The sequence below is a fragment of the Globicephala melas genome, chromosome 7, assembly GCF_963455315.2.
Source record: "Globicephala melas chromosome 7, mGloMel1.2, whole genome shotgun sequence".
Classification (NCBI taxonomy): Eukaryota; Metazoa; Chordata; class Mammalia; order Artiodactyla; family Delphinidae; genus Globicephala; species Globicephala melas.
This window is the reverse complement of record NC_083320.1, coordinates 62,132,364-62,420,721: the sequence shown is the minus strand read 5'-3', so window position 1 is coordinate 62,420,721 and position 288,358 is coordinate 62,132,364. Positions and strand designations below refer to the sequence as shown.

The following is a 288,358-nucleotide window of genomic DNA, read 5'->3' as shown; positions in this document are numbered from 1 at the left end:
GCTCTATCTATGTTTGAAGAGTTATTGTATCATCCTAAAAATGGACTAATGTGAGCTTTGAGACCTATTTTGAGTTACCTTTGCTCTAGTCTAGAAAAGGAAACTGGGAAGTTTCATGTCTTAAAATTGATCAAAAAAAAAAAAAATGCCCCTATTCTTTCCTGTCCTTTTCAATTCTTTGAATCTCACTCCTCATGTTTTACTCTTTCGTTTTTCTCAATCTGCATTACATAGGCCTAGACCTTTTAGAAGTCTCCTACAAATTAAGAGCAAGAGCACCTGGTTAAGGCCATAGTGGGCAGCACAGCGGGCTTAGCAGACATCAAGCCAACAGGACTGGGATGAGGGGAAGGCTACGGAGGTCAGTTTTGTCTGGCAGGACATGAGTCACGGCAACCGATTGCTACTGGTACTACCTGAAGTTGGAAGAGCAAAATTTAAAGCAGCAGATCAGGCATGGGTTAGACAGGACTTCAATCAGAGGTCTGGTGGTACCCCAATGATTGCAAGAGAGCCAAGTTGTGTGGTCCAGGTCCAAGGCTGTAATGATGCCTTCCCACATCAGAGTCCATAGGCCTACCTGGCTCTGAAATATTTACATCAATGCAACTTTACTCTTTTCAGAGTGCTTATGAAGGTATAATAGTTAGTTCCCTTTATGAGTCCATTATAGAATCAAAAAAACCTGCTTGGCAGACAAAAATGATTTATGGTATTAGAAGTCAGGTCACTTATGTGGCAGGTAATCACTGAAAGGGAGCATAGTCGGGGGTTCTGAGGTGCTGGTTACATTTCTTGATCTAGGTGCATCTAGATTTTTTTTTTTTTTCCGGTACGCGGACCTCTCACTGTTGCGGTCTCTCCCGTTGCGGAGCACAGGCTCTGGACGCGCAGGGCTCACGGGCCCAGCCGCTCAGCGGCATGTGGGACCCTCCCAGACCGGGGCACGAACCCGTGTCCCCCGCATCGGCAGGCGGACTCTCAACCACTGTGCCACCAGGGAAGCCCGCATCTAGATTTTTTTAAATTCTAGTTGTATACTTATGATTTGCACGTTTCTGTATTTATGTTATCCCTAAAGATAAGGAAAAAGCCCTTGGCAGGGGCTTCCTAAAGCCATTCTGGTGAGTGTGTAGCCAGCAATGCAAGCGCTAAGCCTCAGCCCTCTTTCTTTCTTTCCGTGTGTGTGTGCAGGCTCACACATGCTCATTGTACATACACACACCCAAACACAAACTAGATCTGTTCAGAGACAGAAGAGGCAGCCAGCACACACCTGAGGAGTACATTTGCCTTCTCTTCCCAACCCTGTCCCAGATGCATCTCCAGGGCTTGGCTGATGTCACTCTATAGACCAGGATTTGACATTCTATACTCAGTGTTGAAAAGGGGCTCCTCCTTCTCTCGGTAGAAATCCAGACCCCCCAGGTGGAAGAAATAGGATAATTTTAAGCATCAGTTAACCAATGATACCATATAAATATATCACTCATGCATGTTTAGCAAAAAAGGAAAAAAATACATCAAATGTTAACAATTATTATTGCTGAGCTATGGGATAAATTGACTTTTTTTCTTTATCCTTTTCTCTAATTTTTATGTTTCCTATGGTGATTGTGTACTATTTTATAATCAAGGGGAAAAATGTGCTGTAAATAAAAATTTATGTTTGTGTAATAGATTATCACTTTCAAATTTATAAGCATAAGTTTTCTCAATGGATTCTCTGTATATTTAGAATACAAATCCTTTATCAGACATGTGTTTTGCAAATATTTTCTCTCAGTCTGTGGTTTGTCTTTTCATTCTCTTAACAGTCTCTTTTACAGAGCAGAAATTTTAAATTTTAACAAAGTCCAACTTATCACTTTTTTTTTCATGGATTGTACTTTTGATTGTATCTAAAAACTCACCACCATCTGTTGATTGTTACAATAATTCTCTGACATTATTATCTCCATTTTTCAGGTGAAGAAACTGAGACTTGCTAATTTGACTAAGCTCAAACGGGAAGAAGTTAATAGATTTGGGACTGACAGATTCCAATACTCTTTCCACTCTACAAAGTTGTGCTGCTATCTAACCCTATTCTTCTTGCCTTTTTTCTCTCTGCCTTTCTTTCTTTTTTCTTTGAAGTTTTTTTTAAAGTTTCCCCACCACCCTTTGGCCGATGCACGGCTTGTGCGGGATCTTAGTTCCTCCACCAGAGATCAAACCCGTGTCCGCTGCAGTGGAAGCGCAGAGTCCTAACCATTGGACCTCCAGGGAATTCCCTTAAGTTTGTTTTTAAACCTAGGGTGAGCATGGTTTGCCAGGAGAAATGGCAACTTTCAAAGAAAAAGAGATTCATGAAGCTAGTCTATAGTATATCATCATGGCATTGTTAGAGCATGCTCTAATATAGCAATGTCAAGTGTTATGGGAGCAAGGAACCCGTGGGAGCATATTACTAAAGGTAAGAGTCCATTTCCCTAGAAACACACATGCACACATTTTCCATACAGTTTAAGGGGTTCTGGTTGCCACAGCGTCTCTAGACAGAGATATATGTAGAATTAGTTACTTTAGCACCTGATCATCTGGGTGAAATATAAAATACTAGAAAGAAATAATATCCATGAAAGCACTAGCATAGTTCTTGTGCATCAGAGGCACTCAATACATTCTCATTTAATTTGAAGTCTGGTTAATTTGGTTCATAGTACCAAGTAGACAAGTAGGGAATCCACACCTACTGTTTAATACAGTCTATTATAAGAATTTACCACAGGGTGTCACTATGATTCTAAAGAATAGCTTAAACAGAATCCACTCCCCCCCCCAGCTACTCACACCCACACCTCCCCTTAATCATATGCTATCACTTATATGTGGAATCTAAAAAAAAATGATACAAATGAACTTATTTACAAAACAGAAACAGACTCAGACTCTAAAAACAAACATATGATTACCAAAGGGGAAGGAGGGGAGGGATAAATTAGGAGCTTGGGATTAACAGATACACACAACTATATATAAAATAGATAAAAAACAAGGTCCTACTGTATAGCACAGGGAACTATATTCAGTATCTTATAATAACCTATAATGGAAAAGAATCTGAAAAAGAATGTGTATATATGTGTGCGCATATGTATATGCATATGTATAACTGAATCACTTTGCTGTACACCTGAAACTAACAAACATTGTAAATCAACTATACTACAATTCAAAAAAAAAATTTTTTTAAAGACTAGGTAATGCCTACATAGTGAGGAGGGAGAGGGCACTACTTTTGTATCCTGAGCTCTTTTTTTTTAAATAAATATATTAATATAATTCATTGTGTTTGAATGTTCTAAATATACTGCATCAACACATTTCAGAGCATATTGCAGTTGTCCCAGGTGTAAAAAAAAAAAACTGAAAACACTGCTTGTGTTCAGAGACTTTACTCCAACACAGAGGAGCCATGGGGAGTCTCAGTCACTCATTTATTCATTCATCACAGACTTATTGAACACCTGCTATGTTATAGGCACCATGCAAATCACAGTATGCCAAGAGGTTTGGGCCTGTCTGGTCACTCTCATCATAGCTCTGGATAATTAGGCCTTGCTTAGGGTAGCAGTAGAGTAGGGATTTGGTTTAGGATCCCTGTGGAGAACTTGGTCACCCCAAATAGCCTCTCACAGTTACTCAACCTGAAAACTGTCATCATAATCCTACATCCTGTAGTGCTGCTATCCGTCTATCACTGCTAAGGTGGGCAGCAGTCATCTGTAAAATATCCATCTGGCTGGTGCCTTCCTCCTTCTCGGCACTGAGGCAGAAGAGGCAAAGCCAATAACATTCACATGAATGGTTTTATTTTATAATAGCATTTTTGAGATACTTACATACCATGAAATTCACCCATTTAAAGTGTACAAGTCAGTGTTTTTCTTGCATGTTCAGAGAGTTGTGCAATCATTACCACTATCTAATTCCAGAACATTATTGTTAGCCCTGAAAGAAACCCCACACCCACTAGTAGTCACTCCCCATTCTCACCCTTTCCCCGGGCCCTGGCAACCACTAATCTACTTTCTGTCTCTATGGGTTCCCTTATTCTGGAAATTTCATATAAATGGAGCCATAACACGTGAACTCTTTCAAAATGGCAAAGGAAAGCAATTCTTTATCTCTACTCCAACTACCATGACTTGATTGGGTGGATTTCTGCTTTCAGAAAAGTGCTTTCAGAGTAGTGACCAATATACAAATTTATACATCCTTATACTATACGTCATGGGTTCCCTTGGGGGGAATTTCTAACTTAGCTGAACTGTACAGCCAAATTGAAGTGAAGTTGATTTTACTCAGGACAAAAGCGGCTGAAATTAATCATCTTCTGAAATCCTTATTTCTTAAGTATGGTCTGTGAGAATGTAGAATCTGTTTGGGTGCAATACTTGTATCTATTATCTTATATTCTGAGGTAGGGGACAAGAAAACTTAACTGCAAAATTGCTAGTCTCTCCTAATTAATCCTTAAGTAAACATCCAAGTCCTCCATCCAGGCCCATAGGGTAGAATGAGCTGACAATAACCTGCCTGGAGATGGAGAATAACATCAACAGAGAGAAGATCATGCCCCAGGCATTGTACTAACTGTTTCCCTCCCACCAATCCTGCAAGATAAGTACTATTAAAATGAGAAAATAAGACTCAGTGAGCTTCAATAATATACCCAAGGGCAGTTGCATCCCTCGTATGTGGAAGTGTCGAGTAATGGATAAAATCACAGAATCAGAACCACACTTTCTGGGTTCAAATCCTGAATTCTATAACACACCACCTGTATGACCTTGGGCAAGTTCCTTTACCTCTCTGTGCTTCAGGTCGCCTCTGTAAGGACAGGATGCTAATACCCACCTTCTAGGGAGGCTGTAAGGTTCAACTAAGTTAATACCTAAAGCACTTAGTACAGTGCCTGGCATATGAAAAGCCCTATGTAAGTATTAACTATTACTATTATTAGAATCGAGATTTGCCTGGACTTAAAGTCCTTGACCTTGATGAAAACCATGCCTCTCCACGCCTACCCCATATTCTTGCAAGTTAAAAAGGTGGCTGAGGAGGCCTGTGGCCTGAGCTGACCTGGCAGTGCTGCAGGATGTGGGCTCTCAGTCAGTCCCGACCTGGTACAGTGAGCACATTGGAGATGCCACCCTGCTCACACTGCAACTTGAATTTTAAGTTTTCTTAGTAAAATGTATTATCTCTTTATCTGTATAATTGCCTGCTTGTCTCCAAGGAATCATTCTGGAGAATTAACAGGGGTAAATAAATAAATCCCTGCTGTTTGTAACATTAGTACTGCTGTTTAGGGTTGATCATTTAAGTAGAAGCTCATTAACAATACAATACCTACAATTTGGAACACCTGCCACTGTGCAGGTGGCACAGAAACCTCTGTTTCATTTTTCTCCAAATACCTAGGTATTCTATAAATATCTAGGGTATCTCTCTTTATTGAAGGAATTCTCAACCTTGGTTATACATTGGAATCACATGAGGAGCTTAAAAACCATTGATGCCTGGGCTGTGCCCCCAGAGATTCTGACTCCATTAGTCCAGGGTGCAGCCTGGGCATCAGGAATCTCAAAGGCTCCCGACTTATGGATAGCCAAGTTTGAGAGCCAATGCTCAGTTGGTAGTCACATGACCTCTGGTCCTGCCTCAGTTTCAGCTGTTGGGGAGAATGGCTACCCATATTTTCAGGTTTCCTTAGAGGTCCCTCCATGACCAAGTGAATTTTCATTTTCTACATGCCCCATGATCCAAGTATTATGTCAGATCATCCCAACCCAAGCCTTCAGGGCAGGTCTCCTAAGTGGGCACGAAATAGTGAGTGTTAATTTTCTTATAAACTCAACGGAGATGAACCTGATAGTTACCCAAGCCTAGAGATGATCTGAAGGAAGAGGTTGAAGATAAACTTAGAAAAGAGTTTTAGTTCTGGTAATGAGTGTGGATTGCTTAAAATTTATATTCATATGTTCAATTCTGTTGCTCTTCTTGTTTATATTATATACTAGAATCTATACTTCAGTATAGATTCCTAGATAAATATGTAGTGTATTTCCTTTTTTTTTTTTTTTGGCTGTATAGGAAGATGAAGATCACAATGAAACCACAGAGCAAAAGAGCAAAAACAGGACATCTCATAAGAAGACTGGGCCAATGAGAATGAATTGAGCGTTGAATCATTTCCATTCCACATTTATAAAGCATCTACTAGGAAGCTGGCACTGTGCTAGGTACTCAGAATTCAAAAACATCCCTTGTGAGGCTGACCATCTAGTGAGGGAACAGATAATTTCACTATATTGTGGACAGTGCTCCAATAGAAGAGAAAAACACAGAAGGAGCCTTGAACTCAAAGGGGAGAATGGGGGTGGGGGCAGAGAAGCCTTCTGGTGAAGGTAATGCCTTACTAAATTTTAAAAGACAAGTGTTGGCCAAGTGAAGTGCAGTACTGGGGTTTAGGGGGTAGGGTCTCAATTATATTCCAGCTTCCCTCCAGGTTCTGAACCAATTGAGAAATTGACCTATGGGTCAACAGGGATAAAAATCTCAGCTTACTACTGTTATTTTTGCATTACTCTAAGAATGACCATGACTTTGCCAGAAGAGTAGGAAACAGTGATAGAAGGAATCCTGTGATTTTTCAGCTCCTTCTCACAATGTGGTTTCTAGTCACATTTCCTAGAATCTATGGTTATGTAAACATGGCAATTACTTAAGTATGTTCAAAATTTTCCTTATCATTCACTGAGCAAAGCAACTTTATCACAGCCCTTAAAATACCCACGAGAACATATTTTTATTTCTCACAAATTATAACTGAAGAAAAAGAAATCTTCTTTGTTTTTATTTGAACTCATCCCAGAGTCAGCCCTAAACTATATAGTCTATTTTGCACACACTAACTTTTGGACACTCATTTTTTAAAAATATTTATTTATTTAGTTGCTTCGGGTCTTAGTTGCAGCATGTGGGCTCCTTAGTTGCGGCTCACCCGCTCCTTAGTTGTGGCATGTGAACTCTTAGTTGTTGCATGCATGTGGTATCTAGTTCCTGGATCAGGGATCAAACCTGGGCCCCCTGCATTGGGAGTGTGGAGTCTTACCCACTGGACCACTAGGGAAGTCCCTGGACACGCATTACTTATTATCAATCCTGGTCCTAAAAGCCAAATGGGAAAAATCAAGCCCAGCTTCTTGTACAGCCCAGAGGCCACACAATCATGTGACAAAATTTTAATAACTACTATAAGGCCACCTCAACTGGAGTAGGTAAGATTAGGTGGGATGTTTAGCAATTATTTTTTGCCGCTCTTTTGCATCCTTCCTATACCTTTTTTTTTTTCTGCTCTATTTCCATCTTCCCTAAGTTAAATGTTTTTGTCTTCCTTTGATTCTAAAATTATAGTAAAGATATATAAAATATAGTACCTCGATATTTGGAAACACTTCCTTTAATTTTTTTTAATTATAGCACTTAATTTTTGTAAAGATTCACTTTGATTCACTTAATTTACAAAATTTCTGCTAATTTAATTTCTTTTTTTTTTGCCTGCCTTGGGTCTTCATTGCTGTGTGCGGGCTTTTCTCTAGCTGCAGCGAGCGGGGACTATTCTTCCTTGCAGTGCATGGACTTCTCATTGCGGTGGCTTCTCTTTGTTGTGCAGCACCGGCTCTAGGCGTGCAGGTTTCAGTAGTTGTGGCACAAGGGCTCAGTAGTTGTGGTTCACGGGCTTTAGAGTGCAGGCTCAGTAGTTGTGGCGCACAGGCTTAGTTGCTCTGTGGCACGTGGGATTTTCCCAGACCAGGGCTCGAACCCATGTCCCCTGCATTGGAAGGTGGATTCTTAACGACTGCGCCACCAGGGAAGTCCCTGCTAATTTAATTTCCAATTTTCATATTAACATTGCTCTATGACATGATGAAATAACAACTGCTGTGATCACTACATTTAAAGCTTCCTATTGTGAATTCAATAGTCTGAAATACATTCCCATATGTGGATTCACTTACAAATATAGTTTGGAAAAGACAACCAACAAGGACCTACTGTATAGAGCAAGGAACTATACTCAATATCTTGTAATAACCTATAATGGAAAAGAATCTCAGAAAGTATATATATATATATATATATATATATATATATATATATATATATATATATATATATAACTGAATCACTTTGTGGTACACCTACAACTAACACAACACTGTCAATCAACTATACTTCAATAAAAAAAATTTTTTTAAGTATATATATACATAGTTTTGAAATGCAATGAAAATGTTTCACTTGAAAACATGAGATACTGATAAGGTCTTTTCTTACCTAAGATAAATGTGTACATTTGCAGCTCAAAAAAAAAATTAGAGTCACTTGGTCACCTGAAAATTAAACATGGCCTGAGGTGAATTTGCCTTTTTAAAAAATGCCTTTAAAATAGACATTATAATTAATCTAATTAAAGAAAGCTATGGTAACTTTTGTCAAAACTTGTAGATACTTTTTCAATGAATTTTTCACTTTTATCCAAGCTAATAAAAAACACATAGCTCACTGGTTACTTGAGTCCAGTCCTTGAGAGAGGAAGTTTTTATGAACTAGTCCCAGTTTATTCTGGGAACCTGGTTAAGTTATTTCTGGCTTTTGATTAGGAATGGACAATGTTGAAGGGTCCAAAAGTCACTGATATTGTCAATAATAGGTGTTTGGTGTGGGTTGGTGAGGAACACAGAGCTCCAGTCCCTCCCCTGATTCCATCTTCACTCAGCTTAGATTGTGGCCTCATACACAGCTCATCATCCACCCGACTCTCAGTCCATTAGAAGGCAGACATTAAAAATCAGTGACTCAGTGAGAAAGGAATGAGTGAGGAGCTGAAAACATAAATAGAAGCCTATTATGCCTGCTCCTCTTTCAAATATGCCTTTGGAGTGAGTGAGAGAGAGTGAGTAAGTGAATGAGAATGAGTTAAAAAAAAACATGTGCATTTGAGCAACAGAATAAATCTCTACAGTATTGGATTATAACCCAAAGAATAAATTAAATGTCAATGTGTCCATACTGACATAAAAAATGATTGAATAAATAAATAAATAGAAGAGAAGGGAAAACCTTTCTTACAGAATTCCAAATAATATATTTAGATACTTCCTCCTCCAGGATATGGAGCTCAATTCTCCTTCCCGTAAGTGGGGGCTGGACTTAGTAACTCACTTCCAAAGAATAGAGCATGTAAAGAGAAAAATAGTAACTTTGCTGTGGAGAAACCTGTCTAGTTAAGACACCGCCTTAACTAGAGATCAATGTTGACATTATTAGTAACAAGTCAGGTTGATATCTATATACCTCCTGATTTGATACCTACACACAGAAGAATATATGTACTATGATCCCTTCCATTTATTTACACACTTGCCTCAGTTTAAGGATATGTATGTGTGGAAGTGTATTCAGGAATACATAGAAGAGTTTTGGGAGGAAGTAGACCAAACTGTTAACAATGGTTACTTCAGGGGAGAAAAGAGCTATTGGAGGAAAGGGAGCAGATGAAGGAGTACTTTTACTCTTCATTCTATTTATTTCTGTATTGTTTTAAAATTTTGCAACAATTGTTTTTGTAATTTTTACTAATTAAAAAAAATAGAAATGTTCTAAAACAGAGAGTGTGAGCTCTGGGGAGGAATTTGCAATTTTTTACTCCATAGCTCTTGTCTCCCCTCAAATATGAAGAAGTTCTCTCTTAAAGCATGTTTTGAAGACCTTTCCTGATTAGTCATTCTTTACTTTCACTTATTTTCAAAATACTTGACTCACACCAACATAATTTAATGCTACTCTTAAATTTGAATTTTCATTTCTCAAGTCCAAACTTTAATGTCTTTTCCACCAGGAATGTTAAGGCTTAGTTAGGTGGCAAGTGCCTATGTCTAAACTATTCCATAGGCCTCTTTTGGCAAATCCAGGATGAAGCATTGATATACATCAGACGTTGGAGTATCTAAGATCTAAATGACGTCAAATGAAAGAAAACTGAAATATAAATGAAACATTGTTATATATGATTATATAACATCAAATTCTCTCAATGTTGAGACGGTAAAGTGTGAATTTATATTTCCCTCTGTTGTCATGTAGATAGAATCTTTGGCTATCTTTTTTCACAAAGCTGAATAAATGTTAATTAATTGAAGAATAATACTGCACTGAATGCAAGATAGTGGTATGTGGTAAGTGCTACTGGAAAAGATAGTCGCTCCCAGGGCCCTAGGAAGGAGTCTTAAGTCCTAATCTTTGCCCATCCCCAGCTAATGCAAGTGGCAAGTGTGTGAATAAGGGAAGGCAGGTCTTACAGACCAGGGGAGTTCCCTGGTGGACAGTGGCGGTGCTTTCACTGCCATGGCCCACGTTCAATCCCTGGTCAGGGAACTGAGATGTTCCTGTTCCACATAGCAAGGCGTGTGGTGTGGCCAAAACATGTATTACAGACCAAAGAATCACTAGAGTTAGAACATGAAACCTGTGAGAATGACTATAAGAAGGGGAAAGAACGTTCTACTTCTTCATTGAATTCCCAAGATATCATCATTTTCATATGTGAAAATAAGTATTAATCTATATGAACCTCAGATGTCAGCGGTATCACCTTGCCTGTAACAATCAGACTGGCTAAAATATCACTCCAGATTCTGTGCAATATCCAACTATGTACCCAAGATGTCTGTGATATCCCAGAGGGTTTATCTTCTCATAGTTACATACAGCTCCAAGCTTTGACTTCCTCTGAATTAACTGGTTCAGATTATGCACTGCTGCATCTGCACAAACCCCTGTCCCTCTTCTGAACCACGAAATTTAGCACCACTTTCTGATTTCTACATGGGGGGAAGACATTCCCACAAAGTCTTTGCGTTTTAATAGATTTTTCTTAAAGTTCTGGGAGATGAATGGGGTTTACATCACAATTCTACAGATAACTTAAAATCCAGAGTCAAAGGTCCATGCCATTCAAATGACCTTCTGCCATTATATTAAAATTGCCATTTCTCCTGCAGCCTACCTCCAGGCTTCACGCCTTCCCTCCCTCATTGTTCCTCCTCCCCTCACAATATGAGTATTCTAAAAGTATATAAGCTGACAGCCTCTGGAAAATATTTTTCATATTGCTTACTTTTTTATTAGTACAGATAATATTATAGCTTACAAAATGGATTTTCTAAGCTTTACTAGTTATGTTACAATCAGTAGATAATAGAAATTCTAAGAAATAGACAATAACTTTTTTCTTCTATCTACAACCTCTTTAATCTTTAAAATTTAACCCAATGGTTAATGTACTGTAAATAGTTCAACATCATCAGATTGTTTTTGTGTTTTGGATTTGCATGAAAGAACAATAACAATTAAATCCATTCCATTCATGATGTTTATGTTTAATGCTGTGAGAAGTTGCAATTTTATCAGCCCATTGAGCATTGAACCTCAATTTGAGTGTACAAACTATACTGTAAAACAAAATAATAACTTTCTAAATGTGTTACTATGTACTATTAATGGCATGCTATTAAAATAACTTTGGGCACCACAGTAGATCTATTATGGAGGTTAGAGTTTACATTGTAAAATGTTTTATAAAAATGACTAATAATGAAATATAATTACATTTTCTTTGTCCTTTTTTATACAGAAGGTACACAGGAGGCATGGCATAGATCAACTTAGATCAAGGCCATACAATGTGTATAGTATAATGGATATTATGACAATATACCCATATAAATGGATATACATATAAATGACTGACTGGCTTTTGACAGGGTGATTGCCACAGAAATATCTAGCATTTTGTCAATAATGGTCAACATATAAAAGCTTGCACAGGGCTTCCCTGGTGGCGCAGTGGTTGAGAGTCCGCCTGCCGATGCAGGGGACACGGGTTCGTGCCCCGGTCTGGGAAGATCCCACATGCCGCGGAGAGGCTGGGCCCATGAGCCGTGGCCGCTGGGCCTGCGCTTCCGGAGCCTGTGCTCCGCAACGGAAGAGGCCACGGTGGTGAGAGGCCCGCGTACCACAAAAAAAAAGAAAAAAGCTTGCACATTTTTCAGTGGAGGTTTGGGGTAATATAAATATGAATTCAGGAGTATAACTTGATAGTCTGATAGGTTTAGACTGGAGAGGAGAGTATATCCAGGCAGAGAACAGCATAACGAAATGCACAGACACATACTGAATCAAGAATCAAGAATTCAATAATTCAGAATTCCTGGACATTGGCAAATAATGCAATGTAATATTAGAGTTCTAGGGTAATCTGGCTTTATAGTGATAATGGTAAGGATAATATAAAGAGATAACTATAAAGGCTGAAGCCTTGTAAATGTTAGGGAAGAGACACTGAAGTATGGTAAATGGAACTAGAGTGATTCACTTAGGAGTCATTGGTTTGTTTCTAATTTGACCAGATTGGACATCAGTGGAGCTGTTGTTCTTGAGAAGAAAAGAGACCTGATTCCTCCCATGACTAGCATCAAAACACAGGGACTGCAGCTATTACAAAGACAACTAGGTAGGTATCTTAGTAGGAAGGCATGAGGTGATGAGCACATAGCCTTCTTCACTTCCCTACTCTACCCTTTGCTCTCCCCATCAAAAGTGGGATTCGCGTACTCTGCGTAATCCGCTGCCAAACTCCTACACTAAACATCAACTCAATCCAATCGAGCAAGAACACATCTATTTTAGATGTGGTACATTAAGAAAATGAATGTGTTTTTAAGCATGGCATACTGTTCCTAACTGCATATATTAATTGCTGATAAGTTTAGTAACAAATTGAGAATTTTTGTGTTTCATTCAGTTACATGAGCAGTGTTTCCTTTTCAGTGATACAAGAAAATATCATTTCTTTCTTTTTTTTAAATTTATTTAGTTAGTTATTTTGGGCTGCGCTGGGTCTTTGTTGCTGCACGCGGGCTTCCTTTTTTCTAGTTGCGGCGAGCGGGGGCTACTCTTCCTTGCAGTGCGCAGGCCTCTCATTGCAGTGGCTTCTCTTGTTGCGGAGCACAGGCCCTAGGCGCACAGGCTTCATTAGTTGTAGCATGTGGGCTCAGTAGTTGTGGCTCACGGACTCTAGAGCACAGGCTCAGTAGTTGTGGCGCACTGGCTTAGTTGCTCTTTGGCATGAGGGATCTTCCTGGACCAGGGCTCGAACCCGTATCCCCTGCATTGGCAGGCAGATTCTTAATCACTGCACCACCAGGGAAGCCCGAAAACATCATTGCTTAATGCACTCTCTATGACGTTTAGGAACACATCCTATAGAACATCTTGTACATAAATCATAAAGTTTCACTTTATTTTGCATAAGCTTGAAATCCAAAATGGATTCCATAACTTCTTTATAGTAAGAAAATCTTTGCTCAACAAAAGAACAAAGGATTCCATAAAGTCAACATTTCAGTATACAGATTAAATATCTTAAAATAAAATGTTTTAGGGCTTCCCTGGTGGCGCAGTGGTTGAGAGTCCGCTTGCCGATGCAGGGGATGCAGGTTCGTGCCCCGGTCCGGGAAGATCCCACATGCCGCAGAGCGGCTGGGCCCGTGAGCCATGGCCGCTGAGCCTGCATGTCCGGAGCCTGTACTCCGCAATGGGAGAGGCCACAACAGTGAGAGGCCCGCGTACCGCAAAAAAAAAAAAAAAAAAAAAAAAGTTTTATAGTAACATTAAAACCCTCTTATAGCTCTTCTATGTTTTAAAATGGATTGTAATAAACACTGCTCAGGAACTTGTGACATGTATCTAATGACTATCTTCACACAGAAGTTAAGGAATAGATCAAAGTTAAGGAACAGATCAAACACTTGGAATAGAACAAATATAATTACTTCTCTCCTTAAAGGCTTTTTGCTTAATATCAATTTTCTAGTAGTTGTACTTATAAAGTTGTTTCTAAGTGCAATAATTTTGCTTTAAGATAGGAATGTATTTCAATAACATTGATTGCCACCTAACTGAACAAAGAGTAAAATATTTGCACTGAAGCATATTTTTATGTTTTGTAAAATCTAGAGTTTAGAGTTTTTTAAATCTTAAGGTTATAAAATATATTTTGGCTTACTGAATGTCTTCCTAGTACGTTGTATCTTTACAGAGGAAAAGACAATATCTTGGGGCATCCAAAATATTGTAGACACTCAATGAAGGGTAAAAGCTGACACCTTAGAGGAAAAATTCTTGTTATTACCCATGAACTCTCAACATTAATAAAGGTGATCATTTTAAAAGGAGATGGGTGGAATAGGGAGAAGAAATGACTCAGTGACATAAGGATAACAACTAGTTTTTTATTCTTGTTTTGACTCTACTGTGCTTCTTTGCTATCTAGACTGTGCACTCTTTCACTGGACTCTAATGTTGTTATACCTTTCCCCCCTCAAGGCCTTAACTTTGCTTTTAGGATAAAATAAATAGGTGCTCTTGAAAGGAATGTGCAGGCAAGAGTAGTTCAACAAATGGTGCTAGATACTACCCAAGGCAATCTACAGATTCAAGGCAATCTCTATAAAAATATCAGTGGCATTTTACACAGAACTAGAACAAACAATTTTAAAATTTGTATGGAAACATGAAAGACCCTGTATAACCAAAACAATCTTGAGAAAGAGCAACAGAGCTGGAGGAATGGTGCTCCCTGGCTTCAGATTATACTACAAAGCTACAGTTATCAAAACAGTATGGTACTGTCACAAAAACAGACATGTAGATCAATGGAACAGAATAGAGAGCCCAGAACTAAACCCACACTATGGTCAATTAATCTGTGACAAAGGAAGCAAGAATATACAATAGAGATAGGGCAGTCTCTTCAATAAGTAGCACTGGGAAAACTGGACAGCTGCATGTAAAAGAATAAAGTTGGGGGGCAGAGTAAAGATGGTGGACTAAGAGGATGCAGAATTCGCATCTCTGCACAACTAGGGCACCAAACAGGCACCAGTGGGGGACCATGGACACCTAAGGGGAAGGGAGGAACCCCCAGAGACCGGGTAGGATATGGGGCATGGGGGGGAGTGAGGGGGGAGGAGAAGTGGAGGCGGGACAGGACTGGTGCCCCTGAGGGGTGGCTGGGGGAAGGGAAGGGATCCCACCCCTGAAGGGGGAAATTGGGGGACCATCAGGAGGGCAGAGGATCAAAAGGGAGTGTGGTCAGGTTTCCCCTGCCCACTTGGGCCCCCGGGAGCCTGCTGAGATCCCAGGCCTGATCCTCTGCCCACCGAGGCCCCTTCCAGCCACACGGGTCCTGAGGGAGTAGGAGGGAGGGAAGGGGGAACAAAAGTAAAGGTCACACCTACAGGACCGGCACCCCTGAGGCGTGGCTGGGGGAGGGGAGGAGTTCCTACACCCAGCGGGACCCACCCACTGTTAGGGGTCCAGCGGCAAACAGGGAGTCCCTGGGTGGGGGCAGAGGAATGGAAAGGAATGCAGCCAGTGATTTCCCTGTCCACTTAGGCACCGGGGAGCCTGTTGGGCTCCTGGGCCTAATCCTCTGCCCTTGGAGCCACCCTCCTACCATGCAGAGCCCAAGCCCCGCCTCTACACCCCCATCCAAGGCCCAACCTCTACACTTAAAGACCCCATCTGAGACCCCCTCCAACTGCACTGGGCCTAAACCCCCCACACACACACCCTCACCCAGGGCCTTACCTCCAAACTCCAGAACTCCACACTCTGGAGGCCCCCCTTGGACATGCTGCCTCTCCCCTTCCATGCAGATCCTAAGCAGAGGCTCCACCCCACCCTAAACCCCACCCCTGACTAAGTTCCACCCCTGCCTAAACTCTGCCCCCCATAGCCAAGTGTTTTTGGTTTTTTCTTCTTTTAGGGTGGGGATCTGTTCTACCTTGTTGTTGTTGATTCATTTATATTTTTATTTTTTCTAATAAATCTTTTATTTTTCTAATTTTATTTTATTCTTTATACTTTGTTATTGTTCTGCTCCTTTTGGCCTGTTCCCCCCCGCCTTTTTTTTCTTTTCTTTTTTCTGTTGTGGTTTTGTTTTACCTTGTTGCAGTTGTTTCAATTATATTTTTATTTTTCCTAATATAATTTTTATCTTTCTAATATTCTTTTTCTTTGTTATTGTACAGCTCCTTTTTTTTCTTTTTTTGCTGTGCCACGCAGCTTGCGGGATCTTGGTTCCCAGGCCAGAGGCTGGGCCCAAGCTCCTGTGGTGGGAGCACTGAGTGCAAACCACTGGACTAACAGAGAACCTCAGACCCCAGGGAATATTGAAGTGAGGCCTCCCAGAGGTCCTTATCTCAGCACCAAGACTCAGCTCTACCCAACTGCCTGTAAGTTCCAGTGCTGGACGCCTCAAGCCAAACAACCAGTAAGACAGGAATACAGCCCCCACCCATCAAAAAAAAAATGAAATGACAAAAAAATACGTTACAGATGAAGAAGCAAGGTAAAAACCTACAAGACCAAATAAATGAAGATGAAATAGGCAACCTACCTGAAAAAGAATTCAGAGTAAGGATGGTAAAGATGATCCAAAATCTCAGAAACAGAGCTTAACTGAAGATGGCGGAAGAGTAAGACGAGAAGATCACCTTCCTCCCCACAAATACATCAGAAATACATTTACATGTGGAACAACTTCTACAGAACACCAACTGAATGCTGGCAGAAGACCTCAGACTTCCCAAAAGATACATATATATTTTTCCCTTTTCTCTTTTTGTGAGTGTGTATGTGTATGCTTCTTTCTGTGACTTTGTCTGTATAGCTTTGCTTTTACCATTTGTCCTAGGGTTCTGTCTGTATGGTTTTTTTCTTTCTTTTTATTACTTTTTAATTTTTAATTATTTATTTTTTTATTTTAATAACTTTATTTTATTTCATTTCATTTTTTTCTTTCTTTCATTCTTTTTTTCTCCCTTTTCTTCTGAGCTGTGTAGCTGACAGGGTCTTGGTGCTCCAGCCAGGTGTCAGGGCTGTGCCTCTGAGGTGGGAGAGCCAAGTTCAGGACATTGGTCCACCAGACACCTCCCAGCTCCACGTAATATCAAGCAGCGAAAGCTCTCCCAGAGATCTCCATCTCAATGCTAAGACCCAGCTCCACTCAACGACCAGCAAGCTACAGTGCTGGAGACCCTATGCCAAACAACTAGCAAGACAGGAACACAACCCCAGCCATCAGCAGAGAGGCTGACTAAAATCACAATAAGGTCACAGGCACCCCAAAACACACCACCGGACACAGTCCTGCCCACTAGAAATACAGGATCCAGCCTCATCCACCAGAACACAGGCACCTGTCCCGTCCACCAGGAAGCCTACACCACCCACTGAACCAACCTTAGCCACTGGGGGCAGACACCAAAAACAGCGGCAACTACGAACCTGCAGCCTGCGAAAAGGAGACCCCAAACACAATAAGTTAAGCAAAGTGAGAAGACAGAGAAACACACAGCACATGAAGGAGGAAGGTAAAAACACATCAGACCAAACAAATGAAGAGGAAATAGGCAGTCTACCTGAAAAAGAATTCAGAGTAATGATAGTAAAGATGATCCAAAATCTTGGAAATAGTATGGAGAAAATACAAGAAACGTTTAACAAGGATTTAGAAAAACTAAAGGGCAAACAAACAGTGATGAACAACACAATACCTGAAATTAAAAATACTCTAGAAGGAATCAATAGCAGAATAACTGAGGCAGAAGAACGGATAAGTGAGCTGGAAGATAAAATGGTGGAAATAACTGCTGGGGAGCAGAATAAAGAAAAAAAGAATGAAAAGAATTGAGGACAGTCTCAGAGACATCAGGGACAACACTAAACACACCAGCATTCAAAGTATAGGGGTCCCAGAAGACGAACAGAAAAAGAAAGGGTCTGAGGGCTTCCCTGGTGGCGCAGTGGTTGAGAATCTGCCTGCCAATGCAGGGGACACGGGTTCGAGCCCTGGTCTGGGAAGATCCCACATGCCGCGGAGCAACTAGGCCCGTGAGCCACAACTACTGAGCCTGCACGTCTGGAGCCTATGCTCCCCAACAAGAGAGGCCGCGATAGTGAGAGGCCTGCGCACCGCGATGAAGAGTGGCCCCTGCTCGCCGCAACTAGAGAAAGCCCTCACACAGAAATGAAGACCCAACACGGCCAAAAATAAATAAAATTTTTAAAAAAAGCAAGGGTCTGAGAAAATATTTGAAGAGATTATAGTTGAAAACTTCCCTAACATGAGAAAGGAAATAGTCAATCAAATACAGGAAGAGCAGAGAGCCCCATACAGGATAAACCCAAAGAGAAACATGCTGAGACACATATTAATCAAACTATCAAAAATTCAATACAGGGCTTCCCTGGTGGCATTTTTTGGCCAACCCAATAATATTGTATATCAACTATACTTCAACAAAAAAAAAGTGGTGCTAGAACAACTGAATATTCATATAGAAAATAAAGGAATCTCATGACGGACAAAAATGAACCTCTACCTTTCCTCATATCATACATTAAAATTAACCTGAAACAGATCATATACATAAATGAAAATCTAAAACTGTTAAGACTTCTAGAAGAAAACTGTTGTGATCCCGGGTTGAGAAAGATTTCTCAGTACACAGAAAATATTAAATAGAAAAGAAAAAATGATCAATTAAACTTCATTAACATTAAGAACTAAACACTTCTGCTCTTTGGAAGAAAAAAGTTAAGAAATGGAAAGGCAAGCCAGAGACTGAGAGAAGATATTCTCAATACACATATCTAACAAAGGACTTTGCTCTTACAAAATTCAATAATACAAAACCAAACAACCTGTTAAAAAATGTGAAATGACATAAACAGACAATTTACAACACGGATTTACAAATGTTCAATCAGCACACGAAAAGATGATTAATACCATTAGTCATCAGGGAAATACATGTTAAAACCACAATGAGGTACCACTATATACCCAATGGAATGGCAAAATTGAACAGATTGACAAATAATGGAGATACATTGTTGGTGGGAATGTAAAATGGTACAACTGTTATGGAAAACAGATGGCAGTTAAAAATACACCTACAGGGCTTCCCTGGTGGTGCAGTGGTTGAGAATCCACCTGCCGATGCAGGGGACGCAGGTTCGTGCCCCGGTCCGGGAGGATCCCACGTGTTGCGGAGCGGCTGGGCCATGGGCCATGGCCGCTGAGCCTGCGTATCCGGAGCCTGTGCTCCGTGACGGGAGAGGCCACAGCAGTGAGAGGCCCGTGTACCGCAAAAAAAAAAAAAAAAAAATACACCTACCATACGACCCAGTAATTCCACTCCTAGGAATTTACTCAAAAGAAATTAAAATCTATATCCACAAAAAGACTTATGCATGATTGCTATTGGCAACTTTATTAATGATAACTGGAAATGACCCAAATGTCCAACATGTGAAACAAACTGCAGTATAACCATAGAATGCGAAATAAGACAGCAGTAAAAAGGAGCAAATTATTGATTCATGTATCAATATGGACGAACCTCAAAACATTCTGCAAAATGAAAGAAGCCAGATACAGAAGAGTATATATAATTTTTAAAATAAATTTATTTTATTTATTTATTTTTGGCTGCATTGGGTCTTCGTTGCTGTATGTGGGCTTTCTCTAGTTGCAGTGAGCGAGGGCTACTCTTCATTGCGGTGTGCAGGCTTCTCATTGCGGTGGTTTCTCCTGTTGCAGAGCACAGGCTCTAGGCACGCAGGCTTCAATAGTTGTGGCTTGCGGGCTCTAGAGCGCAGGCTCAGTAGTTGTGGTGCACGGGCTTATTTGCTCCGCGGCATGTGGGATCTTCCGGGACCAGGGCTCGACCTGTGCCCCCTGCACTGGCAGGCGGATTCTTAACCACTGCGCCACCAGGGAAGCCCTATAGTAACTTATTACACCATTTATATAAAATCCTAGAACACACAAAATCAATTTACAATATGGTACTTTTTATGTTATATATATACATATATTGTACCACAACAAAAATAATGAAAAATAATCTGCAGTGACAGAAAGCAAACAAATGGTTTCTGGAACCTGAAGTTGACTGCAAAGGGGCATGAAAAAACTTTTTGGGGTGACGGAAATGTTCTGTAGCTTCATTATGGAAGTGGTTACATGGATGCATATACTTGTCAAAATTCATCTAAAATGGGTATATCTAATTATATGTAAATCATACCTCAATAAAATTGATTTAAAAAGTAAAAACACATACACACACACAAAACTTTACTTACAAATGCAGGAGAAAAAAAAGTCTGGGAAACAAAGTATATGAAGGCCCAGTTAAAAGCACTGAAAAATAGTCATTTCAGTCTTTGTTTCAAAGGTCCTACTGTGATGTCAGGGCATTAATTTAATGTTGCTGTAATAAATTATCACCATCTCAGATGTTTAAAACAATACAAACTTATTGTCTCACAGTGTTTTCTGTGGGTCAGGAGTCTGGGCTGAGTTCTTTGCTTACCTTGAATCAAGGTGTCTGCAGGGATGTGATCTCATCTGAGGTTTGGGGTCCCCTTCCAGGCTCATTCAGGTTCCTTAGCAGAATTGGTTCCTTGTGGTTGGATGACTGGAGTTATCGTTTTCTTGCTGGCTCTCAACTCCTAAAGGCTGCCCTCAGTTCCTAGACATGTGGCTCTCTCATAACTTGGACACTATTTCATCAAAGTCAGCAAGAAAATCTCTTTTAAGGGTTCACCTGATAAGTTCAGGCCCACCAAGGATAGTCTCCTTTTTGACTAATTCAAAGGGCATTAATCGCATCTGCAAAACTCTTTCATCTTTGCCATACAACATAATCTAACCACAAGACTCATATCCTATACATAGATTCTTCCACAATCAAGGGGAGGGGATTACATAAGATATGTACACCATGGGTGGGAATCTTAGAGGCCACCTGGAATTCTGCCTATAGCCCTGAACAATTCATGCCTCTCCCAAAGGAAAAAAAAAAAAACAAAACTGTGTACTCCGTCCCCAGATTCCCCTCTCATCACATTACAGCATCAGCTCAAAATCCAAGATCTCATCATCTAAATCATTTACATCTGAGCAAATGAGGCTCCTGGCTATAATTCACTAAGTGCAGTTCCTCAAAGCACAATTCCCCTTAGTGACCTGTGAAACTAAAGAGATCAATGCTCCCAACACTCCCATCATACAATGGTGGGACTGGCATAGGAGAACAGTTAGAGACATTCCAGTTCAACAGGGGGGAAATGGAAGGTACAAATGAGCCACTGCCATATAACAATTCTGACATCCATCTGCGCAAATGTTGGATGTTTACTGCTTAAGGTTTAAGATCTGGGAATAATCTTCCGTGGTGCTCAGATCCTCTGAGTCATCCTTGCTTTTTCATGAAATGTAGCACATGTTTACAGGTGAGTAATTTTTTTTTTTTTTTGGCCACACATTGCAGCTTGCAGGATCTTTAGTTCCCCAACCAGGGATCAAACTCAGGCCCTGGCAGTGAAAACACCAAGTCCTAACCACTGGACCACAAGGGAATTCCCAACAGGTGAGTAATTTTATCAGCCTGCTTCCCACCAGCTGAATTTTGCTGGGTCTAATAGCCTCTGCTATTTGTTAGAGTAGCACACCACTCCTGATACCAATCTCTGTCTTAGTTTTCTATTGCAGCATATAACAAATGACTGCAGCTTAAAACTACAGACATTTATTATCTCCCTGTTTCTGTAGATCAGAAGTCCAAGCATGACTTACCTGGGTTTTCTGCTTAGGGTCACAACCAGGCTGCAATCCAGATACTTCCTGGGGCTAAGGCCTCATCAGAAGTTTTACTGGGGAAAGATCTGCTTCCAAGCTCATTCAGGTTGTCGGCAGATTTCAGCTCCTTGCACCTATAGGACGTGAGACCGCTGGCCCTAAAGGTGGTATCATAGCAGGTGGCTTCTTCAAGGCAAGCAGGAGAGTCTCTCTTGCTCCAGTCAGCTGAGATCTAGCCTTATTTAACATAGTATAAACATGGGAAGGATATTCCGTCACTTTTACATCCCATCATCTTTGCTATATTTTATTAGCTGGATGAAAGTCACAGGTTCTGCTCACATCCAAGGGGATAGGATCATACAAGGGCATGACTCAATGGGGGCCACTTTAGTCTGTGTCCACCACACGTTCCTTTGTCTCCATTACCTTCGTCAACCTGAGAAAAATTCCTCATGCCTTTCATATGAATATACCCAGTATTTGGAACAAAGCCTGACACACCAGGGTGCCAGATAATTTAAAGTGATCAAACTTTTGATCCCAGGACCCCTTTATACCCTTAAAAATATCATTGAGGATCTGAAAGAGCTTTTGTTTATATGGGTTATAGCTACTGATATTTATTGAGATGTTTAAAAATTCACTTAGTTCATTTAAAAGTAAAAATAACCTCATTATATATTAACATATATTACATTTTTAAATTATATTTTCAAAAAATTGTAAGAAGAGTAACATTGTTCTACATTTTTGCAAATCTTTTTTAACATCCAGCTTGATATTAAGACAGCTGTTTTCTCATATCTCTTTCACATTCAATTTCACATCATGTGGCTTCTAAAAAACTCCTCTGTACACTCAAAGGGAGACTGAGAATTAAAAAGACAAATAGTGTTATTAAAAATACATTTGGATCTTGTGGGCGCCCTGCAAGGATCTTGAGGACCTCCTGGAGTCCCCGGACCACACTCGGAACCATTGATTTAGAGAACTGTCATGAACTGAGGGAAGGATGGCACTTTGATACATTCGAAAAGTACTTACCGAATGCCTACTCTGTGCTCGCGTGGGTTCAAAGGGAACTCTGTCCTCAAGGTACTCACAGCAGAGCGAGAGAAGAAAGGTTAAGGACCGCTTTAGTTCACTTTTGAGCTGAGGCTGAAGTGACAAAGGACGGGCCAGGTAGAGATCTGGAGAACGGAGAGTTCCAGACAGAGAAAGGGGGCGCCCTCCAAAGGCGCTGAGCCCTGCCTGGTTGGAGAGCAAGCAGAAGGCGCGAGGACGGCATGAGGTGGGCTGGGCCGGAGGAGGCAGAGCCAGACGAGAAATTTCGAGTTTTAAGTCTACATTTCTCTCTTTCTTTTTTTCAGACCGCACCACGCGGCTTGCGGGATCTTAGTTGGCCCACCAGGGATGGAACCAAGGTCACCAGTAGTGGAAGCGCGGAGTCCTAACCAGTGAACCGCCTGGGGAGTCCCTAAGGCTAAATTTCCCGACAGTGTATGGAGAGGAACGGAAGGGGGTGGGCGGGGAGGAACGGCTTAAGGAGGCGAGTCTGGAGGTGCAGAAGGTCACTCAGAAGTCAAGCACCCGCTCCTGCGCCGAGGCCAGTTCTGCTTCTCTGAGGCACGGAAACCTGCCTGGAGCCTCAAATCCGCTTAACTACACCACAGGGCCGGGAAAGCGCGCACACTATCTCGAGGAAGTTTGGGTCTCGGCGCCCGCCGTAGACGTCGTGCCAGAGGCGGTCCGTTGTCTTGGAGCCGGCAAGACGCCGTTAGGCCTCCCCCGCCGCGGTCACCATGTCGGTGCTGGATGCGCTTTGGGAGGACCGGGATGTCCGCTTCGACGTGTCCTCACAGTGAGTCGCCAAGATTCCCCAGTGGCCGGGAGCCTGTAGAGGGCGCCGCGGCGCGATTTCCCGACCCGGAGGTGGAGCCTAAGGCCCTCGCGAGGGTGGGAGGAGGTTGGCGTCTGCTGTCCTCACCTCAGGAGACCCCAGACTGTCCGGGGCCCAGCGGCCCTCCCCAGGCGCCACTGCCGGAGCGCGTCTAGATTGTACGCAGTTTCGGTCCCTTACGATCCCCGGTCGCGGCTTGACCCGGGGGACCTGTCGGAAGCTGAGCCCAAACACTGCAGGGACCGCCTTGGGCTTGGGCGTCCAGTACACCCCAGTGAGCTTATGGTGCCAGTTTCGTATGGTGGAAGGAACGTGGAGCAGGGACTCTGGAAACGAAGGTTCGGAAACTAGGTCTAGAATAAGGACACACATTGTGGGCCCTTAGAAAAATGACTTCACCGTTCTAAAGCTTGAGTCTCCGAGGGAAGTGAGAGTAAGCATTCTCCAAAATCCCTAACCATGCAGACTTTATTTCCGTGGTAAGCTTCGTTTCTAGTTATTCATCTAAATCACCAACAGGAAGAAGGAACCCTCTTTTGGAGCCTCTCAAACAGAAGCCCTGTTTTTGGAAATTTTCATGTTTTAACGAGAATAGTTAGAAACCTCCTGCCGGCAGTCCAGGAAAAAAGTGCCCATTGGGATAGTAAGCGTTGGAAAACAGTAAAGCTAAGGTTCTTGGGTTGATGGTTTGGAGTTTCTTAGCCAATTCGCATGATTCTTTGTTATGAATAGAACTTTCTTAGGTGGAAAAAATGAAATATTAAGTTTCCAGGCTTAGCTGTGGCTAGGTATATAATACTGACATGGTCTTGGATCCTTTAAGGCGTTGTGAGGGAAGGGAATTTATAAAGTTATAAGCAACGGTTACATATTGCACACATTCTTTGACTTTTCCTGCTATTCTTGGAGGGTTCTTAAGCAAAGATTCATTTCATGAACATTTTCGGTTTATTAAGCATTTATCAGATGCTTACTACGTACTGGTGACTGTGCTGATAGCTAAAGATACAAAAATAATAGGAAATGACACCCTTCCCCCACCCCACCCCCATTCTACTGCAGGAGATAGATGTAGACAACTAACTATAAAAAATGTGGTAAATACCGTCATGGAAAAAATGAACAAAAAGCTGGAGGACCATAGAAACAGAAAAGTTCATTCTTCCTAGGGAAGGCCTCAAAGAAAAAGTAATATTTGAATTGAGCCCTGATGAATGGTCAGGGCCTTGCTAGGGTATACAGGAGGAGAGTATTCCAGAAAAAAGAAAAGGAAGAAAAGAAAAGAAAAAAATTAGATGCAGAGTCTTAGAGGTATAAATCTCATTGGCTAGAAGCAAGGTCTGGCAGGTAGAGAAAGGAGGTGCAAATAGAAAGGTAGATTAGCTAGATTGTGAAATATTCAGTTGAGGATTTTGGACTTCATCATCTAGGTAGTGGGGTAATATGGCTTTTCAACAGTGAAGTGTATGATCATGTCTGTATTTCCAGTAGATAATTGAGTTGGCTTTATTGAGAATGTGTTAGAAGGCTGTACCACATATTCTTCTAGGTTTTTCTTTTCTTTTCTTTTGGCACTCTAGATTGCATTCTATCAGTCAGCAACCTATTCTTCATTCTTTATTTCCTTTTGTCTCCTTTATCTGATTGTGTACCAAGTCCAAATGTTGCTTTGCTTTAATCTGTTCCTTCCATAACTGCATGACTCCTTTGCTTTACTCAGAAACCTCTGGGACTTCTCCACTGTCCACAGGATAAAACCCATATCTATCTGACTGACATTCTAGGTTATCCATAATCTGGTTCCTTCTTACCTATCCTACTATATTTTTCACTACCTCTCAACATGTACCTTCTTCCCCAGCCAGGCCAGTCTTCCTACATTCTCTTATCATTTCTTATTTCTGGTCCTTAATCATAGATTCTCCTCTCTCTCTTTTATTTCTCCAAATTCTACCTCTCCTTTAGTTCTGACTTCTCTCCATGTCCCTGGTCACTCCAGGCCCCACTTGATCTCCAGGTTCTTTAAGTTCTTGAAAACCTTATTTTCAAATGCCTGAGCATTTGGTACTGTATTATTTATACTTTTGTCTGTTTTATATGCATATGCCTTTTCTCTCCCTCACTAGTTGGTAAGCGGGTATAGTTGTAGCTAAAAATTAAAGCCTTTATATTTATTTTAGACAAATGAAAACAAGACCTGGAGAAGTCCTTATTGATTGTTTAGATTCAATTGAAGACACCAAAGGAAATAATGGGGATAAAGGTGAGTATATTTCTAATGTATTTTGTATTTCTGGTTTAAATTACAAACGTTAAGTTATATTAGCTGGAGAATAAGATATGAAACAGCATTATATGTCAATTATGGTTCCTGATGCCCCACCCCATACCATTGTAATAAGTCCTTCTGTAAATAAAACCCAGTTATCCTAATTTAAGTGAGCCATCTCTTTTCTCTTTGACCCTGACTGATAGATGCAGGTCTAGTCCTCTGTGATCTTGTGGGAACTTTACACTCTAGCCATGCTGGGTGACTTACTATTTGTCAAACATACCATGTAATGTTCCACAGTTTCTCTTGAGACTGCCTTCCTTTGTTTTTAGGACCTCCTATCCCATCTCACTCCAGCATTCACACAGGCTTAGTTTCTCTGATTTTAGATATTCTAGGGGTTTTTTCAGGGAGGAAGGAGTATGACATGGCTATAGATTACTCATCAAAAGAATTCCATTGTTATAATTTGCTTAAGAAATGTGTTAAAGTTAAGAGAGTTAACTTAGTTCAAGATATTAGTTCAAGATATTTCAAAACTATCCTCATATGCTAATTGTATTACAAACTTCTAAGACACATAGTTTACCATGCACAGATTTGCTTGACTTTTTTTTTTTCTTGGAGCATCTATAGGGACTACTATTTCATAGGACATACTTTGAGAAATGAAGTTTATCTAACTTGGTACATATTTCAGTGTAAGAACATCAGTTTGAGGCTAAGAATGAAAAGCATAAGCCTTAAACAGACTTCAGCCTAGCTGTAACTTCATATGAGGAAAAAGTTTGCTCACAGCAAAAAAAACTGGGTGTATGAGTATATGGCTCATTTAAATGAGAACTGCTAAGAGACTGCTCAAAGGCAGGGATTCATATATATATGAGAGTTCTTTGAGAAGTGTGATTTCACTGAATGGCTTAATAATTATACTGTCCTGTACTCATACTCAATTGGACGCATATAACCTACTGGGACACCCAGAACAGCTTCTACTGAGAAAAAAAAAAAAACAGTACAAAGTTTTCTCCTCTGTCAGTTGAGTCAAACCAAGGTGTTGGCAGTGAATACCTGTATTTTTTCAGTAACTATCAGATGTTGTTTCTCTGAGATTCTGAATCACACATTGTATACCTTACCTAGAATGGATATGTGCAATAAGTATTTTCAATTAATAACTGTATGAAAAACATCTGTGGGTGTTGCTGTTGGTACTGGGCCAGAAGTTTCATGTCCATCTCATTCTATACTGCAAAAATGGGTCCTTATTTAAGGTAATTTATTTTTCTGTTTGTTTGCTTTTAGGTAGACTCTTAGTAACAAATTTAAGAATTATCTGGCGCTCTTTGGCATTACTCAGAGTCAATCTTTGTAAGTATCTTTGTTAGCATGAAAGAAAAAAAATAATTTGTCAAGTAAACTTGCACAGTGGCTTTTGACACCAAAAGAAGCTATACTATGAAATATGTGAAAAACTTTAATTGATAAAAACTTAAGAAATCGTAGACTAACCACAGACTGCCTCATAATGCAAAAGGAATGTTTTTTTGAGTCTGTCCATTTTGTCTCTTGGACATATACAGGATTAGTGCTTTTACACTGAATGATTTTTGGTTTCGTTTTTTACTTTACTTTGAAACTTGCTATAACCTGTTTCAAGTAATACCAAAGAAGGGAGATTAAATTCTAATAAAAGTACAATCTTTCATTGTGTTAAATTTTGTTTCATTTGTTTTTTTAAAGGTATCATAGATTTTCCAGCTAGACTTTTTCTCTTGATGTTGTGGTGCTAAGATTTTTAGTAAATAATACTGTATAGGTTTTAGAGAAGCAAACCTCCTTTTTCCCCATGTTGAGAATACTTTTGTTCAAAAGAGGCAGAATTATCTTTCTAGTCCTTTTAATTATTTAACTTAAATTTGTAGATATTTCATAAAAAATATTAATTGTATTTTTATATATATTTAATTTTTTAAACTTAAAAGTTCTGTATATATAGTTTTTTCCCTCAATTTATTGTATCATGTTCTTTAAATTCTTTGCTTTTAAATTTTAGCTATTGGTTACAACTGCATATTGAATATTACAACAAGGACTGCTAATTCTGTAAGTCTGAAAAATCTTATTGAAATATATATACTGAAGAAACAGTAGATATTTGAGGTTGATGTTTGTTTTTACTATAAATGAGAAATTGCTCTTAAAATCTGAAGCTTTAAATAAATTTGTCTTTACAGAAATTACGAGGCCAAACTGAAGCTCTTTATATACTAACAAAATGTAACAGTACTCGTTTTGAGTTTATATTTACAAATTTGGTTCCTGGAAGTCCTAGACTTTTTACTTCTGTGATTGCAGTACACAGGTATGGTAATACTTTATAGATTATTAAATATTTTTAAGGTAATTCTATGACATAAAGGTTTAGAGGGTAAAATTTCGACATGTGGTGCTGTCTTCCTCCAAGCTCTATTGCAAACATCCTGAAGATACATAGAACATGTAGCATTACCATTTAATAAACACTTTGAAGGTATTTATAAAACACATAAAACTGCTGAAGAGTCTATTAAATTAGCTACCAAGGTAGTTAAAAATGAAATAGAGAATTCGTTCAGTGTAGATAACCAAGTTGAATAACTCAATTAAGGAATTAAGGTTATTTTTCTAACAGTAGAAGGCATGATTGGGTAATTTCTCTAAAGAGAAATTTTTTGTTGTTTTGTGGTTGTTTGATTTTTTGTTTTCTTAATTATTCTCTTTTTACTACCCCAGCTCTTTTTTTTTTTTAACCAGCCCTAAGTACTATGATTTTTTTTAAAGTTTGGCTAAGATGACAGGCCAAAAAAAAGAAAACCACACATACAAAAACTTATACACACAGATATATATAGTATGTGTATATACCATTGTTTTAATATGAATTTCTTTTATTACTAGTGATGTTGAAAGTTTTCATATTTGTTAGCTATGTATAGTTTTCTGTTGTAAATTTCTTAATTTTACTCCTATCTGTCATGTATGTTGCAAATTTATTTCTTTCCTAGTTGTTATTTTTTAATTATGTTGATGATTTTTTAATCTATATAATTGTTTGCTTTTCTTGGACATAAAACTCACATAAGATAAAATTTACCATTTTTAAGTTTACAGTTTGGTAGTGTTATATATTCACCACTACTCAATTCCAGAATATTTCCATCACTCCAAAAAAGAAACCCCCATAGTAGTCACTTCCCATTCCCTCATCCCCATGGTCCCCTGGCAACCACTGATTTACTTTCTGTCTCTGGATTTGCCTATTCCGAGCATTTCATATAAATGAAATCATACAATATAGTGGCATTTTATGTCTGAGTTCTTTCACTTATGTAATGTTTTCAAGCATGCTACATGTTGTAGCATATATCAGTACGTCATTCCTTTTTATAGCTGAATAAGATTCCATTGTATAGATACATATTTTGTTTATCCACTCATCAGCTGATAGACATTTGGGTTGTTTCCACTTCTTAGCTGTTAGGAATAATGCTGCTGTGAGCATTTGTGTACAAGTTTTTGTGAGAAAACATATTTTTTTAAGCTCTCTTAGGCATATACCTAATTCTTATCTTTTTATTTCAGTTTACTTAGAGAAGTAATATGAAATGGAGTATGAAGGGAACAGGGAAGCTACTTTTCTTTAATAGTATAAAAATGTTATTTGTTCCCTCCAAAACAATTTATAACATGAATAGTTTCCATTTTTTCCACTGGTTAAATATTGATGATTACCACCTTAAAGGAAATTAAGATTTATAATCAAATGCTCGAATCCTGCTCTTTCATAATTTACATACTAGAAGATTAATTAATGTAAAAATCGGAAATTTAACAATACATATTATAATTTATATAAATGATTTTGAAAGTTATTCAGGCAAAGAAAACCCTTTAGTTTTATTAAAAGGGTAAATTAGCCTGTATTTTTGCAGAGTTAAAATTAGAATTAACCAAAATTTAATCAGAATTTTCTTCTGTGTTTATTATTTATCAATAGGGAGACATGGAAAGAAAACAAAGTTATAGCGATTTTATTACATACATACACACACACAAATACATACAGCTGTCCTAGGGTACCTTTTGGAGTTGGTACAGATTAATTCTAATTTTCTGTGTAAAGGTAGATATGACCATAATGTTTTCAGGTTTCAGTGAGAAAAGTAATTGCAGTCTTATAGCAAAAGAATAATGGTACCTTTAACTAAAACAGAGAAATGAAGGGAAGCTTTTTGATAGAAAAATTAATTTCCATGTCTGTTTTTGCAAGCATTGTTCTTCAGCTTAAAGAAAAAAATCTTCTTCTTCTCATTTGTGCCATACTATATATATATTGACTTAAAAATTGGACATCTAGGGATTTTCCTGGTGGTGCAGTGGTTAAGAATCTGCCTGCCAGTGCAGGGGACACAGGTTTGATCCCTGGTCTGGGAAGATCCCACATGCCACGGAGCAACTAAGCCCATGTGCTACAACTACTGAGCCTGCTCTCTAGGGCCCGTGAGCCACAACTACTGAGCCACATGCCATAACTACTGAAGCCCACGTGCCTAGAGCCTGTGCTCTGCAACAAGAGAAGCCACTGCAATGAGAAGCACGTGCACCGCAACGAAGAGTAGCCCCCGCTCACCTCAACTAGATAAAGTCCGCGTGCAGCAACAAAGACCCAACACAGCCAAAAATAGATTAAATAAAATAAATTTTAAAAAAATTAGACATCTTAAATATAGGTACTGAGATAAAATGTGTAAATACTACACTGAAATGACAAATACAGTACAAAAGACTATAATCACCAAAACTTATTGAGAAGAAAAAATTTTTAATGTACCTTAGTAACTATTTGAGTATATAACTGTGTATTTTTGTAGATAAGTAAACATAATCTAAGAAAATCACATTTTCAGTTTGGATTAGTCTTTTGTTCTTTTTTACAGAGCATATGAAACTTCTAAAATGTATCGTGATTTTAAATTGAGAAGTGCGCTAATTCAAAATAAGCAACTAAGATTACTACCACGAGAACATGTATATGATAAAATCAATGGAGTATGGAATTTATCCAGTGATCAGGTACCATGCAAAGAACTAATGAACCTTTTGGGGCAGTGCTTTCTTTGGTAATCATTTTTCCATTTATGATTAGGTTTATATATTTATTTAACTGTTAAAATAAGCATTATAGCTCTTAATTAACATAGCTCTTGATATATATAATATTCTGATTTTCATATTTTTATGGTTTTAATGCTCTTTTTATCAACATTTGTTATGTGTAGACTTAGAGCTGGAATGGGCCTTAAAGGTCATCTAGTCCAGTCTCTATCCACTTACAGATGAAAAACTCAGGCCCTAAAGAACTAAGTGACCTCCACATCTATTCTGTCCCACAGCCACGCTCTTCCCCCATACCACACTACCCTCCACATCATGATAACTTAGGCTGATTGAGGAGAGTTATAGGATGGACAGTCATGGAAGCCTTTTAATCCAGTCTTTATGGAATTAAACATATAACTCATTTGGTGACTCCTACATCCATGATTGTAACTTTTCATTTCCTCTTGAAATTATGACCAGAGGAAACATATAAGCAACTAATAGTTGGAATAAGAAACAAATCAATTTCTAGAGAATAATTTGTCTCTTACTGAGAATAGTTTCCAGCCTTTGTGGGTGTTACAACCTAGATTCGACTGATAACCAGTGTAGCAAATCTGTAGCATTTGATTGAAGAGCTCTTGCTAAACATGGAATCATAAGCTTAAATTGTAAATAAACTTTGCACACTTGAAAAGTTCTAGTTTTAAACTATGATAAATATTCTATAGGATATAGACAGCTCCCCATCTGAATAACTACTCATAATACTCAATTCTGGTATTTTATGCTGCTGTGAGAATCAGAATTATTCTCGTGTTTAGAAAATAAAGAGTAAGTATTCAGACATGATTGTTGATGCCTCTCTCATCACTCTCTTTTACAGGGAAATTTAGGAACTTTTTTTATTACCAATGTGAGAATCGTGTGGCATGCAAATATGAATGACAGTTTTAATGTCAGTATACCATATCTGCAAATTGTAAGTGCATGCATTTTGATGACCTTATTTTAATGTAGAATAAATAATTTCTGTTCAACAGTTAATAGGACTTTTGGGATTAGATGAGTTTTTCTCTCTCCCTAGTGGCAACAGTTTAGCTGAGAGCATACTTTTTAAATGTTGATAATCAGAAAAGACCCAATTGTACTTCCATTCAAGGGAAACGGCACCATTATCAACTTGCTATTAAGAGAGAAATATACTGGAGTCTAAAAAGTTTAATAGTTATCATACAGATTAAGGTGATTTTTCTTAGATTTTATTCAAAGGGCTTCTAGCTACTAAAGTTTTCCATAACCTTTCCAGGAGGCAAGTATATAGTGGTTCTTTGGCATGGCTTCAGCTCACTGACCCACACACTTTATGGCTGTCTTGCTACTTTCTGCTCAAACCCTTTTAAAGCCAGAGCGAATTCATTAATTCTGTGAATGAACAGTTTTTATTGTATTCGGATACAGCATGTACTGTAAGCTGGATTCATATTGCAAGTTCAGTGCAAGGAATCAAGATGGTTTTTAGTCATGATGGTTTTAGCTTAAATTAAAGCTGTTAAAATTTAGAATAAGAACTAATTACACCTGAGACCAGTTTGTTGGGGGGTAGATGAAGATGGTTCTTTTTACTCTGCTGCTGCTTTCATGGTAAGTATGTGATTCAGTGAAACAAGTAGTAAACTCCAATAATCTGAAGAATTTCATCTTATATATTAAAAAAAACCCTACTTATTTGACCCTAGTGCAAATTAGATGGAACATAAAAATAGTTAATGAGGATCCTGTGAGGCTATCCTATGATAATCACCCTTATTACAGAATATAAGTAGTCTTAAGACTAAATAGTTTCATTAATAAATATTTATTGAGTATTAGATACAATGTATGTGATATCCGGAAAATGTCATTTTTTAAAGAGACCTCTTAACCTATGGGAAAGATGATTCTTTGCAAAATATTCCCAAGTCTATCTTTTGCTAAATTGTTTGATTCCTGAGTTACTTTAAAATATTTGATCATTCATTTGCCAAATACTGAGCACCTACTCTATGCTCAGTGATGAAACTCATGAACCAGTACGCAGTTTCTGCCTTTAAGGAGCTTTCAGTCTGGTGGAGAAAAGCAACACATTAAGCAGAAAATCATAGGATCTGATAGGAAAAAAATTATTTCTGGCCATCTAAAGAAATAACGAGAATTTATAAGCATAGCTGGAAATATGTGACAGAGTCTACATAGGTATTTGATAAGTTGATGTTTGTATTGTTCGTTGCTGTTTTATATTGCATTTACATATCAACGTCTATTATGCTGAATAATTACTGAGTAGTAAACAACTTTGTGATTTCTGTTCTCCAAGTAGGATACTTTTCGTTATTTAAGAATACCGTTGCCAAATACGGATTCTGGAATGAATTCAGCCTGGCCCAAACAACTTGCAATCTGATATCATCACAACCTGTCATTGGGGCAGTCATGTTCTAACTTCAGCTCTGGGCCTCAGCCATTGTCCTGACTCCCTTCCTATAGATGTATATTTATATATGTATCTTCTTGCCAGTTTCTATCTTACCAGCCTGTGTCATCCACAGTTACCTGGTTAGATTACCTATTCATAAGCAGGATGCCAGTGTTCTATGGTTCTTAACCAGGACTGTGTGTACTCCTGGCAGGGTGTGAAGTAGTCTAGATGGAAGCCCAGGTTTTCATAACAATTACCATTTAGGCTGTCTGTCTGTCTGTGTCTCTCTTTTTCTCAACTTCCAATGCCCATCTGTCTGGAAGTATGATACACAGTCACCTACCACAGATTATTATCCTTCTTGGACTTTTGGTCTGCTGGTTATAATGTTAGATCCTCCATGGTTCTCTCTAACCCTGCCAGCAAGTACGTTCTGTTTCACTTTCTACAGGTCCTGCATGTCATTATGCTTCTGCCCCTCTACCCTTCTCCCAGGCCACTGGTATCACTGCTCATCCACTAGCCACGCTTCACCCTCATATCACACTTACCAGTTGAGTTAATTATATTTGACCTATCCTAGCCTTCTTTGATGCCCAGTGATGAATGCCCATACTTTTTTTTTCAATAAATGCAGTGGAGGTTCTTTCAGAATTTAGTCATTTATTGTGTAAGAAACAGAAGGCACATGCAACATTTTTTTAACATCTTTATTGGAGTATAATTGCTTTACATTGTTGTGTTAGTTTCTGCTGTATAACAAAGTGAATCAGCTATACGTACACATATATCCCTATATCCCCTCCCTCTTGCGTCTCCCTCCCACCCTCCCTATCCCACCCCTCTAGGTGATCACAAAGCACCTAGCTGATCTCCCTGAGCTGATCTCCCTGTGCTATGCGGCTGCTTCCCACTAGCTATCTATTTTACATTTGGTAGTGTATATATGTCCATGCCACTCTCTCACTTCGTCCCAGCTTACCCCCTTCCCCCTTCCCGTGTCCTCAAGTCCATTCTCTACGTCTGCGTCTTTATTCCTGTCCTGCCCTTAGGTTCTTCAGAACCTTTTTTTTTTTTAGATTCCATTTATATGTGTTAGCATATGGTATTTGTTTTTCTCTTTCTGACTTACTTCACTCTGTATGACAGATTCTAGGTCCATCCACCTCACTACAAATAACTCAATTTCGTTTCTTTTTACAGCTGAGTAATATTGCATTGTATATAGGCACATGGGACTTTTAAAAACTAACCCAGCCTTAGGAGCCACAAAAGACACTGGCTCTCCATAACTAAAGGATTGCTGGCCTTTGGTTTAAAATATTCAGAAAAGTTGTGGACTCCCTGAAGCAGGGAACATTTAAGTCAGAATTTTGTACATATTTCAGAGATGTCATCTTTGTGTTGCCTTACAAATTTGCCACCTATTTCCAGTATGAAAATTTTCATTTAATTGATCTCTATAGGAGTGTAAGGAAAAAGGAAAGAGGAAGAGTTCTGTTCTTCGGACTATGAAAAGTAGTTACTGTGTAAAAGTTGAAAAACGTGCTAAAATGTCACTACTATCAGATAATAAAAACATGCTTTTTGTTTGTTTGTTTTATATCTAGCGGTCAATAAAGATTAGAGATTCAAAATTTGGTTTAGCTCTTGTCATAGAAAGCTCTCAGCAGGTAAGATACTTTATATTTTTATTAATCTTTAATAGATTTAAAAAACTATGTGCCAGTCTATATTTTTAGTTTTATTTTTATAGTAACCAGTTTATATCCAAGAAGAGTATTAGCTGTAACATGAGATTATATGAAGAGTTTGAGTTTGAAGTCATATAGTAATTGTCCCCATGGGAAGAATCCTGCTTATATTTCTCTTTTGGGCAGACATATTAATTATGATTACAGTCATGACATTATTTCAATCTTTACACAACCCTATGATACAGTTACTATTTTTTCCCCATTTTATATTCAAGGAAACTGAGACTTGGAGAAGTTAGGAACCTTGCCCATGGTCTAATAACAGTAAGTGATAGGGCTAGGTTTTGATTCCAGGTCTGACTGATTCACAAGACTGTCTTTGAGCAACACAGGTCTATTCAGATAAACACACCCTATTTGAGATTTTCTACCATCAAACTCAGATTATACTGTATCTAATTATAGACTGCTATGCCCCGTTATGCCTGGTTTTTGCATTTATTTGTTTTAATAAATTTTTTTTAAAAAGAGATTTTTCTCTTCTAAATTCTAAATTTAAATATGAATGTCTACTCACTCCTTTCCCCAGCATCATACAGCTAGTTGTATGATGTAAACCATACATCATATGTAGTGTTGTAAAACCAGGATTTTAACACAAAAGTGTATGCTCTCAACCATCACCATATGGGTACTTAATTTTTTAACACTTCTTCTCCAACAAACTGTCATGGGCAAGTTTCTTTCCTAATTCTTCAAGGAGATAGCCTCAGGTATGCCATTCCCTTTTTTATTTTAACATATAGTCTATTCCTTTTCAAGGTCTAGCTCAGGAAAAACTCAGTTCCCTTGGCCTTCACAATCTATGGCGTATTTTTTTTAATCTTGAAATATTAGCTTTGATACTTACAGATGAAATTATGTGATATCTGGATATATTTCAAAATAATCCTGAGTGGGTGAGGGGAGGAGATTTAGGGGATGGGGAGGTTACATATGGAACAGAGCCGGCCATATGTTGTTACTTGTTGAAGCTGGATGATGGCTACATGGACATTTATTGTACTCTTCTATTTTTGTATATGCTGGAAGTTTTCATAATAAAAAATTTAATTTTAAAAAATCAGCCTACAGGGCTTCCCTGGTGGCGCAGTGGTTGAGAGTCCACCTGCCGATGCAGGGGACATGGGTTCGTGCCCCGATCTGGGAGGATCCCACATGCCACGGAGAGGCTGGGCCCGTGAGCCATGGCTGCTGAGCCTGCGCGTCCGGAGCCTATGCTCCGCAACGGGAGAGGCCACAACAGTGAGAGGCCCGCATACCGCAAAAAAAAAAAAAAAAAAAATCAGCCTACATATTGCGCTCTGAAGTAAGGACAGTTAGAGCTATAGTTTATCATATACTGTAAATACTGTTCCTCAGGCTTTTCATTTTTTTCATTATTTTCTCTTACAGAGCGGAGGATATGTTCTTGGCTTTAAAATAGATCCTGTGGAAAAACTACAAGAATCAGTTAAGGAAATTAATTCACTTCACAAAGTCTATTCTACCAGTCCTATATTTGGAGTGGATTATGAGATGGAAGAAAAGGTAATTTGTTCAGTGTGTGATATACAGAGTTTGCTCAATTGCCTTTACACAGTCTATAAAATTCAGATATACACACATTGTGTACAATTTAATTTTAAACTATGTTTAAAATGATGAATATACAGGCTCTGCTCAGTGAGTATGGCCAATGCTAATTTGTGCCTACCACCTCTTTTCTCCCTGGCTGCTTCACCATTCATTCCTGCCCGTCTAGGTAGCAGCCTATCCAAGATGTCCCCATATGCAAGGCTCTTCTGATGTAGAGACTTGAATCTCCCACTCTTTATTTTTATTTTATTTCAGCTTTATTTTTATTTTACTTCAGCCAGCCATTAGCATTTGGTTAAACCTTATAGGCCTCACAGACACCATTCTCTTTCCCCAATGACCCACAATATAGCAACTCCAGGAGGCTGCTCCATTAATATGGCCTATGTCTGTTCCTATTCATCAGATCCTCTTCCATGTCAGTTGTGAAAAATTTTGAATATCATGCCCACATGTCTGCTCTTTGCCTTCCTCACGACTTATGGTTTCTGCACCAGTCCCACTCTCCAGGTACATCAGCTGTCTTTTGGGTTTACTCTTCAGCCTCTGCAGCTGGGCCCCTTGTCGTCTGGTGTTTCACTGTTGTCCTCACCAGCCACTTCATTAGAGACTCCTCGCCGTCTGCTCTGACAGTGGTACCCTTGCCAGAGGCGCTCTGTCACACCTTCCCTTGCTGTCTGTTCTTGTCCTGGGGCCCTCACCGTACGCTCTATTGCTGGTGTCCCTGCCACCCACTCTTTCATCAGTGTCCCTGCCAATACTCAGCATGTTGAGCCATATCGTATATTATCTGTCTCTCTTCCTGCTCTTGGACTACAGCAGGTGACCAGGAAGATCAAGAAGTAGGACTGGACAGCTAAGTACAAATTCATACCCTCTGACTTCAGCCTCGTTGTGCTCCATATACTTAATTTGTTTGTCTCTCTGTCAAATTCCATATATATCCCTTTCCCCTTCCAGTTGAAACTTGTCTCTGGATTGTTGACGCCATATTGTACATACACTCTATTTCATCTCCTTAACCATCATTTTCTGCTTTCTTCCCAACCTGCACTTCTTTCAGCATTCTCCCTTTCACTCTACCTTCTCTGTATATTCCTCAGTAATATCACCTCCTCCTCCAGTTTCTTCAAGTTGTACTTCTGTAGATGACTCCCAAATCTTTCTGATCTTGGCATACTCTGTAAGCTTACCAGGGTTCCAAATATTTCTTGAATATTTTCACATAGATGAGCATTCCAAATAACATGAATTGAATTTCTCATTTAAAAGTTTATCTTAGGGTCTTCCCTGGTGGCGCAGTGGTTGAGAGTCCGCCTGCCGATGCAGAGGACATGGGCTCATGCTCCGGTCTGGGAAGATCCCACATGCCGCGGAGCGGCTGGGCCTCTGAGCCATGGCCGCTGAGCCTGTGCGTCCAGAGCCTGTGCTCCGCAACAGGAGAGGCCACAACAGTGAGAGGCCCGTGTACCGCAAAAAAAAAAAAAAAAGTTTATCTTAGTAATTTAATTAATAATTTTCCAAGTCAGTAAGTTACACTAGGACATGGTTGAGTATCTCAAACTTGGCATACCTAAAATCTTGTCATTTTTCTCAAAAGCAGTATCTTGCTGATTTATCTATTTATTTATTCACTACTTATTTATTTTTAACATTGTCAAAGTCAGATGTGCTCAAAACTCCGGGGTTTTCCTTTTTTATTTTTCCCATTATCTTACTTTACACATTCAGTCAGTTGTACCAGTCTCTCCCCTTTTCCTATACCTTTCTTTCCATTCAAACTGCAGTTTCCTTTGCTACTTTTGCTTGTAGAATAATGTTGTAGAACAAGCATGGTCCTTGGAACCTGACAAACCTGACTTCAATCCCAATTTCACCATTTATTTGTGATCCTAGGCAAATTTGAGCTTCAGTTTTCACATTATAAAATGAAGGTAATCTCTCTTACAAAGTTATTGATCATGTCTGTAAAGTGGCTGGCACATTGGAGACAATATGTTAGTTCTCCTACCCAAAGGTAGAGACAGCTCTACCTTTCATTTCTCTTCTTTTCCCCTTCTTTGGCCCTCAGTACATAATAATAACCAGCCATAGTAGCCTGTTTTGTCACCACATATAAGTCCTTACTCCAAAGCCACTACTTCAGGGAGGTCTTTGGACTATCCATCTAAAACACCAACCCCCGTCACTTTTTTATCCCTTGTTCTGCTTGTTTGCTCACTTGCTTGCTTTATTTTTGGTAACACTAATCAGTCTCCTTCACTATAAATAATCTCCATGAAGTCAGGGATTTTTGTCTATTTTCTTTAATCATTATATCTCCAGCAATCAAAACTAGCACATAGTAGGCTCTTAGTGAATATTCATAGTTGTTGAATGGCTATGTTGAATGCCTACTCTTTGTTGTTCACTGCTCTAAGAACTTTATATGCCTCATCTCGTTTAATCCTCCTGAAAACACTATAAAGTGTATCATCATCATTATTATTAGCCCTATCTCACAGTTAAGGAGACTGAGGCTTAGATAGGTTAATTTACTTGTACGCAGTCACACAGCTCTGAACATGGTTGAAACACCAGCCGTCCTCGGACTAGGGCATCAGGTCACCTCTTGTCAGCAGTACACTTCTACCATCAGCTTTACCCCACCAATTACCTATAAGTAGTCCACATTCTCTGAGCTGGTATTAAAAAATTTCAGTAAACTTCAGTCTACCTTTCCCACCTTATCTGCACAGCCACAGTGTCTGGTTCTGTAGGCTGTGCACTGCCCAGAGAACATTGTTCACGTAGACTCCAGTGTGAATGATACTCCTTGGCATTATTCAGTACAATATTCTGTGTAGCTCCTTCTGTCTTGTGGGACTCTCATATTTTGACCATATTGGATTATTCATCTTCTTCGGCTATATCCTGTGGTTTCTCACCTTTGCTGATACTGATCCCCTCTGTCAGGAATACCCTTTCCCCTAATCCCACCTGTGAAAATCATCCTCATCCTAAAAGCCCTAGATCACGTGCCAGCTTTTTCTTCATGAAAGTTTCTGGCATGCACAAGCCAGAAGTTGTGCTGTCTCCAAACTCTTCTATTATAATAGATATTGCATTTGTTACAGCTATTTTTTGTAGGTTGAACTATATGATATTATTAATATTTGACCACTTTTTACTAAAATGGCAATTTCATATAGTTCAACCTGACATTTAGTTATTTATAATTGTGTTTTGTCCTTCACTCCATTCCCACTAGATTATACACCTTTTGTGGTAAGGGCAGAGACTTTAAACCTTTGGTAGTACCAGCATGGTACCTCATACACTAAAGATATTCAAATATTTGAAAAATGAATTAATAGATACCAGCACTATATTTATTCTGCTTCACCTTTAGAGTATTCCACACAAATCTTAGTTCTTCTTTTTCACAAATTTCTTTTTTCACAAATTCTATTTAATGACTATTTTGAGGAAAATTTAAAACTTGCTATTATACAAAAGTTAGTTTTTTTAAACTGAAACTAACAGATAGTTTTTAACTATCGGAAAATCAGATAAAATCCAATGAGAGTGTTTTTCTTGATGGATATTTCTAAGTATCATATTAAGTTTGTGTAAATTTGTCATTTTAAATCTTTTGATGATATTGACTTCAGATTTAAAAGCTTGGGTTTAACTGACTCATTTTATTATTCATGTTAGTTTTAATAGAATATAAATTATGCAGTGATTTTTGTAAGACTTGAGTGGTTGGTAACTGTGATATCCTTTTACAGGTATTTACAATTCTCACAGCACATTTTACTAAAATTATTTATTTGATTAATATTGTCTCTGATACATTTTAACATCTGATTTAACTGATTTTCTTTTTCTTTTTTCTTTTTTTAACATCTACTGATTTTCAGCCACAGTCCCTTGAAGCTCTGACAGTTGAACAAATTCAAGATGATGTAGAAATAGACTCTGATGATCACACAGATGCTTTTGTGGTGAGCATCACAAAGAAGAGCTACTAAATTTCTTGTGATTTTTTTTTAATCTGAGTCATGTTTAATTAAATAATGCTTTAAGTGTGTAAAATAGCATAGAACTTGAGACTTTTTAGAATGTCTTAAACATGAGTTGGAGAGTAGTTTGTTTTTCAGGTTAGGGATTTTTTTGTGTGTGTGAAAATACTTTTAAATTACCAAACTGGGAAATAGTTTGAGAACATACTTATTCAGAGGATTTCAGATGTGTGAAAAGTTTTTTCACACTTTAAGATAACAGAATATATTAAATATAGTTAATTTAATTAATTTAAAGTCTATACTTTCCATAAGTAACCTTTATGAGATGGACCTCCCTCCTTTCAGTTTATAGGTATATTATCTTAAAATGGATTTCTATTTGAACAGTAAACTTTCTTGTTTCCAAATTTGTGCTATTTAATTAATAGCCAAAATAATAATAATACTTTCTATGTACTGTGGTCTATGAATCTGACTAGACTATCTCTCTGGGAATGAAAGTTTTTAAGCAAAGTGTGAAATAAGTATAAGATAGTTAATAATAAACTACTACTGCCTCAGTGTATGCATTTGCTGACACATTGAAGCACTGATTGCTTTGTTTTGTTTTGCCAGCATCTTCTTCTAAACCAAAAGTAGGGGTGAAATTTTATAGCTGCTTAGTCATTCTTTGTATCTCCTTTCAAGTTAACAATGCTAATTATACACCAATTACAAAGCACATTTTTAGCGCTTAAAGCGTAACTCTTGAAGACATAAATGATTGACAGAGGAAGTGAATTTTGCTACCAGCATTGTAAAGATAGGTGAGAAAACCATTAGACACACAGTAACAGAATATAAAATACAGTTAGTTACAGAATTGTTCTGTAAATTAATTACCTGTTCCTTGGCCTGTTAGCCTATTATATATCAAGTATGTGAAATATAATTTTCCTTGTCTTATAGGCTTATTTTGCTGATGGCAATAAGGTAAGGATATTTTACCTATAGTATATGAAAAAAATTTTCTATATTCCAGTATTTAGTATTCACAAACTTATGTGAAACCTATTTTTTGTTTTTTTTTCCTCTTCCTTGCCCACATTCTCTATTCCCATCTCATCCTCTTATCTCCCAAAAAGCAACAAGATCGTGAACCTGTGTTTTCAGAAGAACTGGGGCTTGCAATAGAGAAACTGAAGGATGGATTCACCCTACAGGGACTTTGGGAAGTAATGAGTTGATCTTGAGTTGAGCTGGGTTTCTATTTAAAGATATCTCAAGATTAAAGATACTAGTCGCCTGCTATAAGGCATGGCATAGTTTTTACATTTACAGAAAAAGCTTTTCAGAGAGTTTTTTTAATGATTAAGGAAAAACTCATTTGTCGAAGATTTTATTGCCAGTCTTCTAAAAATTATATTTGAAATTGTAATCAAAATGTATCTGGTTTGTTGTAAATATGTTTATTTTGTAACTAATACTTGTAAATTATTAGTCTGTGGATATTAAAAGACTGTATCATGTTGAGTTTAATAAAGAATTTATGCAGCACCATTAAATGTTTTGAAAGTGTTATCTAAAAGCATAAGACTCTTCTTATGGAGTAATCAAAATGCTGCTTTTTTAATTATAAAAATCTGGTTTAAATATATTTATCACATAGCTCCAAAGGTAAGCCAACTCTCATATAAATTAGAAACCTTAAGCTTGTCATTTTTAGGTAACCATTTATGTAAAAACTAAAAATTTTAGCTAACTTTGAGGATATCAACCCCTATGTAAAGTTTTGGGCACTATTTTGGAAATAATTTCAATATCGTTTTGGCAAGAATACATTTATTTTGTAAGGAAATAGTTTTAAATAGTTTGTAAATAAATAGTTTATTTGTTGACTTGCTCTTTGTTTGCATTCATTGAAACTTCTTTGAAGTTTTCAAAAATATGATATTATTTTCTGATTTCTTGGTCAGGTTAGATTTGGTGACCTCTCTTGCATAAGTGTTTTTTGCCACTGCTTCAGTATAAAGAAACTTTGTAAAGAACTTTTGTCAAAACATTAACCCTCTTTTTCTAGAGTGAAAAAAGTGAGTGTGTAAAATCATTTAAAATAAGATGCAACTGTATGTACAACCATAGACACATAGTACAACCAAGGGCTAACCTGAGTTTAATAAAGATCAATGAACAAAAGCTATAAATTGGTTTCTTCATTTAAATAGGAAAGGATTTTTACATTTTTAAGGGATGGAGTTATAATAACCTATATTAGGGGGAAAATATTGCTTGAAAAATATGTACAGGTCAAAAAAATGCAGCTAGGAATATTGTTTCAATAGTTTTTCAAGCAAAACAGACTGTAAAATTGCCAATTAGTAAGGAATAATCTCAAAACGTCAAAACACTGTGTTTGCATCTGACTCATTAATCTTTTCAGATGTTAGGTGTTACGTGTAAAGAGAAATGAGTCATTTATTGTTTAAACAAGGGAGCAGCTGTTGGTTTTTTCTAGTGTGTTAAAACCTTTAGTGGCCTCTATAAATGGAAAGAGTCAATGAGCTCTTCTCTCAGCTGTTGTTTTAGCAGCTGACAGTACCATTGACTTCACCGTGATGTAAAATAAGGGAAAAAACTTTTACTGATGGATGGAGACCCTTGAAGTTTAAAAATACATAATTCCCTGATCTGGGGGCATTCATTGATTCACTCAACAAACATTTATGGAGCACCCATGAGGCCCTGTGGCTATAGCATTGAGCAAAACAAACCTCCCCCAAATCCCTGTCTTTATGGAGCTTATGTTCTTTTGAGCATGTTTAAGAATACCAACCTTTGAAATTACAGGATTTTTACAGCCCCACTGAGCTTTTAAAAACGTGAGAATATAATTTTGTAATAAAATATTTCATGAAGAAGTATATGATGCTATTTGTATGTAAACAGAGGATCAATTTTTTTTCAAGTCATGCTTTCTGCATCCCATAATTAATATGGTGTGTTCTATTATAATCAACAACTTAAATTATGATTCTAGTCATATACTTTTTTTGTGTGTGTATAAAGCCTGTTTTTCAAATTATACCAGGAATGTAGCACTTCATCCTGATTTTGCTATTTCTATTGATTACATTGTTCTCATGGGGTTACAGTACATCTGTTCTATTTTTTTTTTTTTTTTTTTTTTTGCGGTACGCGGGCCTCTCACTGTTGTGGCCTCTCCCGTTGCGGAGCACAGGCTCCGGACGCTCAGGCTCAGCGGCCATGGCTCACGGGCCCAGCCGCTTCGTGGCATGTGGGATCTTCCCAGACCGGGGCACAAACCCATGTCCTCTGCATCGGCAGGCACACGCTCAACCACTGCGCCACCAGGGAAGCCCCATCTGTTCTATTTTTTAAATTTTTATTTAATGAAAGATCAACACAAAACCACAGAATATCTTTAGTGATCATACTGTATGTGTGTAGATTTTTTCTTTCCCTAGGGCCGACTTTTAACCTTTTTTTTTTTTCTTGTCTTAATGTTTGCCACATCACATCCTTTGTAGAGCAAGGCAGGGTGTGAACAAATTAAATAATTTCATAATTTAATTCAATACTAATTATAGTTTTTCCACTTAAAAATACCGATAATTTGGAATGTCTTAGAAAATAGCAGTTTCTCTGCATTTATTTTCAATCATGATGGGGGGATATTATTATTTTAAAGGTTTTTTTTCCAAAAAAAATCTATAATTATAGTACCTAAGTAGAAGTCTTTGTTTCCTACTTCTAAAAGAAGTTTATATATCCCACTGTTTTGAGTAGAAAATAAAAATTTGTAGCAGTTATGGAATATTGGAAAGGAGATCTTGCTTATGAGTATCCAAATGAACTCAGCTCATATTCTTGAACTTTGCATCATTAATTCAGATAGCCAAGTAGCTTGCCACTAGACCATTTTTAGCGGACTGACTCATTTTTATGATTCAGTTTTCTGTTAGTTTAATAAACATTTTCTTGCGGTAGCCTTTATTAGCATATCTTGTAATGCTTTATGTATTTTAAAGCTTTCCACTTCATTTAAATCTCTTGTTTCTTAGCTGTTTCCTTAGTGATTAAAAGTTCCAGTTGTTCCTTTCAATCTGTAACAGCTGCAAGAACTCTTCTTTCCAAACTAGCTCTCCTAAATTCCCTTGTTAGAGTTGGTATCTATATTTAGCTGGTGGGATTAAATTGCAAAGGCTTCAGGCTGGGCAAAGCACACTGATCTGCCTTTTTACTGCTAGACCTGTGTGCTGTGAGGAGCTAAGGCCTTAGTGTCCCCTTCCTTACCCAGGTTACTCACAAAATGGATTCCCAGCGGGAACTTGCAGAGGAACTGCGGCTTTACCAATCCACCCTTCTTCAGGATGGTCTAAAAGATCTCCTGGATGAGAAAAAATTCATCGATTGCACACTAAAAGCAGGTGACAAAAGTCTTCCTTGCCACAGATTGATTTTGTCAGCTTGTAGTCCTTACTTCCGTGAGTATTTTTTATCTGAAATTGATGAGGCAAAAAAAAAGGAGGTAGTACTAGATAATGTGGATCCCGCTGTACTGGATTTAATCATTAAGTACCTGTACTCTGCCAGTATTGATCTCAACGACGGAAATGTGCAAGATATTTTTGCATTGGCCAGCCGCTTTCAGATCCCCTCCGTGTTCACTGTCTGCGTTTCTTATCTTCAGAAAAGACTTGCTCCTGGTAACTGTCTAGCTATCCTAAGATTAGGACTTCTTCTTGACTGCCCGAGACTCGCCATCTCTGCCCGTGAATTTGTGTCTGATCGCTTTCTACAGATTTGTAAGGAAGAGGACTTCATGCAACTGTCTCCACAGGAGCTGATCTCAGTCATTTCCAATGACAGCCTAAATGTAGAAAAGGAAGAAGCTGTATTTGAGGCAGTGATGAAATGGGTGCGAACAGACAAAGAAAACAGGGTTAAAAACCTTAGCGAAGTGTTTGATTGTATCCGTTTTCGCCTTATGACAGAAAAATATTTTAAAGATCACGTTGAGAAAGATGATATAATTAAAAGCAACCCAGAACTCCAGAAAAAAATCAAAGTTCTCAAAGACGCCTTTGCAGGCAAACTCCCAGAACCTAGCAAAAACACAGAGAAGGCTGGGGCTAGTGAGGTGAATGGTGACGTTGGTGATGAAGATTTACTTCCTGGTTACCTGAATGATATTCCCAGGCATGGAATGTTTGTCAAAGACCTCATCCTCTTGGTTAATGACACAGCTGCAGTAGCTTATGATCCCACGGAAAATGAATGCTACCTTACTGCACTGGCTGAGCAGATCCCCAGAAATCATTCCAGCATTGTTACCCAGCAAAATCAAGTGTACGTGGTAGGAGGCCTCTATGTGGATGAAGAAAATAAAGATCAACCTCTACAGTCGTACTTCTTCCAGGTAAGAAAGGATATTTTCATATATGTAGAGACATAAAGGAAAGGCTGTTAGTCACCATCTAGTTAGCTGACTTGTGAATTATTCAGGCTGGTTGTATTTTATTCTACTTGATGTGCTATTCCAGTCCCTTGAATTTTCATTACTTAGAGGGAGGGCTGACAAATATTTGAATCAGTTAACTGCTTGTTAATATTTAATAAACGTTTTGGTAAAGAATGAGGTTCTATTAATATTTAATAAACGTTTTGGAAAAGAATGAGTTTCTAATTAATGTATAAGTGATGGCTCACGATTTTCTTTATGCATTTTACCCAAAATGTCATGTTTATAGTTGATTGTGACTGTAACCCTTTAAAGTCCAGTATTTTAGTAAAAACGAAATTTAATCTTGTGTCCTCTTTCTGAAAAACAGGTTACTGTATTTCCCAAAATCAAAGTACTTTACACATTACAAAATGTTATAATTGATCAGATTTTCTACCTTCTTCCAAGTTTCCTTGAACTGATTTGAAGTTCCTGGAGGTAGCATTTCATCTCTTATTTATGGTTACTGCCTAAAATATACTTTTGTTGAAAATGAAAAGAACTTGTATACATATTTTACATGCTTTGGATTACCTTCTAGGAAACACTGTCTACACAAGTGTCACTCATTTGGATTAATTGTATTTAGAAATATTTAAGATAAATGATCAAATTTATTTGGATCAGAGTTGTACTTAGACATATTGGCAACTTAATCTGTATTATGAAACCATAGAAGTTTCCAAGAAAACACATCCTCCTAAACTAACACTCTTTGTAGTTTGTTTGAAAGGAGTTCGTTTCATATTATCAACACATTATATTTACCAGTTTATGAAGGAATCAGTGGCTTAACCTTCATCTTTAATAATGTCAGTACCAGTACTTTGTAGCTTACAGATAGTTCAAAAGAGTTTGTTTAGGTCATGGCTACTTATGGCCTGGGGTTTATGGGCACTTGAGTTGGAAAGGCCAAAGATAAGCATGTGTAGAATGTCATACCACAGTCACTGAATGCTTTCAAAGTGTGTAACATACGGTGCATTTATAAAGCACACTCTTTTTTTTTTTTTTTTTTTTTTGCCGTACGTGGGCCTCTCACTGTTGCGGCCTCTCCCGTTGCGGAGCACAGGCTCCAGACGCGCAGGCTCAGCGACCACGGCTCACGGGCCCAGCCGCTCTGCGGCTTGTGGGATCTTGCCTGACCGGGGCATGAACCCGTGTCCCCTGAATCGGCAGGCGGACTTTCAACCACTGCACTACCAGGGAAGCCCTAAAGCACACTCTTTAACCAGCTTTTTCTAATCTTGAAAAATGTAATAATACATGTTAATCACGGTTCTTAATTTTCCAAGTTCCATTAAAGAATGTTAACTATGAAATATGATTACAGCTTCTATTTTATTTTTATAAGTATTTGAATGTGGGCCAGAAAATTTCCTAAGCCCTAATTTTAAATTCAGATAAATTTCAGGAAGGGTAAATTCAATTGAAAAGGCAATAATTTTATCTAGGAAGTAAAAATGACATCAAAATACAGACAGACAGACAGATACCTGGAAATCATAGACCCAAAGAATACTTAATAGCCTTATCTTTATTCTCTTCCATCCTGTTACTGCCCTTGCTTTTATTGACACAGCCTCTCATTTCTGAAACCTGCTTGATGTTGTTCCTTTTGGCTACAAAAGGTTATACAAAGTTGAAAGGGTCGACTCCCTGTCATTTCCCATGCCTTGCTCCTTCTAAAAGGCACAAATAGTGGGACAAGATGCCAGGATAAAAACACCTGACTGTAAAAGAGGGTTATGACTCACAAGAAAATATATGTATGAGAATCTCAGGCTTTGTATTTTCTGCTTGGTCACCTCTGTTTAAAATGTATTAAGTTAGGATTCATATGACCTTTGATTGTATACTAGAATTAGATTATGAGAATTTTTTTCCCTAGGTAAGAGCTGGTCTTTTCCATAGACTTAATAGTTTCATCAAATCTTTGAACACCACATCTTAAAGTAATCTAGGTCCAAACTCTAATTTTAAGGGTGAGAAAACTGAAGCCAGAGAGGTTAAATAGCTTGACAGCTCATCTGTAAAAAAGCCTGGCAGGCAGTCTACTGTCTCATCTGCTGTAGGAAGTGCCCTATCCGGGGTAGTATGGGAATGTAGACAGTATTGTGTAGTGTGGGCTGTAAACCCTCTGGTTTGGGATCATGATGGCTGCTGTTCCCATTTAAAAAGACAAACTATGAATTTGTATAGCTTGCATCAAGTATCACTTAAAAGCTCTGTGAGTTTGTGCAAATTATTTAAACTTTCTGTACCTCAGTTTCCTCATATGTAAAATGGAGAAAATAAAAGTCCCTATCCTGGAGGACTAGATGAGATTACCTGTGTCAAGCATTTAGTATGAAGCCTATCACAGAGTAAAAACTCCATAAATGCTCATTATTACTGGTACTATACTACATACCACTTTCTTGATAAATAATTTTTTTCAAGAAATGAAAACAGGGCTTCCCTGGTGGCGCAGTGGTTGAGAGTCCGCCTGCCGATGCAGGAGGCACGGGTTCGTGCCCCGGTCCGGGAAGATCCCACATGCCGCGGAGTGGCTGGACCCGTGAGCCATGGCCGCTGAGCCTGCGCGTCCGGAGCCTGTGCTCCGCAACGGGAGAGGCCGCAGCAGTGAGAGGCCCGCGTACCGCAGAAGAAAAAAAAAAAAAGAAAACATTAGTGATCACAGTCTGGATGTTGAAATTTGTGACTGCAAACTAACAGTGTATGTGTGGGGATCAAACCGGTCATCTCTGCTAGTTTTAAATAGTACTTTGCTTTAACCAAGGTTACTAGACCAGATAGAGATAGGCTTCCATAAGGACCCCTCCCTATACCACAGACTTTAATATCTGCATCTATCCTTGGTATCCAATTATTCTGGGTTTTATTCCTTTTTCTTCGACTGCATAGAAGTAGCACTAGAGAGGACAACAAACCTGTGAATGCGCACCCTCAGAAAGCAGTTTTCTTGTGCTTTGGTGTCCTAAAATGCAAAGTGGAAAATCTTAAAATTACCAATAGTAAGTGCTAAAGCTGATGCCAGCCATATCAGAATCACCTATCCCAGAGCGTGGGCTCTTGGAGCGCTGTCTTAGGCTTGTAGAACCAGCAGTAGCAAAAACAAGCAAAGTTACTTCCTAACATAAACGAGAGAGAGAGAGAGAGAGAAGGGTATTTTAAATGACTCCCTGAAAAAGGCTAGGAAGTTATAGGCTATAACACCTGCCTATATCCGAAGTAATAAAGTGAAGCATGGAGAACCTAAAAATGTTGAAGGAAAGAAAAAAGATAATGCCTAGTGCCCCAGCTGTCTGTGAAGTGAGCGACAGGTCCAGCTGTCCCGGGCGCCAGCTTGGGAGCATGTTAAATATAGCATGCGGGGTTCAGTCACATACTGTGACCCTCTTTTTCCCCAGTGTCCTAAAAGTATTATGAGTCCTTGTTCAAACCTGAACAAGGCAACATGGGAAGAAAATTTGACAAGAAATCTCACAGTTCTTAACTAATCTCTGGTGACTATTTTATTTTCTCTTTCTTCAAGTTCTGCAGGTTTGAGTACTTTTAGCTATTTTGGTAGGTCAAGTAGCTTTTCTCATTTTTCTCGGTAATTCAAAGGTAAAATATGATCCTTTTGGGGTTGTAGTTTTACTTTTGAGAACTTTGACTATCTCAATGAATTCTAAACAACAAAGTATAGCATATTTTTTGGTACACCTGTAACAAGCTCCACAATTCCTTATATATTGTTTCTTTCAGCTTGATAATGTAGCATCTGAGTGGGTTGGACTTCCACCTCTGCCTTCAGCCAGGTGTCTCTTCGGTCTGGGAGAAGTAGATGACAAAATCTATGTAGTTGCAGGCAAAGACCTTCAAACAGAGGCTTCGCTGGATTCAGTATTGTGCTATGATCCTGTGTAAGTTGGCATGACATTCTCGTTTCCTAAGCATTCAGGTATATGAGTGCCTATATCAAAGTCATAATTTTAGAACCTGAAGTTCACTAAAAGCATATAAATTCTATCTTCTGATTTTAGGGCGGCCAAATGGAATGAAGTTAAAAAACTTCCTATCAAAGTCTATGGCCATAGTGTGATTTCACATAAGGGGATGATATATTGTCTCGGAGGAAAGACCGATGACAAGTAAGTACCCTGACTTCTCCTTATGGTTTATATCCAAGTGATTTTTTTATTACAAGGGTTCGTTCCTGTTTTCACTTGAATCTACATGCTGAAATAGGACTTGGTTCTCACCCATAACATTTTGAAAGTAAAATTTCAAAATAAAATTTTGAAAAGTTATTGGAGGATATTTAAAATGATTGATGAAGGAAAACTGTATACAGTTTTAAAGTTGCTAAAGTCAATTTCTGTATGCCCAGCATATTGCTAAGAACAAACATAATATCTCCATCATAAGCATTCTTACAGTGGAAAAGCAGCATTTAGGAACATAATCAAGCCTTTCATTTGGCTAATTTATAATTATATTTTACTACATTAAAACCAGTGGGCTTTTTATTCATTTAGCCATAAGTAGATAAAAATTAAGTGTATCTCTTTAATATAATATTTTAAATATAACTATTAAAACAATAGTGCTTAAAAATCATGGATTTGTACTTTACATTCATCAGAGAGAATTTAGGTAGTTGAGTTTGAAACTGGTGACTGGGGACTGAAAAGGGGGCAGTTCTTTCCTCAGCAATGTTTCACTTATTTACTCCTGGACAGGTGATATTCAAAATATTTAACAACTGGTCACAAACAGGCACTGATCAAACAGAATAGATATACCTGATATACCCAGTAGCACCCAGTCTCTTATGAGAAAAAGAGGATGAAGTTTCATATAACTTGCTTTCTAGGTACTTCTCAAGGGATAGGTAATTAGGGAAGAGATCTTATACCCCCAAGGGAGAAGTGAGTTTAGAGTGCTCCAGAAGTCAGTCAGTTAAGCCAGTAGCCTGTCTGGTAAAATGAAGATTTTTAGCTTCAATAGTGAGAACAAATTTCCTGCCCCTGAAAACTCTGTCTAATTTGGCTTGTATCATTTACCCAGTTTGTTCAAGAGATGCCCAATCCTGGAAAGGGAGTCAGAATTAAGAATTTAAGGGCAAAGCAGGAAAGGAGAGTAAAATATGGAAATGTGCTAGAATTAAAGAACTGTATGTTGTGCAGTTAATAGTTAATGACTATTACTCAATTAAAATGACATATATTACAGAAAATATGATTTTTAAAAGCAAAGGGTTTTTATACAGTCTGTCCATATTCAAAGATAATATATTCTGAAATTTTGATGTCCTCCTTGATGCCAGATATTCCCATCAAATAAACATTTAAAGGAAGGCCATATTATAAACACACTCAGAGCAAAATCTTGTTTGGAACATTTTTCCTGAGTAATAGAATGGAAAATCTGTATTAAGCAGTGTTATGACTGGAAACATAGTGACTCCGCCAAATGATTTAAATTGTTTCCTTCAAGTAGTATTAGTAACTAGGAAATTGATGTGTCAGTAAGAAGCATGCAGGTCTTGTCAGTAAGAATACATTAATCTTGGAAAATATGATTAACCAAAACAACATTGCGGGCTTCCCTGGTGGCGCAGTGGTTAAGAGTCCACCTGCCAATGCAGGAGACACGGGTTCGAGCCCTGGTCCGGGAAGATCCCACATGCTGCAGAGCAACTAGGCCCGTGCGCCACAACTACTGGGCCCACGTGCCACAGCTACTGAAGCCCACGTGCCTGGAGCCCGTGCTCCGAAACAAGAGAAGCCACCACGTGAGAAGCCCGTATACAGCAACGAAGAGTAACTCCTGCTCGCTGCAACTAAAGAAAGCCCGCGCAGCAACGAAAACCCAACGCAGCCATAAATAAATAAATAAAGTTCCCTTTAAAAACAAAACAAAACAAAACAAAACCCCAGAACATTGCTTGACAAATGCCAAAGTCAAGAACTTTGAAAAGAGTCATTACCTAAAATAAGCACTGAATTATACTAGTTATCGCCACTGCATTTGAAGAACATGATTTTGGATCGTGTTCTTATGGAGAAGTTTTAAGATAATACTCATAGTCATATATTAGAGGAAATGCTTCTACTCCAGATATCTGGTCTTTTATAAAACTAAAAAAAATTGTCCTCACAAAAAGTTGAGATTTTGTTTGGTTGCTTTTTGGCTTTACCAAATATATCCAGTTAATCAATTCTTATTTGGAATTCGAACTCCCATCAGTAAATTATGGAATCATAACAACATACTAAGAAGGATAATTCAGGTAAGTCCAGGTTTTTCTGGTACCATTTAGCATATAAAATTGTTTTCATTACTCATCAGCTCAGATGACTAGTTGTCTAATCTTTACTCCCAGATTTCTTAAAATGCATTGGTATATTAGTGGTAGACTAAAATAAAATGAGCCATCATATTGCAGTTACATTTAAAATAGGTACATTCACACCTAGTTATTTCTTAAGTTAACTGATTCATTCTCAGGATATTCAGATAATGAAATGAATAAACGTTTTTGTTACTGAGGCACAATAAAGGGTTTATGAATTTTTGTTAACTCTATTGTGTATTGAATTTAGTAGCAGATAGGATTAAAATTACTCTGCCTGGGTCTCTAGGCAATTGCCAAAAGTAAAGGACCCTACCTTCCAGTAGTATAATTAAGATTTAAAATAGCTTTAGTCCTCATATTTGGAATTGTCCTTTGCTTGGTGATATATGTTCAGATTAAGAATTTTCCTGATCCTCACTATACTACATATTTCAAACGAGAAGCAAAGGTGATTAGTGAAGTTGCTTCTTTCAAAAAAGAAAGCTTCTAAAAGGACCATTTTGTTTTATTTTATGTTTACAGAAAGTGTACAAACAGGATGTTTACCTACAACCCCAAAAGAGGAGACTGGAAAGATCTGGCTCCAATGAAAACCCCTCGTTCCATGTTTGGAGTGGCAGTCCATAAAGGCAAAATTGTGATTGCTGGAGGCGTCACTGAAGATGGTCTTTCAGCTTCAGTTGAAGCTTTTGACCTCACCACCAATAAGTAAGCTGCCATCTCTTACTACAGAATATGAATCACTATATGTTTTAATTTCTAACTTTGGATAAAAATTAAGCTTTCCAATTAGGACATGGGGAGAAGAGGCAAGGGAGGCAAGGATTGAAGAGGAAGTGTCTTCATCTGTGTTTCTTTTGGTGTTATGGGTGTGAAATGCCTAACATTTTGATGCATTATGTGTGTTTGTAATTTGGAATACATGACCCTCAAGTAAATGTTGGAGTGATCAATCTATCCTTACTTGTTATTAACTTTGTGAATTTAGTCATGCAAAGGTAATACTTCTGAATAATTATATACACATAAATGGATATATATCTCTCTGTAAGTTTATTCGATTTGAAATATGTAGTTTCTTTAAGGACAAAAAGACCTCCACTTAGTTTGTGATATTTGTAATGCTTCAGATGTTTGATTCTTTTGTGTTCTTTATAATTTTCTTTTCACTTTTAAGCTTGTATTGGCTTAAAGTTAATGTAAAAGATATTTGACAGATATTCTTTACATAGAATTAGTCCTTTTCAAGTTTTTGAGCTCACACATCTAGATGAGTGTATAGTTTTTGTTTTGTTTTGTTTTTTGTTTTTTGTTTTTTCCCAGACGCGCAGGCTCAGCGGCCATGGCTCACAGGACCAGCCGCTCCGTGGCATGTGGGATCTTCCCCGACCCGGGCACGAACCCGTGTCCCCTGCATTGGCAGGCGGACTCTCAACCACTGCGCCACCAGGGAAGCCCGAGTATATAGTTTTTATGCTCCTTATTTAGCAATGAGGAAAAAATTACAGCATTATTATTACTTTTTTAAGGAACCATGTACGCCTGATTACAAAACAGACTTTAGTTAATCTGAAAATTACAAGGAAGTTTTATGGAATTAGATTTTTATGATCGTTAAAAATCATGTTTTTTTGAAGACTATATAATATGGGTAAAAATTCAAGTTATAAGAAGTTAAAGAAGCAGCACGCAAAACTGCAAATACTCTATGTTCTTAGTTTTGTTCATATGCATAGATGGATGTTTAAATTTATACGCATTTTTTAAAATGACAAAATTATAGCAAAATATTGCTTATGATTATGTCTGAAGGACATGATCATGGGTGATATTTGTTTTCTTCTGTACCTTTCTGTTTCTCCAGATTTTGTATAATGTACATATATTTTTATAATTAGAGAAACAGATATGTTTAGAGAAAAACTATGAGGTCCACCTTCTTTTTTTTTTTTGTGGTACGCGGGCCTCTCCCTGCCGTGGCCTCTCCCGTTGCGGAGCACAGGCTCCAGACACACAGGCTCAGCAGCCATGGCTCACGGGCCCAGCCGCTCCGCGGCATGTGGGATCCTCCCGGACCGGGGCATGAACCCGTGTCCCCTGCATCAGCAGGTGGACTCTCAACCACTGCGCCACCAGGGAAGCCCTGAGGTCCACCTTTATGCCAGAGTAATGGAAGAGAGCTACCAATATGACTAACTCATTCTAGACTCTTGATGCTTCCAATTAATTTGATTTTATCTTTAGTGATGCTATTTCATATAGCTATTAACATTAAAAGTTTCCTTAAATCCTTTACTTAAAAGGATGAAGTATAAACTATTAAAAAGAAAATTTCCAACCCTGGTTTGTAAACTATTCTTATCACATGCTTTATTTAAAAAGGGTTTGGAGGGCTTCCCTGGTGGCACAGTGGTTGAGAGTCCGCCTGCCGATGCAGGGAACACGGGTTCGTGCCCCGGTCTGGGAAGATCCCACAAGCCGCGGAGCGGCTGGGCCCGTGAGCCATGGCCGCTGAGCCTGCGCGTCCGGAGCCTGTGCTCCGCAACGGGAGAGGCCACAACAGTGAGAGGACCGCGTACCGGAAAAAAAAAAAAAAAGGGTTTGGAGATTTCTTGAGACACTATGGAGATCAGAGTTTTTAAAAATTTGTATTAGCATTCAAATGAAATCCAACACAGTAGGGCCTACGAGCCCTAGAACTTCCCCCCAAAATTCCACTATTTTTTTTTTTTTTGGCCACGCTGCACAGCATGTGGGATCTTAGTTTTCCAACCAGGGATTGAACCCGTGCCCCCTGCAGGGGGAGCACAGAGTCTTAACCACTGGACCGCCAGGGAAGTCCCTCAAAGCTCCACTATTTATGGCATACAGTTTGATAACCACTGCTGAAGGTGCTAACTAATGAAGGTGAAGTATTCTTGGATTGACATATTGAGGGCTTTAAAATCTAATTTGGTTACATCTTTCAAATAAAGGAATGTTTAGATATTTTCCAGTAGCAAATTTAATCTTCTAATTTTGGATGTTTATGCTACTTGAAGTTTTTAATTATAATTTCCTATAATTGTTCAGTAAATACATTTGGCATTTTTAAAAGTTTTACATTAACTGTATCTTCAATAATTCCTAGGTGGGAAGTAATGACAGAATTTCCCCAAGAAAGAAGTTCCATCGGTTTGGTCAGCCTGGCTGGATCCCTGTATGCCATTGGTGGTTTTGCCATGATTCAGCTGGAGTCTAAAGAATTTGCACCCACTGAAGTCAATGACATATGGAAGTAAGTTTTCTTCACTCCAATTTTCTGAACCAAATATTAAATCAAATAAGATAAAACAATTTTGAATAGGAAGCCAGACTTTCCCAAAATGTGCAGGCTCAGCGGCCATGGCTCACAGACCCAGCTGCTCCGCGGCACGTGGGATCTTCCCGAACCAGGGCACGAACCCATGTCCCCTGCATCGGCAGGCGGACTCTCAACCACTGCGCCACCAGGGAAGCCCTGTATCCTACTTCTTGAGAGTAAACTAAACACTCTTTGAACCTGCTGAACCTTTACACATTGCCACTTACTTAATCAAGTACTGCTTCTAGTTAGCTGTGAGCTTGGGAAAGAACTTATCGGGGCCTATTTCTTAATCAGAAATTAAGAGTTGGACAACTGATCCTTTAAGCTCCCTTCCAGCTTTAAAAGCGTAATGAACGCTCTAGGCATCCAGTAGAGCAAAGGCTTCCAAACCACTTACCTTTCTCCCAGAGAGTACTTTATTTCCTAAGAAGACAGAGTCTGGAATAAACACTTAAACTCTTGAGTTTTCCATGATTCATTAACTCTATTTTGAATCTAATTTAAATATTTTTCCAATTTTCTGAGGATTCAGTTATAAAAGCTTTTTAGAAAAGTGAAAAGTAGCAATCCACTTGACCTCCAAGATAGGTGCTGGGTAGGTCTCCCAAGTATAACACTTGAAGTTGTTACTCAATTGAACTATTTGACAGTTAAGCTTAAAATGAATGTATTTAAAAAGGTGTGTGTGTGTGTGTGTGTAGTTTACCATAGTTTCTAATGCAATGAATGTCACGTAGAGGACCAGTGTATCCAGAAGTCTTGGGAGCAGAAGTGCAACTTGTGTCACGGAAGAAAGTCACATAGTAACATAGCTGGGGCAGGGCATACAGTGTGCAGACGTCTGGTCACTATCAGGTCACCACATGTGCTGTCTTCAGCCCAGGCACCATGCTTGCTGATCTAAGTTTACAGGAGGTAGATCTCAGTTGCCTGAGGTGAGCATGAGTTCATGCTGTATACTCATCCAGAAACTGCCAGACTTATGCTTTACCTGTCAGTTTAAAGGCCAGCCCCACTCCCAAGTCTGGATGCCCTTACCTGGCCTGTCACCAGATTGTCCAGAACCTTGGTACTCGAAGTATGGTCTGTGGACCAGCTGTGTTGGCATCTCCTGCGAGCTTCTTAGAAATGCGGAATCCCATGCCCCAACCCAGACCTACTCAATCCGAATCTTAATTTTAACAAGATTAGTGGGTGATTTGCTTACACATTTAAGTTTATAAGTACAGCTTTGGAAGAGTGATCAGTGAAGGCATAACACTGAGCCTGAGAGTGAAAAGTAGGTAACATTTGTTCTATACCTGAACCAGTACATGCCTTATTCCCAGCTGGTAAACTGGAAGGCTGAAAGGCTGGCAGCTTAACCAAACAATTATTTTGTGCATCAGACATCATTTCCTTATGTTGTAACAGTAACTAACTGTGTAGGGGGCAAGAAAAAGTGGCTATAAAAGGAAGTTAACTGGGACTTGCCTAGTGGCGCAGTGGATAAGAATCCGCCTGCCAGTGCAGGGGACACGGGTTCGATCCCTGGTCCGGGAAGATCCCACATGCCATGGGGCAACTAAGCCCGTGCGCCACAACTACTGAGCCTGTGCTCTAGAGCCCGCGAGCCACAACTACTGAAGCCCATGCACCTAGAGCCTGTGCTCCGCAACAAGAGAAGCCACCGCAATGAGAAGCCCATGCACCGCAGCGAAGAGTAGCCCCTGCTCGCCAAAACTAGAGAAAGCCTGCGCACAGCAACAAAGACCTGATGCAGCCAAAAATAAACAAATAAAATAAATAAATTTATTTAAAAAATAAAGGAAGTTAACTATTACCTTTCTTCCTCCAAAAAAGAGGGAAGAAGATAAAGAAACTGGAAATTTCCAGGGAAAGAGGTTAGACCTAGCAAGAGGATGAGATGGGAAAAGACTGGAAAGCAGCAGAAAAAAAAATGAAATAATGGAGGGCTGGGAAGGTTAGGGTTTTTGGAAAATGGGGATAGGTACCAAGAGTGAACAGGCAGTGATTCTTAACCCTGGCTGCTTTTATTTATTTATTTTTTGGCCACACTGCACGGCACGTGGAATCTTACTTCCCTGACCAGGGATTGAATCCACGTCCCCTGCATTGGGAGCATGGTGTCTTAACCACTGGACCACCAGGGAAGTCCCCTGCTGCTTTTAAAATATACCAGTGCCTGGGCCTTCATGCAGACCAATTAAATCAGTTTCTGCAGGCAGGGCCTGGGCATCACTAGTTCTTAAAACCTTCCAGGTGATTCTAATATGCAGCAAGCCTTGAGAAACACTGATGTTAAGGAATGGTGCTATCAGCTGAACACCACATGAGCCACTCTGGATCCTAATGGTGCTCAAAAGCCAAGTTGCGGGCTTCCCTGATAGTGCAGTGGTTGAGAGTCCACCTGCCAATGCAGGGGACACGGGTTCGTGCCCCGGTCCGGGGGCATCTCACATGTCGCGGAGCTGCTGGGCCTGTGAGCCATGGCCGCTGAGCCTGCGCGTCCGGAGCCTGTGCTCCGCCGCAATGGGAGAGGCCACGGCAGTGAGAGGCCCGCGTACCGCAAAAAAAAAAAAAAAAAAGCCAAGTTGCTTCAACAGAATACTGTAGACAGAAAAGGAAAGTACAGCATCTCCTGGTAATTTTAGCAGTAGGGATTCTGATTATGGTTTATTTTTGTGATTAAGGCAGTGCTTCTCAAAACTGCTTGCTCATTGGAATCACCTCGGGAACTTCAAAAAGCACTGACGCTGCCTCTGTTCCCCTCTATAGATTGTGACTTAATTGACCTGGGATTTAGTTTGGGCTTTGGAACTTCCAAAAGATCCCCAGATGATTCTAATGTGCAAACAAACTTCGGAACCACTGGATTTGGGAAAGGCAAGAGGAGGGGGCATTCATCATTATCTGCTTGGCTGTAAAATTTTAAATTTAGGTACTGGTATTTTCCATTTAGGTAATAAAATCTGGGGCAATAATTCTCAAACCTTGCTGCATATTAGAATCACTTTGGGAACTTTAAAAAAGCCAATCTCTAGGGGTGGGATCCAGGCATCAACATTTTAAACGTCTCCAGGTAGTTCCAATTTGCGAGTCAAGTTTGAGAACGAATGATCTGCAGTGGTTCCCAAGGCAGCATCAGCACCACCTGAGTACTTGGTAGATGTGCAAATCTTTAGTCCTCACCCCGCAGATCTACTGAACCTCTGGGGGTAGGGGCCAGCAAACTGTGTTCTAACAAGCCCTCCAGGTGACTTTGATATGCGATAAGTTGAAAGCCACTGACCTACAGAGAAGTAGCTACCCACTTGCCCTCAACTTCCTACTAGTGAATTCACACATGCAGAGATGAAAATAACAGTGTACTACATTCTAAATCTATAGACCCTCTTACTGTGATGTAAAAAATAATTTCCATTTCTCATATTTTTTCTTGAAATCATTCCATTATGTACGACTGACCAAGCTGAAAGTAAAAAATATAACTGCCAGGAAGCAAATGCTTTTAGGCCTCATTTAACCTCAACCTCCTATTGCTTAAATGTGGTCACTTTTTCATTAGATCATTTAAAACTGTTCTTTATCTTTTAATTTGTTGCTCCAAATTTTATATAGATAATCAAGGTTCTTTTCCTGATTAGTGGTAAAATATTTTTTGTCTACTTTTCCCTACATAAAAATCACTCAGTGCACAGTACAGCTGTACAGCTGTTAAATTTGGACCATTGATGTAAGTCAGATAGGCATCAGCTAATTTTAAAATTATTTTAAATCTCACTCACTCCTTGTAGAATGATTTGGGAGTATTTCCTATGTGCCAAGTATTGATAGCTTCTGGAGGAGGGAAGATAGCAATGTGAATAAGATATATGTACTTTTGAGCTTGTTGAGGACATAAATATAGGGGAAAAAATTAAAATAGAAGGATAATTGTTATAATGGATACCATACAAAGGACACTGTGAGAAATGAAGAGAAAACAACAAACTGCTTGAGGAAGGTGAGAAAGGCTTCAGAAAGAAAGCAGTGTTTAGGAGTTTCTCATGCAGAGATGGCATTCCAGGCATCAGGCAGAGGAAAAGCACACAGGTCTCAAAGGAACCCAAGTTGTCTGTATCTTTATAACCCTGAATATTCAGAGGGGACAACCAGTTCTTACCTAATGTCAAGTGCAAGAGTAGTACTCACACAGGACAATAAAGGGGAAAGAGAATGGCTTCTTGCAGAGTGACCACTAGTGTCATGTACCATGCTAAGCACTAATGTATGGGAACAGCTGAAATCATAATCAAAGTGACTAACAGTCCCTGCTCTTCCCAGTTCTTACTCTTTGGTGACCTTGACTCATGGGGACCAGCCATCTTTAGCAGTCCAAAGGTGAAAGATTAATTGCCTGTCTGTTACCCGTCATCTCTGGACGGTCTCTGATTCCCGCAGAAGGCTTAACTGCCTAAGCATCCAGATCAAATACCATGCCAGTAATATGGGCATATGCTCAGAGAATGCGTACTTTTGGAGGAATTCAAGTGTTTGTTAGTCTACAAGTCAGGTGCATCCTCCTCTGGGTAAGAGCCAGTAGGGTTTTCTCGGAGAACAACATTTGTATATTCAACACAGGGAAATCTATAGAACTATCTACTTAAAAACAACTTACTGATTGCTTTCTTTTTCTCCATCAGGTATGAAGATGATAAAAAAGAATGGGCTGGAATGTTGAAAGAAATACGTTATGCTTCAGGAGCTAGTTGTCTAGCAACACGGTTAAATCTCTTCAAACTGTCTAAGCTATAAACAAGAAGGTGAAAAACCATAATAGATAGGGAGGTGGTCTGTTTGGATAATAGGGCTTTAATTTATTGTTTTTAAAAAGGCTATACAGAGATTCATGTAGAAATTATCCACTATGTTATTGTCCAAGAGATTAGCAATGGGAATCAAAACCTCAAAGTTATTGAATCTTCAATGTAATGATCATAGCTTAAAACCATTGTCTAAGAAATTAAATCTTAAATTGAACAGAGTATTCCTTTTGTTAATCTGTCTCAATCAACTGTAAAGAAGCTTCCTAAATCTGAGTTTACTAATCCTTTCATTTGCATTGTTGAGGTAACTTTACACTTGTTTTCTATTACAAATGAAATTGGAGAATGAAATATGTACATCTGCATTTTCTAAAAATGTTTAAAATAGCAAAAACCTTTCCTCATGCTTCAAGATATAACAAGAATCCTATGCATTATATAAAAGATTATATGCTGTAAGAAAACTTTGGAAATGCTATTTAAGGAGTATAATAAATGGGTCTCATTTAAATTTTAAAAAATTTAAAAATAATAAAATAATATAGTTCCTGCCACATAGTATGTACTCAAAGAATGAACTGTAAACTACTTAAGTTTCTTAAAAGCTACATGTCTTTTATATTAAGAATTTTAAACAATTTCCCAACTAGATAGTAGAGAAAGTAGTCCATTGTAAAATGTCTGTTTATTTTAATAGGTATTAATTGACCTAGAAATCAACTCTACATTATTTTTTAATTGAATCAAGCCACTTAATTAAAGTAAGTCCAAATATGACGCACCATGATAACTAATTTTCAGTAAAAACTATGATGATGATTTGCCTTCTCCAAATAACCGTTCTCTCAGGTAGTCCATTCGAGCATTCTTTGTTGACAGTGCCATAGAGTTCCATTCAAAATGAGGGATCTGTAAAATAAGTAATGTAGTCTGAATGAAAGCTCAAAAGCAGCAACAAAAAACATCAGGGAAGACCTCTAAGAATACTGAGAAGAGCTATAGGAACGCTAAGACATTAGTTTACATAAGCATAGCCTTTGAACCCTATTTGGAAGGTTGCCTTCTTCTTGACAACACCTGGAAGACCCTTTTCTGCTTCGCAGCTCCTTTCATCCTCCTGTTCCTACAATACCAACAATGGACATTTTTTCCCATGTGCCTTTCTTATATTTATACACTAGCCTTTTTCTCTTATAACTCCATCCATCTCCATAGTGTCTCTCTTTATTGTAAGATGAATATAAAAATCAAGAGATCTTCTAGAGACAATTTTAAAAATTATTTTTATTTACTATTCTTAAAAAAAAACAGAGGTGTTCTATTTCAGAGAGATTTTAATATAGCTTTTTTTTAATATTAAAAAAAAAGGTAATTCTACAACTTTCACCTTAAAAGGGGACACATGTAAAGCCAGTGTCTCTGGGTTTTTTAAACGCTGAATTACATAAGTATTTCATACCTGAATTACATGATACCCCAAAATTTCCAAGTGTCGTTTTTTCATAGCAGATTTTCCTTTTAAATGAGGGATGTTTCTACAAAATGCTCTCGAATCCAAAAATTCCAAAGCAATCCTACGTAAGATGAAAATAAATATTTACTTCTGAAATTGAGAAACTGAAAAATTATAAGCCTTTCAGGAACAAGGGTGCATCTTTATAATCTAAAAACCGCCAAATGAATAAATGAGTATACTAAGTTATTTTTCTACTTAAATTAGTAATTAATGACAAGTAATCCGATTCATTAGAATTAAACCAAATTATAGTAAGTATCTGCATGCTTTCATCTATATGTTTCTTTGTCCAATACATATTTATTATGCACCTACCATATGTAAGGCACTGTGAGGGATACAAAAATAAAAGGACACACTTTATAGTCTAACAAAGAACATATGATACATAGTATGTAACTGTAATGCAGTGTAGGAAGCAGCTATGTGCTATCCGAAAAGTAGAGAGGCATGGGAGGTCCAAAGAAGAAGACACTATTTATTTCCACTGAGGACAACTTGAAGGTTAGTGCTTTAGATACTGCTAGGCTTTGGACAATGAAGGATGGAGATTAAAGCAGAAAGCACAAGAAAAGCAAAGGTATGTGGGTAGCATGCATGAGGTACATGAGGAGCAGATTCTACTATAAATAATCCTTGATAGCTGCGTTCATTAAATCGTGCCAAATTTAACATTTAGATAACAAAATCTGAAACTAAGAAAGGTACTTTTCAGCTCCTGGTGGTAGTCTTGATCCAGCTATTTGAGTATTTAATTCCGAGTGTATTTTTGGTAGTTTTCCCAAAGTTGTATTATGGCTTCCATACGGAATAGGTTTTTTCCTTTTATCCAAGATACACTCAAAATCTATAATAAAGTACAGGAACCAACAATATGAATTAGGTAAATTCTTATAGGTAAAATTTTAAGATATATTTTAAATATTTATACATGTATATAAAGACACACACACACAAACATGAAGAATGAGGTACCTACCTAATTATCCAACTTATTTCATTTATTTATTTATTTATTTTGGTCACACCACGCAGCATGCAGGATCTTAGTTCCCCAACCAGGGATTGAACCCGTGCCCCCTGCAGTGGAAGCTTGGAGTCTTAACCAATGGACCGCCAGGGAAGTCCCTATCCAGCTTATTTTATATATATGATCTAGTCCAAGATCACCTCTCTTTGAAAATCAATGAATAAAAATCAACCAGCAAGTCTTACTAAACTATTATTTAGCATGGGGGCTATATTTAGCACTGCACTAAGCCAAATCACATTACAGTTTTATTTTAATCCCCTTAAATCTCTTGGTCACAACTGGAGGAAGCTAAACCAACTCATCTGAAAATTAGTAAAGACAAAGATTGAAGCATGTATCCTGTCTTTCCTGTATGAACTGTACATAGGGTAACTAAACAGTTGACAGAGGAAAGTTCTTTTTAGACAAATTCCAACTAATAAATGCAGAATGACAGATGTAGAATATCACTACTTTTCCACCCTTGATGAATAATGCATTTAGACAATAATTTTAATAGCTGCTAAAATCAGTAGGTGAAAAGCTGATGGGAAAGCTTCCTAACGGATAAGCTGACAACATATAAACACACTGATGAATCTTCATATAATAAAAAGGGGACGACCAGAATTGTATGTCTTCTGATAAAATGCAGTAAGAAGCACATACGACCTATGAAAAAGCTGGCCAAAAAAATGACCACTGCCACTCCTAAGCTAACCTGAATCTAATCAAGCCTCTATATCTAACTACTGGTTTACAGAAAAAATAGGGGATGCAGGAGCATGTTGAATGACACCACAGGGTTTCAACTGGAAAAGTCCAACAAACAGTAAAATAAAACATACAAAAGATAATTGAGACACTTGAACGCTGACAAGCTATATAATATTAAGAAATTATTATGAATAGTTGTAGAGGTGAAAATGATGGCACTGTGGTTATATATCCTTTTAGATATACATTCTAAAATGATATATTATCTGTGATTTGCTTGAAAAAGATCAGGTGGGACTCTGATTAGTGAGTATTAATAATTTTTAATGCTGGATGAGGGTTCATTATACTATTCTATTCTTGAATATGTATGAAATTTTTACATAATAAAAACAATCATAAAAATGTATTTAAACCAAGAAAAATGAAAAAAGAAACAATGAATGAAAAGGAAGAAAAAGTAGGTTTAATTACCTATTCTTTATATATAAGGGAAACTAGGGCACTGAAACATCTTCAAGTTAATTATCAAACATGAAATATACTTTTCTCATAAAGAAAATGAATTCTGGAGCTAGAATGCCTAGGTCATCCTGGCTTTGCCATCTGCCAGCTACATAACCTTGGGCAAACAACAATGTCTCTGGGCCTCAGTTTCCTTATCTATAAAATAGAATAATTTGCAAAACTTATAGGGATATAATAAGTTTATATATATAAAACACATCATAATATCTAACACATAATTAATATGTAACATAATAATATGTAAGTGTATCAATTACTGTTGTTGTCATATGAAATTACAGCATTGTTTGAAAGATGCACATACCAGCAAAAAACCTTAATAAATCACAGCATAGTCATTCAATGAAATATTATGCAGTCACTAAAAATAATGTATAATTATATTTGTTGGCATAGAAAAATATTCACAACATATAAACAAAGCTACAAACACTATAAAATAAGCCATTTTGGTTTTTAAAAAGTCAGAACTTTTTAAAGTACATATTGCTTGCACACATGAACATGTATTGCTTGTAAAATTAGAAAGAAAACAACAAATGTCATTAAAAATGAAAAAAAAGTCAGAAGGAGAAACATAGACACCAAAAGTAAAGAGTGTTTGTATCATGGGTGATTTTCCTTTTTGTTATCTGTCCTTTCTGGTTTTTCTATAAGCACGTATTACATATCCTATAAATGAGTGTTTTCTTCCAATCCTTAGTTCTTAATCATACTACTGTATTGTCTTAATTATACCACATCCTTATATACAAATATTACCAATTAAATCTTATTTTTAATGATCTATATATATTTTCACATAAAAATAAGCCTCTTGACAACATGAGGTACAAATATGAGTTGGCAATACAATGGGCTTGGGATATAATAATCCTAGTTCCCCAACCAGGGATTGAAGCCATACCCCCTTCAGTGGAAGTGCAGAGTCCTAACCACTGGATCACCAGGGAATTTCCTGAAAATTTCCAAGATAACGAAAAAAATTTTTTTAAAGTTTTAAAATTCCAATTGATGAGATGATTCTGTTTAGTTTGGCTTTCTGAAAGTAGCTAATAACCTACCATAGGTTAGCTTAGCTACCATAGGTTAGCTAAGTAGCTAATAACCTACCTCTCATCTCTTATATCCTTTATTTGAAGAAAAAAAAAAAAGAATGTATTTTCATTTCCTTCTGATTGTTGACACACAACTGAACAACCAGGAGAGCACATTCAAAGTGTCATCTTTCAGTTTCAAGTCTCATCTTTCTATATATAGTTGTATCACTAAAAGGGGGTATATATGAATGCCACACATGTATACACCCATACATGAATAAACACATACATGTAAGTCCCATTTTGTCTATTAGAGACACACAAAACTAGACATGGTTAGACACTATCTAGCATATAGACCCCACAAAAATGTAGCAAAGCCCATGAGCATCATTAAACACTTACCTATTGTGTAGTAATAAGGTGTAAGAACAGAGGCTTTTACAAAATTGATTCCTCCTAGTACCTCTGCTAACATTTTATAAATCTGCTGTTGTGCTCCATTCATACGGCCAAAATCTTCAGGAAAATAAAATAATTAGTTCACTTAAAATAATCAGCTTTTGAATGAAAATCATCCCATATCTACAAACTGAAATATAGATTAATATTTCCAACAAGAGTTTCCATGTATTGTAATACCACCTGCAATAACACTAAATTCAGCACAAGTTCTTTGGCTCTCTACCAAAAGAGGTTTAGTGTCCTAAATATTAAGAAATACTTACAACACAAATTTCTCTACAAAATGGTTCCATTAAACAAGTTATGGCATTCTTGGGAACTCTGGTGTCATGGTTAGTTTTAACAATAAAAACAGTGTACTACCTAATAATGTACTTTAGAATTAAGCTTTACTTTCTGACCCAAACAAAATTCAAACCTTTTTTATACTGCTGTTGACAGAAGCGGTCATGAAACCATGGAATCTGATATTCAGGACATTCCAAGCAGACTGCTCTATTTAATTCCATAAGACGAAATTGGACCTTCATATTTAGAGATGAACATAAAACTGAAATTAAAAAAATACATTAATAGACTTTGATAGCTTGAACTTAGCAAAGACGATTCATTTTTCACATTCATTTATCCCCATAATGGTTGTAACTTTTATTCTCATATTACAAAATCATTTCATTTGCATACACATGCTTTATATTTTTAAATTATTACATTCAGTGGGATGATTAGGACAAACACCTATGTTTTTCACTAATTATGAATATTAAAACTACATTTTAGGGTCTCCTCTGGTGGCACAGTGGTTAAGAATCCGCCTGCCAATGAAGGGGACATGGGTTCGAGCCCTGGTCCGGGAAGATCCCACATGCCACGGAGCAACTAAGTCCATGCGCCACAACAAATAAGCCTGTGCTCTAGAGCCCACAAACCACAACTACTGAAGCCAGTGCCACAACTACTGAAGCCCGCGCGCCTAGAGCCCGTGCTCCGCAACATGAGAAGCCACTGCAATTAGAAGCCCGCGCACCGCAACGAACAGTAGCCCTGCTCATCGCAACTAGAGAAAGCCGTGCACAACAACGAAGAACCAAAGCAGCCAAAAATAAATAAATAAAATAAATAAAAACAAAAAAACTACATTTTAAAAAATACTACTAAAGAATATTCATTGACCTAATATTCCACATTTAGCAGTCTATCCTAAGGAAACAAAGATGAGGGCAATGACTCACGTATAATAATCATTATTTATAGTAATGAAGAATTGGAAACAACCTACATGCTAACAAATTTTATTACTTCCTTATAATGGCAGATTCTATAGACTAAAAAATCATGATATCAAAAAATATTTAATGTCATGGAAAATTGTTCAAAATATAGTTCAATGACAAAAGCAACAGACAAAAGTGAACATATGTATAATTCAAATTTTGTTTTAAAATATATATAGGTATATAAACATACATATAAGGGCAGGAGACAGAAAAGAAATACTCCAAAACATTAAAAGCGGTAGTTTCACTTGGTGGTAAGATTATGAATAATCTTTTATTTTCTATTTTATACTGTTCTATAATCTAAATTTTCTACAATAATCAGGAAATACTTTTATAAACAGAAAAAAACCCCAGTATTAACATTTAAGTGCTTTAGTATGTAGGTAGAGCTGAAACTTGGATATAAAATACAAGTGATAATTTATTAAAGTAAAAAATATATTACGCTTGCTTGTTGTAAAGCAAAAAGTTTATTGTTTTTTAATAATAATGTTTAACAAGTATATAGCAGTTTTTCTTTGAAAGTGTTTTTATGTATCTTATCACATTATTTTTAACTTTTTTCGCTTATGAAATTTACATACAGGAAAAATGCATAAAATCTATATGTATAGTTTAACACATAATTATAAAGAAAAATCATACATTTATCACCCACGTGAATAAAATACTCCTAAACAATAAATATATATATATATATATATATATACACACACATATATACATACGTTCAAGTTGAGAATCTAATTTGGCTAAGAATCTAATGTTAAAAATTGCCTTCAGTAGATCTTCTGAAAAATATTCACGTGTGGCCAAAGAGTAACCAAGAAACACTAACTTGAGAGGATCCAATATACCTAGAACAAGATTAAAAAAAAATTAAAATGTACAGCTGCTTCACATATACGTAATATATACTTTATTCAGGTAAAACCAGGTTTTAAAAAAATAATACAAACACAACCTTGACAAAATTAATCTATACTGTCACAAGTCCAGATAGTGGTAAAGTGGTTACCTCTGGGTGGGTGAAGAATGGGAATGAGGGCCGGGGAGAAGGGTACTATGCTAATATTCTATTTCTTGATCTGGGTACTGATTCCTTGGCTGATTCAATTTGTATAAATTCACATACTATATATATACTAAGGATATGTACACATTTCTGTGTTATTATTATACTTCCATTAAAAGTCTTTAAAATTGCCTTGAAAAGAGAAAGACTGAAAACAAAGGGTCAGTGGAGTATGTAAAAATAAGCGATCCCAGTCTCTATATACTGATAATATCGCTCAGAATGTGTGCAGAATCTTTCTAAGCACTTTACAAATATTAACTCATTTAAACCTCACTTCAGTGTAAAGTAGGAATGATTATTATCTCCGTTTTATAAACTGAGTGTACTGAAGCACAGAGAAGTTTAATGACTTGCCCCAAGTCACATGGTTAGCAAGTGGAGGGTGAGATTTAACTTGGAGAGTCCAGCTCTGGAGTCTGCACCACGGTCTTGTGCTACTCTCTAGGGCTCTCAGACCCCCAGGCTGGGTACAGATGTATATGAAGCTCAGGTCTCACTCAGTACCTCCTCCCTTACCTGTCAGCCAGCAACACGGTAAGTGACTCAGAGATAAGGCTTGAGGTTATTTACCGGATTTGCTTCATCCAAGAGATATTTTCTTTTTTTTTTCTTTTTTTAATTTTTATTGAAGTATAGTTGATTTACAATGTTGTGTTAGTTTCTGGTATACAGCAAAGTGATTCAGTTATACATATACATATATATATTCTCTTTTTCATACTCCTTTCCATTATGATTTATTACAGGACATTGAATATAGTTCCCTGTGGTATACAGTAGGAACTTGTTTATCTACTTTACATATAGTATCAATTGTTTGTATCTGCTAATCCTAAACTCCTAATTTATCCCTCCCCCACCCCCTTTCCCCTTTGGTAACCATAAGTTTGTCTTCTATGTCATGAGTCTGTTTCCATTTAGTCAATAAGTTCGTTTGTGTCATATTTTAGATTCCACATATAAGTGATATCTATCATATGATATTTGTCTTTCTCTCCCAAGAGACATTTCTGATGAGAGGGAAGGGGTCCTCTAAAATGTGCTATTAGCAGCAATGTTCTTACAAAGGACAAAAAAAGATGTTAAATCTTTTCAATGTTTTGCTGAGTTTATTTAATAAAGCAGGATCAAGTCACAAACAAGGTTAATAGCGATGATCTCCACCAGCAAAACTGATCTGTCAAAACTAATGTTTATTCAAAATAAAGTATTATTCCATTAGAATTTTGCTTATACAGGTCTCCAAGAATTTTCCAAACATTTTCCCAGTAAGTCTTAAAAAAAAATCAAAGCTGTACTTCTCAAACTCTCATCTCTTATATCCTTTATTTGAAGAAAAAAAAAAAAGAATGTATTTTCATTTCCTTCTGATTGTTGACACACAACTGAACAACCAGGAGAGCACATTCAAAGTCTCATCTTTCAGTTTCAAGTCTCATCTTTCTATATATAGTTGTATCACTAAAAGGGGGTATATATGAATGCCACACATGTATACACCCATACATGAATAAACACATACATATCAGTCCCATTTTGTCTATTAGAGACACACAAAACTAGACATGGTTAGACACTATCTAGCATATAGACCCCACAAAAATGTAGCAAAGCCCATGAGCATCATACTGACATAATTAATATATTTATACTGGTCTCACACAGCCTACCTAGAGGTCTACAAGCCTAGAGAAACAATTCCTGCCCTAATATAGAGCCTAACACCTTATGCTGGACGTGGAAGCTCCCAGGTAAGTATTTGTTGCTTGGATGACAGAATAGGAATTTCTTACTCTCCAGGCAGAGCAAAAAGCTCTGCGGAAGCTGGTCTCTGGCTGTCTCTCCAACCTCTTCTCCTACCAACTCAGTCTCCCGCATTCCACTCCTGCCACACTGAATCTGCTGTTCCCGAAAGAAACCAGGCATGTTCTCACCTCAGGGCCTTTTGCACTTGCTTTTCTTTACCCTGGGATTCTCTTCCCCACCTATGGACATGAGTCAACCTCTCTTTTTTTTTTTTTTCACATCTTTACCGGAGTATAATTGCTTTACAATGTTGTTAGTTTCTGCTGTACTACAAAGTGAATCAACCATATGTATACAAATATCCCCATATCCCCTCCCTCTTGAGCTTCCCTCCCACCTTCCCTATCCCACCCCTCTAGGTCATCACAAAGCACCAAGCTGATCGTGATGCAGCAGCTTCCCACTAGCTATCTATTTTACATTTGATAGTGTATATATGTCAATGCTGCTCTCTCACTATGTCCTAGCCTCCTCTAACTGCCCCACCCCGTGCCCTCAAGTCCTTTCTCTGCACCTGCGCCTTTATTCCTGCCCTGCCACTAGGTTCATCAGTACCGCTTTTTTAAATTCCATATATATGAATTAGCGTACGGTATTTGTTTTTCTCTTTCTGACTTACTTCACTCTGTATGACAGACTCTAGGTCCATCCACTTCACTACAGATAACTCAGTTTCGTTCCTTTTTATGGCTGAGTAATATTCCATTGTATATATGTGCCACATCTTCTTTATCCATTCCTCTGTCGATGGACATTTAAGTTGCTTCCATGTCCTGGCTACTGTAAATAGTGCTGCAATGAACACTGTGATAAATGACTCTTTTTGAATTATGATTTTCTCAGGGTATATGCCCAGTAGTGGGATTGCTGGGTCATATGGTAGTTCTATGGTTAGTTTTTCAAGGAACCTCCATAGTGTTCTCCATAGTGGCTATATCAATTTGCACTCCCACCAACAGTGCAGGAGGGTTCCCTTTTCTCCACACCCTCTCTGGCATTTATTGTTTCTAGATTTTTTGATGATGATTGTTTAGATTTTTTTTTTTTTTTTTTTGGCGGTACGTGGGCCTCTCACTACTGTGGCCTCTCCCGTTGCGGAGCGCAGGCTCTGGACATGCAGGCTCAGCGACCATGGCTCATGGGCCCAGCCGCTCTGCAGCATGTGGGATCTTCCCAGATCGGGGCACAAACCCATGTCCCCTGCATTGGCAGGCGGACTCTCAACCACTGCGCCACCAGGGAAGCCCTGTTTAGATTTTTTGACACATCATCCTGAATGGTGTCTCACTTCATTCAATCCATGGTCAATGACACCTCCTCGCTCCATCCAGCCCACCTCACTATCCTCCATCGTACACACCTACCCTGCTCTAGTGGTCTTAAATACTTATCACCATTTCACCTTATGTATTTGTTTATTGTCTATGCCAGTTTCACCCCATCAGAAAGTAAAATCAACAATGGTAGAGTCTACCTGTTTTTATTCTCTCCTATATCTCCAGTGACTAAAGACTGCCTGACAGTAAGTACTTGGTGAACGTTGACTGAAAAAGCAGTAACTACTGAGCCAGACATTTCACTTCTAAAACACACTATATTGACAAGTGAGACATGTGGGTCTGAGAAGAGAAGCAGCATTAAAACCTTCTTCTTTAAGGCCAAACAGAAAGAAATACAATTCAGGACCAAAATAAAGAATGAAAAGAAAAAAATAATTTCCTGCCTCCGCTACCCTCACGTACTGCTTCTGCTAAGGCCAACAGTAGGAAGGAGTATTTCTACTCCACTTTTTTCTGGCACTGAAACACTATTTAGACTTTTTAAAGAGACACATAATAATCAGCACCAGAGCAGCAACCTTTCTGACAATTAATAAACATCTACATAGGACCTTAAGAAATATTTATTTTCTATTTAAAAAATGAACAAACTTTTAAAATTGACAACAATCAAATGTTATATGTCTCCAGAAATGATACAAATATCAGGTATACAGCACCACATAAAGGCATTTTTTGCTGAAAATGTTTAATCTGAATCTAATCAAGCATCTATAACTAACTTCCAGTTTACTAGGAGCACAGGAGATGGAGGAGCAAGTTAAAAGCAAGCACTCAGACAAATGCAGAATGTGGCACAACCCACAATAAATGGCCAACCTCTATTGCAAAAAATAAACATCAAGAAAAAAAAAGATTAGGAGAAAGTGACATAACAACTCAACGTTGGTTTCTTTAAAAAATTTATCAAAGAAAATTTGGTGACAATTGGGAAGTTTTTATTATGGACTGAGTAGGTAGAAGGTGGTACTTGTTCACTTTCTTAAGTGTGGTACTGGTATTGTGCTTACATAGAAGAATGTCCTTATAACCTGAAGTATTTAGGGCTGACACTTCAAGTGGTTCATCATACACACACACACACACACACACACACACACACACACACCCCACACACACACAGCAAATGTGGCAAAATGTTAATCATTATTCAAAAGCTACATTGTGGGTATACAGTATACAGATGTTTGTTACATTGTTCTTTCAATTTTACTGTGTATTTGAAAACTTAGGGACATCCCTGGTGGAGCAGTGGGTAAGAATCCACCTGACAGTGCAGGGGACACAGGTTCAAGCCCTGGTCCGGGAAGATCCCACATGCTGGAGCAACTACGCCCATGCACCACAACTACTGAGCCTGTGCTCTAGAGCCCGTGAGCCACAACTACTGAGCCCATATGCCACAACTACTGAAGCCTACCAGCCACAACTACTGAGCCCACATGCTGCAACTACTAAAGCCCCCACACCTAGAGCCCATGCTCCTCAACAAGAGAAGCCACCGCCATGAGAAGCCCGTGCACCACAACTAAGAGTAGCCCCTGCTCGCCACAACTAGAGAAAGCCCGCACGCAGCAACAAAGACCCAACACAGCCAAAAATAAATAAATTTATTTAAAAAAAAAGAAAACTTAGATAACAAAAAATCTTTCTCTTAAGTCAATGCAGAGCAAAAAACAAACAAACAACAAAAAACAAAAACCAGAGAATATTCTAGACCATAAGATACCAAAGAGATAACTTAACGGAATGAGTGAACCTTGATCGAATCCTGGGTCCAAAATAACCACTCTAAATAAGGTACTTTGAGAATGAGAGAGATTTAAAAATGGATTGTGTATTAGGTATTAGGGGACTATTAATATTCTTAGGTGTGATTAACAGGATTGTGGTGATGTAGGAGATCATTATTCTTAGGAGGTGTATGCCTAAGCAATTAGGGGTAAAGAGTCACAGTGCCTACAACTTACTTTGAAATGGCTTAGAAAAAAAACAAGAGAGCAAGAGAAACAAACAGTAAAGCAAATATGGTAAAATGTGAACCACTGAATCTAACCAGTGAGTTTATAGGTGCTACTTGTTCAATTCTTTCACTTTTTAATGTAATTTTGACATTTTTCATAATAAAAAAGTTTAAAAAATGGATCTAAAATATTTTTTGAAGGTATAAAACTCATGGCTATTATCACTATCCTTTAAAAAGGATATATATTAGAGTAGCAGCAACAGTATCCTCCAACCTCCTCATCAATGTATTACCAAACAATATACCTACTTAAGTAAGAATTAAGGTGTTGAAGGCAAGTTCCGAAAAATTCATCCCTTTGAGGTGGATCATAGTTCAGGGCGCTGAACGGAAGAATAATAGCAAGGATTGCAAAAGGATGAATCTGTAAAAATAGAACAAAAAAGTTATTGCTTCAACTTCAGCAAAACAAAACAAAATTTAGCCTAATTATTATCTTAAGCAGAAGTCTTTATCTAACATGCCTATAGTTAAATGAACATGCCCACAGTTAAATGACACATGTATCATTCTGTTTATTAAGTTTTCTACTTTGCTATAATTTATTTAATTCCACCACTAATTTCTAGTAACTCTAAATATTAATGCAGGAAAAATAAATCAGATAAGCTACAGATTGATTTTGTTTGGTATAAAATCCTGTTCCAGAATTCCTTAGTCATTAAAATGACAAGAAAATAGTGTCACTAATTTCCATGATATCAGCACATTTTATAGACTCATAATATAATGTAATTAAGAAAGTTTCTTAGTTTATAATAATCATAATTCATTTTTCTTTCTTTCCTTCTTTTTCTTTTTTATTCATTCAGCCAATACTTAATAACTGGCAGGCACTACAGACTTTTATTTTCACTTATTAGAAATAATGTCTTCTAAGTAAAAGCCATATCCTGATCTATATAATAGATTTTGTAAGTGACTGTCTTCTCACATAATCTAAAAAGCAGCATTTTACAAGTTCCAGAAATAAATGTGTAAGACACACTGACAATTCAAGAATATTGAAGTCAGTGGAGATCTTATAATTTTCTCAGTTTTCACACTTATCTCACTCTTTTGAATAGTTTTTAAATAGTAAAAGTAACTATCACAGGATTATAGAAAACAAGAAAAAGAAAACAAAAATCAGTCATCTTCTTTATCCTTATACAACTATCATTTTAAGAATTTCCTTCTAGTCAATGAATTTTGACTGATCTTAACAATATTTGTAATACACCAAAAGATGACAGCTGATCTCCCCAAATCTGCACTGCTGGAGAAAGGGGTTTTAAGGGGAGGAACGACAAATTGCTGAACCAGAAACAAGAGCTTAATTTTTTTTTTTTTGGCCACGCTCCGTGGCTTATGGGATCTTAGTTCCCTGACCAGGGATTGAACCCAGGCCCTCAGCAGTGAAAGTGCAGAGTCCTAACCACTGGACCACCAGGGAATTCCCACTAGAGCTTAATTTTTAAACTTCAAATTCCAATCAAGTTCTCAAAGTACTTATGATAAACATTTATTCTTCTAGAAGTTGACAACTATGTAAAACTAATGTGTAACAAACATTTCAATTTCACCTTTTCATTCTGCTGAAGGACCACTGAGGCTATCCTATCAAGTAGCGAAGTACTGAGGTAGTTAGTTCTAGAAATAAAAGATGCAATCCCTGCAACATTTATGTAATTAATTTCATCCATCAAACGCTGTAAGGTAACAACAGTTTCTTCAAGAAGTGAATCAGCAAACCAGTCTCCTTTTAGAGATTTAACTTCTTCCCATAACAGATTCAAACTGCTGCATTTTTGTAGTCTCTGACGACCGTAGTGATCTAATTTTTGAAGTAGTTTCAACTGTTTCCCAGGAGTATTATTCCGATACATGGGATCAAACTGAATACATCTTAAAACAGATGTGGCAAAACTATTCAGGTCATTTAGGTCACACTGTGGTAAAACTGCTTCAATTTGAGATATCCTCGCTTCGTCTAAGTGAGGAGAAGGAAGCATCGAAAGAGCACAAACCAGGAGGGAAATCTCACTAGGTATGACACTGACTTTCAAATAACTATAAAGAGGGAAAAATGAAAAGAACAAAATTAATACATCAGCAAAAAAACCAATACACATATAAATATTAAAATATGAATATATAATTACTATTACAATTAATAGGTGTGATAGGCTTAAAATATAAGTTAATTTAAGAAGGGTTGGATAAATTCAAAGATGACAGCCTCTTAAAGGATTACTAAGGGAAGCCTTAAGATGTTCTAAAGCACTGCCCCAATTTTTTATGCAAAAATAAAACAATAGTCCCTGACAAACAAAACGTCAGTGTCAGAACAATGTCTGCAGTGCTGCAGCTGGAGATGGAACTTGGACTGAATTTCTGATGTGACCTGTCAGGAGCTGGTATGACCTAGAACAGGCAAAGAGTGACCACTCAGTAATAGTGATTCCCTTCTTTCTTCTGCTACCTAAGAAGCCCAGCTTTAAAAAAACAAAAACAGGATAACAGCGCATCCAATTGACCCCATTCTCCATTCCTCCTTTCCCAAACCCCTATGGTAAAAGCCCTACCACCAGGACAGCAGTTGTTAAAATACAAATTAAAAACTGGGAGCTTTTAAAGAATCTTTAGGGTTAGAAGTGTTGGAAGAGATAATCAAATATAAATTAAAACAAAACTGAGTTACTTTTAAAAATATTAAGTTAGCATATTAAAATAATGATAATGTTCAATGCTAGCAGGGGTGCATTGATACAGGCTTTCTCATTCACTAACAGTAAACTTAAAAAGTTGGTGCAAACTTTCTGGAAAGTAATTTAGTAGTAGCATAAGAACTTTAAAAGTAATCATATCATTTGACATGATCAATCTCTGTCTAGTAAACTAGCCTAAGAAAATAATCTAAAATGCAGGCAAAAATTTATGTTATGTTATTAATCATATTTTTTATGTGGCTAAAATTTGAAAACAGTCTACATACCCAATGATGGGGAATAGTTAAGAGAATTATGGTACAAATCATATGATGGGTAATATCCAATCACTAAAAACATTTACAAATAGTTTTAAATGATGTAGGAAAGTGCTGTTAAGGTTAAGTGCGGGGGTTGGAGAAGGAAGAATACAAAGCTGCACGTTCATGACTCTCAACTATGGAAAAAGAAAGCATATAGATATAGATACAGATATAAAATGTAAGTATATACCACAAGGAAATAAACCAAACTGTTGACCGTAGATGAAAGGGCTTACAAATGATTTTTATTTTCTTCTTTATACTTTTCTCTGTTTTCAAAATGACTTTTTTTCACATCAGATGGGTCACATGTTGACATCATAACAGGTTTGAGGGAGGCACATCTCACGCAATAGTGTGAACGCCCAATCATCATGCTTATGAAGTACAAAAGGATCTCAAAATTATTTTCATATAATATTTGGTCCATTGCCTGACACAAAGTAGGTACTCAGTAAGTACTAAATGACTATTTTATTCTTATAACCACAAAAAGTTAATATACTATTTTATATAAAGAAAAGAAAGTCCCCAAGAGCTACATCTGTTTGCAGAATTGACCAAGGGATAGGAACTCTCAGTATTTGCCAATCTTGTGATACTTGTCTGAAAATAAACCCCCAACAGACACAAATCTGCCAACCTCCATTCATGTTTTTCCTTATGGTGGTTCCTCAACTTCCAAAACTTACATATGCAATTGTGTTTACAATACTACCACAAATCCACCACCAAGGCTAACATTAGAAAATAAAAAAATACCAAGTGTTGGTGAGGATATGGAGTAACAGGAATGCTCACATTTTGCTAGTGCTAATATAAACTGGCACAGTCACTTTAGAAAACTATTTGGAGTTCCCCGGTGGACTAGTGGTTAGGATTGCGGGCTTTCAGTACCGTGGCCCGGGTTCAACCCCTAGTCAGAGAACTGTTAAAAAAAGAAAAGAAAAAAAAAATAGAAAACTGTTTAGCAGGATCTACTGAAGATGAACATATGTATAACCTACAAACCAACAATCATACTCCTTGGTAAATATCCACAGAAATGCACACATATGTTCACTGAAAGATACATGTGAGAATACGTATCATAACAGGAATATTTACAATAGCCAAAAAGTGGAAATAAATACCTGTCAACATTAGAACAGACTAAAAAAAAATTGTTACATTCTTACTAGAGTATACAGCAAAAACATTATGAGGTAAACCTCATAAATAAAATATTAAACAAAAGAAGCCAGGCACTGAACAGGCAAAACTTATCTCTGCAGTAAAAGCAGGGATAGTAGCTAACCTGTAGAAGGAGGGGGAAGGAGGAAGGAGTAGGGTAATGTGGAGGGGATACGTATATTTTATGTAGATTATATTTCAATATATTTTTTTAAAAAGAACATATTATTCCAGCACATCAACTCCCTGGGTTCCCCAAATGGTTTCAGGAGCTATTTATACAAACGCTTATGTGAACTATTTTAATCAGATTGTGTTCTTTCACACACTCAACACTGAAGAGGGGGAAGGGTTAAAATTTTAAATTACAGAGATATGTAAGGGCTCTCGCTACTCAGAATTACTAAACTTGGACTTCCCTGGTGGTGCAGTGGTTAAGAATCCTCCTTCCAATGCAGGGGACACGGGTTCAATCCCTGGTCCAGGAACATCCCACATGCCACGGAGCAACTAAGCCCGTGCGCCACAACTACTGAGCCTGTGCTCTAGAGCCCGTGAGCCACAACTACTGAGCCCGCGTGCCACAACTACTGAAGCCCTCGCGCCTAGAGCCTGTGCTCTGCAACAAAAGAAGCCACGGCAATGAGAACCCCCACTCACTGCAACCAGAGAAAGCCCGCGCACATCAACGAAGTTCCAACGCAGTCAAAAATAAATAAATAATAATTTTTTTAAAAAAAACTTCTTAAAAAAAAAAGAATTACTAAACCTCAACACTGTCATATTTGCTTCAAGTTTTTTAATAAAGTAGATAAAAACATTACAGGTAAAGTGAAATCACCTGTGATGCTCCCACTCCTATCTTATTTTTCTGTAAGCATACCTGTAGGCAAACAGTATTTCGTAATTTAATCTTTTAAAAAAGATCATGCTGACCAAATAAGTAATGTTGCTGGGCCAGTTTATATCTAATTTAGAACATAAAATTCTTAATAGAGGCTTTGTGAAAGTTCATGTTAAATATGGAAAGGGTGAAGACACAATAGTCCTGTACTCAATCATCTTGATAAGAAAGTTATTTCTTTAAGAAAACAGTGAATCTTCTTATACCACATCTAACATGCAAAATTCTCATCTGATAAAGTGCTACCTCTTAGTCTTCAGTTCAAATCTCAACCATAGGGCTTCCCTGGTGGCACAGTGGTGAGAGTCTGCCTGCCGATGCAGGGGACATGGGTTCGTGCCCCGGTCCGGGAAGATCCCACATGTCGCGGAGCGGCTGGGCCCGTGAGCCATGGCCGCTGAGCCTGCGCGTTCGGAGCCTGTGCTCCGCAACGGGAGAAGCCACAACAGTGAGAGGCCCGCGTACCGCAAAAAAAAAAACAAAACCAAATCTTAAGCATAATGGATATCACCTTATTATAGTAAAAATCATTTTCAATTATATGTCACTCTTTCGATTACAGCATAGAGTCCCATGCCTGGTCTTTCAAAAATCACAGTAAGAAAGCAAACTAGTATGGAAAAATGGAGGGGAAAAAGGTTAATCTGCTTTTAATTTCATTCATTATTCTGATCCTTAAAATAAAAATTTTTAATGGAAAACTCCATTTTAGCATAATGCAAAGTCAATGGAAAACTGAATAACTTCTTAGTTGAAATATTAATGCTATATCCATAGAAATGCAGAAATTTTAAAATTATAAAGGGAAAATCTGTATGAAAACACTTTTTCACTAACATTACCCCCACATATTTTATTTTTAAAATTTCGAATTTAAAAACTTAATATGCCTTAAAACAGGCAACTAAGCAGACTAAAGGCCCCCAAATGTGAGCACTCCCAAATGGAGTTTTGCCTTCTTCAGCAGCTCCAATCTTTTCATGGTTATTCCATCCCAGCAGGAAAGGAGAATGGCTTGGCTTTGTGTATTCACGACCTAGGGAACTCATCACCCCACTGACCTCATTTCCATTTCAAAATATATCAAGCACAAGCACTGGCAAAATGGGCATGGCGGGGAGATGAGTGTCTTTAACATTTTTAATAACCTACCCATTTCTGCTTTCAAAACTTCGAACAACTCTGGGCTTCCCTCGTGGCACAGTGGTTGAGAGTCCGCCTGCCGATGCAGGGGACACGGGTTCGTGACCCCGTCCGGGAAGATCTCACATGCCACGGAGTGGCTGGGCCCGTGAGCCATGGCCACTGAGCCTGCGCGTCCGGAGCCTGTGCTCCGCAACGGGACAGGCCACAACAGTGAGAGGCCCGCGTACCGCAAAAAAAAAAAAAAAAAAAAAAACTTCCAACAACTCTATACATAAAGAAAACAAACAGTGAAATAAAGAAATAAAAAAAACAATAGCGAAAGACTTAAACACATCTATTTTAATCTTACCTAAGCAGCAATTCTCTGAGTTTCACAAAAAGCTCTTTACTTTGAAAATGTAGAAAAATCAATGCTTGAGTTATCCTCAATAACTCTACTGGTTTATAGTTATCCAAATGTTTATACAGAATTGAAGCAATTCTAAAAAGAATGATAAAACATGTATTATAACCATTCATGTACTTTTATTAAACTTTTACTGAGGAGCTGTTTCATGCCAGACATGCTCTGTGCTGGAGAAACAGCAATGAATGACACAAGGTTTTCTGTTCTTGAAGAACTGTCTCAAGATGATGACAGAAATGTAAAACTGATTTAATTTTCTTCCTTAAATCCACTGGTCCTCTAACGGAGATGCTTAAAAGCAATGGGAAATGCGAAGAGACAATGAGTTGGAAGAATTAGGGCAGAAGGAATATCTTTTAAAGGAATATATAATATTATGATAATGAAAAGATAAATATACACAAACTGAACCATGTATTTTTGTCTCTTCTTAAATGTCAAGTTAACAAAAAAGGCAATATATGGCAGTATGATTTCAAGGTAACAACTGTAGTGTGAAACAATTCAAGTTCATATAGATGTTAACTGTTCTGCATCCTTTTAAAGTCAGTTCTGCTCTATGCTCTCCACTTTCCTAGATTATATCCTCTGCAGCAAATGAAATGAAATATGCTATAAACTATTTAAAAATCTCTATTTTGAAAAATAAATTATTTAGAAAATAAACAATGACTTAAATGTTAATTCTGTAGTTCTTCAAAACCAAGATTACAGGAAAAAAAACTTAAGTGTTTTTCTCAAAAAAAAAATAGTAACTTATGAATGTCAACTAAACTTAACACCATGAATTTCAGAAAAGATTACTTTTTAATCAGACGTGAATTTCTGCTTTCCATCTCTTCCATGGCTCCCATCACTGCCAGGGCTTGCTGGCTAGTCAACTCCTCTGACATCAATAATATGGTTGATTTAAGTCTAGAAGCAAAGAAAAATATTTTTATGTTGAAAAACTGATGATTAGCTTACAAATTTTTTTAAAAAATAAGTTCTTAGGTAAGAAATAGAAAATAATAGAAAGAAAAACTGAATTCAATATATAATTCTAATTTTCTCCCCACATAACTGGGGATAATACAAAATACTATTAAATAAAGAAAAATACATTGTTTTCTTCAAAGTAATTAAGGCCTCATTATAATCCTAAACTATCTCTTAAAAAATACAGATAAAATGTTTTTAAATTAATTGGTTAATTAATAATTCTAACATTGTAAACCTTAGCTAGAGAGCTAAGGAACTTTAGCTAGAGAGCTAAGGAACTAACAATTGATATTCCAACTCTACCCCAATTTTTTAAAACTGAATAAGATCTGACCACAAAGTCAATATACCTGCATATTAACAGAAATCTTATATACTAACTACTTACGATAACATTATAAACTGAAAATTTACAAAGATGGTCCATTTTGAAACCATCCAAAGTAATCCAGTAATAAAAGTATATAAGTGTGTCTTTTAGAATAATTTAGAAGGCAAGCCTAAAAATGAAGTCTAAAGATACATTTTCTATTCATCCTACATAGTTCCACACCATCCTTTTCACCAACCTTATCAAACATTTCAAACCCAGCTTCTCCCCATAGCTTTTCCCAACCATTTTAGTCCACATTTTTCTCTCACTTTTCTGTCTGCCCACAGCAGTTACTATCTATATCACTAATTTTAGTAGTTACTCATAAACTATGTTGAAGTGTCATGCTATTTACATATTTCAATTACGTATTTCTGCACTCTCAAGTGGAATAAAAATTCCTTGAAGGCAGGGACTCAATTAAATTCAACTTTTGTACTGCCTTGGCATAAAAGATTTTAACAGTGCATGGTGACAAAAAAAGAGAAAGATTCCAATAAAAATTTTTTAATAATCATCTTGTTTCCATGTTGATAGTCTCTTAAAATGTACCCTTAAATTTCTTCATATAATTCAAAGGACTCTTAAAAATAAAACTCTCCATGAAGTCTTTGCTAACAGAAATGAGGCAGATACCTCTATTACGTAACTCCTGGAACCCCTGCTCAACTGAATCTATGAATCAAACTTATTTGTTTGCTCATATCTAGTAATCATGTATTAATTTAATATTTGCTCATCTTTATAGCCCAAATATTTCTATCTACATCAAATCTGGCAAAATAGACAGAGAGAATGGACTTGAGGACACAGGGAGAGGGAAGGGTAAGCTGGGACGAAGTGAGAGAGTGGCATGGACATGTATACACTTCCAAATGTAAAATAGATAGCTAGTGGGAAGCAGCTGCATAGCACAGGGAGATCAGCTCAGTGCTTTGTGTCCCCCTAGAGGGGTGGGATAGGGAGGGGGGGAGAGAGACACAAGAGGAAGGAGATATGGGGATATAAGTATATGCATAGTTGATTCACTTTGTTATACAGCAGAAACTAACACACCATTGTAAAGCAATTATACTCCAATAAAGATGTTAAAAAAAAAATCTGGCAAAACTGGAAATTCTTAAAAGATAGGAATCAGACCAAAATCACTCAAACCTGACAATGGGAACATATACCAATGTGCATAATAAATGCTTTTGATGGTGAATTTGAAGACACCAAAGCATAAAATGGTCCATCGTTAGGACTACTATAATTCTGAATATTCCACACTCTGTACTGGGGGTGGGGGAGTCTTATCTCTCTGTGTAAAGCCAGTCACCTGGCCTAAGAAGGGAGAATAGCACTTAAATGATGTTCTCCCACATCCACTGCTGTGTTGGCCACCAGGGGATTATTGGCCCCCATTCAAAGCAGTAGGAGACTAAGAGTTTGAGATGTAAATTAGCAAAATCAGAGAAAGAATCAAGGAGCAGAGCACAAGAGATAATTCTCCCTTCTACAGTTGAGTGGAGTGACTTTTCTGGCTTCCAGAACTGCAAGATCTAAGCTTGAAGGCTCTATATATTCTCAACAAGAAAAGTAAAGTATTTTTAGCTGAACTTACTGTTTCTCTTCTTCAGGTCCTGCCAAAGGTCCCAATGTTACAAACAATTTTACAAAGCTAGCTGGGTGGTCAAACAGAGGAATCAATTCTGTTAGCCTCTTCTTAGTCATTAAAAGAAATTCAAAACTATGAAACTGTAGAGAGTGGTATAGACTAAGTATTTTACTTATGGAGTCCAAATCAAGGTGGTTCACATTGCTCAAAAACACTTTATTGCACCTTTCCAATAGTGGGTAATAACTATATTTAATATTTCGAAGAAACTGTACTATTCTTCTTGCAATGTTGACCTGGGAAGAATCTATGGTGTCAAAAAGTTGCTCTGCTTTGTTCACTAGTTGCTCTTGAAAACGCTGTGATATTAAAGAAGATATGCTGACCATTAAAACAGACAAGCACCTGGAAAAGGAAGAAGATGCAAAGATTTTTACATTATCTAAGAAAAATGAGCAATTCTAAGACTAAATGCTTAGAAACGGAAAGGAACTGATAAAAATATTATAGGTTTTATACAACAAAATTTTTCTTTTAAATACTAATGGGACTTGAACTCTGATCTCCCACTAATCAAACCCCTTTAGGCAAAAAAGAATTGAAATAATTTTTTTTTAGTGTGTATAATATCTCGTTCTATAGATAAATGCTTTGAAGGAAAATATTTTAGTGAAATTTACTCAGAAATCACTGTGGGCCAACAGCCCATTGAATGAAACATGGAAAGTCTCATTCTATATTTTTGGAAGTAGACTTCGCTTTGTTCCTCTCTCTGTGTATCTGTAATTTACCAGTAAAAATCTTGGCAAAATATTTCTCACTAATGATTTCATATTTTTTAATGTTTCAGGCTACATTAATATTAATATATAACAGTAGGACAATATTGAATGTGAATATTTCTTCCCTCAATAAACACTCTTAAGAAACATAAATCAATCTTCTAAGCACTGTGGAAAACACCAAAATTACAAAGGTGAGGTCTCTGCTTTCAAAAGACAGTTCTTACATGATACAAAAATCAAGAAACTCTAAATATAAGAATATACCTAATAATGAATAAAGAATGCAAAATGTAAGATATATAACAAACATGTGGGGATAATAATTATAAAACAATCTACAAAAAAGACATGAATATCTCAACCATTAGGATAGGGGGCCTGTTTGCATTTTTTTGTTTCAAAATTTCTTCAATTCTTTCAATAAAACAAATTATTTTTTTAAAACCCAGTTATACAATACTTTGGCTTCTCTAATCAGAATGTTTAATGTTAGTACCAATTAACATTAATTAGTAAACTAGCATTGCTATTTAGTTTAATCATAAACCCTTTGAATACGATTTTTTTTAATTGTATATATATTTGTAATTGCAGTTTGGAGTGGGGAAATGTCCAAAGATTTCATTAGATTCTCAAATGGGTCTATAATAATTTTTTAAAGTTAAAAAAATTTACTTTACAGTGATTTTTATTGTCTCTGCTTTTATAAGCTACTTTCATGTATGTGTGAAAATATATATAAAATTTACCATTTTAAACATTTTTAAGTGTACAGTTCAGTTGTATTAAGTACATTCACACTGTTGTACAACCAACACCACCATCCGTCTGCAAGACTTTTTCATCTTCTCAAACTAAAACTACCGATTAAATAGTAATTCCCCATTCTCCCCTCCCCCAACCCCTGGCAACAACCATTCTACTTTGTTCCTATGAATCTGACTACTCTAGGTACCTCATATAAAGTGAAATCATACAATACTTGTACTTTTGTGTATAGCTTATTTCACTTAGCGTAATGTCTTCAGGGTTCATCCATGTTGTAACATATATCAGAATTTCCCGCCTTTTTAAGGCTGAATGATATTCCATTGTGGGTATATACCAAATGTTGATTGCCCAATCATTTGTTGATGGACATTAAGGTTGTTTCCACCCTTTGGCTATTATGACTAATGCTGCTTTGAACACTGGTGTATGCTATAGACTGAACTATGGTTCCCCCCCACTCCAAATCTATATGTTAAAGCCCTAGCTGGCAATATGACTATATTTAGAGGTAGGGCCTTCCAGGAGGTAATTAAGGTTAAATGAGGTTGTAAGGATGGTAGGCAAACATGTTAGCTTGCAAGTAAGGAAAATTCACAAATCTTGACAACATTGTGTTATACTTTACATATTTCATCTCTAATTCCCACAGCAACATTGCACAGTAGATACTACTATACCTGTTGTATAGATGAGGACAGTGAACTTCCAAGAGATTATAAAGTCACATAGTTAGGAACTAGCAAGTCTAAGTGTGTGTGCATTCAAAGCCCAGAATCTTTCCACCATGACACAAAGCCCCTACATAGATTTACCTTAAGTCCTGTATCGTTTCCAAGTTCCTATTTACAATATCAGCTATTTTTCCCATTAATGGACTAAAACATAAATGTTGATTTGCCAGGCAAGAGGAAAATTTTGACAGCATGTTAATATCAAACCTATTAAAGTAAATATACAAAGGGGATCATTACCATTTACTTTCACTTAAAACATAATACACAGTTATAAAATAAAAAGCAATAAAAAATACTAATATATTACTACTATAAAATGAATTTTTCTAAAATGTTGATTATTTATTATTATAAAAGTAACCCAGGCTAAGAGTTAAAAAGCCAAATTCTACTTGAAGATTTTAAAAAGGGAAAAAAAACACTTGAAATTGTTTGAATCGTTTACATATTAATTTTTTGAGGACAGAACAATTTCAACTCAAGGTTGTATATTAACAAATAATACAACCTCTACTACAATCATGCTTGAAAAACTTCAGAATTTTCCTATAGGAAAAACGACTCGATTTCTTCAACAAGTAAATGGCAAGACAAATGAGCAGGAAGGAGAATTGTTACAGATTTTTAAAGACTTTGAATTCACTAAAAGACAAGCATAAGGAACTGCACAGCAGCATAATATGTAACAGCAAAAAACTAAATGCTAAATAGCAACAGTCTCAATGTCCATCAAGAGTACAGTGAATAAATTGCACATATTCCTAGAATACTATACAGCAATAAAAAATAACAAATAGCGCAATATCATGGAAGAATCTTTAAAATATATTGAGTGAAATACACTAGGTATAAGAGTTCTTACTATATGATTTCTCGCTCTTTTTTTTCTTTTTGTTTTTTGGCCATGCTGCACGGCTTGCAGGATCTTAGTTCCCCAACCAGGGATTGAACCCAGGCCACAACAGTTGAGAGTGCCGAGTCCTACCCACTGGACCACCAGGGAATTCCCAGGATTTCATTTTTATAAAAGCAAAACTAATTTATGGTAGTAGAAGCCAAGAGAGTGTCACTCTTAGGGCGGGAAGGTAGGGAGTGATTGGAAGAGAGCATGAAAGAAACTTCTGGGAAACTAGTGATATTCTTTGTCTTGATCTTGGTGCTATTACACAGAAGTATAAGTGTATTTTCAGTATGTGAAAATTCATCAAGATGCATACTTATGATTGGTGTAATTTTAAACGATATCCTTTAATAAAATGAGTACTTACAAAAAAAGGCAGAGGGCTTCCCTGGTGGCGCAGTGGTTGCGAGTCCACCTGCTGATGCAGGGGGCGCAGGTTCATTCTCCGGGAGGATCCCACATGCCGCGGAGCGGCTGGGCCCGTGAGCCATGGCCGCTGAGCCTGCGCGTCCGGAGCCTGTGCTCCGCAGCGGGAGGCCACGGCAGTGAGAGGCCCGCGTACCGCAAAAAAAAAAAAAAAAAAAAGGGCAGAGAAAATCTTGACTAAATGTAATCAGTAAACCTTGTTTGGATACTTATTTAAACAAACTGCCTTACAAAAAGACCTTTTTTAGAGCAATCAAGGAAATTTGAACTCAGTTATTAGGGAATTTAAGGAATAATTGTTCATTTTCGTAGGTATAAAAAATGGCATGGTGATTATATATATATTTTTAAAGAGTGTTTTTTGTCTATCAGAAATATATACTAAGGTATTTACTGATGAAATGATACCACAATTTAAACTATACTGAAGGGTAGGGAGGGAACTGGAGGTGATCTAGACAAAACAAGACTGCTATCTGTTGGTAATCGTTGACACTGGATGATGCATACAAAGGAGTTCATTATACTAATTTCTCTACTTTAGTATATGTTTAAAATCTTCCATAATAAAGAGGGTTTTTAATTTGAATTTTAAATGCATGCTAATTATTCTTGCTATGATCCACCATATAGTGTTAATTCATAATAATCTATTCTATTTGAATCATTACAAATTATATTTATATAACAAATTCATAGATATTATAGCAAAATCATTTAATTAAGTTACCATAGTAACAAAAATTTAACATCATAGGCCACCATGACGATAAAAAAATCAGAAATTAACATTTATTCTATGATTCTATTAGAAACTCTACACATAGAATACAAATTAGGGTTTAAAAAATTTTATTACTTAGTATTATAAAAAAATAAAAGTATTGCTACAAATTAAAAAAACACCACATAGAACAAAGTCATTATCACCTGAGCTATTGTGAAATTAAGAAAAATTAAAAAGAAATGTCTGATTCACTGGGAAGTATAATTGCATATCTGTAATTTAATTGTTTAAGTAGCAGAGAGTAAAACCAAAATGAAAAAGGCACCTATTCTACAATTGATTTGTTCAAGATACGTAATACACATACCATTTAATGCTGCTTTGAAGAAAAAAGTTTTGAGCTATTATCAACAATGACCAAATTTAACCCCCAAAGACCCAGTAGAGTCGGCCCTCCGTATCCAAGGGTTCCAAATCCACGGATTCAAGCAACAGCAAATCGAAAATATTCAGTTAAAAAACAAATTTCAGAAAGCTCCAAAGAGCACAACTTGAATGTGCTGCATGCTGAGCAACTATTTACACAGCATTTCCATTGTACTAGGTATTATAATTAATCGAGATGATTTAAAGTAGATGGGAGGATGTCTGTAGGTTTTATGCCAATATTACATCATTTTATATAAGGGACTTGAGCATCCATGGATTTTGGTATCTGAGGGGATGCTAGAACCAATTGTCCTTGGATACTGCGGGAAGACTAGTTTGAATTGCTCATGAAAGCACTAAGATTATTCTCCTTACCCTCAACAAAAAGATAGTTACAGGTAGAGAGCATGCAAAAATGGAGAGAGAAAACAAACAGGTTTAGATAATAAGATTAACTAAAACCACCATTCAGTAAATGAATGTGGAATTTCTAAGCCCAGAGATCTGGTGGGTACCTTGTTTAATTTAATCCAGCTCACACAACAAAGGCCTACAGAGCTTTATAAGACTACAACTGTAAGAATTTACCATTGTTTATGCTTTAAACATATGCTGCTACAAAGGAGGAGCTGTAAAGTTTATGCTGCTCCTCTCATCTAAATACAAATAAACAGCTATAGTTTCTTATCTTAGTCAATCCTTTCTCTTCTGCCCTAGGTTACTATTTGGTTTAGAGGGAGCATTGTTCTGTGGTTTTCCTCCTGTCTCTTTCCCACCTTGATTTTCCCTTTCCTCACTAACATTTGCTTTATTCTACTAATGATGGACCTTGGCTATCCAGAACCCCTAGGTTTAAATATCCAAAGTTTTCATAAATAGCCAAAATGAGCTCTGCTACTATCTCAGCTGTTTTATAAACGGAGAGCTTCTCATATATTCTTATAAAACATAAATAATATAGTATAGGATACCATAGGCTTCTCTGTACTCATAATACTCTGAACAAATTTCACATTTTTCTAGATAATTATTTGTTTATTTCTTTTTTTGCTTTCTTTTTTTCTCTTTTTATTTTTTTACAAACCCTTGTGTTGAGGGCTGACTTTCAATAGATCACAGCAGGGAGCTGCTCTGCTACTATGAAACCCCCCACCCAGAAGTAGGTCGTCTACCAATGGTTTAGCACCAGGTTCCCCATGAACGTGGGGTGTGGGACGGGGGCGGGGGCGGCTGTATTTCTGGTCATGCCCCGTTCTAGATGATTATTGATTATGGCAATATGCTAAAGATATAGCTGTGTATAGAGTGGAAAAGAGATCTGAATTGATACTATCCACAGTAGTGGACCTGAAAGCTTCTAAGACACTGTTAGCTTCTAAGACTCTGCTCACTGCCTCTTCATAAAGATGGAGTGATAGACAAGTACCTATAGATGCTGCTAAACAGTTATATAGCTTTCCTTTCTCCTGAACTGGTATCTTCTTTCTCCTTTTATGACTCCTGAACATCTAGGGTTTTTACTGACAGCCTATCACTCAGAATGTTTTTCTTTCTGAAGCAGAACTCTTTCAGAAAAGAAAATTCAGAAAGCCTAGTCCAAGAATAGCAGTGACTCTATTTATATTTTGATTAATTATATATGTTTAAAGCACACTACATTCCACACCCTTAAATAGGGAATATTTGAAATACTTTTCTTTCTCTCTTAAGGAAAAAAACACATTCCCCATTCTTTTCCTACAAGATTTCACCATGCTAAATAAACACACTTTACATGATCAAAAACCCCTCCAAGTAAACTGAATTTAAATACATTTTTTTCAATGAAGCTTGATAGTTAGGCAGCAGCTCCTCATTCTTTCCCTATAAGATTTCACTGTGCTAACCCTGAAAAGGACAACCCTGATCTTAGTTGAAAAACCCAAAGTACTTGCCTTTCCAGTCTTCTCCATGCTTCTGTAACTAGTGCTTCAACTAGCGGGTCATGGGCCTCAAAACCAAACCTCAATAAAATCAAGAGAAAATAATTTTCTATACAGAAACATTTTAAAATTATTAAAAACATACATGCAGTAAGGATTATAATGCAAAAGTAAACCACAAGTTATTATATTCTTACACAATCAGTCCTTATTTCTGGTCTGGTCTCATTTCAGTATTCTGATTTCTTGGTACAATCTAATAAACCCCTATACTTTATCCCATGCCCTTCTCATCCTTTTATCTGTACATTTCAATGACCTCCACTGAACAATAAAAATGTTCAATGATATATTTTATGTTAAAAGTACACCTAACACGTACTACTTTGCTCTGACCGCAAAAAATATTTCTATAGGAAAAAGTCTGTAAAATAAAGAAAAACTTTAAGTGGGTAATAAAAAATCATTTATAACTCTGCTACTCATAAATATCCACCATCATTAACTTGGAGCATTTCTTTCCAGTTATTTTTCTACATACTTAAAGACATATACATATTTCTTTTACATTTTTATATCCTGCCTTTTTCAGTAAGTTAACATTATATTGTGGACATTTTACCCATATCATTACATATTCTTCAAAACGTAATTTTTGGTGGTTGTGTACTATTAATTATGTGAATAAATTATCATTTAAACATTCACCAACTTACTAGGATCTTAGTTTTTCAATATTATAAACAATGTTGGGATGAATAACCATGTACAAGAATCTTTTTTTTTAAAATTTATTTATGTATTTATCTATTTTTGGCTGCTTTGGGTCTTCATTGGTACACGCAGGCTTTCTCTAGTTGTGGAGAGTGGGGGCTACTTTTTGTTGCGGTGTGTGGGCTTCTCATTGCGGTGGCTTCTCTTGTTGCGAAGCACAGGCTCTAGGCACGTGGGCTAGAGCTGTTGTGGCTCACCAGCTCTAGAGCACAGGATCAGTAGTGGCGGCGCAAGGGCTTAGTTGCTCCGCTCCGCGGCATGTGGGATCTTCCCAGACCAGGGATGGAACCTGTGTTCCCTGCATTGGCAGGCAGATTTTTATCCACTGCGCCACCAGGGAAGCCCAAGAATCTTTACATGTATCTCAGATTACTTTCTTAGGATAAATCTTAGAAGCAAAATTACTGGGTCCGAGGACATTTTTATAGTTCTGGATACATATTATACCACCAGAAGCATATGGCAGTTCCTTCACTAACAATGCAAAGCATATACCTTCACTAACAATGGATATTTTCTATATATAATTAAGCAATATATATTATATGTTGTACATATAAAAATCTTTTTAACCGATTTCAACATCTTTATAATGTTAAGGCTAGGTTATTTTTTCTCCTAAAAGTCAAAGACTTTCAGGTTGAGTCATGAAACAAAATCAAACTACATGCTATTTTAAAAACTTGAAAACAAAATTATATTTTACTCTTAAAATCCTTTCCTCACTAAAATATGACTTAGGAGGGATACACAGAAATGCGGTTTGGGGGCAAATCACCATGAAGCAGCATTTCTCCATCTGTGCAGTGTTCTTGTGAGGTGTTCAACACAATGTTTTGTGGATAAGTAAGTTTGGAAAATATCCCCACTGAAAGGTTCACAATATACATTAGCATATGTATATTGAAGAGTCCTGCAGGCTCTGAATGCTCTGAAGTCCAATAAAGATCTGTTTAATTTCGTCTGATTCAGCATCTTCCAAACTAATATGACCACTGAGAAAACAAAACTGATTATCATACACATCCCACGATGTACCTCAGAGAAAAAACTTTGCAAATCTGAGAAAGATCACCAAAAAAGGGATGTCACTCTTTTTTAGTCTAACACCGCCCACCAGAATAAGTAAAGCCTTAAGCCCCTTTCTTGTATACTCTGACACCCTAATAAAAAGAACTGTATCTCTGCTTTATACAGTGCTGACATCTATAGCTACTTAAATGGCCCTTGCACCCTGGATAATTTCACCAATGAGACTAACAAACAGATTAATTTTAACTTTTGTGTCCTTTTTCCCTTTATATAGCTGCTCAATTCTTCATTTAGGGCATCCAGCTCTTCTGAAGGCTGGATTCCCTTGAGAATGATGTAAAATTTCTTTTCTTTTTAAATTTTTTCCCAACCTTATTGATATATGATTAACAAAAATTGTATATATTTAGGTTGTACAGCATAATGTTTTGATATGTATATACACTGTGAAATGATTACCATAATCAAAGAATATCCTTTAAATATCCTTTAAATATCTTTAAAACATTAGATGATCAGGGTAGTTCCCTGGTGGCTCAGTGGTTAAGAATCCACCTGCCAATGCAGGGGACACGGGTTTGATCCCTGGTCCGGGAAGATGCCGCAGAGCAACTAAACCCGTGTGCCATAACCACTGAGCCCGCCGTGCTGCAACTACCGAAGCCTGCTCACCTACAGCCTGTGCTCCGCAGCAAGAGAAGCCACTGCAATGAGAAGCCCGCGCACTGTAATGAAGAGTAGCCCCGCTTGCCACAACTAGAGAAAGCCCGCGCGCAGCAACGAAGACCTGATGCAGCCAAAAATAAATAAAATTAAAATTAAATTTAAAAAATTAGCTTATCAGGAAAAAGGGAAAAAAACATTTTTTTCCATTTAGAGCTTTTTAGAAAATTAAATATAAAAATAAACTACAATCATTTCTATAAAATCTAAAAGTACATTACTTACTGTTGTATGATGTATAACACATTCACCAAGGTATTGTCATTCATGAATTCCATTTTAGTTGTAGCTAAATTATGAAGAGTAAGAAATTGGGGATGGTCTCTGATACATTCCACATTTTTTAACAAGCTGGTCTTCTGCTTTTGAAACTGCCAAAGCATACTGAGTGCACATGCCACTTGCTTTTCTGAAAGTATGGCTTTGTTTTTTTCAATAAGATCAAATATTTGCTCTTCATCTGTACACTTATTCATCCGACTAAGTAATGGTTCGAAACTAAAGGGTCGAAACTGAAACACTCTCCAGGAGAATGGACAAATAGCTCTTAGGCGAAGCATATTGTAAACAATCAGTCTAGGAAAAAAAACTATCTTTTCATTTATATCACAAATTTTCTTACGTAAAGAAAACCATTTGCAACTAGCAGTCAGATGCAATATGCTGGTATAAAAATAACTGTTTTTCCTTCATGTAGCTTGCTTCCATTATGATGACTCCAAATCCCATTCCAATATGCAATTTCTGTAAAGAAATCAGTTTAACAGAGTTATAACTATCAAATTCCAAAATTCTAATTAAAATAACAAGCTTTTCCTCCATTAATTACACACTTTGTTCTTAGCCTGAACCTGAGAGCAGGATTTAATCCACAACTAAATATCCAGGAAAAGGGGTTTCCTTCCACACTCTATTTTATTTATTTATTTATTTTATTTTAGTATTTATTTTTGGCTGCATTGGGTCTTCGCTGCTATGTGCGGGCTTTCTCTGGTTGCGGTGAGCGGGGGTTATTCTTTGTTGCGGTGCACAGGCTTCTCATTGCAGTGGCTTCTCTTGTTGCAGAGCAAGGGCTCTAGACTCGTGGGCTTTAGTAGTTGTGGCACACGGGCTTCAGTAGTTGTGGCTCGCGGGCTCTAGAGCGCAGGCTCAGTAGTTGTGGCACACGGGCGTAGTTGCTCCGCGGCATGTGGGATCTTCCGGCACTAGGGCTCGAGGCCCACGACCCGCATTGGCAGGCGGATTCTTAACCACTGCGCCACCAGGGAAGCCCCCCACACTCCATTTTAAAAATGATAAATCTGACACTTAACATGAAGTTTTCAAATTTGACTATAAAAGCAGAAGGGAAAAAAAAAAATCCCAACCCAGAAAGAAGCATCTTTTTAAATAGAAGAATAAAACTGCAATAAATAAACATTTTGCCTTTATAGTTTCTACGAAGAGTAGCCATTAATTCAGAGCCATAATAAAAAATGTTTTTTTCAGAGGGATGATTTCTGGTATATTTGCTTTCAAGATAATTTCTCGCTCCTTTCTCCTTGTACACTAAAAGAACTCAAACAGTTTAATCACTATTGACCTTAAGTAGGTTTTAAGCAATAAATGAGATGATTAAAGCCCAATCAGGACATATGAAGAAATCAAGTAATGTAGTTGCGTAGTGATGCAACAGGAGAACCAAAAACAATAAAGAAAAAGAATAATTTGTTTTTAAAATATATTATAAATGTCTATATTTCTAGTTGAGAAACAATGGTTAGAAAAGCTGGGACTAAAATCCTATCATCTAACACTGCTGCAACATTTTACAAAGGACTTTTAAAATATGTTACCCCATTAAATTCTCTCAATTAACCTGCCAGGTAGATGCTATCATTTGCATTTTACAGAGAAAAGCTAGGTTCAAAAAGGTTAAAAAAAACTACTCTAGTACTAATGAAGCTGAGACAACCACCCAGTTCTTTCAACTTGAACATCCTCATTACATTAACAAACCAACACTAAAAGTATGCCTCAGAATCCTATGGCTAGGCCAAAGAAAAAACGATGAGACAATATTGACTACTTTGTGGCAATCTGTACAGCATCCCGACCCAAGCCGACTTGGATCACACACATACACAAAAAACTCTGCACAAAGCAGAGTCTCCTGCCTATTCACAACTGAAAGTGGAAAGAACCCACTGGTTACAATACCAAGGTGTCAAGTCCCCAGCTAAGTGACCTTGGGGAAGTGACTTAACCAAAGGAGGGGCCTTGGGACTATAAATGACAGATAGGTTACCCGCCGTGAACAGGTATTGTGCAGGATACACAACGACACCCTTGGCAAATGGCAGGCATCCTCCCCGCTTGGCACACAGTGGAGCTGAACGAATGAATTTGGTCTCCCGGTCCTGGCTGGGAGAGGGATCAGCCCTGCCCTAGTCCTCCGCGCTCCGGGAAATCCAATACCCGGATGAAAGCCTCCGTTTCTCAGCCGAACCCAGGGTCCCGGCCCGAGAATGTGCTCTGATTAAAAAGAAAACCTATCGCCGCCAGCCGGCCGGGACCTGCGGGCAAGTTTTTCCTTCAACGCCAGAGAACTTTTCTGATGGATCGCGGTTAAGCCTGGTTACGAGGGCTCAGAACTCCAGCCTATTCCACGTCTCCCAGCAAGGGACGCAACAGGCTCGGTTATGTCGCTCACGCCTCCCTCATATCCCAGAGTTTTTAGCCTTTCCTCGAAAGACATCACCTTACCTCTCGTGGTGTCCGTCCCCAAACCATGAAAAGAGGCCGGGCGAACACAGCGTGCACTACGAGAGGCACGCACTACACGCCCAAGGGCACGTCGCGGGGAGGTCGGCGGAATAGACGTCGCTTACGCATTTGGTAGGAATTCTGGGTATTGTAGTTCCTCATTGAGACACTCGGGCCACACATCTTGAAGTTATAGGTCCTTAGGGCACGTGTTTCTCAACTATATGAGGTTTTCTCCCAGTCCGTGAAGACTGATATTTTTATAATATACAGTAGAAATGAATACTTAGAAAAGTGAAATTTGAAAACTTAAACATGGAAAAGACACGTCCAGATTTTTATTTATGTTCAACGTGTATGGAATAACTATCGAATGCTATAAAAGCATCAAATTTCTCTCAGTTTCTGCACTTGCGTAGTGGTAGGCAGGTACCAGTTCCAGACCACAAAAAATTTAAGAGCTTTATTGAGAAATTATTTACACACCATACGATTCACCCATTTATGGTGTATAATTCAGTGGCTTTTCTTAATTCAGAGTTGTGGAACATCACCACAATCAATTTTAGAATATTTTTATAACTCCAAAAGGAAACTCTGTAACCATTTAGCAGTCACTCCCCCCACACCCCTAACACCCTAGGCAACCACTAATCGCAGAGCACTCTTGGAGTAGCACTGATTTGGATTGTTGGAAACTAGATCAACTGGTAATAAATATGAAAACTGAGGTCGATCTGAATGCACAGGACAGAAGGGGTTTCAGAACAAATGTGAGAAAAAGCATAGGGATGAGACTCAGCATGACCTGTGTCAATGCCCTTCAGTCAAAGACCACCAGGAATACACCTAAAGTTGGAATTACTGGTTGGCTGCAATGAAGCAGAACACACCCTAAGGGGTGTCAAATTAAGATGGTGTTAGAAAGAACTTACCATAGTATTTGGCCTTGTGTTAAGTGATTCAGGGGTTTAAGAGGGACTTTTCTATACATTAGCTGCTGTGAGAATTTCACTGAGTATTTTAATAAACTTTATCTAGAAGGCAGAAAGAACGAAGTGAGGTTGAAGCTGTAATTGGTAAAGAAGCAGCCCTCACTCATATTAGCTAAGATAAGTGGATGTTTGGTCATTTTTTGTGGTTTGGACAATATTCTTTTTTTTTAATAAATTTATTTACTTATTTATATTTGGCTGCGTTGGGTCTTTGCTGCTGCACACAGGCTTTCTCTAGTTGCAGCAAGTGGGGGCTACTCATTGCAGTGCGTGGGCTTCTCCTTGCAGTGGCTTCTCTTGTTGCGGAGCACAGGCTCTAGGCACGCAGGCTTCAGTAGTTGTGGCTCATGGGCTCTAGAGCGCAGGCTCAGTAGTTGTGGCACACGGGCTTAGCTACTCCGTGGCATGTGGGATCTTCCCAGACCAGGGCTCGAACCCATGTCCCCTGCGTTGGCAGGCAGATTCTTAACCACTGCACCACCAGGGAAGTCCCGGTTTGGACAATATTCTTGTTTTTGTCTGAGTTCAGGTATAATTACGGAATGGTCTTGTTTTGGTCTTGACCCATCAGTCAGAGAGTAACCTTGTTTCATGTTGGCATTCTGTGCAATTGTTATGTTCAACAGAATACCAAGGCTGAGCTATGAGTGCCAGATCAGCTCCTGGCAACAGTAAGGCCTAAATGATAGTGACAGGACAGTTTCTTCACTTGTTAGGGGCTGTTTGTCTCCTTCTCACCTGTTTGTGGAATTATTAGGAGATGAGTCTAAGGAACAAACAGATGCCAACAGCTTGCCTTCCTCTAGAAACACTGTCCATGTGAGAAAAGAAAATCCTTTTTGTTTAGTCACTGTTAGGGACTTTTTCCTTTACTTGCAGCCTACGGCATTCATAAAATACATATTTATATACAAATCACACCTGAGAACAAAACTAGGGTAATAATTTAAATCCACAGCTATAAAATTTCATTTTAGCTAATGATTTAAGTCATGAAGAAGTATCTTTTACAAGGGCTGAGAAGTGGTTAACAAAGGGTGGCTCTAACTTTCCTCTTAGTAAATGTCAATGCCCTTCAGCCAAAACCCACCAGGAACCTGCAGTTGATGGACTTCTTGTTACAGCTCAGGAAAATGAACACTGTAGGAAACCATTTGGCAGCTCAATAAAAGAGTGTTAGAAAGAACCTCTTACAGGATTTGGGCTTTGGTGGGTAATTTCGGGGAGGGCCTAAGGAAGATGAGGTTTGCCCTATCTTGGGTGCTGTCAGGAAACAGGGCAATTCTGTGATTGGGTACCTTAATAAATTTTAACTATAGAGAAGGCTGACCGAAGTGGGGATAAAGCTGAAATTGGTAAAGAAGTAGCATTCATTCATTTAGCAAAAGGGGAATCTTTGGTATTTTGTGTTGCATAGTGAATTTGTCTGATCTTGATGTTCTATGAGATTCCTTATTCCCACAGGAGGCCAACATGCTTTAAATTGTGCCAGATTAGTTTGAAATAACATTGATGCTTAGCTATGAACATCAGATCAGTTTCCAAACATCAGGAACTGTTTTTCTTTTTTATCACAAGTTAATGAATGCTTTTTCTCCTGGAGTAATTCTGCCAGTAAAAAAATGTGTTTGTTGGATATAACACCAAAATTATTGGCACCAAGAGAACAAAATAGGTTAACTGGACTTCATCAAACTAAAAAAACTTGTATGCATCAAAGGACACTATCAACAGAGTGAAAAGGCAACCCACAGAATGGGAGAAAATATTGCAATTGATGTATCTGCAGGGATTAATATTTAGAATATGTAAAGAACTCCTACAACCCAATGACAAAAAGATTTCTTTAATGGGCAAAGGACTTCAATAGACCTTACTCCATGGCCACAGGCACGTGAAAAAATGTTCAAGGGGCTTCCCTGGTGGTGCAGTGGTTGAGAGTCCGCCTGCCGATGCAGCAGACACGGGTTCGTGCCCCGGTCCAGGAAGATCCCACATGCCGCGGAGCGGCTAGGCCCGTTAACCATCGCCGCTGAGCCTGTGTGTCCAGAGCCTGTGCTCCGCAACCAGAGAAGCCACAACAGTGAGAGGCCCAAAGTGTATGTATTATGTGACCCAATAATCTCACCTCTGGCTATCTTTCCTACAGATTTATAAACCTCAATATATAAGGATATACATAAAAGGATGTTTATTACAATATTGTTTATATTAACCAAAACTTGAAACAACTGAAATGTCCAATAGGAGAATGACTAGATAAATTATAGTATGCCCATACTATGGAATGCTGTATAGCTATCAAAGATGTTCATGGTTTTTTTTTTTTTTTTTTTTTTTTTTTTTTGTGGTACGCGGGCCTCTCACTGCTGTGGCCTCTCCCATTGCAGAGCACAGGCTCCAGACGCGCAGGATCCGGGGCCATGGCCCACGGGCCTAGCCGTTCCGCAGCATGTGGGATCCTTCCGGACTGGGGCACAAACCCGTGTCCCCTGCATCAGCAGGCAGACTCTCAACCACTGCGCCACCAGGGAAGCCCCTATACTTTTATTCAAATGAAAGCATAATATGTAATATGTGTGATGTGATCTCATTTTTGTCAAAGGGAGGGAGGAAGGATACTAAATAAGGATTTTTTAATGTTACAATAGGAATAGAGAAGAGTATCATTGGATATCTCAAGGAAATGTAATTGGAAAGGGTTAGGGGCAATTATTAAATTTTAAACCTCTATAGAATGTTCAAATTTATACACTTGTTTATATTACTGTGAAATATATGTGACAATAGACATGCACTTTTAAAAAGTTAAACATAATATTGGCAATATAATAGAAAATTAGAACAATAATTTATTTATCTATGGGTAGAAGCAAAAATTTTCATTGTTCTAAAGTAAATGTAGGTTAATTGTAGTAGTCCAGCCCATCTACTTCCCCTCTCTTGGTATCAGACTCCATACTTCACACTACAAAGACTGAAATGACCCAGGCTAGACCAAATCTAGTACTGCTTCAGGACCTTGGCCTATTAGATGGGTAATGATGTCTGCTGTAATGAATAAAGCCAAATATCAATGGCTTAATCTACAGAATTTGATTTCTCAATCACATCACATTACAACCAGTGGGTATCCCTGGTCAGTGGAGGACTTTTCTCCACACAGAGATTCAGGAAACTAGGCTTCTTCAATAATCTCCCAAGCCTTTAAAATACTCTGGATCCAGCTGATGGAAACAGGAAGAGATGACATGGAAAAGCACAGCACTTCATAAATATCTTGGTCTGGATGTAATACACATCATTTTCATGCACTTTCCACTGATGAGAAGTATTTGCATATGCTTACTCAGATGCAAGAAAACGTAGTTCTTAGCAGGACAGACATTTCCCCGTGACACCCCTTACTTTGTAAGGGGAGGCACAAACATTTCCCAGTGACATCCCTTACTTTGTAAGAGGAGGCACAAACATTTCCCAGTGACACCTCTCACTTTGTAAGGGAAGGCACAAATTTGGGGGCTGTCACTGTAATGCTAATCGAAGACTTTTCTGGCATTTTATAATTGGAGCTGGCAGAGACTCCGTTTATCAAGATGTGACATAGCCTCTTGAAGGAGTCAGTCAAGAGAATGAAGCCAAAAAACAGGTAAGTAGAATTAGACAAGAGAGAAGTTCTGTGACATTCCATCTATTTTTTCTTCTCTGTATTGGTTATACACTGCTGTATAAAATACATGCCCAAACTTAATGAATTAAAATAACATTTATTATCCCACAGCTTCTGTGGATCAGAAATTCAGAAGTAGCTTAGCAAAACAGTTCTGGCTCACAATTTCTAATGTAATTGAACTCAGATGTCAACAAGGACTGGAGTTATTTGAAGGCTTGACTGAGGCCAGAGGATTGCTTTTAAATGGCTCACTCACATGGCTGTTGGCAGGAGGCCTCAATTCCTCTATGGCTTTTTCCAGGAAGCCTGTTTCTTGCCACACGTGCCTCTCCATAGTCTGCTTGAGTGTCTTAAAGACATGGCAGCTGATCTCCCCTAGAGTGACTGATCCAAGAGACACAGCAAGGAGGAAATCAAAATGCTTTTATGACATAGTCTCCAAAAATCACAAACTATCACTTTGCCTTAGTCGTTGGAAGAAAGTCACATTAAGGAACTTACGGACATGTTTTTAAAGCCACCACAGTGTCCAACAGTTTTGTTTCACGAAGCAATACATTCCCAATTTTACCTAAACTACTTCAAGCTGGGCATCTCTTATTTGCAAACGAGAGTTCTCACTAATATTGGAATCAAACGGCACATACAGGGCTTCCCTGGTGGTTCAGTGGTTGAGAGTCCACCTGCCGATGCAGGGGACACGGGTTCGTGCCCGGGTCCGGGAAGATCCCACATGCCGCGGAGCGGCTGGGCCTGTGAGCCATGGCCGCTGAGCCTGCGCGTCCGGAGCCTGTGCTCCGCAATGGGAGAGGCCACAACAGTGAGAGGCCCGTGTACCACCAAAAAAAAAAAAAAAAAAAAAAAGGCACATACAACAAAAATATTGTACAACCACTTCAGAAAACTCATTGGCAGTATCTACCAAAGCTGATTCTATCCACACCCTAAGATCCAACAATTCCATTCCTAGGTATATTTCCAACGTACGTGCAAAATATATGTGCTCCAATATACCAGATTCAAGAATTTCATAAAAACTTTATTCATAATATCTAAAACTCAAAAACAACACAAATATCCATCTAAAGTAGAATGGATAAATTATTCAATACCCATTGAGATGGTCAATTTTATGTGTCAACTTGACTGGGCCAAGGGCTACCCAGATTAAACATTATTTTTAGGTGTGTCTGTGAGGGTGTTTCTGGATGAGATTAGCATTTGAACTGGTGGACTCAGTAAAGTAGACTGCCCTCCCCAATGTGGGTGGGCATTATCCAGTCCATGGAGGGCCTTAATAGAACAAGAAGGCACAGGAAGGAGGAATTCACCCCTTCTGCTTCCTGCCTGGCTGCTTAAGCTGGGATATTGGTCTTCCGCCCTTGGACTGAGATTTTCACCATCAGCTCCCCTGGATCTGGAACTTGGACTGGAATTATACCACCGGCTTTCCAGGGTCTCTAGCTTGCAGACAGCAGATTGTGAGACTTTTCAGCCCTCATAATCACGTGAGCCAATTCTTCATAATAATTCTCTTCCTATTTATATCCTATTCCTTCTGTTTCTTTGGAGAACCCCAACTAATACACACATATAATGGAGTACTATACGGACATTAGAAATAACAAACTATTGTTGCACGCAGCAATATTGATAATCTCACAAACACAACGTTGAGCAAAAAAGCCAGCCACAAATGAATATATATGCATAATTCCATTTATATAAGTTTCTAAAACAGACAAAACTAATATATGCTGATGGAGCTCCAAATAGAAATTATCTTTGATAGGGGTGGGGTGATAGCATTATGGGGTGGGGGTATGAGGGGCGCTTCCAGGATGCTGATATTGCTCTATGTCTTAATCTAGTGGAGGTTACACCTGTATGTTCACTTTGTAAAAATGTATGAAGCTATACTTACGGTTTATGAATATATGTTAAACTTTAATTTTAAAATCCTACCCTTAAAAAAGGCATACAAAGTAAGTTAAGGTCTAACTGAAGTCACCCCTTGAAACCCCGTTTTGATGATTATAAAATTTTTTTCTTTAAATCTGTTAATAAAAGTGATTCTAACAGTTCACCTACAAGTGCTAGAGTCTAAATGTATTTCAAAATGCTAGCAACATCACAGCAAATCTTGTGTGCTCATAGTACGAAATGGTCACATAAACTAATTATGCAAATAACTATCTTTTTTTAAAAATAAATTTATTTTATTTTTGGCTGTGTTGGGTCTTCGTTGCTGAGCACAGGCTTTCTCTAGTTGCGGCGAGCGGAGACTACTCTTCATTGTGGTACACAGGCTTCTCATTGCAGTGGTTTCTCTCGTTGTGGAGCATGGGCTCTAGGTGCATGGGCTTCAGTAGTTGTGGCACACGGGCTCAGTAGTTGTGGCTCACAGGCTCCAGAGCACAGGCTCAGTAGTTGTGGCATATGTCAATATTACATTTCTCAGTACCTTGTAATTGGGTTTGGCCTTGTCTTATTTCTGGACACATGTCAATATTACATTTCTCAGTACCCTGTAATTGGGTTTGGCCCTGCGATTAAGTTTTTGTTGATGGAATTAGAGGCAAAGTGGCATGTATTACTTCCTTGTTTAGGCCTTAAGACATAACCTCTTTCCTTCCTGCTGCCTGAAACCGGCAATACACTCTAATCATGCAATGTCAAGGCCCTGGAGCATATTGGAATTATATATAAGGAACTCAAGGTCCTGACTGACTATATGGAGTAAAGCTGCCCTCTGATCTGGCCCTCTCACCTCAGATCTATTATGTAAGAGAGAAATAAATCCTTTGTTCTTTAAGCCACCATATTAATGTAGATAATAATACTTCCTGTTACTTGCAACATCTTCCTTCTTGGAACAATAAATCCATGTCAAATCTATTTGGGAAAGTTTTGGATTTCACAGACCAATGAAATTTCAACATGTTTGAGACCCAGCAAAGCATGCCAATTTTTCATTTGTCCAAGTAAGGACATCTAGAGAAAGAAAACAACTATCACATTCTATAACCATCTGAGAAAAGGTGATATGCTTAATTAAAATGAACAAAACAACTTATTTGGCTGTGCCACATGGCTTATGGGATTTTAGTTCCCCGACCAGGGATTGAACCTGGGGCCCCAGCAGTGAAAGTGCTGAGTCCTAACCATTGGACCAACAGGGAATTCCCCCCAAAACAACTCTTCTTAAGAAAAGAGCAGTGAAAACTTTGTCATAGTTCAGCACCAGCCACCAGTCCTTGAATGGACATTTGTAATGCTGCTTCAAAACTTCTTTCAAGAATCTTCTAAAATCTGACCATTTATAATGTATACTATATCTAAGTACTTATTAATATTTTACTGTTAAATAATTCTTCAGTCACTTCATATGAAAGTCTATCTCTCTAGGAAGATAGTATATTCTAGAACAAGATTAGTAATGTCACCTTTGTACACCTCAAAATGTTAACTATGGTATAATCTGTAATATATCCTCAAAGATGTCTCTGACTGAATGGGTGGGAAAGAGGGAGAATACACCAATGTCACAGCAATGCCACACATTACCTCTACTAGTAAGTAGAAATCTAAAAAATAAATCTGTATATCATAGCTAAATAAAAATATATTCTGAAGGAAGCTGAACAAAAGTCAAACAAACCAACGCTTAAAAAATCTATCTTAATAGAGTGCTCAGTATAAATCGGATTTTTAAAGGTATTGTAGAATTCCCCTCCTCACTGCAAAGTGTAAATTCATACAACCTCTGAACTGTTCAAAGAGGAGTATGCTGCTGCTCCCCTGCAATGAAGGCAATGGCTTAAAAGTGGCAGGGATTGTCCTCTCAGTTTTACATTTAATAAAATTGGTGAAGATGCTTAAGAGTACCACATGCCCGACTGCTGTTGATAATTACTAATTTACCTCAGGTAAATGAGTGAAAAATTTAAATGATTGTAACTTAACGTTCTTTTCATATAGTAGTAAAATCTAAGTCCTCTTAGCTGTTTCCTTTAAAACTCACTCACCCCATATCTCCACAATGATTGCCGCCAACTCCCCTGAATAACAGGGGGAATTAATTCTAAAAATCTAGGGATTCTCAGCCTGTTAAAACAATTAAATAACAATATATGTCCCAAAATAGTGGTCTCCCCTGGAGAACTGGATTTGCAGTCAAAGCCTTGCTCTGGTATTTAGGAACAGTGTGTCTGGGAGGGAGGCACTTATTTTCCCTGAGCCTCAATTTCTTTACCTGTGAAACAAGGATAATAATCTGTATCATGGGGCTGCTGTGAGAATATTTAAAAACGACAACAAAGAGCGTCAATGCCCTTTATAATTTCCTCCTTTTGTCACATAGCACTTTGTTCATCTGTTTTTTAGAACTTGTGTCATAGCGTTAACTGGAAGCTGACCTGGAAGCTCCTTGAAGGTAGGGTCTCCTTCCCAGTAACCTGGCAGAGGATCAATAAATGTTTATTAAGTGAAGCACTTCATTTCACGAACGACATGGCGGTTACAAACGCTCTCAATCAACTCACACAGAAAGCATTAAATTACCTATAAACCAGGCATTTAACAGACACAAAAATCCTAGAACTCCGGGGAGGGTGAGATGACGCGAGCGACGGATCACCCGAAGATGAGGTCCGCCGCGCCGTGACGTACTTCCGGCGCGACGCTTTCCCTCCACGCCGGGACTGGGGGGAGGGAGGCGGTCATTGGCCTTAGCGCCTTTTCTGGCGGCGGTAGATTTGAAGCGATTTAAAGGAGTGGACCCCGGGAAGAGGAGAGTGTACTAGTGCAAGTAGGTGGCGCGGGGCCCGTGTTGTTTCGGTGGCGTCCTTTGCAGCAGTGCCGGGGTACGAGAGCGGGAAGGGCCCGAGGAGAGGGGCGGAGCCGACGCGATAGGCCCAGACCGACTTTACCGTCTTCCCCTCGAGGTATCGGGGCTGCCAGGTGCCAGAGGCGGCCCCCAAGGATCGTGACGCTAGCTTTGCAGCTCTTGCGGCCTTCTAACCGGGCCTCACGGGCCTGGGAAACGGCCTTCCCCCTGCCCGCCCCCGCCCTCTCCGCTCGGGCGCACACCTCCCTCCCTGACGCATTTTGCCGCACAAGCTGTAATATGGCGGCAGCGATGGTGGCCTGAACTCTAGGGAGCCGGGGTGATGTTGATGCTTCAAAATCGTAAGACTAAGCACGAATGCGGGGTAGGTGGGAGGACAGGTGGGGAAGTGGGACGCGTTACCTGCCGTCCTGTCAGATTAGGGTTGGAGAGTGGCAGGCGAGGAGCCAGGATCTCAGGGTTTAAGATTAGGCTAGGCTTTCCCCGTACTCCGACCTTTTCCTCTCACAGCCGGTTATCGTGCGTGGTGAAGTGACACAGGCCACTTAGTTCTCCTGAAACTCAAATCCAGGCTCTTCCCTTCTCATCCCAGAGCTGACTCCAAGTTCTCCCACGGTTCCGAGGAGCTGTGAGCAGTGCAGGCCTTTTTGGAGGAGATAGTTACTGTTTTGGAGGAGGGTGATGGCTTCGGAGCTCCATATGCCTTGGGGGAAGTGTGCGAATTTGCTTCGTCTTTAGTCTTTTAAGGTGTTGAATCGAGGTCTGCGGGAATGGAAAACTCAGTCGTTTTGGAAATGTTACAAAAGCACCATTTTGTGCATTGATTTTAATTTCTTCCCACAACAGTACTTTATGCAGGACCAAGTTTTTGCAATGGTGATCAGAAATACAACCAAGGAACAATTAAGTGTTTTGGAAATTAGGGGGTACGTTAATTTTCAGTAGCTTAAAACCAGATAGAAAAGTATGTGAGTGAGTCTTTGGATTACCGTTTGGCAAAGAATGGCCAGTAATTTCCCGGTTTGTATAGACGATGGAGAGGGGGTGCGTAAACATTTTCTGAAATCGAGGTATAAAATCCAGAAAAGGCACAGATATCTAGAATGGCTGTTTCTCTCATTCATATTTTTTATGCATCTGAAAATTTACCCATTTTATCTTCCGCTCCTCCTTTTTTTAGTTTAACCATTTGAGATGGGATTATTTCTATGAGAAATTACATACTTCGGTTTTAAACAGAGCTCATTTTACATTAACGTTTTCTAATTTATGATTCAGGATTGTTGGTGTCCTGAGATCCTAATGGGTCTTGTCTTGTAGTAGGATTCTGTGCTTTTTTCGTTTTGTTTTTTAACTTTGTTTACCTTTTTAAGGTTTTTGTCTTTGCAGACTCTTGTCTTCCCCTGTTGTCGGGGGTGTACAAGTATACAAACTTCCTAGGTCAGAAACTTTGAATTTGTTTCTGGCCCAGCCATCTTTCTGAACCTCAGTTTTATTTCATCTATAAAATGATATTTGATTTCAGACTGTCGTCAGCTGTGGGCTTCAAACATAAATATTCAAGGTTGCTAAAATTCTGTGTAAAAGAACTCCGCAGTTCTCGAATGAGTGAAGTGAAGAGCATACATTACATTTATTGTGACTTGTTAAAGGCCTTTGATTTTTCGTGCTTGTTATTGTGGTCTTGCAGTATCGGTGGCCTCTAAGTAAAGTCTTTGTCCTTTTGATATTTTGCATATTTTAAATTAGATTTCCTATCAGGCAGCATCCATTCTCTATGCAAAGGGAAATTGGTAGCCTTCATAGTAGGATGAACTAGTTCTATTAGTTATCAGGACACCATCTACAATTAATTCTTCAAATGTTGCTCTTTTAAGAAATACGTGTTGATGTTTTCCCTTGTTTTTTTTTTTTTTTTTTTTTTTTTTTTTTTTGCGGTACGCGGGCCTCTCACTGTTGTGGCCTCTCCCGTTGCGGAGCACAGGCTCCGGACGCGCAGGCTCAGCGGCCATGGCTCACGGGCCCAGCCGCTCCGCGGCATGGGGGATCTTCCCGGACCGGGGCACGAACCTGTGTCCCTGCATCGGCAGGCGGACTCTCAACCACTGCGCCACCAGGGAAGCCCTCCCTTGTTTTATTTGTAGGATATTTCAACAGAATTATAATGTATTTATTTTCTGTATCCTGATGTACTAAGGTGTCTTACTTGTTCTATGTAGTTGGAATCCATAGATAATTAATTCAAGTGATTTGAAGAGTTTGTTGCAAATCTCACTGCTACGTAGTGGTATTCTTTTTTTTTCTTTAATATTAGCACCAAGTTTCAGTTTTCATTTGATTAAGTGTCAATAGTTTTGACCTGGTTTAATGCATATATGGTCTCCATAAGAACTCAGTATATTTTTATTTCCGTAAGGCAAATCTTGCATCTTGAAATTTACTACAGGCAGTATTATAGATACTCAGAGAAAACTGCTGTAACTGGGACTGTGTACTCTTAGTGCCAGACAGGAAATCTTTTGCACTTTGTTTTAGTTTGAGTAGTGGCTTAAAATGATTACCAACTTGTTCTTGAAATTTAAATACATCATACTTATAAGTATAGATATCAATTTTTGGTAGTAAAATGGTTATTTTTAAAACATGAATGATTCCTTAACTTACTGATTTTTAACTTGCATGAAGCCTGGTGGTTTATATATTAAGCTACTGTTAATTATGCATAAAGTTTAGCTTAAGGTTTATTCATAATTAAATCATTGCATTGTGGTCATATGGCGAAAAGTAAAATTATGTAAGCCATTATCTGGAATATTTGTGAATAAGCTAGTTTCTACAGTGAAGCTGTAGTCTTAACCAGAAAACTCTTGCTTTTTTTTCCGCTTGTGACTTTGAGCCAGTCACTTCAGCTCTCTAATCCTCTTGTTGTCGGTGTATAAAATCAGAAGATTGGACCAGATTATCTATTTCCTTCAAACTTCAAAAGTGTAATTTTTTATTTAGGAGTTACTGGATTGAATAACATTGCTAGTATGGTGTGATTCTATCTCTGAAGACAGTGGGATAAATTTATCATTATAAGAGTTTAGATAATTGCAGGTAAAATATTAATATTAGGAGAGATTTCCCAGTTAGTATATGCTTTTTAGTTTGATACTAACATAGTTGTACTATGTTTTTATGTCTCTCGGATTGTATGTGCAAAAAGTTATTTAACACCGAACTTGGCAACATTACAGCTTTTCTCTTTAAGTTTTCTGAAGGATTTAAGAATTTAGTAAGTGCCTATACACTGTTAATTATGTTTTTACCAGGGCCGAGGTTTGTGACTGTCAGAGACACTAAGGGAAGGGGAACTGTGCAGAAGATCATAGTTGCCTTTTTCTGACACCTCAGAACGTTAACTTGTTTGTACTTAATTCGCTAGCAATCTGGCATTCGTAAACGTATTTATATGTTTTTTAAGCAATCCTTTTTTTTTTTTTTTTGCTGTACGTGGGCCTCTCACTGTTGTGGCCTCTCCCATTGCGGAGCAGAGGCTCCGGACGCGCAGGCTCAGCGGCCATGGCTCACGGGCCCAGCCGCTCCGCGGCATGTGGGATCTTCCAGGACCGGGTCACGAACCCGTGTCCCCTGCATCGGCCGGCGGACTCCCAACCACTGCGCCACCAGGGAGGCCCTAAGCAATCCATTTTTATTTCTCATTTGATCTCTGTGAATTACATTAAGGTAGGGTAAAGAATGAATGTAAAATGTGAATGTTAGATTGCCATCTTTGAAAGTAATCTTCAAGATCTGCTATAGTTTTAGTTAAACTTAATATGATTGCACTTAGAGGTGGAAGACTTATATGAAAATTGTTACCTTTTTATTAAACTTAAGCAAATGAGAACTTCCCATCTTTGTTTCTTGGTTTTGAACTGAAGATGTTCTCTCTTATAGTGGATTCTGTTTAAAGAAAAAGAAAAGAAAATAGACACTTAATAGAATGCAGCCCTAGAAGGCAGATCTAGAAAACAGGCTCTATTTCAACTGTGGAATAGGCCGAGAAGATTTACTAACTACACATACGTATTAGCGATACCCCAGGTGAGAAGCAGTACATATGGGAGAAAAGGTACTGAGTAAGAGTCAGCTTCTGCTCATGCCTTAACTCGCATTCTCTTTGGTAATGTAGTCCTGGGCCAGACATTATGCTTGGTGTTGAAGATATAAAGGATCTGAGTTCAAGGAGTTTACAGACAAGTTTATGATAATGAAAATAAAATTGAACAAATGAGAATCATTTGAACTTTAGAGAGTTGGGGTGAAATTCCCAGAGTGTACTTTGGCTATGTTAAATTTTTAAGGACACTTAGGAATTAGCCAAGGGAATCAGAAATGTCAAAGACCCGCTTGTCATCTTAATAGTTAAAAGTATTTACTGTCTCCTTTTTCAAGACCAAATGCTATGCTGACTCCCTCATACTGTGTGAAACTTCCAGGTAATTCTTTGAATGTAATAAAGTCACTGCATTATTTATTGCCTAATTACAAATACCATGTTCTTTACTATATATTTTAATAATTAGTTGCCTGTGTCCTTCTGCTGCCCCCCCAGTCCTTCATGTTACTTTAGGGTGAATATGGAAATTATTTTATGTATGAAACTACAAGATTAAACTTTTTACTTATGAATTTGTTACATCTCTCTGATATTTTTATGAAATACATTTGTTGCAGAAGTTTATACATCCTGGCATTTAATATTTTGAAATTTTGTTACATTATATATTGTTGACACACAAAAATGACTGATAGTGTTGATAAACATTTAAAACAACATATTGTAATTCTATCTGGTTAGAAGAAAGTGGAAGAATGTATATAAAAGTGTTAAAAGTCAGTATTTCATGCATTTTTGTGTACTCTTTTTTCAGTGAGCTTATTAACTTTGCTGATTATCTTTAAAAGTATTTTCATTATAAATAAAGTAGATGATATTAAGTATGAAATACTTAGAGAGTCAGGCAGGTGAGGTGAATGCAAGAGGTCAAGTAGATGATAAATGGTAATGGCTAACATGCAATAGTGGAAACTAGGTCGAACTGGAACATATATACCTCATCTAAAGGGGCACACTATGCTAATTGCTGTACAGGAGTGGGGCATGTTGCTACATATGGTGATTTTTTTTTAAAGAAAAATTTATATCTGCATTTTATAAAACAGCTGCAACTCATTTAGATTAAACAACTTTGCAGTGAACAGTTCGCCTGCAGACTACTGCTCTGAAAGCTGTCTTTATGTACTATCCTTAGGAAATTCATGACTTACTTTATTGAAAATTGCATAGACTTGAAAATTGCATAGGCTTGACTTTTTTCCCTGAATTGTATTTTTGATCTCTCAGTATTTTCTCTTCACTCTTTCTTGAAAAAAAAAAGGAAAGAAAAATTGACCAGATATTTGTCTTATGTTTGATTTTAGATATTGTAATACCAGGAAATAATAAAGAGGAAATACTGTGTCCTGCTTCTGATTAGATAAAATTTGATTTCAGTAATGTTAGAGACATAGCATTGAGCCATCTTTTGTGTCACCATTGTTCTTCATTAGCTACTAATATTAGAACATTTACATACTCAAGATATTTGTACAGTGCTTTTAATAATAATATGGTGTCTTTCATCTTTCTTAAACTTAAGGCATATTTGATTTGTTATTTCAAGCAACCATTTAAATCTATTTCTATGAAAAGTACAGTATCCCCACATGGTATAACATAAATATATATTATAACCACACGCAGACATGTATATTATAATCTTAGAAAATTATATGTACATTTTCTATTCTATTATGAATTTTTTATTATTAGCAGCAGTTATGTTTGTTAAAGAAAGTAGAAAGAAGTACAGTGAGGCAAAAACACTCTCCAGTCTTAAAACCAAACACCGTAGTGATTATTTCCTTTCAATCTTCCTTTTTTTTTTTTTTTTTTTGGCTGCGTTGGATCTTCCTTGCTGTGCACGGGCTTTTCTCTAGTTGCAGCGAGTGGGGGCTACCCTTTGATGTGCTGCGCAGGCTTCTCATTGTGGTGGCTTCTCTTGTTGCGGAGCACAGGCTCTGGGTGCGCGGGCTTCAGTAGTTGTGGCTCGTGGCCTCTAGAGCTTAGGCTCAGGAGTTGTGGTTCACGGGCTTAGTTGTTCCACAGCATGTGGGATCTTCCCGGACCAGAGCTCGAACCCATGTCCCCTGAATTGGCAGGCGGATTCTGAACCACTGTGCCGCCAGGGAAGTCCTCCTTTCAATTTTTTTTTTCTTTTTGTAAATCTTTGAATTTCAGGGTTAGGAGTAGTTTATAATTATTATAATAATAATATTGCATATACTGTTTTATATCTTGATTATTTTTAACAAATTATGAGCATTTTCCAAATTATTAATCTTTGTAAGCATTGCTTCCATAACTATGATATTTTGTTCAACTAGAGACCATAATGTAACCATTTGTCATAATATTGAATAGATTACTTGTGATAGTATATTACTGAAAGGAGCAGTAAGATGGCCAACTTTATACATGAAGGCTTTCTAAATTTAAGATAGTTCCTTACAGTAGATTCCTAGCAATTGGATTTTTTAAGGTATAAACCAGTTTAAGGTATAAAAACTTAAGAGGTTTACATATGTTTCCAGAGGAGTTGCTTACTGTATTGGGAATTATTCTTTTAAAATATCTTTGCTATTTTAATAGGCAGAAAATTATCTCATTAGTATTTCTTTAAAAATACTTTTCCTGCTTATAAAATTAGTACCTGTTTGTTGAAGAAAATTTGGAAAACAGAAATACATAAATATTACCCTTAAATTCATGGCTCAGGTATTATCAAGGTTAATATTTTGGTGTAAATCCTTTTTTTTTTAAGATGTAATTGACATATAACTTTATATTTGTTTCAGATGTACAGCATGCTCACTTATTAAATGTATACATTGCAAAATGATCACAGTAAGTCTAGTTAACATTCATCACCTCACATACTTACAAAATTTTTTTTCTTGTGATGAGAAGATTGTCTATTTAGCAACTTTCAAATATGCAGCACGATATTACTAGCCATGCTGTACATTACATTCTCAGTACTTTATATGTTCAGGTTTTGGATTTTTTTTAAGATTCCATGTGTAAGTGAGATTGTACAGTATTTGTCTTTCTCTGTCTGACTTATTTCACTTAACATAATGCCCCCAAGGCCCATCCATGTTGTCACAAGTGGGAGGATATTTTTCTTTTTTGTGACTGAATAATACTCCCTCTGTGTATGTGTGTGTGTCACACATTTGGAGTTTGTTTTCAAGAACATAGTAAATAGGAAATCAACTATAACTGTAAACAATTCAATATGTTTTGGGCAGTGCTATCTATACTATACTCATTTTGTAAGAATAAAAATCTCTACCTGAGATATGTGGCTAAACAAATAACTTTAGAAGGTTTTTTTTGGAGGAAAATAAATAAATCACTAAACTTCCTCTTCTCTTCTTCTACCCTCAAAAGTAGAGAATTTAAGAAGGCCTGTAAAAGTTATTTAGAAGATAAAAGATAATCAGGTACTAAGTAGTAATTTAATATTTCTCTTTAAGATAGGATAGTTTCCTCAGATTTATGGATTCAGAGTATTCTCAACTTCAAATGTGCATGAGTTGAAATTCTATACAAAAAAACTTAATGCAGCAAACTTGGCAAGATTTTAAAATTACTAAGTTTTGTTTTGTTTTATTGTTTTCAGGAAGTCTATGTCTGTAGTCTCCTGGAGGATTGAAAGGCATCTTTTTTGCTTTATTTCATGTGAAACAAATTTTTAGTATATATATTGTATCTTTTAGAAATAAAAAATGGAGGAAGTTGTGAGAAAATGGTATTTCCCCCCCATTCCATGCCATAAAGAATAAATACATAGAATTTGTATTTTTCAAATTGTTGGTAATTTGGGCAAAGTCTTCCATGCTTTTATTGTTGAGTATTCTGACTTGTGGTTTGTGGTATGTGTAAAATTGATAGGAATGGTGGTAGTTATATGAACCTATATGTGTGATAAAATTGTGTAGAACTAAATAAATACACACACATATGAGTACAGGTAGAACTGGGGAAATGTGAAGTGTATAAGCATTGTTATGCTTTTATGCTACAGTTGTGCTATTATACACAGTTGTGCTATTATATAGTTTTGTAAAATGTTACCATTGGGGAAACATGTATCTATGTATTATTTCCTATAACTGAATCTAAAATTGTCTCAATAAAAATTTCACTGGATTTAAAATATCATTCACTGCTTACTGAGCTACCAGCCTAGATACTATAATTTTCAGAAATGCATAAACATTTCAGTTAGTCTCTGTTCTAAACAGATGAAACTGTTATTTTTATAGTGCGCCATTTTGGATGCTATTTTGTTTCTTCTGCTTTTCACCTTACCCTGTCATTCTCCACCAAGTATTACAATTCAAACATTCTAAGTCCTTAAAATAAACGCCTATCAAAAGAATGTCTTGGGGCTTCCCTGGTGGCGCAGTGATTGAGAGTCCGCCTGCCGATGCAGGGGACACGGGTTCGTGCCCTGGTCCGGGAAGATCCCACATGCCGCAGAGCGACTGGGCCTGTGAGCCATGGCCACTGAGCCTGCGCGTCCGGAGCCTGTGCTCCGCAACGGGAGAAGCCACAACAGTGAGAGGCCCATGTACCGCAAAAAAAAAAAAAAAAAGAATGTCTTAACTAATAGCCATCTGTTACGTAGATAAAACTTACATAGAGTATCTCACTTACTGATATTTTTTGTGTCTACACTAGTGTATCAGTAAAGGCTATTGTTTCTGATCAAAAAATAGCTTTATATGTAAAATGTAATATATTTTTACTCAGAATGTAAATCTACCATATGTTACTATTACTAAAGTATCCCACTTTCTTTCTTCCTTGGGGAATTATTTTTGGCATTTTTGGGGAATTTGAATGTTTTTCTTTTAAAAAGTCCACCATTTTAATCAAAATTTATTTTGTTTTCTAGGCACAAAAAGATTGGATCAGCTTGTCCTTGATTTTTCTCTATTTAAAGGTAATCTGCCTGCTTAGTTCACTAATCATACAGACTTAATACAATTTTCTGTTTGAGGTGGCAATCTATATTTGGTTGTTAAAATAGAAATTGTGTTATATAATGGCTAGACCTATAATGTCTTTTCTGATTGCCTCACAAGATGCAATCTAATCTCTCAAAGAAAAGAATAATTCATGTGATTTATGTCATGGAAATAAATAATAAAATAAATTCAGACTACATTTTTCATTTATGCTCCACAGTTTTGTTTTGTTTTCAGAAATGTATGAAAAATCTTTGCTGTTTTCGTCTGTTTGCCTGAAACTGTATTTTACTCATAGATTGAAGTACTGAAGCCATGGGAATAAAGGTTCAGCGTCCTCGATGTTTTTTTGACATCGCCATTAATAATCAACCTGGTAAGGAAATTAATGTCCCTATTTAACATTTATATATAAGTACTTAATATTTTAAGTTAGTAAAGAAATTTAAACCAACTACCTTCTTTTTTAGCTGGAAGAGTTGTCTTTGAATTATTTTCTGATGTGTGCCCCAAAACATGCGAGAACTTTCGTTGTCTTTGTACAGGTTTGTTGACATTTTCACTTGCCCTAATAGTAGTCCCATTTGATTTCAGTTTGCTTTGATTTTTAATTTAACATGTTTTAGATTTTTTCAGGCATATTATTTCCTTCTCAGCATGCTGACTATGCAACATTTACTAGACATGAAAGTAATTCTTATACATATTAATTGTAATGGGATTGTACCTGAGATTGATTTCTACACTCAGTAGAAAAGCATGGGTGCTTTTTAAATGAATTTTTTAAAAATTCCTGAGGAAAGTTAAAATTCTGTAATTTAAAGAAGTCTGTATAGGTCAAGAGAGGTGTATTTTACTGGGCAAAAGCTTTCATCATTAATTTTTTTTTAACTTTTAAATGTTTTATTTATTTTATTTAAATTTTTCTTCTAGTTTTATTGATGTAATTGACATATACTGCTGTATAAGTTTAAGGTGTACAGCATAATGATTTGATTTATTTGCATCATAAAGTGATTATCACAGAAAGTTTAGTGAACATCCGTAATCTCATATAGATACAAAATTAAAGAAGTAGTGAAAAATTTTTTTCTTGTGATTTCATCATGAATTTTGCTTTAATACTACTTCCTTAATTTCTTTTCTACTTAACAGCCTACTAATTTTTCTTCCTTGTAGGTGAAAAGGGGACAGGGAAATCAACTCAGAAGCCATTACATTATAAAAGTTGTCTCTTTCACAGAGTTGTCAAAGATTTTATGGTTCAAGGTGGTGACTTCAGTGAAGGTAAGACTTTGATTCCCACAAAGAAAATCATATATTTATATTCTTTGTTAAATACATGAATCTCAAAGTTAGACAAGTCTCTAGAAGTACTAGGCCAGTTTTCTTCTCAGCCCACTTAATCTTTGGTCAAACAATTAGAAGTACTGGGAATTCCCTGGTGGTCCAGTGGTTGGGACACGGAGCTTTCACTGCCGAGGGCCTGGGTTCAATCTCTGGTTGGGGAACTGAGATCCTGCAAGCTGCCTGGCGTGGCCAAAAAAAAAAAAATTAGAAGTACTCATAGAAATAGATAAAAAGGAGGAAACACATAGGAAAAAATTTCATGTTTGATATATGAATTTCAGAAATTTGCTTCTGGATTAAAAACAAAACACTATTCATCTCTTAGTAGCCTATCAGTGTTCATGTTTGATTTTGTCACAGCCAGTAATCCTTTACTACAGTATGGTTTTTACCTCTATTATTGTAAAAACATTGAAACTGTGTTTTTAAAGACACTTTGAGAAGCTACTAGTAATTTCTGTTAAAAGACCTACATAATCATTAGGATCTGAACATTCTTTCTTCTACAGATCTTAATAAACTTTGTTACACTCATACTGTTGTATCATAGAGGAGAGAAAGTAATTTGGGGTCTTGTCAGTATTGACTTTAAGTTAAGGTCTTATAATTTGCTGTGAACGTTTGAGTATTCTTGATTCAAAGTCATTCAAGTACCTACTTTGTAAGAAGCATTGTGTTTAGGTAGGACCTTCAAGGAGATTGCTGACTTATCAGTTCTAAGAGTCCCATGTTTTTTCATTCTTAGGAAATGGACGAGGAGGGGAATCCATTTATGGAGGATTTTTTGAAGGTAAAAACGTTTGTTTAAATTGTTTTTAATGTTTTCTAGTATTCATTGATTTTTCTCTCTTGAATCAATAAGATTATTGATATACTAATATCCAACTACCTTCAACTAAACGAAGTTAATTTTCTTGTGAAAAATTTTATGTGATAGAGTTTTTATAAAGGTAGGATTTTTTTGTAATTAGTACATTCGTACATTATATTACTTGAAGGGTTTCAGTGATCTGTAATAAACTTTTAGAATTGTAGTGCTAGAATAGGAACTTCCATAGCTTGATCCTAATCTTTATTAAAAGAGATTCAGCTATATTTCGTAGTGACAATATCAACATTTTTGTGCATCCATTTTTCTATGAAGATTTTTTTTTAATCTTTGATATTCTGGATTTGGCTATAATGGTTTTCCCAAATTTAAGTTTTCTGTCTGGAATTTTTTATTAATGTGAAGATCATTTGAAAGACTATAAACATGTGATTGTGGAATTAATTTCATATTTCCCATCTTTCACTTTTGGGAGTCTGAAATTTTTTTTCACGTTCCACCTGCTTTTTTCCAATTCTAATCCAAGATTCGAAGGCAATCTGCTCTTTCTATCATGGCAGATATTAAGTTTAATGAGTGCCTCTCTGTGCTAAGAATAATATTGAAAGGGGGTTGATAAAGTATTTGGATTTTATAGCAAGGGATTGAAAATTAGAAATATTTTAATCTGAAAAGATGGAGGAAATTGGTTAATATTGGATTTCTCTTCTTTTAACCTTTTATCTAAATTTTGTCTGACACTAAAGAGCACATGATATGAACACAAGATATGAAGAGGAATGAAAATGAATTTTGGGGGGGAGTTATACCTATAACTGAAAACTTTGCTTCTCTATAGATGAGAGTTTTGCTGTTAAACACAACAAAGAATTTCTCTTGTCAATGGCCAACAGAGGGAAGGATACAAATGGCTCACAGTTCTTCATGTAAGAATTAATGATCTGATGATTTAAAATATCACGTTTTTGGTGTGTCGTTTCTCTGTGTGCCTGCCACTGATCACTAATAAATAGGAGAGGGACGTATGAGGGAGAGAATTTTTGAAGGAGGAAGAACAAAGAATTGTTGAAAGGGGAGTTGAACTGTACTGCTAAAGTTTTCAAAAGATGAAGACTTTTGTCAAGAGGACTCAGGAGCCAGCTTGAAGGGGTGGCATTCCGCCTGGCCAAATTAGGACAAGTTGAGCATTGATTATCTTGAAAATAAATAATGATGGTATCATATTATCAAATAAAATGGAAATCCAGGAGTCCATTCAGATATAAATAATAAATGAATAAATAACAAGGGAGAAAGAAAAACTGTTCCTTAGTAGAATGCAACTAATAAATGTAAAAGGAATTATAGAGTTAGAAATGTCCCTGTTTTGCAGTCATCTCAGTAACATTGATTCAGGAAAGAATTACCTATGGATGGTAAATTTATAGGGTAAGTTTAACAAGGAACAGGATGTTTGCATTGAGTATCTCTTCGTAAATTACTTAATTATAAAGAGTAAAATACAGTTGTTCCTCATTCAAAGATTCTGTATTTGTGAATTTGCCTACTCACTAAATTTATTTGTAACCCAAAGTCAATAGTGCTAATGTTTTCCAATTCTGACTACAAAAAAATTGTTACCAGGGCTCTTGTCAGCAATTCATACTTTTTATCATGTCCCATGGGTAAAGATTTGCTCTCCTCTTCAATAACTGTAAACTCTTCTGGTCTCAGAAGAACTTAATCTGTCAGCATCATGTGGATTATTGTGTTTTCTGTTCCACATTTGTAACTCCCTTCTTCAACAGTGAGAAATCTCCCTCCGAGTGTGTTCAAAATTTCTACTCATTTGTTGAATCCTATATTTAAAAATTGCCATCCTATACCACTGTGAAGAGTAACCTACTAACTAGAGTTCACTATTTATTTATAGCAATTTTTGTTTTTACAGTGAGGGTATGTAGTTAAATTATCATGTTTAAAAATGACCTGGATTAGTACTTTTTAGTGTAAATTTTGTGTGGTTTTGTGACTCAAAATATGTTAAATTCATTTCCGATTATATTTCATTTGTTCTCCCTCTCAGGTTGATTTATTTCTTGCCTTTTTGTTTTAAGCTTTTAAAACATTAACATGATTCCAAGAGTCAAAGCAAAGAGAATACTTCTGAAGTATCACTCGCACCTAACTCTTCATTCCATTCCCATTCCCCCATTTTTTTTACCTTTTTTTTTCCCACCACCTATCCATATTAGTAACCAACCTCATTAGTTTCTGGTTTATTTTTCTGTATATCTTTTTACAAACATAAGCACGGATATATATTTTTTTCTTATTTTCCCTTTTTTCTTACACAATAGATAGCATACTGTATATGTTTTTTTCTTTTCACTTAATGATATAACCTAGAAATCACTGCATATCAGTTCATAGAGATCTTTCTCATTTTTTTTCCCCCACAGATGTATAGTAGTCTGTTGTGTGTATATACTGCAGTTTATTCAGCCAATTGCCTATATACAGGTGTTTCTGATTTTTTAAATGAAAACAACTTATATCACATTTGTTGTAGGAAAATTAGAACACACAGATTAAAAGAAGAAAAACAATCCTATCCCCAGAGCATCTTTACATGCAATAAAAATACAGGTAGATAGTTGCATATAGTCTGTAATCAACTTTTGGATGTAATATAAATTTCTTTGTACATCACTAAATATGAATTAACATGTTAATCCATTGTTTGAATGTACTGTGGTTTTATTTATTTAATCTTAGTTTTGAACATTTGGTTTGCTTCTTGTTTTCAAACTGCTACAGTGAACATTGTTGTATCTATTGTTTGATGTATTTTTTAATTCTTTTATGTAAGTTGTTAGAAGTTTACTTAGTGAAATACTTACATATATTTAAGGCTATCCATATATATTGCTACATTGACTTCCAAAAGGAAGTGTGTAGTTTACTCTAGAGCAACAGTATGTAAGTGCCAGTTTCACCAGATCCTCAGCAACACTGAGTGTTATCATTTATTTTCACTTTTTAAAATAAAATCCCTCCTGTGCTTACCAAAACCCATATGTTAAATTCAAATAACCCTTCATGTATATTCTCAGACTCTTCCAATTGTTGGTTTCTCCTGACCTCTTTCCACTTTTAGATAACTATTCTTTACTACTTCTGTGTTCTGTTTTTTTAAAGGAAACAACTTCAGTTTTTAATCTTTTTTTAAATGTTTTATTTTATTGTTTTATATTAATTATATAATATAAAATTTGCCATTTTAACCATTTGTTAACTGCATACCTCACTGGTATTAATTATATTCACAATGCTCTGCAGCTACCACCACTATTTCCAAAACTATTTCATCATTCCAGAGAGTAGCCATTTTCCCTTTCCCTCAGCCCCTGGTAACCTTTATTCTACTTTCTGTCTCTATGAATTTGCCTATTCTATATATGCAAGTGGAATCATACAATATTTGTCCTTTTGTGTCTAACTTATTTCACTTAGCATGTTTTCAAGGTTCATCCATGTTTTATAGCATGTATCAGAACTTCATTCCTTTTTATGATTGAATATCATTCCATTATATATACATACCACATTTTGTTTATCCATATTCATTTGTTAGTGGGCATTTGGGTTGTTTTCACTTTTTGGCTATTGTGAATAATGCTGCAGTGAACATTGTCATATATATTTGTTTCCCTGTTTTCAGTTCTTTTGGATAGATACCTAGGAATAGAATTTCTGGATCATATGGTAGTTCTATGGTTAGCTCTTTGAAGAACCACCAAACTGTTTTCCACAATGGCTACATCATTTCACATTCCCACCAGCATTATACAAAGAGTTCTAGTTTTTCCATTCTTATCAACACTTTTTCACCAATCTGAGAGTGACCATGAAAGCAATGCAAGTATTGGTTTAGGGGTTACAAATAAATTCTCGCGAGCAAGCCAGTGGACAAATACGTAATCTGTAAAGTGAGGATTGACTGTATCTTGATGCAAATTATATACACTAAATGTAACACAAATACATATATAGTGTATACCTAGGTTTTTACATTTCTAGGTGGTTTTAGCAAGTTCAGGTGATCATAGCTGTTACAGTGAGAAAACAATAACAGGTTATTAGTTTTTAAAATACGGTGAACTTTTAAAAATACATGTATGTGTTAGAATTTTTTTTAGTGTGTGTTTTAATCAAAAGTTAGCTTAAATTGTGTTCCTTCTTCCAAATTTCTAATGCCTTTTTTGATAAGATTTTTAAAATGACAAATCTTGTACAATGCCCATATTCAGTCTGTTGTACCAGTGTGTCTTCATAGCTACTCAGATAGCAGCTTTCTTATCTACAAAGCTTTAAGGTTGATGTGGAGAAAAGAAGGACTTTTAAAAATTCCTTTTTGCTAATTTTAGGTTTTGTCCAAATTTTAATGCAGATATCTTTCTTAAATGTGAAATTTACTTTATGTTAGGGATAACAAACTCAAATACCCATAGGTCTTAGGCAAGTAATATAAGGGAGTAAAGGCTGCTGGGACAAGAAACGTAATGATTAATCTCTGTATTAGAGAAGGCAGGGATACTCAGCCTGACCAATTATTGCCACATGCCAGGTGCCATGTCTTTCCATGTTTTCAAAAAGGTCTGGAATCTGGATTTTTTTTTTTTTTTTTGAATCTGGATTTTTATATAGAAGTATCCAAATTTTTAAGTCTTGGCAGCTAATTTAAAAATTTATAAACACTACATGGACCATTTCTGTTCAGGTCCAACAGAACATGTATGAGGACATCAGAATATGACCTGGGCTTTAACTGTTGAAAATGTTAAGATTGAAAAACACTGTTGTTAAACCCATAAACTGGTGAAATGGTTTGCTAAATTATGATATGCCCAGACAGTAGAATACTGTACAACCGTGGATATTCAATAAGAGCCCAGTTACATGCAGGAAACATGGATGGATAGAAGTAACACCAAAATGTGAACTTTAATTTCATGTAAGTTTTCAACAGTGTATAGGTATTTCAGAACAAGTTTTTGAAAATGCATTGTCGAAAGCATCTTGCATTTGATTCTATTTAAGGTTAAGGTAAATAAGATTCTGTTATGTTAAGATAGCATATATATGATTTCTTTGTTTGCTACTTTGTTTCCAATGCAGTTATTTTCTTTTCCTTTTTAGAGATGCTAACTTTGTTTTTCTCTGACTTTGTTTTTATTCTTCTATCTGATGACTTCCAAAAGAACAACAAAACCAACTCCTCATTTAGATGGGTAAAGATTATTTTAATTTATTTTACAACCTACTTTAAATTAATATTAAAATAAGAAGCTTTTATTTAGTCATCTTTACTTGACTCTTTAGGCATCATGTTGTTTTTGGGCAAGTGATTTCTGGTCAAGAAGTTGTGAGAGAGATAGAAAACCAGAAAACAGATGCAGCTAGCAAACCATTTGCTGAGGTGCGGATACTCAGTTGTGGAGAGCTAATTCCCAAATCTAAAGGTAAAAACAAGTATATATTTCTCTTTCTTAAAATCTGTTTGTTTATTTATTTATTTGGCTGTGTTGCATCTTTGTTGCTGCGTGGGCTTTCTCTAGTTGCAGCTAGCAGGGGCTACTCTTCGTTGGGTTGCGCGGGCCTCTCATTGCGGTGGCTCCTCTTGTTGCGGAACGGGCTCTAGGCGCACAGGCTTCAGTAGTTGTGGCTCACGGGCTCTAGAGCGCAGGCTTAGTAGTTGTGGTGCATAGGCTTAGTTGCTCTGCGGCATGTGGGATCTTCCCGGACCAGGGCTCGAACCCGTGTCTCCTGCATTGGCAGGCAGATTCTTAAGCACTGTGATACCAGGGAAGTCCCTAAAAGCAAGTATATATTTCTGATAACTCTTACGCACACAAAACAAACACACTGTAATTAGTTGACACGATCTTTACGCTAAAGTGAATATAAATATGAAGTTTTTGTGTTTTTAAATGTATTTTTGTGTTTTTCAAATGTGTTTTATCTTACTTCATACTTTGTTCATTTATCATGTAACTGCTTAACTTTCCTTGAATTATTTGCAGTAATTCATCCATCTGCTTCCACTTTATTTTTTGGGCTTTTTAAAAAGTATAGTTGTCTAGGGCTTGCCTGGTGGCGCAGTGGTTGAGGGTCCGCCTGCCGATGCAGGGGACACGGGTTCATGCCCCGCTCCGGGAAGATCCCGCATGCCGCGGAGCGGCTGGGCCCGTGAGCCATGGCCACTGAGCCTGCGCGTCCGGAGCCTGTGCTCCGCAACGGGAGAGGCCACAACAGTGAGAGGCCCGCGTACCGCAAAAAAAAAAAAAAAAAAAAATGTAGCTGTCTAAATAGCATGGTAAATAAATATTCTTCTAGGGAAAGAGATGGTGTGGGGAGGATGACAGTTGAAGAGATTAACATAGACTAATAAACTTCACGGGAATAAATTATTTCCCCTTCATGCACTGCTTAGATTCAGAAGCATCTGGCATGTTTGAGAGCTTTTTCTGTTACATGTTGCTAACTCATTAAAGTCTTTAATATTCCTTTCAGAATTGCCCTAAGTAGAACATTCTGTTCTCAAATTTTAGGTATACTGATGTGCTCTGTAATATGCACGTTTTATTTTGCTTTTCTTTAGTTCTCCAATCAGGGATTGAACCAGGACCTACAGCAGTGAAAGTGCCGAGTCCTAAACACTGGACCTCCAGGGAATTCCCTGGAGAAGGCTTATTTTTACTTTTCTTTCTCTGCATTCCACTTTGATTCTAATGATTTCACTTTCTTCTCTTTTATGTCAAATATATACCTTCTAAACCATCACAGGAATATTGCTGCAGCTCATACTGGGACTGTTTAACTTCTTGTGTGCAAGAGTCTGGCTATCTATCCTTATTTACAAACAGCAGTTATAATGTATGCCTTGTGTTCGTGATGATTCAGAAAGAATGAAGTGTCGTTGAGTATCTTACCTTTTTTTGAAAAAATAGAAACTAAAAAGCAATCTAAATCTTTGCATATTTTAGACCCTGAATCTTCTGCTATTTAATTCTTCAAAGTGTTGTCAGTACAATTGGAATATTTTGGTTTAAGATATTATTTCTTCCCACATCATCTAGAAAGTATTCATCTTTTATTCTGTACTTAACTGTTTTTTGGCTTTTTTCTTGTGTTTTATCGTCTTCAAGGATCTTGTGTTAGGATCTATTCTCTGCTTATAAAAGTTAAGGATGCTGTGTGGTTTACATATTTAGAAGAGATAATTAAAAAGCTTACATCTTAAACCATAAATGTTATCATAGACTCTAATAAATATGGTGTAAAGATTCTTTTGGTACTAAATGGTCAGTGTATGAATATTTGCTGAAAGGATGAAAAGGTGAATGAATGTCACTCTGTATATTATTATGTTTTTATAATATATTTTCACTTGAAGCAATAAATGCTAATTTTGCCCATGCCATTGTGGCCAGGAAGTTGTGCTGAAAGTTGATGTAGTGTTCGAGTGTGTGTTCCTCAGACTCATGCTAAGGAAGTATATCTTGCCCTTATCAGTTTCATCAGTTGGGGAAGATTTGGCCCTTTGTTACTGTCTGCACAGGAGTTACCGAAAGGCCAGATTTGTTTTGAGTCGTACCTTCCATGCCTGCTCTGTTCTGGATCACACTATAGAAAGAGGAAAAGATCTTTATGTTTGAGGTCACACAGTTTGGCACCTGTTACTCTACAGTCCTTCAGTTACCATTCAGAACATTGGTCAGAATGGATTTTGTCAAGCATCAATAAAATCTTTTTTTTTTTAGGCAGAGCTGAGTCTTCCATCCAATTTATAAGTTTGATGGCCTTCTTACAGTCTTAAATTGGACATAGTCAAAAAGCTTTGTGTAACACAGCGGTGTTCATCATCATCATCATATTTAAAACCTTGTTTGAGAGATACACTCCCCACTTTAAAAATAAATACCGAATCTTTTTTTTTTCTTTTTCTAACTTCCTGAAAGAAAACAAAAAGACTTCTGAAGAAATATGACTGTCTGGGCCCACCTGTAAGTGGTCTTGGTGAGTCTGGGCAATCATCCTGGGCCTTCCCTTTGCTGTTGTGAGATTGGAAATTCTACTTTTTGTGGCTATTTGAATGTGCCTGAGAAGGTTCAGAGTCGAGGGGAAGATCCTTCCAACAGATGCAGAGGAGAACACAGGAGGCTAATCAAAACTGCAACCCTGTAGAGGCTATCAAGGGGCAGAGTGTAGGATAGAACACAGACCACTACCCTGATTAAGGTACTTCCTGGCTTTTCAAGAGTTACCATGATCTCAGATCATGCTGGTCTCTTCAGAGTTTCCTGCAGTTGTTAAAGAGAGGTCTGTCCACCTTTGCTATGCAGCATGAGTTGGGGCTGATGATATATTACAGAGTACATAGAAACACAAGTGCTGAGTTATGGCAGCATGGCAATAAATAAATAGTTATATGAGCAGAAATCTTGTATATATGTGGTAGAAAACAGATTACCTGGCAGTACAGAAAGAAGAGCACAATAGAGGAAGCAGTTGGTGAATCTTGTACTCAGGAGACAGTAGAAAAAATCAGACACTCATTTGTATGGTGACAGGATCCCATTTCAGTGTCTTTATCCTGGAATTAAGAGCCATGGTGATAGCACTTTTAATGGAGAATAGTGGGATGTTAAACTTCGAATCTGTTTAGAGGGGAGACCCAGTATTTTTGAAATGAAAAGAGGTTCATTTGAGGTATAGTTCTCTTCTTTATTTCAAACCTTATTTTGATGATGGCCTTGAAATTTCCTTCAATATAAAGGCTTCACGTGAAATTCATTGGCATAAAATGTACACCTCTCAAAAAACTAGTAAAGCAGCATTTTCTTACCATATGTTTTTACAAGTAAAATGTTCTAGAAGTTTGTTTTTTCACCTTAACAACATACTAGTAAAGTCAGTACCCAGTAGTATTACACCATATCCTACCTCCCCTCCCAACAAAGGTCAGTGAACAGGGTTGGGAATTTCTTTTACATAGTGATTGATAAGCAAACTGCATAATCTAAATAATCTAAAATAAACTAACCAGAAGTGGCCCAAGAGTTAAAAAGTGTTGTTCTTTTATCTTAAGGATGGCTATATGCTTATAAATGATACTTTGAAATAGATTTTAAGTGGTTAGGCAGGAAGTAGGGTTTTTTGGAGAACGGGGTGACAACAATTGTTGTCAGACTTGGGAGTTTTAAAATTTAATACATTGATTTTGTTCAACATTTAGAAAGCATAAAAGGATAGTCAGTGAAAAGTCTTTTTTCCGTTTCTGCCGATCAGTTCCCATTCTCAAATTTTGTATACCATTCTACGTGTATGTGAATGTTGATAATATAAATTCCTAGAAATAGAATTAACAGATTATAGGGGTTATGCATTTGTAATGTTGGTAGGCATTGCCACTAGAATATAGGAAAGTTAATTTCCCTATGCCCTTTGCAGAGCCACATAATATCAAACTCTTTAATCTTTGCCAGCCTAATTACAGGGTTGGTTGTTGTTGTTGCTGTTGTTTTTAAAGCTGGTTTAAATGAGCATTTCTCTAAGGTATTTGATGTTATCATCTCCTTAGGAGCCATTTATATTTGTTTTTATATGAGTTGATTGTTAATTGCTTTGCCTCATATTTTTACTCAACTCCAAGCCTCCTTGTATTTCCTTTTGTTTGGAGAAATTGGCCATTTTTTTAAGGGTAGGTCTGCTGGTAACTATCTTAGTTTTCTGAAAATGTTGTTATTTCCTTTTCTTTCATGATGGGTATTTTCACTAGATGTAGAATTCTGGGTTGGCAGTTCTTTCAACACATAAAAAAGTGTTAGGCCACTTCCTCCTGGCCTCTATGGTTTCAAGTGAGAAGTCTGTTGTTCAAATCATTGTTCCCTGTAGGTAATGAGGGAATTTTCTGTCATTATTATTTTAAAAATTTTTTTAATTTCAAATTTTTCTCCTGGGATTCCGATAACATAAATGTTAGATCTTTTGTTTATTGTTCTACAGGTCTCCGAGGCTCTGTTCATTTTTTTTTTTTTTTTTTTTTTTTTTTTTTGGTAAATTCTGTTCATTTTTTGTTTGTTTTTTTAATTTTCTCTGATGTTCTGGTTGGGTGATTTCTATTGGTCTGTCTCTGGTTCGCCAACAGTTTCCCTGTCATCCCCACTCTGATATTGAGCACATTTTATTTCAGTTATTGTATCATTGTATTTTTCAGTTCTAAAATTCCTTTTGATACTTTATATCTTCTTTTCTCCTGAGATTTTTAAACTCTTTTCATTTGTTTAAAGAACATTAATAATTGCTTGGGGAAGCATTTTTAAGATGGCTTTTTAAAAATCCTTGTTAATTCCAACATGTGAGTCTTCTGGGTGTTGGTGTCTTTTGATTGTTTTTTCTTTCTTAAGTTGTGATTTTCCTTGAAAATGGTTCTTGAAATTATTAGTGATATATTTTTTTAATTTTGTCCTGGAAATTTGGGGTATTGTATGTTATGAAACTCTGGATTCTGTTTATGTTTTCTATTTTTAGCAGGCAGTCACCTTATATAGGTTTAGCATTTAGGTCCTGGCCTCCTTTTGTAGATTGTGGTTTCAATGATAATTCAATTTCCAGAGCCCTTGCAGTACTATTCTGGTTTCATTTGTATGCTACTGAAAAACCGGATGCTATTCAACACTGTAGTTTAATTCTCAAACCTTTTGCCATATTAGTTCTGGTCAGTTTAACTTGGGGGTCTCCTCCCCAGGACTTCATCTGTAAATTTAAAGAATCTTTTTCTCTAGCTTCCTTCTCTGAAATCTGTGCCACCTGCTGGTGCAGTGAGGGGAGCTGAAGCCCAGGCTTCCCACTTTGTCTCTACTCACATCACTCTGGCAAGGGAAGGGGCACACTGCTTGAAGGGGAGGGTACCGGAAATCCAAATTCTCTACTTTGTCTCTGCTGATAGAGCCAAGAGGGAGTTGGTGAACTTTTTTTTTTTTAATTTTCCCCCTTAGTATTTGCTTACAGTAAAGCAGGTATTGGTGACAATTTTTTTGTCCTGCTAAACCATCTTTTTTCTATTTCTCTGTCTGGAGAGAGCAGGCCTTTCTTGGGGCTTTTACAAACCTGTGTCCGTTGGCATTTCTGAGTTGCAGGCTTCTTCAGCGTGATGTCTAAGGTATATGGGAGACAGATTGAAAACCACCATGTCACCTTCAAATCCAGAGATCCCTGGCCACTCTGCCTTCTTTCTACCTTTCAGAGTCTTCTTATGTTTGTTTCTTTTTGTATTATGTCTAGGATTTCTACTTACACTTAGCAGGAGGATAGGAAGAGATGAATCTATTCCATCTTCACAATTTCTCCATTCCTTTCTTCATACTTCTAAAGTGTTGTAAAATAAATCTTCCCTTTTATATCCAGAATCTACTCATCCTTAAATTACACCTATAAAGGAGTTTGTTCAGTGCTTACTAGCACATTGTAAGCACTCTACAGATACTACTCCACACTACTTTTTCCTGCCCCTATTTCAAATCCTAACATAGTCAGTTCTGCTGTACTGCTTGTTTTGAAAGCATGCATTTATTCCATTCAGTTGATACATTAGAAGACAATTTGAACATAACATCAGTTTCACCTTTGCCTATGCATGCTCTTGTCTACAAGAAATACTGAGTGCAGAAAACCATACGCAGTTGAACAGCTTTACAGGAATACACAAAAATTACACATATCCAGGGGAGTTCCCTGGTGGCCTGGTGTTAGGATTTGGCACTTTCACTGCCCCATGGCCCAGGTTCATTCCCTGGTTGGGGAACTGAGATCCTGCAAGCTGTACAACACGGCCCCCCCCCCAAAAAAATTTACACATACACACACCTCACACATCTACTAAGCTACCTCAGTTCATCACGTGTGTTATGAGCCACGCCTAAGTACAGTTTGTACTAAAACTTTCCATCTAATTTCATATCACCCCCCTTGCACTAACTTTACAGTAACTCACAAGCTATAGCCCTACTGACATTCACTTCCACAAGCAAACCCATGATTTTCTCAAAGTGCTGTATTTAATTGTCGTATTTATGTATTTCTTAACTATTTAACATGTGTGAAAGCTCTGTTGCTATTTCTTTTTTTTTTTTTGCGGTACACGGATCTCTCACTGTTGTGGCCTCTCCCGTTGCGGAGCACAGACTCCAGACGCGCAGGCCCAGCGGCCATGGCTCACGGCCCAGCCGCTCCATGGCATGTGGGATCTTCCCGGACCGGGACACGAACCCATGTCCCCTGCATCGGCAGGCGGACTCTCAACCACTGCGCCACCAGGGAAGCCCTCTGTTGCTATTTTTATTAGTTTCCTATCTTTTTTTTTTAATGTGTCACTGATGAAGTTTTTGAGTTTTGTGCCCCTAACCCCATTTTTCCTATAAGCCATGTGGTTTTTATTGTACAGTTTTTCATGGCACAGTGATTTATAGAAATGCATATGTTGGGGGACTTCCCTGGCGGTCCAGTGGTTAAGACTTGCACTTCCAGTGCAGGGGGCGTGGGTTCGATCCCTGGTTGGGGAACTAAGATCCCACATGCCACGCAGCAGGGCCAAAAAATTAAAAAAAAAAAAAGAAATGCATATGCTGTCTAACAGCAGAACTGACTGTGCTTCTCCAAACCTTTTCTACTTTACTCTTGTCCTTATTGACCATATTCACTAATAAATCCATATACAATTTACAGTCAGAGTTTCTAGAAAATTTATTACAACTCAATGTATGTTTTCAGATGCTGTTTGCTGTTAAATTCACACTTGTTGGTCTTATTTTCCAAATAGACAGTAAACTCTGTGAAGGCAGAAGTTTGCTATGGAACTTCCCCATTTATACTCTACAGTTCTTTCTCTCCATGTCCTGGCATCATGTTAAATATATATCTATGTACTATTCACTTAAACATACTTGTTGATCTGAGAAGGATAAAATTTCAGATTCCCGATGTGCCTAAGTCATATTTTTAAATTTAGGTTAACACAAATTTTGACACTCAAGCTACATTCTGTTAGAACTATTATTGATATTGGCGTGTCTCTATTTTTTTCTTCTTACTCTTCTGTTTTTAACTGCTCTTTCTCAGTCATTTTATCTTTTTTTTCTGAGCAGATTCATAGGAAAAGGGGACATAAATTAAATTTCACTAAAAAATAATGTTGAGAAACATGAAAAGAGGGAGCCTTTCAACCTTAGAGCTTTCTAGGTTCTATTCCAAGGCATCCTCCCTAAAAACACAGTTTATTTTCCTTTTTTCAAAAATTAATTAGTTAATTTTTTTTGCGGTACGCGGGCCTCTCACCGTTATGGCCTCTCCCGTCACAGAGCACAGGCTCTGGACGCGCAGGCTCAGTGGCCATGGCTTACAGGCCCAGCCACTCCGTGGCATGTGGGATCTTCCCGGACCAGGGCACGAACCCGTGTCCCCTGCATCGGCAGGTGGACTCTCAACCACTGCGCCACCAGGGAAGCCCCTATTTTCCTTTCATAGTTCATATCGTCTAATACTTGGGCAGATTATATTACCCTAAAAATAGTTATAAATCTTTTTTATGATCTTCTATATTGTTGTGATATTTTGCTTCGCTCAAATGCTTACATGAAAAGTGAAGTGAAAACTAAATAATGGTTATTTGAAATATATTTAATACATTAGGTGGGGAGAATGGGCTTGCTTTTTTTTTTTTTTTTTTTGGGTAAAGTTAGATTGTTTATTTGAGATTTTTCTTGTTTCTTGAGGTAGGATTGTATTGCTATAAACTTCCCTCTTAGAACTGCTTTTGCTGCGTCGCATAGGCTTTGGATCATCCTGTCCTCGTCATTTGTCTCTAGGTATTTTTTGATTTCCACTTTGATTTCTTAAGTGATCTCTTGGTTATTTAGTAACATATTGTTTAGCCTCCACATGTTTGTGTTTTTTACATTTTTTCCCCTGTAATTTATTTCTAATCTCATAGAGTTGTGGTCGGAAAAGATGTTTGATATGATTTCAGTTTTCTTAAATTTACTGAGGCTTGATTTGTGACCCAAGATGTGATCTATACTGGAGAATGTTCCATGCGCATTTGAGAAGAAAGTGTAATCTGCTATTTTTGGATGGAATGTCCTATAAATATCAATTAAATCTATCTGGTCTATTGTGTCATTTAAAGCTTGTGCTTCTTATTAACTTTCTGTCTGGATGATCTGTCCATTGGTGTAAGTGAGGTGTTAAAGTCCCCCACTATTATTGTGTCACTCTCAGTTTCCTCTTTTATAGCTGTTAGCATTTGCCTTATGGATTGAGGTGCTCCTGTGTTGGTGTATATATATTTATAATTATTATATCTTTTTCTTGGATTGATCCCTTGATCATTTGTAGTGTCCTTCTTTATCTCTTAAAACGTTATTTTAAGGTCTGTTTTATCTGTCATGAGTATTACTACTCCAGCTTTCTTCTGATTTCTATTTGCATGGAATATCGTTTTCCATCCCCTCACTTTAAGTCTGTATGAGTCCCTGGGTCTGAAGTGGGTCTTTTTTTTTTTCCTGTGTTGTACAATATATCCTTGTATCTTATTTATTATTATTTTTTTATACAGCGCATTCTTATTAGTCATCAATTTTATACACATCAGTGTATACATGTCAATCCCAATCGCCCAATTCATCACACCACCACCACCACCACCCCGCAGCTTTCTGCCCTTGGTGTCCATATGTTTACTCTCTACATCTGTGTCTCAATTTCTGCCCTGCAGACCAGTTCATCTGTACCATTTTTCTAGGTTCCATATATATGCGTTAATATACGATATTTGTTTTTCTCTTTCTGACTTATTTCACTCTGTATGACAGTCTCTAGATCCATCCACGCCTCAACAAATGACCCAATTTCATTCCTTTTCATGGCTGAGTAATATTCCATTGTATATATGTACCACAACTTCTTTATCCATTCGTCTGTCGATGGGCATTTAGGTTGCTTCCATGACCTGACTATTGTAAATAGTGCTGCAATGAATATTGGGGCGCATGTGTCTTTTTGAATTGTGGTTTTCTCTTGAGTATATGCCCAGTAGCGGTCTTGCTGGATCATATGGTAATTCTATTTTTAGTTAGGTTTTTTTTTTTTTTTTTTTTGCGGTACATGGGCCTCTCACTGTTGTGGCCTCTCCCGTTCTGGAGCACAGGCTCCGGACGCGCAGGCTCAGTGGCCATGGCTCACGGGCCCAGCCGCTCCGCAGCATGTGGGATCTTCCCGGACCGGGGCACGAGCCCATGTCCCCTGCATCGGCAGGTGGACTCTCAACGACTGTGCACCAGGGAAGCCCTATTTTTAGTTTTTTAAGGAACCTCCGTACTGTTCTCCATAGTGGCTGTGTCAGTTTACATTCCCACCAGCAGTGCAAGAGGGTTCCCTTTCTCCACACCCTCTCCAGCATTTGATTGTAGATTTTCTGATGAAGCCCATTCTAACTGGTGTAAGGTGATACCTCATTGTAGTTTTGGTTTGCATTTCTCTAATTAAATTAGTGATGTTGAGCAGCTTTTCATGTGCTTCTTGGCCATCTGTATGTCTTTTTCGGAGAAATGTGTATTTAGGTTTTCTGACCCTTTTTGGATTGGGTTGTTTGTTTTTTTAATATTGAGCTGCATGGGCTGTTTATGTATTTTAGAGTTTAATCCTTTGTCTGTTGATTCGTTTGCAAATATTTTCTCCCATTCTGAGGGTTGTCTTTTTGTCTTGTTTATGGTTTCCTTTGCTGTGCAAAAGCTTTTAAGTTTCATTAGGTCCCATTTGTTTACTTTTGTTTTTATGTCCATTACTCTACGAGGTGGATCAAAAAAGATCTTGCTGTGATTTGTGTCAAAGAGTGTTCTTCCTATGTTTTCCTCTAAGAATTTTATAGTGTCCGGTCTTACATTTAGGTCTTTAATCCATTTGGAGCTTATTTTTGTGTATGGTGTTAGAGAGTGTTCTAATTTCATTCTTTTACATGTAGCTGTCCAGTTTTCCCAGCACCACTTGTTGAAGAGACTGTCATTTCTCCATTGTATATCCTTACCTCCTTTGTCATAGATTAGTTGACCATAGGTGCGTGGGTTTATCGCTGGGCTTTCCCTCTTGTTCCATTGATGTATGTTTCTGTTTTTGTGCCAGTACCATACTGTCTTGATTACTGTAGCTTTGTAGTATAGTCTCAAGTCAGGGAGTCTGAGTCCTCCAGCTCCGTTTTTTTCCCTCAAGACTGCTTTGGCTATTCAGGGTCTTTTGTGTCTCCATACAAATTTTAAGATTTTTTGTTATAGTTCCGTAAAAAATGCCATTGGTAATTTGATAGGGATTGCATTGAATCTGTAGATTGCTTTGGGTAGTAGAGTCATTTTCACAATATTGCTTCTTCCAATCCAAGAATATGGTATATCTCTCCATCTGTTGGTATCATCTTTAATTTCTTTCCTCAGTGTCTTACAGTTTTCTGCATACAGGTCTTTTGTCTCCCTAGGTAGGTTTATTCCTAGGTATTTTATTCTTTTTGTTGCAGTGGTAAATGGGAGTGTTTCCTTAATTTCTCTTTCAGATTTTTCATCATTAGTGTATAGGAATGAAAGATTTCTGTGCATTAATTTTGTATCCTGCAGCTTTACCAAATTCATTGATTAGCTCTAGTTGTTTTCTGGTGGCATCTTTAGGATTCTCTGTGTATAGTATCATGTCACCTGCAAACAGTGACAGTTTTACTTCTTCTTTTCCAATTTGTATTCCTTTTATTTCTTTTTTGTCTCTGATTGCCGTGGCCAGGACTTCCAAAAACTATGTTGAATAATAGCAGTGAGAGTGGACATCCTTGTCTTGTTCCTGATCTTAGAGGAAATGCTTTCAGTTTTTCACCATTGAGAATGATGTTTGCTGTGGGTTTGTCGTATATGGCCTTTATTATGTTGAGGTAGGTTCCCTCTATGCCCACTTTTTGGAGTGTTTTTATTATAAATGGGTGTTGAATTTTATCAAAAGCTTTTTCTGCATCTATTGAGATGATCATATGGTTTTTATTCTTCAATTTGTTAATATGTTGTATTAGATTGATTGATTTGCATATATTGAAGAATCCTTGCATCCCTGGGATAAATCCTACTTGATCATGGTGTATGATCCTTTTAATGTGCTGTTGAATTCTGTTTGCTAGGATTTTGTTGAGGAATTTTGCATCTATATTCATCAGTGATATTGGTCTGTAATTTTCTTTTTTTGTACTATTTTTGTCTGGTTTTGGTATCAGGGTGATGGTGGCCTTATAGAATGAGTTTGGAAGTGTTCCTTCCTCTGCAATTTTTTGGAAGAGTTTGAGAAAGATGGGTGTTAGCTCTTCTCTAAATGTTCGATAGAATTCACCTGTGAAGCCATCTGGTCCTGGACTTTTGTTCCTTGGAAGATTTTTAATCACAGTTTCAATTTCATTACTTGTGATTGGTCTGTTCATATTTTCTGTTTCTTCCTGGTTCAGTCTTAGAAGGTTATACCTTTCTAAGAATTTGTCCATTTCTTCCAGGTTGTCCATTTTATTGGCATAGAGTTGCTTGTAGTAGTCTTTTAGGATGCTTTGTATTTCTGCAGTGTCTGTTGTAACTTCTCCTTTTTCATTTCTAGTTTTATTGATTTGAGTCCTCTCCTGCTTTTTCTTGATGAGTCTGGCTAATGGTTTATCAATTTTGTTTATCTTCTCAAAGTACCAGCTTTTAGTTTTATTGATCTTTGCTATGGTTTTCTTTGTCTCTATTTCAATTATTTCTGCTCTGATCTTAATGATTTCTTTGCTTCTGCTAACTTTGGGTTTTGTTTGTTCTTCTTTCTCTAGTTCCTTTAGGGGTAAGGTTAGATTATTTATTTGAGATTTTTCTTGTTTCTTGAGGTAGGCTTGTATAGCTATAAACTTCCCTCCCTCTTAGAACTGCTTTTGCTGCAGCCCATAGGTCTTGGATCGTCATGTTTTCATTGTCATTTGTTTCTAGGTATTTTTTGATTTCTTCAGTGATCTCTTGGTTATTTAGTAACGTAGTGTTTAGCCTCCGTGTGTTTGTGCTTTTTATGTTTTTTCCCCTGTAATTCATTTCTAATCTCATAGCGTTGTGGTTGGAAAAGATGCTTGATATGATTTCAATTTTCTTAAATTTACTGAGGCTTGATTTGTGACCCAAGATCGATCCTGGAGAATGTTCCGTGCGCACTTGAGAAGAAAGTGTAATCTGCTGTTTTTGGATAGAATGTCCTATAAATATCAATTAAACCTGTTTGGTCTATTGTGTCATTTAAAGCTTGTGTTTCCTTATTAATTTTCTGTTTGGATAATCTGTGCATTGGTGTGAGGTGTTAAAGTCCCCCACTATTATTGTGTCACTGTTGATTTCCTCCTTTACAGCTGTTAGCGGTTGCCTTATATATTGAGGTGTTCCTATGTTGGGTGCATATATATTTATAATTGTTATATATTCTTCTTGGATTGATCCCTTGATCGTTATGTAGTGTCCTTCCTTGTCTCTTGTAACTTTCTTTATTTTAAAGTCTATTTTATCTGATATGAGTATTGCTACTCCAGCTTCCTTCTGATTTCCATTTGCATGGAATATCTTTTTCCATCCCCTCACTTTCAGTCTGTATGTGTCTGTAGGTCTGAAATGGGTCTCTTGTAGACAGCATATATATGAGTCTTGTTTTTGTATCCATTCAGCAAACCTGTGTCTTTTGTTTGGAGCATTTAATCCATTCACGTTTAAGGTAATTATCCATATGTATGTTCCTATGACCATTTTCTTAATTGTTTTGGGTTTGTTTTTGTAGGTCCTTTTCTTCTCTTGTGTTTCCCACTTAGAGAAGTTCCTTTGGCATTTGTTGTAGAGCTGGTTTGGTGGTACTGAATTCTCTTAGCTTTTGCTTGTCTGTAAAGCTTTTGATTTCTCCATCGAATCTGAGTGAGATCCTTACCAGGTAGAGTTATCTTTGTTGTAGGTTCTTCCCTTTCATCACTTTAAGTATATCATGCCACTCCCTTCTGGCTTGTAGAGTTTCTGCTGAGAAATCAGCTGTTAACCTTATGGCTCTTTCCTTGTGTGTTATTTGTCATTTTTCCCTTGCTGCTTTCAATAATTTTTCTGTGTCTTTAATTTTTGCCGATTTAATTACTGTGTGTCTCAGCGTGTTTCTCCTTGAGTTTATTCTGTATGGGACTCACTGCGCTTCCTGGACTTGGGTGGCTATTTCCTTTCCCATGTTAGGGAAGTTTTCGACTGTAATCTTTTCACATATTTTGTCTGGTCCTTTCTCTCTCTCTTCTCCTTCTGGGACCCCTGTAATGCGAATGTTGGTGTGTTTAATGTTGTCCCAGAGGTCTCTTAGGCTGTCTTCATTTCTTTTCATTCTTTTTTCTTTATTCTGTTCCGTGGCAGTGAATTCCATCATTGTGTCTTCTAGGTCACCTATCCATTCTTCTGCCTCATTTATTCTGCTGTTGATTCTTTCTAGTGTATTTTTCATTTCAGTTATTGTATTGTTCATCTCTGTTTGTTTGTTCTTTAATTCTTCTAGGTGTTTGTTCTTTAATTTTTCTAGGTCTTTGTTAAACATTTCTTGCATCTTCTCGATCTTTGCTTCCATTCTTTTTCCAAGGTCCCAGATCATCTTCACTGTCATTATTCTGAATTCTTTTTCTGGAATTTTGCCTATCTCCATTTAGTTGTTTTTCTGCGGTTTTATCTTGTTCCTTCATCTGGTACATAGTCCTCTGCCTTTTCATTTTGTCTGTCTTTCTGTGAGTGTGGTTTTCGTTGCACAGGCTGCAGGACTCTGTAGTTCTTCTTGCTTCTTGGGCTTGCCTTTTAACGAAACCAACTTCAGTGTATTTCTCAGGAAAGAATCACAATGCAAAATAAATATAAATTGGAGCTGGTGAATAAAGCTTTGTTAATCATGGGGAAGAGCATTACTATGTTTTGTCAAGTAATTTTAACAGCTGTATTCTGTGCTTATGTGGAATATTTTTATTTTGTCTCCATATTATATGGCCTCAGATATTTGTATTTAGAGTTACTCATATGCATTATGAATTTATTTTCTTCCTTAGGTTTCTTTAAGTTTGATTCTCCCCCCTCAGGTTTTTAGTGTATGCAAGTAGGTTTTTCAGTTTGCATACCCATACTGCCTCACCATCAACAGTGGTTTTGGTATCAGATAAACAATTGGACTCATGAGACAAGATAGGCTTCACTCAGCACTAAGCTTATTTATCATTAAGAAAGGATATAGGACAGGAAACAGCACAGCTTGAACAGCAGCGTCATATTAGAGATGTCATGAGTTCTAGGCAGAACTTGCATATATCCTAGGCATCTCAGCTTAATAGGTTCGTGGTCCTGAGGAGCATGACTGGGTGACGAAGACTACCTAATAAGTTCATTGAAGCTATTACCTCTTGAGTTCCTTCAGCTTTTATACCTTGTTCCCATTCTCCAGTGCAGCAGCATCTCTTCGGTATCAGAGAAATAATCTTAACAGTGAACCACAGACCCTTGGGCAAGTACACAGTAACTCCAGCCAGATTCTCATTTATCTCTGTAACTCAGTACACTCCTATAAATTCTGAGTTAAAAGAGGGACTTCCCTGGTGATGCAGTGGTTAGGAATCCTCCTGCCAATGCAGGGGAGGGACACTGGCTCGATCCCTGGTCCGGGAAGATCCCACACGCTGTGGAGCTTAGAACTAAGCCCGTGTGCCACAACTACTGATCCTGTGTGCCACAACTGCTGAAGCCTGCACGCCTAGAGCCTGTGCTCCACAACAAGAGAAGCCACCACAATGAGAAGCCTGTGCACCACAATGAAGAGTTAGCCCCCACTCACCACAACTAGAGAAGGCCCCAGTGCAGTCATAAATAAGTAAATACGTTTCAGGAATAATTTGGCCAAGTGCCAACCAAGTGCCAAATCCTCAGGTGTTCTGAAGCTAACAGAAAGGTTACAAACCAGCTGTTAACCCTTTCAATTAAGGTCTGTAAACAGCCAACAGTCAGTCCAAAGATATTGTCTTTGTTCTCTTTGATTTTTTTTTAATTATGGAAAATACTAACATGTACAAAAGTGATTGAAATTGTATAACAAATTACCCATGTTCATTACCCATCTTCAGTTAATTTATGGCTAATCTCATGTTACCTGTCCTTGGACAGTTCTCCATTTCCTGTTTGAAGTAAATTCTAGGCATAACATTTTATTGATAAATATTTCACTATCTCTAAAAGGTGACTCTTTTGAAAAAAATAACCGTACCATAATCATATGCAGACATATATACACATATGTTCCTAAATGTCAGAAATTCTTAACAGTGTTCAAATTTCTAATTGTTTAGTTAATGTTAATTTTTTGATGTTTGAATTTGAATCCAAATCAGGTTCAAACATTTGGGTTGGTGTTGTAAATTTTTTTTGTTTTTAATAGATTATCCCACCATTTCTTTTTATGTTTCTTGAGATTTATTTGTTGAACAAGCTAGGTCATTTGTCCTGTAGTGTTTCTTTCCCATTATTGCACACACTGAATTTTACGGATTGCATCCTTCTGTTATGTAATGTGTTCCTTCTGTGCTTCTATTTCATATAACTTTGTAGTTAGATCTAGAAAATTGATCAGATATAGTTTTGATTTTTTTAAATTCTATTTGATGGGAGCAAGGGTCACTTAGGACAGGTTGTCTCTGTGCTCTGCAGTGGCCATTGGTGGGCAGTGCCTCCTTAGGAGTTGTGAAATGGTGATATTCTAACTCTGTAATTCCTTATTCATTTATTCTTGGAGTACTTTTGATAAAGAGCATCTTCCCTTCATCTTCTATTTGGTTAGCCAGTGGAACAATTCATATATGATAAGAAGGATAAATGATTTATATTTTATTTACCTATATCTGGATTCTAATGTATTTTCTGTTCCACTGTATTGTAGTTATCCATATATCAATATTGTCCCAGCTTTAGCCTGAATTCACTTACTTCTTTTTTAATTAAGGCATAATGGACTGAAAATATCCTATTGATTTCAGGTATACAACAGTGATTTGATATTTTTATACATTACAAAATGATCACTATAATAAGTCTAGTTATTCTCTGTCACCATACAGGGATATTACAATATTATTGACTATATTCCCTGTGCTCTACACTACATCCCCATGACTTATTTTATAACTGGAAGTTTGTACTTCTTAATCCCATAAACCTATTTCCCCACCCCCTTAATCGCCTTCTCCTCCGGCAACCACTAGTTTCTTCACTGTATCTATGAGTCTGTTTCTGTTTTGTTATGTTTGTTCATGTGTTTTGTTTTTTAGATTCCACATATAATTGAAATCACACAGTATTTGCCTTTTTCTGTCTGACTTATTTCACTTAGCATAATACCCTCTAGATCCATCCATGTTGTCACAAGGGGTAGGAGGTCCTTCCTTTTTTATGGCTAAGTAATATTCCATTGCGTGTGCGCGTGTGTGTGTGTGTGCGCGCGCGCTACATCTTCTTTATCCATTCACATATCAGTGGACACTTAGGTTGCTTCCATATCTTGGCTATTGTAAATAATGCTTCAGTGAAGGTTGAGTTGCATATATCTTTCAGAATTAGTGTTTTAGTTTTTTTTTGATAAATACCCAGAAATAGAATTGCTGGGTCATATGGCACTGCTATTTTAACTTCTTGAGGATCCTCCATGCTACTTCCCATACTGGCTATATCAGTTTACATTCTCACAAACAGTGCACAAGGGGTCCCTTTTCTCCACATCCTCACCAATGCTTGTTATGTGTTGTCTTTTTGATAATAGCCATTCTGACAGGTGTGAGGTGCTATCTCATTGTTTTGATTTGCATTTCTCTGATGATTAGTGATGTTGAGCATCTTTTCATGTGCCTGTTGGCATCTGTATGTCTCCTTTGGAAAAATGTTTATTCAGGTTCTCTGCCCATTTTTTAATCAGATTGTTGAATTCACTTCTTTAAGTCCACCATGGTTGGAATTAGAATACTGTTAGGTGGGCGAAGCTCTGTCCAGTCTGTCATATCTTCCTCCATTTCCTGGTTAACCTCACTTATTTGTGTTAGTTTCCTCATCCTTAAAGCATTTGAGTTTTGGGACCCCTTTTAAAATTAAACTTCCTTAACCCAAAATAAAATTTAAATTTGAAATTACTTTTTGTAGAGACCCCAAAACATATTTATTAATCATTGGCAAATGACTACCACTACCCTCTGTTGTAAGTCTGCTGTTCAACCAAAGCTAAATTTCTTAATCATTAGAGGAATACTCAGACATTGAATAAGCCCATGCCAGTGGAATCGTGTTTCTTATCTTTCCACATTCATGCATAGTATTTTTTCTATTACTTCTCTCCTACAGTTGTACTTCCAATATTGATAAGAGAAAAAGTTGAAAACTACAAAAAGATTAGAATCTGGGATTCTTGAGTGTTATTTCTGTGCCTTTAAAAAAGTATGTTATTCATATGATTTCTAAAATTAACTTAGTTTAATGTTTTAGATTTACCTATTACTTTTCCAGAATTCTTTAGATATAAATATAACTCTGCCCCATGCGTCTGTAGATCTGGATTCTAATCTTGAGTCTTAACTCCTTTCCTGTACCCCTCAGGTCAAATAGCTGGATGAGCTAAGTGTTAAATACTGGACTTTGAGAATCTGCAAAAAAATCTAAACTTCCACTTACAAAGTTTGTCTAAAAAGTGTTCACCAAACCGTTTTGCTTTTTATTAAAGCTAGGAAAGAAGAAAAGAAAAGGCATAAATCCTCCTCCTCCTCCTCATCATCATCCAGTGACTCAGATAGTTCAAGCGATTCTCAGTCCTCTTCTGATTCTTCTGATTCTGAAAGTGCTTCTGAAGAGAAATCAAAAAAAAGAAAGAAGAAACATAGGAAAAATTCTCGTAAACACAAGAAAGAAAAGAAGAAGCGAAAGAAAAGCAAGAAAAGGTCTTAATTTACTTTTACAGTACTGACTTTGTATTCTAATTCCCTTCTGTTTATATATAAATCTATTGGGATTTTGGATCAATTATATGGAACATGAAAATAGTGAGAAATGTTTCATAGCATGAAGTATAAGACCATTTTGATATTCTACAGTCTATAGATTAAATTTGGGGACATTCATTTTAATTTTCAACCAAACCATTCAGTTCATTTTGTCTGAATTCAATGACCTTTTGGTTATATAGGTTTGTATTTTATGGGAGGAATATAAGATTAGTGAGAATTATAGGAAACCAATGACTGTTTTATTTTCTGTAGCAGTCTCTCGCTTTTTTGTTCTTTATTTTTTTTCCTCCTATGATAGCATAGGGTAGAAAGCAGATAATGTCAGCATATTTCTTTTCTTTCCTGTTTTGTCTGAAATAATCTATGGTTGTACTAAAACTCATCTTTATAAACCTGTTGCCTCTAAAGCAGTTTCTTTACCTATATTTTCAAGTATTTTAAATTTATCAGAGGGCATTGCACATGAAGTATCATATTTTGGTTCCATTTTATTGGAAAATATTTTTTGAGAATGTGATAACAGAAACATTTGGTTTTGGTTTTTGGTTGGTTTGTCAGAGGAATGAGTATTTTCCCCATGTAATTGCATTTTTGGTCAGAGATCGGGGACAGAATGATGCATATATTGTACATATTACAAAGGAAAGAAATACCAACAATTGGAAAATCGGGGTAGGTACATAATAACCAAGTGGAATTTGTTGTGTGTGTTTCTTTTAAAGCGCATCTAGTGAAAGTGAGGCTGAAAATCTTGAAGCACAACCCCAGTCTACTGTTCGTCCAGAAGAAATCCCTCCAATACCTGAAAATAGATTCCTAATGAGAAAAAGTCCTCCTAAAGCTGATGAAAAAGAAAGGAAGAACAGGGAGAGAGAGAGAGAGTGGTATGTGAATATGTTTATTTTATAAACTGGTCTACATTCTCTACCACAGAACCTTTCTTTTTTAAAAAACCATTTTTGCTTATTTTAGATAAGGTTTAATTGGTGACCTTGTCCCAAGATTGAAATTTCTTAATAGGATAATGTTAGCAAGGCTCCTTTTTGCTAACCACATAGCTGAAAAGATAAATTGACTTAATTCAGACAGATTTTTGAATAAAAGTTACATTAATTAAAAAAAAGAAACAAGCACTGCAAATGGCAAAAAGATATTGTTAAGTGGCATTCCAAACAAATTCCATTTAAAACAAGTGTTTTACTCTGTTATTTGTATACATTAAACTTTTAAGCAAGTAAGAACCTTTATTTTTCAGTTTGTCTGATGGGGGAAAATGCTGTTTTCCTTGCCTGGTTTACAATATTGTGGTATTGAAAATTGACAGCATATTCAAGTACTTTGAAAATTTTTCTACATAAGTTCACATTATTAGTATTAGAAGTTGTTGGTTCTTGATGAATCATTTTAATAATTATGTCCAAAGATAGAAAAAAAGAAGGGTATCTTTCTCTTATTTATAATTGGAAATAATGTATTTAAAAGTGGTAAAATTCTGAACATTCCCCCTATACTTTCACAATACAGTAAAAATATAAAAGTAAGTCTTGGTTACTTGAATTGGGATAATTTTGATGGATTGGATTGAGTTTATTCAGTTAATAGGAAATTGTGTGTCTAAGGAAGTAAACATTAAGGAGAAGATATTTGAACTACTTTAGAATGCATTTTTCAGATATAACATACACAGATATTGTTAGTGCTAATTAAATATTAACTCATTATTATTTGAAAATAAATAGTTTCCCTTTCTGGTATAAAGCATGATATTAAACATTTTGCTAATTCAGACCATCTTGTCTCTGTTTAATTCACATTAATTACATTTCTCTATAGTTTTATTACCAGTGAACAACTGCTTATAGGATAGTAAGATACTTTAGAATCAGATAGCTTTAAAATTGTTCTCTCAACAGCATGTAGCCTACTCTGAGTTCCTTAGCACTATCAGGTTGACTTCATCTTAGTGATGATTATATAACAGTGTTTCTCAACAGGACACAGTTGGCATTTGGGAACAGGATAGTTCTTCATCTACACACATTACAAGATTTTAGCATTCCTGACTTGTCACTTGGTACCAATAGCACCCTCTAGTCATTGACAGTTGTAAAAATGCTCCCATACTTTTCCAGATAACTACTAGGATTGATAACATTCCTGGTTGAGAACCACTGATTATATATGTAAGACTTTAAATTTATTAGTTTAGATCAGTAAAGCTATGTTCTCCAGATTTATTTTTATAAAATAATGTTTTTTAATTTTCCCTCTGCTTCCTTCTAGTAATCTACTTAACTCCCAGCCTGCTTCATACCAGAGGCGACTTTTAGTTACTAGGTCTGGCAGGAAAATTAAAGGAAGAGGACCAAGGGTAGGTGATTCTTTTCCCAGAAGTTCTAATAGTATTGCATTTATCTTAAATAATCCTAGAGTGTTTCTTAAGTATTGTTTTATACATAAGTAGTTAAAATTTAGAGTAGATACGGATGTTGAATTATATGTTCTCCTTTTATAGTAACTTCTTTGTGTTGGTTCTTCCACATTGAAAATCCATGGGATGTTAATGGATTTTACATGTACATGGTATAAAATGAGATTGAGGTCTTTCTTGTACCCCTTTGTTACTTCCTGACCACTGTGTCCCTATGCTTGTTAAAAATTAACCCTATTCTTATATTTCATACTCTTTCTCTTCACTGGATTCTCCTCATCAGAATTTAAATATCTTCTTGTTTTTTCAAAACTTTTAACCAACGTGGCTATACTTAGTATATTATTTCTTCACTTCCTACTTGTTCCTCAGCCATTTCAGTTTGTCTTCTGCCATTCTGCTGAAAACAGCACTTGCTTTATGGTCAGTTCCAAGTCACAGAATCCATTGGATCCTTTCAGTCTTTGTCTTATTTAATCTCCCTCCTTGTAACACTCTTTTCCCTTTGCTTCCATCATCTTTTCTTCTTGTCTCTGGCCAGTCTGTCTTAAATTTCCAATGCTAGTTCATGCTCTTCTACCTGATGTTTAAATATTGTAGTACCTCAGGGTTCTAACTCTTCTCACTTTGCATATGCTTCTTGGGCAATATAATCACACTCGTAACTTCACTGGGTACCTGTATGCTGATAACTGTCCGTTTTTCATCTGCCTTTCTGGCATCAAAGGTTTATTTGATGACCATTTAGGTGCCTAATGGGCACTTTAAACTCATCATATACAATGGTAAGCATAAACACTTCTTCAGGCCTGACCCTCCTTTAGATTTCTGGTCTCAGTGACAGACACTACCACCTGTGCAAGCACTTAAACCTGAAGCCCAAGAATCATTTTGTTTCTCCTCTTTTCTTTCCTACCTTATATAACTTATCCATCACCAAATCCTGTCTGTTCAACCTCAACCTCCTAAATACTCTGAAATGTATCTGCTTCTCTCAAGCTCCACTCCTACCATCTTAGTTCAGTTCACCATTGTATATTCTCTGAACTATAAAGGGCTTCCTAACTATTCTCATAGCAGTTCTCAAACTTTTTTGTCTTCGGACCTCTTTACACTCTTAAAAATGATTGAGGATTCAAAAGAGCTTTTGTTGATGTGGGATATAGCTATCGATATTTACTGTTTTAGAACTTAAACCCAAGACATATTTAAAACAAGAACATATAAACACACATTTCATTAGCAATGAAAGCAAAGATATCAAACCACATTATGCCTCATTGATTTCCTACCTGACAATTGGGAAATTTAGTTATTTTAGAAGGCATGGAAATATCAGACATTTTTGAACCTAGAAATATGTACACTTTAGCAATTTTTATAATGCTTTTATATTTTTATATATTAATTTTTCCCCTCTTTTTTTAAAGCGTTATCGAACTCCTTCTAGATCCAGATCCAGGGATCGTTTCAGACGTAGTGAGACTCCTCCACATTGGAGGCAGGAGATGCAGAGAGCTCAAAGAATGAGGGTATCAAGTGGTGAAAGATGGATCAAAGGGGATAAGTAAGATTTAACTCTTATTTCAAATGCAGTAACAAGTATTTTTTTTAACTATTTAAAATTATTTCATTTAAAGCCATTTCAGTTGTTTCTGAATGTCTTAAGGAAAATAGAATATCATTTCAGCAATAATGGACACCATTGTTTTCCTAATAAACTTTCCCCAAAACTTTTTTTCTTCCTTTTTTAGGAGTGAGTTAAATGAAATAAAAGAAAATCAAAGAAGCCCAGTTAGAGTAAAAGAGAAAAAAATAACTGATCATAGGCATGTTTCTGAGAGTCCAAACAGAAAAAGTGAAAAGGAAAAGAAAGTTAAAGATCATAAATCTAACAGCAAAGAGAGAGACATCAGAAGAAATTCAGAAAAAGATGATAAATATAAAAACAAGGTAAAGAAAAGGGCCAAATCGAAAAGTAGGAGTAAGAGCAAAGAGAAATCCAAGAGTAAGGAAAGAGATACAAAGCATAATAGACATGAAGAAAAGAGGATGAGGTCAAGGAGTAAAGAAAGGGATCATGAGAATGTTAAAGAAAAAGAAAAGTCTGATTCTAAAGGAAAAGATCAGGAAAGGAGTAGAAGTAAAGAGAAGTCTAAACAGTTAGAATCCAAAAGCAATGAGCATGATCATAATAAAAGTAAGGACAAGGACAGACGTGCACAGTCTAGGAGTAGAGAACGCGATGTAACTAAAGGCAAACACAGTTACAATAGTAGAACAAGGGAACGAAGCAGAAGTAGGGACAGGAGCAGAAGAGTGCGGTCTAGAAGCCATGACCGAGATCGCAGCAGAAGCAAGGAGTATCACAGATACAGAGAACAGGAGTACAGGAGAAGAGGAAGGTCACGGAGCCGAGACAGAAGAGCAACGCCAGGAAGATCAAGAAGTAAAGACAGGAGGAGAAGGAGGAGAGATTCACGGAGCTCAGAGAGAGAAGAAAGTCAAAGCAGAAACAAAGAAAAATACAGAAACCAAGAAAGTAAAAGTTCACACAGAAAAGAGAATTCTGAGGGTGAGAAGAGAATGTACTCTAAAAATCGTGATCATAGTAGCTCAAATAGTAACAGGGAAAAAAAGGCTGATAGAGATCAAAGTCCATTCTCAAAAATGAAACAAAGTAGTCAGGACAATGAATTAAAGTTCTCAACTTTGAAAAATAAGGAGGATGAGAAGACCAGATCCTCAGTGGAAAAAGAAAACCAAAAATCAAAGGGTCAAGAAAATGACCACACACATGATAAAAATAAAAAATTTGATCATGAATCAAGCCCTGGAACAGATGAAGACAAAAGTGGATGAATGAGGTATATAAACTTATTTCCATTCTGTCTCAAATTTTAAGTTTTAGAGACTTGCTGATGAATCCCCTTTATGTTGTTTTCTTTTCATTGTTTTGGGTTTATGTTTGTCCTTTTTTTTTTTTTTCCAATGTGGACTTTATTGAGTCGATCTTTTGATAATCTGCAACCTGGATAATTTGTACTGCAAAAGTTTTAATAAACTTGAAATGAGAAAAACACTTTGGTGTAATACTGTGTGCTGTGTTTAACTATTTCATGTATGCATTTTTGTGTTGCAACAATCAGCCAGTAGCAAACATGCTTTTCTACACCCTGATTTGTGTGATCGGCCAGTTGGAAACAAACATAACTGATTGTTGGAATACATTGTTACAAAAGCTTGTGTTTCTCATGATTAAAGTAACCTTAGAAGCCACTAGGTAGAAGAAATCTTGTGTAGATTTTTCTATAGCATTTATAACAGAGGCTTGCAGCAGCAGCTTTTAATTACACAGAAGTGGGACCCTAATAACTTGAGATATTAAGTCATTACTTTTGATTTTATAGTAATTTGTGCTTTAAAATAGATATTTATATTGCACTTCATGTTACTCTTTATATTTCTACCGGTAGCTTGTTTCATATTAATATTTTTCCTCTTTAGTTTTGTTTTACTTCACTGTCTATAAATATAGTTGAGTATTTTTTTTCAGTTGATGTACTGATTGGGCTTGGCTTGCTGTTACACAGCATCTGACAAGAACTGTACCTTGAAGATCAGGTTGTAATTCTCAATTCTGTGTTGCTGTTGGTCTGAAGAGATGAAACTTGCTTTGGGGGAATGTTTTATTATTATTATTACCATTACCCTTCTCTAAAATGAAAAAAATAGTTTTCTCACTAAAACATACCACTTGTGCAGGTCTTTATGTTAGACAGATTCTAAAAATTGTTAGTATTGACACATTAACTTAGATTTCTCTTTTTGGCCACTGACCTATATAGAGTTGAGTATTAATGTTGCATGTTTTTTTTTTTTTTTAACTTGAACTGACTTCTCTAACTCTCATAACTGTGAGCTTCAACTGGCAAGAAAATGCATCTTTTTTATCTATGTATCACAGTAGGCTGTAGCATGTTTATGACTCTGGTTTCTTCTATTCAGGGGGCTTTATACCGTAGCTGTTAATCATTATTTTAACTTGGCATGTATAGCATTGCCACATAGAGTAGAAAGTAGCAAAATTTGATAGCTTATAGTGTGAAACACTAAAGATATCCAAAGTCCGTTTAGAATTTTGTGTGTGGTATATTGCTATTTTAGTGATGTGTGGCCTTTTATTCTGTAATTTCTCTTCTAAATAAAATGTTGAACATACAGTAAACACAAAACCTGCCTCATTTGAAAAGAAATTTCAGAATTCCAATCAGTAGTTGCCTCTAGAGTGCTTTTGTACTTTACTATTTGTCAGTAGTGTCAAATACCTACTGTTACCAAGGTAGCTCCTTCGTAAACCCAGTAGCTACTCAATGTTATTTGTACTGAGCAAAGCAATGCTTATTAGCATAGTACTTCCCGTTATTGATTAAAACAGTAATGATACATTTGGCATTGTGGTAGCCATTTATATAACAAATAGGGTAATGATTGTTTGCAATATCTTGAAACAAATATCTGTAGCAGAGTCTTACCAAATTTTTTCCCTGATGGTAAAAGTAATAGATGTTTATGATAATCCAGGGTGGTTGATTCCTTAGAGACTTTGACCACAAACCTTAGAGATAATTGAGTCTTGAGTCCCCAAGCTGTATAATGTTAATATATTTTAAATTAGTTATTGTTTGTCTTAAATTCAGTAAACTGCATTTAAAAAGTCTTTGTTAAACTATTTGAGCTTCAAGAAAGGTGCTGTTTAAGAAAGGATTTCTAATAATTATATTTAAAAAAAAAAAAAACATGCTAAGTAAAAATACTTCTATGTTGTCTGATCCCGGAGCTTTATCCACTAAGAATAATAGACAAATAACCATAGGGGGAAAAAATAGTAATTTCGTTAAGTAGTATTCTGTTTTGGTCATCAAAGAAGCAATTCCATGCTAAACATTATTTATAAGCCTTTTAAAAAAAACTTTGTTAGTTGTTTTTACAATAGAACAGATATGTGAAGGAGTTGAAGTGAGAGATGACAATCAGCTAGATTTTATTTTCAGAATATAAATAACATTCAGAAAATGATCAAACAGCATTAATTGTACCTCATCTGCCTTTGCATCTGAATAGTACACCAATCAAATGATCCTTTCATTACATTTTTAATAGTTGTGCAACCTTTAGTTTTTACTTTGAACAACTTTGTTTTCCTAAAAGTCAACTATTTAATTCTTTACTGCCAAATTGATAATAGTTTGAGCTTACAGTTTACCTCAAAGTGTGTTTGATTTAATATCCTCTTAAAGATATTTAGTTTGTTTTTATTACTTGATTGGCAATATATGAGAAATTTTTTCATGATTATTTCATGTGAATTCTTTTTCTGGGTAAACCATCTGCCACAGAAATTGACACTGCAGAGTGATTAATGTTAAAGAGCTTGTAGAGAAGCTACTAGGTTGCTTTAAAACATTTTTAAATTACTCTATAGGGAGTGAGTTCATAGAGCATTGTAGTTTCTAAGTTTCTTAATCAGATCCCTCACAGAAGTTTCAAAGAATTTGTCTTATAAATCCATCTTTGCACAAGTGTAATATTGATTCATATTGGCTTTGCCTAATGGCCTTTGATTCTGTACTCAGTGGGAGATATGAAACTGAAAAGTAAAAATTTCTTAATATTGGGGACGGGAACACACTGGGCTTCTCATGTTTTCAGTAGTAGTAATTACTGACAGTTCTAATTTGTTTTCAGGTTAGTGTGTGGAACAAATTAGTATGGTTTTAGTAGTTGATTTTGCTTTACTCTGGGTGGCAGTATTTTTCATCACACTTCGAACCTTTATGGAATTTGAAAAATTCCATCAGCAAGGTTGGAGAAGGGAGTTGTTGAGGGGTTTTGTTTGTTTTTATGTACTGGGGGGAGTGGTGGGATTGATTTGTGTGTCTGCCCTGCCCCCCTTTTTCAAGCAAATTCCTATGTTTACCAAAAGCACATGCTGTATATTTTGTTCCCCCTTTGTGTGTTTATAGTATTTTGAAGGATAAATGAATTGGGTATTTGTATGTGGGTATATTAAAAGTTATGGCTGCTCTCTTTACAGAAGGGAAAAACAAATGAAGTTAATGCACTTCTTTTCCTAGCTCAGAAGTCACTGTGATGTATATTTTTTTAATGAAATTTAGGAATAAAGCTGTTGTTGCAATTGTATAATTAGTTTCAAAATGCTGCTTCTCTTATCATTAGTCTAGTAACTGTTAAACTGTTTTCTGCAAACTGCATTTTACAGAATTTAAACTCTGAAACTATCAACTTTTATAGTTAAACATTGTATAAAATAAAGTATACTATCATAAACAGTTTGTTTTTGTATTTTTTAAATCATTGTATTAGCTTATTCGGCCTTTATTTTTATTAAAAGCTAAATAATGAAGATAAATCAATTAAAATAATACTTTTATTTTACCCACAGAAATTGTATTAGGAAAAAACTGAGCAAAGAGTTTAACAATGTTGAACTTCTTTTAAGAATTTAGCCAGCAGTGACAATTTCCAGGTTTAGGAATAAGTTCTAGTGTAACTGTTTAATCATAGTGCTTCACATTGCAAGGTGTCTTTTGCCTCAGCAGACTTTTAAGGTTATACATGGAATTTGCATTTCTGTCAACTGGAATGCTACTATTTGCTTTTTAATTCCTCCAAATTTCTCAGCAGCAGGAACACTGTATTATATTCTGTGCCTGCCAGCTTTAATATAACACTTACCATTGTAAAGCCATATAAGTGTTAATTGAGTTTGTAAAACAGATTGTCTAGTTTTTGGTTTCTTGTTTATTTTTGGTTTTAGGGAAAATTAACCTAGTTAACTTGAGAGTTAGTCACTGAAAATATATATGCTTAAGTAAAAACGTTCTGACCATTCAGTGGTTTATATGTGTTAGCAGGTGAATATTATTAAACTCTCAAATTCTGGAGTGTTTTTAAATGTTTTATTAAGCCAGGAGAATATGTAAAATGTGAGTGCTTCATATGGACTGTGCAAATCTGTTATTAAAATACTTTTAGTTTCAATGTGCTTTTTCTATTTTCATTGCTTTCTAGGTTTCTTTCCTAAACATACTTCCTAACCTAGTACTGTGTCTCTTTTTTAAGTGTGGATTCATAATTTTCACACCTCCCCCACCCCACCAAGTCCTCTCAATACCCAAAATGTCCTAGTTCCAATTTACATCTTTGCCACAAATTTTAGCTATGGTTTCTTTTTATCAAATTAGCAGATCAGAGCAGTTGTGTACTAATAGGTGCAGGTTGTACAATATTATGAATATACTTAATGCCACTGAATATTCTTAAATGGCTAAAATTATACATTTGGTTGTGTATGTGTTTTATCAAAATAAAAAATGGAATCTGACTTAATCTTGAATGGGGAAGAATCAGATCAGACATAATTGTACTTAGATGAAAAGCAGCTTTATTAACAAATTATAAGTATATAATTCACTTGAATTTGTAGCTCATAATATTAGCTATGACTTAGTCTTCTTAAAAATAAACTTTTTTCTACCATGTAAAACCTAGCCTTCCCTTAGACTTTTGAAAATTATTATATTTTGATCCCTGAGAGGTATAAAAAGGGAGCTGGACTCCAGTAATATCATTTGCCTGATACCTGGGTCTTAATACACCTCTGTCCACAAGAACTGGCCCAGGACCACCTCCAGGTCCTTCCTGTACAGCTTTTACAAGAGGATAAATATACTTGTTTGTTGATTCAGACTCAGATTCAATTACTTCTCTGGCATAATCCTGAAATTCCTTCTCCTTTTCAGCCACAAGAGCTTCAGTAAGTCTGCAGTACTCTAATTCTGCTTGTTTTGCTTGCAGTGCATTAAATTTATTTTGGGCCTATTTGGGAAGGAAAGAAAAAATACACTTTGTATTAGTAAAAAAAAAAAAAATCAATTTTTTAAATATATGTAGCATTTGAAGTTGCAGATAGAGCTTTCTAAACTCATTGATATTTGACAAGTCCTGACTTAACAACTATATACTATAATTTATTTCATAAATTCTCCCATGCTTCTCACAACAGTATCATGTTCAAAGTAGTGGCTCAGTATTATGTGATGGTACATCTTTAAACAATGCAGCATGAAATTAAAAATCAAATAACCAAGTTTAAAATCCTGTTTCTACCATTTAGAAGATGTGTACTTTGACAAGTGTAGAAGACATAATAATCAATCGCTGTCCCCATCCATCCACTATTCTGAAGGAATGCACCCAAACCCACTGTCCCAAATCAGCCAGATATACCATGTGACTGAGCCACATAAGATTAAGTCAGCAATGAATATCTGAATTAAGTGGTTAAACCAGTCACATTCTCTTTCCTAAGAATTTGAAGTTGGAACAAGTGACATTTATCAATGTTGGAGCTAGGTAGAAATAAGCAATCTACCTACCAAAAGCCAGTTTACTAACATTTCATAATTTTTTTCTTTTAACTTTATAATTTACAAAACCATTGTTCTTTTAACTGCTTATATGAGGTGACTAATGGGTTTTTAAAGATTTCTATAAAGTTTTGGTTGACACCTTTTCCTTGTGTCTTCTCAGAAGCATTTTAAGAAATGCTGAGTATCAAAAATTAAGATTTTGTCTACTTATGAATATAGTATTCATGAAAATATATTTCAAACTCAGTAACCAACACTTCAGCATAAAATAGTAGCTTAAACCTGATATATCTACCAGGAATTGAAATTTGTGAGGAAATAAAACCACCATATGAATACAAAATAGCAAATTTTTGTTACTGAGTGCTATGTTTCAAAACAGGCTTTCATGCTATATGTTGAATAGGGGATAGGATACTAGGAGTTTGAAAAATAGAAAATGATATTCAATAACAGGAAAAAATCAGAGAGACTAAGAACTATCTCATCAATGGTAAAATGCTGTAATTTGGGATCTTAACAAGGAGCAGTTGGGATATACTGTATTGGTTTGGTAGCAGTTTTGTAGAAAGATGTTGAGGGAACAGGGAGAAATATTTGAAGTACAGAAAAGAAATGAGAATGGAAGGAAAGGTAACCATAATGGAATACATGACTGGTACCTTAAACTTTATATACATTAAGCATAAATACAGATTTGTAAAGAAACTTAAAATACTGGTTTAAAACCCTAAAAATTATAACACATGGGGGTAAAGTAACAAATACCTTTGGAGGATGCTAGAGAGCTAATTATTTTGAAAACTCGAAAATACAGTTAAAGAATCAAATATCCTGTCTTTTCTTTTAAAATTGTACTGCAGAGAAACTGCTGATCATGAAAATTTCTTTGAAAACTTCAGCAAATCGATGAGAAGGAAGCAGAAAATACTGACATTTTTCCACCTGATGAATTAAATCTAGGTAACAATCATCAAAGGCTGTTTGTATCACAGAAAGTGAGACAACAGTCATTACATGCCTTCTAATGGAAATACACAACACCAGTTACGAGTTTTCACCAAAAAACTGAACCTGAATCTGACCTAAACTAGATTTTCCATGAAATGTGAGGAACAATACTACCCTGCAGGGATCCAATCAGCAAAATGCAGACTATAATAATTCTAAAAGATAAGAAACCCTGTTCCTTCAACAAATAAATTGCAAGATAAACATAATGGAGACAAGGAGGGAGAACCTAAGACAAAAACAGAGGATGGGGGTGGAGGAGGAGTTATAGGTTAAAAGAAACTTGAAAGACATATCAACCAAATAGAATATATGGACCCTGTTTCATCCTCAAACAAAAACTAAAAATATTCATGAGACAATCTGGGGGAAATTTAAATGCTGAATGTTAATTGTTTTATATTTTTGAATGTTAATTGTTTTAGATGTTTTAACAGAATTGTGATTGTTAATTTCTAAAGAGTCCCTGAGCTTTAGAGATAAGATACTGAAATATACATTGATAAAATGATATGATATCTGGAATTTGCTTCAAAATAATATGGCAGATCCTACTTCTGATAATGGCCACATGAGGAGGTTGGCCAATTATTCTCCACAGAAAACAAGTTTATTATTAAAAATTATTAAAATCAACCATTTCAGAGCACTGGTAAGTGACCATGTACAAGCAACTACTTGAGAAGTGTTTTTTCATGAAAAACTGCTACTAAATCAGAAGGTAAGAACCGCAAGTTTCTGGCATTCTTTGGAGGGCATTGCTATCCCTCCAGCTCAGGAGGTGAAAACTTGCAATTTAACTGGATAATGATGTCAGATTCTATTTGGGTTGAGTGGCAAAGCAGCTAGAAATTGAAGGGGGAGATTCTGGAATGAGACAGAAGAGTTGAAATGATAAACTTTACAGACATCCCTGACTAACTGATAAAACACATTCACACAGGATACCTCAGGAGCCTGGCAAAAAAAGCCTGGGAGAAATTATGAATTTAGTGTTCTTTGGACTACCACCCTCAACCTGCCCACAGCTTGCATAGCAAGGGTAGGAGTAAAAACATTACTGGCTGAAGGTGTCTGAACATAAACTCTACCCATATTATTGGATGACTGTCAACACCAGTACAGTGAGGAACCCTAGGAGTCGAGGCTTTAAAAAATAAAAGTGAGCAAAGACATCAGAGGCTACCTTCTGTGGTGAAAACAGATTTCATAGCTTGCGTCCAGGGAAAGCAGTTGCCTACTAAAAAAAGCAACAACTCTCAGAACAAAACAATCTACAACATATTCTATAAAATGTCAAGTTTTCAACCAAAAATTACTAGACCTGCAAAGAAATAGAAACGTGTTACATTATTCCCAGGAAACAGAAACTAACTGAATGAAACTGCGTATTGACTTTAGCAATTAGATTTCAAAGCAGTTATGAATATATCCAGTGAATTAAAGGAAATATGCTCAGAATGAGTGAACTGGCAATCTAATCAGATAAATAGAAACAATATAAAAAATATAAAAAAGAACCAAATGAAAACTGTAGGGTTGAAAGTTCAATAATTGATAAATTCATTAGATGAGCTCAACATCAGAACCAGTGAATCTGAAGGTAGATCAATAGAAACTGTCCCATCTGAGGAACAAAGAAAAATATTGACTAAAAATGATCAGAATTGTCAGAGGTTTCTGGTATAATATCAGATGTCTCTGTGTATGTGCAAATTGGGTCCCTGAAGAAAAAAGGATAAAGAAGCAGGAAAAATATTTGAAGAAATAACAGAAAACTCCCCACATTTGGTGACATTAACTAGCACATCCAAGAGGCACCACAAATCCCAAATAGAAAAAACTCAAGGAAAATGCATCATAGTCAATCTGCAGGAAGCCAAAAATGAAGAAAAAATTTCATTTTCAAGAGAAAAATGACACATCACATATAGGGGACAAACTATGATTGAGAGCAGATTTCTAGTCATAAACAGTGAAGGCCAGAAGACACTGGAACAAACATTCAAAAGGCTGAAAAAAATGATATCCAATAATTTCATATCCAATGAAAAGGCAAGATAAAGACATCTCCAGAAAAACATTAACTGAAAGAATTTATTGCTAGCCCACCTGTGCTATAAAATGTGCTAAAGGAAGTCTTCAGACTGAATAAGCATACGAAAAGAGGCTCAACATCACTAATCATGAGGGAAATGCAATGAAAACCACAATAAGATACCATTTTAAATCCATTATGATAAGCAACAACAAACACAGAAAATGTTGAGAATTTGGAGAAACTGGAACCCTTGAACATTGCTGGTCAGAGTGTTAATGGTACAGTTGCTGTAGAAAACAGTATGGTGGTTCTGAAAAAACTTAAACATATAATTACCATATGATCCAGCAATTCCACTTGTGGGTATATAAGCAAAAGAATTGAAAACAGGGACTCAAACAGATATCTTATACCAATGTGCAGAAGCATTATTTGCAATAGCCAAAAAATGGGAAAAACCCAAATATATATTGATGGATGTATGGATAAACAAATTGTGGTATATATGTACAATGGAATATTATTCAGCATTAATAAGGAATGAAACTCTGACACATGCAGCAACATGAATGAACCTTGAAGACATAAGCTCAGTGAAATAAGACAGGCAAAAAAGGACAAATATTGTATGATCCCACTAATATGTGGTACCTGGAATAAGCAAATTCACAGAGACAAAAAGTAGAACACTGGTTACCAGGAACTGGGAGGAAGGGGAACAGAGAGTTACTGTTTAATGGGTACAGAGTTTCAGAGTAGGATGATGAAAAAGTTATGAAGTTGGACAGTATTCATAGTTGCACCTCAGTGTAAATGTGCTTAATGCCCTTGGACTGTATGATTAAAAATAGAATCAGTGGTCCCCAACCTTTTTGGCACCAGGGACCGGTTTCGTGGAAGACAATTTTTCCACGGATGGGAGGGGGAGGTATGGTTCAGGCAGTAATGTGAGCCATGATTCAGGTGGTAATGCAAGCAATGGGGAGCGATGGGGAGTGGCAAATGAAGCCTTGCTCGCTCGCGCACTGCTCACCTCCTGCTATGCAGCCTGGTTCCTAACATGCCGCGGACCGCTACCAGTCTGGGGCCCAGGGGTTGGGGACCCCTGGTTTGAATGGTAAATTTTATGTTATGTATATTTCACCACATTAAAAAAATAAGTTAAAACTCAACAATTAGAAAGAAACCCAGGGCTTCCCTGGTGGTGCAGTGGTTAAGAATCTGCCTGCCAATGCACGTCACACAGGTTTGAGCCTGGTCCGGGAAGATCCCACATGCCACGGAGCAACTAAGCCCATGCACCACAACTACTGAGCCTGCGCTCTGCAGCCCACAAGCCACAACTACTGAGCCTGTGTGCCACAACTACTGAAGCCCACGCACCTAGAGCCCGTGCTCTGCAACAAGAGAAGCCACCGCAATGAGAAGCCCATGCACTGCAACGAAGAGTAGCACCCGCTTGCCACAGCTAGAGAAAGCCCATGTGCAGCAATGAAGACCCAATGCAGCCAAAAATAAAAAATAAAAAGAGAAAAGAAAGCAACCCAACTAAAAAATTGGCAAAAGATTTAAATAAACACTTCACAAGGCACACAAATGACTAAAAAGTACATGAAAAGATGTTCAATATCTTTAGTCATTAGGGAAATGCAAAATAACACCATGAGATAACACTATACTAGAATAGTTAAAAATTAAAGGATGGCAATAACAAGTGTTAGCAAGGATGTGGGGCAACTTGTCCTTGCACTCATTGCTGGTAGGAATGGAAAATGGTACAGCTATTCTGGAAAACAGTTTTTAGACACAAATGATTGGTTGCCAGGTCTTCCATACATGTTGTAAAATCTCTGGGACCCCCACTCACCTCAAATATGAAACCTATGTGATCCCAATCAACATATTCTCTGGGTAGTGGTTTTAAAGAGGGGGAAAAAGTAAAGGAAGCATCATGGCCTGCCATTTGCATTTGTATTTTCTTAAATATTTATCAAAACACAATAGAAACTAAAGAAGGATAAATAGTTGTGCAAAAGACATAAACCTAGTGTGAGAACTTCAATACCCATAAAAACAAAAACTAACTCTTCACATTTTTAATACATTTTATTGTGTCATAACCATAATGACCATCTGATCTTACTTGATAAAGGAAACTGCTTTAGGAAACAGAAAACTATCAAGAACTCTATATTACATATTTATTGCTAAAAGAAGTATAAACATTTAGGAATAATTACCATTTGCTGAATATGGGCATCTTGAACTTCTCGACGTTCTTTATCAGCTTTCCGTTTTTTCTCCTTTTCATGCTCCCAGAAAATCTGGTCTGCTTTCAGGACAGCTAGCAATTGTTCTTTAGCCTCTATTTTTCTTTGTCTTTCTTCTTCCTCTTTATTTTTTATCTAGATGATAAAAGGCAAAGGAAAAAATTAAAACCATTTTTAGCAACCAACAGCCTTCAATAAGGCACAAAGTTAGAAAGCTCTAAGCAGAAAGTCAGCCAGGAGCAATGCAAGGGCAGAAAATTGGACACACATGGACTGATTCCCACGTGGCCAGTTTACTTTGATTTTGTTCTATTTCCTTAATATCAAGAAACAATAAAAACGTAAGTAGAATGATACTGGTTTTAAAAAAATACAGGAACAGAAAAGACCATCTCAGGAACAGAAAAGACCATCTCAGGGTAGGGAAATATTTGTAAGGTAAAAAATTAATTGCTACAATGTTTATAAAGTATCCAATTTATATCTTATGACAGTCAGTCACGTAGGAGATACATTCTGAAGGATTAAGATATACAGAAACACAATGGGGTAATTTTTACTTGATTTATCTTAAAAACATTCAAACGAAAGGTATATTAAATGAATAACTTTTTGCACTTCAGATGCAAACAAATCTCTTCTGAAACAGAAGAGATTATTATTACTTTGCATCTATAAAGATCTTATTTGTAATTGTCTACCATGTCATTTTCTGTTAGAAATTAAACATGGTCTGATTTCAAGACTACAGGAAGATAATTTATACATTGTTTTTCAAATCTGCTAGTTTTTGTCAGGGAGGCAGAGGGAGTATATTAGGAGGGAGTAAGGAGAAACTACAGTGTAAAGAGCTCAAATTTGTTTTTTGATTTTTATTTGTCATCATTGAATTGCTTACCACAAGAGCTCTATGTTCTGCAATTGCTTTTAATTCTGCTTTGTTTTTTTCATACTTTTCTCTTTCTCTTTTTTTCCATTCAGCCTCAGCTTCTGCAATATCTCTAGCAATAATCAAATCTTGATTGTCAAATTTCTCTTTCATTAGTTTACTCAGGAAGTTATTTATTCTTTCTCTCCGTTCCTCCATTAGCCTATAACAAAATAACCATCACTTGTCAAGTCTTCATGAATGGATTTTTTATGGAGCCAATATACTTTATTTAGAGAGTCAGATATTTTATAGTCTTTTACAAGACTGAAAGGGAGCCCCATCGCTCCTTTCATATATTAAGTGGAAATTATTTTTAATACTTTATTTTATACTTTATTTTTAGAATAAAGTCTATTCTAAAAATCCAAAGGGAATAATGCATATAGTATGATCTTGTGTATGTGTGTGTATAGGAAATAAAGTGTAAAATTCTCCACATGAAAAATATTTTTAAATACTTTATTAGACTATCCTACTTGCTCTAATATTGAACACATAGATTATAAAAATAAGTCAAAGGACTTTCTTTAAATTTAACCTCAAAAACAGAAAAAGCTATCAAAATCCTGAATAAATTCATCCTTACTATGCCCTGTCTGCAGTTTATTCATAGTACTTTATTGACTTCATCTGTTTATATGAAGATAAATAACTCTCCTTTTACACTGTGAGATTTCCAAGGTCAGAGACAGGGTAAGTCCTCTCTCTAGTTCAGGGCCAAGCATGGTGCCTGGCACATCATCAACAATAACTACAGGGGCTTCCCTGGTGGCGTAGTGGTTGAGAATCTGCCTGCCAATGCAGGAGACACGGGTTCGAGCCCTGGTCTGGGAAGATCCCACATGCCGCGGAGCAACTACGCCCGTGAGCCACAACTACTGAGCCTGCGCGTCTGGAGCTTGTGCTCCGCAACAAGAGAGGCCATGACAGTGAGAGGCCCGTGCACCGCGATGAAGAGTGGCCCCTGCTCTCCACAACTAGAGAAAGCCCACGCACAGAAACGAAGACCCAACACAGACAAAAATAAATAAATAAATAAAAATAGAATTAAAAAACAAAACGAAACAATAACTACATATTTGTTAAAGGAATGGGGGCATTTTCATTAAGGAAATTGGGCAAAATATACTTTTAAATTTAGTTGTGACGTATTCACTGATTATTGAGTGAATTTGCAAAGCAACATGGGAGAAACAATGAGAAAGGACACAGCACATGCCCCAGGGGAATGACAATCTAAAGTGGAGAAAAGACAATTATGTAAATAGCTATGCAGGCAAAAGTGATAAATGCCATGAGAAAGCTAGAAAATGATGTGGGCAAATGAGAAAAAAGGAAGGCTTCATGGAAAAGGTGACATTTCATCTAGGCTTTCAAAAACAATATTTTAAACACTTCGATTACCTACTATGTGCCAGGGACTATTCCAGGTACTGGGACATAACAGTAAACAAAAACATTAAAAATCTCTACTTTCATGGAGCTTTCACAATAGTTGGGGTAGAGAGACAGCAAACAAAATAAATAATTAAAATAGTGCTGTATCATTCAACAAAGAAAAAGAAAGCAGTTAAAGTGATAAGCAATGTGGGGTGTGGGTTTGTAATTTTACTATATTAGTTTTGTTTGTTTGTTTGTTTTGCAGTACGCGGGCCTCTCACTGTTGTGGCTTCTCCCATTGCGGAGCACAGTCTCCAGACACGCAGGCTCAGCAGCCATGGCTCACAGGCCCAGCCGCTCCACGGCATGTGGGATCTTCCCGGACCGGGACACGAACCCGGGTCCCCTGCATCGGCAGGCAGACTCTCAACCACGGCGCCACCAGGGAAGCCCTGGGCTTGTAATTTTAAATAACATAGGGATGGCCTGAATGAGAAGGCAATATTTGAGTAATGATCTGAAAGAGTTAAAGGAGGTGAGCATTCCCCAAAGAGGGTACAGGAGAAGTCCAGTGTGAGTGACAAAGAGGGAAAGAAAGAGAGAACAGTAAGAGATGAGGTTTGAGAGAGGAGGCTGGGGTCGGCTGGGAATTAGGATGGATGTAGAGCCTTATGGGCCATAGTCAACACTCTAAGTGTGATGTAAAGCCATCAGAGGGTTTTGCACAAGTGAAAAGCATGGTCTAGACAGAAACAGGATGTACTGTAAGTCTCTTACCTCACCTCACCCCAAACTGCTCACTAAGGTAAGCAATGACCTCTAAATCTGATGGGTGCTTCATTTTTAAAATCTCATTTAATCCCTCTAGTGATCTAACACTGATGACTGCTCTCTTCTTACTGAGTCTCCATCCCCCCTCCCTTGCTGTTTCTCTGCTTTTCCTCCATTCTCTGGGAACTATTCCTTGGTCTTCATATTACCTTCATTCTCCATTTGACATTTAACTATGGATTTCCCTAGGGACTATGTCACCTTCACTTCTTACCTACTCCCCCAGGTGAGCTCACCTGTATCCACAGTTCCAGTTCCCACTTGTACATCAATGGCTCACGAAGCCATCTCCAGTTCATACCCCTCTCCTAAAGTAGAGATTTTCAGTATTTCCAACCACCTACCACACAGATGTCATCAATATTCCAAGGGAACCCCAACTCACGTGCTCCAAGCTGAAATCACCATGTCACTAAACGCCCTGACATAAATAATGAGACCTTTTTCCTAAAGACTACTCCCATATCACAACTTCTGATTTAAAATAAAATAATTTCAGACAGTACTTTATTAATCACAAAAATTATTTTAGAAGCTGACCTGTGTGTTTCAGCTTCTTTTGCTTTCCCCATTTGTGTAAGACGCTTTTTCGCTTTGATAAATTTTCTAATCTTTTCATCTTCCTCCTCTTGCTGCTGCTGTTCTACAGCTTTGATGGTATTTTTATCATTCAGATGTTCCTTGGAGGAAAAAACTGTGTATTATTCTATCACAAAGAAAAGTATCTTTCAACATATAGATATCTAATACGATATTAAATGTCAAATGGTCACAGCTTCTAATACAATTATTTCTCTCTTGGAGAAATATCCCAAGGAGATAATCAGAGCTGGACATTACGTTTTATGTACCTACCACGCACTTCACCTCAAAGTTATTTATAACAGTGAAAATTGGAAACAACCTCTAAGTAGTCAATAATGGAGAAATGGTTAAATAAATTACACTCTCAAAGACATGGGAAGATACAAATAACATAATCAGTAAGTAGGAGAAAAAAGCAGAATATAAAACATTACCATGGAGTATTTCAGTTTTGCAAATATATATAAATACAAGTTTATAATGAATGTATAACTGGAAGAAATGTATCAAATGTTAACAGTAGTTATCTCTAGGGTATAAGATTATAGGTGACTTTCACATCTTAATTTTCTGTATTTCTTTTCAAATATCTCATTTCTTTACAAATATGAATTTAAAATAATTCTATAATCAGATAAAATACAGTAAATATGTATACATTCATTTAATGTTTGAATAGTTAATATAGTCATATGCTACACAAATTTACAATATTTTAAAAACACACAGTGTAAAGCGTCCTTCCTACCACATCCACCATCTGCCTATTCCTAATTCCACCCACCAGACTCAATTACTGTGAAACTACTTTCTTGTCCAGACTTTCTTTTTGTGCATATACAAAAAATTATACAGATGTATATTCTAATTAAAAAATGTTTAATAGGTCAGTTTTTTAACAAAGAATAAAAATCTGTTCATATCAGCATATTTTTTAAATTAGAGCATCATTTCAGAAGTCCAATATAAATCAGAGGGGTTCTACAACTCTACAACCTGACCTGCATTAGCCATCATAAAAATAGGTGTCTTTGAACACAACAGCCTGGATACATAGATGTATCAGTGCTTTCTGTTACTATAAGTAGAAATCAATTCAAGGTAAAAGTTGTTAGGTATAATATTTAATATTCCACTATATTTATAACTCAGGGTCTACTACGTACCTACTACTCTTAAGTACTTTTTATTTTATGGGATATTACTTTTCAAAGCTGTAATCTGGTTACGAGATATATTAGTTGACATGAAAAGGTAATGAAAATATCAAACTCTTAAAAGTGATTGTTTTGAATTATTTCTTAAAAACTTTATTTTACTGTTTTTTTCTAAGTTTATTGTAAATGTTCATACAGATTTTTTATAATAAGAAAAGCCCATGGGCTTCCCTGGTGGCGCAGTGGTTGAGAGTCTGCCTGCTGATGCAGGGGACACGGGTTCGTGCCCCGGTCCGGAAAGATCCCACATGCCGCAGAGCGGCTGGGCCCGTGAGCCATGGCCGCTGAGCCTGCGCGTCCGGAGCCTGTGCTCCGCAACGGGAGAGGCCACAACAGTGAGAGGTCCGCATACCGCAAAAAAAAAAAAAAAAAAAGAAAAGCCCAGAGTTAACACAAAGTTAATCCTGATTTTTAAAAATTGAAAGCCTCAGTTCAAGGTCACCTGGCTAGTAAGTAGCAGTGTTAGCATACAAAACAAGGTCTGTCCTATTCCAAAGTGACTTGGAAAGATAAAAATATTATATCCATGAACAACGAATAAGATTTTATGCAAAAGGAATAATAATATTACAAGTAAAACTCTTAGAAATTAAAATTTTGATAGTTAAAATTAAAAATTCAATAGAAGATTTAGAAGACAAAGTTGAGAATAACTCTCGAAGTCAAACAAAAACCAAAAATGGCAGGAACAATTAATTGCCTACCCAAGAGTCTTTCTTCTCTTCTGCATTAGTAGCAGGACCCAGATTTTGTTCAGAGTGGCAATATGCTCATCTAGAAGACTATATTTCCAAGCTTTCTTTTCAGCTAGGTGTCACTAAATTACAACCAATGAGATTTAATGGAAATTGTTAAGTGGGAGTTCTGAAAAAGTTCCTTAAAAGGAAGACAGATAGTTAGGAAATCCTTTTTTGTCCTTCATCCTTTCTCCTTCTTGCTGCCTGGAATGTGGCCAGGAGCTCCAGCAGCTATTCAAGGCCATGAGGCAATCCTGAGGACAGAAGCCACCTATGTTCCAAGAATAGCAAAGCAAAAAAAGAGAAGCTGTCTCATTCCCCCTTGATTCTGGAGGTACCATATCAGCCTTGGCATGACCACCTCTGCACTTCAGATAAAGGTACTGTTGCAATTTATTTTGTAATTTTTTACATTCTTTATTTTGGGTTTTCTGTTATAAACTTTTGAGTCTTACCCTAACTAATAATATGAGAAAATATTTTTTTAATTAGAGCATCACTTCAGAAAGTCCAATATAAATCAGAGGGGTTCTAGAATGGTAGAAACAAAATAGAAAGGGACAAAATTATACAAGAAATAAAATAAGAAAACCTGATGCATTTATGGGTTGAGGCATCAACTGAGTGCTCAGCAAAATGAAAAAGACCTAAACGAGGTACGTCCCTGTTAAATCTTACAGTTGCAGAGATAAAGACCCTCAGAGCTTTCAGAGAAAGAGAGACAAGGGAAGTAAAAACAAAACACACCAGATCACATACATAGAATGAATACCATAAATGGCACAATACTTTTCCATAGCAATACTGAAAGCTAGAATATTATGAAAACATAAATACAAAACTCTGAATTCTGAACCCAGAATTCTACACCCAAACTATAAAGAAAGCATTACTTTATTTTTTTTTTATAAATGTATTTAGTTAGTTATTTTTGGCTGCATTGGGTGTTTGTTGCTGCACACAGGCTTTCCTCTAGTTGCAGCGAGCAGGGGCTACTCTTTGTTGTGGTGCATGGGCTTCTCATTGCGGTGGCTTCTCTTGTTGCAGAGCACAGGCTCTAGGTGTGTGGGCTTCAGTATTTGTGGCACAAAGGCTCAGTAGTTGTGGCTCTTGGGTTCAGTAGTTGTGGCTTGCGGGCTCAGTAGTTGTGGCTCATGGGCTCTAGAGCGCAGGCTCAGTAGTTGCAGGACACAGGCTTAGTTGCTCCACGGCATGTGGGATCTTCCCAGACCAGGGCTCAAACCCGTGTCCCCTGCATTGGCAGGCGGATTCTTAACCACTGTGCCACCAGGGAAGCCCAAAGCAACTGTTACTTTAGATGATAACCTTTCCAGATAAGAATTCAAAATTTTTACCTCCTCTATACCCTTTCTTCAGAAGCTACTCAAAGATGTATTTCAGAGGACTTCCCTGGTCATGCAGGGGATAAGACTCCATGCTCTCAATGCAGGGGGCCCAGGTTTGATCCCTGGTCAGGAAACTAGATCCCACATGCATGCCACAACTAACAGTTTGCCTGCCACAACTAAGGAGCCCACCTGCCAAAACAAAGGAGCCCACGTGCTGCAGCTAAGGAGCCCTGGAGCCGCAACTGAGGAGCCCACCTGCCTCAACTAAGACCTGGTGCAACCAAATAAATAAATATTTAAAAAAAAAGATGTATTTCAGAAAGATGAAGGAATAAATCAAGAAAGAGGAAGGCATAAGATTCAGGAAATAGGAGCTGAGACCCAGGAAAGTGGCACAGGGAAGCTCCAGAATGACAGCTGAGCAGCAGGCCTAGAGAGCAAACAGTCTAGAAGGAAGAGAAGGACGGAGGACTCTGTATGGGGGAGCTCCAAGAAAACCATAAATAATTTAACATTACTTAGGTGAACATTTGAAAACTAATATCATTAACCATTTGGCAGAACGTACTGAACATATGGAAAAAATTGAGGTATAGAGCTTTAAAGCAAATGCAAACAATGAGAATTATTTTAACCACAGAAAAACATTTATGGAAGCAAACAATTATAATCATAGTATATTTCTTAGCTCTTCAGAGAACAATATTTATAAAATCATAATAATGATTAAACTAAAATTATGCCATGATGATTTGGGGGGAAGAGGTGGATGGGAAGGGGACAGTATTGGGAAAGAGCTAAATCCTCAACTACCAGGGCAGAGAGACAGAAAATGTTTAAAATTGATAAATCAAGATACATATCTTTAAAACTGAATATATTTTTTTAAATATATAGATTATTTATTTATTTTTAAATTTATTTCCTTATTTATTTATTTATTTTTGGCTGTGCTGGGTCTTCGTTGCTGTGCGCAGGCCTTCTCTAGTTGCAGTGAGCGGGGGCTATTCTTCATTGTGGTGCGTGGGCTTCTCATTGCAGTGGCTTCTCTTGTTTGGGAGCATGGGCCCTAGGTGCACGGCTTCAGTAGTTGTGGCACACGGACTCAGTAGGTGTGGCTCGTGGACTCTAGAGCACAGGCTCAGCAGTTGTGGCACACGGGCTTAGTTGCTCCGCGGCATGTGGGATCTTCCCAGACCAGGGCTCGAACCCATGTCCCCTGCATTGGCAGGCGGATTCTTAACCACTGTGCCACCAGGGAAGTCCCTAAAATACATAGATTATTTAGAATATAATTTTCCAAGAAGCAGAAGGAGTGAAGCAATGACTGCTACTCTTCTTTTAAGCATTTTGGTGATGTTTGATGTTTTAAATCTGTGTATATGTTACTTAAGAATAAAAAATAACTTTAAAGAAATGAATATAAAAAATTACAAAATAAATTGCAACTACCATAAAATAATTATTACCATTTATTCAGCATATATTAATAGTGCAGGAGATACCAAACACGTATCACCCCATTCATTGCTCATTACAACTCTCATATTTAGGATAACAAAATTCATTTTTAAAAAGTCTCATTCTCTTAATTCTTGTTCATGAATGAGAGCACATCCAAATGAAATAACAGCAAATATAGCTCCCCCCAAAGTACACTTAAAAACCCAACTTAATAGCAAACTTCTTTTCTATACCACTATTATTTATAAAAAACATATTAAAATTTGGCATTGGACTCTGTACATTTTTTGAAGAGATACATTTTTGAAGTATTTTCAACTTACAAAAAATAGTCTCCTGTTTTCATTGATCTCTTCTTTTTTCTTTCCTCTTTCTTTTTTCATTTCTATTTCATATAATGAATTCTGTCGCTTTATTTCCTCAGCATCCTTTTCTTCCTCTTTTCTCCTTCTCTCTTCTTCCTCTTCATGTTCCTTTATTCTGAAGAAAAAAACATAATTATAACTGAGAGCGATGCAGAAAAATAGAATATATTTTAAAGAAATGAATTAGAGTCTTACCTGGGATGATTTGAAACTATAAAGGAGAACTTGTGGATTTCTTTTGGGACAAGAACAGATAGGTAAAGAGCAGTGATTAAAACCAAATCCAGGGACTTCCCTGGTGGTCCAATGGGTAAGATTCTGTGCTCCCAGTGCAGGAGGCCTGGGTTCTGGGAACTAGAGCCCACATGCGTGCCGCAGCTAAGAGGTCCGCATGCCACAACTAAAGATCCCGCATGCCACAACTAAGACCTGGCACAGCCAAAATAAATAAATAAATAAATAAATAAATAAATAATTTTTTTTAAAAGAAAGGACATAGGAACCAATTGCAATGTATGAACCTTAGTTGGAATCTGATTCAAACAAATAAATTGTAGAAAAAATTTTTAAAAAATACAAAAACAAATCCAATCTTGGTTAACCCAGGATGGCCAATATCTTCCTTTCTTCAAAATTTGTTTCATTCCTCACCAAAATTAAGTCCTACAGTAGATTCAAATGTTCCTTTCCTTTAGAAAGAACCAGTTAACTGAATGACAGACACTATGCTGAAATGGTGACATTATTTTACAGAAAAGTCCCTAATCCCTACTGCTTTTCAATTTCAGCACTAGAAGATGCTATCTAAGCTATGGATCTGGCCTCTCAGGAGTTGGAGTTTGATGGAAGAAGGGCAACAACTTCCTTACCCAGCTGGCCACTTTGGTTGTTATCCTTTCTCTAGCCAACATTGACTAACTACTGATGCCTTCTGAGTGGTTAGCCATTAAATGCTGGTTGTCTCACAGGGCTTATGCGTGAGTTCTTCAGAGATCCCTGAGCAGTGTCCTCACTGCAGAGCTCTGATCTGCATTTAGCTCCAGCTCTACCTCTACAACCCACACCCCCCCCACCCCACCACCATCACAACCAGGAGCATCCACCATCAGTAGCTTATTGCAGACTCTCCGCGACCACATCTGGCAGTCAATCCTCAGCATACTGGCAAAACAGCTCAAGCCCCCGCCCCCCCCCCCCCGCCGGTATCTTTGTCTATGTGCCCACGCATCCCGGTCAGCCAATCAACACGTGTGCAGGCTGCTCCACTGGTGCTCTCTATCAGTTGTCTCCAGTTCTTTTTCTTCCTGGGTACAGAGTGGGTAAACAACCCACTTAAATAGACAAAAAGACTGAGGAGTAAGCCTTTCTTTCATATGCACCCAATCATAACATTTTTTTCTTGGTTTCAGGGAGGGGGAAAATTCCCTTCCCTGTGCCACAGAGGACTTCACAGTTAAGTGAGCCAGTAAGTTCACTTTGGTATTATTAAGCCAATTCAGAACAGGTGAGTAAGCAGCCACTTAGAGTCACAGTCACTCTCTTTAGGAGGAGCTAAGAAAAAAGTCACTGTTGGCCACAGCTAAATCAACTTTATGATTTCCCTAAAAATACTAGGTTTTCAAATTTTTATTTATTTGTTTAGTTTGTTAGAACTATTTAATAGTATACCAATCTCTTAGAAGCAAATTCATGTCAATCATCAAGATTTAAAGGACATTATAAAAAGAGATGTATCTAATTTTGAGAAAGTTTTTGAAGTTTTAAAATTGCTACTTTAAGGGAAAACAAGATATAAAACATTTGCAATTTTAACATTCCTTAGCAAATCTGGAAATCACTAACATTATACCTATACACGTATTGGACAATTCATTGTTTCAGCCAAAAAAAAATTTACCTATTCTGAGAGTGAATAAGAAAAAATGTCTCTAGTGTCAGTGAAGAGATAATATTGACAAGGATTTATATAACTATTAAAGACTGTCAATAAAGACTTTTACCTTAGTTTGGGTAGACTACTCAACTATCTGCCATAGGTTTAGCTTAATGCAAAGTCAACATTTTGAAGGAAATCCGAGATCCTCTAGTTCAGGGAAGAAATACATAACATTTATATCTTTTTTTTTTTCTGGTGGTACGCGGGCCTCTCACTATTGTGGCCTCTCCCATTGCGGAGCACAGGCTCCGGACGCGCAGGCTCAGCGGCCATGGCTCACGGGTCCAGCCGCTCCGCGGCATGTGGGATCCTCCCGGACCGGGGCACAAAGCCGCGTCCCCTGCATCGGCAGGCGGACTCCCAACCACTGCGCCACCAGGGAAGCCCAACATTTATATCTTTACTTCCAACACCCATGACCATAGCAGACACCAATAATCAATGCAAAACAAAAATCAATGCAAAAATCTTGGTCCTGCTCAGCCCAATGAACTGGCAGCCTCTGCCAAACCATCCGAGCAGAATTTGTCATGAAACCTCTTTGCTACCTCTGATTTACATTCTGAAGCTCCCAAATCTGTGTTGATCTAGCCCAGATCTGACTTGACTTTATACAGATGTTACATAGAACTCCTATAAAAGTGGAAGGGACCCCTACCCAAAATGTGGCTCAGATGACCCTCCACACACCAAGAGAATTTGAGAGAAAGTATTATCACATAAGGGACACCCAACAGAGCTGTGTAGGCATAAGTAGGTCTGGATTGACTTGGGCAAAGCAGAGGAAGTGAGTTTGGGTCTTTATTGTGACTGAGGGGTGAAACTGGGGAAAAGCTCCTGTGCACAGGAGATTTAAATTTCCTACTGGCACCCAAGGAAAAGGCAAGCCCAGGGGCCTTCTTATAAGGCCAAAGGGGAAGGGAGGGTGGGGCCTAACAAGAAGTCAGCAGCCCAACATCAAAAACGAGGTCTCTGGGGCCTCCCTGGTGGCGCAGTCGTTGAGAGTCTGCCTGCCGGTGTAGGGGACATGGGTTCGTGCCCTGGTCCGGGAAGATCGCACATGCCGTGGAGCGGCTGGGCCCGTGAGCCATGGCCGCTGAGCCTGCGCGTCCAGAGCCTGTACTCCGCAACGGGAGAGGCCACAACAGTGAGAGGCCCCCCCAAAAAAATGAGGTCTCTGGGGCTTCCCTGGTGGCAAAGTGGTTGCAAATCTGCCTGCCAACGCAGGGACAGGAGTTCAAGCCCTGGTCTGAGAAGATCCCACATGCCACGGAGCAACTAAGCCCGTGCGCCACAACTACTGAGCCTGCGCTCTAGAGCCTGTGAGCCACAACTACTGAGCCTGCACACCTAGAGCCCGTGCTCCGCAGCAAGAGAAGCCACTGCAATGAGAAGCCCGCGCACCGCAACAAAGAGTAGCCCCTGCTCACCGCAACTAAAGCCCGTGAGCAGCAACGAAGACCCAACGCAGCCAAAAATATAAATAAATAAATAATTTTATTTAAAAAAAAAAATGAGGTCTCTATTACAATAGACATGCTTGATTCTTGAAGAGACAACCCAAAAGGCATCACCACCTGACTATTTTATTATATAGGTACATTCACTATGTCTAAAAGCAAATTCATCCTCCTCCTCTTCTAAACTGATCCTTTTGGTCTCTTGTCCTTATCGTGGTGAACAGTACCAACTTCTTTTCTGTTGCCTATTCTAGAGACTTAAGGATCACACTTAACTCTTCTGTAATCTTGAGACCTCTCATTCATTTATTTAACAACTATTTATTGAATTTCTACTACAACCATGAAACAGACAAACGTGGTTCCTGACCTCAAGAAGCTTACATTCCAGTGGGAAGACAGGCAAAAACAAGCAAACAAAAGCAAGTAAATAGAAAAATAATGTAATTACAAATCCAGGTAATTCTTGTAAAGAAAATAACAGAACAAGGGACTTCCCTGATGATCCAGTGGTAAAGAATCATCCGTCTTCCAATACAGGGCATGCGGGTTCGATCCCTGGTAGATGAACTAAGGTCCCACATGCCACGGGGCAACTAAGCCCACGCGCCACAACTACTGAGCTCACGTGCCTCAACAAGAGAGCCTGCATGGCGCAAACTACAAAGCCTACCTGCTCTGGAACCCGTGCACCACAGCTAGAGAGAAAACCTGCACGTCTCAACTAGGGAGAAACCCCCGTGCTGCAACGAAGAGCCCATGCGCCACAACAAAACATCCCATGAGCCACAACTAAGACCTGATGCAGCCAAAAAAATAAAGAAAATAAATAAATTTTAAATATATATATATAAAAGAAAATAACAGGACAAGAAAAAGAATAACAATTGAGTTATTTATTTTACATAACAGAGAAAGCTGTTTGCACAGAGCTGTTCCCTAAGACAAAGAAGACCTCTTTGAGCTGATGAGAAGCCCACAGATGAAGAACGGGAAGGTAAAATTCCCAACAGAAGAAAAAGCATGTGAAAAGGCCATGTGGCAAGCAATGATCTGACAGGAGCCTGAGGCCTGGAAGATCAGGGTAATGGAGGTATAATGAGAAAGAGTGGTGGGAAAGGAGTTTGGGAAGTAGATGAGGCCCTTTGACACAAGGCCTTGCCAGAGATAGTCGAGTTTCCATTTTATCTTAAATGAACGGAAAGTCACTGAAATGTTTTAGGTAGGAGAATAATAAAATCAATTTTCATTTTAATAAAATCTCTCTGGATGATGAAAGGAGAAGGGATTAGGAAGAGAGAATAGGAGGCCAGTTAAGAGGTTGAGGCAATAATCCATGGGATATGAGGGTGGCTTGGACTAAGATGACAGCAATAAATTCAAGATTTGTTTTGGAGAAAAAAATCAACATGAATTGCTGATAAATTTGACTTGGGAAATAAAGGAAAATAAAGATGGATTCCTAGGTTTCTGGTTTGAACAACTGACTGGTAAGGATGCCACTAGGAAGTCCACTGTGGGTGTGGAGAATCAATAATTCTGTGTTAGACATTTTAAATCTGAGGTACGTAAGAGATGTCCAAATGGAGATGTCTTAAAGGTGGTGAGATATGTGAAACTGGGACTTAAGGGAGAGTCTGGACTAGAGTGACAAATTTGGAAGTTACAAGATTTAGGATGGCTTTTAATCAGTAGGAATAAATAAGATCACTTAAGCCCTCTTCCCTTATCCAGGAGAAAGTGATGCAAGCTGTCCTATGATGATTTTTCCTTTTCTTGGGAAGCTGATGAGAGTAACAGTAACTGAGTTGTTCTTAAGCAAGGTCTATGGGCCTCTTCCTAGAGAAAGGCTTACCTATCAATAGAAGGAAATAGAATTATTCTTTGTCTATACTCTTAAGTGTCTTTTCAATAATTATGTTTAAGGCTATTGGTCAAAATCCCTCTTTGGGGGGATTTTGGTGTCACTAGAGTCCCTTATTTGCCCTATCCTCATCATGCCCACTGTGAGTCACAGGCAGACTCTTATACTGCTCCAGGCCTACAGCCTAGAGATTGTTTAAGAAGCGTGTGAAAAATCTCACTTTCAGGTACAGGGCCTGCAGCTGTACAGGGTGTTTTAGTCATCTATTGCTGAATAACTAATTACCCCTAAATTTAGTGGCTTAAAACAATAAACATTTATTATCTCATACCATTTCTGAGATTCAGGAAGCTGAGAGTGGCCTAGCTGGGTTGTCCTCAAGAGATTGCAGTCACGATGTTGGAGCTGTAATCAACTGAAGGCTTGACAGAGTCTGGAGAACCAATTTTCACATATCCATTGGCAGGAGGCCTCAGCTCCTTGACACATGGACCTCTCCACAGAGCTTCTTGAGTATCTTATAACATGGCACTTAGCTTCCCCAGAATGAGCAATCCAAGAGAGATGCCAAGGAGAAAGTCACAATGCCTTTTATATCCTAATCTCAGGATGTCACACACCATTACTTCTACCTCTTTTTATTCTTTGGAAATGAGTTACTATGTATGGCCCACACTCAAGAGGGAAAGGAATTAGGCTCTGTCCTCTGAAGGGAGGAATATCAAATCTGTGTGGATATATTTTAAATCACCACCAGATGACACCTGGGTAGCACTTGGTAATACAATTAGTAGAGCATGCAAAAGAGTCTTGCCTCTTGGAACCTGCAATTCCCATTTCTTAGGGATTAAAAGAATTAAAATCTGGTCTCTACTCAAAGAGGAGAGTCATCCCAAATTTTGGGAGCCCTTAAGACACATGGCCTACAAGGCACATCATGATCTGGCCCTTGCCTGTCTCTCCGATCTCATCTTTAACATTGCCCTCTTAGTCCTCTATATTACAGCCATCTTGTAGTTATTCAAATCCACCATATTCTGTCTCACCTGTGGGCCTTCACCCATGTTATTTCCTCTGCTTAAAATACTTTTACATCCCTTACTCTTTGCATGGCTTATTCCTACTCATTCTTCAGAATTAAGTACAGGAGCTGATCTCTTCTGAAAAGCCTTCTCTAGACTGAATCAGTTGTCCATTTTATATTCTTCCATACACTCTGTATATATATTTCCCAAAATATTTACTATCATAGTCTAATTATTTGTTCCATATCTATACCCTCCTCCCCAGATTGTAAACTTCTTAAGGAAAAAGGACTATTGTATTCATCTTTGTATTCTCAGTGACTAGAATAGTGGATGGCAAACATTGTTCAATAAATGTAACAATGAATGACGATTGAATGAATAAATAAATAGCCTCTCTTGAAATTTTGCTCTGGAATAAACTCTTATTATTCAAGAAAAGGGGAAAAAAATCCTCTTCTTCTCCTCCATTTTCTACCATATAGTCCTCTGTTTCCACTCAGGTTAATACCAGTGCTATGATTCCAATTTTACTTTTGTCTTAAAGAGGCTTTTTATTGGCTCATCACCATTCCTAACAATATTTTAAAGTAACATGCATTCTGAGTTGTATATAACTGACACATGCATCAACATTCAACAGAATACAACATGGTGATAATTTTGTAATTGAATTTCTTGTTTGTTTGGTTTGTTTTTTTACTTTTTGGTCACAGCACGTGGCATTCAGGACCTTAATTCCCCGACCAGGGGTCAAACCCATGCCCCCTACAGTGGAAGCTCAGAGTCTTTAACCGTTGGACCATCAGGGAAGTCCCGTAATGTTTCTTTTTTCTGTTTTTTTTTTTAGATTTTAATGGCAGCTTTATGGAGATATAATTTTCACACCATAAAATGCACCCCTTAGGGCTTCCCTGGTGGCGCAGTGGTTGGGAGTCCGCCTGCCGATGCAGGGGACACGGGTTCGTGCCCCGGCCCGGGAAGATCCCACATGCCATGGAGCGGCTGGGCCCGTGAGCCATGGCCGCTGAGCCTGCGCGTCCCGAGCCTGTGCCCCGCAACGGGAGAGGCCGCAGCAGTGAGAGGCCCGCGTACTGCAAAAAAAAAAAAAAAAAAAAAAATGCACCCCTTAAAGTGTACAATTCAGTTGGTTTTAGAACATTTATAGATATTTTCAACCATCACCACTATCTAAATTTGAGAATCTTTTCATCATCCCAAAAAGAGACCCTGTATTACTCACCATTGTGCCCTCTTCCAGCTGCTAACAACCACTACTCTACTTTCTATGAATGTTTCTTAATAAATTTAAGATGTAGGACTTCTGGAACCAAACTGGCAAACCAAGCTCACATGTCACATATCATTCCCCTCCTAATTCCCCACAGTGCAACCAACGGTATGGGGAAAATTCTATACCACTACTAGAAACTAAAGCAAGGTCTTACCCACATACCTGAATTTTCAAGAAATTTTAGGGAAAAATAGGGCAGTTGAGAATGCAATGAGAATAAGTAACACTTGGCCACCATTCGCAAAGACAGAGCCCACTGTGAAGAGTAAGTAAAGGAATTTACGCTGACCTCAGAGCCTAATGGAAAATCTCCTAGACTACACTGAAGATAATCCAAAGAAAGAACTAAAACGAATCCTAAACCTGCCTGAACCTCCACCCTATTGCCAAAGACCACATGAAAGGGGATCCTGGGGCCCAAACACAGCCCACATACAAAGGCTGTAAGTGGGAGGATGTCCTGTAGGTTTTAGCACTGGTCAGGTAGCTTGCTGACTATCAGGCTGCTACCTGTAATTACACCTGAGCTGCAACAGCCAATATAAGAAGAGAGATTTCTCAAGGGTGAGTCACTGGTCAAATATTTGCCTCCCTCTGCCAACAGCTCTATCCCTAACTTGCACTAACCCTTGGGTCGCTACACCACCAAAGAAAAAACTTACAATAAATCCAACATTTCCCTTCTCTTTTTACTAAGGGTTAAAAGAAATGAAGAATACATAATTTGGCAACACATGTATCCTGAGAATTCATGTCTATCTCACTTAGACATTTGTTATTTTGACAAATAAATATATATACCAAAACCTTTTTTTCATAGTAATGAAAAAAGACAGATTTGAGCACATAAAAATAAATATTTTCTAAATACTGAAAAACATTCAGAAAAGGTAACACAAATATGCGATATGTCATATGTAAAAAACACTTATTAATCACGTTTTAATTAATCAATGATAAACATACATTTCAGTATGAAACAACTTACACAGAAGAACAAAGGAGTAACCAATTCATGATAACAAAACCCAAAACAAATGAACATTTACACATGAGAAAATGCACTGCCTTACTAGAAACTAGGAGAAATGTAAATTAAAAGATACCAGTTTTTGCACATTAAATCACAAAAAAAATACTATCCAGAATTGGTTATAATATAAAGAAAAGTGTATCAGACATCATTAATGAACGCATACTTAAAACCTTCTCAAAGGGCAATTTGGCAGTATCTCTCCAAATGTAAATCCAAATCCATTTCAAGAAATCTATCCTACATAAATACATCTTTGCACAAAAGACATATGCTCAAGGATGTTCACTGCAGCATTGTTAGAAATGGGGCGGGGGAGTGGAATCCAAATTTCCCTCAGTAATAATGTAGTTAAATAAATCATGGTACATGTTTAGTATACAATATGATTATTTTAAAAGATGTGACAGATCCATATTTTCTGGCATAAAAAATGTTCAAGGGGGCTTCCCTGGTGGCGCAGTGGTTGAGAGTCCGCCTGCCGATGCAGGGGACGCGGGTTCATGCCCCGGTCCGGGAAGATCCCACATGCCGCGGAGCGGCTGGGCCCGTGAGCCATGGCCGCTGAGCCTGCGCATCCGGAGCCTGTACTCCGCAACGGGAGAGGCCACAACAGTGAGAGTCCCGCGTACCGCAAAAAAGAGAAAAAAAAAAAAAAATGTTCAAGGTATACTGTTGAATGAAAAAATAAAGTCACAGAACAATATATAACATCCACGTTAAAAAATATATACACACTTTAAATATGTCCTGAATATAAGAAGTATCAGTAACTGCAATAAAACATCCTGAAGTGATAGCTATAAAACTTTTAGGGACTTCCCTGGTGGCGCAGTGGTTAAGAATCCGCCTGCCAATGCAGGGGACATGGGTTCGAGCCCTAGTGCGGGAAGATCCCACATGCCGCGGACCAACTAAGCCCGTGCGCCACAACTACTGAGCCTGCGCTCTAGAGCCCGCAAGCCACAGCTACTGAAGTCCGCGCGCCTAGGGCCCGTGCTCTGCAACAAGAGAAGCCATTGCAATGAGAAGCCCGCGCACCGCAGCGAAGAGTAGCCCCCACATGCCATAACTAGAGAAAGCCCATGTGCTACAAAGACCCAACGTGGACAAAAAAACCAGAAAAACTTTTAATAATAGCTATTTTTGAAGAGTTAAATGGGACTTAAAGAGACAAACATTGAATAGAGTGGAAATAAGAGCTTCTAAATTTTACTCCAAATTTTGCTGTATTGCTTGAATTTTAAACAATAAGCATATATTCATTTATTATTTGTAACATTTTTTAAAAATTCTGAAGAGGAGATGAACGTACACTCAAATGTTAACAGTGCCTAATCTGGATCGCAGCGTTTCTGGTGATTTTTCATTTATATTTTATTTTGTTTAATTGTATTTTTAATTCTATAATGATCATGAATTGATGATGTAATGTTTAATTATGAAAATATTTTTTTCTTTAAAAATGGTAAAACTGTCCACCAGAGTATAATTTAATTTTTGGATACATTTATATAATGTATATACATTTAAACTACAGTATGAAGAAACTGGTCTCACAGTGGAGAAACATGGTAGCTGATGGACAAGGAAGAGACTTTTCAGTAAATCCCCTCTGTGCCTTTTCCTATTTGCATGTGTCAGTTGCTCAGAAAAGTAAAATAACACACAAATACACCCCCCCATATATACACTACTAGCTACTTTAAAAAAAAGATCAGGTTTGATTTCTATTTACCAACATGGCAAGAATTCATTACATACTGGTAAGTGAAAAAAATATTTGAAAAAATAATACTGTGGATCCAATTTTATTTTATAAAATGTGAGTACACATGCTCAGAAAAAAAGTCTGTATCAGTGGATCAATGACTGCCACAGGCTGAGGGCAGGGGATAGAATTTCATGCAAAGGGGTACAAGAGAACTTTCTGGGGCGATCAAGTGTTCTGTATCTTGATTTGGGGGTGGTTATACACCAATATGCTTTTTATTTTTATTTTTTAATATCTTTATTGGAGTATAATTGCTTTACAATATTGTGTTAGTTTCTGTTGCAACAAAGTGAATCAGCTGTAGCCATATGCTTTTTAAAAGGTGAAGTTTCTTAAATGTAAATTATACCTCAATGAATGTGACCCTCTCCACCACTAACACCAAAAAGAAGTCTGTATGGCTACATACCAAAACAATAACAAATTATTGTGTTGGATTAGGTTATTGTTCAAAATGACTCTCTCACTCCCACTTCCATGGGAGTCCACTCCTCTGTCCCACTGATGTCAGCATGGTTACGTGACTTGCTTTAGACTCACGGTGGGCCAACTGTATTTCCTTGCCCTTTGACTTTGAGTTTTGCCATGTGCTTGCAAGCTTGGGCTCAATCTCTTGCATCTGTCAATATCATGAGAAAAGTTTTCCCCAGGTGCTTGCTGTCCCTTCATTCTGGACCTCAGAATGAGGCCCCCATGGAGCAGGATCAGAGCCTTTCTCACAGTAACAAGGAAACACAGCCAGTCCTACAGTTTGAAGACAAGCTACCCAGCCAGGCCCAAACAACCCACAGATACATGAGAAATAAATGTTTACTGCTGAATGCCACTAGATTGTGTGGTTGTTTGTTATGCAACATTATTTTAACAATGGTAACCAATATATTATCTCTGGGTAAGGTGGTAATAATGATTTTAACCTCTTTCTTTTTATTTTTTCTACTTACTAGGTATATTAGCATATATTACTTTTATAATCAGGAAAAAAAAAGCTATATCCATTATGAGAAAAAGAGGAAAGTACAAAAAAGGTAATTTATGTATACATACTGTTTTAAATGATCTTTGCTAAGAGCCACTCTATCTCTGCGTTGTTTTTCTGCTTTTTCTTGTTCTTCTTTAAAAGCTTTTTCAGCGTTGAGTTTCACTTGTTCCTCCCATTTTTTATCTGATTTTATTTTACTCTTTTGGAAGTCAATCTGTGCATCACGTTCTTTCAAAACTCTACTAAGAAGAAGTCCTGACTACAAAAAAAATTGCAATATTTTAAGAAAATAAAGTCTAATTATATATAGATATGTTAAATATATATCTATAAATACAAGAAAACCCAAGTAGTACATGAAAGTTTTTCACTCTTTCTGTCTGGTAAAATTGATATTGCTTTGCATATTCAATGGCCTTTTTCCTTTCTCCTTGTTGGTGTATTGCTTCTTCCATATCAAGAATTTGTCTTTCTGCCTCTATTTCTTTATCACGTTTCTTTTTGGCTTCAAGTTTCTGTTCTTTCATCCCCTACAAAATGACAAAAGCAGTAGTCTGTTTTCTTTTTTCAACTTAACTTTACAAAATTAAACATATAATATGATAATTTGAGCTTTCCTTATGAGTCTTTATTGTATTTGCATATATCACTAACAAATATGAGGTTACACTTATGAGCTAATCCTTAATTGAATTTTTTAGGTAGTTAACACATTTACATGGTTCAAAATTCATAATATTAAAAAAGTATATGGGGACTTCCCTGGCGGTCCAGTGGTTAAGACTCCATGCTTCCAATGCAGGAGGCACGGGTTCGATCCCTGGTCAGGGAACTAGGATCCCACATGCCGCATGGTGTAGCCAAAAAACCCAAAATATATATATATATATATATATATATACACACACACACACACACACACACACACATATTTTATATATATATATATATATATAAAACAAAAGTATGTAGTGGAACTCTCCCTCCAATCCTAACTTCCATCTGCAGTCTCTAAGATAACCACTATTAGTTTCTTGCATTTACTTCCATAGTTCCTTTCTATATTTAAGTAACAAATATATATATATATATATATATATATTACTACTTGTGTTCCTTTAAAAAATCAACAGTGGCATATTTTACATGTTCTTCTACACGCCTGAGGAGGTAGCCAATGTCCCATGTCAGAAGAAGTCTTTTTCTCCTTTATGGGTCACACTTCCTACGTCTTAAGAAAATCTTACTTACCCTGAATTCTTGAAGATATCCTATGATTTATTTTAAAAGTTTTACTGTTTCACTTTTCACATTTAGGTCTAAAATCCAGCTGAAATTCATTTTTGTATATTCTGTACCATAGGGATAAAATTTCATCTTGTCCATATGCCGATTATCTCAGTATCTGTTATTGAATTTCCATCTTTTCCCTTCTGATTTGCAATGACATTTCTAGCATATGTCAAATTCCCATATATAACACAGGACTGCTTCTAGGCTCTCTCTGATGATGTATCATTTTGCCAATCTCTGTGCCTATAGTACAGTTTTTATTATTATATTTCCACTACGTTTACTACATTTCTTTTCCTTCTTTAACACCCATGGAGGTGTAAAGTATTAGGTATACTGTGGTACTTCTGGAAGAAAAAAAAAAACAGGGGGTATATTCCACTCCCCATCTATTTATAGACCACGGGCTTTTCTAAAATCAAGTTTTTTAGAGTATAAATTACATATGCTTTCAGTGTACAGTTTTACAAATGCATAAAGTCACTTATAGAACAGTTCCATCCTCCCAAAAAACTCCCTCATGCCCTGTTAGAGTCAACTACCTGCACCCCCTGGCAACTACTGATCTGTTTTCTTTCCCTATAGGTTTTGCCTTTTTCAGAATGTCATATATTATATTGTATATATTACTTATATATCAGTCATGATATAACTCTTCCCTCTTCTAGAAGAAAAAGAATAAATTATGAACACTGTTCCTAAAGCAAGGTAACACAAGCTTTCTGTGTCCCCTCCCAAAGACAAATAATGTACATTGCAACAAAGTAAGGAAATATGCAATGTTGAAAAAAATAAAAGGTGAGAACTCTTTGAACAGATATTATGCTTCCACATAATTTTAAAAATTCTACTAGAAAATAGGAGAAAATCCTGCCTTATAGTTCCTCAAATGATATAGGAAAGTGTAGTGGGAGATGAGAACACCTTTTCTCAGCATTTTCCTCCAGGTGAGACAGTAAAAGGAGTTAGAGGACACCTCCCCACTTTGAAGTAGTTTCCCACTCATGTACATGGAACTAAACTGCAGGTTATTGTACCTCTTAGGTAGAGAATCTTACAGAAGCACAAAGAAGGGCACAGCAAAGACATATGTAGTTCTAGAAAAAGATAGGAAGAGAGACAAATCAAAGGCAGCTGAAAAGAAGCTGCCTTGATTCCTCAAGAAGCTCCTTGGTTCCTCAGTTTCAAATCCTGTGTTTTTGTGCAATCCTCCATCACAACAATAACCAGCATTACCCTGATACCCAAACCAGACAAAGACATTTCAAGAAAACTACAGACCAATATCCCCCATGAACACGGATGCAAAAATTAACATTTTAACAAACTGAATCCATCAAAAAGATAATACGTCATGACCAGCAGACGTTTATCCCAGGAATGCAAGCTTGGTTCAATATTTGAAAATAATGAATGAAATACACCATATAACAAAGTGAAAAATTAAAACTTCATGATTACCTCAATAGATATAAGCAAAAGAAAAGCACTTTAAAAATCTAACATCCATTCCTGTACAATAAGTCAAAAAGAAAAAGAAAAAAAAGAAAGAACTAAAAGGCACCCAGATTGGAAAGAAGGAAGTAAAATTTGTAAAACTGTCTTTAATTTTTTTTTTGGCTGTGCTCTGCAGCATGAGAGATCTTAGTTCCCTGACCAGGGATGGAACCCGTGCCCCCTGCAGTGGAAGCACGGAGTCTCAACCACTGAACCGCCAGAAAAGTCCCTGTCTTTACTTTCTGACATCATGATTGTCTATGTAGAAAATCTGATGGAATCTATAAAAAAGCTACTAGAACTAATAAGTGAGGTTAACAGTGTTGCAAGATACAAGATCAACGTAGAAAAACTTAACTGTATTTCTATAGCTAACAATGAATAACAAATTGAAATGTTAAAAAATCATTTATAATACATAAAAATAGTAATTACTTAGGGATAAATATGAATAAGACCTATACCCTAAAAACTATAAAATATTGCTGACATAAATTAAATAAGACCTATACAAATGGAAGAAAAACACTGTGTTCGTGGGTCAGAAGACTCAATACTGTCAAAATGTAAATTCTCTCCAAACTGATCTAGAAATTCAACACAATCCCAAACAAAATCCCAGCTGGCTTTTTCGTAGAAATTGACAAGCTGATTCCAAAATTCATGTAGAAGCGCAAAGGACCCAGAATAGCCAGAACAACTTTGAAAAAGAACAAAGTTGGAGGACTAATACTATCTGATTTCAAGACTTATTATTACAGCTACAATTCTCAGATCAGTGTGTTATTGAAATAAAGATAGATGAATAGATCAATGGAACAGCAGAGTCCAGAAATTCCCCCTGCACATATATGGACAACCAGATTTTCAACAAATGTGCAAAGGCAATTCAGTGGGGGAAAGAACAGTCTTTTCAACAAACTGTGCTGAAACAATTGGATATTCATATGCAAAAAAATAAACATCAATCCATACCTCACTTCTAAATATAGACGATATATATATTTTATATATATATATACATATATATATGTGTGTGTGTATATATATATATATATATATATAAAAGATCTAAAACTTTAAACTTAAACACAGAAGAAAATCTTTGTGATCTTGAGTTAGGCAAAAATTTCTTAGGTAAGTCACTAAAAGGATGATCCATACAAGAAAAATCGATAAACTGGACTTCATTAAAATTAAAAACTCTGCTCTTAGAAAGACACTGTAATGGAATATAAAGCCAAGCCATGAACTGGGAGAAAATATTTTCAAATCAAATATCTAATAAAGGACTTGTATTCAGAATATATTTTAAAATTCTCTAAACTCAATAAGAAGACAAACCCAGCAAAAGATCTGAACAGACATTTCACCAAAGAAGATATACAGATAGAAAATGAGTTCATGAAAAGATGTTCAACATCACTGTAATTAGAGAAATTAAAATTATAATGAGATACTTCACACCTATTAGAAAGTCTATAGTTAAAAAGACTGAACATAGCAATTCAGCAAATATGTGGAGGAAACACATATTAGAACTATGTGTTCTAATATGAATTAGAACTATCATACACCGCTGGAGGGAATGTAAAATTACGACTACTTTGGGAAAGAGCTTGGAAGTTAAATGTTACAAAATTAAATGTACAGCTATCATATGATTCTACACCAAGATATCTACCCCAAAGAAATGAGAGCATATGTCCATACATAGACTTATACACAAATGTTCATAAGCAGCTTTATTTATAATAGCCAAAAATTGGAAACAGCTCAAACGTCAATATTTGCTTGATGTCAAACTATCAACAACTGAGCAGATAAACAAATTGTGATATATCCATATAATGGAATACCACTCAGCAATAAAAATGAATGAATAATTGATACAAAAACATGAAAGAATTTCAAAATAATTGTGCTGAGTGAAATTTATAATAGACAGCAGATCAGTAGTTGTCTGGAGATACCGGAGGGGGCATGGGGAGGAGTGAGAGGGAATAAAATGGGGTATGAGGAAACTTTTTTATGGTGATGAATATATTCATTATCTTAATTATAATAATGGTTTCAGGGCTATATAAATATGTCAAATCTTAAATTGTACACTTTAAATATGTCCAGGTTATTGTATGTCACTTATACCTAAATAAAGCTGTTGAAAATGGGTTTCAATGCATTTTAATGATATTTTCTATGTTAAAAATACTTATAAAAGAGCACTAAGAAACAAGAGTAAGTCTTCAGTGCACACGTACTCCTGGGTGGTTAATACTTACTGCATATGTATTAGTCCAATGTTTTACCACTTCTTGGGATCGGAAATGCATTTCTTTCTTTGCCTTTCTTTCTGCACGAAGGTGTGCTGCTTCTCTTGTCAAACTGTCAAGGCTATCTCGAATTCTTTCCCACTCATTGTGTGGAATTATGGTGACCTGCCGGAGATCTACTTTGCTAGGCAGAAGAGGTGGATAGAGGACTTGATCTTCTTCACAGTTCTTTACTTCTAATAAATTTTTTAAAATAAGTATTAAAAACTTTTGAGAAGAGTTTGATATTTTTTCTCACACATTTCTATATTGGCATGATATGTGGAAGCTGTTTCAAAGAATAATTTTATTCTTGTTATCTTAAGAACAGCTGGGAATAAGTGGAAAGTATACAAGACCTTGAAATCAGAAGACATAGATTTGAGTCCTTACTTAGTCAATTCCTTACTGTGTAACCTGGGCAAGTCATTTAACTTCTTGGAGTCTCAGTATCAACATCTTTAAAGTTGAGATCAATAATACCTACCCCAACAGGTTGTTATAAAAGCATTTTCAAAGTTAATCAAGCAGCAGTTTATAAGTGGATAACTTTGGGGAATGTTCATCTTTTGGGGTTGTAGACATTGCACTTGTCTACTCTATATAACCCCTTCCTAACTGAGTAATAGCAATGTAATTTGGAGAACTGACTACAGTCTCAGTCTTGGGGTGGGCCTCATTAATTTAAGAATACTTGCATCTCCCTTGACAATAATTATTCCTGTAGTAAGAAAATAAATAGGACAAGAGTTATGAGACTTTTAGAAAAGTTCTTGCTTGTACTTCTGGGAGAGACATCTGAGAGTGACTCTCAGGCTAGATACGAACGAGGAAGCATGAAGGCCAGACAAGCAGCCATCCTTTGACCACAAGAGGAAGCAGCCTTAGGATGAAGCTGTGAACTGTGAAACACAAAGAAGAAACAAAGGAAGACCCTGGGGCAATGAGGATTTCATTATGCTGCTAGATTAATCAGACCCAAAGGCTGGAGTTCCTGTTATATGAGCAAATAAATTTCCTTATTTTTAAACATGATTGAGCTGGGTATTCAGTGAAATGAATTCACAAGCATCCTAAATGACATAATGGAGCTCATAACAGCTCTTCTCTAAAAAATGTTCCTACCCTTTTAATCAACTGAAGTTCTTACTTATAAATACCCAAACTCATTCTAGCTAGTTTAAGCAGAAAAGGAATTCATTAAGGGATATTAGATAGCCTACTGAATCTCTCAGAGAGCCAGAGAGTTACCCTTAGAAGATATACATACCAATATCACACAGACCACATTGTGAGGTTCCAGTGAAGATTCACAGCAACTGGCATTGGGTAGGCACCTCAACTTGCCCCACTTATAAGTTGCTCCACTGGACACTATATATGTGAACCTTCACGAGTACTCTGGAATTGGTACACTTTTGCTGCCACTCTCCCCAGAAAATGTATTCAACATGCTGTTTCTTTCCTCATACGCTCTCTTCAGAATGTAAATCTAGCACACATACAATTGACCAGCTGAGTCTTGGTCTTATGCCTGCACCCTAGCTGCAAGGGAGGCAGAAAAAAATGCCTTCTGCTTTAAGGAGGTAGAACTTGTAAGGAGAAGAATTTACCAAAATAGGAAATACATTTGAATAATGGTGGGTGGTCACAGGCCTAACAAAGGCAATAAAGCACAGTGGGTAAGAGTGTGGACTCTGGAGACAGACAACCTGGACCTTTTCTGAACACACCACATATGAACTATGTGAATCTAGACAAAATTATTTAACCCGCTAAATCTAACCCCTTAATTGCAATATGGAAATACTAATAGTACCTACTTCATTTTATATAGCTGGTGTAAGAATTAGATGAAGTAATATATGTAAAGAATTTAGAAGAGTGCCTGGCACACAATATGTGAGATAAATATTAATTATTATTATTTTTACTGCTTTTATTAGAAGAATGAAACAGAAGTAGAAAAGCAGAGGCAAGAAATCATGTGGCTCCAGAAAGATACTAAGAGAAAAGCTGCTAGGACAATTAGAGTCTTCTTGGGGTTTGAATTAAAGTTGATGGGAGTGAGAATTTGGTTGTTAACCTAAAATGTGAGTTTAGAACCACAGGTACCATCTTGCCTACCATATACCAAGTCTCCACATGCAGAATAAAGACAAGCAAAGCTGAGAAGTAGAATAGTGTCCTGGATCGAGTTATACCTAAATTCACAGGTATGTGAGCCAAAATATTCCCCTTTTAACTACAGTGAATTAGATCAATCACTTGTAACCAAAGAGTCCTGACCAATACATCCTTATAGCCTTGTAACAATTTTCCTTTGCTTCACCTAAACTGGCTCAACTTGGTTTGTGTTACTTACAATTAGAAGCTACATAAACAAAGGCCATTAGATTAAGCCACCTGCCTTTGGATTAGCATATTGTTAGGCATATTAATATGCTTTTCTTGGACGTCCCTGGTGGCGCAGTGGTTAAGAACCAGCCTGCCAATGCAGGGGACATGGGTTCGAGCCCTGGTCTGGGAAGATCCCACATGCCGCAGAGCAGCTGAGCCTGTGTGCCACAACTACTGAGCCTGCGCTCTACAGCCCATGAGCCACAACTACTGAGGCCGTGTGCCACAACTACTGAAGCCCCTGCACCTAGAGCCTGTGCTCTGCAACAAGAAAAACCACTGCAATGAGAAGCCCACGCACCGCAACGAAGAGTGGCCCCAGCTCACCACAACTAGACAAAGCCCACACGCAGCAACAAAAACCCAACACAGCCAAAAATAAATTAATAAATTTATGAAAAAAAATATGCTTTTCTTTCTCTGACCTAAGAGTCATTCTAATTCTTTAAGATGTGAAATAAAATGGAAACAATTTAATTTTCCAAAATACTAAAGGGGCTGGGTAGACCAAATAGCCCATACTGGCAGGAGCTGCTCCTTACAAAGTATACAGTGGTGAGCAAGCTTTGGCAGCAGTGGCAGGAAAACAAGATGCCAAAAAGCTGTGTAGTGAACAATGTGATCCCTCATGACACCTTAATCTTCTGTAGAGTAACTACATTCATGAGATATTTTATTCAAGAACTTTTCATGAACTCTGATACAGGAGGAGAACCAAGAGAACCACCACAAAAGCAGCAGGAAAAATAGGACAATCCATGGAAAGTTTGGGAAAGGCTTTTTACTATCTCAGGTTAACAAAAGTTGGGCCAAGTTCCCTCATGTCTTTTTTTTTTCTTATAAATAAGTTTATTTTTTATTTTTGGCTGCGTTGGGTCTTCGTTGCTGCACATGGGCTTTCTCTAGCTATGGCGAGCGGGGGCTACTCTTCGTTGCGGTATGTGGGCTTCTCATTGTGGTGGCTTCTCTTGTTGCGGAGCACGGGCTCTAGGCACGCGGGCTTCAGTAGTTGTGGCCCGCGGGCTCAGTAGTTACGGCGCACGGGCTTAGTTACTCCGCAGCATGTGGGGTCTTCCGGACGAGGGCTCAAACCCATGTCCCCTGCATTGGCAGGTGGATTCTTAACCACTGCGCCACCAGGAAAGTCCCAGTTCCCTCATATCTTTGAGGATCAGGAGAGCCCTGATTGACCTCCGAGCTATGAATGATTTCACATATCCATGCTTTACTCCATTGATGCAGAGTTCAGTTCTCAGAGGGCAGTCTTATTTCCATGATTCCTACCTCACAGCGACCTTCACACAATGCTAGTAATGGCTGTTGGAGAAGTGAAGCAATTAAAACTTTTAAAAATTGCCACTGATTGTTTTAACAAACATAACTGGTGAGCTCTGAATCAGGTCAAATAAAGACAAGTCTTGCGAGTGGGACTTTCCAAGGAACTGCCAGACAGGTCAAATAATAAGTTTCTAAGGAACTGCCAGACAGCTCAAATAATAAGTTATCTGGGAAATGGGATTTGGAAGGGGTTCAACGCTATTTTGCTCCCTCCACAGGCTGCTAAGCCACTGGATTTCACTGTGATCGCAGTGGTTTTCTAGACTACCATAGGGCAGGGAGAAAGAAGGGGACTAGAACAAGTTAAAGTGCAAAAAACCTCATTGCTCTTACCAAGATTCAGTTATTTGCCTTGATAAACACTCCCCAATTGTTGCAAGCTTTTGGTTTCCTGAGTTCTCAAAAATTGATTTTGACAATTTTTGCTGTTGTTCTTTTTGATTTAATGCAGCACTTTATATATAGGAAAGTGAATATGTGAGCGTAATTTTGTTTTTTCAATACATGCCACATGGGTACTGTCTCTCTCCTACATGTCATGACCCTCTGCTGCTACTTCTTAAGCTCTCCACAGCATAAATAGCCACTAGTGTCCACTGGTGGGAGACTGGCTGGCTCTCACTCAGCATTTGGCACAAGGGACTCTATTGCTACAGAAGCTCCGGAGGTGACATGAAGATAGTCCAAGTTCCCAAGGTTCTGTCACCATGAGAACATTAATTGGGAATTCACAATCTTAAGAAACTAAAATCACTGGAATTAATAAAGAGATCTTTAAATGTCTCACTAGGCTACTTCTATTATAAAATCAAATTTTTATAAAAGGTCATGTGAATTATAATACCTTAAGTAGCATTATTTTCACACTCTATCAAAGTATACGCCTTAGAATGAGACCTTACTTTCATTTTACAGTTGAAGAAATTGAGATTTTCCTTCAGACACTTTCCTAAGAGTACTCAGTAGGTTCACAGCAGAGTCAAGACTCTAATGAGGTCACTGATATTTCCAAAATACATTCCGATTCACTCAATGAATAACAAAGCTTAAGTGCGAGAAAATTCAGCAAACACCAGACTCTTGGACCGGCAACGGCACAGCTTGAGTATCGGGCCAGCTGGTCAACTGGGAGTCTCTGACTTCTTTTTCTCTACCCTTATTTCTGTATACTTTCCCCACCTACCCATTCATCCAAGGGCAAAACTGTCTAATTTACACAGAGCCCGACGATGCCCACGGTGCTGTTTTTGGCTTGGTGGAGCCCGTTTCTGAAGGAAAGGCACGCTCGCCTCTCACTCCATGCCTGGAGACCAGAAACAATCCCTGTGGTGGGATGGACCATTTTAGCTCACCCGTGCTTTCCTTGGCCCGTACACAGCGCCTGCCGAGCCGCACCAGCATCTCTGAGGTACCCATGGCGCTCTCAGACTTGGAAAGGCGTTTCCGACGCCGAAGTTTCCGCTAAACCGCGCAGTTGCTTAGCAACGCCGCCGGAAGTGACAACAGTCGTAGCCGAGGAACGAAGAACGCGCAGTTGTGGGCTGTGGTGCCGGAGAAGGGAGGATGCGCCTGCGCGGGAAGTCAAGGCCAGGCGTGCGAGTGGGGCGGTCCTCCCCCGCAGGCGCAGGCGTCCGGAGTGGGCGGGAGGACAGAGCCCTCGGAAGCGGCGCCGAGGCCAGAACGGCTGCGGGTCTCTGGCCTGGGTCAGTGACGAGCCCTGGGACCCGGTTGGGCCCGGCCTGGTGCTCCCATCGGCATCCAACGTGCGCCTCTCGGGAAACGACACCCGACTAGGTCCCTGCCCCTGGCTTCTGGATGTACCCGGCAGGTGTGCGGGAGAGCGAGGCCTGGGCTTGTCGTGTGTGACCCACAGACCTCGCGGGGGAAGGTGAACGGCAAAGCCCTCCTCCCTCAACTATAGAAACTCAGGGATTAATTGACAGAAAATCTGCTTTTAAATATTTTGGTTTCTAACGCATGATCTGGGCTAGACGGGGCTTAGTTTTCTTTTTTTTTTTTTTTAAATCGCAATGTTAAAACTTGGATTATAACATTCATGTTAGAGCCTTTAAGATATCTTTAATTGCTCGGTAAATACAGTATAGTAAATTGAATGTATTTGGAGGACCAGTCAGACCTCTAAGGACACAAAACCCTGTTAAGAGTGAATATGGGCTACGTTTCAAAAGATCCTTTTCTAACACGTCGAGGTACAAATAATAACATTACAAGGTAGTTGGCTATGACACATACACATTAGGCATCAAACTGGAGTTGCTCAATATGAAAGGAGGTAAGATTTTTAATCACTGAAGTTCTAACACATAGTTGTACTGTTTTTCTTCAGGTTTTCTATCAGATGATCGATCCATCGTAATAATGCTGGTGAGTATGAAAGGATTAATAAAATATTTGTTGGCAGAAATATAGTTTTTGCACATACAACATTGGTGGTTTTTTGGAATCATAGTTTTAAAAATGTTGGGCTTCCCTGGTGGTGCAGTGGTTGAGAGGCCACCTGCCGATGCGGGGGACACGGGTTCATGCCCCGGTCCGGGAAGATCCCACATGCCGCAGAGCGGCTGGGCCCGTGAGCCATGGCCTCTGGGCCTGCGCGTCCGGAGCCTGTGCTCCGCAATGGGAGAGGCCACAACAGTGAGAGGCCCGCATACCGCCAAAAAAAAAAAAAAAAAAATAGTCAAGAACTGGGAAGAGTCAGAGATTTTACCCTACTTGCATGCTGACAACTTAGGCTGCCACCGTTCTGTAGAAGATGCAGACCCCTAGAACAGTGATGAATTACAGCAGTAGCTGTAGCCAGAATATCAGTAATTTTGCCCCAGTTGCCACAGGATGATGCAAAGAGTGCCAGAAGGCACCTGCACATGGAGTGTGTTGCATTACAGGACAGGAACCCTGAGCTTAGGGCATCCAGATCTTTATTATAATGGACAATAAGCATGCCTTTCAAGACTGTTCACTATACATGCATTTTAAAAAATAAATTTATTTATTTTTTACTTATTTATTTTTGGCTGCATTGGGTCTTCGTTGCTGCGCGCGAGCTTTCTCTAGTTGCAGTGAGCCAGGCTACTCTTCTTTGTGGGGCATGGGCTTCTCATTGTGGTGGCTTCTCTTGTTGTGGAGCACGGGCTCTAGGTGTGCAGGCTTCAGTAGTTGTGGCATGTGGGCTCAGTAGTTGTGGCTCACGGGCTCTAGAGCACAGGCTCAGTAGTTGTGGCTCATGGGCTTAGCTGCTCCACAGCATGTGGGATCTTCTTAGGACCAGGACTGGAACCTGTGTCCCCTGCATTGGCAGGCGGATTCTTAACCACTGCGCCACCAGGGAAGCCCTTACATACATTTTTGAGACGATATCCAGAGCAAAGGGCAGTGAGTACCTTGTAAGATATGCAGAGCCACTAGAGACCCATGGAGATTACCTCCTAACAAAAATTCTGTGGAATTTTAACTAAATTGATTACAAAAATTATTGAATCTTACAATATTTGGTGTCAGTAATTTGCCAGTTTGGCGTAGTGTTCAGGTATCATTTGACTTACAACACCTGGTTCTAACTCTAATCCATGGATCTTTACAGCCAAGTGTATCTAGAATTAGTTATTTACCTTCCATGGCCACCACTCATTTTTTTTCTTTGTTGTGAAATTAAGAAGGTAGCATATGCACTTTGATCTGAAACAGAGCTTAAATTATTCCGGGGAAAATATTTTAGTACAAAATCAGCGTAGGAAAAGAATGCACTGCAATTGATGCTACCACTGTATACAGACATTTCTTTTTTAAAAGCAAAAATGAGATTATACTGTAAACATTGTTTTGTGACTTGTTTGTTTAATTTGAACATCTTAACCTTTTACTCACTAAATAAATGGTCTGTTATATGGCTATCATGTACATATCTTATTTAAGCAATCCCCTATTCTTGGATGTCTATGTAGTTTCTAGTTTTCATTATTGTAAAAAAGCACATAGGCTATTGTTAGACCCTGGAAACATTGCAGACATACAAAATATATACTTTACGTGCTTCTGGAGAGAACAGTTAATAACTGCTTCTGGCATTTTAACAAACTGATTTCAAAATAGATTCACTTTCACTAAATCTTTCTACACATCCTTAATTTTTGGAGACATTTTTATTTCAAGTACAGCACTAAATCTTTGAAAGTTTATTGACAACAGAATTTGGTATTTGTCTGTTATTTAATAGGTAAAAAGAAAAACTGGAATCTGGAAATCTTAACATAATCAACCTAACACCTGTGATTTTATCCACTGAATAAGAGTTTATACTCACATAACATTCCCTGTTTTGTATTTAAGGTTTTTGTTTAAACAAAATTTTATTCCTCCCATTGCCATAGGTGCTTTTCTGATGTAAGAGAAAACATATTAGAAAAGGTAAATTTTTAAATATCTTAACTACTTTTATTAATTTTAGGAGTTAAGAAGTCTCCATTCCTTTGCTTGGAATCAGAAGACTTTTTCCCCTGCATATAGAGTAGGAGTAATGTTGGTTAGAAACTGGCTGGTGTTTAAAACTGAAGATTGTCATGACTGTTTAACCTAAGCTCCATGCTGAAATAAGATTAATTGTCTTGGAAATACTAAATTGGGTAAGTATTTTAAATATAGGTTTATGTTGAGTGGTGGGAAAAAACTAATGGAAAAAGATCCGAAATTAAGAAAAGTACACTTGTAGATAGAAATTAATAGTCAACAGTGGAACTAAGTTAACAGTTGGAACTTTGTTAACTTCAGGCTTATGATACAGCTTATTTGGAGGTTAATAGTGAAGGAATTTTAGTAACTTGTGGCTGATTAAGTCTAGGTTTGAAACACTTTGCAACCAACAATGAGTTACATTTGAAAAAAATTTTTTTAATTGTGTATAAATTCAGAATGCCTAAAAAGCATTTTAATTCAAAATGTGCTTAGGTGCATTACCAACGTGATTGTCAACTGTGCTTTATTGCTATTTATTACATTGTTTCTATGGGAAAGTGATTTCTGCACTTAAATCTCTGGAAGCCAATCAGGGACACCTGGATTAGACATTTAGCAATTCATGGATCCAGGGTATCAGAATACTTCATACCATTATACCATCTAAATTCATACAACAGGAGATACATCCTCTAGGTTTGTTATTCTCCAGATATTCTAAATTGAGAGGCAAAAAATACTTACTCTTATATGAGTCGTGAGCTCATTCTCAGTTTCACCTGCTGGATATCTATCATTATAAACCACAGAATACATGTAGATAAATGCCATGTTTTCTTTTTTTTTGGCTGTGTCAATCGGGTCTTATGTGCAGCACTTGGGATCTTCATTGCAGCACGTGGGCTCCTCGTTGTGGCGCACAGGCTCTCTAGTTGTGGTGCGCAGGCTCCAGAGCGCTTGGGCTTTATAGTTTGCGGCACATGCATTCTCTAGTTGTGGCCCCCGTGCTCTGCAGTTGCAGTGCGTAGGCTTAGTTGCCCCGCAGCATGTGGGATCTTAGCTCCGCGACCAGGGATCGAACCTGCATCCCCTGCATTGGAAGGTGGATTCTTAACCACTGGACCACCAGGGAAGTCCCCCATGTTTTCTATTTTTAATTGATCTCTTCTTTTTCTTATTGGTGGGGTTCTTCACTTTTCATTTTAGGATTTCTTGCTAAAACTTCAGAATGGTTGTAAAGTAGATCACAGATGGTTAGTGTGTACTTCGAGATTAATGAATGTTTTCATGTTATTAAACATCTTTTCGTCAAAATGACCTACTTAATATTTTATTTTTAAACTGATTAATAGTCGTTATTCTATTTCTTAGGCACTAGAGTATATTACTAAAGCATGAACTTTGGAGTCAGGCAGACCTGAGTCCAAATTCTAGCTCTGCCATTTAACTAATACTTAACCAACTTAATTAATACTTAAGCTCCAGTTATATATCTTTAAGATGAGGATAATAATAATTCCTACTAAATGGGTTTATGACAGATGATGAGATTGTAAGGTTCTTAGTCCAGTATCTGGCATATAGTGATATCTATAAAAATAACAGTTACTCTTTAAAAAAAATTTTTGTTGTTGTTTACAGACACTAATTGTAGCTTTTCCTGGGAATTCTGTATAATTATCTTTTTTACATGATAATTTTCATTTATACCATCTGTTGATTCATTCCTTTTCTCTTGAGATTTAAGTTAATGATCTTCATTATCTATTAATGAAAACAGAGACTTGAGTAATTGTCATATCAAAAGCAGTGTGATTATTCACATATATCCAGATTATTTGGTACTCCAGAGCTAAACTATCTAGAGAAAATATAAATAAATGTGAAAATTGTTAACAAAAGTTACTTCTAGTGTGGAAGAATTCAACTGACCTCCAGTTCAAGTAATTTGTTTAGACTTTCAAGTACAACATCAAGCAACCATTTGGTTATAACATTGACAACGATGATTTCAAGCTAAAAACCTTTTTCAAAAAATTATTTAAATTTTGCAAGATTTCAGATTATGTTAAATTTGGTCAGAGTTTTGGTTAGTTCACAGAGAATATGTATTGTACATGACCTATTATTTAAAATGAGGCTCATTGTAAACATTTTAAACTAATAAGTTTGTGATTGATAATTTAAAGACAATAAGAATGACTAGCCTACATTTTTTTCTGTCTTATTTTATAACTTTTCTAAATTAAAGTGTAAGGGAATAATTGTTTCATTACTTCTCTCATTAGATTGCTCTCTAGTTTAATTCTGAGTGCTCAAAGAATCACCCCCTCAGGAACACAATAATACCCTGAGTATCCTTTTTATATGTTCTGTTTTCCATTCATTTAGCATACTCAAATATGAACTTTGCTTCTTAGGAAAAAGTGCTTAAATGGTAGTCTTAGAATGCTTAGTCATTTTAACTTGTTTATATTCACCCTTTGTTTCAGCAGATTAAGAGTAATTTTGTTAAATAGATACTATAGCTAGATATGTAGAACCGAGTATGTTTAGGGAATAATATTTCTTCTTTTCCAGGGTAACCCAAATCTGTTTCTGGAACCATGAAAATTTTGTTGGTTTTTGACTTTGACAATACAATCATAGATGATAATAGCGATACCTGGATTGTACAATGTGCTCCAGAGAAAAAGCTTCCTATTGAACTACAAGATTCTTATGAAAAAGGATTTTGGACAGAATTTATGGGCAGAGTCTTTAAGTATTTGGGAGATAAAGGTGTAAGAGAAGATGAAATGAAAAGAGCAATGATATCAATGCCTTTCACTCCAGGGATGGTGGAACTTTTAAACTTTATAAGAAAGAACAAGGATAAATTTGACTGCATCATTATTTCAGATTCAAATTCAGTCTTCATAGATTGGGTTTTAGAAGCTAGCAATGTTCATGACGTGTTTGATAAAGTCTTTACAAATCCAGCAGCTTTTGACAGCGATGGTCATCTCACTGTGGAAAATTATCATGCTCATTCTTGCACTAGGTGCCCCCCAAATCTTTGCAAAAATGTAGTTTTGGTAGAATTTGTATGTAAACAGTTACAACGAGGAGTGAATTATACACGAATTGTTTATATAGGTGATGGCGGAAACGATGTCTGTCCAGTAACCTTTTTAAAGAAGAATGATGTTGCCATGCCACGGAAAGGATATACTTTACAGAAAACTCTTTCTAAGATGTCTCAAAATCTTGAGCCTATGGAGTCTTCTGTTGTATCTTGGTCTTCAGGTGTTGAAATAATTTCTCATTTACAATTTCTAATAAAGGAGTAATACGCCAATAATTGAAATGTGTATCAGTTAAGATTAAATACAGCAGCATAAAACTAAAACCCCAAATAACAGTGGCTTTAAAAAAAGAAAAAGTTTTCCCTCTCACTTAAAAGAATTTCAGAGTTAAGTATCTCAAAGTTTCTGTGTTGCTTTACCAACCTCAGCACTTGACTTGCAACTTATGATCCAAGATTGCTGTTCAAGCTCCTTCCCTCACATCAACTTTCTGGCCAGCAAGGAGGACAGTGAGAGAGAAGGTTGCACCCTCATTTAAATTTCACTGGCCAATACATTGTCACAATGCTCCTTCCTAACTGCAAGGAAGGATGAAAAATATAGCTTTTATTTCAGATGGTCATATTCATAAACAGGCCTTTGAAGGCCTGTTTGCTTCTGAATCACTCTTACTCATGATGGACAGCCTTTTGGGATCCTATTCAAAGTAAGGGGAAGGGTTTATCACTGCAGGCCTCATACTCCAATACCTCTTCACCTGGGTCCCACGAAGACTGTCAGGATAGCCACTCAGTATGTCAGATACCACTTACAGAATTGGCCAACGCTTTCACGGAAAAGAAGCTCACCTACCTAAGTTTCTGTGCTTCCTTAGCCGACAGTTATTGTCAGCTCTCTCATGTCTTTAAGCAGATATTTTAAAAATTGTGTTCAGCTATCAGCTTTTCCCGATGTACTCTGTAGAAGATCTGGTCCAAATTACTTGATCTACAACTACTAAAAATGAAAGTATTATTATTATTTTTTTTTGCTTGCATAATTTATAATTTGTTACTGGCCTCAACTTGTAGAGAAATCACAATGTATAAGAGTAAGTGTTTCATAAATAAAATTTAAAAAAAGAGTAAGTGTTTCAACGTAATCTAACCTATTAATTTAAAGCAAAACAAAGTTTACTTTTTCAACCTGGAAAAAAATAGAGTACCAATTTTTTTCCCATAAAATTACATTGAACATTTTTATTTCTGGAGCTTTCTATATGGAAAAGAAAATCCTAACATTATTACGTAAGGGATATTTATGCCTAAAACATGTGAGCCTAGAAATTAACACAGTACTGTACAACTTTCTAGGTCAGCTGATATTTTTCTAATATCCCTATATGAAACAGTTTCTTAAATGTTGAGTATTCCTACAAGCTATATATTGTATCACTCAATATTTCATTGCCAAACAGAAATAACATACTGATTAAATCAGCATTCTGGAGTTACAGTCTGTAATAATGATATAAATTTAAAATACTTGAAGAACATTAATTTGTATTTCATTTCAAAAGGAAAGTGTGAAATTAATGAACACTTGGGCAATGGATACTGCATCCCTATCTCTAAAATTAACTGATTTGGAAGTAGTGTATTCTTATGTGAACTAAGCATTAGGCTTATTTTAAAGATCTGTAACTGCTAGACATACTTTGGAAATAAATACCAAAGAAAGTAAAATATAAGACTAATCTCTCGGGGAATAAATTTAAAAATATAATCTACCTATTAACCATTTTTGGTAGAGTCCACTAGTTGCACTTACCTCAATTTTGTACTCTACTTCTTTCCATTTTTCCCAGGCATATGACCATCTGAAATAAAAGCTATATTTTTCATCCTTCCTTGCAGTTAGGAAGGAGCATTGTGACTAAGTATTGGCCAGTGAAATTTAAATGAGGGTGCAACCTTCTCTCTCACTGTCCTCCTTGCTGGCCAGAAAGTTGATGTGAGGGAAGGAGCTTGAACAGGCAGCTCACCTTTGAATACTCTCAATCCCTGAAATTGGACTGAAGTTATCTAAGATTTTTAGAACTCCCAGGTGCTTGACTAAAGCAAATCTGAACTCTCTTAGAGGAAATTAATATCCTTAGTATGGTGGGCAGACTCTAAGGTAACCCCCCATGATCCCTATAAGCTCGTATTCTCTGTGTGTGTGGGGGGGAAGTGTATGTGTGGAGAAGGTGATCTAGGACTTGCTTCTAATTAATGCAATACCACAAAGATGATGGGATGTATCATTTATGTGTATATGATTATATTACATCAGATCCTTATGCCCATCTTGTTAGGGAACTCTCTCCCTTGCTAATTTTAAAGAAGCAAGCTGCCATGTTGTGAACTGGCCTTCAGAGAGGGCCACATGGCAAGCAACTGAGGGTGGTCTCTAGCCAAAAGCAAGAAGTAGGTCCTTGGTCCAACAGTCTGCAGGGAACTGAATACTGCAACCATGTAAGTTTGGAAGTGGATCCTTTCATAGTGGAACCTCAGCTGAGATCACAGCTCAGGCTGACACCTTGATTTAGCCTTGTAAGACCCTGAAACAGAGGCCCTTTGAGCTGTGCTTGCACTCTTAACCCACGGAACCTATGAGATAATAAATGTCTGTTTGAAGATGCTAAGTTTGTGGTAAAACTGTTAGCAGCAATAGAAAATTAATGCAATAGGCCTCAAAATCTAAACAGTTTTGTAAGTACATTGTAAAGCACATAGTAAAAAGTAGCTACACCAAGAGATATAAATGAACACCAGCAGAAGTTTTTATTTAAATAGATCTGCATGACCTCCAAGTATTGGAGTTTACAGACACAAACTAAACTTATGAGAATTTTGGCAAAGAACTGAAAATTACATAAACAATATGGAAATACTAGAACTGAAAAATAACATGACTGAAATTAGAATCTTAATGGATGGATTTGACAATAAAACAGGCATAGCTGAAGAGAGTTAGTGAATAAACACAAGTTCGAAGAAAATATCCAGAATAATGCAGAAAGAGACAAAACAATGAAATACAGAAGAGAAATTAAGACATAGAAGATATAGCAAGATCTAACATAGGAAATTGGTATCCCAGAAAGAGAGGAGAAAGAAAATGAAACAAGCAATATTTTAAGAGAGAATGAGAACGTTACAAAGTTGCCGAAATACATCAAACCACAGATTCAAGAGCCCTCATGAACCCCAAACAGGAAAATAAAATGAAAACCACATGAAATCACATTCTTGTAAAACTGCCAATAACCAATGATGGAAAAAGCATCAGATAGCTAGAGGGAAAAAAAAAAAAGATGACATTGAAAGGAGCAACAATTAAACTAACAGCTGATACTATTTTTTTCTTAAATGTTTGATAGAATTCAAGGACGCCATCTAAGCCTGGAGTTTTCTTTGCTGGACGGTTTTAACTACTAGTTTGATTTCTTTTGTAGATTATAGGTAAAGGTTGTATAGTTTTCTTGAGTAAGCTTTGGTAGTTTGTGACTGTATTTGTTATCTCTTGCTGCATAGTAAGTTACCTGAGAATTTAACAGCTTAAAACTAAGCATTCATTATCTCACAGTTTCTGTGGCTCAGGAATTGAAGAGCCCTTAACTGGATTGTTCTGGCTCAGGATCTCTAATAGGGCAAGATGTCAGCTAGGGCTCTAGTCATACGAAAGCTTGACTAGAGCTGAAGGCTCTGCTTGCAAGGTGGCTGACTCACATGGCTTTTGGCAGGAGACCTCAGTTCCTCACTGATTGTTATCAGGAATCTCAATTTGCTGCTGATTGCTGGCAGGAGGCCTCAATTTCCAACCACATGGGCATCTCTAGAGAGTTGCTTGAATATCCTGAAGACATGGTTTCCTGCCAAGTGACCAATCCAAGAGAGAGGGCAAAGAGGAAACCATGATGCCTTAGTGACCTAGTCTCAGAAATCAAACACCATCCATTCCACTATATTCTATTTGTATTCTAAAACAGAATACAGGGACTTCCCTGGCGGTCCAGTGGTTAAGACTTCGCCTTCCAATGCAGGGGGTGTGGGTTCGATCCCCAGTTGGGTAGCTAAGATACCACATGGCTCGCAGCCAAAAAACCAAAACATAAAACAGAAGCAATATTATAACAAATTCAATAAAGACTTTAAAAATAGTCCCCATCAAAAAAAAAAAAATCTTAAAAAACCCCACAACAATACAAAGGCCCACAATCAAAAGGAGGGGAATTAGGCTCTACCTTTCAGTGGAGGTACTTTTAAACCACCATGGTGTCTCTCAAAGACTTTGTCCATTTCATGTAAGTTGTGAAATTTATGGGCATAAAATTTTTCATAATACTCCCATATTAATCCTTTAATTTGCAGTCAACACAATGGATATCTACTGTCTAGATTTTACCATTAGTATTTTACTCTGGGGACTTCCCTGGTGGTCCAGTAGTTAAGAATCTGCCTTCCAATGCAGGGGACGCGGGTTTGATCCCTGGTCAGGCAACTAAGGTCCCTCATGCTGCGGCGCAACTAAGCCTGCATGCTCTACAGCCGACGCTCTGCAACTACCAAGCCCGCGCACTCTGGAGCCCGCATGCCGCAACTAAGACCCAACGCAGCCAAATAGATAAATAAATAAATAGTTTTTAAAAACCCAAAGAACATTTTACTCTGCTTGTTTTATCACATACCTGTCCATTCCTCTATCCGTCTTTTTTTTTTCTTTTGCCTTTTTAACATAAGCATTGTTTGTCCCCTTTCCTTCTTTGTTCCCCAATGTGTAAAACCATGTGCTTCTCTGGCTCTGATTGGAACTCAGTTATCCTCAAGCTCTATGTGAACTCTGGGAATTATTTGATTTATAGTTCTTGGTATCATTCTTTGCCCAGACTTACAGTATTTCACCCTATGCCTGTGTCTTAGTATCCAGCCATAGACTCATGGGGAAAACCCCTCTTACAGATTTCTGAAACTCTCTCTCCATTTAGCTCTGTCCTACAAAAAGCCAATTGTGCCTCCCCAAACTTATCTCCATCTCCTCAACTCGGTGAGACTACCATGGTCCGCTTGGGATTCTCCCTCCCCGCACCTCAGGCTGGGAAATGTCTCCAGGCAGAAATGCAGGCAATTATAGGGCTCACTTCATCTGTTTCCCTTCTCTCAGGGATCACATTCCTGCACTGCCTGTTGTCCAGTGCCTGAAAACTGCTATTTCATATACTTTGTCCAGTTTTCTTATTGTTTACAGTGGAATGGTTAGTCCAATCCCAGTTCCTCCAGGAACAGAAATTGTAGTATCTCATTTTTCATTCCTAATGTAACATGGTGATTAAAAGCTCTGTTCTAGATTAAAAGACCTGAATTTGAATTCTAGCCCTGGATTGGGTAAATTACTAGCCTCTCAACACCTCAAGTTTCTTTTTTTTTTCAATTTTATTTATTTATTTATTTGGCTGCACCAGGTCTTAGTTGTGGAACTTGGGATCTTTTTTGCGGCATGGGGGATCTTTAGTTGCGACATGCAACCACTGCAATACAGGCACCAACCAATCAGAACAGAAGCACCAAACAAGAATGGATTCTGGCCACAGACATAACAGTTCCTGTGTCTGAATAGCAGCCCTGTACTTGTCATATATGCCAACACCTCACACACATACGATGCACTCAATGTTAGTTCACTGAAGTCCAACTTTTAGTCTGTTCTGTTTCCTCTTTTTAAATGTCTGGACATGTCCTTTGCTCATTTATCTATAGGGTCTTGTGTTCTGCTTATCTTTTTCCTGAGTACTTCATATATGGAAGACACAAACATGTTAGCATTAAATTGTGTTAATCTTTTCTAAATCTTATGTTTTATTCTTTCTAGATAATCTGGTCTTAATTTTTATTTTAAAATGTAAGCATATCTAAATTTAATATGTGCCTTATTGTCTCATTAGATTATGTTAGAGTTAATGAAACAAATATATTGATACACACTAGGCTTTTTGCAATAAAATGTAAGACTCTTGTTCTCTAAAATTTTTCCTTTGAAAACAAAAGAATCTTTGTGTTCCCCTCATAGCTAAGCAAATTCTTTGTGACCAGTTTTACTGTGCTGAACTGTGAACTTATAAAATAGAGATGCTAGAGTTAAAAATGGGAATTGAAGAAGACTATTGAATAGAGAGGTAGAGGAACCTCGTGTTCTTCACACGAGATTCTAGGATAGCCGTGGTAGGCAGAATTCTAAAACGGTCCCTTGAGATTTCCCACACCCTTGTGTACATGCCGAGCATAATACCCAGTACTGTGAATCTGATGTATTTTACTACCATGATTAGGTTATGTTTTATGGCACAATTGACTTTAAAATAGATTGTCCGGTGGACCTGACCTAAACACAGGAGCCCTTTAAAAGCAGAGAGTTTTCCTGGCTGGTAGCGGAAAAGGAAGTCAGTGATTCAAAGCCCAAGAAAGATTCAACGTGCCATGGTTGGTTTAAAGATGGAAGAAGGTATATAGTAAGGAATGCTGACAGCCTCTGGAGCTGAGAGCAGCCCCTGGCTGACAGCCAGCAAAGAAACAGGGACCACAATCCTACAATTAACTGCAAGGAAACGAATTCTACCACCAAACATTTGAGTTTGGAAGAGGACTGTGAGCCCCAGATGAGAAACACAGCCCAGGCTGGCACCTTGATTTCAGCCTGGTGAGACCCTGAGCAGAGAACCCACTCACATCATGCCCAGATTTCTGACCTACAGATATTTGTGACAATGTTTTTGTGTTGTTTTAAACTGCTAAATTTGCAGTAATTTGTTACATAGCAATAAAAAACTAACACAAAAGCTAATCTCAAGGAATTGCCTAATTTTCATACACATACCTATTTTGTAATTATGTTTGGCAATTCATACTCTAAAGTAATGAATCGCTTTTTATTCTTCTGACTAGACACTGAACATCGTGATGTATGAAGAGATGCTTATGAAAATGTCTCTGCCTTTGAGAGTTTCGAGGATGACTTAATTTTTTCTGCTAATTCATCTTCTAATTTTTTATAATATGACTGTACTTTTTTAAAAAGAAAAACAAATTTAAAGAAATCAAGACCTCCTGAGAGATAGAGCGCACCCTGCAACCATCTACCAGTGAATGGGCCAGAGCTGAGCTGCTCAGACAGGACTGACCGCATAATTTGAGAGACCCAGAACACAGTGAAAATGAGGCACCTCTTGTTCAAAGATTATTAAGAATTTCAAGACAGCAAAGCATTAAACCAAGAGTGGGGCCTTCTGGTTGCACAGGTCACACATGAAGCCAGATCTGTGCCCAGACCTTCTCCAGCAACTTCCAGATAAAAGCTTTACCAAGAACTGCTTACAGTCCAAAGGCCCCAGTGCTTCTTCACTGCTTGGGTAACATTTGCAAACTGATTGCTCATAATGTCACCATACACCAAATCCTTTCAGAATTTTCTCCAAGGGTGTTTGTATATATGTATGTGTGTGTGTGTCTGTGTATATATGCATATAGGTGTATATGTATATATATGTGCTCTTTGACGTAGATGGATTATTCTTATAATTGTTATATTGCTTTTGCCACTTAAAACTATAAATATTTACCTGTATTAATAAATATTGTTTAAGATTAAAATCTTAAATTCACATTTTTTGCAATTTAGATGGAATGAAGAGGTAAAAAATTGATAGAATTGTAAAGAGGAAGGAAGGAAGGGAGGGAGGGAGGGAGAGAGGAAAGATCCCTGTCCTTTAAGGAACTCCTATAGTAAAATAAGAGGACAGTACTGAAGTGTGACATGGTTAGTATATTAGGAAGGGATAAGCATTACTACATACATAATTTAAGTATAAACTCATTTTATCTTAAAATCTTTCAAAATAGGAATATTTCTCCAATTTTTTATATAAGAAAACAAGCTTGGTGAGGTCACAGAACTAAGTAATAAAAGAATTCTTCAAAACTAGGTGATGTTGAGTCAAGAGACCTGAATTCTAGTCCCAGCTCTAACTGCTAAGTTGCTCTGTGACTTTGGTGAATTATTTTTCTTCTCTGGAATTCATTTTATTTTCTGTAAAATGACTAGACTGAGTGAATTTTATCCCTAACTACCTTCCAGTTCTAAAATTCTGTAATTCTAAAATCATTATGACTTTAAGTGCTTTCTAGGTTTCGCTACAAAGAGCTTTTAAAATCTATCCTCTAAGTAAAGTTAAGTCATCCTATTTTTAAGGCCTTTAGAAGGAGGTTTTCATTTTACCACAAAACCATGTGGGGGTCAGCCTTTTAATTTTTAGCATATTAATAGATCACAAGTTTGAACTCTTCATGTTGCTTAGTTTTCTTGTCTTTGAGCAAAATAACTATGATTTCCTTATCTGATCCTCAGAAAGCAGTTTTTATTTTCATAACTCTCCTCTGACCTACTGACGGTCCTCTGTAAGATTGTCCCTGAACTGGACACAGTACTATATTCAAGGATCAAGACACTGGTTATCTATCTCATTTTGCTCATATAAGCATTGTCTTTCTTCTCTCTTCCTTTTTTCCTCAATGTATATTAGAACAGTGCTTCTCTGTGGATCATGTTAAAATGCAAATTGTTTCCAATCGGTCTGGGGTGGGAGTTGAGATTCGTTTTCCTAATACACTCAAAGATGAAATACTTCAAATATTTAGATGCCTCTTGATTGCCTAACCTGCTGAATCTAGCACCATTTCCTATAAGGACAGTAAAAGCCAGAAAGCAATCTTGCCTGGCTTATAGGTCAAGTCTGGGTGCCATAGAAATAATCTGAAAGTCAATTCAACCCTAAAACTGAGTCCAACCTGGCCCTCTAAATGAGCAGCCAAAATGTGATGATGTGCAGACTTACTTGCCACAGGATAGCCTAACCCAGCTCCTATGCACTTGATCACAAAAGAGGAATTACGGGACACAGAAATTAACTGCTAGAGCGGGACCTGGTATAGGCTTTCTTGACTTTGGCACTATAGACTTTTAGGCTGGATAATTTCTTGCTGGGGGCTGGGGGAGGAATATGTGTTTCCTGCGCTTTGTAGGATAGCAGCATTCCTGACCTCTACTCACTAGATGCCATTAGCAGTCCTCCTGGCAAGTTGTGACAACCAAAAACATCTCTAGACTTTGCCAATAATCCCTGTTTGAGAACTACTTAATGCCTAAAAGTCCATATGTTTTATTTGTGGATCAAGTGAAGAGATATTGTACGTACAGAATACCACTACTCTTAAAGCCACAGATCCAAAATATTTCCCCCCAGGTAATAATTTCCTTATCACCAAGTCCACAGCCTTGTCACATCATAGCAATCACCACCTGAGTGTTTAATAAATATTGTTGATGCCTAACTCAATCACTTCCTTCCTGTGTTAGATACATATTAGACTTCTTTCCCTACCCAGGTATTATATGTACTGTGGCACAAATCTATTAGTTTAAACCTGCTTTCGTAGTGCAACTGTAGTCTTTTACAGAACAAGTTATAATGACATCTTTATTCTACTTTTTAAAAAAATGTTATATCTGATATGCCTACATATTCATTTAGTTTTATAGCATTTGAATTTTTTAGCTCCTGGTTAATACTAGCCCTGAAGGAGAGTTAGAGAAGATTTTCATTTATGGTCTCATAAGCAGCTTCCAAGGGACAGCTGATATATCAATAGGGCAACTGAAGGCAGGCACCAGCCTGAGAAGAGTAGTTCTGGTTTATTCTTTTTTAATAGATCTTTATTGGAGTATAATTGCTTCACAATTCTGTGTTAGTTTCTGTTGTACAACAAAGTGAACCAGCTATACATATACATATATCCCCATATCCCCTCCCTCTTCGTCTCCCTCCCACCCTCCCTATCCCAGCCCTCTAGGTCATCGCAAAGCACCGAGCTGATCTCCCTGTGCTATGCTGCTGCTTCCCACTAGCTATCTATTTTACATTTGGTAGTGTATATATGTTGATGCTACTCTCACTTCGCCCCAGCTTACCACCCCCCCAGCCCGTGTCCTCAAGTGCATTCTCTATTTCTACGTCTTTATTCTTGCCTTGCCACTAGGTTCATCAGTACCTTTTTTTTTTTTTTTTTTAGATCCCATATATATGTGTTAGCATATGGTATTTGTTTTACTCTTTCTGACTGACCTCACTCTGTATGACAGACTCTAGGTCCATCCACCTCACTACAAGTAACTCAATTTCGTTTCTTTTTATGGCTGAGTAATATTCCATTGTATATATGTGCCACATGTTCTTTATCCATTCATCTGTCGATGGACACTTAGGTTGCTTCCATGTCCTGGCTATTGTAAATAGTGCTGCAATGAACATTGTGGTACATGTCTCTTTTTGAATTATGGTTTTCTCAGGGTATATGCCCAGTAGTGGGATTGCTGAGTCATATGGTAGTTCTGTTTTTAGTTTTTTAAGGAAACTCCATACTGTTCTCCATAGTGGTTGTATCAATTTACATTCCCACAGTAGTTCTGTTAATAGTGTGATAATGGGACTGGAATTTATAGCCACTTTCTGCCCCTATTATGAGATATGCTTTTTTTTTCCCCAGAAGATTAGAGGGAGAGTCCTTTACTGACCTAATAACCTCACAGTACATCTTTAGATGAGACCAGTTGTAGGGAATATATAAATAATAATTAATTGCCTTAACTCTTTTACCTTATACCCTATCATTTTGTGCTCCCTGATGGGTTTCTTTTTTCAGGTGGACAATGTGATAGTTCTGTTGTAGAGAGATTTTTTGATGTGCTCTATAAGGGCTTATGGAATAATATATTCTGGGCCAAAAACTAAATCTATCTTACTTACGTCATACAAACTGATGTCTGTGTGACGATAGTTCACATGGAAACAAAATATTAACGTAAATGTCTCCTAACAGAAATTCTTAGAAACTCCCATTGTTTATGGAAGATGTTACTTAGTAAAAAATTAGTCTTTTATATTCAAAAATAAATTTTCAGTTGTATGTCTAAACAACTAGTAAAAAAATATTTGCAATTAAACTACCATTTGCCGCATAGGATTTTATAATCAGTGCAAACTGGAAAACTTGCTCCTTCACATTTTTTTCTACCACTTTACAGTCATATTCAGATTTTGTTACATATCAGAATCTCAACTGTTCTCACAGCTTGGTCCATGCAATATTTTGTTATCCTCAGTTAAATATGAGAGTATGTTCTTTCAGGGATTTATTAACAATTTAGCCCTTTTCAGGTTTAAATCCAGAAACAATATCCTATTGCACAATTTGGGGGGATAAAAATACTAGAGTAAACAAATATTTTGAGGGTCTACTATGTGCAAGAAGACAAACAAAACAAAAACTTGTAGAAGTATAAGTGTAGGGCTATGTCTTACAAACAATGATGTCCTTCAAAGCGTTTACAAATGCTTTTAAAGAGGTGGGACATATACATATGTAATTCATAATTCCCAAGTAAAATTCATAAAGCATATTAGTAATCAGCATAAACAAAAAGTACTTAAGTCAAGGAAGGACTAGATGACCATATAGTATTGTACTGTGTACTCAGTCAATTGATTAATTGTCATATAAGAGAAGCTTTATGAAAGAGGTAGATTGTGATCTATACCTTAAGGGGTGGACAGGACTTGGAAAAATGGAAAGGACTTGATAGAGCTTCCCAGATGAAGGGAATAATGTGAGCCACGATGGGGGTGAGCACAGCGTATTCTCGAGATAGTGATGATGTGGCTGGCCTGATGAAGTTAAGGGTTTAAACTGGGGAGTAGTGGAATCAAGCTTTGTAAGTAGGATTTGGCCAATTTATGGACGGGTTTGAAAGCTAATCAATGGAATTTGAATTTCTTCCAGGTACCTCTTAGGAGCAAGTAAAGGGAAGTGATGTCAAGAAAATGCTGTTTGGGGAGGATGAAAGGTATTGTACAGCTTGGGAGGAACGGGGAGAGACTGACACAGAGAAATCTTGCAGTAAGCCAAGTGAGAAGTGATAAAGACCCAATAAGCGTGCTGTCAGAGAGAACGAAAAGGAAGGGATAGATAAACCGGATGCTTTGAATTTGAAAATGAAAAAAAGCACAAAACTTTTAGATCATGTGGTACAGGAGGGCAGTGTCTGCAGATTAAGTCATTTATATAATGTCTTAGAGAACTATGAGCCCTGAGGAAGTTTTTAAAGAAAATTCTGAAAGTCTTACTTTTTTTAAAAAAAAACTTATTTATTTATTTTTGGCTGCGTTGCGTCTTCGTTGCTGCACGCAGGTTTTCTCCAGTTGCAGTGAGCGGGGGCTACTCTTCGTGGCAGTGCGCAGGCTTCTCATTGCAGTGGAGCACGGGCTCTAGGCATGTGGGCTCAGTAGTTGTGGTTCACAGGCTCTAGAGCACAGGCTCAATAGTTGTGGTGCACGGGCTTAGTTGCTCCGTGGCATGTGGGTTCTTCCCGGACCAGGGATCGAACCCATGTCCCCTGCATTGGCAGGCGGATTCTTAACCACTGCACCACCAGGGAAGCTCCTGAAAGTCTTACTTTTAATCTACTCATAGTTTCACTGGTATAAAAAAATATTTATTGAGTACCTGTTATGTGGCAGACGCTGTTCTAGGAATACCAGAATGAACTGGGGATATACCATGATCAAAACACAAAATCAGGGCTTCCCTGTCCAGAGCCTGTGCTCCGTAGCGGGAGAGGCCACGACAGTGAGAGGCCCGCGTACCGCAAAAAAAAAAAAAAAAAAAAAAAAAATCGGTAGGAACAATTGTGATTGTCCTGTGACCTTTAAATTTTTTGTCAGAACATTAAAAACTGTCTTACTGCCAGTTATAAATGTATAGGAAAATGAAAAACAGTAAGACCAATATTTACTTAGTACACTGCAATTAGAAACATTGGAAATGAAAGTATTTTATTTTTCTGTAAAAAACTTAAGAGTAAACAGTTTTCACCGTCTTCTTTTTGTCCTGTAACTTACAATACAGAGTGATCATCTTTCTATGACTTAGTGAATTGTCATACTTCTAAGTTTGGATCAGCTTCCAACATTTTATCCTTTGCATTTTTTTAAAAATAAATTTATTTATTTATTTTTGGCTGCGTTGGGTCTTCGCTGCTGCGTGTGGGCTTTCTCTAGTTGCGGTGAACGGAGGCTACTCTTCGTTGCAGTGCGAGGGCTTCATTGTGGTGGCTCCTCTCATTGCGGAGCACGGGCTTTAGGCGCGCAGGCTTCAGTAGTTGTGGATCGCGGGCTCTGGAGTGCAGGCTCAGTAGTTGTGGTGCATGGGCTTAGTTGCTCCACGGCATGTGAGATCTTCCCGGACGAGGGCTCGAACCTGTGTCCCCTGCATTGGCAGGCAGTTTCTTAACCGCTGCGCCACCAGGAAAGTCCTCCAAGAGTTCTTTTAAAATGAAATTTTTTTGCCAGTATTACTTCTTCTAGGACACCATTATCCGCTTTGTCAACAACCACTGTCCTCTTTATGTCACAAAGTTCACCTGCACCAAAGTCAGCTGGCTGCAGATCTAGAGTCTCTTCACTGGTGGCACTGTCAACATTCCCATGCTCATCTACTTCTTCTAGAACTTCATTCTGTTCAACTCAAATTCCACTTGTGGCATTATCACTTTTAATTCTTTGCTACATTTTCATTTTTGTTGGCCAATGCCCTCTCTCTGTCATCTATTTTTGTAAAATACTATGTAGATTTATCACTGGAAGACAGGAGGCAAGACAACCACAAGCTTTGTTGTCTGAATATGAACTGAATAACAGATGCACAGTGACCAATCACCAAGGACTTTGAAAGAAGAGACATGATGGGTCACTGACCTTGATGCTCATCTGTTATTTATGTAGTGATTTGTGGACTGAAGAGCTAGAGGGCGAAATTTCTATTTTATGCAATTATTCACAGTTAATTTACCATAGTAATTGAAATCTGAGCTCTGTTTGAAGGATTGGTGTTATTTAACAAAATGGTGGTAACTGAAATTCATGCATATTGGAAACATTCAAAGAAAAGATTGTCCATGTATTTTTATACTTGAAAATCTTTTATTAGTCACCTCTTAAGCTTCTCTGCAACAAAAATGTACACAAATTAGAATTTTAACTGTTTTATGTCCTTGATTCTTAAGTAGTAAAAAAATTCTGAGCTGATTAACATTACAATTATTACTATAATTGACACAACATAAATATGTTTAAATCAAAAGTAAAAATTTATCAAAAATTATTTCAGTCTGATGAATTGGGCTATTTTCCTTTCATTGAGACCATATATCTTTGGCTGAGTATTGTTTTCTGCTGGCATGAGACAGAGTTTAGGATCAGTAATATTCCTGTTTTTCATTTCTATAGATATAATCCCTGAGAAAATGTGTTCACATAGACAACTAGATGGGAATGAGAGGAATTTTATTATAGCATTGCCACTCATTTTGTGGATTCTTTCCCAGTTATTTGTCAAAAATGCTCTTTAACTTTTGTTGAAAACAAGGAATTGGAAACATTCTGACTTGTGAAAGCACTTGTTACCCAGTCATCAGAATGTTTTCTTTATTTTCCCAGAAGCATACCAAAAAGGCTTTGCCAAGACATAGCAACTCCAAGGCAGCCACATATACCTACCTGTGCTGGTTGTATACTGTACAACTCCTGAGACAGTGTTCACATGGCACTCTACTTGAATGGAATGAGCTGGAATTATGCAGTGCACAACTTAACTCAGCTGTATGTGGTGGCCTTATAAATTATACCTATTTTTTTTTTTACTTAACACCAACTTGTTCTATCCAGTACGTTAAATGAAGTACACAAAATTTTCTGTATATACTGGCACATTTACATATATTGATCATGATTATCACAATTAGCGTACCGAACATTTAATGACATAGCAATACTTAGTGGAAAGATGTATTAATAAGGTAAAAACAACAAATAAAATAGTTATTTTTAGAAACCAAGTCTTTTGAAAAGCCCAGTATGATGTCAAAAGGACTCCAACTCCATGCCAAGCTCAGTATCTGCCAAGAGTCTTTATGTTTCATCTCCACGGTGGCTCTTTATTTCCCTAAGACTTGGATTCGCAGATGGCACACTTGTTTTCTTGAACAGTGTCATTAATTTATTTAACTTATGAATGCTAATTACATGTTTCTGAGTGCATCAAATCTATTAGCATTTGCAGTGGTCTTTTTGATAAAGCATGTGGTAAAGAGGAACTGCTCCTGCCCATACCCTTCAGGACCTTCTCTTCTCTTGGCAGGTTGAAGCAGTCTAATACATACTGATATGCACTTTTTGGGGTCTTTTTTTTTGAGATATAATTGACGTATAGCCCATATACACTTTTAAGCAATAATTCACAACCAGGGAACATCAGGCAATGGAAGCAAAAGTATGAATTGGGTTCTGCAGCAATCTGAAATAACAGAACAAATGACAATATAGTGAATTCCGTTATTCGAGAATCATTTATTACATGCTGTTATGATTCTAGAAGCCCCTCCTCTGAGTTAGGTAGAGCCTATATTTACTATACATCAAACTTGGCACCATAGCCACAAACAGCCATTGCCACACTTCAATGACAACCATGGAAAGAATGCCCCATCTTCAATCAATCGCAATTGTGTCCTTGAATGACAACACCAACAATAACATCACTATCCATGAAGGACAAAGTGTCTGTAATTACAGTTAACTACAAAGTTCATGATTTTTGAAGAAATGTTAATAAGATATTAATTTCCAAATTGAGGTTGTAATGGAGAATTAAGTGTAAATATCCTTTCATTATAATAGTTAACATTTATATACCACATCCTAAGTGCTTTCACTGTCATAATTTTATCTTTCCAATATCCTTATGTTAGTTGAGAAAGTACTGCTATTTTCTGTTTTACAAGAAGTCAGAAAACTCAGGATCAGAGAAGTTTAGTTAAGCTACATGATTAGATAAGTGGCAGAGAAGAATCTTAACCCTGAAACAAAATCTCATATACTTTTCTTCTCTACTAAACTGTTTACCAGATGTTGAGATAGTAAACCTTTCATTTTTCTTCCATTTTGGGTCCAACATACGTTCTTCTTCTTCTTTTTTTTAAAAAAAAAATATATATGTATTTATTTAGCCTGCACCGGGTCTTAGTTATGGCACTTCAGGATCTTTGTCGTGGCATGCATGCAGGATCTAGTTTCCCAACCAGGCATCGAACCCCACCCCCCTGCATTGGGAGCGCGGCATCTTACCCACTGGACCACCAAGGAAGTCCCCAACGTATGTTCTTCTAATTGTGCGAAAGGATCACCTGATGCCCTTGACTAGAATGCAGATTCTAGTATCCCACATAATTCAGTTGAGGTGGTCTGACATGTGGCATTAAAATAAAATCACCCAAATGAGAACGGAGGCCATTTATTCAGATCTTGCTATAGCAAGAGAGTCAGGACCATCATTTGCCTTTGATAGAAGCTCAAAGGCAGATAGGGGAGCGGGAAAGCTTTATAAAAGTGGAAAAAAGGGGAAGGTCTCAGGTATACGTTGGAGGTTGTTGGCCTGGGAAAGCTGGAGTCCAGCTACTAGAATCAGAGTATTTTATGTGATTGGTATGGGGAGCATATTTGGCTTTCTCTGACTGGTCCCAAGTTGAAAGTAGGGGTAAAAATAGGGAAGTTGGCAGTCATTGACCACCTCCTTACTGTTCTGGTGCAATTGCTGCAGAAGTTGTGGTTTGGCTTCCTGGACTTCTTATGTGGTTCAGAGTTCTTTTGTCATATACAGTCTGACCATTGTCTGTTTGTATATTGTCTCTCAGACCATATTCTGAGAAACACACTGGGCCTCTGGTGTTCCTTTCATCCTGGTCTCCTTCCTCCCTTAAGCTGGCTAGACTATAAACTCCGCGCGAGCTATGGACCATCTTTCACCACGCTATTACCAGTGCCTAGGCACTCAGTAAAATCTTGCATATGAATGAATGGTAAATGAAAATATTTGATATTGCCTTTTGTAGGAACAAGAACATGAACTTTGTGGTGTAGCATATGTACGTCTTGATTGGACTGGCTGCCACCAGGAAGAAAGGCTGGAGGCTGCTCCTTCCAGCTACTCTGTTCTAAATACTGTAACCTGAATCCCTGGCCCTGGCTGCTCTCAGTTTTTCTGAAAGCTCCAAGTTAACCCACAGTGTACACATCAGGCCCAGGGGCTTCCCCAGCACTCCTCCAGAGTGCTCTGCTGGGGGCAGGATGGAGTTCGTGGGAAAGCGGCAACTACTTTTAGCATTTTGAAGGCAACCTGAACCCCAGACCTTTAAGTTTGCTGCATTCTCTCCAACCTCGACCCCCAATTCCACTCCACCATTAGGGCCTGGGCTGGGGAGAGCTACTGAAAGAGGGAAAAGGGGGCCCCCCAGCCCCCATATATGGTCCTAATTCAGGACTTAGAGCGTTTGTCTAGAGAGAAAACGCTCGGCAGTGTCTGTGTGTGGGGTGGGGATGGGGGACAGGTCCCGGGAGAAGTGCAGAAGCTAGCAGCGCGGGCGGTCTCCTCCGGGAAGCCGTCCCACCTGCTGCCTGGGAGCCCGCCGGGGAGGGGCCGCAGCCACGCACCCGCGCGCCCACCCCGCCCCTGCCCGCAGCGCGGCCCCGCCAGCCGGGAGTTCCCGCGAGCTGCCCCGCGCCCCAGGCGCGTGGGGGGCCGTTCGGTTGGAGGCGGGGAGCAGCCGGGGCACCAAAATAGGAGCCGCTTGTGGGCTGGAGCTGCACTAGCAGGCAGCCTCCGCCGCGCCTCTTCCAAAGATGGTCAGAGGGTCCGGAGGCGCCCCCGCCCCCGCTCGCCGCTAGCCCGCGGGCCCGCAGCGCGACCCGGAGCCGCCGCGGGAGGTGAGTGCGGGGCAAGGCCAGCCGGCGGGGAGCTAGCGGGGCCGGGCGCGGGGGAGCGAGGCCAGCCCGCGGCAGAGGCGCGGAGACAATGGCCGCGCGGGCGGCGGGCCGGGCCGAGCACGGGGCCGTCAGCGGCGCCCTCCCCACACCTGTGCGGCGTCCCGAGGTGGAGGGACGCGGGCGCCCGACCCGGCGGCAGCGCGCGGCGCCCTCGAGGCGAGTCCCCATGCCAGGCCCCCGGGCGGGGCGGTCTCCGGGCGGAAACGCTGGCCGGGGGCCGGGCGCGCGGCGCGCGGAAAGCCCTGCGGCAGCCGTGGAGGGCGCACGCGGATGGAGGGGCCGCCGTCCGGCCGTTTTCCTTTCCGTTCTTCCTTGAGCAGAAAGGCACAGGATTTCCCTTTTCCGAGATTTCTTCTATCCAGTTATATTTCGATCATCCCTTTTCCTGGCATCTCGATTCGACTTGTAAGGGAGACGGAACTCGGGGAAAAGGTTGAGTTGGGGCCGAGCCGAGACGGCCAAGGTCCAGCCTCGAGTGGGGTGACCTCTTGGACACTTGGTTTGCCAAGTGGGGGCTCTCTGTAGGACCGGCAGCTCGGGGCAGATTTTGGAGACTGGGTGAATGGGGTAGCAAATCAATATTTCTTCTCGAAAGGACCCCTGAGCAATCCGGGGGCCTCATATCAGACTCCGAGCTACCCTGCATTGAAATTGACCATCATATAAATTATGAAATAGTGTGTCCACATCTTGCATTTGTGACAGAGTGCTGAACTTAGTCTAGTTTTGTATATTCGATGCTAATCAATCATTATAATGACGGGAATATTTAGCATTGATTATGAGGTAATGCGCACAATTGAAAACACGTTTATTGTTTCATATTTATTGCAGCCATGGCTCTAAAAGGACAAGAAGATTATATTTACCTTTTCAAGGATTCGACACATCCAGTGGATTTTCTGGATGCATTCAAAACATTTTACTTGGATGGATTATTTACTGATATTACCCTTCAGTGTCCTTCAGGCATAATCTTCCATTGTCACCGAGCTGTTTTAGCTGCTTGCAGCAATTATTTTAAAGCAATGTTCACAGCTGACATGAAAGAAAAATTTAAAAATAAAATTAAAATCTCTGGCATCCAACATGATATCTTGGAAGGCCTTGTAAATTATGCATACACGTCCCAAATTGAGATAACTAAAAGAAATGTTCAAAGCCTGCTTGAAGCAGCAGATCTGCTACAATTTCTTTCAGTAAAGAAAGCATGTGAGCAGTTTTTGGTAAGGCACTTGGATATTGATAATTGTATTGGAATGCACTCCTTTGCAGAATTTCACGTGTGTCCAGAACTAGAGAAGGAATCTCGAAGAATTCTATGCTCAAGGTTTAAGGAAGTATGGCAACAAGAAGAATTTCTGGAAATAAGCCTTGAAAAGTTTCTCTTTATCTTGTCCAGAAAGAATCTCAGTGTTTGGAAAGAAGAAGCTGTCATAGAGCCAGTTATCAAGTGGACTGCTCATGATGTAGAAAATCGAATTGAGTGCCTGTATAATCTACTAAGCTATATCAACATAGATATAGATCCAGTGTATTTAAAAACAGCTTTGGGCCTTCAAAGAAGCTGCCTGTTAACCGAAAATAAGATCCGATCTCTCATATACAATGCTTTGAATCCCATGCATAAAGAGATTTCTCAGAGGTCCACAGCCACAATGTATATCATTGGAGGCTATTACTGGCATCCTTTATCAGAGGTGCACGTATGGGATCCTTTGACAAATGTTTGGATCCAGGGAGCAGAAATACCAGATTACACTAGGGAGAGCTATGGTGTTACATGTTTGGGACCCAATATTTATGTAACTGGAGGTTACAGAACGGATAACATAGAAGCTCTTGACACAGTGTGGATCTATAACAGTGAAAGTGATGAATGGACAGAAGGTTTGCCAATGCTCAATGCCAGGTATTACCACTGTGCAGTCACCTTGGGTGGCTGTGTCTATGCTTTAGGTGGTTACAGAAAAGGGGCTCCAGCAGAAGAGGCCGAGTTCTATGATCCATTAAAAGAGAAATGGATTCCTATTGCAAACATGATTAAAGGTAAGTGCAGATTGTGTTTATTCTGTAACTTTTAGGTGTTTGAGGTTAGGCCAAGGATCTCTCAGTTCTCTCACAGATAACATTAAAAAGAATTTATCACTTTGGAGTGCTACCTAGGAACTATAGTGGCTTATACAAATAATGTTACACAGAATGTTCCAAGTGAAAATATAGTATAGCAGTCCCCAACTTGACTGAGAGTTATATGATCAGAGTATGCTACCCAGGCTAGAAAAGAAATATTATTTATATAAGAAAACAGTATAATTCATTCTTCTTATTCTACAGCCTGTTTTGAATCTACATCTTGCTTTGAGTCTTAAGAATTTATATTTAAATCAAAGGCTAAATGAAAAGAGAAAGCTGGGTAGTTTTATTCATGTTTAATTTTCTATTTTTTTGCTTGCTCTTGACATTGAAGCTTTTTGATTCTGCTTTTAAATATTCAGCTTTTTTTCCTCTCATCATCTGATCATCTGTCTTTGAAAAGGTCTTTCATTAAAACCTTGAAAGGTTTGGTCCCTATAGGGTGTAACAACTTACATTCTCTCAAAAACTAGAGACAAACAACCTCTGCTCTTTGGAATTCCAGTCTTGTCTTAGAGGGAAAAGGAGAGGGGAAGGTCCCCTACCTCCCACACGTGGCCCACACAGTGGCTATTGGATCTCAGCATCTGTCTGATAAACACTGTATTTTCTGCTGTGTTTGGTACTAGATTAGCCTTGTCTTTCTCTCCCACTGTAAAAAAAGTTAGGCTAGAATCTCACTTATTTCATTACATTTATTCATTGGTGCTGGGGAGGTGCACACAAACTGGTACGTTGTTACCAAATTTGAGTCATTTTATTCCAGATGTTTCTTCCCAGGCCTTTCTGTTTCTTTTTTAATGCTAGTGGGGGTGTGGGAATCTGACCTGGTCTGGGAATCTGACCCGGTGTGATTCTTGGATGAGAACAGGAAGCCTGAGAGGCAGAATGGCCTTGTGACCAGACATGCTGCTTCTGAAGTCAGACTGCCTGGATCCAAATCCTGACTTTCACCTCACTTGCTGGTGAGCTTGGGCAAATGGTTTAATCTCCCTGTGCCCCAGTTTTGCCATCTGTACAATGGGGGTCACAATATTACATAGCTTAGTTCTGAAAGGATTAATTGAGTTTATTCATGTGAAGTGCTTAGAACCGTGCCTGGCACAGAGTAAGCACTCAGTAAGTGTTAGGCATTATAGTCATGAACATCTTATAGAAGAACATGTCAGCTTTGACAGGGCAGAAATATCTTTCATATGCAATTACAGCCGCTCTCCTGCACGTCCGAAGATTGCGAAGTAGTTGGCAGGTTGGGAGAAGGTGGCTTGATGCCTGCTGCAATAGCTGCTCTGGTTTTTGACTCTGCCAGAGCTTGACCCCCCCAATTTACTAATTCCCCCAGTCCTCTCCCCAGGGTGGCTCTTAATGTCCTGACTCCTTTCCTACAAAAGAAGCAAGGAAACTTCAAATATTTTAGCAGCTGTTGTAAACCTGGATATATTTCTGCCTTTGTTTCTTAATGATAAGATCACAATTTCAGTGGTTCTTCAGTTTAGAGTATATTTCTTTGAGGATTGAAATGTATTACTTTACTGAAATGTTGTTAAATCATGTGCGAAACAGTGCTTTCTGAAAAGAAAATGCTGCAATGGTGTATCCACTGTAAAGAAGGCCACACGTGTTCTTGCCTTAGCCTTGAGTGGAATGGAAGACCCTCGTATGCTGAAGTCTTCCCCTACTCCCCAGCTGGGTCTGAAATTCCAGAGTTTTATACTTTTTTTTTTTTTTTTTTGCGGTACGCAGGCCTCTCACTGTTGTGGTTTTTCCCGTTGTGGAGCACAGGCTCCGGACGCACAGGCTCAGCGGCCATGGCTCACAGGCCCAGCCGCTCCACGGCGTGTGGGATCTTCCCGGACTGGGGCACGAACCCGTGTCCCCTGCATCGGCAGGCGGACTCTCAACCACTGCGCCACCAGGGAAGCCCCAGAGTTTTATACTTAAGTTTTGATTCCTGATTATATCTGACCATCCCAGGGAAGGGTAACACTTTTGTCAGTTATGTGCACTTTTTGCTAGTACTGGTTCTGATGGGTGGACTCATGCTGAACTTTAAGTTTCCCATTTGTCTCTAGAAAGGATAACACTATGTTCCCCAGTTTGTTTTATTTGGTAGCCATAAAGTGAACTAGGAGCTTTCCCTGGTAATGAGCACCTAAATTGGGCAGAGTCAAATTTCAAATTCATTTCCTTTTTTAGTTTACGGGTATACAGAGAAGAAATAAATACTCGGCTGTTTAGAAAGTCCTAACTTTCTTTCCCCCTCATCATAACTGCCCTGCTTATAAACTCACTCTTGTTTTGGAGTAGAAATGCACAGGGAGATTGAACTGCACCGGCGCATCTAATAGGCTAAGTAAAAAGTTGGTTGAAAGACTTAAAACTGACATTTTCAACTAAAACGAGCCTCCTCATCTTTCTTCCTCACGTCTTCTTCCCCTGCTGAATCCATTTCTTCCTTATTTTTCTGTGGCATCAGTGTTTCCCAGTTTTCCAAGCTCAGGACCTCAGAATGAGTCTTGTTTGTCTTGGACGCAGTCAGTCATCAAGGCCCATCTGTTCTGCCGGTGTCTCATATCTTGGTATCCTTCCCTCTGACTCAAGGCCCAGTCTAAAGTCAGCCCCTCAGTACTTCGCACCTGAGCCAATACCTAGCTCTTTCTGACTCTTGCCCTTCCACTCCTGTAGTCCCCCCCTTCCTCTCTTGAAAAACCTTAAAAGTCCTGCTAAATTAAGTCCATGTTTCTTAGTTGGGCATCAGGATCCTTTGCCGTGTGGCTTCAGTTTACCACGTCAGCTTTAATTCCCACACGACAGCCCCAGGTGTGCCACCTGCCCTGCCCAAGTGCTGGGAATCAAACTCAGCTACGTGACATTGTCCAATAAGCACTCACCTTTCCCTCTGCCTAGAATGGCTTCATCTCACCTGTGCCTGCCAAAGGCTACCTACTGAGGCCCAGGACAAATTCTGCCACTGCCTGCCATGATTCCCTTAGTCAAAGCAGTGTCTCCTTGCTCTGAACATTCATAGGCGTTCTCTACCCTGTGTTCTAATTATTTGTGTAAATGTCTCACCGCTTTTAAAAAAAGGTGCAGGGAGCCTTTTTTTTTTTATTCTTCTATCCTTCATAGCATCTAGCACAATGCCTTGCATCTACTGTCAATAATAACAAAAGCAATAATAATCTTAGTCCAATATTCATTGCAAAACCGAATGAAAGAGCAATATGAAGATGTGATTTTAATTAACACACAGGCGTGGGAAATGCTACTGCCTGTGTCTTACATGAAGTTATCTACGTCATTGGCGGCCACTGCGGATACAGAGGAAGCTGCACCTATGACAAGGTCCAGAGCTACAATTCAGATATCAATGAATGGAGCCTCATCACCTCCAGTCCACATCCAGGTAACAAATTACTGTCTCAAATAGTACATGATGTTGTGATGCATCTTATCAGCATAAGAGATGGCTAAAAATGGGCTGGAAGTAGAAAGTGCTAAATTTGTAGTAGGCTACACATGGGTATAATTAAAGGCTCAAAATATTCACATGTTCATCTAACAATAATCACAATTAGCTATTCCAACTAGATGACATCTACAAATACTTTCCCTAATGTCTTTACATGACACATATTTTAAGTCTGTGTGGTTAAAAGAATTAGTTTCTTCATAAATTTTTTTTTTTTTTGCGGTACGCGGGCCTCTCATTGCTGTGGCCTCTCCCGTTGCGGAGCGCAGGCTCCGGACGCGCAGGCTCTGGACGCGCAGGCTCCGCGGCCATGGTTCACGGGCCCAGCTGTCCCGCGGCATGTGGGATCTTCCCGGACCGGGGCACGAACCCGCGTCCCCTGCATCGGCAGGCAGACTCTCAACCACTGTGCAACCAGGGAAGCCCCATAAATTGTTTTAATGAGATTCTTTTTTTGTGTTTCCTATTCCTCAGTTATATGCTTTCTTTCATTTACTACATGCATTGTATAAAACACAATTTTTATTGACAGTTAAAAACCACTAGTCTGTGAAATAGTTGGGAAGGATACCTGTTGATTCAGTTCAGCAAGAAATGATTTTTTTTTTAGAAGCATGTTCTTTCTGGGTTTCAGTAGCTATTAAACACTTACTCCTGTGATGTGCAGGGCCCTGTGTTGGCCTTAACAGTTGTCTACCCACAAAGAATGGCTTGCCTTCTGTGGTGTCCTTTGTTCTTTGACTTGTCTCTTTGGGTAGAGCTCAGGGGGAAGGATAAACCTGTTACAGTTACCTGGTTAAGGTTAAGCCATCTGATTAAGGTTTTTTTCATTAGGAAAGATTCATATCACCATATCACCGTACTACTTTGAATCATTTTCCATATAGCATCCAGCTTCTGTGTGAGTCACTGGAGAGCATAGTTGGAATTCACGAGCTTGAACCATCTGAGAATAATAATGATAGGTAACCTTGAGCACTTCCATAGGTCAGGTACTGACTGAGTGCTTTGCATGTAATATTACCTTAAATTCTAACTACAATCCTGTAAGTATTGTTTACCCCTATTTTACATATTTGTAAAGGCTTAGAAGGGATAAGTAGCTTTGCCAAGGTCACACAGTTTGGAAGTGGTGGATCAGGATTCAAAGTCAGGCAGTTTGATTGCATTGACCTGTGCTATGACCGATAAGCAATCTGCCTGTCCATAAGGGAACAGGCTCTCCTACTTTTGACCAATGCAGCTGGTTCCACCATACATCATATATGGCATCTCACGGTTCAGGGGGAGCACACCTGAATCTGGTGCTGTGTCTCCATATACCACAGGACTTACACAAGGAGGGACTTCAGCCATATGCTGTCCTGGCTCTGAAGACATCTTAGAGGTAGACTTTCGTCTCCGAGTAGTTCAGATATATTATCCCAGACTCCCCGCAACTTTCTGTGGTAACTAATGAAATTATAATAGAAAATAATAGTAACTGTCAGACTGAGTACAGGCATACCTTGTTTTATTGTGCTTCGCTTTATTGTTCTTTGCAGATATTGCATTTTTTACAAATTGAAGGTTTGTGGCAGCCGTGCCTTGAGAATTCTATCGGTGCCATTTTTCCAACAGCATTTGCTCACTTTGTGTCTTGTCACATTTTGGTTATTCTCGCAGTGTTTCAAACTTTTTCATTATTATTAAATTTGTTATTGTAATCTGTGATCAGTGATCTTTGATGTTCTATTGTAATTGAATTGGCATTTTTTAGCAATAAAATATTTTGAAATTAAGGTATATTCAGTTTTTTTGGACATAAAAAATATGCTATTGCACACTTAATAGACTACAGTATAGTATAAACATAACTTTTATATGCCCTGGAAAACCAAAAAATTTGTGTGATGCTTTACTGTGATATTCACTTTATTACCGTGCTCTGGAACCCAACCTGCGATATTGTCAAGGTATGCCTGTAATAGCTAACATTTATTCAATAAGTATGTACCAGGCAGTAACTATTCCAATACTTTTATCTGTATTAATCCTTTGAAACCTCACAGCAATCCTGTGAGCTAGGTACTGCTACTATTTTATAGGTCACTGAGGCACACAGAGAGTGAATATATTGCCCGAGGTCAGCTAGCTAGGGTTTGTTGTGAGATTCAAATCCAGGCAGTCTGGCTGGGAGCTCATGCTCTTAACAACTACACTGTTACTTCATTTGATCCTCATGTTAACCTTATGAGTTAGATACTTCTCTGACTTATCTTTACAAAGAAAATCTAACATATGAAAAGGCAGATTAACAAATCAGAGGGCAGTTGTTTACATTACAAACTTAATTTATATTTCATAAAGAGATTCCTTTAAAAATAAATGTCTCGAGGGACTTCTGTGGTGGCTCAGTGGTTAAGAATCCGCCTGCCAATGCAGGGTACACGGGTTTGATCCCTGGCCTGGGAAGATCCCACATGCCGCGGAGCAACTAAGCCCGTGCGCCACAGCTACTGAGCCTGTACTCAAGAGCCCACAAGCCACAACTACTGAAGCCCGCGCGCTTAGAGCCCGTGCTCTGCAACAAGAGAAGCCCACACTCACTGCAACTAGAGAAAGCTGGTGCATAGCAATGAAGACCCAACGCGGCCAAAACTAAAATAAGTAAATTAATTAATTTAAAAGTAAATATAGAAATGAAGGTCTCATACTTAAATTGGGTATAGCTTGTTAACTGCTTGAAAGAGAGTTTAAAAGGTAGTGAGACTTAAGCCAAAGTATGTAAAGCCATGGCAAATCAAAAAATCAATTAGAAATGAGTATTAGGATTCCATATAGAGCATTTTGATTCACATTGGACATTTTCCTGACATAATATGAGAAACGAAGTTATCAAATTAGCACCCTACGTGGTATCTTCTATTTGGTTCTCACAGTGTTCAAAATATTTTTTAACTGGCTTGTTACCAATATTTAAAATTCAGGATATTTCAAATAAAAATCATGATTTCTGGCCTTTAGAAAAATTGCGAGATCTGGCAACCTTGGATCATATTCCTTCCTGGCAACAATTATTGGTGCCAAGTAGTGGCTGTTCCCTTTAGATGAGGCTTATATGCTCCATTTCACCACAGTCTCTTCCGTTCTCATCACATCATAGACTTGGGAGGCCTGTGCTGCTGTTTTTCTTACCCCTAGCCCGGTTCATTCAGATAGTCTGTTATCTCCTTGGCCCTGGAAGGCATTTAGACCTACATCCTCTGAATTATAGCAAGTTATGCCTCTTATGCATTTTAGGAGCACCTCCTGAAGAATGTAAATGTCAGTCTTGAGTCTACCTTATAGATACGTAGCTTAGACCACAAAGAAATGACTACTGTTATTTTTATTTATTTATTTTTTTAACTGTTATTTTTAAAAGGTAATCTAAATGTTATCTTTTTTCTTAATGCTTTTAAGGGTGGTTGCTTTGTATAGTTGAAAAACAGGGGACTATAATCCCATTAAATTCAAGATAACATTTATTGAGACCTTACCTTGGTAAAGATACCATTCTATCAAAGATGATTAATTTTACTGCCAGAGGAACTCAGTATTTAGTAGTAAATACACATACATAACAGGAATACAAGACAGTCTTACAAATAAGTGCTACTGAAATTGAGGGTAGAGAGAGCTTCAGTCTAATTAAGGGGACCCTGACAATCTTAGAAGGCTTCCAGGCGTAGGCTGTTATGATTTGGGCCTTAAGGAATAGCTACAATTAAGCAAGGTAGTTTTTGAGGAAGAGCGCTCTGGCAGAAAGTTAGCCAGTGAAGGAAGGCTGAAGGGAAGTTTCCAGGTTCATTCCAGTTCCTGGGAGTAAAAGTATATTAATGAGATGCAAGAGGGTAGGATGATAGACTGGATAGGAGAGTTCAGTTGAAGAGCATGTCATGGAGGGCTTTGAATGGCAGCCTGAAGAATTTTAAAATAGAGAGCTTGAAGTTTTCAGAGCAAGAGAATGATGCGTGATCAGTTCTAGCTTCAACAAAAGAACTCCTTTGAGAATAGACTGGGAGAAAGATGGCAGGGAGGTCTTCTAAAGCTATTGTAATAAACCAGGTGAGAAATACTGAAAGCCTGAAGTGGTAGGAGTAGAAAACAGGCAGGTGCGAGGAATGTTACAGATTCACCATTGATTGAATGGTAGTGATTGCTCCCTTGGGTGACTGGACATTGGCGATGAGGACGAGAAAGGAATTGACAGTCATTCTAGGCTCTCTGGCTGATTGACTAGGAGCATTGAAGTAGCAACCAGTGGGAGGGGAGAAGAGGAGAGACGATGAACTCAGTTTTGTAGTGAAATGTCAAGGACCAGTTAGATAACTCAGAAGAGCCGTCCAGCAAGCGATGGGAAGTGTGGTTCTGCAGCTCAGGAGGAAGAATGCAGCTAAATACAGAGATCTGTGAATTGTTTGCTTAGAGATGATGACTATGTGTGGAGGTGAATGAGATGCCTTGGGAGGTTGGGACCAACAACACAGTAGTGAGCAGAATCTTGGGAAACAGCATTAGTTAAAGGATGAGCTGAGGAAGAAGAGTGCATGAAGAACCCGGGAGAAGCAGTAAGTGATAGAGAGGGAAAATCCGTGGAGAGCTGTGTCCAGTGGGAACAACGTTCTCTCCTGGCTTTGCTATTTATTTACTTGTGTAATCTTGGGCAGCAGCTTAAGCTCTTGGGTCTTACTTTCTAGCAAAATAAGGAAGTTAGATTAGATAAGCTTTACAGGTCTTTTCAGTGAGAAAAAAATCTTAGGTAAAAATCTTAAAATATTTCAATGGATATTGAATACCTGAAAATATTGTGGTTGTCTCTGAATCCCTGCATGGCTTTGTTCCTATCACTCATGTAACACTGAATACAGACTGCCATGTATTTATAGTGCATATTTGTGTGTAAACTCTTTTGAGCCATGACAGATGGTGCTATTCCTCATACTTGGTTTGAAATTGTTAATTCATTCATTTGTCCAACATATATTTGCTGAGTGCTTCCTGCTTGCTATGGACAGTGCTAGGAGCTCAATAAACAAGACACAGTCCCTTAGCATCAGTAGCTTCCTAGAGTGACCAACAAGAAAAAAGGCAGTTATAGCTGAGGAAGTTTCCATCAACTATAACAGAACATTATGTTGCATTTGGGTAACGGGAAGAACTACCGGGAATTTATTTATTTATCTGTTTGTTTGTTTGTTTATGGGTACGTTGGTTCTTCGTTGCTGCATACAGGCTTTCTCTAGTTGTGGTGAGCGGTGGCTGCTCTTCATTGCACTGCGCGGGCTTGTCGTTGCAGTGGCGTCTCTTTCTGTGGAGCACAGGCTGTAGGCATGTGGGCTTAGTAGTTGTGACACCCGGGCTCAATAGTTGTGGCTTGCGGGCTTAGTTGCCCCACAGCATGTGGTATGTTCCTGGACCAGGGATGGAACCTGTGTCCCCTGCATTGGCAGGCGGATTCTTAACTACTGTGCCACCAGAGAAGCCCACTTTATTTTTATACTTTAAAAAAATTTAGATATAGTTTATGTAAAATATTATATAAGTTTTAGGGGTACAGCATAGTGGTTTATAATTTTTAAATTTTTTTATAGTTAAACTTTTTTATACTCTATTTATAAAGTATTGGCTATATTCCCTGTGTTGTACAATATATCCTTGTAGCCTATTCATTTTATACGTAATAGTTTGTACTTCTTAATCCCCTAGCCCTATCTTGCCCCTCCTCTGCTTCCCTCTCCCCACTGGTAACCACTAGCTTGTCCTCTATATCTGTGAGTCTATTTCTTTTTTGTTATATTAACTAGCTTGTTTTATTTTTTAGATTCCACATATAAGTGATCCCATGCAGTATTTGTCTTTCTCTGTCTGACTTATTTCACTTAGCATAATACCCTCCAAGTCCATCCATGTTGTTGCAAATGGCAAAATTTCTTTTTTATGGCTGAGTTGTAATCCAGTGTGTGTGTGTGTGTGTGTGTGTGTGTGTGTGCACGTATTATATATATATCACATCTTTTTTATCTGTTCATCTGGGGTTTTTTTGCTTTATCATTTTTTTAAAAATTATTTATTTATTGGAGTATAGTTGATTTACAATGTTGTGTTAGTTTCAGGTGTATAGCAAAGTGAATCAGATACATATACATATATCCACTCTTTTTTAGATTCTTTTCCCATATAGGCCATTACAGAGTATTGAGTAGAGTTCCCTGTGCTATACAGTAGGTCTTATTAGTTATCTGTTTTACACATAGTAATGTGTATATGTTAATCCCAATATCCCAATTTATCCCTCCCCCTCTTACCCCTGGTAACCATAAGTTTGTTTTCTACTCTGTAACTCTATTTCTGTTTTGTAGATAAGTTCATTTGTACCCTTTTTTAAGATTCCATATATAAGCAATATCATATAATATTCATCATTCTCTGACTTACTTCACTCAGTATGACAATCTCTAGGTCCATCCATGTTGCTGCAAATGAATTATTTTGTTCTTTTTTATGGCTAATATTCCATTGTATATACATACCATATATTCTTTATCCATTCCTCTGTTGATGGACATTTAGGTTGCTTCCATGTCCTGGCTATTGTAAATAGTGCTGCAGTGTACATTGGGGTGCATGTGTCTTTTTGAATTATGGTTTTCTCTGGGTATATGTCCAGTAGTGGGATTGCAGGGTCATATGGTAGTTCTATTTTTAGTTTTCTAAGGAACCTCCATACTGTTGTCCATAGTGGCTGTACCAATTTACATTCCCACCAACAGTGCAAGAGGGTTCCCTTTTCTCCACACCCTCTCCAGCATTTATTGTTTCTAGATTTTTTGATGATGGCCATTCTGACCAGTGTGAGGTGATACCTCATTGTAGTTTTGATTTGCATTTCTCTAATAATTAGTGATTTTGAGAATCTTTTCATGTATTTGTTGGCGATTTATATGTCTTCTTTATAGAAATGTCTATTTAGGTCTTCTGCCCATTTTTTGATTGGGTTGTTGTTTTTGATATTGAGCTGCATGAGCTGTTTGTATATTTTGGAGATTGATCCTTTGTCAGTTGCTTCATTTGCAAATATCTTCTCCGATGCTGAGGGTTGTCTTTTAGTCTTGTTTATGGTTTCCTTTGCTGTGCAAATGCTTTTAAGTTTCATTAGGTCCCATTTGTTTATTTTTGTTTTTTATTCTCATTACTCTAAGTGGTGGATCAAAAAAGATCTTGCTGCTGTTTATGTCAAAGAGTGTTCTGCCTGTCTTTTCCTCTAAGAGTTTTATAGTATCCGGCCTTACATTTAGGTCTTTAATCCATTTTGAGTTTGTTTTTATATATGGTGTGAGGCAATGTTCTAATTTCATTCTTTTCCATGTAGCTGTCTAGGTTTCCCAGCACCACTTGTTGAAGAGACTGTCTTTTCTCCATTGTATATTTTTGCCTCCTTTGTCATAGATTAATTGATCCTGAGAATACAGCATTAATATACAGAAATCTGTTGGATTTCTGCATGCTAACAATGAACTATCAGAAAGAGAAATTAAAGAAACAATCCCATTTACCATTGCATCAAAAAGAATAAAATACCTGGGACTAAACCTTCCTAAGGAGGTAAAGACCTGTGCTCGGAAAACTGTAAGACACTGATGAAAGAAATTGAAGATGCTATAAACAGATGGAAAGACATACTGTGTTCATGGATTAGAAGAATTAATATTGTTAAAATGACCACACTACCCTAAGGCAAGCTACAGGTTCAGTGCAATCCCTATCAAAACACCAAGGGTAGGGCTTCCCTGGTGGTGCAGTGGTTAAGAATCTGCCTGCCAATGCAGGAGACATGGGTTCGAGCCCTGGTCCGGGAAGATCCCACATGCTGCGGAGCAGCTAAACCTGTGTGTCACAACTACTGAGCCTGCACTCTAGAGCCCTCAAGCCACAACTACTGAGCCCGTGTGCCGCAACTACTGAAGTGCCCTATAGCCTGTGCTCTGCAACAAGAGAAGCCACCACAAGAAGAAGCCTGCACACCACAACGAAGAGTAGCCCCCACTCACCACAACTAGATAAAGCCCACACTCAGCAACGAAGACCCAACGCAGCCAAAAATAAATAAAATTAATAAATAAATTAATTAATTAATAAAATACCAAGGGTATTTTTCACAGAACTAGAAAAAATAATTTTAAAATTTGTGTGGAAGCACAGAAGACCCCAAATAGCCAAAACAGTCTTGAAAAAGAAGAACAGAGCTGGAGGAATTGCTGACTTTAGACTATACTACACAACTACTGTAATCAAAACAGTATGGTAGGGCTTCCCTGGTGGCGCAGTGGTTGAGAGTCCGCCTGTCGATGCAGGGGACATGGGTTTGTGCCCCAGTCCGGGAGGATCCCACATGCCACAGAGTGGCTGGGCCCGTGAGCCATGGCCGCTGAGCCTGTGCGTCCGGAGCCTGTGCTCCACAATGGGGGAGGCCACAACAGTGAGAGGCCTGCATATTGCAAAAAACAAAACAAAACAAAACAAAAACAGTATGGTACTGGCACAAAAACAGACATGTAGATCAATGGAACAGAATAGAGAGCCCAGGAGTCACTTTATTTTAAATATTTTTACTGCTATAGAAAGATTGAGATACTTCTCTTAAGATAAGAGTTGCAAATTGAGGATTTTTTGTGAGATTTGAATAAGTTAAGAAAAGCTTAATAAGCTCATTGTTGAATCATTTATACCAACTTAAAAAAGTTTTGAATCATTAATTTTCACAATAACCATTTGACAGAATGACTCATAATTTATATAAACAATGTGTCACAAGTACTCAAAAACAACTAAATCCTATAAAAATTCTGCATGTGTATAACTGAAAGGTAATAAGTGGGTTTTCAGAAGTAGGAGAATTCTTTTTTTCTTGGATGTCAGAAACCAGAGAACAGCAATATGGGGACTCAAAGCAGAAATACCAGTCTTCTCAGACTTTTCCTTAGGCTTTGAAACCTAAATAGTAAGAACTTTACTGATAAGAATTTGTCTTCCCTACTTAAAGGGGAAATCACATTTCTGACTGTACATTCTTTCTTTCTAAAGAAGGCCTTATAAGCTTTTCTTCCACGAAGTAATGGGGGCGCATATTTGGGCACAGAGGGTACAAGGTACAATTCATTCATTGATTCAACAAACTTTTATTGAGTCCTTACAAGATGCCAGACACTTGCCATCCTTCAGTTGGGAGTGGAGTGGTGGGCAGGACACAGTTCTTGTACTGTCAGAAGGAAGAGAGAGACTGTAAACAGGAACCACGTCAGATTATGAGAAGAGCTACAGAGAGAATTAAAAGAGGGTGATGTGGTAGAGATGCCTGACCAGCTCCTTCAGGTTGGGTGATCTGGGAAGGCCCTCTGAGGAGGTGAGAGTAAGATGAGACCTGAATGACATGGAGAAGGTAGCTGTGCAAGGACCTGGGAAAAGAAGGTGTTCCAGACAGATGGAACAGCTCAGCAATGGCAAGCTAAATCTTCATTTATTCGCCATAGTATTAGTGCCACTGACAACTCCTGCTCTTTCTTCAGGTCTGCAGCTAGAAGTATTTAAGTGTAATCTAATGGTTGATACTTCCAGAGAAAGAACTCATAGGCTGGGAGCGATATTAGAACTGAGGGCGTGGAAGAAACAGGGCTGGGATTAGGGTCAGGCGAGTGACCTGTGCCCTTGAGGCACAGAACCGAAGGAGTTGCTCGGAAGGTGGAAGAGTCTCCTCCTGTTTTGTGCTCTGGGCACCTCACTTGCCTTACCCTAGTCACAGCCCTGGGAAGAAGGGAGAGGAAGTGAAGTTGCCAAAGATCCTGGTGCCTTGAAGAGCCAGCAGGTTTGGATGTGGAGGGGGAGATAAAATGGAAAAAAAATTAAAACAGCCTGGAAAGCTGACCCCCAAGAGGTGGACTCCCAGCCCCAGGACGCAGACCTCACACGGCAGCCCTCGGCCTTTGAGCACCTTCCACAGCTTCTTAAGGTCACAGACTGTAGTTCCCCACTAAACTGGCTTATATTTCTCTAACTTCTTGTGTCTTTAACTTGACCGGCAGTGTGAGAGAGGCAAGCGCCTGTGGCAGCAGATACTGTACAGGGTTAGCTGCTAAGACCTGAAGGACCCTACACCAGTTACCTGGGACGTCTTCATGGCAGAGGGACTCTGCTGCTGCCACCTTTTACACATAGGCGTAGAGAAAAAGGTGCCTGTGCTGGGAAATTCCTGGAAGGGTAGTGGTCAGAGGATGAGTTCCTCCCGGCATCCTGCAAAGCCAGTTTAGGGATAACCTGAAAGACAGTGGCAGGAATAGGTAATCTGAGTCTGGTGATTGGGAGTGGATTTTAAGGCTCCGTGTCGTGGTAGTGTGTGCTGGAAGCAAAATGTCACAACTGCTCTATTTTTGTATGCTAAATTGTAAAGCATTATTATAGCACCACCCTAAGGTATCTCTTTTGCTTGTTATCCTAATAGAAATATGCTTTTTTCTTTTTAATAGAATATGGATTGTGTTCAGTTCCATTTGAAAATAAGCTCTATCTAGTTGGTGGACAAACTACAATCACAGAATGCTATGACCCTGAACAGAATGAATGGAGAGAGATCGCTCCCATGATGGAAAGGAGGATGGAGTGTGGTGCCGTCATCATGAATGGATGTATTTATGTCACTGGGGGGTATTCCTACTCAAAGGGGACATATCTTCAGAGCATTGAGAAATATGATCCAGATCTTAATAAGTGGGAAATCGTGGGTAATCTTCCAAGTGCCATGCGGTCCCACGGGTGTGTTTGTGTGTATAATGTTTGATTAAGTCCATAGAGATGACCAAGTAATCACTGTTTCAGGGTGTAGTGAAAAAGAATGTAGGGTTTTTGGAGTGTCTTACTTGTTATTGTGGCCTGGCACACGTTAGGTAAATTCTCATGCCTAACCCCCACTCTACACCCCAACCCTGTGATTAATGGTCAAGAAACATCTTATGTATATTTACAGTTGAATCAGTGGGGTTACTACCTTTAATCTCTGCTCATCAGAGGTGATCTGGAACACTGGACACTTGGTAAAAGGTGAAACGTCTTTGCAGTGAATTTTTATCTCCTGGTAGCATCAACACTGGGTGTAGGTCAAAATCATTCTGTGGAGTGAAATATTTCTTATGACAGTGTAATAGTGTACATTAATGTAATGTAATAGTGTACATTAAAGTTCCATTTAGCTAACAAGGAATTTGAAATATAAAGAGGGAATATTCTCTACCTCTACAAAATCAATGCTTAAAAATTTTTTTTTACCTTTAGAATTATTTAGAATGGACTTAAGTCTAGCGTTTTTCCTTTGTAGTGTATATTATTTATAGTTATGATTCTTTATTTACTGACTACCAGAGATATACAAGATGTTGTGCAAAAGAGTATTACTATTCAGAGTTTACAAACTAAATTTAAAAGAATGGAAAATCTGAAAAATTGCAGAGGAAAGAGTTGAATATTTGTTGATCCTAAGAGCTATTTTTAACTTTCAGCTTTGATATAAATTGCTAGTTTAGGTGTCTTTAAGCATATCAGAAAATCCTCTTTATTCATAAGTATAGGTACTTGTCTGCATGTGAAATTGAAATTTAGAGCCAGAAAGCATGTAGAACATTGTGATACAGTAGAAAATACATTGATGAGAAGAAATTTGAATTCAGTTTCCACTAACTAGATTTTGTGACTTGGATTGAGTCACCTAACCTCAGTTAGAACTTCCCTTCCCATGTACACTGGCTCTTTGGGTGACAGATGTGCCTAGATATGGATCCCCACAGCTCTTAGAGTAGCCAGAGGTGGCCTGGGTAGCTGAAGCTTCAGGGCCAGAAACATCTTTGTTCATTTTCTCCAGTGTGCCTACCATATCACTTTCCATGTGTGCCGTAACTTGACAAAAGTTAAGAAGCGTAGCTTAAGTTAACTCAGCTAAACTTTTAGTAATCTGTTAGATCATCTACCCACACTCTTCATTTTTTAAGAGACAATAATTATTTTTAACTTTTAAGTATGTAAGTGTAAAACTACCTAATTTTTATGAGTTATTTTTAAATTTTAGAAAGAACCTGTTTAATACATTCGTTTAAGAAGGCATTTTAAACAGATACAACCCTTTGGGAACACAATATAGCACTACATAGAAAGCCATAAAAATGACCATATTTTTTCCTCATAAATTCTACTCCTTGATTTGTAACCTAAAGAATAACATACAAACAAAACAAACAAACAAAAAGGTAAATGCATGAGGTTGTTTATGTCTGCATTATTTACAATAGCGAAAAATTGGAAATAATCTAAATGGCAAAGAAGAAAGTGGGCTAATAAAAAGAGTGAAGCCTTATACTGCCATTAAAAAAAATTGTTTGGAAGACTGTAGAAACATGGGCATGTCTGTGATATGGTAAGTAAAATAAGCACAATATAAAATGGTATGAACACTATCATTGTGTCTGTAAAATCTTTATGCATGTGGAAAGTAATATACAGAAGTGAAATTCATTGTGTTAGTGTAGGGGGTTATGGAATGATTTTTAAATTATTTAAATGTTTTCCTTTAATATTACTTTGTATTTTCAATAAAAATAAATAAATCATTGCATACGTGGTAAAGCTGCTTGAATTTGGGCCAGTTGAATTGAAGAACAATTGAGTTTCTGAATTAGTGAAGCAACTGAATTACACAGTATTTCAGTCTGTACTTGAATTACAGAATATTTTATTGCTCTCAAGAACATTTGCATTTAATGCTGAACCAGTAATATGTTATCCAGTAGGGCTTTAGAGATCTCTTTTATGAATGAATGAGAACAATTGGAATCACTTTTGCCTCCTTTCTGCTTATCTAGGTCCTATAAAGTCCAGCCTCTGGAAATTCTTTCCTGACTGTTTCAGCCACAGTAAAACTTTCATTGTCACATTTAAAGAATTTAACATTTATATATGCATGTTACGTCTCTTGGCTAATTTTGAGATCATGGATCCCATCTTATTCTTAAGGATCTTGAAAATAGTTTGTGATCTCAGGCATTTAATTTCCAGCTCCTATTTTCTATAAAATTCTTTTTTTGTTCTTGATATATACACGCAAGAAAGAATTAAGAAAGGTAAACATTTCGGTCAGAATTATTCCAAGTTCCAAATCACTGTTGTATGAATGAAAAATATTTTACTATAATTAAATGCAGGCCATTGCTTTGGGAGGGCAAACACTATTTTACAAAATAATTAAAGTTGTGGAGATGATTTTAAGTATGACTTAATTAAGAGGACTCTAAGTGTCCACATTTTGAAAGTTGCTGTTTCTCAGAAGTCTTATTTTTAGTTTTTAGCTACAACTGAAATAGGATCAATATCTAGGGTACTTGCTTAAAGGCACATTACCCTTTATTTTCATATGCATAGAAAAAAGTTTTAGGTCTCTTAATCTATAAGTTCCCCATCCATCTTTTCTTTTTTTAACTCCTTGCAATTTAATTGTTGAAGAAGCTACATCATTCATTCTGCTTTCCCAGAGTTGAGATTTTACTGATTGTGTTCCTATTGTGTAGTTTAGCACGTTCCTCTGTCCCCTGTGTTTCCTATAAGTTGGTAGTTAGATCCAGAAGCTTAATCAGATTCAGGTTTGATTTTTTTTTTTTTTGGTCAAAATTACTTCACAGGTGGTGGTGTGTTCATTCATCAAAAGACATAATTGTCTCTTTCTGATGTTGGCAGCCATAGATGCTCAACACCCAGATCCTTAATTCACTAGGGATTGCAAAATGGTGATTTCCAATGCTCTCTCTTCTTGGTGGATTTGTTGAAATACCTCTATAAAGAAAAACCTTCCTTCACTTACTAGTTGTTTACCCAGAGTTATAGTTTGTATAGGAAAGGTAGAAGAAGTGCTTGATTCCTAACTTTATGTACCAGTTTGCAAAATGAATAGTTGTTAGCATCCTTCAAAGGTGATTTATTAGATTTATTGTTTTTTATTTTTAAAAATATTTATTTATTTTTGGCCGTGTTGGGTCTTTGTTGCTGCACACGGGCTTTCTCTAGTTGGGGCGAGCAGGGGCTACTCTTCATTGCGGTGCGCGGGCTTCTCACTGCAGTGGCTTCTCTTGTTGCAGAGCACGGGCTCTAGATGCACGGGCTTCGATAGTTGTGGCTCATGGGCTCAGCAGTCGTGGCTCGCGGGCTCTAGAGCGCAGGCTCAATAGTTGTGGCGCACGGGCTTAGTTGCTCCAAGACATGTGGGATCTTCCTGGACCAGGGCTCGAACCCGTGTCCCCTGCATTGGCAGGCGGATTCTTAACCACTGCGCCACCAGGGAAGTTTCTTTTTGTTTCTTTTAAATTGTTTTGAACTCATGGATTTAAATGTACTTGGCGTCTTTCAGTCCATTGCAGTTACTCTTACTGATGCTCCGTTTATCATCTTGAACCAGTGAAAGGCTCTGCAGAGTGCTTCCCAGAGTTGTTCCCTTTTGGCACAGCTCCAGTAGTTTTTGATAGCTTCTTTGCTGTCTGGTATGACCAGATACTCCTGGCTCATCTTGTGCATTTCCCGCCTCAAACCTGGAATCAGCCATTTCTCCAAGCAGCCCTGATTTCTTTTAGGGAAAAATGGTATTTCAAGACCATCGTCTGGATGCTAGGGATGCTTACTGCTACTAGATTGTTTCTTGTTTCTAGGCATAAAATTAAAATACATAACAATAAAAATACTAAAGACAGAAGAGGGATAATTAGAGTTAAATTTTTCTAAGGTCCTAGTGTCGTCAGGAAGTGGTAAAAGCACCACAGGGTATTCACCTAATCTCTTCTATCCCAACATCTGTAGCCCCTTTTCCCACAGAAAGTATTCTGGTTCTCAGAGTTACCTAGGAAAATAAAATTAAGAAATCACTTTGTAACATTTGTTTTATTCCACATCTCTCTCTCCATTTTTCTCTCTTTTCCTCTCTCTCCCTCTCTGTCTGTCTCTCTCTCTATCTCTCCCCAACACACACACACACACACACACACACACACACACACACCATTGTCAGAATAACAATACCAACAAGCAGTTTGGGTATGAATTTTCAATAATTTTGGACTTCTTCAAAATTTCAAATAGAAAGTAGATGGGAAGGTGAGGTTGAAACTGGCTAACTACCACCTGAGACTTTACATCAGACAGAAGGAAAGAATGGTAAGGAATCCCAGCCAGGAACTCTAAACATACATAAAAAATAAAGTTATAGAGCATTTTGTTCTTCCTAATTTTTGAAAGTCTTTGAAATACCATCCTTGTTAAGAGTTTCTGCTTTTCCATCCTACAGTTTCTAGCAAAAGGCATTTATTTTTGGAGGCTCAACCAAGAGCTTATAAGAAGACTTTTTCAGATAACATTTCCCCCTTGTTGGCCTCATAGCAGGTCCAATGGACACAAAAGACACATACAATTATTTTCCAGTGTTGTTAAGTAGGAATGGAAACCCAAAGTTATTGGTTTAACAATGTATTTACGGTCTTTTTTATCTTTGCTTTTAAAAGAAGTTAGGAAGGCAATGTGATGGAGTCCATTACCTTTGTCTCTTAATCAAGAAGAAAGTTCTCTAAAAAGGTTTGGGGCAGGAGTTGCCCACAGTTCAGAAGCCCCACTGTGTCCATGCATTGCCTCAGCCCCACCAAAATCACAGCACACACTTGGTTCACAAAATTGTTAGACAGTTTAAACCAAAATCGTGCCCAATATAAATTATCATTATCCTCTTGGCTGGACACAAGTTCAGTCTTCCAGTGCGTTTTGTGCCTTGTATTTCCTATTTGTGTTTTTCATCTGCACACCTGTAATATTTTGAAAAGTAGTTCTAACTGGGCTTCTTTCCATAATGACATCCGCCTTCTGTGAACCTGTGTTTTTACTCCATAAGTTATAAATAAAGATGTTCTTGGCCATTGCAGTGAATGAGCTGAAGCTTTGAAGTCTTTTTTCAATAAGGAAACTCAAAGTTTTATGAGAAAACAACTGCGAAAAGGTAACAAAACATCTGTGGAAGTAGCACAGCATCCCGTCTCATAAATCTAGGATCAGAAACTCTCATCAGAATCCTTCCCTTTTCTTTCCCCTTTCCTTTCTGTAAAAACTAAACATTTAGAATATTTTAAGTTAAGGGAAAGGAGAGCTGCCCACTAAGTTCTACAGTGTCCTGTTCTCTTCAACTTGTAGAGCAGCTTTAGTTCTGGTCTTGGAGGATAGTTTGCACTCATTTCTGTTTGAGAAATGCCTTTGCTGATGAGCAGATAAATCCCTGCTGACTACAGAAACAATATAGTCTACAAGACACTGTGATCATGTCACTCCTCTGTGCAGTTCCTTGTGATGTCTGTCCATCTTATTTAAAGTCCAAGTCCTTCCAATAGTATGCATGTGTGCTGTTGTAGACGGACACAAAAATGGATAGCCGCATGCTCAGGTAAAAGCTCAGAGTCTTGTTAAAAACAGGAAGAAGGGGTTAACAGATACTGGGACCATTAACAGTCTCTGTCAGATACTAAAATGCTATAAAGCCACTAAAATTAAAAATCTGGTGTGTTATATTTCAAAATAAAGAAGCAAGGTTAAAAACCTGAGGTACTGAGACGTGAATAGAAAAACATCATCAGAAAACCTTTATCTTATATTACATTTTCATATGTGTCTGGGTCTATATTCATGCTCACATGGACGAAGTTTTTTTTTTTTTATTGTAGTATAGTTGATTTACAATGTTGTGTTAGTTTCAGGTGTATGGAAGTTTAAATTGGTACATTTATCAGGGCAACCGGGAAAAATGTATCAAAATTACAAGTGCAAATACTTCTTTTACCTTTTTTTAATTGAAATATAATTAATTTACAATGTGTTAGTTTCAAATGTACAGCAAATTGATTCAGTTTTATGTTCTTTTTCAGATTCTTTTCCATTATAAGTTATTACAACATATTGCGTATAGTTCCCCGTGCTATACAGTAGGTCCTTATTGTTTACCTATTTTATATGTAGTAGTGTGTATCTGTTAATCCCAAACTCCTAATTTATCCCCCCCCACTGCTATCCCCTTTAGTAACCATAAGTTTGTGTTCCATGTCTATGAGTCTATTTCTGTTTTATAAATAAGTTCATTTGCATCATTTTTTAAGATTCCACATGTAAGTGATATCATGCTATTTGTCTTTCTCTGTCTGACTTCACTTAATATGATTGTCTCTAGGTCCATCCATGTTACCGCAAATGGCATTATTCTTTTTTACAGCTGAGTAACACTTCATTGTATATATACCACGTCTTCTTTATCTAGTCATCTGCTGATGGACATTTAGGTTGCTTCCATGTCTTGGCTATTGTAAATAGTGCTGCTGTGAACATTGGGGTGCATGTATCTTTTCGAATTCGTGTTTCCTCTAGATATATGCCCAGGAGTCATGAGCATATATTAAAAATCTGGTGTGCTATATTTCAAAGTAAAGAAGCAAGGTTAAAAACCTGAGGATCAGATTGTTGGATCATATGGTAACTCTCTTTTTAGTTTTTTAAGGAACCTCCATACTGTTCTCCATAGTGGCTGTACCAGTTTACATTCTCACCAACAGTGTAGGAGGATTCCTTTTTCTCCACACCTTCGCCAGCATTTATTATTTGTAGACTTTTTAATCCTGGCCATTCTAACTGGTGTGAGGTGATACCTCATTGTAGTTTTGATTTGCATTTCTCTAATAATTAGCAATATTGAGCATTTTTTCATATGCCTGTTGGATATTTGTATGTCTTCTTTGGAGAACTGTCCATTTAGGTCTTCTGCCCATATTTTGACTGGGTTGTTTGTTTGATATTAAGCTGTATGAGCTGTTTGTATATTTTGGAAATTAATCCCTTGTCAGTAGCATCGTTTGCAAATATTTTCTCTCAGTCCATAGGTTGTGTTTTCGTTTTGTTTATGGTTTCCTTTGCTGTGCAAAAGCTTTCAGGTTTAATAAGGCCCCGTTGGTTTATTTTTGCTTTTATTTCCATTGCTTTTAGGAGACAGATCCAAAAAAATATTGCCACGATTCATGTTAAAGAGTGTTCTGCCTGTGTTTTCCTCTAGAAGTTTTATAGCGTCTGGTCTTACATTTAGTTCTTTAATCCATTTTGAGTTTATTTTTGTGTATGGTGTGAGAAAATGTTCTAATTTCATTCTTTTCCATGTAGCTGTCTAGGTTTCCCAGCACCACTTATTGAAGAGACTGTCTTTTCTCCTTTTGTATATTCTTGCCTGCTTAGTTGTAGATTAATTGCCCATAAGTGTGTGGGTTTCTTTCTGGGCTTTCTATCCTGTTCCATTGATCTATAAATGCAGATCCTTTTGAATCAGAAGAGTCCTTTGTTAGGGTGGGAACACTTCTTCCCCTCTCCTGATGTGTCCTTCTACGTGGAAGTAGCTCTACTAGTTTAACACCCACCCCCCGCTTGCTTCTCCCTAGGGAAGGAGGGATGACTTTCCTTTCTTTGTTGTTCATTTTTTTCTTCCAGTTTTTTTGAGATATCAGTGACATACAGCACTTTGTAAGACTAAGGTGTAGAGCATAATGATTTGACTTACATACATCATAGAATGATTATCACAGTAAGTTTAGTGACTATCCATCATCAAACAGATAAAAATTTAAAGCAATAGAAAAAAAATTTTTTCTTTGTGATGAGAACTCTTAGGATTTACTCTCTTAACAACTTACATATATAACATACAACGTTAATTATATTTATCATGTTGTACATTACATTCCTTGTACTTATTTATCTTATAACTGGAAGTTTGTACCTTTTGACTGCCTTCATCTAATTCCCTCTTCCTCTGCCCCTCGTCTAGTAATTACAAATTTGATCTCTTTTTCTATGAGTTTGTTTCTTTTTGAAGTATAATTGACCTACAACACTATGTTACTTCCTGTTATACAACATAGTGATTCCATATTTCTGCACATTTCAAAATAATCATCACATTAAGTCTAGTTATGATATGTCACCATACAAAGATATTATATCTATTGACTATATTCCCCACACTGTACATTTCATACCTGTGACTCATTTATTTTGCAACTGAAAGTTTGTCCCTCTTAATCTCGCTCACCTATTTCTTTCCTCCCCCAACTTTCCCACCCTCTGGCGACCACCTATTTATTCTCTATACAGTAAGTCCCCTACATATGAGCCTTTAAATTGAGAACTTTCAAAGATGCGAAGGTGCGTTCAAATGTCCAATCACGTAAGTTAGTTCACTTACGTGTCTGGCGTGCATCCTCTACAAGTGGTTGTGCTTTTGTGTACTTTACAGTACTGTATAGAGTACAGTAGTACAGGATCTTTATTTCAAGCCCAGGATGTCTGGAAGCAAGCGTAAAAGCAGCGGTGATGTAGCTGGTATCGCTAACAAGCGCCAAGTGTCAAGAAAGGATGAAGAGAGACAAGAGAAGAAGTAACTGAAGAACTGAAGAGATTCACAACACAGGAAATGGCAAGTGGATTTTCTTTATTTGAGGAAGCACTGTTAGTTTTTGAGGCACAGGACCTGAACATAGGCCGGTACATGAAGGTTGCAGCAACCGTTCAGAATGCAATCCAGTGCTACCATGTCATCTATGACAAGAAAAAAAGAGCTACTACCCAGACATCACTGGATCTTTTTTTCAAGAGGGTAGGTAGAATTGAATCCAGCAAGGAACCAGAACCTGTGCCACCAGTGTCAGGCGTGAGTGAAATTGCAGCTTGCCCTCCGTCTCCTACTGCTGATGACCCTTCAGCTCTACCACCTCCCACCTCCTCTCCGTCTTCCAGTCAGTAACTCTTCTTGCCTGTTCACTCGATGCCAGCCCCTGTATGCCAGCTGTTGTTCTGTACTGCTGTGCTTTTCAACGTACTGTACTGCAAGACTAAAAATGTTTTCTTTATTTTTGTTTATTTTTTATGTATTATTTGTGTGAAAAGTATTATAAACCTATTATAGCACAGTACTATAGCCAATTGCGTTAGTTGGCTCCCTAGGCTGGCTTTGTTGGACTTAGGAGCAAACTGGACTTACGAACGTGCTCTCAGAACGGAAATCGTTCGTATGGAGGCGACTTACTGTATCTACGATTTTTGTTTTGTTATGTTTATTCATTTGTTTCTTAGATTCCACATATAAGTGAAATCATACAGTATTTGTCTTTCCCTGACTTATCTCACTTAGCATAATGCCCTCTATGTCCATCCATGTTGCTGCAAATGGCAAGATTTCATTCTTTTTATGGCTGAGTAATATTCCATTATTTTAATATGCACCACATCTTCTTTATCCACTCATCTATTGATGGGCATTTAGGTTGCTTCCGTATCTTGGCTATTGTAAATAATGCTGCTATGAACACAGGCGTGCTTATGTCTTTTCTAATTAGTGTTTTCATTTTCTTTGGATAAATACCCAGGAGTAGGATTGATAAGTCATATGGTAGTTCTGTTTTTAATTTTTTGAGGAATCTTCATACTGTTTTCCATAGTGGCTGCACCGAAGATGACTTTTCTAATTATTACATTTGTAAAGAATAAACTCCAGTCAGCCCCTTCTCTTCCCAACACCTGCACTGAGAGGCCTATAGCTAACCAACATTGCCTATGATTAAATGGAGAGAGATTTAGAATTAGGAAGCCCTCTTATATGCAAATGTAAGTCACATTCTTCAGCATCAGCTTTTATCAGTGATACAGGTCATACTTTTGATCAACTATCTGCCTAATTCTTTTGTCTTATTTCCCAGTTGGCTCAGAAGCTGGGTGAGGATGAGAAGTGTTATTTATTGCTCTAAGAGCTAAAGACACATCTAGGAATTTATCCTACAGATGTATTTACATATGTGTGAAAAGACATGTGTACAGTTATTCATTGCAGGATTGTTTGGAACAGGAAAAGATTGAGAACAATCTAAATGTCCCTGTAGAATTATTTAAATAAATTAAGACACACTGCACAATGGAGTATTATACAGCCATAATACTTGAGCAAGCTCCAATATAAAGTGTAAAAAAAATCAAACAAGCTACAAAACAAAAACAAGGTACAGAGCTATAGTATAATATGTTATTGTGTAAGAAAAGGAAAAATACACAAATGTTTACTAGTGCATTCACAGAATACTTCAGGAAGGATATACAAGAAACTGGTGACTTTATTTACTTACTTTCCCTCAGGGGAAAGGGACTCAGTAGCGAGGTGCATTTTATATTTGTTGCTTCTTAAAGTCACAGAAATAATGGGTGAGTACAAATTGAAAGCAGAAATCATACATCACAAAGTAGTATTAAGTACCTATACATCTTTCAAATCTTATTTATTTAGAAGATGGGTTTAAATCAATCACTCAGTCATTCAGCCAATCAGAATGCAGTTGTACTTATTTAATCATGTAAACTGAGGCAATTGTTACAATTTGACTTTTTTTAAAAACTTAATTTACCTTTGAATAAATCAACATGTAACTGAGAACCTAAATGAAATTTTCAAGTAAATAGAATAAAAACATAGGTACATGAAGAGTTGTCCTATCTGGCAAGTTTCATCATGAAAAGTTACTTATCTGTTTATTTTCATTTATTCAGGAACTACTTACCGAGAGCTTCCTCTGTGCCAAGCCTTGCTCTAAACTCTGGGAAGATAGAGGCGAGCAAGACACTGTCCCTATTCTTAGTAGAGCTCCCCTAACAGGGCACACAGACAATAAACAAGTAAACAAGCAGATAATTTTTAAAAAGCCATGTGCTAAAAGAAAATAAAGCAGAGCCAAGAGGACAGAGTGACTAAAGTGGGAGAAGAAGTATTATTTTTCCCAAGGTAATTTGTGGGTGGTGGATAAAATTTATTAAAAACATATATTATGCCCCTCTGTGCCAAGGACTGTGTTTGGACACTGGTCATAAAGCAGTAAACAGAAGACACTGTTGCTGCTCTCAGAAAGCTTATGACATTCTATTGAGGCGGACTGACAATAAGTAATCAAGTCAATATGTAAAATGCAGAGTCAGATTTACCACCATGCCCCAGGGAAGGCTGGGAATTGCTGAGGGTTGTAGAATGTTCTAGGTGTGCTCCTGGTCCAACCCTATTTTCCTTGTGCTCATTTTGTTGTTTTGTGACATGAGACTCCAAAGACCAATGAAGCAACATATATGAGAAGGAGAAGGGAATTTGCTGGTGGTCCAGTGGTTGGGACTCCGTGCTTCCACTGCAGGGGGCCTGGGTTGAATCCCTGCTCAGGGAACTAAGATCCCACAGGCCGTGTGGCACAGCCGAAAATAAATAAATAAATTATAAAATTTAAAAGGACAAAAGGCTTGGGGTGCCCATGGTGTTGGAGCCTTTGCTAGGAGGAAAAAAAAAAAGACGAGATAAATATTATTGAGGATGTGGAGAAAAGGGAACCCTTGTGCACTGCTGATAAGATTGTAAATTGGGTACCACCATAGGATACAGTAGTAATATTTTGGAGATTTCTCTAAAAATTAAAAGTGAGATCTAGCAATCCCACTTCTGGGAATATATCAGAAGGAAACAAAAACACTATATCAAAGAGATATCTGCACCCCCGTGTTCATAGCAGCATTATTTACAATAGCCAAGACATGGAAGGAATGTTAAGTGACCATTGATGTATGAATGGATAAAGAAGTTATATATATAAAAGTATATATATATAAGATGGAATATTATTCAGCTGTAAAAAACAAACAAACAAAAAAACCAGGAAATCCTGCCATTTGCAACAACATGGATGGACCTTGAGGGCATTATGCTAAGTGAAACAAGTCAGACAGAGAGACAGATACTGTATGATCTCATTTATATGTAAAAAAAAAATTTCATAGAAAAGGAGATCAGATTTGTGGTTACCATTGGCAGGGAGTGATGGGAGGAGGAATTGGATGAAGGTGGTTAAAAGGTACAAACTTCTAGTTACAAAATAAGCACTAAGGATGTAATGTACAACATGATGACTATAGTTGACATTGATGTATGATATATAGGAAAGTTAAGAGAGTAAATCCAAAGAGTTCTCATCACAAGGAAAAAAACTTTTTTGTTTTTCTTTTATTCTGTATCTATATGAGATGATGGATGTTAATTGAACATATTGTGGTAATCATTTCATGGTATATGTAAGTCAAATCATTATGCCGTACACCTTAAACTTACAGTGCTGTATGTCAATTATATCTCAATAAAACTGGAAAAAAAAGATAGTGGTGATAAATGTTATGAAAAAACTAAATCAGGACGAAGAAGATGGAGTGGTATAATTGTGAGAGAGGTACTATTTTTATAGGGTGGTCAGCAAAGGCCTCTGATAAGATGACATTTGTGCTCAGGCATGAAAGAAGAAGGATTGGGACTTTTGGAAACAGCAGGTGCAAAGGCCCTGAGGCATGTAAACTGTGAGATCTTCTGTATACTTATTATGTAAAAGGATTTTTCATAGGCTTAGTTACTTCTTTTAGAATATTTTACATCTCCAAGAACCAGGAACAATTATATTAATAAGTACATGCACGCATTAAGCAGTAAATTCATAAGAAATACAAAGGGTGAATTTTCATGAAAACAAGTTCGTTTTCTTCAGACGAATCTGAAAGTCAAGATTGTAAAAAGCTTCGGGACTTCCCTGGTGGTCCAGTGGCTAAAACTCCGAGCTCCCAATGCAGGGGGCCCAGGTTTAATACCTGGACAGGGAACTAGATCCCACATGCCACAACTAAAGATCCTGTACGTGGCAACGAAGATCCCTCATGCTGCAACTAAGAGCCAGTGCAGCCAAATAAATAAATAAATATTTTTTTTAAATGTACAAAGCTGGGAATTCGCTGGTGGTCCAGTGGTTAGGACTCTGCGCTTCCACTGCAGGAGTCACAGTTTAGATCCCTGGTCAGGAAACAGATCCCGCAAGCTGTGTGTGGCGGCCAAAATATAAATTAATTAACTAATTAAAAAAAAAAAAAGATTGTACAAAGCCTATACTGGCGGACTCACATGTCTGCACTTGATCTCCCGCAATGAACTCCTGAAATCCTAAAATGTTGAAGTTCTCACTATTTTTATCTGTGGTCCTTTCTAGCTGTCTGACTCAGAACCAGAACAAACCTCTAAATCTTCCTGTGCGTCTCCCAAAGTTTGTTTCATCCAGAGACAAAGGAGGAAGAATCCTTCAAGTTGGTAACTCTTAGCTCTGTTTTTAGAGTAAACATATCCATTTAATCAAAACAGACCGTGTACTTGCACTGAGTATTATTTTAAGGGAAACAGCAGAGGACAGAGGGATAGGGGAAAACCAAAAGAGATCAAAGGGTTATTAAACAACCTGGAATTAATGATAATAAACTTTTAAAAAAGTTTCAAAGCAGTGTATCCTGTTTTTATCCTGTCCACCCTCAGTAAAGAAATGGTCATTAGAGAAAAGCCTGATGAATTTAACAAGGCTCTGAGCTTTCCTGAGGCAGGGGGCAGAGCCTGTTTTATTTTACTTTTGTATCTTCAGACCCAAACACATGGTAGGCACACCATGTATATTTGTGGAATTAATAATTAATGTTAAACTAAGCAATAGCAACCATAATTCTTTTACGCTGCCTGATGATACTTGGGTTCAATTTGATATAAGCGTTTCTCATTGTTTTTCAAAAGGCCTGCTCACGAAAAACTCAAGAGGATGAAATGGAGAACTCCCAGGCCCTGCCTCGTACTCAGAGAAAATGGGAGACTGCCTGACTGTGGGCATCACAAGAATTTCAAGGCCCAGAACCTGAGGGACCTGGCTGGCATGGCTCGCTGAGTCTCAGAATAATCACCTTCTATGGTAGCCTAAGTTGTTCCTGAGGCTTTGACTTGAGGGACAGCCCACCCTACAGAATTGCTAAGAAAGGCAAACTTTGGGTGCACTCTGAAAGATTCAAGGCTACGGGGAGCCACGTTCACCCTCCGGCATGTATATCCTGTTTATATCCTTCGCTCTGCTTGTTAGCTTATCCAGAACAAAACCAAGGTAATATCAACTTGAGTGGAGGCCAAGTATTTATTCTCTCCATTCCCTGAACCCAGACCAGATTCCATGGTCCAGTTTTCAGCTTACATTATATCATCCAGCTCTGTTTTTACAGTAAACGTATTTAATAAAAGATGACAATTTATGCACAGTGAATATTATTTTAAGAGAAACTAGAGGAATAGGCTTATGCCCTGAAAGAGCTCACTTTCCAGTGAGGGAGACAAAAAGTATAAAAACCTTTACCATTGAAAGCCATGTCGAAGCTATGGGGGCTGAGATCTATGATGAACCATGGGTCATTCACTCCATTGAATGTAATAGTGTGTAAACCTACCTTCTCAAATTACTTATTTTCAATAGAATTTTAAAACATAAGATTATCCAGTACGGAATTATTTAATCTATCTAAACTAGACCTCTGTGAGCATACCACAATACCACACACTTCTACCTCTGATTCCAATATTTCTTTGGGGTCGGGGCAGAAGGCCACTGTACTTAACCTTGCCCTGGTGCCTGCAGTGAGTGGCTCATTGGTCACCTTGTACGGGTGGGTTCTCTCTTTTTCCCAGGCGGCAACCTAAGCTGTCCCCGTGGCCTGGATATGGTATGAGAGGTCTCACGGAGATGAGAACCAGAGTCTCAGTTTCCAGGGTTAGGAGAGTGGGGAGATAGCGTGCACCCCTCCCATGGGAACAAGCGTCATCAAGCTAGGAAAGCTCAGGGGTTTATACCACGTGAACCCTACTGTGTTTTTCCTAGCATATGACATAGTGTCCTTTAATAGATGAGGAAGCACGTACGTGTTCGTTCTGATACGGTACAAAGGATCGAACTTGGACTTAGAATCTTAATTCATATACAGAAACAGGAAGAAGTGCCCCAATTGGGGAAGTGTGGGGCGCTGTGGCAGCACAGAAGAACTAACGTCTGGACTACGACCTGAAAATGACTGACTTGACTTGTTCTCCCACCCAGCCAGCAATCCCCTTGTACCCCGCCTCCCTCTTTTCTACAGTCACTGGAAGCCCAAGCCTCCCTGGTCACCTCCTCTGTATGGTCACGCTCATCCTGCTCAGCACAGCTCCCGGTCTGACCAAACTCCCCACCCTTCCGGGCCCTCCGAAACCTTTCTATGTGCCTTCTAGAACCCTGAAGTTCCAGATGTGTGGTAAACACTCTGCCCCCTAACCTTAACCTCCCTCATCAATGCTGCTTCTGACTCCTTGACCTTACTGTGCATGACCTGTTGATCTCCTGAGGACACTGGCTCCTCTATAGCCTTTTCAAGTGAAGTAAGTATTTCTCTCATATCCTATATAATTCCAGGCTTGAATGAAGGATGCTTGTTTTTTCTTTTTGCTTCCCATTCCACTCGAACTATTCTTCCTCTTTCTTCAAAAGTTCCAGCTCCTTGTTTCTACAATCGAATGATCTCCCATCTCCCAGTCACTCCCCATCATTCACTGAAGACTTGACAGCTGCTCATTGTCTTCCTCTTCATCCCTACAAGTCTTTTTTGTTTTTTGTTTTCCGGCTGTGCCGCGCAGCTTGTAGGATCTTATTTCCCAGACCAGGAATCGAACCCTCGCCCTCGGCAGTAAAAGTTCCGAGTCATAACCACTGGACCGCCAGGGAATTCCCTACTCTTAACTTTTTTTTTTTTTTTGCAGTACGCGGGCCTCTCACTGTTGTGGTCTCTCCCGTTGTGGAGCACAAGCTCCGGACGCGCAGGCTCAGCGGCCATGGCTCACGGGCCGAGCTGTTCCGCGGCACGTGGGATCTTCCCAGACGGGGGCACGAACCCGCGTCCCCTGCATCGGCAGGCGGACTCTCAACCACTGCGCCACCAGGGAAGCCCTACTCTTACTATTTTTATCCAAATAGTTTCCTATCCAACACCCTGGGTTCTCCAGTCCACTGACCCCACTACTTTTTTTAAACTGCCCATTATGTTTGTCCTGTCTTCTTCCTCCCCTTGTCTATCTTTGACTCCTTGATCCATCATTATGAAAAGCAACTCTAGCTCTTATACACTTGCCTGCCCTGCTGGGTATAACTCCAGATATTCTCTGGGCCTGCAGCAGAGTAGCTGAACACTGAACCAGTGCCTTAAATTTATGACCACAGAGTTGAAACGAGCACTCAGTATCTGTTCCATAATCCCAAAAGGTTTTCCGAGTAAAGTCAGTATTTCACTGTCTGAGTCAACTATATTTTCTTTCTTTTTTTTTTTAATCCTAAAAATTTCAACCCTCCCTTACTATCAGATAATGACCTACCATATGCTTTACTGAAAAATCTTAGCAACTAAAGAGGGACTCTATTCCTCTAACCACCAACTCTTCCAGTATCTTTACCAATATTTTCTGTCTTCCCACTTGGTACAAGACAAGCACCACTGCTCTATCGAAGGCCAGTCCCTTCATATTCTGGATCCTGTCTTTTCTTGCTTTCTCGAGGACATCACTCTTATAATTGTTCTCTCATGGATCACCAATTTCTCCCTCTATTATTATGATAAACTCTAGATCTCCTCTTAGCAGCCCTTATCTTTGTTCCCCTTCATAGCAAATCTTCTTAAAATAATTGTCAGTACTTCTCTGTTTCCAAATCCTCACCTGCCATTCACTGTTACAACCCACTCCAGGACTTCCATACCTATCACATCACTGAAACTGTTATCAAGTCACCTATGACTTTAATGTTGCCAAATTCCATAAACACTTCTTTTTCCTCATTTTACTGGAGGTCTTGTGAAATTTGACCTTTCTCAATTATTCGGTTCTTTTGTAGATATCAGTAGCCTCTAGTAGGTAAATGAGGGCTGCAGTTCTCTCCTCATTCTGAGCTAGGTACTTTACAGAGGGAATTCTACCAAACTACTATTTAGCATGCCCTATAACCATAAAATCTTGAACTTTTATTTCTCCCAATTAAAAAAAATTTGCCCCCAAACATCGATTCCAATTATTCATTCTGAGGTTCTGGCCATTGCCGCCCCAAATTCCCTGATTTGCCCCCGACTATTTCCATTGTTGCCTTACTTTTCACCGAAGGTTACTAAAACCTTGGATTTGTATCTTCTTGGCTGTTTTAAAAATTTTGGGTTTCCCAGAAGAGTTACCACTTGAAATCTATTGTCTATTAATGAGGATTATTTTTGGCAGTTTTTCAAAAAGTCAATTAATTGTTGGATAGTGTGTGAGAAATTGTCTGCTGCCCTCCCTACTCCGCTGGCTGAGTGGTTCATGTCTACCTAGTGGAATTTATCAGTTGGGTAGGGTCAGGGGCCAATTACCTTCTCAGATGATGCCATTCAGTGCCATCTTCAGCATTGTAGGACTTGCTTTGGGGAACCTAATCTCAAACCTTGCAGCCCTAATTGGTTACTCTTGAAGAATATTAAGAAACCAACTCATTATGCTGAAAATTGTTGAAGAGATGAAAAAAATCAAGCATATATCCTGCCTTTCCTGTATGAGCTGTACATCAAGGAAACTAAAACATGAATGTGGTAATCTTTTTAAGTAGAATAATTCCAGCTAATTATGTACAGTTCAGTGGTATTAAATACATTCACACTGTTGTGAAACCATCACCACCATCCATCCCCATAACTCTTTTCATGTGGTGAAACTGAAATTCTACACCCATTAAACAATAACTCCCTATTCTCCCCTGCCTCCAGCCCCTGGCCACCACATTTACACTTCCTGTTTTTATAATAGAGGTGGAATCACATAGTATTTGTATTTTTGTGACTGGTTTGTTTCACTTAGCATAATGTCCTCAGGGTTCGTCCATGCTGTAGCATATTGCAGAATCTCCTTCCCTTTTAATTAAAAAAAAAATTTTGTTTATTTTAGTATTTTTTGGGGCTGCATGGGGTCTTAGTTGCGGCACACGGGATCTTCATTGCAGCACGCGGGATCTTTCGTTGCAGCGCTTGGGTTCGCTGCAGCACGTGGGCTTCTCTCTAGTTGTGGTGCATGGGTTTTCTCGTCTCTAGTTGTGGAGTGCAGGTTCCAGAGCACGTGTGCTCTGTAGTTTGCAGCACGCAGACTCTAGTTGAGGCGTGCAGGCTCAGCAGTTGTGGTGCACGGGCTTAGCTGCCCCGTGGCATGTGGGACCTTAGTTCCCCCACCAGGGATCGAACCCGCGTCCCCTGCATTGCAGGACGGATTCTTTACCACTGGACTACCAGGGAAGTCCCTCCTTCCTTTTCAATGTGAATTCCATTGTATGTATTGAAATCCATCCCGTTGCCTGTATATTACACATTTTGCCTATCCATTCATCAGTGAGTGGAAACTTGGGTTGCTTCCTTGTTTTAACTATTGTGGATAATGCTGCTATTAACATGAATGTACTATCTGCATTTTTTAAGTGGCTATTTTACGTCTTGACTTTTTAAAAAAGTTGGATACATTTGGATAGCCATTCTAGAACTAGTCATGGTAACAATCTTCTCAATAAATGATGCTAGAGCTATTAACTTTCTATCCATATAGAAAAAAAGGAACTTGGTCATGTACCTTATACTATATTTCAAAATTAACTTGAGATGAATGGCAGAACTAAACGTGAAAATAATACAATAAATTTCTAAAAGAAGTCAGGGGAGAATATTGTCATGACTTTGGAGTAGGCAATAATTTCTTAAATATAAAAAGCAATAATCATCCAAAGACACCAATAGGAGAGTGAAAAAGCAAGCCACGGCCCGGGGGAGGATATTCACAATACATATATCTGACATAGGATTTGTATCTAGATTATGTAAAGAACTCCTAAAAATCAATTTTAAAAACGGGCAAAACACTTGATAGGCCCTTCACAAAGGAGGATGTCCAAATGGAAAGTAAGCATATAAAAAGTGCTCAATATCAGAAATCATCAAGGAGATGCAAATTAAAGGCACAATGAGATACCACCACACCATCATTAGAATGGTCAAAATTAAAAAGAATGTAAGGGGAATTCCCTGGTGGTCCAGTGGTTAAGACTCAGATTTCATTGCCAAGGGCCTGGGTTCAATCCCTGGTCGGGGAATTAAGATCCCGCGTGCTGTGCAGCACAGCCAAAAAAGTAAAGTAATATAAAAAGAATGATAGGATGTTGTCTAGGATGTTTAGCAGTTACATTGCTGGTGCAAGTGAAAAATGATCTGACCACTTTAGAAAGCTATTTGGCAGTTCACAGTAAAGCTAAACACATGTCTGCCCTGTGACTCAGTAATTTCACTCTTAACTATACACCTCACAAAAATGAGTGTATTTCATTTCATTCACACAGAATGTATCTACCGAAAGACATGCACAAGAGTGTTCAGAGAAGCCTATTCATAACAGCCAAATGTCCATCAACAGAAGAATAGGTAAGTCAACTGTGGTACAAACATATACGACATATATATTTACTACATGATTCCAGTTACATGACCTTCTAGAACAGGCAAAGCTAATCTATCCTGGTTACTTTTAAGGAGGCTATTGACTGGAAGAGGGAACTTTCTGGAGTCCTGAAAATGTTCTCTATCTCAGTCTGCGTGGTGGTTACAAAGTAGTGTTCATTTGTGAAACTTCATTAAGCCATACACTTAAAATTCATGCACTTCACTGTTTGTATGTTATAATTCAATGTTTAAAGTTTACCCCCCAAAGACTCCTTTTTTTCCCTTTATGTGTCACAAATATTTTATTTTAGACAAAGTCTTAGTACAGAACCTGTGCTGTTTTATGAATTTCCACTTGTCGCCTATAAAAGGTCTGCTTATAATTTACGTATATACCAACCCGTTCACTGGGTCAAATGTGGCAAATTGACCCAAGAAAATTTGGTTACTCACAATTATTAGATAATTGGGGGGAATATTAGAGGCCTCCAGTTGTCAGATATAGGATTGGGCTCTAGGTTTCCCCCCAAGAACCTCATGCTCAGGTGATCTGTTACAATGAAGGCAGGTCTCAGACAAGATTCTGTCATACATTTGAATATCTATTAGCAGGAAGACAAAAAACCGGTCCTACAACCCATTCCCAAAGCTCAGGGAGACACTGAATTTCTGGCTTTTAGGCACTCTGACATTCATCTTACACACACACAAAAATAGAAAAGTCTAGCACAAGCCAAGCAGCCTCAGAGTGGTGCTCTCGGCCTGGAGCTTTGATTTATTTGAGTATTCTGCCACTTAGTGACAGATCTGTTGCCTAACTGTGACCAAAAATCTAGCAATATTGCTTTTATTTATTTTTTTTTTAAATCTCGTTTAATGGTAAGTCCATTCTAGGAGGCCATCAGGGCTGGTATGACACTCTAGGCTGTCAGGGACTTGGCTCCCTTCTATTGCTGCTTTGCCATACCTATGGTGTTGCCTTCATTTTCTTGGTCCAATTTTGCTCATGACCACATCCACACCTAGCTAGTGGGAAAAGAACAAACTCAGTCTCTTTAAGAACGAGCTAGAAATTGCACACATCACTTTTCCATCTCATTGACCAGACATGGTCTTATTTAGCTGAAAGAGAGACTAGAAAAAATGCAGTTTTAATCTCTGATTGGCCATGCGTTTGGTTAAAAATCAGGGGTGATATTATTATTTATTTATTTATTTATGGCTATGTTGGGTCTTCGTTTCTGTGCGAGGGCTTTCTCTAGTTGTGGCAAGGGGGGGCCACTCTTCATCGCGGTGCGCAGGCCTTTCACTATCGCGGCCTCTATTGTTGAGGAGCACAGGCTCCAGACGCGCAGGCTCAGTAATTGTGGCTCACGGGCCCAGTTGCTCTGCAGCATGTGGGATCTTCCCAGACCAGGGCGCGAACCCGCGTCCCCTGCATTGGCAGGCAGACTCCCAACCACTGCGCCACCAGGGAAGCCCAGGGGTGATATTATTATAGAGGAAGGGGAGAGCCAATACTGGGGATAAGTAACAGTCTCTGCCATAATGACAAAATTGGTCAGGCTGCAACCCTTCTCAGAAGAATTTACTTAGTTGATTATTTCTTCCTTGAAACATCCTCCCCCTTTAGTTTCTATGGCACCATATTTTCCTGGTACCTCTCAGGCTGTGCTTATTCTAGTTCCTGTACATGCTTCTCTTCCTTTATCCAGTATCCAAAAAGTTGGAATGCTAGAGGGTTCAGTCTTGGGCCCTCTTATCTTCACTGGCTGTACTCTCTCTAGGAGAGCTCATCTAATGCCATGGCTTTAAATGTCTTCTATATGCTAATAACTCCAAAATTTGTATCTCCAACCCTGACTTCTCCCCTAAGTTCCAAACTCATTTACCAACTGTCCACTTGACATCTCTACCTGAATGGCTAACAAGTATTTCAAACTAAATGTTTAACTAATCTAGAATAATGCCATTATCCTGACTAATTGTTCTTAATATTGGAGGAAGGGCAGGAGAAAAGCAATAACCATCTCTTAGTATTTAGAAATGCAAGGGGATTTTTCACTGCCACAATGGTTAGGGGTGCTACTTATATTTCTTCTAAAACTTTTTTTTTTTTTTACTCAGCACCATGTTTGTGAATTTCATCAGTGTTAATGCATGCAGTTTTGGTTTATTTGTTTTCATCATTGTATAGTTTATTATTTCATTGTTTAATTACACCGCAATTTAGTTACCCATTCTTTTTTGATGGACATTTAATGGATTTCCAATTCTTTACATTTATCTACTATGCTGCTATGAATATTCTTGAACATGTCTTCTTATGCACAGATGTAAAAATTTCCCTAGAATATACTTTTAGGAGTAGACTTTGGGGCCATCAGCTATGCATACCATAAACTTTAGCAGACATTACCAAGTTGCTCTCTAAAATAGTTCTACTAAATCTACACTCAAAGAGAATGTCTTTTAGTATATTATCCTACAAAGTTATGTTGTTAAAGAGATGGACATCAGCATGAGAGAGAGTCTTCTTGATGCTTCATCTGAAAAAAGAACCTTCCTGGTATGCAGCCAGGAATCCATTTTCCCTAAACAGTGGTGGCTGCATGGAGCTTGGCTCCTAGAAGAGAGACAGAGACAGAGACAGAGATAGAGACAGAGACAGAGAAAGAAAAGGAGAAGAAAAGAAAGAGAAAGTAAAGGATCAGGGACCTGACAGGAACACTAAATGTTTTGCAGTAAGTGGTTTCTGGTAACAGACTGTATCTGCGGTTCTACCCAGACATTGTGCAGGCATAAAAGGAGCAGGGTCATTTGTTTAGGTGTCACTGTCTCTAGGCAGAGTCTGGGTCTTTTCATTCCCACTGCCAAGCTCCACACCAGGACATTAGTAGGCATGTAGTAAATACTATGCTGAACAGCTGAGTGGGCATATGCTGACATGCATATGATTTGCCCTGTTAAATACCTATATTCTCACTGACTTGATCAAAAAGTGAATTAAGTTTTTATTTTGTCTGGTACAAAGTAGAGACTAGATAAATATTTGTTGAGTGGATAAAAGGGAACATGATTCATTTGAATTTAAACTACCTCAGCATAACTCTATTAATTTTTTCTCATTGGCTTAACGTTATGTCTGGATTGAACCTATAACTGAATTTTTTTCCAAATAAATTCATTTGATCTGTTTTGGGACTGCCAAAAAACTCTGAAATCACTTAATAGGCTATTTCACCAATAACATTTTAAATTTTCGAGAAAACTCAAGGGAAAATAGAAGATTGCCTCACCACAAGAAAAAACTCCTTTAAGTGACTAAAACTATTGTGCAAAAAGTATACTAATAGAAAAGGGCTCTTGGGAATTCCCTGGCGGTCCAGTGGTTAGGACTTCGCGCTTTCACGGCCGTTGGCCTGGGATTCAATCCCTGGTGGGGGAACTAAGATTAAAAAAAAAAAGAAGGCGGCTCTAGCAGACCAACAGGCTTCTGCACTAGATGGCCTTTCAGTTTTTTTAAATGACGTTTTTTGTTTGTTTTAAATTAATATATGCTGCTCCTCTTCCTATATGCCACGCACAGTTCCCAGCAAGGTACATATGTTGTATCACATTTAATGCTTACGACAACGGTACGAGGTATAAGATATTTAGAATTGGCCCAATTTTATATGTGAGGGATAGAGAAGTTAAGTAACTTGCCCAAGATCGCACAGCCTGTAAACTGGAGAGCCGTTATTTGAATGCAGGCAGTCTGGTTTCAGAATTCCAGCTCTTTTTTTTTTTTTTTTTTTGGCGGGGCTGCGGATCGTGCGGGATCTTACCTGGACCAGGGATCCAACCGCGTGCCCCCTGCAGTGGGAGCGCAGAGTCTTAATCACTGGACCGCCAGGGAAGTCCTCAGAGTTCCAGCTCTTAAACGATCTACTGTATTGTTTTCTCAACTCTAAGATTCCATGAATTTTTCACTTTTTTAAAATTTTACTTGTCATTTTTTTGAGGGGGAACTATTACGGATAATTAAAACAATTTTTTAAAAAGTATAATCTGAAAAAAGTCAACCACTTCATGTGAATGGACAGCCTAAGGAAGGGCTGGAAATACAAGTTCTGTCCAGAAATACTTAAATATTTAACCTAATATCCTCCAAGGTCCCGCTGGCCATTTTAACCCAAACTCCTCGAACTGAGGGCGGGACTTCTCCGGCCTTGGGAGCCCGCGGCAGCAGCGCATGCTCAGAGCGCGGAGCCGGCTCGGGCCCGCCCGAAGCCCCGCCCACCCTGGCCGCAAGGGCTGCCGGGACAACCCCCATCTTCTTTAGGCGCGTTGGGCAAGCTGGCGGCGCTAGGGATAGGAGACGTCGCTGTCGCTGTTAGTGACCCTGTGGCGCGTCTCTGTGGGACCGGGAACTTAAAGGTGAGCAACTCCAGGTGGCTAAAAAGAAGGTACAAAAGGGTCTGCTTTGCGTAGTGCGCGACGGCGCGTTCCCTTTCCTTGCTGCTTCACGCTGGTTGCGTGCGCTCCTCGCCTTCCTCGCATTCGGGGCGAGCGCCTCGTGGGCCGCAGCCGGAGGCGGCGCGCTGGGCTGGGGAGTGAGGGGCGCGGGCAGCCGCGAGGTGGGGAGCCGGCCTCTGCGTTCCTCACAGGAGCTAGGGTTCCCCCGCACGTGGTTGGGGCACAGGCGACCGAGGGGTTGCTTTGGGACGGGCTGTGGCGGGTTCTTTGGACCCAGGCTGCCCGCATCCCCACTGCGTCTTTAAGGTTTCGTACCTCCACCGCTTTCCAGTGTCGCCGAAAGCGGATGTTTCTGTCAGACTGTGTACGTTTCTGGAGAGGTCGACGTGGGTTAAACGCCGAAGTGTTCCTTGGATCGTGTGGGACAGATTGGAGGCCGGGGAATCGGGGCCGCAGGTGTTCCCCTGGCGTCGCTCTCTTGGGTTTTAATGGTCCTCATTCACTCACATCAAGGCTTCTGAGCGAAATTGGAAAGTGAGGGTAATATTTCACTTCTAGTTGTATGTACATTCTGAGAAAGTATCTCATGAAGTTCCAAAATTGGGTAGGCCAAAGAAGTCTTACAAAGACTAAATAGGTCTTTTATCTCACCCTTTGTTTTATAGGGGGCCCTAGATCACAGTAATAACTTAGGAATTATGATCGGCAGCCAAAGCGTAAGATTGGCCAAATTTTGTAGTGAGATGTTGCACCATAGGAGGGCTTCCAGTGTGCATCCAGGTTGTATTGCATAGCAATTACAAATTGTAAAGCCATGCCTCCAAGAAGTGTACCAGTCATAGTTCATCGCTAGAGTTAATTAATGGCAGATATCCTTGATGAATTCTTTTAAATATACTGTTGTACACGGTGTTTGGATGGTTTTAATGGAGCACTAGAAGCAAGTGATTTGAAGTCAGGGGACTGTTATCCCTAGCAAACCAACTTCACAGCTTTATTTTTTCCTACAATGCTATTGTCAGGGATGTGAAACAGGAAACTGGCTGTAAGGTTAACCATTGTATTAGTAAATTAGTAGGCATATGCCCAGTTTAATGTTGTATTAGTGTCCTCAGGTTCTCAAATGATCATTTTCCTATGTTCCTTATCATTAGCATTTATTTAATCTAACCCTGACTGTATGTAGTGTTTGAATTTTTTTTACCTTAAAGTTTTGATACATAATCTTGTTGATAACAAGTTTTTGGTAAGTCAGCTATGACTAATTTTAAACGAAATTCGGCCCACACCAAACAAGACTGAGATCCACAGTAATATACTGACAGATGATGATCTACTTAAACCTGGTAATGATTGGTAAGTGGTTGAATGGAGATTTTTCCCTCAAAGCTTTCTAGATCAGCTAAATGAAGATAACCACTCACTTTGTTATAGAAGATGGAACAGTGATTTACTGGAAGGGGTGTGGATTATCCATAGATTTTCATCACTACTTTCAAAGTTTTCTTTTGTTGAAATTTGAGAATTGAGTAGAGAAATTGAACCCATGAAATTAAAAATTACTGATTTTTAGGAAAACAGTGGGATATTGATAATTTTAGAACATTCTTTTAATGGTCTTGAGTTTTACGTAAAAAGTAAATAACTTTTTTATGCCAATTTGGGAAATTTTACAGATAGCCAGAATGGCAGAAAATGGTGATAATGAAAAAATGGCTGCTCTGGAGGCCAAAATCTGTCATCAAATAGAGGTATGATTCCTGTGGTATTACACTGCAAAACCAGGCTCTTTGAGAGGAAATTTAGGGCCTCAAAAAAAATACAGATAGACCATTTAATTTCAGTATATTGACCTATTGAACTTTTGGTTTGTCTTTGATTCTTGGAGTTAGATAAACATACAGTAGTATACAGTTTTATATTGGTGGAGCCTGTTTCTGAAACTCAAGAACAAAGACATTTCAAAAGGTAACACTATAGTGTTAGTTAACTTTTTTCTCCTAGTCTATAAAGCGAGGATAATAGTGTACCCTCCTCATAAGGTGGTTGTGAGGATTACATTAGTTCACAAAATGTAAAACATTTGGAATAGTGCCTAGCACATAGTAAAATAATTTTTAAAATCCTTTGTAAAATGCCTTCCCTGTTAAATAGCACTTTATTCTTGCAGGTCCTAGTAGTTTTTCCTGCCCAATTAGGTGTTCTCAGCCATTGTAACTTTTTAAAGGTGTTTTTTTGTTTGTTTGTTTTTTGGGTTTTTCTTTTTTTGGTGGTGTTTTTTCTTTTTTCTTTTTTTGATGTGACCATTTTTAAAGTCTTTATTGAATTTGTTACAATATTCTGTTTTATGTTTTGGTTTTTTGTCCGTGAGGCATGTGGGATCTTAGCTGGAACCTGCAGCCCCTACATTGAAAGACGAAGTCTTAACCACTGGACTACCAGGGAAGTCTCAGCTATTGTAACTTTTAAGAGTATCTGTTTTCTCTTAACATTTTTTTTGAATTTAGGTATTGTATTTAAGTTGGTGCTTTACAGTATCAGTAATGGCTACATGGGAAATTATCTCTTAATTTATGTTTTATATTCTTAATGAGGAACTTAAGATCATATTGTTTGGTGTTTTTTTGCAACTCTCAGAACTTTTTCAAAGTTGCACTTCTCTGTTATTTTAAATTTCCTGTGTTACAGCTTTTTTTTATTAATTTCTTTATAATTGTGAAGAAAACTGTATATAGAAAAAGTTAATAATGTCCCACAACCTGCCACCTCTCAAATCTCACCCTCTTGAGGTAATCAAGGTTAAAAGCCTGATAAATACCTTTTCACAAATTGGTCAGTGCTCACAGTAACATAATTTTTTCCCTTTTCCCCCCACCAAACATAGGATGCATTATGGGGGAGTAGTTTTGTATCATCAGTAATTTACACCATCCCCTATTTGATATGTAGGACATATCCAATTTTTTAGCTGTAGTAATTCTACGATGAATATCTTTATATATAAATGTTACTAAACATGTTTATTGATTTCTCTAAGATAAAATTCCTAGAGGGAGATGTACTGCCTCAAGGGTTATACATGTTTTTTTAGAACTTTTGATGGTTTTTTTTTTTGTGGTATGCGGGCCTCTCACTGTTGTGGCCTCTCCCGTTGTGGAGCACAGGCTCCGGATGCGCAGCTCAGCGGCCATGGCTCACGGGCCCAGCCACTCCGCAGCATGTGGGATCCTCCCAGACCGGGGCACGAACCCGTGTCCCCTGCATCGGCAGGCGGACTCTCAACCACTGGAAGGAAGCCCCCAGAACTTTTGATTTTTGATACTTACTGCCAGTTAACATCTCTACCTGCATGACCATTTCTGTGTTCAGGCCAATACTGGGTATTCTTGTCTTTAGAGTTTTGGCTAAATGCTTTTCATTGCTTTAAATTGCATTTATTTGGTTAATAGTGAGCTTGAACTTTTTAATGTTTATAGTATATTTTTATTTTTAGTAATTAAAAAAAAATGTCCTTTACTGGGACTTCCCTGGCAAACAAGTGGTTAAGACTCCATGCTTCCAATGTAGGGGGCACGGGTTCCATCCCTGGTTGGGGAACTAAGATCCTGCATGCAGTGTGGTGTGGCCAAAACAAAAGTGTCCTTTACTCATTTTTCTATTAGGGTTTTCAGAGGTTTTTTTTCTTCTTTGTTGATTTATAAGAAGTATTAATAAGCTTTTGTGTTTGTCTTTTACTTTTTATGCTACTTTTGGCATTCCAAGTAGTCACACCTGAGTCTTTTCATGTATACTTTTTTCTTTGTCTTTATACTAAGGAAGAGTGCTTCTGTGCTTAAATTAGGTAAATACTCACCCAATTTTTTTTTAACCTCTTTATTGGAGTATAATTGCTTTACAATGGTGTGTTAGTTTCTGCTGTATAACAAAGTGAATCAGCTATACATATATCCCCATATCCCCTCCCTCTTGCGTCTCCCTCCCACCCTCCCTATCCCACCCCTCTAGGTCACAAAGCACCGAGCTGATCTCCCTGTGCTATGCAGCTGCTTCCCACTAGCTAGCTATTTTACGTTTGGTAGTGTATATATGTCCATGCCACTCTCACTTCATCCCAGCTTACCTAATTTTTTAACTTTTAAATTTTTCTATTTTTTAAAAAATTAGAGTGATTAATCAGATTATTGTAGTTTCTTAAATTTAACAATCTGTTCTTTCCACACTGACTTGAAATAAGAGGCTTTTCATATACCAAATCCTTAAATATGTTTTTGTTTTAAGGCTTTCTAATCTGTTGTCACATCTGCTAAATATATTGTTTCAATAATTATTTTTAGTTTTATCTTTCTGTTAATATGTATTATAAATATTACAGTGTATTTAAGAGAAAATGTTTATTGCCAGGTTTTGTTTTTTTTTTTAATATTTATTTATTTTGGCTGTGCCGGGTCTTAGTTGTGGCATGGGGACTTCTTAGTTGTGGCATACCTGTGGGATCTAGTTCCCTGACCAGGGATTGAACCTGGGCCCCCTGCATGGGGAGCATGGAGTCTTACCCACTGACCACCAGGGAAGTCCCACCAGTTAAGTTTTTACATGTATTTTTAAGACTAGGACTTGGTGATGTAGTGGTAATTTTTTATACTCAATATTATACAGTGCTCTGCAATATACTGTAATTATCTTGCAGTATTATTTTGGTGACTTCAATTTGCCACGCGACAAATTTTTAAAGGAACAGATCAAACTGGATGAAGGCTGGGTACCTTTGGAGATAATGATAAAATTTAATAGGTAAAGACCTTTTTTAAATTATAAGATTTTCTGCTAACAGCAAGTGCTACTACTAAGTTTTACAATGCTTTTATATATATATTTTTGCAGGTTAAACCGTCTAACAACAGACTTTAATGTAATAGTAGAAGCATTGAGCAAATCAAAGGTGGAACTTATGGAAATAAGTGAAGATAAAACTAAAATTAGAAGATCTCCAAGCAAACCCCTCCCTGAAGTGACTGATGAGTATAAAAATGATGTAAAAAACAGATCTGTTTATATTGTAAGTGGGCCTTTAATGCATTTAATTATATCTTAAATTTATTTAGAAAGCACATAAGGTGGATAAGAATAAGAGCTCAGGAATCATAGCTTCACCACTTACTGTATATCCTTGGGCAATATTCTTAGCCTCTGTAAGCTTTATCTTCATAAATGGGGATAATATTTTTTACCTTATAGAACTGTTGTGAGAATTAAATGAAAAAACCCATATAACATTGGACAAAATCTTTGACATACATATTGTAAGTACCCAGTGCACATCAACAGTTCTTACTTATCAACAGCTAAACTTGTTAGCTGTTTTATTTAGCACATTAATTTTTAAGTAGATTTTTTTATTCTGCAAAAATTCAGACATACAGAAGTAGATTGAATATATAATGTACCATTATCCAACTTCAACAGTTACTAACGTGATTAATCTTGTTTTATCTTTGGCCTATCTGGATTATTTTGAAGTGAATCCCAGATAAACGAGTCATTTCTATTGCACTGGTCAACAATGGCTCTTAACCAGAGCTATTAAACATTTAAGAGACAGAGAAAGAGAGATATATATATCCTCGCTTCATTTCAAGACAAAATAAATCAGAATTTCTGACAATCGTTTACTTGAGTTGTCATTTGTACATTTCTTCCTACTCTTCACAGAAAGGCTTCCCAATTGATGCAACCCTTGATGACATAAAAGAATGGTTGGAAGATAAAGGTCAGGTACTAAATATTCAGATGAGAAGAACATTGCACAAAGCATTTAAGGTATGGTTGTATGATGTAACAGACATTTTCTAGTAGAAAAATACTTGGGATGTAACTAAAAAAACCCCAACTTTTCTTCCACTTCTAATAGGGATCAATATTTGCTGTATTTGATACCATTGAATCTGCTAAGAAGTTTGTTGAGACCACTGGCCAGAAGTACAAAGACACAGACCTGCTAATACTTTTCAAGTAAGTCAACTTGCTGATTTTTTTTTTTTGGCCACTTAGTTGTCTGGAATTGACACACTGGGGTAAGGAGTATAGCATAACATTCCCTACAGTAAGACCAGTATTTTTAGTATCCTTAGGCATCCTTTGAGAAATGCTTGAAGTTTGCTCACTGGAACTACTAGTCCTTTGAGACTGTAAGGAAGTGTTAGGACCTTTTCAAGCACGTAATAAGGGAGGTTAAGTTTTAGTACTTATTTTGCATGTGAAACTTATAGTTAGGCTTGATGATAAAATCTGAGCTTTTGGTGTGGTTAGAGAATAAATCACTGTACAATTTTTTTATCTATTCTCGTAATCTATATATGCCTGTATTTTTATACAGTACAAAGGATTATTTAATAGAGATTTGAATCACATTCTTGGTGTGTGTGTGTGCACGCACCTGTGTGTCTAAAAATTAGGACAAACCAGGACATTTTCATGATATGGTTGTAGGGCCATAATCCCCTACTTTTGCATTGCACGGTCTTCTAAATGCTGTATACTAAATCTGATGGACTTAGAGATGCACAGTGATAAATCATGCTGTCAGTGTTAAACTCTCAGAAAGATTTTTTTAACTTGTGATTTTCATAATTGCTCTTATTCTTGGGTCTCAGGGATTTCAGAATTTTTGCTTTTGTGAAATTAACACTAAAAAACTATGAAGCAAAGTAGTTGCATAACTTTTGGTATACTTTCTCTTTTCTATACATGAAAAATGAAAATCAGCATGAGATTCTTAGCGAATATAGGGTTTCTTTTTTGTGGTGATGAAAATGTTCTGAAATTCATTAGTAGTGATGATGTACAATTCTTAATATACTAAAAGTCATTGAATTATATGCTTTAAAAGAATGAATTTTATGGCATGTGAATTCTTTCTTAGTAAAGCTGTTATTTTAAAAAATAAGAGTGACTTCCTTAATGTATTTTGAACTTATAGGTAATTTTGTTGAGAATGTAACATTCATTCTTGTGCGATGTCTTAAATCATTCAATGTAATTTGCAGTCCTCTTTGTTCTCACGAACTTATTAGGCTTTATATTTTGTGTCCTTCAGGGAAGATTACTTTGCAAAAAAAAATGAAGAAAGAAAGCAAAATAAAATCGAAGCTAAATTACGAGCTAAACAGTAAGTATGTTGAGCTAATCATAACATTTTAGTTCCTTAAAGCTTTGACAGGTAAAATTATTGGTTCTGGGAAGTGAGGCTGATGATGAGCTCTGAAATGAGTACAGTAGGCCTTTCTTTTGCTAATAAAACATTGAGGTCTTAAGCTGCCTTGATAATCTTGGGGCCACATTGCGTTGCACTGTAGCATCAGACAGTCAGAAAGCCTAAGGACTGGCTTTGGTTATTAAGTAGTTTAGTCATCATGCTTAAGGTTAACTTTATCAGGGTTTAATTTTCTCATACATGAAGTAAATGGAAACGTTCTAATGATATTTTTACTTGTAGAGAGCAAGAAGAAAAACAAAAGTTAGCAGAAAATGCTGAAATGGTACGTATATATTACTAAGAAATCTGTAATTCAAATTTAGGAGAATAAAAAACCTGGGGACTTTTTAAAGAACATATGTAAGCAAGTCTACAGTTGTCATAGCACTGAAGCATTAGCCAAATATTGCCTAAAATTGTTACTTATTCAGCGCAGTAAGATTTATATAATAACTATTATTTGCTGGAGAAGTTAAAATCAGAAGCCATTGTAGAACAAAGGATGATAAAGGAAAATGCACCAACTACTTAAACTATTTAAACTTATACTACTTCAAAACAGCATTTTAGTTTCTAGCTTATTCCTTGTATGTGTGTGTGTGTGTGTGTGTGTATATATATATATATATGTATGTATGTATGTATGTATAGAGAGAGGGAGAGGGAGGTATATGCCATTTCTGGTTTGTGGTTGCTTTTAAGAAACTTACCACCTTATATATTTTTATAGAAATCTCTAGAAGAAAAGATTGGCTGCTTGCTGAAATTCTCGGGGGACTTAGATGATCAGACGTGTAGAGAAGATTTGCATATCCTTTTCTCAAATCATGGTGAAATAAAATGGATAGACTTTGTCAGAGGAGCCAAAGAGGTTTGGAAATATTCATATGCTTTTAACCACTCAGTTTAAAAATTCATAGAAACTTATCTTTTAGAAGATGACATTAGTAGAAGAAAGCAATTTTTTGTTAGTATGTTTATGAAAATAGTTTCTACTTGGTCATTTACTTTGTTTTATTATTGCTGTAACTGGATGTGATGTCTGATATTTTCTGAATTGTGCTATAAATAACTGTTGGAATTAGTGACTTCAAGTTTTTTAATAACTTCCTGATGTTCAGTAAAATTCCCTGGCCTTTGTTTTCTGTCTTTGGTGTAGGGAATAATTCTGTTTAAAGAAAAAGCTAAGGAAGCACTGGATAAAGCAAAAGATGCAAATAATGGTAACCTACAATTAAGGAACAAAGAGGTCACCTGGGAAGTACTAGAAGGAGATGTGGAAAAAGAAGCATTGAAAAAAATAATAGAAGATCAACAAGAATCCCTAAACAAGTGGAAGTCAAAAGGTCATTAATTCTGATTTTCTTTGACTATTTAACTCATTTGCTTGGGTAAAAATTTTAATTGGTGGTAAAAGACATTGATGAGAGGTTTAAAACATTACGGATTTCTCAATTTTGTCTCTACAGGTCGCAGATTTAAAGGAAAAGGAAAGGGAAATAAAGCTGCCCAGATTGGGTCTGCTAAAGGAAAAGTACAGTTTCAGGGCAAGAAAACTAAATTTGACAGTGATGATGAACATGATGAAAATGATGCATCTAGTAAGTTTTTTAAAGTCCTTTGGTACTTTGATGAGAAATTATTTGTGGGAGAGAACAGCAATGTGGTTTTACAACTTCTGTGTAAGTGATGTTCTCAGATTGTGATTGACCTTGGTTATGCTATTTTACATGTGGAAAACAAAGATGTTGGGAAGCTAAGTTTAGAGAGCCAGGTCCGTACTAAAGGAAAAGCGTTTTCTCATTGGTGTAGGAAAGTTGTTGCTAATCTGTTTAAACAATTATTTTTTATAGTTATGCTTAGTATTAAAATAGAGCAATGCTTACAGTGAACTTAATGAAAATTAATTGTCATTGTATAGGGCCAGAGAAAAGAGCAAGAGAAGAAACAGACAAAGAAGAAGAACCTGCATCAAAACAACAGAAAACAGAAAATGGTGCCGGAGACCAGTAATTTAGTAAACATTTTTTATTCATTTTAATTAGATTTTAAGCTGCTTTTGTCTCTGGAGGCTTTTAAAAAGAAAACCGAATTAGGTCCACTTCAATGTCCACCTGTAAGAAAGGAAAATTTTTTTGTTGTTTAACTTGTCTTTTTTTGTGGTTGTTATTGTTATCAAAATGAGTATTTTTTTATGTATAATTCTGTTTGTGTTCTTTCAGATTATCCAAATATCAAAAGAAACATCCTTCCACTAAATTGCCTTTGTAATATGAGAATGTATTAGTACAAAGTAATAAAATGTATACTGCATAAAAATAAAATTAGTTTATTTTTTATTTTTGTGCCCAAAGTATTTGAGAATTTATCTTAAACCAGCATATTGGCTGTTGTGGTTATAGGCCCATCCCAGAGTTAAGTATTTATCTTCTAGGCTGGCTTTCTGTATTCACTCAAACAACTTGATAACATTAGAAGTAATTACTTACTGTGAAGTTTTTTAGTACTGAATGTAGATAAACTAGAATCAAGAGACTTACTGATTTTCTTTTATGAAACTTGTATGATGCCGGCAGGTCATATCGTAGCTCTACAAAACAAAAGCCACCTAAGGGTAAAAATTATACTTCCAAACATTTACGGCCCTTGACTTAAAAAAAAAAAAAGAAAAAAATTAAGGAAGTACTAAATGCTGATAAGCCAAACATTTCAGAGCTGTCACTTAATTTATCCAGGACTGATTGATTTGATATATCCCCACAATAAGCCATGGCAAACAGCCTGGCATTTGTTTTGATCATTTTTTTATATCAAAATTTGAGATTATGGGGAAGAGTATAGAAGGTTAACAAGTGGTCAGAGTGTATCCCATGAAAATATGATCATATCTTCCTATTTTTAATTTCCTAAATAATCTATAGCTACCAATTGCACAACAACCATGCTTATTTTAAAAATTCCCGGTTTGGATTTTAGTAATGGTAGTAAGTAGCTAATTATTTTCTACTGAGCTCTCAAATGAAAAACCACTTTTCATATTCTTTTCTTCTAAAGGATAATGTAGGTTCTCAAAACTTAGCACTGATCAACTTTAGAGGGATGGCAGTAAGTCTACCTACCTATGCTTCATATTTTGCAACAAATTCTAACTCTCTAAATCACAGCTTTCAACTTTTAATGTGCAATCAGATCACCTTCAAATCAAATCAAATCCTGTTCAAATGCAGATTATAATTCAGTAGGTCTGGGTGCATCCTGAAATTCTTCAAGTCTGACAAGCTCCCAAGGGATGTCGATGCTGATGGTCCACATTTGAGGACCACACTTGGAGTAGCAAGGCTCTGGCCTGGTGTGCTACTACTGGAACTGTTCTAAGGTCTGCATGTTGCATATTATAATACCTTAAACTAGGTAAGGAGTGACAATACTGAATATACTAGGAAGACAGACTTTTACACATTACATTACTAATTATTATGAAGGCAATAGATCTAGTTATGTGGTTAACACTATTAGTACTAATCCAGTCAGTTTATTATTGTGTAAAATAATTTCCCCCTTATTGTACTCTTATTTCAGGCTTTTCAGAATTACTTGGATTATAGTTAGCTTCTAGTTACATGCTTTTCCCATTTTGATGTTTGTGAATATTATCCAGTTTACTAATAAAAATGTATCAAACATGATTTACATCATGTGGCTGATGATATTCTATCCCCCACTAAAAAAATTAAAAGCTTCATGTTATTTGACTCCAGGGACAATTAGAAAGTTGAAATAGAAGGGTAATCCAGGCATAATCTGGTGGTATTTTCCAGGAATGAATTTCAAACTAAGGCCTGACAAACTCTAAGCCCAAGCTCTTAAGTCACTGTGATGATTATAAGGTTCTGTCTGAGCCTGGAAAGAACAAATACTTGGGTGCCATTAAAAATTTTCAGTAAAATGCATAAATTGGGACAGTCTTGGGCAAACATTGATACCCTGCCTTTACTCCGTTTCCAACCCACTACCAACCACACACATTTTGCCACACTAAAATACATGTTCTACAATATCTTTTCTCAGCACATGTAAAAATTCTGGTTAGGCTAATGCCTGTTGGCCTTCTTAGATAATTAGAGTTGAGATTTGTTTATGAGAAACATAATTGTCTTACCTGCAATAATATCTATCTTGATTTTCCATTCTGCAGCTTTCTTTTGAATATGCTGAACATAAAATAACATGTTAATGTGAGCTGATCTTTAAAGTTTTTTAAAAATTGCTTTTTACTAATACTTGATATTCAAGCTTTTAAAATTTCATTAGAATTTAATTTAAATTAGAATTTTCATTAAAATTTTTTCAACTGGATGAATATTTTGAAAATACAAAACCAAGCCATTTAATGATCTGAGCCAAATTACATAATTAAATTCAAGTAATAAAGCTATAATTTCAGAAGTGCATCAAAGTAAATAATGTACTCATGGTTTCTGCAGCGTTATTTCATCAATATATACAGGTATCCTAGAAACCATTCAGCAGAGATCTATGTCCATGAGCAATTCAGTGGCAGTATGGTACAGAGGTTAAGGACATGGTTTCTGGAACCAGACAGCCTGCATTTGAACTGAAGCTCTATTAGCTATGTAACCCTGAGCAAATTACGCATTTTTTGTGTGCCTCAGAGGTTCCCTCATCCGTTAAATGAGGATGATAATGATATCTCATCAGATTGTTGCAGAATGTGAAAAGTGCTTGGAACTGTGGTGGCATACAGAGCAAGTACTAAATGTTACCTATTTATAGGTCTAAGAATTTTGAACCAGTTCATAAAATTTTTGATTACTAATTTGTTATAAAAATTGCTTTATGAATTAAAATATATACACAACACTCCAACATTAATAAAAATGGGGAAAAAAGTTGCCCATAATCCCCTAAGTAAATTTTATGCATAATTTTCTAGAACTACTGTAGTAGAGATAGCAATATTTGGTATAAGCATTTTGTTCATGTTGGTAGTGTTCACAGTACTCAAACTGATGGATAAAATACTCAATTATCCCTATGTTTGAGGTTCAAATATTTCCATCATAAACAATACTGACAATATGTTTGTGCTTGTAGTCTGTTCTTGAATTTAATAAATAATCCCAGTTCTGGGCATATTTTTCCCCCTACTTTGAGATCTAAAATTTCTGTATAAGGATATAGACTTTAATACAAATATTGTAATTTAATGGAATACTAGGATCTTGGTAAATTTTTGAGAAATAAAGTATGATGACATTTCTTTGCTATCTGAGCCCTAAGATTAGTGAAAGAGGTTTTAGATGTTAGATTATACAATGGAATGTGGTTGGTTCTGGCAGAGATGTCAAAGAATAAATGGGGTAAGCTTGGGATAAACACTGAAAGAACAGTGCCTGGCCTACTACCTACTTTGCTTTAACTATAAGCCAAGAACTAAATTCTCACAATGCCTAATGAAAGAAGATATGGCAACAGCCGTAAGAGTCATCCAGATTATTAACATATCTGCCAAGATATGCTTATATTTTACCTAAGTATTTCTATCAAAAAATTCTATCAAATGCACCTCTATTATGAATAGAGGGACAAGCACTTTTAAAAGACAACGGTCTACAGTTAAGGGGTCTGAGGTTAGCTTCAATAACAATGTTACTAGTTATATAGAATACTTAAAACAAGCAAAATTATCACAAAGCTTAGAGCAGATATATCTACAGCATAAACTAAGGACTGTCTTAGTATTAGAAGTTCATTCATTATCATACCTCCTTCACAGTATGCACAATACACACCAGATTAATTTCTCAAATTATTTAGTTGCTGTGCTAATGGAAATACTTCTACACTGCCAAAATAAAAATGGACTTAAGTAAATATTTGCTTAAAATTCTATTAAGCGGATCCAAGACAGTGCTGATACTGCTGCCTCCTGGTGGTGGAACATGGCAATACCAAACAGTGAAGATGGGAGTTCCTTGACTACAGGAATTCATTCAATTAATTAGACTTTGCTGCTTAACTGCACTTTTTATTGGCATATTTTACTTGGTTTGCATGAACTGTATATCAGTAATATAAAATTTATGTTATGCCAAACTGCAGAAGAGTTCATAGCAGGCCTGACTGCTTATCCTTAGAAAGGTCTACATGTTAAGTTTGGCCTTTGGCTAGAGTATGGGAACTTAGATTTTGGGAGAGTTTCCACTCCCCATCCCTTAATAATAGTGGCTCACTGTGCTTAAAATGTTTATGGTGAGTACCTGTTTTGTTACTGGGAGTCTGGAATTTGGGTATGTGCCAGGCAGGGGGTGCCTATGTGATGAGTACCCAATAAACACCCTTGGCACCAAGATTCCAATGACCTTCCCTGGGTGACAACATTTCACATGCCTTGTCACAAAACTTCTTTTCTGGAAGAATTAAGTGCATCCTGTATGACTTCACTGGGAGAGAACTCTAGAAGCTTGCACCTGGTTTCTCCTGGACTGTGACCAATGCACCTTTCCCTTTGCTAATTTTGCTCTGTATCCTTTAGCTATAATAAATCCCAGTCAAGAGTATGATGATATGCTCAGTCCTATGAGACTTCCTTGTGAATCATCAAACCTGAAGATGATCTTGGGGACTTCCTCAACACAGGCTTTTTAGATACCAATAATTCCTGGTGTTTGTTTTCACTTACTGAATGGGGATTTATTTACCAGTAAAGTCATGTTGTGTTCTGCTCCTTACCTGCAGGTACCACTACTAATTGTTTAACAGTATACAGGCATACCTCGGAGATATTACAGGTTTGGTTCCAGACCACCGCAATAAAGTGAGTATCACAAGAGTGAGTCACCTGAATTTTTTGTTTCCCAGTGCATATAAAGGTTCTGTTTACACTATACTATAGTCTATTAAGTGTGCAATACTTTATTGCTAAATAATGCCAAAACAATTATAATAATATCAAAGATTACGGATCACCATAACAAATATAATAAAAAAGTTGGGAATACTGCAAGAATTACCAAAACATGACACAGAGACACAAAGAGAGCAAATGCTATTGGAAAGATGGTGCTGACAGACTTGCTTGATGCAGGGTTGCCACAAACCTTCAATTTGTAAAAAATGCATTATCTACACAATGCAATAAAGCAAATGGCAATAAAACAAGGTATGCCTGTATATATTTTTAGCTATGTAATTTTATATATTTTTAAAGGTTATTAGATTACCATATATTCATAATTTGTTTCCAACTGAATTCAAGTATACTGCACTTATACAAATAAAAGATTTTTCCTACAAAACTACTTTAAAATCTCTTAATACGTGTCTGATTTAAAATAACAGCTAACATGACAATTGCCAGACACTATTTAAGTGCTTTATAAATATTAACTCATTTAATTCTCACACCAACCCTGCAAAGTATAAGGTGCTCGTAGTTCCTCATGATGTAAGAGTATAGGTGAGTATAGGTGAGTACAGGGTAGGTGACGAAAATGAACTCAAGTACCTTGACCAAGAGAAGACAGCTGGGAAGTAGCAGAGTTCAGATTTGAATCTAGGTAGGCTGGCTCTATAGTCTGTGTTCTTGATCACTATGTTAAACTGACACTAAAAAAAGGTACCACCCCACCCCCAATTTTCTGGAATACATCCTACACAGCCTTATGTGTTATGTGCTGACAGTGAAGAACAATGGAAGAAGTGGGTTCTGAACTCAGATCAGTTTAGCCTCCCAGGCTCAGTGTTCTGAAAAACCAGGCCACCCTTGCCTCCCTTATGCACACCAGGCCACACCAGGACACTGGGATGCACCAACCAGGGCTTACGCAGGCAAACAAGGACATACTGGAACCACCGTTACACCTACTCCTCTATTCCTGAATTATATAATCACTCTCCTGTTAACAGCTCCTGCCTGAACAAACCTTTGACAAAATAAAGCTAATCACAAATGCTAGCTAGTTAAAGGGAAAATTTATTTTCTAAGTGCCAGATGTTTTAAAAGTTCAGGAGAATTAGATACCCTGGTATTTAGTATTCACAGTAAATCCTTAAAATACTGTCATGAATTTAAAAATAAATGACACAGAATATTATGATGATTTGAACTTACTTCTCTAGTTGAGGATTTGTGTAAAGAATATACTGCTGTTCTTGCCATTTCCAAAGCAGTCTTCAGAAAGGCCATATCTGTCCCTGTTAAGAGTAGAAAAAGCCCCTATTTACATTATATACCTGTTATCAAAATAGAAGATTAAAGGAATACTAGGTATTTAGAAACATTTTTTTCCAAACTCCAAAATAGCCATTTCAAATTCTGTAACAAGACAGAGTACAAATAACCAAGATATCTAAATATCTTTTAAGGTTGATGGAATAAAACCAGAATTATACTGTCCCATTTAAATAAGGCTAAAGTAAAAACTTTAATATTATATTCCAAATTAACAACTTTCAAAGAGGGCAGAAGCGAACAAGTAAAGTAGTAATCAGAATGGTGGGGGCAGGTGGAGGGAGAATTTTTTAAACTATGCGTGTCTTTTCCTCTTCTTACTGACTTCTTACCCTCCTTGCCCCCAAAATACATAAAATAAACAGCCACAGTGAATCACTGTTACTGATGGACACATGTTGAAACCTTCAAATGTTGAGACATTAAAAAGAGGTTCTAAAAATATAAAAGCCTTTATAGGATTCATACTCATTCATAAGGGTTAGGTAAATCATTCTAGAAAGCAGATGAAGAATAAGTAATAAGTGGATAAATTTGTTCATTTAGCACAAACTTATGAAAACAAAGATTGAAAAATTCAATTCCCTAGCCATGCATTAAACAAACTGAAATTCAAACTGTAGTAACTATACAGGTAAGAGATTGGTTTATTTAATGAACAGTGATAAAATCACTTAACCCAAACAATCAATGAGAAAATGGTTTTTAAAACTTGCTTTTCTACAAAGACACCAGTACACATGATTCTTATTACTAACCTTTATTATTTTTGGTCCCAAAGGGAGGATTCATAATTACTGTATCAAATGACTTGGACATTCTGTTAGATAATGAGCACACGTCACACTGAACCATGTCAACATTTGTTAACTCAAACTCTTCTACATTCCTATTAAATATTTCCAATGCATCTTCATCTATGTCAAATCCAACACACAACCTATAAATATAAAACACAAAGTGACTACTACTTAAAGCTCCCCAGTCAAAACAACAACAAAACCAAAACCATGTACCTTTTTAACCCAACTGACCAAGTGACAGTGAGTGTTGTCTTTTAACAGCATGATTTCCCAAACTGTCAGGGGTTGGAAAATTGGGTTCATATAAAAAAGGGGCATATGACTTCTGCTGTTACTGTTTTTTGTTGTTTGTTTTTTTTTTTAGTTTGTTTTGATGTTCTGCCCATTCTAAATGTACTCAGTATTAGATTCTTGCTCCTCTCATCTCACACTATAGAGTCCCATAAATATAAGTCAGTTGATTTTATTTACTCTTCTTATTAAAACCATCCCATACCCAAATAGTATGTACTGGATCACATACCCTGCTCCCAGCATTGCAGTTCCGATGCTAAGCACTCCACAGCCACATCCTAGATCTGCAACCACTTTATTTTCAATGTCATCATATGTGTTATGAATTGTATAGAGCATACATGCTGAATGATCAAAAAAAAAATATTAAGGAATAAGTAGGCAAGTTGATGAACAAAATCCAATTTGTGCAAATGACTCTTTGTAAAACAATTTCTTATCTTTCATTATTTAGACCTCCCCTATATCGTGTTCCAGATTATTAAAAAAATAGTAAGGTATAATAACTTGGTACGTAGTAAGGATAATAACACATACCAGTGGTTCCACCAAACTAGTCTCTGCTGACAATGCCAAGAATGACAAAACTTTGAGGTAAAATGAGAAAAATAAGGTCAAAATGTTTTATTTTTTCTCAACCTGTTCAAAACATTGCCATACACATATACATATATCAGTTTTTCTTTGATGTTGAAATTTCACTTTTATGAAAGGATGGTAAGAGTAAATAGGTTTAAAAAATTTCTTTCCTTGGACTTCCCTGGTGGCGCAGTGGTTGAGAGTCTGCCTGCCGATGCCGGGGACGCGGGTTCATGCCCCGGTCCGGGAAGATCCCACATGCCGCGGAGCGGCTGGGCCCGTGAGCCATGTCCGAAGGACCTGCACGTCTGGAGCGCTCCGCAACGGGAGAGGCCACAGCAGTGAGAGGCCCGTGTACCGCAAAAAAAAAGAGAAAATCTTTCCTTGTCAAAATATAGACCTGGGAACCCTATGTCAGTTTCCAAAATTGTTGTGAAATTTTACTGATCTTTGAAATCTGTAAGTATGGGAACCACTAATACTGAACAAGCATTAACATTAAAACAGAACTTTTTTTGCAGCAAGTTTGTCACCATAACACAGGTACTGTAAGTTCAAGCTAGAATGGGAAAGGAAAAGACCTACATCCATAATATAGCCTTTAGACGCATATATTCACACATATATATTCATGATCTACAGACACATGTATCAACTAATGAGACCTGATAAGAGAACTACTGAGGAGCAGAACAGAAGCTGCTGAGATGAGAAAGGGATCTTTCAAATACACGAAGGTTGGGGCTATACTGAAGGTTAAGCATGAGTAACTTCACTGATAACCTCCCTGTGGATATCTGAACCCACCAAGGGCTGCTGGCCATCACTGATGCCCCAGGATCCAGACGTTTTATCAAAAACACAATTACAGGGATGTGTCAGGCTGACTGTGCTGTTCTGATTATTGCTGCAGGTGTTAGTGACTTTGAAGCTAGTATCTCAAAGAATTAGCACAACCATGTGTATATTACACACTGGCTTTGAAACAACTGATTGTTATTTGGGGGAAAAAAAAAAAAGGATTCCACTAAGAAACCCTGCAGCCAGAAGACATTAAAGAAATCATTATCTAAATTGAGATAACTGGTCTTACCTCAGACACAATTTTGTGCAATTTTTGGTTGGAATTTTGGTTCGAATTATGACAATATGTAAGTGCAGGTATACTTTTTCCTTGACTTTCTTTGGCAGCTTAGAAACAGAACTATGTTGAAGTTAGGGGGACTCCTCCTTGCAGATGTTCCCAACAAAATTAATTTTCCTAAGACTCCCTCAATGACTTTGGTAATATGTTTATTAAATATAAATGGTTTTTCCTGTGTTCTTTTACTTCCAGTATCAATCTCTCACATCAAGCAACACTGCTGATTCTCTGATCATTTGTTAAAATTGAAATGCATTCTCATCTTTAACATAGCACCTATTATGGATCTGTTAAAACTCAGTCCTTCCACTACCAACTCTAGTAATTCATTTCCAGGGCAGAGTATAACGCGTAGGAATCCTCGTACTGGCAATTCGTTACACCGGGAAATGGATCCTTATTTAGCAAGTATTTACTGAGCTCCTGAGTGGTACCAGGAACTCTTCTAGGCTCTGGGAATTGTGTGAAAAAGACCAGCACATTTTTGTCCTCAAGGAGTTAATAGTGTAATAAGATTAACAAACACATTAAAAAGTGTCTGACAGTGTTGAGGGGTATGCAGAAAAACAAACAGTAAAACGATAGAGTGTCTCGTGCTTGGGATGTTTTCAGGTGCCATGTCAAGGAAGTCCTCTCTAACGCAACATGAAATCTTAGAGCAGAATTCCTCTAGACTTTCTCTGTATCCAAATAACTGTTCTATTTTCACAATGGAATGGGTAGACAGGACTAACCTGCGAGACAAGGGCATGGTCAGCTGCCGCCCTACCTGCAATGTGCGGCCTGGTTGGATACTGTTCTAGAAGGAGCTTGGGCTTTTCGAATCCATCCACTTGTTGCAGGCGACTCTCTAGTTCCTTAAGCCTTAATTTCTTCATGTTTTAAAAAGGGTGCGTTCGCAGGGTTTAACGGCGCTGGATCTGCAGAGAAACCTACTTCACCTGGATCTCCCCGCCAACTCCGATGCCCCGCCCCTTTTTCAGGGCCGCGGGCTGAGGGCCAGGCTGGGAACGCAGGGCGCGAAAGGTACACCCGGCTCAGGCGGTTCTCGCTCTCCTTCCCGCGCCAGCGGTGGGCAGAGTCCCCGACCAGCCTTCGGTCCGCCTCCAGGGTGCCCCGCGCTGATACTGGACTGGAGTCGCCGAGGGCTCCTCATGCCGCGTCTCCGCCCTTCCACAGGCTGCTCTCGCCTCGCCCGGGACCGGAAGCGCCGTCACGCACGCGCACACGCGTCCGCCATCTAGCGGCCCCACGCCGAGCTGCAGCCGCGGCCCCGCGCACGGGTTCCGATGGCAGCCGAGCGCTTCCTTCGCCTCCACAGCGGTGCGGTCGGCACCCAAAGGAAAGCCCGCCTTTCTCGCCCCGCAGGGGCCGGCCCCTGCCACCTGTCGCGTGGCCACTACCGCCTAGTGTTTCCTTGAGTACCGTCAGGTCCTTGAAGGAAGTGGGGAGAAAGAGGGTGAAGGTGAGGGTGAAAGTCACGGTCGATTTGTTTTAATGCCCACTGTGGTCCTTTCTGCCTCCTGTCTCCCAAGCTCCCTCTCAAAGAGTAGCAATCTCCACTCACCTTTGCTTTCTTTGCCAGTCGCATGCCCTACTTTGTTTCCCTCTTTTTAGGTCAACTGTGTCACTTACCTCAGCTCTTACAGCGTGGTGATGTCCGAGAAGCCCAAGCAAGAGAGAGTTTAGATTAAGGAATGGGAAGTGGTGTCAAATGCTGGAAAGAAGTTAGAAGCTTTCATAGAGTAGGAGCAGAAGCTGAGTTGTCGCGGTTGGAGAACTAAATGGAAGTTAACTAAATGGAAGTTAAGGAATTAGAAAGAGTAAATGGGAACAATTCTTAAGAAAAGTGGCTAAGAGGAGTGAGAATGGCTGATGCTTAGTAAGGTTGGGGGAAGTTATTTATTTATTTATCTTTTAACTGATAGAAGGATTTGTGAACATACCTAAATTCAGACAGAATAGAGGGAGTTGAAAGGCAGGGGTTCAAAACGCAAGAAAGAGGATATTGGATGGAGTTAGGATCCTGAAAAGGAATGATCCAGTGCTTAAGTGAAAGGATTGCCTTTAATTTGGGGAATGGACCCTTCTTTTCATTATCAAAGGAAGGGGAAAAAAAGGAGTGGTGGATGAGGATGAAGTAGAGTGGTGTCTGAGGCTGCTACGTCCTCTGAAAAACAGAATTCAAAGTTATTTGTTATGAGGATTAAACGAGTTAGTACATGTAAAGTTCTTAGCGCATAAAGTTAGTACATAAAGTTCTTTGTCACATAACAAATGCCCAGTAAATGTTTGGTGGTGGTGGTATCTGTTGAGAGGAAGGAGCTAGAGTGAGCAGTTTGAGCTAGATGGATGATGCAGACTAGCCGAGTATATGGAAGGACAGTTGACCCATCTGAGGCAAAGGCTTTTTTTTTTTTTTGAGGTAATTGCAGATTCACACATAATCGTAAAAAACAGCACAGAGATCCTGTGTATCTTTTACCCCGTTTCCCCTAACAATAACATTTTGCAGAACTGTAGTACAGTATCACAACCAGTATATTGACAAATACAGTCAAGACAACATTTCCATCACCTTGAAGATCATTCATGTTGCACTTTTGTAGCCACACCCACTTCACTCCAGCTCCCCCACTCCCTGTTTAACTCTTAGCAACTACTTTCTTTCTACTTCTTTTCTCCATTTTTAGGATCTTGTCATTTCAAGAATTTGATATAAATGAAAGTATACAGTATATAAACTTCTGGGACTGGCTTTTTTTTTACTCAACATAATTTTCTGGAGATCCAAGTTGTGTGTATCAATAGTTTGTTCCTTTTTACTGCTATGGTATGGATGTACCAGTTTGTTTAACTGGTAGAAGATAGATATTGAAGAATATCTGGGTTGCCTCAGCTTTTTGTCTATTACAAATAAAGTTGCTATGGAAACTTCTGTAAAATTTTTGTGTGAACCTAAGTTTTCATTTCTCTGGGATAAATGCCTAGGAGTGCAATTGCTCAGTGCAACTGCCCTGTGGTAATTGCATGTTTAGTTTTTCAAGAAACTGTCAAACTGTTTTCCAGAGTGGCTATAACATTTTACATTCCCACCAGTAATATATGAATGATCCAGTTTCTCTGCATCCTAGCCAGCATTTGGTGTTACTACTATTTTTCATTTTAGCTATTACGATAGACATGTGGTGATATCTCATTGTGGTTTTAATTTCCACTTCCTTAATGGCTAATAATGTTGAACATTTTTTTCATGTACTTTGCCATCTGTATATCCATTTTGGTGAAATATCTGTTCATTTCTTTTGCTCATTTTCTAGTTGAATTGTTTGGTGTGTTTTTGTTTTGTTTTGTTTTTTAATGTTATGTTTTGGGATTTCTTTATATATTCTAGATACTAGACCTTTGTCAGATATGTGGTTTCCAAGTATTTCTCTCAGTTTGCAGCTTGTCTTTTAACTTCTTAGAATCTTTTGGAAAACAAAAGTTTTAAATTTTGGTGAGGTCCAATTTATCAAGTTTTCTTTTCATATATAGTGATTTTTTAGAAAATTAATTAACTAATTACTTTTTGGCTGCCTTGGGTCTTCATTGCTGCGTGCGGGCTTTCTCTAGTTGTGGTGAGCGAGGGCTACTCTTCATTGCAGTGCGAGGGCTACTCTTCATTGCGGTGTGCGGGCTTCTCATTGCAGTGGCTTCTCTTGTTGCGGAGCACGGGCTTTAGGCACGTGGGCTTCAGTAGTTGTGGTTCACAGGCTCTAGAGCGCAGGCTCAGTAGTTGTGGGCTTAATTGCTCCGCAGCATGTGGGATCTTTCCGGACCAGGGATCAAACCCATGTCCCCTGCATTTTCAGGTCGATTCTTAACCACTGCGCCACCAGGGAAGTCCCTCACATATACTGCTTTTGATGTCAAGCCTAAGAACTCTTTGTCTAATCTCAGAACTAAAAAAGATTTACAGCTATGTTTTTATTTCTTGGTAAAGGTTTTATAATTTTCCATTTTTTATTTAATCCATTTCGAGGTATCTTTTTGTACAAAGTGTCATGTTTAGGTAGAGGATTTTGTTCCCTTCCCTATGAATGTCCATTTGCTTCAGCACCATTTGTTTAAAGGGCTATACTTTCTCCATTATTGTTTTTGCACCTTTGTGAAAATTCATTTCAGTGTATTTGTTTGGGTCAATTTCCGGATTTTCTAGTCTGTTCCATTGTTCCGTGTATTCGTACATCCTCCAATACCACACAGTCTTGATTACTGAAGCTATATAATACACCTTGAAATTGGGTAGGCTGATTCTTCCCACTTTCTTCTTCTTTTTTAAAAAAATTTTTAATGATTTTTTTGATGTGGGCCATTTTTTGAAAGTCTTTATTGAATTTGTTACAATATTGCTTCTGTTTTGTGTTTTGTTTTATTGGCTGTGAGGCATGTGGGATCCTAGCTCGCTAACCAGGGATCGAACCCACACCCCCTGCATTGAAAGGCGAAGTATCAACCACTGGACTTCCAGAGAAGTCCTTATTTTTCTTTTTATAAAGTATTTTAGCTATTCTAATTCCTTTGCCTTTCCATATAGATTTTATTTTATTTTTTAATAGTTAATTAATTAATTGGTTATTCCAGGTCTCAGTTGCGGCTCACGGGCTCCTTAGTTCCAGCTTGCTGGCTCCTTAGTTGTGGCTCCAGGGCTCCTTAGTTGTGCACGCCGTCTCCTTAGCTCTGGCATGTGAACTCTCGGTTGCGGCATGCATGTGGGATCTAGTTCCCCAACCAGGGATTGAACCCAGACCCCCTGCACTGGGACCGTGGAATCCCAACCTCTGCACCACCAGGGAAGTCCCTCCATATAGATTTTAGAGTAGTATTGTCTATATTACAGAAAATGTTCTTGGTATTTTAATAGGAATTAGGTTAAATCTGCATTTCAGTTTGTGAAGAATTGCTATGTTAACAACATTGAATCTTCCAGTCCATGAACACAGTCTCTTTTCATTTATTTAAGCCTTTGATTTATTTCATCAGTGTTCTGTAGTTTTCTGCATATGTATTCTACATATTTTGTTAGACGTACACCTAAGTATTTAATTTTTATTTTGCACAAGTGTAAGTGGTATTGCATCTAAAATTTTGTTGTCCGTGTGTTCATTGCTGATATATAGAAATATAGGGTTGGCCAAAGGGTTCGGTTTTTTTTCTATAAGATGGCGCTAGTATCTCTTAGTTGTCTTTAACTTCATTCAAAGTTTTGTTTTTGAATTTTGTTAGATTGCATTGTGACAGCTGTCATATCAGCATGCATTTTTAAAAAAACTTATCAAAATTGGTGAGTTTTTGTGTAGCCGTTTTAATATTGAAGATGGAAGAAAAAAAGCAACATTTTCGGCATATTATGCTTTATTAATTCAAGAGAGGTAAAAAAGCAACTAAAACACAAAAAAAGATTTGTGCAGTGTTTGGAGAAGGTGCTGTGACTGAATGTGTCAAAAGTGGTTTGCCAAGTTTCATGCTGGAGATTTCTCACTGGATGATGCTACACGGTCGGGTAGACTAGCTGAAGTTGATAGCGATCAAATCGAGACATTAATTGAGAACTATCAACGTTACACCACAGAGATAGCCGACATACTCAAAATATCCAAATCAAGAGTTGAAAATCATTTGCACTAGCTTGGTTATGTTAATCGCTTTGATGCTTGGGTTCCACATAAGCGAAAAAACCTTCTTGACCGTATTTCCGCATGCGAGTCTCTACTTAAACGTAACGAAAATGTTACGTTTTTAAAACAAATTGTGACGGGTGATGAAAAGTAGGTACTGTACAATAATGTGGAACAGAAGAGATCATGGGGCAAGGAAAATGATCCACCACCAACCACACCAAAGGTCGGTCTTCATCCAAAGAAGGTGAAGTTGTATATATGGTGGGATTGGAAGGGAGTCCTCTATTTTGAGCTCCTTCCGGAAAACCAAACGATTAATTCCAACAAGTACTGCTCCCAGTTAGACCAACTGGGAGCAGCACTAGACGAAAAACATCCAGAATTACAGAAAACGCATAATCTTCTATCAGGATAATGCAAGACTGCATGTTTGTTTGATGACCACGCAAAAACTATTACAGCTTGTCTGGGAAGTTCTCATTCATCCGCCGTTTATTTTTTTTTCTTTATTTCTTTTTCTTTCCTTTATTTTTTTTTTCCTTTTTTCTTTATTTTTTAAAATTTCTGAGATATACATTTTAAAGTAATAACTAGAATTATGACTTATAACATTATACCAGAACATATAAGATCTTTAGAAATTTCATGTAATGTCTGAAACATTTATATTAACATATTTCCATACAAATAACCCAAAGAAAGTTTAGTTGTCTTTTGTTTGTTTGTTTGTTTTTTATACTTCAGGTTCTTATTAGTCATAAATTTTATACACATCAGTGTATACATGTCAATCCCAATCGCCCAATTCAGCACACCACCATCCCCACCCCACCGCGGTTTTCCCCCCTTGGTGTCCGTATGCTTTCTCTACATCTGTGTCTCAACTTCTGCCCTGCAAACCAGTTCATCTGTACCATTTTTCTAGGTTCCACATACATGCGTTAATATACGATATTTGTTTTTCTCTTTCTGACTTACTTCACTCTGTATGACAGTCTCTAGATCCATCCACGTCTCAACAAATGACTCAATTGCGTTCCTTTTTATGGCTGAGTAATATTCCATTGTATATATGTACCACATCTTCTTTATCCATTCATCTGTCAATGGGCATTTAGGTTGCTTCCATGACCTGGCAATTGTAAATAGTGCTGCAATGAACATTGGGGTGCATGTGTCTTTTTGAATTATGGTTTTCTCTGGGTATATGCCCAGTAGTGGGATTGCTGGATCATATGGTAATTCTATTTTTAGTTTTTTAAGGAACCTCCATGCTGTTCTCCATAGTGGCTGTATCAATTTACATTCCCACCAACAGTGCAAGAGGGTTCCTTTTTCTCCACACCCTCTCCAGCATTTGTTGTTTGTAGAATTTCTGATGATGCCCACTCTAACTGGTGTGAGGTGATACCTCATTGTAGTTTTGATTTGCATTTCTCTAATAACTAGTGATGTTGAGCAGCTTTTCGTGTGCTTCTTGGCCATCTGTATGTCTTCTTTGGAGAAATGTCTATTTAGATCTTCTGCCCATTTTTGGATTGGGTTGTTTGTTTCTTTAATATTGAGCTGCATGAGCTGTTTATATATTTTGGAGATTAATCCTTTATCCGTTGATTCATTTGCAAATATTTTCTCCCATTCTGAGGGTTGTCTTTTCCTCTTATTTATGGTTTCCTTTGCTGTGGAAAAGCTTTGAAGTTTCATTAGGTCCCATTTGGTTATTTTTTTTTTTTTTTGCCATACGCGGGCCTTTCACTGCTGTGGCCTCTCCCGTTGCGGATCACAGGCTCCGGACGCGCAGGCTCAACGGCCATGGCTCACGGGCCCAGCCGCTCCGCGGCATGTGGGATCTTCCCGGACCAGGGCACGAAACCGTGTCCCCTGCATCCGCAGGCGGACTCTCAACCACTGCGCCACCAGGGAAGCCCCCATTTGGTTATTTTTGTTTTTATTTCCATTTCTCTAGGAGGTGGATCAAAAAAGATCTTGCTGTGGGCTTCCCTGGTGGCACAGTGGTTGAGAGTCCGCCTGCTGATGCAGGGGACATGGGTTCGTGCCCCGGGCCGGGAGGATCCCACATGCCGCCGAGCGGCTGGGCCCGTGAGCCATGGCTGCTGAGCCTGCGCATCTGGAGCCTGTGCTCTGCAACGGGAGAGGCCACAGCAGTGAGAGTCCCACGTATCGCAAAAAAAAAAAGGTCTTGCTGTGATTTATGTCAAAGAGTGTTCTTCCTATGTTTTCCTCTAAGAGTTTTATAGTGTCCGGTCTTACATTTAGGCCTCGAATCCATTTTGAGTTTATTTTTGTGTATGGTGTTAGGGAGTGTTCTAATTTCATTCTTTTACATGTAGCTGTCCAGTTTTCCCAGCACCACTTATTGAAGAGACTGTCTTTTCTCCATTGTATATCTTTGCGTCCTTTGTCATAGATTAGTTGACCATAGGTGCGTGGGTTTATCGCTGGGCTTTCTATCTTGTTCCATTGACCTATGTTTCTGTTTTTGTGCCAGTACCATATTGTTTTAATGACTGTAGCTTTGTAGTACAGTCTGAAGTCAGGGAGTCTGATTCCCCCAGCTCTGTTTTTTCTCCTCAAGACTGCTTTGGCTATTCGGGGTCTTTTGTGTCTCCATACAAATTTTAAGGTGATTTGTTCTAGTTCCATAAAAAATGCCATTGGTAATTTGATAGGGATTGCATTGAATCTGTAGATTGCTTTGGGTAGTATAGTCATTTTCACAATATTGATTCTTCCAATCCAAGAACATGGTATATCTCTCCATCTGTTGGTATCATCTTTAATTTCTTTCATCAGTGTCTTATAGTTTTCTGCATACAGGTCTTTTGTCTCCTTAGGTAGGTTTATTCCTAGGTATTTTATTCTTTTTGTTTCAATGGTAAATGGGAGTGTTTCCATAATTTCTCTTCCAGATTTTTCATCATTAGTATATAGGAATGCAAGAGATTTCTGTGCATTAATTTTGTATCCTACAACTTTACCAAATTCATTGATTAGCTCTAGTAGTTTTCTGGTGGCATTTTTAGGATTCTCTATGTATAGTATCATGTCATCTGCAAACAGTGACAGTACTTCTTCTTTTCCTATTTGTATTCCTTTTTTTTTTTTCTGTACGTAGGCCTCTCACTGTTGGGGCCTCTCCCATTGCAGAGCACAGGCTCTGGACGTGCAGGCTCAGCGGCCATGGCTCATGAGCCTAGCTGCTCTGCGGCATGTGGGATCCTCCCAACTGGGGCACGAACCCGTGTCCCCTGCACCAGCAGGCGGACTCTCAACCACTGCGCCACCAGGGAAGCCCCCTTTTATTTCTTTTTCTTCTCTGATTGCTGTGGCTAGGACTTCCAAAACTATGTTGAATAATAGTGGTGAGAGTGGACATCCTTGTCTTGTTCCTGATCTTAGAGGAAGTGCTGTCAGTTTTTCACCATTGAGAATGATGTTTGCTGTGGGTTTGTCATATATGGCCTTTATTATGTTGAGGTAGTTTCCCTCTATGCCCACTTTCTGGAGAGTTTTTATCATAAATGGGTAAAAACAGTGGTTAGATGCCACGAAGTAAATGGCAATGCCTTAACTGTATGCGTGTTGTTAGGCCCGAAGGCCTCTTCCATCCTTGTCAAGGGGAGTGCTAACCTTCTGTCATTTCATACAACACCATCTGCCATTTTCACCAGACATTGCACCTTCGGATTTCCATTTATTTCGGTCTTTACAAAGTTCTCTTAACAGAAAAAATTTCAGTTCCCTGGGATATTGTAAAAGACACCTGGAACAGTTCTTTGCTCAAAGAGATAAAATGTTTTGGGAAGATGGAGTTATGAAGTTGCCTGAAAAATGGCAGAAGGTAGTGGAACAAAACGGTGAATACGTTGTTCAATAAGTTCTTGGTGACAATGAAAAATGTGGGTTTTATTTTTACTTAAAAACCGAAGGAGGGCTTCCCTGGTGGCGCAGTGGTTCCCCGGTTTGGGAAGATCCCACATGCCGCGGAGAGGCTGGGCCCATGAGCCATGGCCGCTGAGCCTGCGCGTCCGGAGCCTGTGCTCTGCAACAGGAGAGGCCACAACAGTGAGAGGCCCGCGTACCACAAAAAAAAAAAAAAAAAAAAAAACCAAAGGAAATTTTTGGCCGACCCAATATAATAGATTTTTGTGTTTATCTTGTATCCTGCAATCTTACTATACTCACTTGTTCTGGGAACTTTTTGTTTTGTTTTGTTTTGCTTTTGGTAGGTTCCTTGTAATTTTCTATGTAGAAAATCATGTCATCTCTAACTAGGGACAAATTCATTTCTTCCTTTCTCATCTACATGCCTTACATTTCCTTTGCTTGCCTTACTGCACTGACTAGCACTTCTAGTGTTACGTTGAATATGAGTGGTGAGAGTGGACATCTTTTGCCTTACTTCCAGTTCGGGGGGGAGAGCATTCATTCTTTCACCACTAAGTATAGTGTTAGCTGTAGGTTTTTTGTAGATGTTTGTCATCAAGCTGAGGAAATTCTCCTCTATTCCTTGTTTTCTGAGAGTTTTGATCATGAATGGGTATTAAATTTTATGAAAGGCTTTTTCTACATCAATTGATATGATCATGTGATTTTTTTTTTCATCTTTAGTCTTTAATATGGTGGATTACATTGATTGATTTTCAAGTATTGAACCAGACTTGCATTCCTGGATGAAATCCTACTTGGTCAGGATGTAAAATTCTTTTTAGACATTGTTGAATTCTATTTGCTAATATTTTATTAAAGATATTTGCATCTATATTTATGATTACTATTTGTAATTTTCATTTTTTGTACTGGCTTTGTTTGGTTTCAGTAGCAGGGTATTACTAGCTTCATAAAGTGAATGGAGTATGTTCCCTTCTATTACTTTTTCTGGAAGAGATTGCATAGAATTAGTGTTAATTCTTCTTTAACTGTTTGGTAAAATTCTCAAGTGAAACTATCTGGGCCTGGAAATGAGGGAGTGTTAACTTATGGATTTAATTTCCTTATTAGCTATAGCGTTATTCAAATTATCTATCTTGTATTAGGTTGTAGTAATTTCTATTTTTCAAGGAATTGGTTCATTTCATCTAAATTGTGAAATCTATGTTTGTAAAGTTGTTTATTAATATTTCCTTATTATCCTTCAAGAGCTATTATCCTTCAAGAGCTATATCCCATGTTATATTCCTTATTATTGTCAAATGGGGATGGAAGTGTAGTCTCCCTATGTGGTCTCCACTAAAAATGGGGTTGGGAGGAGCAGGGGATGGGGACCTTGGCACAACCTGAGTAAGGTGGAAGTCTAGGCTCCCCACTTGGCCTTTACTAGTGTGGATGTGGCTGGGACCACAGTGTTTTCTGTGGTGTTTGGCTGGAATAGAGTGATTATTGTCTGAAAGTTTTCCTTCTTGATAGACTGCCCCTTTCCCTTTTTGTCTGCATCTATTGGTGTTTATGAATTGCTGGATTCTTCAGCTCCAAATCTGGACTATATGAGACCAAAAGAAAACTCAGGGAACTTACCCACTGTGTTCTTCCTTTGATCTTAGGGCTCTAGCCAGTCTGCTTTTTTCTCTCCCCTTTCAGAGTTTTTTCATGTTTGTTTTATATATAATGTCCAGGGTTTTCAGTTGTACTCAGGGGTGAATAAAGAAAAGTACATCTACTCTCTCTTCCTGGAAGCAGAAATATTATAGGCCATATATGTGTATTTTTAATTGAGGTAAAATTTGTCACTTGAAAGTATAAAATTCAGTGATTTTTAAGTAGATTTACAAGGTTGTATTACCAACAGCACTAATTCTAGAACATTTTCATCATTCCAGAAAGAAGCACCACACCCATTAGTAATACTCCCTATTCCTCCTCTTCCCCTAGCACCTGGCAATCACTAATCTGCTTTCTGTTTCTATGAATTTGCCTGTTCCAAACATTTCATGCAAATGAAGTCATATGCATCCTTTTGTTTCTGGCTTCATCATTTAGCACGTCTTCAAGGTCCATCCATGTTGTAGCATGTATCAGAATTTTGCTCCTTTTTATGTCTGCATAATATTTCATTGTATGGATATACCACTTTTGTGTATCCATTCATCAGTTGATAGACATTTAGGTTGTTTTGACTTTTTGGCTATTATGAATAACACTGCTATGAACATTAATGCACAAGTTTTGGCATGAATATGTCTTCAGTTCTCTAGACTATATATCTGGGAGTGGAATTGCTGGGTCATATGTTAATTTTATGTTTAACTTTTTGAGGAACACCAAACTTTTCCACAGTGGCTGCGCTGCATTACCTTTCTACAAGCAATGTATGAGGATTCCAATTTTTTCTGTATTGTCAACAACACGTGTTTTCTATTTGTTAAATTATAGCCATCTTAGCAGGTGTGAAGTGGTATTTGCATTTTCCTGATGACTGGTGATATTGAGCTTTTTTTCATATCCTTCTTGGCAATTTGTGTATCTTTTTCAAATAAATGACTATCCAAATCCTTTGCCCATTTAAAAATTGTATTATTAGTGTTTTTATTGTTGAGTTGTAAGAGTTCTTTGCATATTCTGGATACTAGATCCTTACCTGATAGATGGTTTGCAAATATTGTCTCACACTCTGTGGGTTGTGTTTTCCCTTTCCCTTAACATGCAAAAGTTTAAAATTTTGATGATATCGAATCTATTTTTAAGTGTTATTTCTAAGAAACTGTTGCCCAATTCAAGGTATGAAAATTTACACCTATGTGTTCTAAGAGTTTTATAGTTCTAGCTCTTTCATTTAGGTCTTTGATCTTGAGTAGACTTTTTAATATAGTATGATGTAGAGATACACATTTATTCTTTTGTATGTGGATATCCAGTTAACTAAACACAGCTTATTGAAAAGACTCTGTTGTCTTTGAGTGGTCTTGGCATCCTTGTAGAAATCAATTGAACATAGATGTATGAGTTTATTTCTAGACTCCCACTTCTACTTCATGATCTATATGTGTCTCCTTATGTCAATACCACATTGTCTTTATTACTATAGCTTTGTAGTGAGTTTTGAAATGGGAAGTATTGGTCCTTCAACTTTGTTCTTCCTTTTCAAGATTGTCTCAGCTCTCTGGGTTGCTTGCATTTCCATATGAATATTAAGACAAATTGGTAAATTTCTGCCAAAAACACCCCCAAAACAAAACAGTTGGGACTCTGATAGGAGTTGCAATGAATCTGTAGATCAATTTGGGAGTATTACCATCTTAATAATATTAAATCTTCCAATCTATAAACATTGGATGCCTTTCAATCTTTAAGACTTTCTTTAATTTCTTTTGACAATATTTTATAGTTTTAAGTGTATGTCTTGCACTTTTTTGTTAAATTCATTACTAAGTACTTTATCCTTTTTGATGCTATTGTAAATTGAATTGTTTTCTTAATTTTATTTTCAGATCATTCATTGCTAGTGTATAGAAATACAATTGATTTTTGTTATTGGTCCTGCAACTTTTCTGAACTCATTAGCTCTAATTGTGTGTATGTGTATTTCTTAGTATATAATGCTTAGTATATAATTTCTATATATAATGCCCTGTCATCTGCAAATAGAAATAGTTTTACTTCTTTATTTTCAATCTTGATTTCCCCCCCCCCCTTGTCTAATTACTCTGGGTGGAACCTCTAATACAATATTAATAACAGTGGTGGAAGTAGGCTTTCTTGATCTTAGAGGGAAAACTTTCAGTCTTAAGCACTTCACTATTAAGCATGGTGTTAGCTGTGGGTTTTTCACAGATGCTCTTTTATCAGGTTGAAGAAATTTCTTCAAAGGCAATAGCTCTAATGCACCATTCTGCAAAGTTATATATTTTTTCTCCTGAAATATTGAGGCAGGGGCAAGGGAGGCCTTAAAGTTGAACAGATTCAGGATAGTAGTTTTGACAACAGAAGCATGAGGGGTGAGAGTGTGGGTGGAACTGGCAGGACAATGTTTGTGGTGATGGACCAGGGAGTACGTGGCTAGATGGAGAAAAAAGGGACAAGGAAGGGGATGAAATTGAGGGAGACAGTAATATAGGGGTAAGGACTTAATCAAGTTAATAATAGTTTTTGTTTGTTTGTTTTTTTAGCTGCAACTAAGCTGCAACCCGTGTCCCCTGCATCGACAGGCGGACTCTCAACCACTGCGCCACCAGAGAAGCCCAATAATAGTTTTAATGGAAGAAAAGGAGTAAGAGATCTAGAATAATAGAGGTTGAGTTCAAATAAGGGAATATTGAGGTTTAATATTTGTATATAGCACATGGGGCTGGAGACAGGAACAGTGATTGACTGGAAAGAGAATGAGGGATCTTTTTTATTTTTATTTTATTTTATTTTTGGCTGCGTTGGGTCTTTGCTGCTGCACACAGGCTTTCTTTAGTTGCGGTGAGCAGGGGCTACTCTTCGTTGTGGTGCGTGTGCTTCTCGTTGCGGTGGCTTTTCTTGTTGCAGAGCACAGGCTCTAGGCACGTGGGCTCAGTAGTTGTGGCTTGTGGGCTCTAGAGCGCAGGCTCAGTAGTTGTGGCACACGGGCTTCGTTGCTCCACTGCATGTGGGATCTTCCTGGACCAGGACTCTGACCCGTGTCTCCTGCATTGGCAGGTGGATTCTTAACCACTGAGCCATGAGGGAAGCCCAAGGGATCTTTTTTAAGATGATGAAAATGTTCTAAAACTGGATTTTGGTGATGTTTGCACACCTCTTTAAATTTACTTAAAATAATTTGAATGTTTAAAAAAAGTTAGTCACTAAAATGTGGGTACAAAATACATTAGTATGTGAATCACTTCTAAGAAATGACAAAGCTGAGGGTGAGTCCATGAGAATGGGTGGCTGCAGGGGAGTAGACGGAGAAGATCAATGTCCGGTATATTATCTGCACAGACGTTGAACTCTCCATAGTGATGACAAGAACTTGAGATGTAGAAGAAAGCTGCTTTTCTATTGCTGACTCTTTAAAAAAGTATAGGAGCAAGATTGATTTGTACAGGACATTGATAAAGAGGATTAAAGAGTAATTTAAATGGATACCACAAGACTTAACAAGCAAATACTTTCCCCACATCAACAGGAGACCCGTTCGCTTAAAATTTATTTGATGGAATAGTAAAATTTGCCATTGGTTCTATGTAATAGACACTATTCTAATGGTAACTGGGAGCTACATAGATGTGTACCTCCTTCCGCTAGACAGTTAATAATTTACTCGAGGAAACCAAAGATAAATCTTTGAAAAGTTTAGCAGCAATTATTACCATCTATTAGAGTGGCTAAAATAAAATAGGAGGAAAAAGAGAAAACTCACAATACCAAGTGCTGGAGAAAATACAGAACACCTGGAATTCTCACACATTGCTTATAGGAATGCAAAATGACTTCCTTGGAAAATAGTTTGGCAGTTTCTTATAAAGTTAAACATACACTTATCATGACTCAGAATTTCACTTGTGGGTATTTACCTCAGAGCAATGAAGACACATGTTCACGTAGACACCTGTATATAGATGTTTATAACAGCTTAATTCAAAATTGGAAAAAAGGGGGCTTCCCTGGTGGCACAGTGGTTGAGAGTCCGCCTGCCAATGCAGGGGACACGGGTTCATGCCCCGGTCCGGGAAGATCCCACATGCTGCGGAGCGGCTGGGCCCGTGAGCCATGGACGCTGAGCCTGTGCATCCGGAGCCTGTGCATCCGGAGCCTGTGCTCCGCAACAGGAGAGGCCACAATGGTGAGAGGCCCGCATACCGCAAAAAAAAAAAAAAGGAAAAAAAATGAATCCAAATGTTCACCGACTGGTGAATGGATAAATTTTCAAAAATATTTATTTATTTGGTTGCGTTGGGTCTTAGTTGCAGCACGTGGGATCTAGTTCCCTGATCAGGGATTGAACCTGGGCCCCTTCCATTGGGAGTGCAGAGTCTTAGCCACTGGACCACCAGGGAAATCCCTGAATGGACAATTTGTGGTACATCTATACATACCATAGAATACTACTCATCAGTTAAGAAAATTAATTACTGATAAATGCAACAATGTGGGTGAATTTCAAAAGCATTACATTCAGTGAAAGAAGCCAAAATGATACAAATGAACATATTTACAAAACAGAAACAGACTCACAGACTTAGAGAATGAATTTATGGTTACAGGGCGGGGGGGGGGGGCGCTGAGGGGAGAGAGGTAGGGAGGGATAGATTGGGAGTTTAGGATTGACATGTACACACTGCTATATATTTAAAACAGACAACCAACAAGTACCTACTGTATAGCACAGGGAACTCTGCTCAATACTCTGTAATAACCTAAATGGGAAAAGAATTTGAAAAAGAATAGATAACATGTGTATGTATAAACGAATCACGTAGCTGTACACCTGAAACTAAAACAACATTGTTAATCAACTATGTTCCAATATAAAATAAAAAAAAAAAGTAAAAGAAGCCAAACTCAAAAAGCTACATATTGTATAATTTCATGTATATGACACTCTGAAAAGGCAAAACTATCAGAAGTGAATGCAGATCAGTGGATGCCAGGGACTGGCTTTGGGAGGGCTTGACTATAAAAGGTATATGAAGAAACTTTTGGTGATGATGGACTTTGGTGCTTATATGGGTATTCATTTGCCAAAATTCATAGAATGTAACTAAAAAGGGTCAATTTTACTACATGTAAATTATACACTAATAAACTTAATTTTACAAAAAAGTTTATGACAATATCTAACCAGTTATTTATACATTATTCTTAGAGTTTTCAAACTTTTGGGTGTCAGGACAGTTTTATACTCTTTCAAATTTTTAAGGATCTCAAAAAATATTTTGTTTATATGGGTTGTATATGCTGATATATCTATTTACTGATATATTATATTACTGGAAATTAATACTGAGAAATTTAAAAAAAAATTTTTTTGGCTGCACTGCACAGCATGTGGGCTCTTAGTTCTCTGACCAGGGATTGGACTCCGGCCCTCGGCAGTGAACGTGCGAAGTCCTAACCACTGGACCACCAGGGAATCCCCAATAACTCTGTTTTTCAAAACAAAAAATATTAGTGAGAAGAGAAACCTTGTTTTATAATCTCTGTAATGTCTGGCTTAATAGAATGCAGTTGGATTCTCATATCTGATTTTGCATTCTATTTGCTGTGATATGTTTTTTTGGTTGAAGTATTTGAAGAAAATTCAGCCTGACAAAGATATTTAGTTGGAGAAGCCAGGAGTATTTTCATTGCCTATTCAGATGATTGTAGATATTCCTCTTTGTTGTGACACAATTTGAAAGAGGTAACTTCTTGAAGTTTATTTGTGGAAACCTTAGCCATATTGAGGAACTTATACTAGTAAGTTTCAATCCGTTAGTCTTTCTTGGACTTTGAATAGAATTTTTTACTCACACCCAATTTGGTAACATTATGTATCAATCATTTGGAAAATATTGGTTCACTGAATTTTCCAAGTCTTCTGACATGTTTTTTTATACAATATCAAAAAATCACATTTATTAATATCACCACTGATCTCCCCAGAAAAATTTTTTAAGTGTTAGAAACACTGTCAAGCTCATGGTGGTGTATACAAATTTTCCAAAATATTAAATTTTGCTTGAAATTTTTTTCATTGGCAAAAAATACTTCCAGGTGTTTTCTATGAAAGTAAAGGCTTACTTCATCCATTTCAGAAAATGGCTGCCAAATACCAAGTCTGAATAACCATAGTTAGTCTGTCAATCATATTTGCAAGTAAAATTGTGTGATTACTATCCAGAACATGTAAAGAACTCCTACAACGCAATAACAAAAAGACAAATAAGCCAATTCAAAAATGGGCAAAGGATGTGAGTAGACATTTCTCCAAAGAAAGTATATAATAGGCCAATAGGCACGTGAAAGGATGTTCAACATCATTTGTCATTAGGGAAATATATATCAAAACCACAATAAGCTCACACACACATTAGGATGGCTATTATCAATAATAGAAAATAACAAGTGTTGGCAAGGATATGGAGAAATTGGATTTCTTATGCAATGCTGGTGGGACTGTAAAACAGTACAGCTGCTGTGGACACCAATTAACTTCTCATAAAGTTAAACATAGTGTCATTATAAGATCCAGCAATCACACTTCTAGATATATACCCCAAAGTATTGAAAGCAGGAACCCAAACAGATACTTATACACCAATGTTCATTTTAGCATTATGCTCAATAGCCAGAAGGTGGAAACAACACAAGTGTGAATAATAGATGAATGGATAAACAAAATGTGGTGTACATATAATGGAATATTATTTAGCCATAAGAAAGAATGAAATTTGGATACTTGCTACAACTTGAATGAACCTTGAAAACATGCCAAATGAAAAAAAGCCAGACACAAAATGTCAGCTATTGTGTGATTTTGCTTCTGTGAAATATCTAGAATAGGCAAATTCATAGAGACAGAAAGTAGAATAGAGGTACTGGGGGGCTAGGGAAAGAGGGAAATGGGGAGTTGTTGTTTAACAGGTACAAAGTTTTTTTTGGGCTGATGAAAAAGTTCTGGAGGTGGGTGGTGATAGTTGCCCAAAATTGTAAATGTACTTAATACCACCTAATTATGCACTTAAAGTGAT

The 288,358-nt window shown here is 37.8% G+C and overlaps 9 protein-coding genes, 2 long non-coding RNA genes and 2 other non-coding genes across 34 annotated transcripts; 7 read left to right on the top strand and 6 right to left on the bottom strand.

Annotated features, from left to right (window-relative positions):
- Nucleotides 1–19,680: 19,680 nt before the first annotated feature.
- Nucleotides 19,681–23,694, bottom strand: LOC115850850 (uncharacterized). Of its 2 annotated transcripts, none has more exons than XR_009564609.1 (3): nucleotides 22,880–23,694; nucleotides 20,565–22,069; nucleotides 19,681–20,004 (listed from the first exon to the last, which is right to left on the bottom strand). It is a non-coding gene; the product is annotated as an uncharacterized lncRNA (long non-coding RNA). The 2 variants fall into 2 exon arrangements; XR_009564608.1 differs by having other exon boundaries at nucleotides 19,681–20,754; nucleotides 21,830–22,069.
- BBS5 (Bardet-Biedl syndrome 5) lies at nucleotides 23,114–43,114 on the top strand. Of its 2 annotated transcripts, none has more exons than XM_030852444.3 (12): nucleotides 23,114–23,696; nucleotides 25,916–25,998; nucleotides 27,313–27,378; nucleotides 28,064–28,113; nucleotides 28,245–28,372; nucleotides 30,987–31,122; nucleotides 32,036–32,131; nucleotides 35,218–35,280; nucleotides 36,760–36,894; nucleotides 40,848–40,931; nucleotides 41,901–41,924; nucleotides 42,077–43,114. In XM_030852444.3, exons 1-12 carry the CDS (start codon nucleotides 23,638–23,640, stop codon nucleotides 42,176–42,178), a joined length of 1,026 nt encoding a protein of 341 aa, XP_030708304.1. In that variant the 5' UTR covers nucleotides 23,114–23,637; the 3' UTR covers nucleotides 42,179–43,114. The 2 variants fall into 2 exon arrangements, with proteins under 2 accessions (XP_030708304.1, XP_060158271.1); XM_060302288.1 differs by lacking the exon at nucleotides 23,114–23,696 and adding an exon at nucleotides 23,985–24,073.
- Nucleotides 43,115–45,212: 2,098 nt separating this feature from the next.
- KLHL41 (kelch like family member 41) lies at nucleotides 45,213–61,596 on the top strand. Its single transcript, XM_060302287.2, has 6 exons — nucleotides 45,213–46,371; nucleotides 50,209–50,366; nucleotides 50,487–50,594; nucleotides 53,327–53,512; nucleotides 55,935–56,081; nucleotides 60,836–61,596. The coding sequence occupies exons 1-6, from the start codon at nucleotides 45,262–45,264 to the stop codon at nucleotides 60,945–60,947; spliced, it is 1,821 nt and encodes a 606-aa protein (XP_060158270.1). The 5' UTR covers nucleotides 45,213–45,261; the 3' UTR covers nucleotides 60,948–61,596.
- On the bottom strand, nucleotides 61,005–95,412 carry FASTKD1 (FAST kinase domains 1). 4 transcript variants are annotated; one of them, XM_030852454.3, is made up of 15 exons: nucleotides 95,332–95,412; nucleotides 92,812–93,330; nucleotides 90,070–90,138; nucleotides 85,731–85,856; nucleotides 83,369–83,767; nucleotides 81,213–81,323; nucleotides 80,352–80,483; nucleotides 75,332–75,818; nucleotides 74,016–74,130; nucleotides 68,245–68,373; nucleotides 66,655–66,786; nucleotides 66,177–66,290; nucleotides 63,183–63,321; nucleotides 62,418–62,532; nucleotides 61,005–61,867 (listed from the first exon to the last, which is right to left on the bottom strand). In XM_030852454.3, exons 2-15 carry the CDS (start codon nucleotides 93,144–93,146, stop codon nucleotides 61,766–61,768), a joined length of 2,505 nt encoding a protein of 834 aa, XP_030708314.1. In that variant the 5' UTR covers nucleotides 93,147–93,330; nucleotides 95,332–95,412; the 3' UTR covers nucleotides 61,005–61,765. The 4 variants fall into 4 exon arrangements, with proteins under 4 accessions (XP_030708314.1, XP_060158268.1, XP_060158269.1 ...); XM_060302285.2 differs by lacking the exon at nucleotides 92,812–93,330 and having other exon boundaries at nucleotides 95,332–95,386; XM_060302286.2 differs by lacking the exons at nucleotides 90,070–90,138; nucleotides 92,812–93,330 and having other exon boundaries at nucleotides 95,332–95,393.
- LOC115851140 (small nucleolar RNA U13) lies at nucleotides 77,074–77,176 on the bottom strand. Its single transcript, XR_004038638.1, has one exon. It is a non-coding gene; the product is annotated as a small nucleolar RNA U13 (small nucleolar RNA).
- A 9,266-nt stretch (nucleotides 95,413–104,678) lies between the features above and the next one.
- Nucleotides 104,679–149,088, top strand: PPIG (peptidylprolyl isomerase G). Of its 5 annotated transcripts, none has more exons than XM_030852409.2 (14): nucleotides 104,679–104,809; nucleotides 113,905–113,952; nucleotides 114,276–114,353; nucleotides 114,448–114,522; nucleotides 115,157–115,264; nucleotides 116,073–116,117; nucleotides 116,995–117,082; nucleotides 121,400–121,429; nucleotides 121,521–121,660; nucleotides 140,025–140,238; nucleotides 141,027–141,188; nucleotides 142,588–142,675; nucleotides 144,166–144,302; nucleotides 144,490–149,088. In XM_030852409.2, the coding sequence occupies exons 3-14, from the start codon at nucleotides 114,293–114,295 to the stop codon at nucleotides 145,595–145,597; spliced, it is 2,256 nt and encodes a 751-aa protein (XP_030708269.1). In that variant the 5' UTR covers nucleotides 104,679–104,809; nucleotides 113,905–113,952; nucleotides 114,276–114,292; the 3' UTR covers nucleotides 145,598–149,088. The 5 variants fall into 5 exon arrangements, with proteins under 5 accessions (XP_030708269.1, XP_060158266.1, XP_030708272.1 ...); XM_060302283.1 differs by having other exon boundaries at nucleotides 114,215–114,353; XM_030852412.2 differs by lacking the exon at nucleotides 104,679–104,809 and adding an exon at nucleotides 105,088–105,189.
- Nucleotides 149,089–150,192: 1,104 nt separating this feature from the next.
- On the bottom strand, nucleotides 150,193–187,033 carry CFAP210 (cilia and flagella associated protein 210). The gene is made up of 9 exons (XM_030852420.2): nucleotides 186,933–187,033; nucleotides 181,813–182,039; nucleotides 177,097–177,270; nucleotides 176,806–176,999; nucleotides 165,331–165,487; nucleotides 160,196–160,335; nucleotides 157,412–157,604; nucleotides 156,484–156,648; nucleotides 150,193–150,637 (listed from the first exon to the last, which is right to left on the bottom strand). Exons 1-9 carry the CDS (start codon nucleotides 186,994–186,996, stop codon nucleotides 150,293–150,295), a joined length of 1,659 nt encoding a protein of 552 aa, XP_030708280.1. The 5' UTR covers nucleotides 186,997–187,033; the 3' UTR covers nucleotides 150,193–150,292.
- Nucleotides 187,034–187,329: 296 nt separating this feature from the next.
- Nucleotides 187,330–200,782, top strand: PHOSPHO2 (phosphatase, orphan 2). 4 transcript variants are annotated; one of them, XR_009564607.1, is made up of 4 exons: nucleotides 187,330–187,468; nucleotides 187,928–187,965; nucleotides 190,046–190,220; nucleotides 200,078–200,782. XR_009564607.1 is itself a non-coding variant. In XM_030852385.2 (3 exons), exon 3 carries the CDS (start codon nucleotides 192,657–192,659, stop codon nucleotides 193,380–193,382), a length of 726 nt encoding a protein of 241 aa, XP_030708245.1. In that variant the 5' UTR covers nucleotides 187,379–187,408; nucleotides 187,928–187,965; nucleotides 192,631–192,656; the 3' UTR covers nucleotides 193,383–194,209. The 4 variants fall into 4 exon arrangements, 3 of the variants coding, with proteins under 3 accessions (XP_030708245.1, XP_030708240.1, XP_060158264.1); XM_030852385.2 differs by lacking the exons at nucleotides 190,046–190,220; nucleotides 200,078–200,782 and adding an exon at nucleotides 192,631–194,209 and having other exon boundaries at nucleotides 187,379–187,408; XM_030852380.2 differs by lacking the exons at nucleotides 190,046–190,220; nucleotides 200,078–200,782 and adding an exon at nucleotides 192,631–194,209 and having other exon boundaries at nucleotides 187,436–187,468.
- KLHL23 (kelch like family member 23) lies at nucleotides 200,412–231,796 on the top strand. Of its 3 annotated transcripts, XM_030852279.2 has the most exons (5): nucleotides 200,412–200,541; nucleotides 205,025–205,088; nucleotides 211,954–213,168; nucleotides 216,509–216,661; nucleotides 227,269–231,794. In XM_030852279.2, exons 2-5 carry the CDS (start codon nucleotides 205,055–205,057, stop codon nucleotides 227,577–227,579), a joined length of 1,713 nt encoding a protein of 570 aa, XP_030708139.1. In that variant the 5' UTR covers nucleotides 200,412–200,541; nucleotides 205,025–205,054; the 3' UTR covers nucleotides 227,580–231,794. The 3 variants fall into 3 exon arrangements, with proteins under 3 accessions (XP_030708139.1, XP_030708148.1, XP_030708131.1); XM_030852288.2 differs by lacking the exon at nucleotides 200,412–200,541 and having other exon boundaries at nucleotides 203,503–205,088; XM_030852271.2 differs by lacking the exons at nucleotides 200,412–200,541; nucleotides 205,025–205,088 and adding an exon at nucleotides 210,600–211,059 and having other exon boundaries at nucleotides 227,269–231,796.
- A 1,766-nt stretch (nucleotides 231,797–233,562) lies between these two features.
- On the top strand, nucleotides 233,563–243,146 carry LOC132597568 (uncharacterized). Of its 2 annotated transcripts, none has more exons than XR_009564467.1 (3): nucleotides 233,563–233,781; nucleotides 240,931–241,024; nucleotides 241,497–243,146. It is a non-coding gene; the product is annotated as an uncharacterized lncRNA (long non-coding RNA). The 2 variants fall into 2 exon arrangements; XR_009564466.1 differs by having other exon boundaries at nucleotides 240,931–241,028.
- An 8,406-nt stretch (nucleotides 243,147–251,552) lies between these two features.
- SSB (small RNA binding exonuclease protection factor La) lies at nucleotides 251,553–263,016 on the top strand. 3 transcript variants are annotated; one of them, XM_070045960.1, is made up of 13 exons: nucleotides 251,595–251,677; nucleotides 252,048–252,256; nucleotides 253,393–253,467; nucleotides 256,404–256,507; nucleotides 256,598–256,772; nucleotides 257,426–257,533; nucleotides 257,625–257,725; nucleotides 258,810–258,881; nucleotides 259,209–259,251; nucleotides 259,699–259,839; nucleotides 260,128–260,314; nucleotides 260,438–260,569; nucleotides 260,890–263,015. In XM_070045960.1, the coding sequence occupies exons 3-13, from the start codon at nucleotides 253,402–253,404 to the stop codon at nucleotides 260,979–260,981; spliced, it is 1,221 nt and encodes a 406-aa protein (XP_069902061.1). In that variant the 5' UTR covers nucleotides 251,595–251,677; nucleotides 252,048–252,256; nucleotides 253,393–253,401; the 3' UTR covers nucleotides 260,982–263,015. The 3 variants fall into 3 exon arrangements, with proteins under 3 accessions (XP_030708198.1, XP_069902061.1, XP_030708215.1); XM_030852338.3 differs by lacking the exon at nucleotides 252,048–252,256 and having other exon boundaries at nucleotides 251,553–251,677; nucleotides 260,890–263,013; XM_030852355.3 differs by lacking the exons at nucleotides 252,048–252,256; nucleotides 256,404–256,507 and having other exon boundaries at nucleotides 251,605–251,677; nucleotides 260,890–263,016.
- On the bottom strand, nucleotides 260,897–271,237 carry METTL5 (methyltransferase 5, N6-adenosine). 5 transcript variants are annotated; one of them, XM_030852392.2, is made up of 7 exons: nucleotides 270,812–271,237; nucleotides 268,549–268,663; nucleotides 267,981–268,162; nucleotides 267,103–267,185; nucleotides 263,128–263,179; nucleotides 261,509–261,576; nucleotides 260,897–261,082 (listed from the first exon to the last, which is right to left on the bottom strand). In XM_030852392.2, the coding sequence occupies exons 1-7, from the start codon at nucleotides 270,918–270,920 to the stop codon at nucleotides 261,044–261,046; spliced, it is 648 nt and encodes a 215-aa protein (XP_030708252.1). In that variant the 5' UTR covers nucleotides 270,921–271,237; the 3' UTR covers nucleotides 260,897–261,043. The 5 variants fall into 5 exon arrangements, with proteins under 5 accessions (XP_030708252.1, XP_030708257.1, XP_069902063.1 ...); XM_030852397.2 differs by having other exon boundaries at nucleotides 261,509–261,558; XM_070045962.1 differs by having other exon boundaries at nucleotides 270,979–271,237.
- An 8,015-nt stretch (nucleotides 271,238–279,252) lies between these two features.
- On the bottom strand, nucleotides 279,253–279,378 carry LOC115851138 (U6atac minor spliceosomal RNA). The gene has a single exon (XR_004038636.1). It is a non-coding gene; the product is annotated as a U6atac minor spliceosomal RNA (small nuclear RNA).
- Nucleotides 279,379–288,358: the final 8,980 nt, after the last annotated feature.

Coding starts and splice junctions, on each gene's coding strand:
- PHOSPHO2 (XM_030852385.2), top strand. CDS start 192,657: ATGAAAATTTTGTTGGTTTTTGACTTTGACAATACAATCATAGATGAT.
- BBS5 (XM_030852444.3), top strand. CDS start 23,638: ATGTCGGTGCTGGATGCGCTTTGGGAGGACCGGGATGTCCGCTTCGAC. Junction 23,697..25,915: donor CGCTTCGACGTGTCCTCACA/GTGAGTCGCCAA, acceptor TATTTATTTTAG/ACAAATGAAAACAAGACCTG. Junction 28,373..30,986: donor TCTGTGATTGCAGTACACAG/GTATGGTAATAC, acceptor TCTTTTTTACAG/AGCATATGAAACTTCTAAAA.
- PPIG (XM_030852409.2), top strand. CDS start 114,293: ATGGGAATAAAGGTTCAGCGTCCTCGATGTTTTTTTGACATCGCCATT. Junction 115,265..116,072: donor AGGTGGTGACTTCAGTGAAG/GTAAGACTTTGA, acceptor TTTCATTCTTAG/GAAATGGACGAGGAGGGGAA. Junction 121,661..140,024: donor GCTAATTCCCAAATCTAAAG/GTAAAAACAAGT, acceptor TTTTTATTAAAG/CTAGGAAAGAAGAAAAGAAA.
- FASTKD1 (XM_030852454.3), bottom strand. CDS start 93,146: ATGCTTCGCCTAAGAGCTATTTGTCCATTCTCCTGGAGAGTGTTTCAG. Junction 83,768..85,730: donor GAAACGATACAGGACTTAAG/GTAAATCTATGT, acceptor TTCCTTTTCCAG/GTGCTTGTCTGTTTTAATGG. Junction 62,533..63,182: donor CTACCACCAGGAGCTGAAAA/GTACCTTTCTTA, acceptor CATCTTACGTAG/GATTGCTTTGGAATTTTTGG.
- METTL5 (XM_030852392.2), bottom strand. CDS start 270,920: ATGAAGAAATTAAGGCTTAAGGAACTAGAGAGTCGCCTGCAACAAGTG. Junction 268,163..268,548: donor ACTGCAATGCTGGGAGCAGG/GTATGTGATCCA, acceptor TTATATTTATAG/GTTGTGTGTTGGATTTGACA. Junction 261,083..261,508: donor AGTTTCATAAAAGAAAATCA/GTAAGTCTCTTG, acceptor CCTTTCTTACAG/GTGGACATTGAAGTGGACCT.
- KLHL41 (XM_060302287.2), top strand. CDS start 45,262: ATGGATTCCCAGCGGGAACTTGCAGAGGAACTGCGGCTTTACCAATCC. Junction 46,372..50,208: donor TACAGTCGTACTTCTTCCAG/GTAAGAAAGGAT, acceptor TGTTTCTTTCAG/CTTGATAATGTAGCATCTGA. Junction 50,595..53,326: donor GGAGGAAAGACCGATGACAA/GTAAGTACCCTG, acceptor TTATGTTTACAG/AAAGTGTACAAACAGGATGT.
- KLHL23 (XM_030852271.2), top strand. CDS start 210,600: ATGGTCCTAATTCAGGACTTAGAGCGTTTGTCTAGAGAGAAAACGCTC. Junction 213,169..216,508: donor TATTGCAAACATGATTAAAG/GTAAGTGCAGAT, acceptor ATTAACACACAG/GCGTGGGAAATGCTACTGCC. Junction 216,662..227,268: donor CACCTCCAGTCCACATCCAG/GTAACAAATTAC, acceptor TCTTTTTAATAG/AATATGGATTGTGTTCAGTT.
- SSB (XM_070045960.1), top strand. CDS start 253,402: ATGGCAGAAAATGGTGATAATGAAAAAATGGCTGCTCTGGAGGCCAAA. Junction 257,726..258,809: donor GACCTGCTAATACTTTTCAA/GTAAGTCAACTT, acceptor TGTGTCCTTCAG/GGAAGATTACTTTGCAAAAA. Junction 259,252..259,698: donor TAGCAGAAAATGCTGAAATG/GTACGTATATAT, acceptor ATATTTTTATAG/AAATCTCTAGAAGAAAAGAT.
- CFAP210 (XM_030852420.2), bottom strand. CDS start 186,996: ATGGGTACCTCAGAGATGCTGGTGCGGCTCGGCAGGCGCTGTGTACGG. Junction 177,271..181,812: donor ATTGGACTAATACATATGCA/GTAAGTATTAAC, acceptor GTCATTTTGTAG/GGGATGAAAGAACAGAAACT. Junction 150,638..156,483: donor ATGCCCATATTCAGCAAATG/GTAATTATTCCT, acceptor CTTCCCAAATAG/GCCCAAAATAAATTTAATGC.